Source organism: Barbatula barbatula (assembly GCF_947034865.1).
Source record: "Barbatula barbatula genome assembly, chromosome: 13".
NCBI lineage: Eukaryota > Metazoa > Chordata > Actinopteri > Cypriniformes > Nemacheilidae > Barbatula > Barbatula barbatula.
Genome location: NC_136776.1, coordinates 22919951 through 23195781, shown reverse-complemented (window position 1 = coordinate 23195781; position 275831 = coordinate 22919951). Strand labels below are relative to the sequence as shown.

The following is a 275831-nucleotide window of genomic DNA, read 5'->3' as shown; positions in this document are numbered from 1 at the left end:
CCGCCGCCATCTTCCTTTTATACCCGTATGCACGGGGCGGAGACTGGCGTGCGCGTGCCATTCGCCAAGCCCATTGGCGTTTTTTAATTATTAATTATCTCGGAGAGGGTAGGTTCTCAGGATCAAACCCCAGTCAGTCTCTCACAACGTCGAGAGACCGACTGAAGGGGAAACATTTCTACACCATTTTATCCACTAATTTAAACGGTTAAACATACATGTTTGTTGAGATTGAGTTACACTGATGTGTCTCTCTATTATTACAGCTCGAGATCGATCTTCAGGTGTGTCTTTAGGTGGATCATGTGTTGGTGTTCTGCTGGTTCTTGTGTCGTCACAGGTTCTCTAAATCAAGAAGGTAAGAATCGTCTGAAACCGCATGTGACGGTTTTGTTTGGGTTTTTATTCAGATATTAAAACAGAACGGATGAAACACAAATATTAAAGACACAACTGATCTCGTGTGTGGAGGGTTTAGAATCTTAATGGTAAAAAAGACGGACCTCTTCCACCTTTACTGTGAAATTGCAACCTGAACGTCTATGAAACCGAAAAACTGTAAGAATCGTTTGAGGAAAGTACAATGATGCCGTTTTATAAGTGTGCATAACCCTTAAAGCACCTTTAGTTTAGTTTAACTTTACTCAATATTTCACATGGTTTTGGGGATTGGATGTGTTTCTTTTTTACTTTAGAAGTATTACTTATTTGTATATATACAGTATATATTTTTTATCAAAAGGTTTCTTGCCACTCTCTCTCACAGCTCTGACATATAAAGCTTTTGGGAGATTGCCGTCACATGTAAAGAGAAACAGAAGTTGCTGCAAATGCAAATCTTATCTGTGGGCGTCTTGTAACCGTCAGGAGAGGATTTATTACAACATCACAATGTTTAAAAGACACTTCAAAACAACACAAATATAGTTTGGCACTGGTTCATAGTTTCATTTTCTCTCTCATCTGTGTTTCTTACAGATAATAACAGAGGAAAAGATTCAGTGGACAAGTGCCACCAGTGATGTGTCTCCTACTTCTGCTTCACTCTCTTTACTTCAGTATTTTTACAGCGTTCTTGTAAACTGCCTTATGAATATTTTCATAAATGAGTGACATGCACATTATCTACAGTAGCTGTAATTGTTACTTCATTTCATTATTTCAAATTCCTTCATCTTCTGAAATATGCTGAAGATGATAGATATGCTAGCGCTTATAGATCTTCATGTAAATATTTGCAGGATCTGAATATTTCTACGGCTCTGGGATGTCAATGTCATTCATTCAGAGTCAGTCCTTCTTTAGGAGAATTGGAGTGGATTGCACATGAATATATGATCAAGTGATTTTTGGAGATTTCTAAGGATTGTCATGATCGTACACATTTCAAGAACTATTCTTTAACTCTAAACTTCTTTTATCCGCATGAATGTGTGTTTGTGGATTATTAAATTGATGGCTATCAATCAGGTCAATTAGTTCTTTCTTTAAATTCTGCTAGCCACGTGTTTGCTATAATGTATGTCCCAGATAATATCACAGTTTCCAGGGTTTATACGTTTTTTAGTAAGACCCATTTTGACCCCCAATTTAGCATTTTTTCGTGCTTTCACTGACACACACATGTACACCCACCCACCATTGTTTGATTGAGAAACAAACATAATACATGAGAATTACTTGCAGTGTAACTGCTTCAGATTTTCCAGTTCAGCTGTGGTTGGCATGTTAATGTTGCTTGCATGTAGGGCCAGTGCGTCTCTCAATGGTGCTTGATTTCTTTGAAAACACTTGATCATTTCCAGGGTGCTGTTCCATCTTTTACTATCTTTTAATTTTCCCTACCATGGTAGTTAAACATCTCCCAGAACTGAAAAATTGCTGACATTCTTCCAAATACATTTATACAGGTTTGGAACCACTTAAGGGTCCGTAAATCATGAGAGAATTCTCATGATTTACTATCACTTTAAGGTAAGGAAGATCAATAAATCCAGATTTAAGGATAAATCTAGGTGGCGCTGTTCCCCATTTTGGCAAGGTCCCCCAGTCCGAGGTGCTGATGTGATGAAGCGTACAAAGTCTTGTACCGATAGATCAATTGATGTTTGAGATATGGCCTAAGATCCATTTTTGGGTCAACTTTGAAAAGTTTGCTTCGTCGTTTCTTTTGAGCAACAGCAAAAATCTCTTATTCGGAGCTTCACGTCTATGAGTCTCTGTTTAAAGATCATCTCAGCCGACTAGTATGGAAAAAACACAATAATGTGATTTTCAAGATGGCTACTACTGTAATGGGCGGAGTCTTAGTGTAACGCATGAGCGTGACGAGTGCATGACGTGTGGCGAGTAGAATTATTGTACATCAATGGGTTCAAAAGTTATAGTCGTTATTGCTTTTCATTATAGTCGAAAAGTGCACTTTTGAACTGTTGGTGGTGCTATAGAGACCCCATACTTGGTCATGTGACTAATTAATACCACCTCTATGAGTGTGCCAATTTTCCTATGTACAGTTCATAGGCCTTGGGTGCACTAGCTTTCAGACTGACAGAATCTTCCACCATTACTAAGTAAGATGACACTGTAAAACCACCCTGAGCTACAGAACAAACCAAAAAAGTACATTTTCTACGTATAAGAATTCTTTGTCTCTCAAGATTTCATGTATGGAGGCGCCAAAGAAATCAGCAACACTCTCAAAAGGGATGTGCTTACTGACTGACATGTGTTTGAGTTATAGACACGTCATTTTGTGTTGGTTCTTGTGTTAAATATAAAAGTCACGACACAAAAACCATTTTAAACTAGAAACAGAGATGTGTTCAGTTAAAGTTGTTTTAAATAGTCGATTGGTTGTTGCCAAGGTCCTCTCCAAATATGCAAACAATTCCAGGTTATAGGACCTATGAAGCATGTCTACACTTGTTTCCCGGAGGTGTTGTCAGGGTTTGGTAAGGAAGAACCCAAGTGCAGGCAGCGGTGAAGGGGTTAACAGATTTGAATAAATACAAAACACAAAACAAAAGCCCACAATGGGGTAAAAGAACATGCAAGAACTGAAGGAGGACTTCAAAACACTAAGACCGAAACAAACACTCACAAGACTAGAATAAACTTAACGTAGCTTTCAGGACAAAACTTCTAGGGCAACAGACAAGGCTATCTAATGCGCAACATAGTATCTCTGTTTCTGACGTGACGCGACTTTCTGCAACTAAACACGTCACTGATGACGAGTGCGCTGAGGCAGGACCGAACCATTTCATGCAGACACAGGGGGGTGCTCGGTCAATATGGATGTTTACTTTTAGGTCCATTGGGGATATTTAACTTTTTTGCCAAAATACGTTAAATAAAAGACATCCTTCATTTTATTATTATTTTAAATACACTAGATGATGATGATTTATATATTGTATAATATAATTAAAAATTAATTCGTTTTTACCTATTTGTTGGGGCCCCTGTCAGTCAGGGGCCCTTGGAACTGTCCTAACTTTTCCCCCCTATACGGCGCCCATGAGTGTTGGGCGGTAGCGTTGCTTACAAGTAGTGACGCTTCTATTTAAAATATGAAAATTCTGTCATCATTTACTCACCTTCAAGTTGTTGCACATCTTTGTTCTGATGAACACAGAGAAAGATATTTGGAAGAATGCTTATCACCGACACTGACTTCACTTCATCTGGATCAACACCAAACACGCCTGCAGACACACAAACATCATAAGCTCTCTTTATAAGTAATTATAAGCTGTTTATTATAAGGTATCACAACACATTACTGAGGGTGTGTAAATGATGAGCTTTTGGGTGAACTGTCCCTTTAAGGCCCAGATCTACTGTGGTGTGTCTAGCTTATGCCTGTTGAACACCACCATCTGGTGTTTTGACTGTGTACCGCAGAACGATGCAGAGAGCACAACTAAACACAAACAGCCTCATGGACCACAAAGAAGGCTCAACATAGTTTTGTAAAGACTGAACACCTTAAAGCGTTTGTAGTTTATTTCTGTTTTATGCACATCTCATCTTTTTTGTTTTCATTAGTTTATTTTATTAAAGGAGAAGTATACAAAAACCTAAACATTTCTAATGATGTTCTAAACGTGGTATATATATAAAAAAAATGTAGAGAGTTTCCCCTGATAGTAAAAGTTTCAGCTTTTCTGATAATACAGGCAAGACGTGAATAAAAGTCAAATTAAAACCCAAACAGTGTAAAATTATTTATTTTACTAATGAGAAACTGTGCCGTTAAAAGTCCAATTCATTTATTTCATGCCATTTTGGTGCAACCATGAAGCCACGTTCCCACCATGCACTTCCATTTCTTGTAATTGTGGACTAAGTCGTGGACCAAACTTTAAAACAACACACATATGTTGTGGGTTGGTCATCCTAAGTTGTGGGTGGGCCAACACCCTAACATCCAATAGTAGAGACCACTGACATTTCACTGGTTCATCTTCACCAACATAAAAGTCACCAGACACTTTACAGATCGTCTTTATGAACACCTACAACAACATGAAGAACATCTCTATACTCTTCATCATCTCTTTACTCTTCAACGGTCAGTTCATTTACTGTTGCAATTGCTTTGGCCTGTACATTTAAAGATGTTCATTTGGGTAAATATAAGTCTTTTAAAGTTTTCATTTGAACGTTTAACATCAGATTTACTGGTAAGCACAATAAGGATTTATTTCACTGACTGTGTGTGTTTGTTTTCTTCAGGAGTGTTTACAGATGAAGTGTCAGTGATGGAGGGAGATTCTGTCACGTTACACACTGATACTCAAATCGAGAGTAAAGATGTGATCGAGTGGAGGTTTGGAGATAAACAGGATTTATTTTTAGCGAGATTAGATAAAGAGAGCGATGAGATGCTATTGTCTCAAGATAAACCATTCAGAGACAGACTGAAGCTGAACAATACGACTGGAGATCTCACCATCACAAACATCACAACTGAACACACTGGACTTTTAAAAGTAGACGTTGCTGGAAGAATGACCACAATAAAGACATTCAGTGTTAGTGAGTATCTCAAGCTTTCCTTTCATAGTTATCTTATGTGCAGCATTTTAAACTCGTGGAGATTTGTGGTACTGATGACATCTGTAGCTACAGTCACTTTTTATCAAGAGTAAAAATATTTGGTCAGCGTTACGTTCTTTTGATTTTATTGCCTTTGTTTACTTCTTGCATTATCAATTGTACCTTAAATCTTTTGAACGTTATATTAGCATTTGACATTTTACAAACTTCTTTGCATTGAGAGCTGCTGGCAACCGCAGTCATACTGAGACCTTTATACATCTACAGACCTGAACAGAATGAACTGTTTGTGTTTCAGGTGTGTTTGGTGAAATCTTGTAAAAGACTTAATGTAGTCTTAGAAAAGCATTTTGTTTGTTCAGCAGGTTCTCTAGATTGTTTAAATGGCGCAACATCATCTTCATTGATGGAGGGAGATTCTGTCTGTCTGAGTGCTGCTACGCCTGATTTAGGAAACTACGCCGGAGGTTTGAAAACTCTCTAGCTATTTTACTTTTGTTTGTTTATAATATTAAAAGTGGTTTTACGTTCGCTGGTTCCCTCCACCTTCCGTCCTTTCTTGAACTTTGCTACATAGAGTAATAAGTTTTACTAGCCAGAGGTCATGACCTCTCCATATAGATAAATAGATCAACATTATACCGTCTCTAATGGCAGCTTTATATAATCACTCGTGTTTCACCCTCAGTGAGAACAGTACCTGCTTGTGTCAATAGGAAAGTCCAGGTGATCTTGGCTCAGACACGCCATGTCAGGTCATTTTAGCAAAAGTTCCAATGACATAATTTTTTCTGGAAAGAAAAGGTTATTTTCGAGCAACTGGTTTAAAGGGAGAAATTGGTTGGAGTACTCTGTGAGAGTCGATGCTGTGAACTTTTACAACCAGGGGATGTCGGGACTGGAAACACGCAATAGGAACAGTAAAGGGACTGAAGGCTCAAACGTCACGTTTAGCTACTGATGAACTTGGACAGACCGATCAAATCGCTTTAATATATGTCAATATATGGTTATGAGCCGCGGGGATTACTTTTGTATTGAATGAAGCAGCGTTTTGGACCCAAAGATGTGGCGTCTCAGGACGTGCATTTCCTAAAGCAGTCATTTATTTGAAATGTTATGAAGGGCCAAAGATGCTTCGTAGGCCGCGTGTGGCCGCCAGTTGACAAGCCCTATTCCAGAGCATCCTTCCTAGCGTGAGAGTTTGTCGCTTTTGTTAATAAAGAAACATCGATTCCAGCAGATTTTCAGCTTTTAATTTAAAGTCACTTTGAGAAATCAAGTTGTCGTTTTGTTTCCTGATGTGTGGTCGTGTGCTCAATGTTGTTCAACCGATGTCATAAACCGGAACAGGGACAGTAGCCACGCCCACTAGAGCGGAGAGGGCCAATCGGATCACGCCTTCACAGTGCCTGTTGAATAAGAACGTCAAACTTAGATCAGCTCGGTCAATACATGTTAATGACTTCATTCATTGATAAGGATACAACGATTTAGAAAAATGAACTCACCGGAAACTGTCAGTTTGAAAGACTTGCGCACATCCTCACTTGAGGCCATGAGGACATAATTCCCAGCATGTTCACGTGTGACGTTTGTGATGGTCAGAGATCCAGTCTGTATGTCCAGCTTCAGTTTGTCTCTGAATATTCCCCGAACAGCACGTTTATAAAACATAACGGAACCAGACGTACTGTAGGCAATCACATCTGTTTTGTTTTTAGCTATAAAAAGCCAATGTATAAAGTCATCGTCCCCGATTTTAGCAATATTAGAGTCCAGAGTAACTGAAGCTCCCTCATCTGCCGATATGGTCTCATCTGTATGAAGCAGAAACAGCAATCGTGATTGAAATGTGAAAGTTATTTATATAAAACAGAGAGGACACAGACGAAGCAAAATTATGTTCAGATTCATATATCTTTGTGCTGAGCAACTACACTACAAGGCCAAAACGGGTGAAATAAATATATATATTTATACTCTTACTCACCATTGATTATTCGCTTATAATATCTCTTTCCATTTGTGATGGTCAGAGATCGAGTTGGTTCATCCAGTTTAAGTCTGTCTCCGAGTCTCCCACCAAGAACACCATAAAATGCGATTCTGTTGGCGTGCTTGATTATTTCTTGTATTATAGTGAGGACATTTTCCTCATTCACTTCATCACCAGACACACCTGAAAAACAGAAGAATAGTTTTTCAGATCAAACCTTCACATCCACTTGTTGTCGGCTTGGTGAAGTTTCACTAGTAGCCAGTCAGGGCTCAATGCTACGGATTCTTTTTACTGGCAGGCTATTGTAATTTTTTTGGCTGGCCCCACCACAAAAGTAATAAATGTGTCTAGTTGTTTGTTTGTTTGTTGTTTTTACCTATGTAATCTTATAGTAATAAAGGTCATATAATACCATTAAAACGGTTTTAAAACAGAAATTTAAAATATTGTCAGACAACGTATCAGTAAGTGATAAAATAAGAACAAGCTATCAAAGGACGTGCATAAAACAAATTCACATACCGAGATTATTTGGAGCTGATGTTTGCTGCGATAACGCACTCGAAGAAAATCAATAGAAGCCCTTCACATAGAATGGGAATATTTGCGCGCCGTAAATATGAATGTTTTTATTTTGTCATGTACAACTATTTTTTCACATTCGCCAGACGAAGACACAAGCCGTCCAATCAGATCTGAGCTTTACATCACGTGCCAGGAGCCGTCGCTGTTGCATGTGGTGACGTATCATCAATCTTTTCTGAAGTAATGCTAGATAAATATCTGTTGAAAATATACTTATGTAGTGCTGTAAACACAACAGTCGTAACCAGTCAGACCATTTTCTAGTTAAACTACGACGTGTATAAAGTAAATATAGATTAAACTTTACTAATGTAAACAGTCAGGAGCAGTGAATGTTATTTGTATTCGTCCTTTGTTGTTTGGCGAACATAAAAAACAGAGATGTTTATTATGCTGCTGGCCCTTTAAGAGATGCACAGAACTGTTTTATTCTCCATATAATGGCCTTCAATGGACCCCCAACGGTTGAAGGTCAAAATTACGGTTTCGATGCAGCTTTAAAGGGCTTTAAACGAATCCAGACGATGAATAATGGTCTCATCTAGAGATCAGTCATTTTCTAAATTAGATAATTAGTTCTGGGGACCTTTTTACTACCCTTTTAGTTTTCCTCACTGTGGTAGTCAATGATGTCCCCGAACAGAAAATTGCTAACTCATCAGAACAAAAACGTTTATACAGGTTTGGCATAAATTAAGGGTTTTTGGGTGAACTATCACTTTAAGTTAAGGAAGATCAGTCAATAAATGTTAAATCCAGATATAAGGATCAAACGATTTAGAAAAATGAACTCACCTGAAACTCTAAGATTGAAAGACCTGCGCACGCCCCCGTTTGATGTCATGAGAATATACTTTCCGGCATGTTCACGTGTGACGTTTGTGATGGTCAGAGATCCAGTCTGTATGTCCAGCTTCAGTTTGTCTGTGAATATTCCCTGAACAGCACGCTTATACAATAAAACAAAACCAGACGTACTATAGGCAATCGCATCTGTAAGGTTTTTTGCTATAAAAAGCCACTCAGTAAAGTCATCGTCCCTAATTTCAGCAATATTGGAGTCCAGAGTGACTGAATCTCCCTCCTCCACCGATATGTCACCAGCTGTTTGAAGCAGAAACAGCATTCGTGATTGAAATATGAAAGTTATTTATATATATTTGTGCTCATTAACTAAAAAAGTTGCATTTAGTGAATAATGAAAGAAATATTTGACCCACCGTGGACAATGAGGAGGAAACTCTTACTCACACCGTTGATTATTGGTCTGTAATATCCAGTCTGTTCATTTGTGATGTTTATGATGGTCAGAGATCCGGTCTGTATGTCCAGCTTCAGTCGGTCTGTGAATCTCTCACCAAGAACATCGTAATATGTGATTCTGTCGTCCTGTTTATTGATTTCAGCTATTAAAGTGCTTTCTTGTCCAAAGCCCCATTGAATCACATCATCTTTGCTCAATTCAGTGAGACCGGAGTTCAGAGTGACTGAATTTCCCTCCTTCACTGATATTTCTCCGTCGTCTTCACCGGACACACCTGAAAAAAAGACAAACAGTTTTTTTACAGATTAAACCTTTACAGCCGTTTGACGTTGGCTTGGTGAAGCTTCACTAAGAATCGATTAACCATATAAAGAGAGTAAGGAGCTTAGGACATGAACGGTATAAACAAATAATAGTATAGCACAGGTGATTTTGGTCATTTATATAATATAGAAAATAACAGTGAATGTTAACTCGGACTTATTTAACCTGAACACGAGTAACTGAAGTCCTAAAAACTCTCACCGTCCAGACGCCACAAACACAAACAGAGCAAAACTAGTTTGAGAAACATTTTCTTCTTCACTGAAAAGCTTTCAAATGTCTGAAAACACGACTGTGATGTTTATACTTGGACTGTGTGTGAATCCTCCCCTGACCTATATCACAGTTTACATTCATGTTTTTCACGGTAAAATCAATACGTTTGCTGACTTTACCATTTCAAACTCTAGTCCTGGAACGGTCGATTTAGCAAACAGACTTTTGCCCCACAATGAAAGTTCTGTCTTCATTTATTCACCCTGACAGTCATCTAAAACCTGTATGACTTTCTTCTCCAAACGAAGATATTTTGAAAAATGTTGGTAAAAGAAAACCATTGGTCCTTCTATTGCATGGAGGCAAAACTAATGCAAGTCAATGGGGACAAACGGTTTTACGAATATCTCCTTTTGTGTTCTGCGGAAGAAAGTTTCAATACATGTTTGAGATGTCAAGAGGGCAAATGATGAAAGTTTAACCGGCTGGGTAACGCGTCCATGTGATAATCTACTTCTCTCGATATGTTAATTGTGGGAATAAAACAGCAATTAAATAGAAAGTACATATATTTTCAGATCATTGTGCTTTGCCTTCAGTACAGTGGCCGTATAGAAGCCAATTATTTCGTTTTGAAACCGGGACTTTTTCCACCATGTTGCATTTTCTCGCAGCGCAATACGAGTGCAACGTCTTTGTCTATCTAAAGTCTTTAAATGTGACAACGGGTTCAAAGACTACAATGAGCAAGTACTTAATATTAAGTTCATTGCATTTTAGGCACAATATTTTTGTTGAATGACTGATGGCCGAATGCTGACGAGTCCTGTTTATATTTTGGGGATCCTTGGCGATTTGAATCGGAGAGGGATAAGAAGAATCAGAGATGTTATAACATGGATCAAGAGTTTCACAAAACAGCATATATTGAGAAGTCGATATGTGTAAGCAGGCTTGATGGGAGAGGGGCCCATTTGTGTCAATAATGAGTCGACTGCGTTTTTCAGATAAACTAGAATATGCTGATATGACTTCGATCAATGGGCCGTCCTGTCTCTGACCGTGATGGTCTCTTCTATAGTGACATTTATGTTCCTCTAGTCGCTGCTTTCCTTGCTGCTATTGGCTGATCTGGAGAAAAGGGGTTGAGATTAAAATCTCCTAATTTGCTCTGCCACAGCAGCGTAGCAGATCTGTTCCGTCAAGAACAAATACATTTATATGTCATGCATACTACCATGCTAAACCCTCCGAGAGTAATCATGACAGAATTAGAGATTACGCCAGCTACAGTTGAAAATCCAGTGCCATGCTCCTGCGAGAGCCTGCGGACTGACTGACCATCCCAGTTCCACCTCGGGCAATTCCATCACCACCCAAGAGCGAAGTGACCACCTGACCATCCCCGCTCCAGCTTAGGCAATTCCATACCCAACCGAGAGCAAAGGTGGACTTCTTGTCACATTAATGCAAAATGTACAATACTTTGTATTTCGTATTGTGGATTTGTTTCCCCTGCTTGGGTATTTTGCCTTTTTAATAAACTGAGCTATGGAACTGGCTGTGTCTGCCTTATCTTCTGAGTTTCACATCTTTCCCCGTGTGGCTCGATTGGTGTATCGACTGTCTCTCACACCAGAGAGCCGAGTTTAAGCCTGGGTTACATTTTCCCTGCTTATAACATTCCTCTGTTGTCTGATATCGACCACAATATAAAACCAAATTACACCTAAACCTCAACTAATAAGCTCTTCCTATTCTTCATAAATATTTACTCAGTAACTCTTAATCAAAGTCACTGAGTGCAGCTGTGACACGTCAGAGGAGACCTGGCCCTACCTGCTGAGACTGGTTTATCCCATGTGGTTTTGTTCCATTTATTTATCATTGTAGTTTGCGTAGAGCGCATAATAAAAGAGGAAAACATTCAGTGGACATAAACTCACATTTGAAAGGAGACTCTCAGCAACAGTGATGTTCCTCTAACTCCTGTTTCACACCATTAACTGCAAGATGTTTTTCGGGACTCTTGTTAACTTTTTGAAAACAACTGGCATGACAATATGCTTTGTAACATGTTTGTGTATCTAGCTGTGATTGTGCCGTATACACAAGCACCTCATATCAATATTTCACATTTGTCCTTATGCTTCAGGTGCTGTATACTGAAAAATATTTTGTGATGATAGATCTGAGCATCTGTGTTATTATGTACACATTACTTCTACTCGGGCATGTCAAAGCGAAATATTTCACCATCCCTGAAATGTTTGTGTCACCTGACATTTGTGACTACACCATTAAATTGTGTGTATTTGAAACCAGTGAAGAGTCTTGATTTGTATCTTGTCTGCATCATATAGCTGGGCTTGGAATTGTAAGCTTCGTCTTGTCACCCTCAACATATAGCCAAGATAAAAATAATTCGACAGATTGTTGTCACATGTGGGCCAAACCACTTGCTTGCATATTGTTCTACTGGGCTCTTGGCAGCCTCACTTTCTCCTGACGCAATGTCTAAATGAGAACAGAGCCCACTGAAATGGAACGCTGTCAACTTTAAGTAAAACATCTAAGTGCACTTGTTTCATTTTATGGAGTATGTGTTTTGTTTCACTAAACAATGTGTAGAAGTTTGGAACAGAGGATGAACAAATGATGAACAAATTTTCATTATTTTAAGCATAATAGGATAAACCATGAAACATATTCTCTGTAAACCCCAGACTGCTTCATACGTTGAGCATCTGCTCTCTTATAATTTATGTAGTTTGCATTCACTGCCAGTTACTACAAAAGATATTTGGGAAACTAAATCAAAATACTGTGTTTATTCTTTTAATGTATTCTACATTATTTCATGCCAGTTGAGCACTCCTGAAAGGAATTACACTGTTGTGATGTGTTGAGTTTTGGGTGCTAAAGGCGAACAATTACACACCTGCACACTTTTCAACAGGTCAAACACGTCTGTCATTTGCCAGCAGGTGTCGCTGTAAATTTCTCTAAATCTGATCCAGTCATCTGTACACAAGTGTGTGTAGGTTAGTTTAGTGATCAAACACTTTACTGGTCATCTTTGTTAATTCGAACACAAACAGAGGTGTGAGTTTGACTTAAAACATACCCTTCTCAACATCCTTTGATCTCTTCTCATAAAGCCCCTAATTACATAATGACGTTTACATTTGTGTACATCCCTTTCAAACTGTACCTATTTAAGACTACAACAAATGTAAATAAACTGTAAATAATTAAATACAGCGTTGACAGTTTCAATATTTCATTTCACTCTAAAATAGGTGCCACACACACCCCACGCTTCACACATCTCGTATACACAAACACATACAGATACACCTACAAAACTTGCCCTTATAGAAAGGCACACTGTCATGTCCACCAGCAGAACAAAACCACATTTCTTTCCACCCCGACACAATGAAACCACACTGGGTTTCACCAGAAATGAGGCTGTAAGAGTGTGGCGTGCATTCACTGATAAAAACTAAATACTAGAAACGCAGTGGGTTTTCTCAACAAGAACACCACAATGAATCTTTGGTCATTCTCTCACTCTGATCATATTTTAGTCAGCTGCCGTTCACATGCAGTTGAATGTTTGACCGCTCATATGTAATGGCACAGGTGTGTTGTGACCAAAAATAAATGTTATATTAGCATTAACAAATCAAATCGACGTTTGATTATCGTGACGTATGCGTACACCGCACCATCTTCCACTGCTGCTCTCTGCACACAACACACGAAATAAACACAACGTTAAATCATTTATTACAGTTCATTTTGACTGCTTAGACTATTGTGTACTTGCTCTGTGTTGTATCTGCAGATGCAGAAGATCAGAAGTCCTTTATGAATAAAGTTGAGACGTGTAATGAATAATAAGAGCAATTAGTGTAACTCAGTCTGTCTGATCTCAGATCCGTGAACAGCTGATGTACCTGAACACTTGTGACAGTCATCAGATGTGAGATGTTGGGTCTGGTTTGTGATGGAATTGTTCAGAACACATGTTTAAGAATCATTCAGACACTCCAGATGAAGAGAGATGCTGCTGATGTCACAGTTTTGTGGTTACCATTGTTCAGAAGAGCAGTGCATGTGTTTAGTCTGTGGGAGGCTACATGTGACCAAGTGTAACACAAGTGAGCAAATCCGGAACGGAAATTAGAACGACAGACCACAAAACGTTCGCTTTATTCAGAGAGGACTCCTTGTTTCACAAGCCAATAACTTTGTTATTCGTTCACTTTCGGCTTTACAACTTGACAGACTGTTTTTCCATTTACACAAAGCAACATTACACACTGCATGAGGTGTCATTTTAAGGACACTGTAATAGTTACTCTTTAAAACAAGATCCTCTAAAACTAAAAGAAAACCATAGACAGTAACATTAAATGTGTACGAGGTCTTTTGTTTGCTGAAGATGGTTACGTGACAAAGTCCAGAGTGTTGAGTCGTGATGTTTGTGATGGTGAGAGATCCAGTCTGATCGTCCACCTGCAGTCTGTCTCTGAACATCCCATCATGAACATCATCATATACTGACACACTATTGGCTTCTCTGTTGATTCTAACAATGTGAGTCTTTTGAGGTCCAAAACTCCACTGTATCAGATTAGCTTTCTGTATGTATTTTGTAATTTCTGGGTAATTTCCAGTATTGTTATACACTGTTTTTAACCACATATATATCACATATATATTCAAGGTTGTGTTCAATAGTTTTACATTAACAATGTATATATATATATATATATATATATATATATATATATATATATATATATATATATATTAATAGTACACATGTATGCTTTCGCAGTATCAAGAAGTGTTCATACAAACTAGAACAACTATGTAGTAGTGATATAATCTGGGTGATCTGAAACCACATTTAACCAGAGATGAATGAGATTATGAGGTTGATTTTATGTCAGAACCATATTACCACAAGATTATACGATGATTTAATGCTACGATCAGTATACTTAGTCAACTATTGTGTACATACAGGAGGCCTGAGGCGTTAAGGCGTTAATTTCAGCTGTATCACTTAACACATACAGTATACAGACAGACACAGAGGCAAATTAAAGACATTTAAGCATGTACTTGAATTTTATACTACTTACAGATACTTACACACACACACAAACCCACTCATGTGTTTTAGCCCAAACCTCCATTTGCTAGCTAGCAAAAATATGAACACACGGGTTAAATCAAATCATGATCAAAAGATTGTAAATAACAGCAGGATCAATGATCAATTCAGTTTTCCATATAAAAATGAGCTAACAGTGTTGACATCTTATGCAACAATAAATCATGATTTTTACCTACATAAGACTTTTTACGAATAAAGATATTGCTGTTATGGCCTGAAACATCTTGTGAAGTAACAAGTAAAAAACAATCGCCATCTCAATGACTTCGGACACCAAATGCACCTACAATTATTATAGAATCCACCATAAAATGTGTTGTGTGAATTCAGTTTGGTTCTCTTCAGGACGATCAAATGATATGTTTTAAGGGGGTGTGCGTGAAAGTAATGCCATGGTTAAATCTAGCGGAAGCCAGAAACATCATGTCAGCGCAACCACAGCACTCTCAGATGGTCTTTTCAAACTAAAGCGACACTTTTTCAGACTCTTCAAGACGATGTTTCTCTTGCTTGTTTTTTTCTCTTTGTGCTTTTGCTGTCTGGTGGGTAAGTGATCAACATGTATTTATAGTTTAAAGTAGCACTTAAATAGTAATACGTAAACACGTGCTTCTTTTCCCAGATGCTTTTTGAATCAAGTTTTCTTTAATCTGTTCCTGTGTGTTTGGTGATACAGATGAAGTGAAGTCAGTGTCAGTCATGGAGGGAGATTCAGTCACACTATATACTGATGTTACTGACATACAGAAAGCTCATCTGATACTTTGGAGTTTTGGACCTCAAAAGACTCACATTGCTAAAATCAACAGAGAAGCCAATAGTGTCTTAGTATATGATGATGTTCATGATGGGATGTTCAGAGACAGACTGCAGGTGGATGATCAGACTGGATCTCTCACCATCACAAACATCACAACTCAACACTCTGGACTTTATCACATCACCATCAGCAGCAAACAGAAGGCTTCGTATAGATTCAGTGTTACTGTCTATGGTGAGTAAAGAGCTATTGTTTGCCCTCTGTATTATAAAACTGAATTATGAAAGCTTTATGAATATGTCTGTTTGTTCTCAAATGTTTTTCAGCTCGTCTTCCTGTTCCTGACATCACCAGTTATTGTCCACAAAACTCATCTTCAGTGTCAAGATGTGTGTTGTTGTGTTCAGTGATGAATGTGTCACGTGATGTGAGTCTCTCCTGGTACAAAGGAAAGAGTTTATTGTCCAGCATCAGTGTGTCTGATCTCAACATCAGACTCTCTCTTCCTCTGGAGGTGGAATATCAGGACAACAACACGTACAGATGTGTGGTCAACAATCCCATCACAAACCTCACACAACATCTGGACATCAATCATGTCTGTCAGCCGTGTTCAGGTGAGTCACATGTGAACTTGTTTCAGCAAATTTGTTTTCTGGAATGAAAGGATGAAGGTCTTGAAACATCTGATCCTGAATGTTTTTGTTTCTATCAGAATGCTTGTGCTGTTGTTATGTTTCTGAAGCTGTGATCAGATTGGTCATCTCAGGTCTGGTGGGTGTGGCAACTGTTGCCGTACTGGCTTATGACATCAGATCTGACAGAAGGGATGAACAGGAGAAAAGATCAAAGACACTGTCAGACTATCACTGAGAAATTGTACAATTGCTTCTCTTGTTTCTTGAGATTTTAAGTATTTATTTATCCACATTTTTTAAAAATGGTTGCAGGCTTGATGTCAAAATATGAATTGGGTCGAATATAACATTTGTCCTTATTATGCATGTAACCATGATCCAAAATCTGACAGACCTCAAATAACTTGACTAAGAAATGCTGATCGATGATGTGATAAAACGATAATTGATAAAAGATAAAAGTTTTGCCATCTAATGACGTAATTATGTACTGACGGTTTCTTTTAACACTGTAGTTTAAAAAAAACAATCAGAAAAATGTGTCCGGATTTTATTCTGTGGAGCTAGACTGCTCCAGACCAGGATCTATTTAATCTCATCCCTTATAACAGTTATTCCACTGCCCGCTATACATGTTATCACATATAACTAGACCCACTGTCATTATATAAACGCTTGTGATCATTCATTTAAATCATTTTGGATCAATTATGATTTTTAGATGATGTTGCTATCATTAGATAATTTACAGTTTCCCATAGACTATAAGGCTATATATAAAATGATAGAATATAAGGGCCACAGAGGAAAAAAAGCCTCGTAAATGTATGACTTTTTCCTTCTTCCTCGGTGTGGCCCTAATACTCTGCCGTATAAAATACACATGCCATATAAATATAAAAACACAAAGTGTATCATTACGGTCCTTTATTGAATAAGGAAAAAACAAAGCAGTTAAACCATCAGTTCCTTTGAAACTGAAGTCACACAGTGACTCTGCAAGATGAAAAGCGCAGAATCAAAGCACATTATACAACAAAGGGATAAATAGGTCTGTATATAACACACCCCGCATGTCTGCACACTGAAATAAATGCATTAACAAATCCATATCAACGGAACAGACAAATGAATGGATGCAGTAGCCTCCCTGCAAGCTTGTATTACACACAGTATACAGCGCAAACATCATAAGAGGCCAAATCAATAAAAAAAACAAATTCCTCTGCCACCGCAGGACATATTTAACAAAAATTGAAAGCACACACAAACTAAACTTTACTAAAATAATTCAACACATATCGGCATCAGGGCCCAGTCCATGGCTGGTGGCACACTGGGGCCCTCTACTTAAAGGCGCAATATGAATTAAAGTGATTATTATTATTAGGTCATCTATTTATTCAATTCAATTTGATGAGAATCTATTCGAGTGAGCCGTGAGCGCACCGATCCAGGATTGGTGTCACCTGGCTTGATGAATCCGCGTCTGCTCATCCTGACATGGGCTTTGTGCAACCACCTGAATGCGCTTATTTTGGCTTCATTCAGCTCAGTCATTTATCCTGAGTCTCTTAAATCTACTTTTGTGCAACGGGCCCCAGATCTCAAAACACCGATGTGTGTAGTTTTGATATTTGTCAGCAGGTGTCGCTGTGAAGTCCGTCCGTGTAGAGACCGAAAACAAACTCCGCCATTTTGACCGTCTGTTTACTCTTCCTGAAAGCGATCGCAATGGTTTTTACCGTCAGTGGATACACAACGAACATTAGCATTGAAACGTAATCGCTAAATCGGTGTATCTATCTGTATAGTTTGAGTTTTTGTTAAGTATGTTTGTCGTCGTTATGGTTTCAGTCAGTGGGCGCGTGTCATACAATCACAAACTCTTGAATAACTTTACTGATCATCTTTTAAGAACAACAACAACAACAACAGCAACATGAAGACAGTCTCTTTACTCTTTATCATCTCTTTATTCTTTATCATCTCTTTATTCATCAACGGTAGGTTTATTTAGCAACATTTCTCAACACTTTCGCTTTCACTTTAACAGAAGTGCGCATGCGCATTACTGTAGTCTTAATGGTGAATAATGGAAATGTTTTTGATGTTTGACTGAAGGTGCTGTGACAGATGAAATAGTGTCAGTGATGGAGGGAGATTCTTTCACGTTACACAATAATATACAGACAGAGGATTTGATTGAGTGGAGATATGGAGCTCAACTCGTTCTCATAGCAAAACTTAACAGAGAGGCCAATAGTATTTTAGTATCAAATGGCAGATTTACTGACAGACTGGAGCTGAATAATCAGACTGGAGATCTCACCATCATAGATGTCAGATCGGACCACGGTGGAGATTATCAACTGGAGATCACTGGAAAGACGGTTACATCAAAGACATTCAGTGTCAGTGAGTATCTCAATGTTTACTTGATATTAATACAAATAAGAATCAGCCTGACGTTAAACAATCAGCAGTGTAAATAAGAATTGTGTGTGAAATCAGATTTTATATTGCACATTTGCATGTGTTTTAATATAATAACCACAAAAATAATTTTTCTACATATCCATTCTTTTCTCCGAATCTGCAAATCTAATGGCTCTTCAGCTTAGTTGCAGCAGGTCATTCAGGTATTTTGCTTTACTTTCGTAAATCGTAACTGCTGTGTATCATTAGTATATACACATTGAGGAAAAAGGTGTTTGATCCCCTGCTGATTTTGTATGTTTGCCCACTGACAATGAAATAATCAGTCTATAATTCTAATGGTAGGTTTAATTTAACAGCGAGAGACAGAATATCAAGGAAATAAATCCAGGACAATGTATTTAAAAAAAGTGAAGTGTCTCTTATACAGGTAAAAAACTGAGATTAGAGGCAGTTTCTTAAAGCAGAAGCAATCAATCAATCAGGTTCTGGACTCTCCACCATGGCCAAGACCAAAGAGCTGCCCAAGGATGGAAGAAACACAAAACAACTGTCTAAACACATGGCCAAGGCAACAAAGGAGTGGCTCAGGATGAGCACATTAAGGTCCTGGAGAGGCCTAGCCAGTCTCCAGACCGTAATCCCAGAGAAAATCTGTGGAGGGATCTAACTTTGTTTTAGGACCTATTGTATTATTGCTCTTTGTGTGACATATGGCTTATTGCTCCCCGATCTCTTTTTAAGTCGCTTTGGATAAAAGCGTCTGCTAAATGACTAAATGTAAATGTAAATGAAAGTTCGACCTGCCAAACATCAGCCTAAAAACCTGAATGACTTGGAGAGGATCTACCAAGAGGAGTGGGACAAAATCCCTCCTGAGATGTGTGCAAACTACAGGAAACATCAAACCTCTGTAATTGCCAACAAGGGATTTGCCACCAAGTACTAAGTCATGTTTTGCAAAGCGGTGAAATACTTATTTAACTTAATAAAATGCAAATTAGTACGTAAAACATTTCAAATGCATTTTTCTGGATTTTTTGGTTGCTTTTCTATTTCTCGCTGTTGAATTAAACCTACCACTAGAATGACAGACTGATCATTTCTTTGTCAGTGGGCAAACATACAAAATCAGCAGGGGATCAAATGCTTTTTTCTTCAGTGTATAACGCATGCTCTTTGAATGTTTGGCTTTTATACATTTTAGACTGTTTAGGCCGTCTAGATCACCTGATTTTAATACTGCATGTAAAAACTGTCTGTTCTTCAGTCTCTCCTGGTGTCACTTTCATCAGTTTTTATTGAGTTTATCAACACATTCGCTTCTACGCATGTTGTTGTATCGTTACGCATCAAATCTTTGTCGTAAGTCGTAAAGTGGCTTTAATAAATTAGTTTATTGAATGTTTCTGCAGGTGTGTTTGGTGATGCAGGTGAAGTGAAGTCCGTGCCAGTGATGGAGGGAGATTCTGTTACTCTACTCGCTGAAGTTCCAGATATCAAGAAATTTGATGTGATGCGATGGAGGTTTCAACGTGGAAGCTCTTTTCTAGCTGAACTCAACAGAAACACTTCTGTCTTCCCTAAATATGATGTTTCTGATGGAAGATTCACAGACAGACTGGAGCTGCATCTGACCGGATCTCTGACCATCACACACATTAGAATCAAACACTCTGGACTTTATGAAGTCGATATCATCAGCAGAACACACACCATACACCGGTCATACACAGTAACTGTCAGTGGTGAGTACATCAAGTCCTTCAATATAATATACATCATATACACATGATCATTGTGAATAACTCCAATTTCTTTTGACTTTTCTTGTGTGTTTGGTGATGCAGGTAAAGTGAAGTCCGTGTCAGTGATGGAGGGAGATTCTCTCACACTACACACTAATCTTACTCGCATACAGACAGATGATAAGCTTGAGTGGAGGTTTGGAACTTCAGACACTAGTATAGCTGAAAGCAACAAAGATGGCAACGGGACGTCAGTATATGATGATGTTCTGGAAGGGAGATTCAGAGACAGACTGCAGCTGGATGATCAGACTGGATCTCTCAGCATCACTAAAATCAAAACTGATCTTTCTGGACTTTATGAACTAAAGATTATCAACCGAAGACGATCCATTCAAAGAAGATTCATTGTGACTGTCGGTGGTGAGTAACTCATGTGTTTGCAAAGTCTAAATCAGCACTAGTACATATGAAGGAATAATTCAATTCTATTTAGTGGAAAAAGTGGTCAGCTGTGGGCTAATGGTTAGAGTGTTGGGCTTGTGATCAGAAGGTTGCTGGTTCTAATCTCAGTGCCAGCAGGTCATGACTGAAGGGCCCTTGAGCAAGGCACCTTACCCCTGATTGCTCTGCAGTAATATGTCACTGTATAAAACTACTTGTAAGTCGCTTTGGATAAAAGCGTCTGCCAAATGAATAAATGTAAAAATGTAAATGTAAAAATTAAACAAATGTCATTACAAGAAATGAGGAATGTGCAGAGAATTTGTGAAACTTAATGAGCAATAATTGTGAATATAATTTATGCAGTTTTCTCTTAAATACTTTAGAAATATTCACATGACGTTTGGTCAAATGAAAATAAATTCTAGAGCAGCTTTCTCTAGTGACTTTATCCAGTGACAGGTTCTTTTAATTTTAACTTAAGTCATAGTATGATAAATTATACATTTTGTTATGTATAAGTTTTTCCTTGAAAAAAAGGCTTAACCTTACATAAAACCCTTGTACTCAAATATGTAGCTAGACTTGTGTCTGTATTTATCAATATCTTTTACAGTGGTAATTCATCTGCACAATAACGTTAACGTGGGCCATTTAAAATGCAGATAACAGTAGTTTTATTGTTGACATATCTCTGGAATCACAGGAGTAGTTCAGCTGTTGTATTAAATTGTATTAAATGACATGTACTGTACATATCAATTGCAAGATGATTGAAATGTCTTTTGTTACAGCATTGGGTCTGTCTTCGGGTGCTGTAGCAGGAATATGTGTCACTGTCTTGCTGCTCATTGCTGCTGCCGCCGCTGCTGTTTTGTACTTTCGTCTATGTTTCCCTAAAGCAAGAACAATAGAGGGTAAGAATCTTTATTCTTATACAGTAGAGGTTAAATGTAAGGTGCAAAAATGTGTGGGTTTTAATTCAGATATTTAAACGGCGTTATAAAGAGACATCTAAGAAACACAAATATTACAGACAGACCGGATCTTGTGTTGTTTGCATGTGTGTGAAGGGTTCAGGTTTTCAGAAGACACTCATTACTTTGTTTTTGCTCTTTGTTGTTATATTTGTTCTGTGATGGACTGATATCAGTGATGGAAGGAGATCCGGTCACTCTGCTCACTGATTTTACTGTGAAACATGATGATGATGTGATTAAGTGGTCGTTTGGACTTCAGAGGACTCTCATAGCTGAAATCCCGAGCACAACATGTAATGTTTTTGATGAGAGATTCTCTGACAGACTGACACAAAGTCCTGTGTCAGGATCTATGACCATCAGAGACACCAGAACTACAGACTCTGGAGTTTATCAACTAAAAATCATCAGCAGTAAAGAAACCTCGTACAAGAGATTCAGACTGACTGTCACGGGTGAGTACCTCATTCATTTCTTAAAGCATTTCACTTGTCCAAAAAGAGTAATAGCATTACATATCTATAAGAAAGATACTTGCAAGTATTTTGAGAGACAATCTGAGACCTTATGTTTATGTAGAGATGTTGATAATTGATCATCAAATCATAATAAAATAAATATATATATTTGACAGATGTGGAGCAAACGATGGGTTTGAGTTTGTGTATTGCAGGAACACTTAAAACTATTTTAGTGAATGAGGAAGAATCTGTTTCTTTTAAGACTGATACTGAGATACAAAAACAATATGTAACACAAATCTTACAATAAAACAACATCTGCATGATATGAACCACCAGACATTGCAACAGTGGCTCATCCAATGGCTTTAGTTTTGAACTGGGACTTTCTGTGACTATTCAAACAGATGGGTTACATTCGGCCAATTTGTTGCCCAAAAATCAATGACACACTTTACTTTTAATACCAAATAGCCTTTAGTTTATGAAACATTAACTAAAGATTTATTACTTGATGATGTCAATTGCAGATATTATTAGAAAAGGCATACTTAATTTAAAGATGATTTATTGGTTTGTATTCTCTGATCGACTTTTTATTTTATTGGACAGCCTTGTTTCCAACAGATACCAACAGAACGACTGAGTTGGTACCTTTAAGGAATGAAGACGTTCAGCAGCAGTGATGTGGTTCCTCTTACAGCTTTTACACAATGGATGCATATTTTAACAGGTCATGTGAACAACAAGTATTAAATGTGACCCTGGCCAACAAAACCTTAATGGTCAATTTTTCGAAAATGAGATTAAACACGATCTGAAAGATGATATTTGGCCGAGATACAACTGTTTAAAAATCTGGGATCTGAGCGTGCAAAAAAATCGAACAATCTATAATAAAAAAACAGGTTTGTTTTAATTCTTTACATAGATACCAAACTTGAGTGGGAACTTCCCAAAGAGCTGGCAGCAGCGAGCAAAGTTTGTAGACGTGTTTCGCGATTTTGATGCATCCAGTCACAAAAATAAAGTCTTGGTATATTTACGGTAGGAAATTTACAAAATATCCTCCTGGAACATGATCTTTACTTAATATCCAACAGATTTTGGGCATAAAAGAAAAAGAAATCATTTTGACCCATACAATGAACTATTACTACAAATGTTCTTGTGCTACTTAAGACTGGTTTTGTGTTCCAGGGTCACAAATGTTACATAAGTGCATTGATAAAAAAAGTGATTTAAGAGTTAAAAGGCTTTGATCTTGAAAAAATCACACATTTGCGATTTGTATTGTATCTGCGGTACATAAACATCTACAAAAAAACACTGCCAGTGTGAAAGCACAATAGGTCCATACTACTCACACAAATACATTATTTGAAAAAATGTATTATATGATAAATAGATTCGGATATATTTATACATTTTCTTTATGCAAAGTGACTTGAAATAACACTAAATGCAGTTTGCAAAGACATGTTTACAGGCATGACTACAGTTTAAGCTAGAGAAAGATGTTACTAAAGGGATTTTTTAATGAATTTATAGAAAGGGTCTGGTATGAAAAATAATATGTGTAGAACATCTCTTAAATTCGTAAATGGGAATTGATAAGCATGATATGCTTACCCAAAAGTCCTACTGTGTAGAGCTGATGGACGATCAGACTTACCAACCTTATATTGCAAGTGACAGTATGTGGTGCAGGCAAACAGTGCAAACTATATATTCTGATACAAAAAAAGACAATATACATTTTGCTATATGCACATTATACACGCATTGAACAATGTATATAAACTTTAAATAATAAAATAAACAGATACGTAAACTATTTAAAGGTTTTGTTATTCATTTTAATAGGCTTAACCTCTGCTTGTTTTACAAAAATATATATCAAGATGTCCCAGTGTGGGCAAACTCTTTTGCTCTACCGTTAAAAAAGTATTCTATTAAAATTAGCCGAATTGGGACGCAAATTTGTTTGAAAGGCTCTGCGAGCGGCCATCTTGCCGACAACATCTCGTTTTGACATCTCGCGTGGTTCTATTTGATGAATGAAAGGGGTTACGCCCATGACGAGTTACGCCCCTCACCAGTTATACGCCCCTTTCTTGCACACCGCAGACAGACATTTTTGGTTTATGGACGTGTTGGATGAGACACTTGACTAACCTCTGATCATATTTTTTCACTCAAACAACAACAACAACAACAACATGAAGACAATCGCTTCACTCTTTATCATTTTAGTTATCAACGGTGAGTTCATTTATCAACATTATTATAGGTATAACACTTCGTAAGGTTGTTAGCATTGGCATACGCTTTAACTAACTTAACATTTAATGTGATATTTGATGTAGATTCCAGCAGAAATTGACTAGTCAAGAAAAATCAATCTCTGTTGAATCTTTGTACCGTAGCAAGCTTTTCAAAAGGGAGGGGGATGGATGCGATTTATTTATTATCAATAAAAACTATGGATACAATGACAGAGGGGTACAAAATATATAACATACAAGATATAAAAACCTTCCCATTTAAATGAGTGATACTTTAAAAAAAAACACACACTCGGAACACACAAAAATAAGTCAAAACTCTGAGGTGAAAATACACAACAGGACTTGCTAAAGAATCACAAATACTTTAATAATCCTTCCGGATCTTTTTACCCTTGATCAGGACATATTGAGGATACAAAATCAGTCGAGTTTGCTTCTGTTGCAATTTGTTCAATGTTGACGCCCAATTTGGCTTAAAATGACTGCGGTTAAATTACATAGCATTAGTCTAAAAAACGAAATATAAAAACGAAAACACTCAAAAGGTCAACAAAACAATAACAGAACATCTTCCCAAACACATATCAAGCTTATTTAAAAACCTCGAAAGCATAAACACTCATTCAAAGTACCTGGAAAAGGGAGATGGATCATAATAACCATAAGTTCCTCCGCACGAGCTAACCGACACAAGAGAGGCGGGACTTAAGGCAGAACAGCCAATCATCAGTCGGTCACACATCATCAAGCCGGTGACATGTTTGTGCAAAACTGTTAAAACACCCACATCTGTATTTAAAACACCCACAACTGTATTTAAAACACCCACATCTGTATTTAAAACACCCACAACTGTATTTAAAACACCCACATCTGTATTTAAAACACCCACAACTGTATTTAAAACACCCACATCTGTATTTAAAACACCCACATCTGTATTTAAAACACCCACATCTGTATTTAAAACACCCACATCTGTATTTAAAACACCCACAACTGTATTTAAAACACCCACATCTGTATTTAAAACACCCACAACTGTATTTAAAACACCCACATCTGTATTTAAAACACCCACATCTGTATTTAAAACACCCACAACTGTATTTAAAACACCCACAACTGTATTTAAAACACCCACATCTGTATTTAAAACACCCACAACTGTATTTAAAACACCCACAACTGTATTTAAAACACCCACATCTGTATTTAAAACACCCACAACTGTATTTAAAACACCCACATCTGTATTTAAAACACCCACAACTTTATTTAAAACACCCACATCTGTATTTAAAACACCCACAACTGTATTTAAAACACCCACATCTGTATTTAAAACACCCACAACTGTATTTAAAACACCCACAACTGTATTTAAAACACCCACAACTGTATTTAAAACACCCACATTTGTATTTAAAACACCCACATCTGTATTTAAAACACCCACATCTGTATTTAAAACACCCACATCTGTATTTAAAACACCCACATTTGTATTTAAAACACCCACATCTGTATTTAAAACACCCACAACTGTATTTAAAACACCCACATCTGTATTTAAAACACCCACAACTGTATTTAAAACACCCACATCTGTATTTAAAACACCCACATCTGTATTTAAAACACCCACATCTGTATTTAAAACACCCACAACTGTATTTAAAACACCCACATCTGTATTTAAAACACCCACATCTGTATTTAAAACACCCACATCTGTATTTAAAACACCCACATCTGTATTTAAAACACCCACAACTGTATTTAAAACACCCACATCTGTATTTAAAACACCCACAACTGTATTTAAAATACCCACAACTGTATTTATTCACTGTATATCCTGCACTTGCTAATGTCACTTCTGGTTAGACCTAAACTACATTTCGTTTCACTGTACTTATGTGTAATGACAATAAAGTTGAATCTAATCTAAAACATCCCCCACGGGTGCGACGCGTCTGCCGACATACTTGTATCAATACATTTAATCTCTCGCTTTTCTTCTGTAGGTGCTGTGACAGAGTCAGTGAACGTGAATATAGGATTCTCTATCACGTTTCACACTAATACTGTAATTCATAGTGATGATGTGATCGAGTGGAGTTATGGATATAGCAGTGAACTCATAGCTAAACTGGACAGAGGTTCAATCTCATTGTTTAACGGCTCTTATGGGAGATTTATTGACAGACTGAAGATAAACAATCAGACTGGAGATCTCACCATCATAGACATCAGAGATCGACGCGTCGGAGCTTATTATCTACAGATCACTGGAGAGAAAAACACAAGTCAGATATTCAGTGTGGGTGGTGAGTATCTTGTGTTAACACATGTTAGCTATTAGCACTGTTGTAGGAGAAACATCAGGACGGATGGGAGTGTTTTTTTGACATCTTCTGAATGTGCTTTGAGTGTTTGGATGATAAAGTATTTCAGATCTTGTTCTTGTGTTTTCAGCGTCATGTGTTAAAGTCAGTTAGGTTTATGCACTGTAAAACTTTGCTGTAGTTTTGCAGCAGGTTTGCCGGTAACTTACTGTAGATTGAATTACTTTGCTATTAGTGCCGTTGTCAATTTGTTGATTTTTTGAGATTCAAAATGAGCAAGAAGAGATCGGTCTCATTACTGGCATTAGCTCAGCAACACTGTTAAAAGATTATGTTTTTCCAAAGCATTTTTATCTTACTTTCTAGTAAAACGATTTAAAACTTCTTAAATTGCGATACATTTACTTAACAAAATAAACACCCGAGATATTGAGTCATGTTATATGATAGAAAACATGAGATAAAGGTAAGTTTGTTTAAAACTAGTTTATAAATGAAATATACAGTAAGTTACTGGCAAAACTACAGCAACGTTTTACAGTGTGGACTCGCACATGACATCTCGTAAAAACTTCATGTGTTTTTTGAAAGTGAGTTTCAGTAACTTTCACTGTTTGTTCTGCAGGTCGGGTTGGTTTTACAGATCATGTGACGCCATTGACAGTGATGGAGGGAGATTCTGTGAGGCTGAATGCTGGTGTGCCTGATTCTCAAAACTACGATGTGATCCGCTGGAGGTTTGAAAACTCTCCTCTAGCTGAAATCAACAGAAAGACTGAAATCATCTCAACACATGATGAGAGATTCAGAGACAGACTGGAGCTGGATCGGTGGTCTGCAGATCTCACCATCACAAACATCACAACTGATCTTTCTGGACTTTATGAAGTAAAGGTCGACAGCAATAGCGGAAAGCACACCGTACACCAGACATACACCGTTACTGTCAGTGGTGAGAACATCAAGTCCTTCGATATCATAAACATCATATACACAATGTCGCTTGGTGAATAATCCCTGTAAATAACCGCAGTTAATAATAGATTTGATCAGTTTTTAGGGGAAATAAATTTGATAATTTAAGAAGATTAATTATACAACACACTTTTAAATCAAAACTCAAAGAAATGCAAATTAAAACCCTTTAAATACTGAAATGTTTTGAGACGCTTTCTGATTCATGTTCACAATTAATCTTGATCATGAAACAGACCGTTACAGGACAGGCACATTTTTGATCAAAACACCACATAAATTAATAAATGACTTGTAATCTCAGTGTTTCACAACTTTTCTCTCTGTTTTGTGATGCAGATGAAGTGAAGTCAGTGTCAGTGATGGAGGGACATTTACCACAATCCATTGAGAAGAGATTCACTGTGACTGTCACCGGTGAGTATTTGACAAGAGCTTTATAAACATTTCTACACCATTTTATCCACTAATTTAAACGGTTAAACATACATGTTTGTTAAGATTGAGTTACACTGATGCGTCTCTCTATTATTACAGCTCGAGATCGATCTTCAGGTGTGTCTTTAGGTGGATCATGTGTTGGTGTTCTGCTGGTTCTTGTGTCGTCACAGATTCTCTAAATCAAGAAGGTAAGAATCGTCTGAAACCGCATGTGACGGTTTTGTTTGGGTTTTTATCCAGATATTAAAACAGAACGGATGAAACACAAATATTAAAGACACAACTGATCTCGTGTGTGGAGGGTTCAGGGTTTTCACTCAGAAGATTCATAATGTTAAAACAGCAAAACGAGATGAATCACGTCCGAACCTGTTCCACCTTTACTGTGAACGTCTATGAAACCAAAAAACTGTAAGAATCGTTTGAGGAAAGTACAATGATGCCATTTTATAAGTGTGCATAACCCTTAAAGCACCTTTAGTTTAGTTTAACTTTACTCAATATTTCACAAGGTTAATACATTTTCTCTCTCATCTGTGTTTCTTACAGAGGAAAAGATTCAGTTGCACAAGTGCCACCAGTGATGTGTCTCCTCCTGCTTCACTCTCTTTACTACAGTATTTTTACAGTGTTCTTGTAAACGGCCTGATGAATACGTTCAGAAATACAGTAGCTGTAATTGTTACTTCATTTCAGTATTTCACCTTCCTTCATCTTCTGAAATATGCTGAAGATGATAGATATGCTAGCGCTTATAGATCTTCATGTAAATATTTCCTGGACCTGAATATTTCTAAGGCTCGGGCATGTCGAAGTCTGCCGCTGTTGTCATGTGTTTTTACACGTTTTATAATAGCGTATGGAGCGGGAGAGACGGCCCAGCATATGGAGTTGACGAAATGTTCTTAAGATAACCATTTCTTCTTGTTTAACGCTCAGCGCCCGGGGCCTTTCTCAAAACAGGGCCCCATTCCCCCCCACTGCTATCAGCTTACAGACAAAGCTTGTATTCAGATTCAGTCCTTCTTTAGGATAATCGGAGTGGCTTGCCCACTTTAATAAATGATCAAGTGATTATTGGAGATTTCTAAGGATTGTCATGATCGTACACATTTCAAAAACTATTATAAACTTATTTTATATGCATGAATGTGTGTTTTACTTCAGTGGGTTATTAAAATGGATTTCTATCATACAGGCCAATGAGTTCTGTCTTTAACTCTGGCAGCCACGTGTTTGCTATACAGTATGTTCCAGATAATATCACAGTTTCCTTAAGACAGGGTTTATACATTTTTTGGAAGACCCATTGTGGCCCCAATTTAGCATTTTTTCATGACGCTTTCACTGACACTCACATGTACACCCACACATGCATGCATGCATAACCCACACACCCGTATGAGGCGCAGACGACATGCATGCTGGACGCACGCACGCTCGAACGACACACACACGCACACATCCTTATTTTGATTGAGAAACAAACATGACACATGAGAATTACTTGCAGTGTTCCAGCACTGTCTCCAACTTCTTCAGTTCGGCTGCGGTTGGCATGTTGATGTCGCTTGCATGTAGGGCCAGTGCGTCTCTCAATGGTTCTTGATTTCTTTATCATTTCCAGGGTGCTGTTGCATCTGGTTGACACCTCTTGTGCGAGTGACTCTTTCTTTTGATGATGTGCAACCTGCCGCTGCGTTTGCAGGGCTATGCTTGAAATGGTCCACTACCTTCCTGCGTTTTGCCAAGGCACTTTCAAAAGGGCTGTTCTGGAGAGAAACGGTGATAGCTTGGTGGATGAAAGGCATATGCTCGAACCGAAGCTGCCTCGCCGCAGCAATCCTGTCAAACACAAAATGGGATATTTTGAAGAATTTAGAAAATCAAACAGTTCTGGGGACCTTTAACTACCTTTTAATTTTCCCTAGCATGATAGTTAAAAATGTCCCAGAAATGACAAATTGCTGATATTCTTCCAAATACATTTATACAGGTTTGGAACCACTTAAGGGTCCGTAAATCATGACAGAATTTCCTTTTTTGGGTCAACTATCACTTTAAGGTAAGGAAGATGAATAAATGTTAATGTCAATGAAATCAATAAATCCAGATTTAAGGATAAAACAATTTAGAAGAATGAACTCGCCGGAAACTGTAAGATTGAACGGCCTGTGCACGTTCTCATTTGTTGTCATGAATAAATACGATCCTGTATGTTCACGTGTGACGTCAGTGATTGTCAGAGATCCGGTCCGTTTGTCCATCTGTAGTTTGTTTATAATAAAAACGCTCCCTCCTCCACCGATATGTCACCAGCTGTATGAAGCAGAATCAGCATCCTTAATTGAAATGTGAAAATGATGTTCAGATTCGTATATCTTTGTGCTGATTAACTAAAAAAGTTGCTATAATGAAATGAATGAAATATTTGACTCACTGTGGACAATGAGGAGGAAACTCTTACTCAATGTCACTACAATAACTTAGTTTGTGTGTGTTTCACACTGTTTTTGTCAGTGATAAATATGATTTATAGTATAAGGTCATTTAATTTGTAGGAAAGTATGTTTAATATCTAATAATAGCTACTTGTCTATAGGTTTCCTTTATCATATATTTCCTTAGTGGAGTACAAGGTGAACTAAGACATAATTAGACAATATTCAGCAGGAAATATATTAAATATATTGTTTATTTTCAGCAACTGAAAGCAAGTGGTGTTGTCAAGGTAACAAGGGAAGGAGTTCAGCCCTTCGAAGGGAGTAGGGCATAGGGATGCTCACTGCTGTTTGTAAAATGCCCCAGATGTATGCAGTGTTGGGCGTCACTTACAAGTAGTGACGTTTCTATTTAAATGGATACTTAACCCAAAATATGAAAATATGTCATTTACTGACCTTCAAGTTTTTGCATATGTGTATAAACGTCTTTGTTCTGATGAACACACAGAAAGATATTTGGAAGAATGCTTATAACCAGACAGATTTTGCCCCCAATTGACTCCCATAGTAGGAAAAAATACAATGGTAGTCAAAAGTGTCTCAGAACTGTTTGCGGTCCTACATTCTTCAAAATGTCTTCTTTTGTGTTCAACAGAACCCAAATAAGATAACGTGATTCAATGGGTGTTGAGATCTTTTTGGTTATAAGCATTCTTACAAAAATGTTTCTCTGTGTTCATCAGAACAAAGACATTTATACAGATTTGAACTCGAAGGCGAATAAATGATGACGGCATTTTCATTTTTTGTGAGCTATACCTTTAAGAAGCCTACGTTTCTCAGTGGTAGTTTTGTGTAGAGTGGAAAATATAAGCTGGACAGGAAAAGAAAAGCCATTTTCACACCTCTCGTATACACACACACACAAATGCACCTACAAAACATCAATAGACAAGCACACAGTCATGTCCACCAGCAGAACAAAACCACTTCTCTTTCCACCCCGACACAATGACGTCAGCGGGTTTCACTTGAAACGAAGCTGCAAGAGTGTCGCATGCATAGAAATACTGTTTGTTGTCTTGACCAGAAACGAAACACAATGAATCTGATGATATTTCACCGCTGCTTCATTCCTGTAAACAATCTTTAAAAGTAATTTTGAAATGGCTGTGTGTATTATCGTTCATTTACTCCGTGTTTCCTGCAGACGCAGATGATCAGAAGCACAGTCACAATCTTCAGAGATCCAAAAGCAGCACAACACATCACAACTTTATGGATGAAGGTGAGACCTGTCATGAAACAAAAGCGTCATTACTGTAAGCGATCTGATCTCAGATCAGTGAATAAACTGTCATACTCTACCTGAACACGGCTGACAGAGTTCTGTGATGTTGAGATGTTGTGTGAGTTTTGTGATGGGATTGTTCAGCACACAGCTGTATGTGTTTGTATCCTGATATTCCACCTCCAGAGGAAGAGAGAGTCTGATGTTGAGATCAGACACACTGATGCTGGACAATAAACTCTTTCCTTTGTACCAGGAGAGACTCACATCATGTGACGCATTCATCACTGAACACAACACTGAACAATTTGATGATGATGAAGAACATTGAGTAGAGACTCTGGAGATCACAGGTACAGGCAGACGAGCTGGAAATTTAAAGTCAATAACACACTATTGATATTAAGCACGATCGTCTGCTTAAATGAACTGCTTAAAAATGTTTTATAAAATAATTAAAGAACTATTAGAATTACCACCATAGACATTAACAATGAATCTCTTCGAGATCTGTTGTTTGCCGCTGATGGTTATTTGATAAAGTCCAGAGTGTTGAGTTGTGATGTTTGTGATGGTGAGAGATCCAGTCTGATCGTCCACCTGCAGTCTGTCTCTGAACATCCCATCATGAACATCATCATATACTGACACACTATTGGCTTCTCTGTTGATTCTAACTATGAGGGATTCTCGAGTAACAAAAGTCCACAGAATCAGATGAGCGCTATCTATCTGATGTCCATCATCTGTGTGTAGTGTGACAGAATGTCCCTCCATCACCGACACTGACTTCACTTCATCTGGATCAACACCAAACACGCCTGCAGACACACAAACATCAAAAGCTCTCTTTATAACTAATTATAAGCGGTTTATTATAAGGTATGACAAAAGATTTTTGCAGATGCACCAAAAGCAGCTGATAGCATAGAGACAAGATGTCTGAAAGATGATTCTTTTGTTGTTGATGTTTGCTCAACTGCAATTTGTCGCAGAGACGTTTCTGGTCAGATGTCATATAGACATTTAGAAGATGTCTGTAAGACGTTTATTACATCGTTTTACACAGCATATGTTTTCCAGATATTTAGCAGTCATCTTACAATCATGCCTGACCGTGTATAAAGCCACAATATCAACATTGTCCAAAAAGGTGATGGATTTCAAAAGCTTTAAAAGGCCCAAACAATATTCTTGTGACATGCCACACTGACAGAACATTGGTCACTGGGACGATCTCCTTTAGAAATATCTTAATATGTGACATTTAGGTACAGATATGAATACATTAGGTACCTTTAAGGTACTGATATGTCCTCTTTGGTGTCATGGTTCTGTCCCACCTTGTCTTGCTTTTATTGGCCTAGTGGACAGAACCTCATGTTTTATGTGGAGAGAGGCAATTATGACCCTTTTGGCCTTACATACACTCGGTCTCGGCTCTGTTCCCGTCCGTTCTTGATTTTTCCCTTATTTAATTCCCCAGTGTCGTCTGTCTTGTGTCGGATCATTATGTGTATATGTGTGTCAGAGGTTGGTCTTGTCTTCCACCTTTTCCTTTTACTCAAACGTAAGTCTGTTTAGTGTATTGTAGTCATAGTATTTAGTTTAGTGAAGTCAGTTTGTTCCTGTGTACCCCCTCGTGGGTGTTTGTTTCATGTTTTGTATTTATTATAGAAAAAACCTTGTTAACCCTTTATCCGCTGTCTGCACTCTCTGTTCCCGCAACACGTCCCTGACACTTTGGTACCGATATGTACCTGTGAGGTACTAATATACACCGTACGTGCAAGGTGATGTTTTCCTGACAGTGCAGCAGTTAAATAAAACATGAATACAGATATTTACACTACTTTATGATGGAAGACTGGGTTGAATCTCTAAATCTTTTTTTAGAAGATTTAACAGTGAACATTATGGTCAAAACAGAATGTGCAGCCAACATTAACCTCAGCTGTAGTAGTCGTTGCTTTCTTTTTGTTATCAGGACAGATATAAACATACGCTGTAAAACATTTTTCAACAAATTATTATTTAGTAACTAGTTCCACAGAAATTCTGTCCCCATGGTGTTACTTGAATTGTTATTTTTTTTAGTTGGCCAAAACTTGACTCAAACATTAAAAACTATGTTTGTTCAACTCGTTTTATAGTTCATTCAATAAGATGTTTTAATCTGTATTTGTTATGAAGAATGGACAGAACCCAAGCGCAGGCAGCGATTTACTAAATAATAAAACTTTATTAAAACAAAGACCCTCGATGGGGAAAACAAGAACAAAATCAAGACAAGACTGAAAACTAAAACTTCCCACAAGGGGGACAAAATAACAGGGTAATAAGAATAATAAATAAACTAAGTCCACAAACTAGAGTCCAGGGACCCGTTTCAGAAAGCAGGATAAGTGCAAACTCAGAGTAAGTTAACCCCAGAAAACGGGATACTCTGGGTTTTCAGTTTCAGAACGCGAGGAATGTCAAACCCGTAAGTCAAGCCCGTTTCAGAAATCAAGGTATCTTATACTTAGAGTGAGTAACCATAGTAACCTACTCTGTGAACCTAACCTGGTCGGGAGCAGGTTTTATTCCACTAACCCGAGGTTTGTTACAATCTCCGCCCCCTTTTAGAAGCGCGAGCGGTGTTGAAACAGCCTTCGCCGTTTGTTTTTTCATTCGTTTTCCTTAATCGCGCACAAGTTCGTAACACAGACATTAAATGTCCGTTTATTCAGTTACCCGTAGATGAGGAAGCTGCATTCATTCAGAGAGAGTTAAATTTACGTCGGGAGAGAATATATGGTGAAGCCCCGTTTGGATGTTTTATCATATCCGGAGGATTTTTTATTTGAGCGATACAGCAATCTGCTTCATCCTTACATCACAAACCTCACTCGTCGGAGCTCTGACATCTGAGCAGATTCTCTGTATGGCTTTACGTTTCTTTGCTAATGGAAGCTTTCTATATAACACGGGGGATGCAGAACACGTTAGCAATGCAACTGTATGTAGAGCAGTAATAAAAGTGTGTATCGCTCTCAAGCACTTTATATACATTTGTATTAAGTTTCCTGTGAGAGCCATCAAAGAGGAGTTTCATAGGACTGCAGGTTAATGGTGTACGTCTTTCTGAATAAGCTGATCAAATAAATGTGGTCTTGCTGCCAACTCTAATAATTCAAATACCCTTTAGGATTTCCCAATGTGATTGGGTGCACATGTAAAAGGTCCCACTCGCCCGGCTCTGCGCGAGCTTCGAACTGCTGTCGGTTAGCATGAGTGACCGGCGCTCTAACCACGAGCCTAACGACCGCAATCCCTATTGCGTCTGTCGCTAGAGCATCTCTGTTGGTCGGGGAGTGACTTTTCACTAGCTGGCCTCCGTTACACAGCTGGAGCAGGGGCAAGCATGGCCAGTTTTTTGTCTTCTATAGCCACAGTGCTCGGTTCTCATATCCTCATAACTTTCAAGGCCAGTTTATTAAATATATCAAACATTTCCCAGTCAGGCATCCTACTAGCAAGAGCATTTAAACTCTAAAAAAAATATATATATATAGTGCCTCCAATTCGACTGGCAAGAAATAAACGGAGCGCTTTTTGTCACGTGGCGTTGCCATGGTGAATCATGTTATCTTCGCTCAATTGATGATGGCTTTTTAAAGCCGCGGTGAACGCGCGTAACCTAGAGTAAACTTACTGCTGTAAAACCAGCTGTTCTGAAACAGAAAACTCAGAGTAGCGATTATCTGAGTAAATCAACTCAGAGTTCATATTTTAACTCAGTGTTGGTTGAACCTCCTTATTGAAACGGGTCCCAGGAAACAGGAACACGGGTAATCCAATACAAGGCTGGGCAGGGTAAGCAAGACAGACTAGGAGTAAATGTACAAAGTGTGCAAAATGAACCGACAAGAGACAGAGGGAAACTGGGGCTTGATAAAGGGAAATACTAACAAGGACTGATGACGCAGGTGACATGGATAAAACACTAAGGGAAAGCTAACAGGAGGATTGCACGAGGCAGGTGAGGGGAATGAAACACTAAGGGAAAGATGGACCAGGGCTGGAGACAAGACTAAACACTAATGGACCGCTAACAAGGAAACAAGGGGGCGGGACTAAAGGACGTGACACCGGAGAGAGAGCATGGCGTGACAAACCAAAACAATGCTCCTTCTCCACACAAAACACATGGGACTGTCATGATCCTGCCACAAGACTCGAAAACCAAGACAAGGAGAGGCAGGATCATGACAGTATTGTTTTTAACTAAAGCAAATTCAGTTCGATTTCTCCTCAATGAACCATTTGGCAACCTAAAAAACCATTTAGCTCGAAATGCTTTTAAAATAATTTAAAGTATTTGTTAATTTTTGCATCCAATTTTTAACACCTCATTGCAACTAGGGATGCAGCGATTACCGAGGTTAACTATTAACCGCGATTAAAAACGTCACGGTTAATTAATCGTAAAGGCTCCATTACACCGCATGTTCTGTTGCACGTAACGGAAACGTTGCAACTTCACAAAATGGAAACAAAGTTTCACCAGCCGTGTTTATCAGAGACACGGAGACCACATCACAGACTGAATTAACTATGGCAGAGACCAAAAAGCGAATATTACACGTACATTTGCAATAACGTCGGTAGCAACATACACCCGAGTTAAATAACGGTCCGACCCTAAACATGACTCGCATGATTTTATCATAGATGGGTGTTATTATGTTTGAACACACAACACACATTCATTTACATTAAGTCATTTAGCAGACGCTTTTAAAGACTTACAAAGAGTTCAGGGAGCAATAAGCGATTTGTCATAAAAGAGCAATAGTACGATAGGTGCTAATACAGAGACACTAGTTTCAACAAGAGCTAGACCACTACCTGCTGAGAGAAGAGAGGGTTTTTTTCCTCTCATTTCAACACGCTTACATTCCAACAATGCATTTACTGTGTCTAACAAATCACGTTTGATAGATTACAGTAAATTGTTTTAATATTAATATTAAGCGTGAGAATTAGAGAGAATTGCTTGCCTCTAAAAATAGGCCTAGGGGTAATATTAAATCATTGGGACCTTTCTCTTTCACTTCCGTAATGCTGTATTATTATATGTTGGCTGGATTTGGGTAAGAAGCAAGAAGGATGGAAGCGGACATTGTTTTATTGGTTGAACGCGTCAAGCTACTTTGCGTGCCAACGCTGGTTGTGCCTGATTGGCAGTCACTGCAATGTTTATCAATGTTTTATACATCAGATGGTTTCCAGGTTTAAAACAGACATCTTTCAACAGAACTGTGCTGTCTGGGATGCACACCTCCTGATATAAGTGTTATCAGGGGGGTTTGACGTAGCATCTGGTTTGGACGTCAGTGTAGATGTTCTGCAGGCGCTGTAAAGCTTCAAGGGTCCCATGTTGAAATTCTTCTGAGGCAGCTTGCCAACTCAAACCATGTGATCAGTGGTCGATGAGTTTCCTCCCATGTTTTTCTTTCCCTTAGCTTGTAAGACATCCAAAAATATTTTCACACTTCTATCACAACCCTATTGGGGATGGAGACAGAACACATTGAGGCAACGATAATTTAAACGTTAACGCAAGACATGGAGACTAAGGAGATGAAGTGTCTGGAAACTATCACTACGTTTAAGAAGTCTTAAAGTCTTTTAAATAGTCGATTTGTTTATCTTCACATTTTGTCTATCTTCACAATCTTCACAATCTCAAAAATATCATCAGATATTTCTGCACCTACATTAGCTAGAAACAGCCGGTGGAGGGAAATGTCAGTTTTGCCACAACATGGGAAGGAAAATAACCAGACCAGTGTGTATCGTATTTATTGTGTACATTTTTATTTCAATCAAACCGATTAAGCTTGCAAAATGTTCATAACCATCTCTCATGGTGTCATTTGATGCAATATTTGGAACGAGGCGTTGTGCTTTGGGATGGGTTGGTGCATTTTTACCATTATTCCTGGAAGCTGTAATGAGAGGTTTAACTTTTCTTTCAGACGCTGTGTTTCATGCTGTGTTTCTCCGCCTCATTCTCGGGGCTGATAAACCAGAAAGCTATTGAGTCACAGCCAATTGGCTTTAACAAATCACATGCTCGGTGTGTTCGTGGTTACAGATGAAGCGCTGAACACTTTACTGATCGTCTTTATGAAGTCAAACACCTACAACAACATGAAGACCATCTCTATACTCTTCATCATCTCTTTATTCATCAACGGTCAGTTCATTTAGCAACATTCAGAACTTCAATGTTTATTTCTCCACATACTGTAAGTGATATATATAGATACGGACGCTATTTAAAATATTTGTTGTTGTTTTTGTCTTCTAATTTGTAACACTGTTAATGACTTAATGTTGTTTCTGAAAGACACGCTTGAATACAGCGGACGTCTCGACTTACATGTGATATTTCATGAAGACATGACTTCACACAATGATGTCTATTGAATCTTTGTTTAATCTCTCACTTTTCTTCTGTAGGTGCTGTGACAGAGTCAGTGTCAGTGAATATAGGATTCTCTATCACATTTCACACTAATACTGTAATTCAGAGTGATGATGTGATCGAGTGGAGTTATGGATATAGCAGTGAACTCATAGCTAAACTGGACAGAGGTTCAATCTCATTGTTTGACGGCTCTTATGGGAGATTTTTTAACAGAGTGAAGCTAAACTATGAGACTGGAGATCTCACCATCATAGACGTCAGAGATCGACGCGTCGGAGATTATAATCTACAGATCACTGGAGAGAAAAACACAAGACAGACGTTCAGTGTTAGTGGTGAGTATCTTGTGTTAACAAAAAGTAATACAACACATGTTAGTTATTAGCACTGTTGGGTGTGAAACATCTGGACGGATGGGAGTGTTTTTTTGAAATCTTCTGAATGTGCTTTGAGTGTTTGGATGATAAAGTATTTCAGATCTTGTTCTTGTGTTTTCAGTGTCATCTGTTAAAGTCAGTTAGATTTATACACTGTTAAACTTTGCTGTAGTTTTGTAGCAGGTTTGCCGGTAACTTACTGTAGATTGAATTACTTTGCTATTTCTGCTGTTGTCAATTGGAGGTAAACTTTACTTCAACCAAAATTAAAACACTTTGACTTTTGAGATTCAAAATGAGCAAGAAGAGATCGGTCTCATTACTGGCATTAGCACAGCAACACTGTAAAAAAATGATGTTTTTCCAAAGCATTTTTATCTTACTTTCTAGTAAAATGATTTAAAACTTAAATTACGAAACAAAATAAACACCCGAGATATTGAGCCATGATAGAAAATATAAGAAAACGGTAAGATTATGTTTAAAATTAATTTATGAATGAAATAAACAGTAAATTACTGACAAAACTACAGCAACATTTTACAGTGTGGATCTGGTAAAATAGTTAATGTGTTTTTTGAAAATGAGTTTCAGTAACTTTCACTGTTTGTTCTGCAGGTCGGGGTGGTTATACAGGTCATGTGACATCATTGACAGTGATGGAGGGAGATTCTGTGAGGCTGGATGCTGGTGTGCCGGATGCTGAGAACTACGATGTGATCCGCTGGAGGTTTGAAAACTCTCCTCTAGCTGAAATCGACAGAAAGACTGAAATCGTCTCAACACATGATGAGAGATTCAGAGACAGACTGGAGCTGGATCGGTGGTCTGCAGATCTCACCATCACAAACATCACAACTGATCTTTCTGGACTTTATGAAGTAAAGGTCGACAGCAATAGAGGAACACACACCATACACCAGACATACACCGTTACTGTCAGTGGTGAGAACATCAAGTCCTTCAATATCATAAACATCATATACACATCTCAGTGTTTCACAACTTTTCTCGTGTGTTTTGTGATGCAGATGAAGTGAAGTCGGTGTCAGTGATGGAGGGAGAATCTCTTACACTACACATTGATATTCCAATACAGATATATGATCGGACCGACTGGGGATTTGGACCTGATGAGTTAAAACCTGACTCCATACAATCACTTTATAGGTACGGTGAGAGATTCAGAGGCAGACTTCAGAAGCAAACCGATGGGATCAGATCTCTCACCATCACAAACATCACGACTGAAGACTCTGGAGTTTATCAAGTAAGGATCATAATGGGACTTTGCCCACAATCCATTAAGAAGAGATTCATTGTGACTGTCACCGGTGAGTATTTGACAAGAGCTTTATAAACATTTCTACACCATTTTATCCACTAATATAAACGGTTAAACATACATGTTTGTTAAGATTGAGTTACACTGATGCGTCTCTCTATTATTACAGCTCGAGATGGATCTTCAGGTGTGTCTTTAGGTGGATCATGTGTTGGTGTTCTGCTGGTTCTTGTGTCGTCACAGATTCTCTAAATCAAGAAGGTAAAAATGTGACGGTTTTGTTTGCTTTGTTGGCTTTTATTCAGATATTAAAACAGAACGGATGAAACACAAATATTAAAGACACAACTGATCTCGTGTGGTGGGTTCAGGGTTTTCACTCAGAAGATTCATAATGTTAAAATAACAAGATGAATCACGTCCGAACCTGTTCCACCTTTACTGTGAACGTCTATGAAACCGAAAAACTGTAAGAATCGTTTGAGGAAAGTACAATGATGCCATTTTATAAGTGTGCATAACCCTTAAAGCACCTTTAGTTTAGTTTAACTTTACTCAATATTTCACAAGGTTAATACATTTTCTCTCTCATCTGTGTTTCTTACAGAGGAAAAGATTCAGTTGCACAAGTGCCACCAGTGATGTGTCTCCTACTCCTGCTTCACTCTCTTTACTACAGTATTTTTACAGTGTTCTTGTAAACGGCCTGATGAATACGTTCAGAAATACAGTAGCTGTAATTGTTACTTCATTTCAGTATTTCATCTTCCTTCATCTTCTGAAATATGCTGAAGATGATAGATATGGTAGCGCTTATAGATCTTCATGTAAATATTTCCTGGACCTGAATATTTCTAAGGCTCGGGCACGTCGAAGTCTGCCGCTGTTGTCATGTGTTTTTACACGTTTTATAATAGCGTATGGAGCGGGAGAGACGGCCCAGCATAGGTAGTTGCCAAAATGTTCTCAAAGTAACCATTTCTTCTTGTTAAACGCTCAGCGCCCGGGGCCTTTCTCAAAACAGGGCCCCATTCCCCCCCACTGCTATCAGCTTACAGACAAAGCTTGTATTCAGATTCAGTCCTTCTTTAGGAGAATCGGAGTGGCTTGCCCACTTTAATAAATGATCAAGTGATTATTGGAGATTTCTAAGGATTGTCATGATCGTACACATTTCAAAAACTATTATAAACTTATTTTATATGCATGAATGTGTGTTTTACTTCAGTAGGTTATGGATTGCTATCATACAGGCCAATGAGTTCTTTCTTTAAACTCTGGCAGCCACGTGTTTGCTATACAGTATGTTCCAGATAATATCACAGTTTCCTTAAGACAGGGTTTATACATTTTTTGGAAGACCCATTGTGGCCCCAATTTAGCATTTTTTCATGACGCTTTCACTGACACTCACATGTGCACCCACACATGCATGCATGCATAACCCACACACCCGTATGAGGCGGAGACGACATGCATGCTGGACGCACGCACGCTCGAACGACACACACACGCACACATCCTTATTTTGATTGAGAAACAAACATGACACATGAGAATTACTTGCAGTGTTCCAGCACTGTCTCCAACTTCTTCAGTTCGGCTGCGGTTGGCATGTTGATGTCGCTTGCATGTAGGGCCAGTGTGTCTCTCAATGGTTCTTGATTTCTTGATCATTTCCAGGGTGCTGTTCCATCTGGTTGACACCTCTTGTGCGAGTGACTCTTTCTTTTGATGATGTGCAACCTGCCGCTGCGTTTGCAGGGCTATGCTTGAAATGGTCCACTACCTTCCTGCGTTTTGCCAAGGCACTTACAAAAGGGCTGTTCTGGAGAGAAACGGTGATAGCTTGGTGGATGAAAGGCATATGCTCGAACCGAAGCTGCCTCGCCGCAGCAATCCTGTCAAACACAAAATGGGATATTTTGAAGAATTTAGAAAATCAAACAGTTCTGGGGACCTTTAACTACCTTTTAATTTTCCCTAGCATGATAGTTAAAAATGTCCCAGAAATGACAAATTGCTGATATTCTTCCAAATACATTTATACAGGTTTGGAACCACTTAAGGGTCCGTAAATCATGACAGAATTTAATTTTTTGGGTCAACTATCACTTTAAGGTAAGGAAGATGAATAAATGTTAATGTCAATAACATCAATAAATCCAGATTTAAGGATAAAACAATTTAGAAGAATGAACTCGCCGGAAACTGTAAGATTGAACGGCCTGTGCACGTTCTCATTTGTTTTCATGAATAAATACGATCCTGTATGTTCACGTGTGACGTCAGTGATTGTCAGAGATCCAGTCCATTTGTCCATCTGTAGTTTGTTTATAATAAAAACGCTCTCTCCTCCGCAGATATGTCACCAGCTGTATGAAGCAGAATCAGCATCCTTAATTGAAATGTGAAAATGATGTTCAGATTCGTATATCTTTGTGCTGATTAACTAAAAAAGTTGCTATAATGAAATGAATGAAATATTTGACTCACCGTGGACAATGAGGAGGAAACTCTTACTCAATGTCACTACAATAACTTAGTTTGTGTGTGTTTCACACTGTTTTTGTCAGTGACAAATATGATTTATAGTATAAGGTCATTTAGTTTGTAGGAAAGTATGTTTAATATCTAATAATAGCTACTTGTCTATAGGTTTCCTTTATCATATATTTCCTTAGTGGAGTACAAGGTGAAATAAGACATAATTAGACAATATTCAGCAGGAAATATATTAAATATATTGTTTATTTTCAGCAACTGAAAGCAAGTGGTGTTGTCAAGGTAACAAGGGAAGGAGTTCAGCCCTTCGAAGGGAGTAGGGCATAGGGATGCTCACTGCTGTTTGTAAAATGCCCCAGATGTATGCAGTGTTGGGCGTCGCTTACAAGTAGTGACGTTTCTATTTAAATGGATACTTAACCCAAAATATGAAAATATGTCATTTACTGACCTTCGAGTATGTATAAACGTCTTTGTTCTGATGAACACACAGAAAGATATTTGGAAGAATGCTTATAACCAGACAGATTTTGCCCCCAATTGACTCCCATAGTAGGAAAAAATACAATGGTAGTCAAAAGTGTCCCAGAACTGTTTGCGGTCCTACATTCTTCTAAATGTCTTGTTTTGTGTTCAACAGAACCCAAATAAGATAACGTGATTCAATGGGTGTTGAGATCTTTTTGGTTATACGCATTCTTACAAAAATCTTTCTCTGTTCATTAGAACAAAGACATTTATACAGATTTGAAGCAACTCGAAGGCGAATAAATGATGACGGCATTTTCATTTTTTGTGAGCTATACCTTTAAGAAGCCTACGTTTCTCAGTGGTAGTTTTGTGTAGAGTGGAAAATATAAGCTGGACAGGAAAAGAAAAGCCATTTTCACACCTCTCGTGTACACACACACACAAATGCACCTACAAAACATCAATAGACAAGCACACAGGCATGTCCACCAGCAGAACAAAACCACTTCTCTTTCCACCCCGACACAATGACGTCAGCGGGTTTCACTTGAAACGAGTGTCGCATGCATAGAAATACTGTTTGTTGTCTTGACCAGAAAAGAAACACAATGAATCTGATGATATTTCACGGCTGCTTCATTCCTGTAAACAATCTTTAAAAGTAATTTTGAAATGGACTACATGTATTATCGTTCATTTACTCCGTGTTTCCTGCAGACGCAGATGATCAGAAGCACAGTCACAATCTTCAGAGATCCAAAAGCAGCACAACACATCACAACTTTATGGATGAAGGTGAGACCTGTCATGAAACAAAAGCGTCATTACTATAAGCGATCTGATCTCAGATCAGTGAATAAACTGTCATACTCTACCTGAACACGGCTGACAGACATGAGTGATGTCCAGATGTTGTGTGAGGTTTGTGATGGGATTGTTCAGCACACAGCTGTATGTGTTTGTATCCTGATATTCCACCTCCAGAGGAAGAGAGAGTCTGATGTTGAGATCAGACACACTGATGCTGGACAATAAACTCTTTCCTTTGTACCAGGAGACGCTCACATCATGTGACACATTCATCACTGAACACAACACTGAACAATTTGATGATGATGAAGAACATTGAGTAGAGACTCTGGAGATCACAGGTACAGGCAGACGAGCTGAAAATTTAAAGTCAATAACACACTATTGATATTAAGCACGATCGTCTGCTTAAATGAACTGCTTAAAAATGTTTCATAAAATAATTAAAGAACTATTAGAATTACCACCATAGACATTAACAATGAATCTATTCGAGATCTGTTGTTTGCCGCTGATGGTTATTTGATAAAGTCCAGAGTGTTGAGTCGTGATGTTTGTGATGGTGAGAGATCCAGTCTGATCGTCCACCTGCAGTCTGTCTCTGAACATCCCATCATGAACATCATCATATACTGACACACTATTGGCTTCTCTGTTGATTCTAACTATGAGGGATTCTCGAGTAACAAAAGTCCACAGAATCAGATGAGCGCTATCTATCTGATGTCCATCATCTGTGTTTAGAGTAACAGAATGTCCCTCCATCACCGACACTGACTTCACTTCATCTGGATCAACACCAAACACGCCTGCAGACACACAAACATCAAAAGCTCTCTTTATAACTAATTATAAGCGGTTTATTATAAGGTATGACAAAAGATTTTTGCAGATGCACCAAAAGCAGCTGATAGCATAGAGACAAGATGTCTGAAAGATGATTCTTTTGTTGTTGATGTTTGCTCAACTGCAATTTGTCGCAGAGACGTTTCCGGTCAGATGTCATATAGACATTTAGAAGATGTCTGTAAGACGTTTATTACATCGTTTTACACAGCATATGTTTTCCAGATATTTAGCAGTCATCTTACAATCATGCCTGACCGTGTATAAAGCCACAATATCAACATTGTCCAAAAAGGTGATGGATTTCAAAAGCTTTAAAAGGCCCAAACAATATTCTTGTGACATGCCACACTGACTTTGGTCACTGGGACGATCTCCTTTAGAAATATCCTAATATGTGACATTTAGGTACAGATATGAATACATTAGGTACCTTTAAGGTACTGATATGTCCTCTTTGGTGTCATGGTTCTCTCCCACCTTGTCTTGCTTTTATTGGCCTAGTGGACAGAACCTCATGTTTTATGTGGAGAGAGGCAATTATGACCCTTTTGGCCTTACATACACTCTCCGGTCTCAGATCTGTTCCCGTCTGTTCTTGACTTTTCCCTTATTTAATTCCCCAGTGTCGTCTGTCTTGTGTCGGATCATTATGTGTATATGTGTGTCAGAGGTTGGTCTTGTCTTCCACCTTGTCCTGTTGCTCAAACGTAAGTCTAGCCCTCGTGGGTGTTTGTTTCATGTTTTGTATTATAGAAAAACCCTTGTTAACCCTTTATCCGCAGTCTGCACTCTCTGTTCCCGCAACACGTCCCTGACACTTTGGTACCGATAAGTACCTGTGAGGTACTAATATACACCGTACGTGCAAGGTGATGTTTCTTCTGACAGTGCAGTAACAAAAAATAAAACATGAATACAGATATTTACACTACTTTATCATGAAAGACTGGGTTGAATCTCTAAATCTTTTTTTAGAAGATTTAACAGTGAACATTATGGTCGAAACATGAATGTGCAGCCAACTTTAACCTCAGCTGTAGTAGTCGTTGCTTTCTTTTGTTATCAGGACAGAATATATATAATAAACATACGCTGAAAAAATGTTTCAACAAATTATTATTTAGTAACTAGTTCCACAGAAATTCTGTCCCCATGGTGTTACTTGAATTGTAATTTTTTTTTTTGGCCAAAACGTGACTCAAATATTAAAAATTTTGTTTGTTCAACTCGTTTTATAGTTCATTCAATAAGACGTTTTAATCTGTATTGTTTTTAACTAAAGCAAATTCAGTTTGACTTTTCCTCAATGAACCATTTGACAACCTAAAAAACTATTTAGTTCGAAATGCTTCTAAAATAATTTAAAGTATTTGTTAATTTTTGCATCCAATTTTTTATACCACATTGCAACTAGGGATGCAGCGATTACCGAGGTTAACTATTAACTGCGATTAAAAACGTTACGGTTAATTAATCGTAAAGGCTTCATTACGCCGCATGTTCTGTTGCACGTAACGGAAACGTTGCATCTTCACAAAATGGAAACAAAGTAACACCAGCCGTGTTTATCAGAGACACGGAGACCACGTCACACACTGGATTAACTATGGCAGAGACCAAACAGCGAATATTACACGTACATTCGCAATAACGTCGGTAGCAACATACACCCGAGTTAAATAACGGTCCGACCCTAAACATGACTCGCATGATTTTATCATAGATGGGTGTTATTATGTTTGTACACACTACACACATTCATATACATTTAGTCACTTAGCAGACGCTTTTAAAGACTTACAAAGAGTTCAAGGAGCAATAAGCGATTTGTCATAAAAGAGCAATAGTACGATAGGTGCTAATTGTCACGAAATGGTTTTGGACAGAACCCAGATGCAGGCAGACGAAGGTTTAACAATAAACTTTATTAAATAAAACACCCGCAATGGGGAAAAACAAGAACAAAAACACACTAGAAAACAAACACTAGAAACAAAACCGAAACAGGGTAGTCCAACAAGACGAGAAACAGGGGATACTACCGTGAGACAATAGCCATAAGACAAAAGATAAAGACAATGCACCAACACTGAACAGATTGAAACTGAGACCATATAAAGGGAGACACTAACGAGGAGTGATTACATGGGGAGAGTGGTGACAGCTGATGGGAATGAAACCCTAACGAGGTGAATTACAAAACAGACGATGGGAATGAAACCCTAATAAAATTACAGGAGATAGGAGGGTGGGGCTGAGAGACATAACAGGAAGACACGTGGCATTAAGTAACAACATAAAGCCACATGTCTCCACACATAACACAACAGAAACCCGAAAGACGTGGCAATGTCATGACTCTGCCCAGGGAGCTAGAAAGCTCGAGACAGGAAGGACAGAGTCCTAACATTACCCCCGCCCCCAGAAACGCCCCATGGCGTCTCAAGGGAGAAACTTCAGCGGGCCAAAACACCAAAGCACAAAGACAAACACCACAAGCACAACACAGAACAAACTAAGGGGAACATAAGGGAGGCTATGAAGGGGTTCGGGTGGGTCAACAAAAACAACAAACATGGGAGGGGGGGTGGGGGAATGGGAGACCAAACCTTGGGGACACCAGAAAAGGGTGGGACAGGTTGAGGAGACTTGAAACAACCGGACGAGACCGGCGGGGACTTGAAACAACCGGACGAGACCGGCGGGGGCTTGAAACAACCGGACGAGACCGGCGGGGGCTTGAAACAACCGGACGAGACCGGCGGGGGCTTGAAACAACCGGACGAGACCGGCGGGGGCTTGAAACAACCGGACGAGACCGGCGGGGGCTTGAAACAACCGGACGAGACCGGCGGGGGCTTGAAACAACCGGACGAGACCGGCGGGGGCTTGAAACAACCGGACGAGACCGGCGGGGGCTTGAAACAACCGGACGAGACCGGCGGGGGCTTGAAACAACCGGACGAGACCGGCGGGGGCTTGAAACAACCGGACGAGACCGGCGGGGGCTTGAAACAACCGGACGAGACCGGCGGGGGCTTGAAACAACCGGACGAGACCGGCGGGGACTTGAAAAGGCTAGGGAGAGGTGTGTGTCCAAGGGGGAAAAAAGTTTGAGGTGATGCCGGCCGGGGAACTGGCTGAGGCACCGGCTGGAAGTCCGCCTGCGGAAGGGCAGGCCTGGACGCCTGCTGATGGGCAGGTCTGGACGCCTGCTGATGGGCAGGTCCTGAAGCCTGCGGAAGGGCAGGTCCTGATGCCTGCGGAAGGGCAGGTCCTGATGCCTGCGGAAGGGCAGGTCCTGATGCCTGCGGAAGGGCAGGTCCTGATGCCTGCGGAAGGGCAGGTCCTGATGCCTGCGGAAGGGCAGGTCCTGAAGCCTGCGGAAGGGCAGGTCCTGACGCCTGCGGAAGGGCAGGTCCTGACGCCTGCGGAAGGGCAGGTCCTGACGCCTGCGGAAGGGCAGGTCCTGACGCCTGCGGAAGGGCAGTTCCTGACGCCTGCGGAAGGGCAGGTCCTGACGCCTGCGGAAGGGCAGGTCCTGACGCCTGCGGAGAGGCAGGTCCTGACGCCTGCGGAGAGGCAGGTCCTGACGCCTGCTGAGAGGCAGGTCCTGACGCCTGCTGAGAGGCAGGTCCTGACGCCTGCTGAGAGGCAGGTCCTGACGCCTGCTGAGAGGCAGGTCCTGACGCCTGCGGAGAGGCAGGTCCTGACGCCTGCTGAGAGGCAGGTCCTGACGCCTGCTGGATCGCTGGCTGTGACCCCGGCTGGAGAACCGGCAGGAGCGCCGGCTGGGCTGGGTTACGTGCCCCCCTCCGTTGCCTCTTCCTCTTCTGCCGAGCCAATCTCCTGGTAGTCGGCTGGAGGAATGAGGTGAAGGACGGGGCTGGCTCCGCGTTGGAGGCCTCCGAAGAGGACCCCCAGGACTCTCTCCTTCCACGCTTGCCCTGAAGACTGGTAGGTGGTGAAGAGGTTGCAGGGTCCGAGGCTGATGGTGCGGTGGTGGTCACCACCCCAAGCTCCAGGGTGTGATCCTCGGGGATGGGGCCCAACGGAGAAGACAACCTCGGACAGACGGAGACACTGGGCTCCGGTCGGCTCATGGCGAACTGGAGCACACCCTCGAAACCAAGCGGTCTCAGCCTCATCATCTCCGCAGGCGATAGGGGGACCCTCAGTCCGCTGTTGAACGCCGCCGTCACCTCTTCCTCCCCGAAGAGCTCCTCCACTGCGGCTTCCAGGAACCTGTCCAGGTACTCGTCCCGGTCCAAGTTCCCCTGGCGAATGCTGGAGAGGGGACCAGGCTGGCGAGGCCTTGCAGGGAAAATCGCCACCTGCTGGGTTCTTATGGGTTGGTGCATTCTGTCACGAAATGGTTTTGGACAGAACCCAGATGCAGGCAGACGAAGGTTTAACAATAAACTTTATTAAATAAAACACCCGCAATGGGGAAAAACAAGAACAAAAACACACTAGAAAACAAACACTAGAAACAAAACCGAAACAGGGTAGTCCAACAAGACGAGAAACAGGGGATACTACCGTGAGACAATAGCCATAAGACAAAAGATAAAGACAATGCACCAACACTGAACAGATTGAAACTGAGACCATATAAAGGGAGACACTAACGAGGAGTGATTACATGGGGAGAGTGGTGACAGCTGATGGGAATGAAACCCTAACGAGGTGAATTACAAAACAGACGATGGGAATGAAACCCTAATAAAATTACAGGAGATAGGAGGGTGGGGCTGAGAGACATAACAGGAAGACACGTGGCATTAAGTAACAACATAAAGCCACATGTCTCCACACATAACACAACAGAAACCCGAAAGACGTGGCAATGTCATGACTCTGCCCAGGGAGCTAGAAAGCTCGAGACAGGAAGGACAGAGTCCTAACACTAATACAGAGACACTAGTTTCAACAAGAGCTAGACCACTACCTGCTGAGAGAAGAGAGGGTTTTTTTCCTCTCATTTCAACACGCTTACATTCCAACAATGCATTTACTGTGACTAACAAATCCTTTGATAGATTACAGTAAATTGTTTTAAAATGAAGCCTCAGAATTAGAGCATACATTGCATGAGAGAATTGCTTGCCTCTGCTGCCTCCCGCAACCCGCCAAGGCACGTCGCATTGCATTAAAAACACGGTCGGTAATCCAATTCAATCATGGAATTTAAAGTACATCTATTTGAACAATTTGTGATCCTCTTATGCATTTATATCAGAGTAAGAAAATCCTATATTCAGGTTGAGTTTATTAAATCTTAAAAATAGGCCTAGGGGTAATATTAAATGGTTGGGAGCGTTCTCTTTCGCTTCCGTAATGCTGTATTATTATATATTGGCTGGATTTGGGTGTGTTAGTTCAACTTTAGCCACTCTGAATGTTCAATAAGAAAATAGGTCTTCATTTAGGCTAATACTTTGCCGTCTTAATACACCTTGTCTCAACTGAGTCCAACAAAGAATATTAGTTAAAATATAAGAATATTAGTTTAACCGAGATATTTTTTGCTCTTCCAACGTTTTTTCATTTATTCATGTTTTGTAGGATTCCCCCATTATTGTGACTTTATTGTAAGTGCACATTTTTTTTTTAATATTAAATCATTCTTATTCTGGACTAACTGCTACCATTTCTTGCTACCAAGTTTAAACGCTTGTTACTTACCTACCAGAAAACCGAAGCACGAAGAGAGAAAAACAAACGTGAGAAACATTTTCACACAAGCGATGCGTATCAAAGATTCTAGATCTGAACAAGGGGCTATATAATGTGTTTTCTTGTCTCTGAATGGGAGGAAAGTACAATGGCCGCTTTAGTGAAGTCACGCCTTTGAAGGCAGATATTCTCTGTGTATAGAGCACTGTGAATCTCTGTGCAAGCTCGAGCAACCTGAAAACACTATGTAGGGTACAGTTCATGTCAGGTCTAATGGTTGTAAGTGTTTTTTTGCATTGATGTTAGAGTTTGATGTCTTATTCTTATTTAAAGATACAGGTATGTTTTACACTGGTTTACGTATGTAAAGCACATGGAATTACCATGAAAATGTGCGATGTAAATAAACTCTGAGCAGGATGATCCTATGATGTGTCTTTGAGGGCAGTTTTGAAAGACAGGTGTGGGTGAAAGGATGATGCTGGTATAGAGGTTAAATCTAGCGGAAGTCAGCAAGATTAGTGGTAATGGTTTCATGTTTGCACAATCCTACGGGTCTGTTAAACGTTTCACTCGGGTTTATCTCTCTTTGCGCCTATGCTATTTGGTGGGTATTGGGGTTAGAAACATGTCTTTATGATTTAGACAATGTACATCTTGTTAACACTGTCTTAGGTTTTAACGTTGAATCAAAGGAACTCAAGCCATTTTAGTGTGCTTGAGTTGATGTATCTTGTACCCTGAAATTGCTTAACTTATTATGATGAGTTGAAGTAATGTAAAGACATTGATAAAATGTAAAATATTAAGTTGAAATGGAGTTACTTTGTTAGAAGCCTATACATAATAACTTAAAGCAGCAAGATTAACAGCAAGCCGATGTTTTATTAAATATCTTATAGTTAGAATAAACAGAGAAGCCAATGAAGTCTCCATCAATGCTGATGTTCTTGATGGGATGTTCAGAGATAGACAACAGGGGGCCGTTTCAGAAAGGAGGATTAGTGATAACTCTGAGTATATTTGCCATGGTGAATCGCTCCATCGATCATGGCTTGTCGTAGTTGTGGCGCAAGCGCTTAACTCAAGGTAAGTCTACACAGAGCTGACAGAACTAACTCAAATCAGCTCAAAGTTACTCAAAGTTAGGCATCTCGGTCTAAATCAACTCAGTTAAAAATAAGGAGGTTGAACCTCCTTATTGAAACAGCCCCTGGTTGACATTCAGACTGGATCTCTCACCATCACTGGACTTTATCAAAAAGCCTTATACAGATTGTTTGAGGTGGAATGTAAATACTGTTATTCATTTTATTTATTTTGGGCTGTTTTGTCAATAGTTTTATATTTTAATCGGTACGACTGACTAATTGTTACTGCATTAGAGAGCTCTACAATTGTAATTCTTACTAGTAACAACTGAATAAGTGAGCTCTCTAATTTAATTCTCTAGTAAAAATGCAATTACGACGAGTAACGCTGGGAACAATTTAAGCTAATTCGGCTTGCCATACATGACGTCTCCAAACATAAGTGCTTATAACGCAAGGGACTGCATAGAGTATGATGATATCTCCGCTTCATATCTTCAAAATCATGTTTTTCATTATGTTATCATGCTTTTATTGTGTTTAAGTGTGTTAGTATTTATTATGGCTTAAATCAACTGCAGTTTGTTTGATATTAATTGGAATGCACAATAAAGAAACATTTGTAAATAAACACTTCATGTTTTATCGTTGAGTAAAGAGTAACTTGTTTTTATGATGAAATACCAGTTTTTCTGTTGTAAAAACTGATGATGCAGTTGACAGGTTGCATTCCGATGGAAACGTCACGTGACATAACTTGTTCCCTTCAGTGAAGCCGAATGTCAGATTGTAAATATGTTGTAACACCTAACAGTCAGAGCTCCAAAACTTGAATATAACTTTACAGATCGTCTTTATGAAGTCAAACACCAATAACATGAAGACGATCTCTTTACTCTTCATCATCTTTTCATTCATCAACGGTAAGTTCATTTAGCAACTTTTTTTACACTTTCACTTCCACAAATGTGTTTCTTTATGTCGATGAGTTTTGAACCATTACAAATCTGGAAGTCGGTGAACATCAGTTTGTTGTTAAGAAATCATTTCTCATTCTCTGTTTGTGTCATTCAGGAGTGTTTGGTGATCCTGATAAAGTGAAGTCAGTGATGGAGGGAGATTCTGTCACACTACACACTAATATAGCTGACATACAGAGAGATGATCTGATCGTGTGGAGGTTTGAAGGGGATCGCATAGCTCAGATCAATAAAGCGGCGAGAAACATCTCAGAATATAATGATGATGATGCTGATGAGAGATTCAGAGACAGACTGCAGGTGGATGAACAGACTGGATCTCTCACCATCACAAACATGAGATCTGAACACTCTGGACTTTATGAAGTCGATATCATCAGCATCAATAGACATACAACACACCAGTCATTCAGAGTTACTGTCGGTGGTGAGTAGATCACGTCACGCTATTTTAGAAACACTTTTAATGCACCTATAGGATCATGAAGAAAGAAAGTAGATTGTACGTGTAAGAGATGACAAGAGTGTTTACGTGTTATGGTAAACTCAACCTTTAGCATAGTCAGTCTTTATGGTTCTTTGCACCATTTCTTACTTTCTTTTTCAAGATAAAACCTGTTAGACTTGATGCGTTTTCCTAAACATGCTGTAAGACGATCAAATGAAAAGGCCGTTGTTGACACAGGTGGAGTGATGATGATGATGTCAGTGATGGAGGGACATTCTGTCAGTCTGTACACCGACACTGAAATACAGACGTATGATCTGATAGACTGGATTTTTGGAGATGAACGCGCTCAGATAGCTGAAATATATCAACCAGACAAACGGTTCACTACGTATGATGATGTTCTTGACGGGAGATTCAGAAACAGACTGAAGCTGAACGATCGCAGCGGATCTCTCACCATCACAAGCATGAGATCTGAACACTCGGGTGTTTATGAAGTAAAGATGAGCGGTAACAGACATTCACTACACAGGAGATTCAACGTGATCGTCAAGGGTGAGGAACACAACGTTAGATGTGTTATTATTTCTTTACAATGACAAGAATATTTATTAAGAATGTGAAATTATAGGTGTAGGAGATTTGTGTTATAATTTATACATACAGTATTTAAAAGGGCAACACAATACTGTATATAGAATTGATTGAGATGTTGCAAATATGCACAATGTATAGTTTCAAAATTCAACATATGGTCAATAGTTAAAATGAATTCTACAACTTTAAGCTTCAATATTTCATTTATTGCATATCATATTATTAACAGAGTTAGTGCTTATTGTGTTTTCTTTAGCACAAATATGAAATATAATACAAATATTAGTTCTCCTGAAAAACACAAATTTTACCAATTCTTCATTATTTCTTTTATGCAATACAATTATTTAAAAAAAGAAACGATAATTGAATGCATTAAACAACAACATAAAAAACATGACAAACATTAACGTGATCTGAAGCGTTAATTTGTTCATATCTCACAAATGCAGTTTACTTCTATTGTGGAATAAATCAATAATATCTTCTGATGTGATCTGATCTCTCTCTGTCATTACAGCGCTAGGTTTGCCTTTAGTTTCTGTAGTTGGAACATGTTTTTTCCTGCTTCTCCTTGCTGCCGGTGTAACAGCTTTTGTGATTTACTGTCGCTGCATGTATCAGCGCCGACTCTTTCTTTCAGGTAAGAACTGAAGGTGTAACACGCTTAATGAAATATATAAGCTTTGTTTTTTAATGTGTGTTTTTCGCCGTGCAGGTCAGGAGATGACAGTGATGAAGGGAGATTCTGTCACTTTACGTTCTGATCATCTTGCTGACATACGGAGAGATGATGTGATCCAGTGGATGTATGAAGATGAAGAGATTGCTAAAGTTAAAAACGCAACCATCAATATTGCTGATGCGAGATTCAGAGAGGGGCTGCATGTGGATGAGCAGACCGGATCTCTCACCATCACGAGCATCACGACTGAAGACTCTGGAGTGTATCGACTCGATATCTTCAGATACAGAAAGTTCTTCAATATCAAAAGTGGAAAGCTTTTAAAAATCATCAAAATAAGAAAGCGCTCATCTAAGAGATTTAATGTGATTGTCATTGGTGAGTACCTCTGAGACACTGGTGGCTTTCATTTTGCTTTCAAGTTTTTAACTTGCTTTTATAGTTTCTCTTTCATTGTGCTGCTGATACAGATGAGCTCATTCAAGTGAATGTGGGAGAATCGGTCACTCTTCAGACGGGTGTTACTGAAATACAGCAAGATGAGAAGGTCGAGTGGAGGTTTAGAGATGAAGGTACTCCTATAGCTAAAGTCAATCTTGCCAACAGTATCTCATGTGATGATGATGACGATGATGATCTGTTTAAAAACACGCTGGAAGTGAATAATCAGACTGGAAATCTGATAATCAACAACATCCAACATGAACACTCGGGTGTTTATACACTGAAGATCAACGGTGGAAGACACTCATTGAGGAGACTGTGTGTGATGGTTTCCTTAAAGCCTTGTACAACGTCTCTTACAGATCCTCCAGCAAATGAGCGGAGAGAGTCAGTGGAGATAAACGTGCCTTTGGTGAATAGAGACCTAAATATAAGCCTAAGAGTTAAAGTGACAGACAACATCTGAACTACACTAGCATCTCACTGACTGATGTGTATTTTCTGTTAATATCAAGAGTCTCTGTCCATCACTCCAAGTATGCATACTTTCACTATAGTACACAAAACTAGTATGTTGAATGAAAGGTAAATCTGTATTCATAAGACACAGACGATCTGCTCATCCACACTGAACTTCTGATCTTTTCTATCCCGTAATGCAACAGGGGGACAGAAGCAATAAGATTGATCAAATCAAATATATCAAAATACTTGTTGGGTTGCTTTTGTGGGGCATCATGCTAGCCACTGCCAAATGCGAATTACATATGAATAAAGTAAATATATTTTCATGTGCTTTGTGATTCAATTGTACTTGAATAGAAGTTTTTTAGTGTTTGGACTTGATTATTATGAGCTTCAGACTGTGAGATGTGTTGTATTTAATTACATTTTTTCTTATCCATGTGTGTGTGTGAATATAATGTATATTTATTGACTTTTTACTCTTTTTCCAAAGTATTACTAATATTATTCCTTACTTTCGGTTTCAGTTAGAAAAAGGGGTTTTGCTTTGGACACTAGATGGCGCACTGCACCGCTGCATTACATATAGTGTACATAGGGTCTTAACCGACGAAACGCCATAATGTGTTAATGTATTTTTGTGATAAATTGCTTTAATCTATAAACTGTTCGGAACTTGATATGAATGTCAAATTATTCTTTGAAGAAGCAAACACGAACCAGCGGCAGTGATCAGGCGCATGCGCTTATCGGCGTCGTGACGTCACTCTCTCACCGAAACACGCGGCACGCCCCTCAGTCAGCGCAACATTCTGCAGCTCGTGACTCTTTCTACAGAGGAAACTAACAATTGTTTCATTAAAACTACACGCGACAGTCATCCGACAGTGTGACTGAGGTTGTGTTTGTTTAAAATCCGCGATAATTAAATCGCTAAATAACGAGAGCTGCGGAAACTGACTGAACTAACAGATTGAACTGGACCCCAACAATCATCTGTATTGTGTCAGGTATGATGACTTAAATACATTTCATATGTGAATAAACCACTGGAGTTATGCGTATAGTTTATTGGCTATAATAGGACTTGTATTGGTCTGTCAGGAGACTGGTGGTGTCTGTGGGTCTACTGCTAACACAACACATAAATTACTTTTGCGGTGGTTTTAATGAACAGCTGGTGATTCATTGTTGTGTTTTCAATTTAAAACATTAAAATGTGTTTTGTTTTATTAAGTGATATCTATACTTCACTACAGTTACAGGCACACAGGGATATATTGTGTTTCTAATAGCGTTCGCCATGGTCAAAATCAACGAGCTGGCCAATCAAATCATAGAAGGCGGGAGCTACTGGCCAATCACATCATAGAAGGTGGGAGTTACTGGCCAATCAAATCATAGAAGGTGGGAGTTACTGGCCAATCACATCATAGAAGGTGGGAGCTACTGGCCAATCACATCATAGAAGGTGGGAGTTACTGGCCAATCACATCATAGAAGGTGGGAGTTACTGGCCAATCACATCATAGAAGGTGGGAGTTACTGGCCAATCACATCATAAAAGGTGGGAGTTACTGGCCAATCACATCATAGAAGGCGGGAGTTACCGGCCAATCAAATGAAAGAAAGAGGCGTAACTTGCGGAGTGGCACGTCACAGAAGTTTTTTTATTAATGAAATGTTTAAAAACTAACAATATTAATCAGTGCTATATATTATATATATTAAATACGTGATTTATGCAATATGACGCGATAAATAAAAGCATTTTAATTAATATGTTAATCAGGAAGATCATTTTTGCTAGTCCTTCAAGCAAACTAAACCCTGTGCGCAGCACAGTTTGTATATTGCTTAGTTTGTGCAGTTTGACATTTAACATTACAAGTATTTACAGACATATGTCCTTACAACTGATTTAGTTATTTTAGGTAACATTTTTGGCTGTCACTCATGGACCTACCCTGATACATACATCTGGTTTACGTCTATTTGACATCTGCAAGACATCAATACACAGTTTGCTCATCTGCATTACGTCTCATAGAGATGTCTGCTGTCAGACGTCATATAGACCTCTAGAAGACGGCTGTAAGATGTGTATGATGTAGAATGGATGTAAAGCTGCTCTTTCTAAGATGTTTAGCAGATGTTTTTTTACACAGCAAATGTTTCCAGATCTCCAGATCTTTAGCAGACGTATTACAGACGTTCAGACCTACTTCAGATGAGCAAACTATATATTGCAGATGTAAATGCAGACATAAACCAGATGGATTGTGCTATCTGGGTAGTGGTTTTTGTTTTAGAAATTCTGTATTTGTCCAATATTTCATGTTATATTATTGACAGTTGTAACAAAAGCTTCATGTTATGGAGGGTTCAGAGGACAGATACAGTATCTTCATCAGTTTGTGTCTGTAGAAAGATCTCTTATAAAGTTGAGGATTGTAGTTCAAACCTCTCTGTGACAAACTTCACCTTTCGTTTTCTCAAGCATCAGTTTGACACCTTAACAAACACCTAAAGTCACAAAGGCACAAAGGTGAAGCCAAATACTGTATATATGAAGTACACTTTTTGTTATACATTTGCTTGTGTATCTTGGTAAAGTATTAATTTCCTGGCAAAATGTCAGTACAAGAAGGTTTCTTTACACATAAATACTGATGATGATTTTATCACACAAAGATAATGTGGTCATACTTTTAAATGTGTATGAAGTGGTTTTATTCACATATTTTATATACCCAACTCCCATTTTGTCAAATTTAACCTGGATAATTTTTTTTCATTAAAACAATGACAATATTCTGAAACATTCATAATGCTGTGTCAATGTTATGGGGTTTCTGTCTGGCTGAGATGTGTTTATACCGATCACAGTCGAATCTAAACTTTAAGGCGTGATTTCCTGTTTATGAGGCTAGATGACACTTGAGTCAATGGTGTAAATTAAACGTTAAACGATGCAATACGCTTCATATTTTGCATTCAAACAGATCTCACAGTAAAAAACTGTTTTATTAAATGCAATCTTTATTTTTATTCATAAGTACTGACGCATTCAATACTTTACTAAAAATACTTTTGTGCAGAGTGGAATATATTCTCAGGACAGTGAAAGAAGAACTACATACTCGCTGTTCACACCTCTGACAAGCACACACATGTGATCTGCCTCTATTTCTGATCATATCTTAGTTTTCTTTATTTACTGAGGTTTTTTTTAATGTTTTATATGATGAAGTTTACCCTTTCACTCATGGATGTGCGCATTCAACACGGACGGATGTTTCATCCACATTTATTTCATAAAACATATTTCAAAATGTATTTAAATATACATATTTCTCTTCCACTCGTCACATGGTTGCTTCTCACAAATATAATATAAATGTTTTTATGTAAGGCTATTTATATATTATTTACATAAAAGTCTATGTATTTCCCAACAACTGCACAGTCAAAAACTCCCACGTCACAGTCCGAGTATATTTTATCACTATTTGTGTTTTTGGGAATTGATGTCTTAATATTTTGCATTCACACAGATCTCACAGTAAAAAACTGTTTTATTTAATGCAATCTTTATTTTTACACATAAGTACTGATGCATTCAATACTTTACTAAAAATACTTTAGTGCAGAGTGGAATATATTCTCAGGACAGTGAAAGAAGAACTACATACTCGCTGTTCAACCTTCTGACAAGCACACATATGGTCATCGACCACAAACGGCCACTATCAGACAAACACACATCTCATGTTCACCAGCAGAACAAAACCACATTTCTCTCCACATCACGTTTGACTTTTACCCAGGAAAAAAGGTGTAAGAGTGAGGCACGTACTTATTGACAAAAATAACACGCACCAAAACTGTGTGCTTGCTTCACAAGATTTAGAAACCACAATGACTCTTTTGTCGCTCTCATATTTTAATTTGTATTTTTGATCAATCTTTCTGAAAATATCTTACAGTTATATCTTGATGTTTAAATGTCTATTAACAATCTCATAGTGAATTATTGATAACATGCACTTACGGCAATTAACAGGCGTTTTATTCTTGTGAATGTGATTAATCTTGACATTTCATATAATAAATCATATACTTTATATGATATTATGCACATACGCTGTTCAGACTCACAAAAAAATCTGATTAGTTAATGTAGAAGTTGAAAATAATCACACAGCCGAGTCGTCATATCAGAAGAGACGTTTGACAGCATCATACACCACATCATCCTCCACTGCAGCTCTCTGTACACAGCACACAACATACAATCACAACATTCAATTAACAGAATAATATCTTGAATCAAAAATAGATTTTTATTATACATTTTTAGTTGAGAGAATAATATGTGTGGTATTTATGTTTGACTGTTAAACTTGTCAGCCGTACAAAACACAGTGTGACTTCATAGAGGATTTACTGAAGTTGGTTTCCCTGGTCTTCCCAAGTCCCAATACATTGCAGTGTATTATCTACAATGCTGTTTTATTAAGGCATAAAAAGACGCTAAATTATCACTAAAAAGAAATCAGTCAAATGCAGGTGTTATTATGATCTCACCGGTTTGTGTGTTTGTCTTTTACAGAATGTTGGATCTGCATAAGTGATCTCATCTTCACCGGTCTGATCTGCTTCTACAACAATAATAGACACATAACACACTTATACTCTTACTTGATCTGTTTCTGTACAAATTATCTTTTAGTAGTAATACTGTAGTAGCATTAGTTTCCACTTGCCTTCCTGATGTGTGTTTTTGTGTTTCCTGTAGATCAGAACTGCAGCTACAATCACTAGAGATCCAACGACAACACAACAGATCACAACTATGAGAATGAAGGTGAGATCTGTAATGAATAATAACAGTTAGTATACTGGAACTAAATCAGTCTGATCTCAGAATAACCGCAATTGAATAAACACAAACATCACATGTGACTGACCTGAACACGGCTGACAGACATGAGTGATGTCCAGATGTTGTGTGAGGTTTGTGTTGGGATGGCTCAGCACACATCTGTATGTGTTTGTATCCTGATATTCCACCTCCAGAGGAAGAGAGAGTCTGATGTTGAGATCAGACACACTGATGCTGGACAATAAACTCTTTCCTTTGTACCAGGAGACGCTCACATCATGTGACACATTCAGCACTGAACACAACAACACACATCTTGACACTGAAGATGATGAAGAACATTGAGAAGAGTCTCTGGAGATCACAGGAACAGGCAGACGAGCTGAAAAACATTTGAGAACAAACAGAACATTCATAATCAATATTAAGAGGCTTCATGACATATTCATAACTGTAAAAGAGTAAACAGTAAATCTCTACTCACCAGTCACAGTTACATTGAATCTGTACGAGATCTTTTGTTTGCCGCTGATGATCATTTGATAAAGTCCAGAGTGTTGAGTTGTGATGTTTGTGATGGTGAGAGATCCAGTCTGATCGTCCACCTGCAGTCTGTCTCTGAACATCCCATCATGAACATCAGCATATACTGACACACTATTGGCTGCTCTGATGATTCTACCTATAGGAGTCTCTTCAGATCCAAACCTCCACAGTATCACATCATCTGTCTGTATGTGAGTGAGATCAGTGTGTAGAGTAACAGAATCTTCCTCAATCACTGACACTAACTTCACTTCATCACCAAACACACCTGAACAACACAGAGATGTTTTCAGTCAATTTAGTTTAGTGTAAGAAACTGAGCAGCAGTAGTTTTTGACAGTTGCAATGATGTTTGGCATTCTACCTTTGCAATAGATTTTATTTATATGTATTTATGTAAAATGTTTTTAATATTTTCTTTTGAGAAGCAAAGTGCAATATATTTTTCAGCATTTATTGATCCTGTTAATGTTAGTTTATTATGCATTAATTAACGTTAACAGATACAACTTAATTTTGTAAACATATCAATAAATGGTGAAGTTAACAAACTAAGATTAATAAATGATGTAGATGGTTTGTTTATTGTTAGTTAATGATACCTAATGCCGTTCCTCACTTTGGATTTATAATGTTCCATATACATTCTGAGCAGATTTGAGACAACAAGCTTAAACGTTTTTGTTTTCCATTGGACTCGATATAATATTAGAAAAAAATAAATCGATGTATGCATGGATCGGCATGGAGTGTACGATGTGAAGAAAAAAACATCTCATAATGTAAATAAATTATCACAGAATATGAATAGGCTAAGTGAATAGTTAAATTTTGACAAAAATGTCAGATAGAACCACATACTGTAAGCCAACAATTTACTGATGTTAACAAATTCAACCTCATCGTGAAATGTTCCAGGGACAGTTCACCCAAATATGGAAATTCTGTCATGAATTACTGTTCCAAACCTGTATACATTTATTTTATTGGTTGAACACCGAGAGAGATATTTGGACGAATGCTTGTAACCAAACATTTCTTGGACCCCATTAGCTGGCATTCAGATGTCGGGCCAGGGCGAGCCAGTACTTTTGTTGAGCCCGGCCGAGCTATTATTTATTTCTTAGATAATAGCAAAGTATTTATTTTTTCATATTAAGTTTACATCGATGCTCAAGTTACAATTCTCTATTTTAAGTTTAATATGCAGTTATTTGTTCATCTTATACAGTAAAACTTGCGCCACTGCCACAGTCCCCCTGACTCAGATAATATCCACCTTTTAAATAAATGTTGATGTAACAAATACACTGATTCTATCATTTATGTAAGGTAAACAAAATAGAAGCATGCAAGATCAGATCTAATGAGTTGTTGTAGCTTTCCTGTATCTCAGTGGTAAGAGCATTGTGTTAACAATGCAAGGTTGTGTGTTGGATCTCGAGGGATTGCAGATACCTATGTAAAATGTATAGGATAATACAATGTAAGTCGTTTAAAAGTGTCTGCCAAAATGCATAAATGTTAAATGTAGTAATGAGACCATTATTACACTGAAGTAACTTCACCCTTAAATAATAAAACATGTTTATGACTTACCCTGTAGACGGTAGAAGTACAACCAGAGATAAACAAGCACAAGAAACATGTTCTCCAACAGTTCAGAGGTCTGAAATAGTTTCGCACATTTGATGAGATGATCTGAAAGTGTTGTGTTGTAAAGACGTGTCCAGGGCTGGTGAGATTAACACCAGTCTATGAGCACTGAGCATGAGTGTCCCACTTCGTCTTATTCGTTCTCACATTTCCATTGTTGACATTGAACCTTACAGACTGTTTGGATAAGAGCAACTGCATTATAACTATTTTATTTGTGTTTAAAGAGCACATTCCATTATTATAAAGTAATCTTATTTGTAAAGATTTCTCACAATACACATGAATACATGTCATTTTAAATGAAGAATGGCACCGGGGCGGTGCTTGACTTCCGACCACGCTCCGACCCCAGAAACCACGAATACAGGCTGCCCGGGTAAGCAATGCTGACATCTGAGCGTCAGTCTCATTATGAGCACAACCGCCCGGAAATAGATATCTTCCATGTCACACAACAGGACACAAGCCCTGCACATCTGTCAACTGTTGACCCTAAACCGATGCTTTGCCCAACCCTATCCTGAACATGTATGTGTTAAACTTCTTCGATCAAATGTCAATATACATGTGTAAATCTATTCTGGATGTAAATGTTTGCACATTGGAATGTCTGATTGAGAAAATATAGTGGTCATGCCTTGTGTTTTTCACTGTGAATTGTTTGGATCTGTGATTCACTTTTAGCTCCATCAAACAGGAGATATAAAGTATTGTATGTGGTGAATGTTTAAATACTCCTCCTGGGGATTCAGGAGATTTTCACCAAACTGGTACCCATGTTGTCAGAGTAAAAACGTAAACATGCTGCTTGCCGCAGGTGTATGGAGCATATTGGTAGTTATGCAGAAATTGTAAATGAAACTTGCAAAATGGCAATGCATTTACATCTTTAAATATATATTAATACGCCACGTAGCCAGACCTTCATATTGAAGTATGAATTATGTCTGTGGGCGTGACGTCAGAGTGTCAGGTACAGAAGGCAAGGACTCAAATGCAGATTCAAAATAATAATGGTTTAATCAGATAATAAGCAAGAACAAAACAAAAAGCTGAGCTTCATACAGTCCAGGGCAAGGCAGATGCAGGGTCAGACAGGCAGGTGGTCGGTCGAGGTGCGAACAGAGTCCGAAAGGGGTAATCCAGAGGAGCACAACAGCCAAGGGTCGGTCGAGTCAAGAGGGGCAAAAAGTTGTGCACATGGAAAGAAAGGGACTAAGGAAAAGTGAGAAAGTGAAGGGAGATCAAACCCTGGACCTGACACTGAGACTAAACGGAGTAGGCAAAAAATGTATTTGACATAATTGATTATAAAAAAGCGGATCACTGCTGCCGTGTGTATGATTTATGATCAGCGAATTCAGTTATAACATCATTAATGTCAAGGAAGGTATGAACACTGCATCTCCTCCTGGGCATTTTACAGACAAATGTGATTAGTTTCCAGAAAAACAATGCACTTTAAATAATTACTTTTAAAAATCACAGTAAAAACATTTATAATTTTAATCCGGTTTTAAACCCAAAGAACAATGAAAACCCTTCTGTCGTGGACACGATCAGAGAATCATCGCCATTTTCAGTGTTGAAGGAGAAGAGCTTCATATCAGTGATTCGCTTGCAAAGCAACAAAGATCCGAACAGATTCAGTTTCGTTTCGTCATCAAACACACTCAACGAAACACAGCCGCCATTTTAAACACTGAATCCCGGAGAAGATCCGTCACAGCCGCGCGTGTCTTTGAAGGATTGTGATCAGTGTTCGTCGGTATATCGCTGTATATCTCTGTGTGTGTTCGTCGGTATATCGCTGTATATCTCTGTGTGTGTTCGTCGGTATATCGCTGTATATCTCTGTGTGTGTTCGTCGGTATATCGCTGTATATCTCTGTGTGTGTTCGTCGGTATATCGCTGTATATCTCTGTGTGTGTTCGTCGGTATATCGCTGTATATCTCTGTGTGTGTTCGTCGGTATATCGCTGTATATCAAGTGCGTCACATTAGTGAGTAAAGCTTGAAGAGCCGCACTTTTGACTTTACTGATCATCTTTATGAGCTTAAACACAACATGAAGAACATCTCTTTATTCTTCATCATCTCTTCATTCTTCATCTTCTCTTTATTCATCGACGGTAAGTTCATTATCAATATTTATATATAGAAACACTTTCACTTTCGATATGCGCTTATCGTCTGATCTCAAACTTGTGTTTCTGTTGATTTGCTGATATATTTCTGATGAGATTTTTAAAGCCTGTTTTATTGCATCAGGTCTGATTTCATATTGAATGTGCGAATGCTCACTGCAGCAGATCACATGATGTTTCCTTCCCAACATATTAACTTCATATTAATGTTTGTATGTTTGATCTCTCATCGCTTCTGTGTTCTTCAGGTGTGTTTGGTCTTGAGAGAGTGTCAGTGAATGATGGAGGTTCTGTTACTCTACACTTTCATCTTACATCTGAACTACAGAGAGATGATGTGATTGATTGGAGGTTTAATGGAAGTCGCATAGCGAGAATCATCAAAGAGATCAAAAGTGATCCAGTTTATGAGCCTGATAAGAGATTTACTGACAGACTGGAGATGAATCCTCAGACTGGAGATCTCACCATCACACACATCACATCTGAACACACTGGACAATATGAACTAGAGATCATCAATAACAAGATCATCACAAAGTTATTCAGTGTCAGTAAGTATCACAACCTTTACTTTAATAATCATCTTTCTTTATCGATTGACAATGAGCTGTTTTTACTCTCACAGCGGCCATATTGAGCGTTGCAATCCCTCCTCATTCATTGTAATGGCAGCGGTGCATCTTGTCAGTATCTATTATCTTTGGTTTAGATGACACTTGTTGAGATCCTTCACTGTTATTAGTGAAACATCTCTACAGATGCTTGTGTCTGAATCACCTGAGACTCTGTTAATACTGAATGTGTCACATGTGTGAATGTGTCTGTTCTTGTAGTTTCACTCTTTTCTCTTTTCCTCTTTCTGTTTGTTCTGCAGGTTTGTCTCCTAAAGTGAAGATAGTGAAAGAGAGAGATTCTGTCTCTCTACACATTGATGTTACTGATGAACAGAGAAATGACAAGATACACTGGAAGATCAGACGCAACAACTCTCCTGTAGCCGAAGTCATTACAGAGGATGGAAAGATCACAAAAAAAGAAAGTTTTAATGGATTCAGAGGCAGACTGATGCTGGATGATCAGACTGGAGATCTCATCATCACAGACATGAAGAACTCTGGACAGTATGAAGCAGATGTCACCATCGGCAGCAACACACACACTATACACAAGACATTCAGCTTCACTTACACAGGTGAGCAGATCTCTTCAGTAGATGGTTTTATATCATAGATACGGCCCTGAATTAATACATCAATTTTAACCCGAGCTTTTGTTATATAAGAGAGAATCATATTCAAGCGAACATCCTATAAGTGTCAGACCTGAAAACGCCCTTGTTACTGAAATGATAACAGTGATTGACACCAGGCACAGAGACCGTCCTGGAATACTGATTTTGATGGTTTTGAATGTAAAAACCACACAGACCTCATACAACAGTATTAAACGATAAACAAGCCCAGTTCATGACACCTTTAAACAAACACTTCGATTCGCTTCAGAAGACCTTAGATAAGACCACCGAGCTGTGTCGAGCAGTTCTTTAATCGATGGATAAAAATAATTAATGCACAAAACCACCTTCTGTTACCACACAGTGATACATGACATCATCACAATCATATAAACATTGAGTGTTTTGATCGTATCGGAGGATGTTTTCTAATGTTTATGACTGATAAATTCATTATTATTCATATTAACTGTCTCCTGATTCAATGATGAAGATGATGGTGTCACAAGCACACCAGGCTCCACCCACTCCCAAACACCACCTCTCCTGAGTACTAATCACACACACCTGCAGCTCATCATTACCTCATCACTGCCTGCACTAAAGCCCCACGCTCACACACAAAACACTGTCCGGTCTCGTTTGCACTACGCATAACCACAAGGACTCTCCCGTGCTACTTACATGTGCCCTCGTCTCCAGTGGGCCGTTCTCCTGATTAAGTATTCTTCCAATAAACTGTCAATACCTGCATCTCCTGATCTCCCTGTCTTGTGTTATAACTGATGGATCCTCCTCAGGTCTGTCTTCAGGTGTGATAGCAGAAATATGTGTTTCTCTCCTGGTTGCTGTTGGTCTTGCTGTTGGTCTTGTTGCTTGTGTGATCTACCGTCGCCGCACAATGAGACATCAAGGTAAGAATCATGTACAGCTGATACACAAGAGTCAAATCATCTTCTTTATTGTGCTGCGGTGGAGATTGAGTCAATACATGTAAACATGTTTGTTTATATTCAGGTAGGGCTGGGCGATAAAACGATAACGATATGTATCGCGATAGACATGTAATCAATATCAATAAAAAATGCGCTCGATAAAAGTTCGATAAAGTTTTTTTTTTTTTTTTTTCTTCGTCGGAAGAAACCCATGAAGAAACCAGAGGTTTCAAAGCAAGTTTGGTTGCATGAACAAAGGCACTCGCTCTCTGGTAGCCTATCAACGTAGGGAGTGACAAGCTAACAGCCAATCGTGTAACAGTATCAAGTTTGGTTGCGCTGTTTCGTTGTCTCGTGCTGGTCTGCTGGATTCCTCTCAGAAACCGGCGACTGATAAGCAGAAAATGAGTGCCGCGGCGAGCGAGGAAATTGTAAATAAAAGAGGAAAAGTCAGCTCGCCAGTATGGCAGTTTTTTGGATATTACAAGTCTGACCGTAGTCAGACCAATGTCGTCTGCAAAGTATGCAAGACCGTTGTCCCCGCCAAGACTGGTAATACCACAAACTTGTTTTACCATCTTAGTCGCGCTCACCCTTTGGAGTACAGCCGTATTCAACCAACAACTTCTGCAGCTGCTGCAACACCGCACAAGCAGCAGACGATCATGGAGAGGTACTCTGCATCAGTGCCTTATGACAAACAATCTAAACGGTACAAAGATATAACCGAGGCAGTGGCATATCATATAGCCAAAGACATGCTTCCGCTTAGCACTGTCGAGAAGCCAGGTTATAAAAAGCTCATACACGTGCTTGACCCACGCTATGTTCTTCCTGGCCGAAAATACTTTTCTAAGACTGCCATTCCTAAACTGTATGTAATATGCAAAGAATCTGTGCAGCAAGAAATATTGTCAGCCAAGTACTTTGCAACAACCTCTGACCTGTGGTCAAGCCGTACTTCTGAGCCATACATTAGCTTGACCATTCACTTCATCGACAATGAATGGTTTTTAAAAACTAGATGCCTACCTCAGTTTTCTTTGTTTACAAAACATTGTACATATTTTAAAAAACTTTATTCACCAGAAGGTGAACAGCTAGTGAACTTCCTAGCACTAAGTTTGCACTAAATTCTCAGGTTTTTCTTTATTTATATTTAACACTTTGCACTATTGTATTACACTTTATTAAGCATTTCTTACATTTTATTTTCATTTTGCACCTTAAATGTTAAGAGATAATTGTTAAGTGTTCATTGTGACTTTAGACTTATGTTTACATTTTAATTATTTGAGTTTTGCATGATTGTGTTGACATTTCTGTCTCAATAACTGAGGGGATTATGATCAGAGGAAGTTTAAGTTTAAAATAAAAATGTTTAAATGTACAATATTTTTCTCCTGGTCCTTATTTTAAATGGGTCATAAAAATATCAATAATTATCGATATCGACCGATATGAAACACTGATATCGTGATACAGTTTTCAGCCATATCGCCCAGCCCTATATTCAGGGTTCATGTGGTTTAGTTTGGGTTTTTGTCAGATATCAAACAGCACCATACTAAAGAAAAGCTTTGTTAATACAATTATACTTTGGTTTTTATTAATTGCATAATTATATTATAATGATTGTGTGTGTTAAATCAATAGTGTAGCAGAATGAAGCAGCGCCTGTCACACATCTCCCTCACACAAAAACAACCATTTTGGGGAAATGCAGCCCAGTTCTGTTCTAGAATAATTAAAGTGTGAAGAAAATCTACAACACAGCTTCAAGAAAGTTTGTTGTTTTAAGGATGTTCTTTTTATTTGTGTTTCTTATAGTGTCCAAGACCGAAGCAGAGGTCCAGAAAATGTATCTATGAACTGACACGACAGCAATGATGACGTGCATTCAGTTTAACATCCCAGGTGTTTGTGCTAGTCTGCGTGTGTGCCTCGTGAAGCACATGTAATACAGAGCGCATCCTGATTGGCCTGTTTCGGTAAATCAACCAATCAATTGTCAGTGTGGGCGGGCTTTTATCTCTTCTCCCGAGTCCCGAACTGATCTCTGTTGTACAGTATATCTGGGTTTAATGATTGTTTGATAAGTTTTATTTGATTTCATGCGCATATTATTCAGGTCGGCTAACAACTAGCTACGTGAAAACACCTTAGACATATTGTAAAAGCAAGCCATTTTATTCTGTATATATACACATTTACATGTAAGATTCACGTATATACCTAAGACTTTTGTCATGTAGGTGCAATCCTTCTGCAATAAAAAGAACATGGCAGCAGCTGAAAATGAAATATAAAAACATCCTTCAGTCCGGTGAGTTTAAATGCTTTTGCTTGTAGGATGCCTGACTGGGAAATGTTTGATATATTTAATAAACTGGCCTTGAAAGTTATGAGGACATGAGAACCGAGCACCTGTCTATAGAAGACAAAAATCCTTAAGGGTATTTGAATTATCAGCTACTTCCAGAGGTGGCAGCAAGACCACATTTATTTGATCAGCCTAATTCAGATAGACGTTCACCATTCACCTGCAGTCCTATGAAACTCCTCTTTGATGGCTCTCACAGGAAACTTAACACAAATGTATAAAAAGTGCGTGAGAGCGATGCACACTTTTATTACTGCTCTGCATACAGTTGCCTTGGTAACGTGTTCTGCATCCCCGGTGTTATATCGAAAGCTTCCATTAGCAAAGAAACGTAAAGCCATACAGAGAATCTGCTCCGATGTAAGAGCGCGGTCACGACGAGTGAGGTTTGTGATGAAGCAGATTGTGGACATATTTAATGGACTGTAAAGAAAAACTGTATCGATCAAATAAAACATCCTCCGGATATGATAAAACATCCAAACGGGGCTTCACCATATATTCTCTCCCGATGTAAATTTAACTCTCTCTGAATGAATGCAGCTTCCTCATCTACGGGTTCCTGAATAAACGGACATTTTAATGTCTGTGTCACAAACTTGTGCGATTAAAGAAAACGATTGAAAAAAACAAACAGCGAAGGCAATTTCAACACCGCTCGCGTTTCTAAAAGTGGAATAAAACCTGACCAGGTTAGGTTCACAGAGTATGTAACTATGGTCACTCACTCGGAGTATAAGATACCTTGATTTCTGAAACGGTCTTGACTTACCCCGCGGTCGAGGGTTTGATATTCCTCGTGTTCTGAAACTGAAAACCCAGAGTATCCTGTTTTCTGGTGTTTAATTTACACTGAGTTTGCACTTACCCTGCTTTCTGAAACGGGTCCCTGGTCTTGCTGTTGTTGTTTAGCACGTGTATAACACATTCTATGTTTGCACTATTATAGAAAATAGGAAAACTTTACTTCTGGTAACGAAAGTTTTAGTCTTTAATTCTATACAAATACAAATTCAGCAATGACAGTTTCAGCCTCTGAACATCTGAAGCTACTTTCTGTATTGTTATGTAACGGCTTGAAATGGTATTTTGACCCACAGTTTCCTTCAGTTTGCAGTTATCTTTCAATGTTCATTGTCGGTATGTATTAGCAGCATATTATAAAGTTTGATTTATTTGTATTGGATTACCTCAGGGATCGGTTCTGGGACCCATGCTGTTCTCCATATACATGCTTCCCCTCTGAAACATTATTAAAAAACATGGAATTAGCTTCCATTGCTATGCAGATGGTACTCAGCTATATATCTCATCAAGACCAGATGATTCCTCCCAGCTATCCAAATTGGCAGAGTGCATTGAAGATATAAAACACTGGATGACCCGTAATTTCCTTCTTTTCAATTCTAATAAAACAGAAATATTACTTATCGGACCAAAGACACGCAAACCAAATATTTCTGATTATAAACTGCAAATTGAAGGATGTACCGTTACTCCAACAAATACAGTAAAAGATCTAGACGTTATATTAGACAGTAACCTGTCATTTTGAAATCACATCGCAAATGTCACAAAAACCTTTTTCCACCTAAGAAATGTGGCCAAGTTACGAAATATTCTGTGTGTTGCTGATGTAGAGAAGCTTATTCATGCATTTATGACCTCAAGACTTGACTACTGTAATGCTCTACATAGTGTCTGTCCTGCATCATCAATAAACAAACTACAGTTAGTTCAGAACGCAGCTGCCAGAGTCCTAACCAGGACCAGAAAATACGATCACATAACCCCAATGTTATAAACCCTTCACTGGCTACACATTAAGTATCGTATTGACTTTAAAGTTCTTTTAATCACTTATAAAGCCTTAAAGGGTTTAGCCCCTACCTACCTAACAGAGCTTCTATCATACTACAACCCATCACGCTCTCTAAGATCTCAAAACGCGGGACTTTTGATAATACCCAGAATAACTAAATCCTCCAAAGGGGGTCGAGCTTTCTCATACGTAGCACCTAAACTCTGGAATAACCTTCCTGATATTATTCGAGGATCAGACACACTCGCCCAATTTAAATCTAGATTAAAAACGCATCTTTTCAGCCAAGCATTCAATTAATGCAAATATGCTAAATAAATCAGATTTACATAGATATTATTTACTAGAATAATTGGATTTTTATAAAACACCATGTAGCGTGTTTTACCCTTTCTTGGGTTTTTCGTTTTTCCCCTGTAAAGCTGCTTTGGAACAATGCAAATTGTGAAAAGCGCTATATAAATAAAATTGAATTGAATTGAATTGAATTGTCATTTATGAATATATTACTCTTACATAAATGATCCTATCAAATATTCTAGAGTCTTAGACAATTCCAAAGATATAATGTTTGTCATAAGATAAAACTTCACTTGCAAAATCTAAGTAATGTTGTGCTTAAATAAAAGCCTTAAATAAACATCACAGTGCTGTTTTATTTCTGTTTGTTGTTTTATGGAAACATTCTCATTCTTATTGACTTTAAACTAGAATCATTTCTGTTGTATTGTCAGTTTGTTTGCTGTGAAGCGTTGTGAATACTTTCCGGATTCACTGTACATTTGATCATTGTATGTCTGATAAATCTCATTTATACATTGTGAGCCGACATTAATGTCACTGCATGATTTAAAGCGATCTTCAATACTTCATTAAAGCTTTTTTGTGTTGGGTTGAGGAAACTAAAAGGCCCAAAAGAAACACAATGAAACACACACACACCAACACACAGTGGTCACACACCTCTGACATACACACACAAAGTCTTCAACCACAAACTGGAACTGAATAGACAAACACATTTCTCATTCTCACCAACCAAACCACTTTTTTTCCACACCAGGTTTCACTTTAACCCAGATATGAGTCTGTTAGAGTTTAGCGTGCATTCAGTTTCAAAAATAAATACAAATAAATTGTGTTTGAGTGTTTAAATATTTGACGAAGATAAGAAGAAGAACCCTGTGCTTAGTTTGTGTATTTATCCTCATGTTCCCATTGTGTCTTGTCATACTCATAATAGACTCTTCACCGACCTTCATACGCACTTCATACAGATCACTAAATAAACAGCTATTTAGTTTGTTTTACGTGAACGTCTTTATAGTCACATAAACATGTAATGTGTTTAAGTCTTTCAGGATGAAGTTTATGTGAGAAGGGCTCGTGCTGAATGGATAGAGGAGGTCTCATTCTGCACAGAAATATAACGGAAGTCAAACAGTCTTACTACAGACTTTCAGCTCAGCGTTAACAAATAAAGTGACACTTCAGACCCCCGACCTGTTAAAGACGATGTTTCTCAGATGTGTTCTTCTGTCTTTGTGCTTCTGCTGTATGGGAGGTAAGTTAGAAACATGCTCATCTTTATTTCAATCATTTTATTGTCACTTTGTACAGAGTAATAAACTGCTAAAACTGTTGTGTTAAAAAACATCCGTCCTCAACACATGTTTGTGTCCACTGGACGACACATTTCAATCAGATGTGTGTTACACTGAGACATAATGTGTTCATAAGAAAAACATTCATAAACAACACTGTTCATCCTTAAATTCAGAGTAATCCTAATGGATCCTGATCCTTATTTCTGTTATTTGGATGAGAATTGACTTCTAAACACTTTCTTCAGGTGTGTTTGGTGATGAAGTGAAGTCGGTGTCAGTGATGGAGGGACATTCTGTTTCTCTTCACACTCATACTGACATACAGAGAGATGATGTGATACTGTGGAAGTTTGGATCTGAAGAGACTCGTATAGTTAGAATCAACAGAGCAGCCAATAGTGTCTCAGTATATGATGATGTTCATGATGGGATGTTCAGAGACAGACTGCAGGTGGACGATCAGACTGGATCTCTCACCATCACAAACATCACAACTCAACACTCTGGACTTTATCAAATGATCATCAGCGGCAAACAAAAGATCTCGTACAGATTCAATGTTACTGTCTATGGTGAGATATTTCATATAACATTTCTGGTTTTTATATATTAAAGGACCATTAAATGAAATTTAGCAGCATTTATAAAAAGCATAAATGGGAAGATAATCTCAGAATTATCAAAGAAATGTAACGTGCTATATGCAGATTTGACCTTTAACCTTGACTTAGGTCAAATGGGCGTTAAGTTGATGGAAACAGTTTATTGTCATAATGATGGTCTTAAGAATATTTGTGCATGTAAACAAATAAAACTCAACGTAGAGTTAAGAAGTTTAATGTTAAACTTAAGTTACATCCGTGTAAAACGCATATTAAGCATTTAATCGACCATTTATCTTTAACACAAATAAGTTAAAGGAAAGGGGAAGACAGAGCGCATGCTGTAAGTGTTTATACGACTAACTAAAATTAGTTTTTAGTAACAGCGATCGCACACAATTTTCAAGCATCTCAAACTTACCAGCCTGTTCATTAGCACAATAAAATTTAAATATCTCGTTATTATTCGTGCTTTATAATGAATGATGATTCCGTTTTTTTTGCGCCTACTAAAGTATGAACTGTTTTTGTTATGTAAAAGAATAAACATTTTAGTGTGCAACAAAACAGCATGCATGCACTGGGACATACTAACACAATACAAAAGTGACCCAATCCTCATACTATCCGTCCTAGTATTGAAAACAGAATTAGTCCCAAATCATAGTCATCATGCTGAAATGAGTTTGAAGTGTGAATCCATAAGCACTCACACGGCTGATATTACCCACAACTCACCACAAGTAGACAGAGTTTAGCTGTTAACAAAATCAAATAAAAGATGCTTCACTGAATTAAATAAATGTAAGTGTACAGTAAACATCACAGAAATAATGAATGAATAAACACTTAAATGCAAAGAAGAGATGAAGAGATGAATTTAGATGTTTGTGATGTTTTCCAGCTCGTCTTCCTGTTCCTGTGATCTCCAGAGTCTCTTCTCAATGTTCTTCATCATCTTCATCGTCATTGTTCAGTGTTGTGTTCAGTGCTGAATGTGTCACATGATGTGAGTCTCTCCTGGTACAAAGGAAAGAGTTTATTGTCCAGCATCAGTGTGTCTGATCTCAACATCAGACTCTCTCTTCCTCTGGAGGTGGAATATCAGGACAACAACACGTACAGATGTGTGGTCAACAATCCCATCACAAACCTCACACAACATCTGGACATCACTCATGTCTGTCAGCCGTGTTCAGGTCAGTCACATGTGATGTTTGTGTTTGATGACCATCTCCATCCCTTTATGACCACAGTGTTCCCGTCTTTCAGGACGATGATGTCACAAAGCTCAAATCATCTCAACATGACAATGAGTTTACTGTAGTCCAATGGCCTCCACACAGTCACTTTACTGTCGTGAGCTGTGATGTCAAGTAGAAAGAAATACAAGATGGTCAAAACATCTTCTAAAGCAGCTAAACTAATATCAAATGCATTATTTTGTTAGGAAATGACACACTTTAAGTTAAGGGTTCATCTCAGACGAAACAATGTTGTGATGTGTTTCTTGTTCTTTCATTCTGTCAGACTGTGGAAGCTGTTGTTATGGTCCTGCATCTGTGATCCGATTGGTCATCTCTGGTGTGGTGGGCGTGTCTACTGTTGCTGTTCTGGTTTATGACATCATATCGAGGAAAGTTTAGACTTCGCTGAGCAGATGATGATATTGTGCACGTCACATCCCAGATAGCACAATCCATCTGGCTTACGTCTATTTGCATTTACTGCATTTACATCTGCAAGACACCTGCAATACGTCTCGGAGACGTCTGAAGGTCTGTAATACATCTGCTAAACATCTGTAGATCTGGAAACATCTGCTAAACATCTTAGAATGAGCAGCTTAACATCCATTCTAGATCATACACATCTCACAGACGTCTTCTGGAGGTCTATATGACGTCTGACAGCAGACATCTCAGAGATGTCGTGCAAACTGTGTATTGATGTCTTGCAGATGTAAATAAAGACGTCAAATAGACGTAAGCCAGATGTGTGTGTGCTATCAGCTTACACGTGTATCTTTGAGTCTGTACATGTGCAGCATTTACCACTTTTTAATGCCAAAGATCAAATTAGGTTTTGATGCAACTTTTGTTTTTATTATTCAACATTTCTAAGCTCATAACTTTCATTGCATATTGAGAATGTTATTGATACCTGTTGCAATATTCGTCTTTGTTTTTATTTCGTAATCTTTCAGTCCATTTAATATTCAGCAGTAAAACTGTGTTTGTAAGAATTGTTAGAACGTGTAGTCAGGGGGGGTGGGGTCTTGGGGGGGTTATAAAGGTGGCCATGAACAATCTGATTTCACTTACACAGTTAGGACATGTGTCCTCACACAGCAATTCATTCTCAAGTCCAGTTTTCAACTGTTTTTGAGCATTTTATTGATCACATAAACAAGTTCAGAACATCGATGTGAAGGGTTTAGTCTTTCAAAGGATACATTGATAGTTGATTGAATAATAATTTAAACAAAGGTAATAAAAATAAAGACACAATAAAAAAACACCCGTTCCATCTGGGCTCTTGTACACAAACATTTCTTCTCGTGTAAAAGTTTATTGTCAAGAGGTTTTTCATGGCTGTGCATCATCTGTAGTAAAACTGTGGTTATATAAATGCTTATAGATGCGCTTATAAACATTGTTACTTTGGCTGGCACATAAAATAGCCCCTACTAATACTTCACCATCACTTGATGTTGAGATTTGTCAGCAGCAGGTGTCGCTGTTGCTTTTATGTTTCAGAATGTGATGTTGGGCAGCTGGGAAGAATGGGTGTCTGCACATCTGGAATACAGCAAGGGAATGAGGGAGGAGACAAAGGGTTAAGGAATCATAAAAACTGAATGAAGCAAGTATAAATATAACACTCAGCAGATCAAAGATCTTCATATTAAAAGAGTGAGACGCTTGTAAAACAGGGAGACAATATATTATAAGATACAGAGAAGCATAAAGAAAAGACATAAGTAGAAGAGAGAAAGTCTCTTACAAACATTTAAGTGCAGGACTTTCACATCTTACTCAAACTATATTGCAGGGAAACATGAAGCAGGTTTGTGTGACATGTGCTTTATAGATGAAACGGTATAGAACATGTTTTCTCCTGCATATGATACAGAAAGGAGGTTTCTGAAAGAGGGGCGTGCCGAAAGGTTTCTCATTGGTCAAAGGTGCTGAGTTGACCAATCAGTCTGTATTTTTGTTTAATTGCTAAATAATAATTGACAGAAGGAAGGTCTTACTAAACAGCTCTTACTCATCTAGAAGCAGCTGTTGTTGTGTTTTATGAGTATTTCAGTCGGTTTCTGCATGTTTTATGTCTTATTCCAGATCATCCAAAGCACGAGGACACAAAAGTTCTCCATTCTCAAGACTTTATTCCAGTCCATAAGAAAACCAACAAAGCCAGACCTGACATGATTTATAGTCTTACTCTGACAACAAGATCTGGCCTACAGCGCCATCTCTCGACAAATACACAACACAACAACTTACAGACACTAAATAGATAGAAATGCCTTTTACAGTTTGACATGTTGTTATTCTATCATGACAGCAAGTAAGAACACATTATTTTGAGCTCTTGAACTAAAACGCCAGTGCAGCTGTAAGTGTTATTTACCCTTTAAATAATAATCTTAAGTCACTTTTGATTGTGACACTTATCAGCTGTTTATTAAATATCAGTTATTTATAAATACTTCAAATCCAAGATGTGCATCCCACGTCCTTTCGTTTTATGTGTAGAATAAACGCGATATGATATGTTGCCCATAATGAAATGTGACCAAAACTAGGCCTTTTACCACCGCTAACAGCCCAGATAGCACAGGTACATGTGTAATACGTCTGCTGAAGATCAGGAAACATCTGCTAAACATGGTCGAGGTCAATTTTAACATAAGACAATAGTATCTTTATAAATCAACTGAAGATTCTTGGTTTCCTATTTAAAATCATCATATATGCAAAAACACCACAGTGAAAAGGTGACTTTTGATGAAGGCCAATAGCGTGCTTGATGTGTAACAGGCGGTTCTCGCAACCAATTGAAATCACCTTTCGGTTACGTCACGAGTTGGCGCGGAAATAAATATCCGCGGGAAGAAAGTCGAGCACGTGCATTCTGATAGCGCCATTTTAACAACATGAACATGAACATGATCGCGATCGCGGCACTCTTTCTCGTGTCTTTATTCCTCAAAGGTACGTTCATTTAACAGCTTTTATACATTATTATTTATAAGTTCATTTAACAGCATGTCTACACGCCGAGTAAAGGCGCAAGCTAGGACACCTGTCGTCTCCTGTCGTGTAGACGGTTAGGCATAACAAACACCTGTGCGGCTTCATGGATTTCTGAAGTTCATTTTCACCTCATTTGTCATGTTTTTGTATTTCTATATATGTAGCGGGATGGGGATGTGAATGGTGTGCAGCTCGAGCTGCTCGTCAATTATTGTGATATGCGCAGGTGATGAGATCAGGCAGCATAGCGATCTGGAGCTCCATCAGTACTGTTGGGGGGCGAACTAATGGGGTTATCATTTGGTTTATATGTCTCTTGTTGTTTGATTTGCTGTGGTCTGGGTTGCCCTGATGATCACTTGGGCCTGTGGTGTTGGTTTGAGTTGAAGTGTGACACTGGAGTGTTTGGGTGGCTTCACCTTGGTGTGTCTGCCCTTGGTGGTGACCCCATCCCTGTACTCTCTGGCCTTTCTCATGTTCATTTATTGGATATTCCATTATAACCTGAATGATTTGATCATACTAAAGCTTATTGTTTGTAATCAAAAGGTATTTGTGTTCATCTAGTGTCCATGTGACTGTCCTAATAAGTATCCTGGAATGTTTCTTAATTGTTTTAAGTAGGTTTATTAAATTGATAACTTTAACATCTACATATATCTCCGCTTTTGCCTGGCGCCTGTGTGTTGTATCCCCACAGTATTAAAATCTTGGGGTAGTTGTTTTCTCTGTGACATTTCATCGGGTCACATTTAGTTACAAACAAACGGATTATATCTATAGCAAGTAAATGAAATGTTGTATTGGCATTTGTTATAAAGACTACGCTTTAAATTTTGTTTAGCTGCTCAGTCGAACCTTTCCAGTAACGTTTTGATTAATATTCACTTTATGGGAACATTATTGATAAAATAACCCCCCCCCCTTTAGCACCCCCAAGAAAACCGTCCTGGTGCCCCCTGTTATCAGACTCTGATCTCTCACTTTGGTGTTTGTGTTCTTCAGGTGTGTTTTGTGAAGAGACTGAGAGAGTGTCAGTGAATGATGGAGGTTCTGTTACTCTACACACTGGTCTTACATCTGAACTACAGAGAGATGATGACATAATGTGGATATTTAATGGCAATCTCACAGCGAGAATCAACAAAGAGATCAAAAGTGATCCAGTTTATTCCCCTGATAAGAGATTTACTGACAGACTGGAGATGAATCCTCAGACTGGAGATCTCACCATCACCAACATCACATCTGAACACACTGGACAATATGAACTAGAGATCATCACTAACAAGATCATCAGAAAGTTATTCAGTGTCAGTGAGTATCACAAGCTTTACTTTAATAATCATTTTATTGACATAATTATCATTCATCACCCTGAACACTTACAGTGTGAAACTATACTTTCTTAGATAAATATGGCAAGTGTTGATATCATTACTACATATGTTTAAAACAACATCATAAGTCTTCATTTTTATCTGGAGAAGTTTCTTTTTTTTTCAGTTTGACACAAAATGATCCATTGAACTTTCTGTGCAAGTGATGTCCACACTTGAATGTTTTCATCTTTGACGTCTTATAAATCTGTTTGTGTTCATCTGTATTGATAATCAGTCCTGAACACTGATGTGTCTCGATCACGATTATAAAACTGAATGTGACGCATCTGTCTGTTCTTCACTTTCTCCTGTAGAGTTTTACTAACTCTTATTTCTGTTTGTTCTTCAGGTTTGTCTCAAGTGAAGAGAGATTCTGTCTCTCTACACATCAATGTAACTGATGAACATAGAAATGACAAGATACACTGGAAGATCAGACACAACAACTCTTCTGTAGCTGAAGTCATTACAGTGAATGGAACGATCTCAACACCTTTTATTGATGAGAGATTCAGAGACAGACTGATGCTGGATGATCAGACTGGAGATCTCAACATCACAGACATGAAGAACTCTGGACAGTATGAAGCAGATGTCACCATCGGCAGCAACACACACACTATACACAAGACATTCAGCTTCACTGACTCAGGTGAGCAGATCTCTTCAGTATAATAAACATCTTTTCATCATAGTTTCATCTTTTCATTGTGATTTAATCAATGTGCAAAGATAATATTCTAAAAAACAGAATGTCAATAAAACTGTAACGGTAATATTAAAATTGCAATTGTTTCACTGACTGTTCTTTATGTCTGTGCTCTTACACACAAATACATGACGTTTATTTAGTAACAGTTTCACATTCTAATATGTTTTATAGTCCTGGTCTGAATTATTGGCACCCAAAGCAAAAAAAATCTTCCATAAATCTGCGTTGATCCCACACATATAAAGGTCACTTAACATCATGCAAATAGATGTTGTTCACTTTATCAACAGTTAATGTCTCTCCAGCTTATTTCTTTTGTTTGACTGATTCATGTTAATTCAGTAGTGAAATGTGACTTGAACTTTGATCCTCTGACCTCCACTTAAAGACCATTGACATGTTTACAGTAAGAATGATAAACTGTCTGCTTGCTTTTAATGTCCTGATAATTCACACGTACACACGTTAACACACAGGAATGCATGACATCACACAATCATTCAGTTATTATACCACAAATATTTTTTAAATATTATTTTCTTGCTGTTTGATTCAGTTATAGATCATATCTGAGGATGGTTACTAATGTTTAATATCAGACTGATAAATTCATTATTATTCATATTAATAACTGTCTCCCTGTCATTACAGAAGCGCGTGAAGGATTCAACAAAGATGAAGGTGATGGATCCTCCTCAGGTCTGTCTTCAGGTGTGATACCAGGAATATGTGTTGCTCTCCTGGTTGTGTGTGTGTGTGTTGGTGTTGGTGTTGTGATCTACCGTCGCCGCACAATGAGACATCAAGGTAAGAATCATGTACATCTGATACACAAGAGTCAAATCATCTTCTTTATTGTGCTGCGGTGCAGATTGAGTGAATACATGTAAACATGTTTGTTTATATTCAGGGTTCAGATGTTTTGTGTTCATGTGGTTTAGTTCTTCATACTAAAGAAAAGCTTTGTTAATACCATTATACTGGGGCTTTATTGTGTGTTAAAGTAATAGTGTATAAGAATGCATCAGCGCCTGTCGCACACAAGTAAACAATCAATTCTGTTCAAGTAATAAAGAAAATAAAAGCTTTTCCACCATCACGCCCAATCGTTCTCGTTGCTTAATCGTTTCACTACATGCCGATCTGAGGCCAGAAGAGACGGAGCTCTGCACACATTCATTAGCACCATTCAGCACGGTTGTCTAAAAGTCGGAGCCTTTACAAAGCTTCCCTTTTGTTACAAGATGACCGCAGTTATCTGCAGTTTAAGGCATTTTTCAGAGACGGGCAGGATGATTAGGGCTCTATGGGCACTTTATTTAGGGTGAAAGTACCAAAGAATGGGTTGAAATAAAAGACACAACCGTCAAAGTTACTTTAATTTAGTTTGTACTGTAAAGCTTCAGGAATGTTTATAACTGGTGCTTTTCGATTTCTATACTTTCCAGCACATTTAAAATCTTTCTGCTGAATTGGCAGATTTATTAACAAAAGAAAAGGTCTGCAGATCAAATCTGTCCCTGCCCATGATCTTCAGTGCTCAACAATTGACCTACTGAAACACTTTGTACAGGAATGTGTTTGTAGATGTTTGTCTTATTTTTAGTTTTTGTGTTTCTTGCAGAGTCCGAAGCAGAAGAACATGAAATGGAGTCACGTGAGCCTTTGAGGAACGGAGACGTCAGCAATCGTGATGTATCTCCAGTTTAACATGATCAACCCTTTGAATTGCAAAGTTGCATGTAGAAAATGGGCCTCATTCATGAAACACACGCAGAAAGATTTTTTTTAGTCCTTTTATTTGACACACTTCAATTCAATTGTATTTATTTAGGGTAGTGTGATCGAAGCTCTGTTAGGTAGGTAGGGGCTAAACCCTTTAAGGCTTTATAAGTGATTAAAATAACTTTACGATTCTTAATGTGTAGCCAGTGAAGGGTTGATATCATTGGGGTTATATGACCGTATTTTCTGGACCTGGTAAGAACTCTGGCAGCTTCAGATGAGCATTAAAGGCCTTAAACCCCATTAGCTGTTATAAAATGCCCTTGTAACCCACTGCTTCACGGGGCTGATTGCTTTTATAAAACAGTTATTCCATGAGCGGAGCAAGGTTTCATAAAGTAAATGAAGTGATATTTAGACTATGTAATGCGGTCAGCCATTATTAAGCGGGTCATTTTATATTGTCTTAGAACTGCTCAGCCAATCAGAATCAAGGAACTGACCATTTAATAATGTAGCTTTTGCAATTTACCTTTATCTTAAAGTCGTAACAGTAGTGTAGTGCAATAGTTCAGAGAAATGCAAACCAGAGGTGCGAAGAGAACCTGAAAACCATACTTGAGTAAAAGTACAGATACCTTTCAGCGACGTCACAAATTACAAAATGTCTTCACTAAACGTCCTGGAGGATCTGATATTTTACTCGTACTGAATGTTGGCTCAAAGAACCAGTAGTCTTCAACACTTAAGAGAAATGCGAAACGTTCTTTTTACGAGGAGAGCAATCGTGTTTACTTGAATCAGAAGACTCTTTATTTACTCTTTAACTTTGGTATGAAGATTATTGTGCTTTTATGCAATAATGTTGCAGAACCTCATTAATTTCACTATCAATTCTGACGTTTGCGTAGTATTTGCGAAACATTTCTCTAGATTTCACGGAGGTTCCTTTTACTAAGAATTCATGAATGAGGCCCAATGTGCAAAGCTGATATTTTACATGGTTGAGCAGAGAAATGAAACGCACCCTGAACGGACTCCGATTCAGATGTAGATCTACAAATCATTCTGTGTTTACATGCACACTCATAATGTGATTATAATAAGATTTTGGCAATATTGCGATTATACTTTATAATAATTGGAACTTAATAATGAGATTTAAGTTCAATCAAAGTAACCTATGTAGCGTTCTTCTGTTTTCTTCACAACAAGAAGGCATGTAAACACCTTAAATGCATTTATGCTGCTCTGACCATTTACATTTAGTCATTTAGCAGATGCTTTTATCCAAAGTGATTTACAGAGAGTTCAGGGTGCAATAAGCCATGTCATACAAAGAGCAATAATACAATAGGTGCTTATACAAAAAAAAGCCAGACCACTACCTGTTGAGAGAAGAGGGTTGGTGTACTTTCATTTTTCTTTTTTCCTTTGTCTGTCAAGTGTTCACAGAAGAGATGTTTTAAATAGTTTTTTGAAGGTTGAGAGAGATGTGGTTGACTGGGAAGAATGTTCCACCAGGAAGGAGTGACCAAGGTGCACATGTGCGTCTGTCACTCATCCTAAAACATGAAGATGATAAACACATTTTCCTCAGAAGGTTCTTTACATAATGTTTGTGGAAGAACATTGAGTCACTTTTTGTGATTTACAGACAGCTTTGGTTTATCTGAAGTCTTTCTGCAATAAAATCTATCTCTTTTATTATTTTTAAATTGTTTACATGCCTGAATATACTTGAATATGTATTGATAATATGTATTAATATATATTTATTTATATATAGTTTTCCATTTATGTATTTAATATGTATTTGTTATTTTATATTACTGTTTGAATGAATTTGTATAGTGTATATTAATATATTTATACATTTTGTCTTATAGAAAGTATTTAAACAGTATTGACTCAGAGACTTTTTCTGGGTTAATCTAAACTGTTTTGCACTTGAATCTCTATTTGCACTTCTCTGAACTATTGCACTACTTTGACCAGTTGAAGATGGTAAATGTATTACTAATCTGTGTGTGTCGAATAAAAGGACTTGCCAAAAAATTCACAATTCTGTTTGATTTCTGTTGTTACTGTCTGTTTTTGACAGACACAGCCATAATTGTGGATTTTTATGTCTAAAATGAAACGAAGTTCAGAAAACTGAATGTATCGCTTTATTTACAAGAGTGAACAGAAAATTATGTTTTGGCAAAATTAAGTAAAGTGATATTAATACACACAAAATTCAACTACAGAATATATTATCACAAGCTCTTTTTAGTTTTAATTTTTAATGCTATAAACAAATCTACTCAATTACAATGCTTCTCTGACTCTTCCCTTTTGTTACATGATGAGCAGAACCAACTCAGCTGTTTAATACCTTTTACAGAGACCGGTAGCCTTCTAAAGGCTTTATGGGGAAAAATACCAAAGAGTGGGGTGACATGAAACGGACAATAAGCTCAGTTTTTTACTAAATCAGTTAAAACAAAAATGTTTAGAAGTGATATTTTAGATTTTATTTGAAATGTTTTCGGTTTCCATATAGACAGAGCTACACGCGTCGTAATATGACTGAACCTGGGCGACCCCATGGTGTACGGTAAACAAGCATAAAAAAACTAGGGGAAATGAAATCAGCATCGTACACGTTCATTGTTTAACAACCAAAAAACAACGGCCACTTTAACACATTTAAAAGCATTTTTCTGAATTCTGCAGATTTTTTAAAAATGTACAAAATAATTATTTGTTGTCTGTTTTTCTTTCAGATGCCAACGGAGTAGAAGAGTCAAGGGTGACAAGTGTGCCTTTGAGGAATAGAGCCGGCAGTAATAGGGATGTGCCTCCAGTGTAACATGATCAACATCAATAAGTTAAAACATTGATGTATGTGTGCTGTTGAGAATTTAAGGGTGGCTCCAATGTATTGGTTAACAATAAGTCTTAATGTATGTGCTTATTGCCCATTGGCCCAATTGCCCCTTCTTGGTTGGTCAGGGGGCTGGCTAGAGAAGAGAAGGCAGGTATGAAACAGCGGTAGTACCCGGCTAACCCGAGGAAGGCACGTACCTGAGTCTTGGTGGTCGGCCGACCCGGAATCCCAGGTACTGAGCTTCGGTTAGGCCCAGGCGTCACTTCCTCGGGTTCGTGGTAAACCCCGACTTCCTGAGATCTAGCAGGACCTTCCTCAGCCGCGTCAGGTGGTCCTCCCAGTTCCCAGAGTGGATGACGAGATCATCTATATAGGCGGCCACATATTCCTTATTCCTGGTGGGGCCGCAACAGGATGTCCAACATAGGCTGGAATGTGGCAGGTGCCCCGTGCAGCCCGAACGGCAACACCCTATACTGCCAATAGCCGGAGGGGGTGCTGAAGGCTGTCTTCTCTTTAGAGTCGGGGGAGAAGGGCACCTGCCAGTTGCCTAGTGAAGGTCCAGCATTGATATGAAGCGCGCCTTCCCTAATCGGTCCAAGAGTTCATCCACTCGGGGCATGGGGCAGGTATTAACAACCGTGTCTGAACTATGCCCGCATTCTCCACCAACTGTGGAGGGCAGAGAATAAAACAGACACAGTTGGTTACGGTTTGTTACCCGGAGGGTGATTCATTATAGAAAACAAGCCGTGCTCGGTGAGAGCTGTGGGAGAATTAGCTTGACGTCTGCAGATCTCACTTTGTTTGGCTTGTACAAATAAAGTTAACTCTTTGACCCCTGGACCCTCCTTGTCTGAGCAATTTTTTGAAACTGCAAGATCAACTTTTCACAACAGATGCAGCACTGTATTCATCTCCCTTGAGTCCATTAGAACAGTCTACTCTGAGATAAAGGTGGTATTTCAGAGCCGTGGTGAGCGTCAGCGGCTCTACGATGTGTGCTCAGATGTTCTGGCCTTCCTGGTGCAATTTCTGCACCCGTTCTATGATGAACAAAGGGAGTTTGAGTTGGATAAATACCCAACACTAAATTCCTAAATAAATAAATTAATCATCATAATAATTATGTTTGCATAGCGGGAACGTGTTGGTGGAGCGAAAAAAAGACTGGCTTTGGGCAGGACTTGGGCCAAACTTTTTGATAAGCTGCCGGTTAAGGGCCGGGTTACAACCCGTGCTTCTCGGGCCAGGGACGGGCTAGGGCCTAGATTTGATGCAGGGCTCTAATAAGTTGAATGTAAAAATCGAAAAGATTTTCTTGGGGGGGGGGATGGCATGATGATGACGACATGATCTTCAAGTTACAAACATGATGTTAACACGATTAGCATGTTGGCTACCATGATTAGCATGTTAGCAAGCTAAATGGTTGCTAGACTAATGTGTTTGGCTGCTAATTGATAATACTCTAAGCCACCAGTAAAACCAACAACCCCATGTCTCTACGATGTTCTGATGCACAGATATACAATAGGAATTGCTAAATGGTTGCTAGGCTAACCTGTTTGGTTGCTATGGGCGTGGCTTGGCATCTGCCAATTGATGATGCTCCAAGCCACAACCACAACTCTCTGTGTGTGTGTTTACTATCAATTGATAAGTGTAAACCGCATGACGCCTTTAACTTGACTTTTAATGAACTTACTTAAATATATACAATTGATTTCCTCTTTATCTGTGTTTGCACTTCTCTGAATTATTACGGTTAAGTTCTAGATGATGTGGTGCTTAAGCTGTATCGCTAATTTGAAGTGTATTAAATAAGACGTTTTATTCTCCGTTCTTATTGACTTTCTCTAGAAGTCATCTGTTGCCTATTTCTTTATTTAAAAGATTATTTGCATAATAGCTACGGACTTAATTCCTGAACCTTTGGCGAATTTATTAATTTGATAATCATTTATTAAACACCTTTATTGCCTTCATTTGTCTTATTTTGAACTAGGAAACAAATTGGCGCACAAGTCAAAGTGAATTCACTGATCACATTGTGACGTCAGTTTAAAACTGTATATTTTAATGCTGTTGTTCATATATTTGCACACAGTGAGGCGCTTTAAGATCTAACAGACCCTCAAGATCATGTGTAAGCCTGTGTAGAGTCTGCTAAACCGCTGTAAACATGTTAAGAATATGTGACTTAAAGGTAAATAACTCTTATCAATAATTTTTTATCGTTAAAGATAATATAAAAACAGCAAAAGAACCACACGTCACTCTTCAGACCTCTGACATACACACATGGTCAGTAACCACAAACGGCCACTAACAGATCAACACCAACACACATCTCATGTTCACCTGCAGAACAAAACCACAATTCTTTCCACATCATAACCCAGAAATGAAGCTGCCAGAGTGTCATGTGCATTTAGTGAAATACTGTGTTTAAAGTATTTCAACCTTCATATGAGGTCACAGCCACAGTCTTAGTTATTTATTAACATTTTTCATTTCTGTGATAATATTTTACTTTATTTAAACTTGTGTCCATCTTACATGCATGAATATTGTTGACCTGCACAAAGCGAGGATACACGCCGGTATCCTTCATGATGAGACACAAAGAAACAAGATGAGGATGTTCAAACAAGAAATAAGAACCCTGAAGTTAGTTTGTGTATTTATTCCCCTTCATTTTCCAATGTATCTTGAATTCTTACCATAGGAGGCTCTTCACCAACCTTCATGTGAACTTCATGCAGAACCCTGAATAAACAGATTCAGTGATAAAACACATGCGGACTCTCACTGACAAGGATATTCTTTTACGTGTATTTCTTAAGTCAGATCTTTGTTTATTTTCTTTATTGTTTATGATTTCTTCGGGGTCTATAGGAGAAGGGCATGTGTCGAGTGGATGGAGGTGGTCTCATTCTGTGGCTAAATCTAACGGAAGTCAAACAGCTTAACACGACCAGCACACGACTTTACTGTAGACATTGAGCTTATAGCTTCATAATATAAAGTGACACATTCAGACCCCTGAACTGTTGAAGATGTTTTTCATGTTTGTTTTTCTATCACTGTGCTTCTGCTGTCGGGGAGGTAAGTTAAACAAACTCATCTTTATTTTTATGGTTTATGGTAGAAGTTTGTACAGATTACAGTATATTCTCAGATGAGACGTGAAAAGGAAATATTCTTTAGATTTGGCTCTGTAATGTATTATCATGATGTAGTGCATTGGATTATTAAACAATTATTCATAAAGGTATTAAATGGGAAGATATTTGAAACTAAGATTCTTAACAGACTGAACTTCAGCTAAAGCCTCAATGAATTGAATTTAAAACAGCTTTCTCTCAGAAAAAGATTTGTTGGATTATCATGAAGAAGTGTCGAGTGGTTCCACGCAAATATGTTCTCTATTTTAAACACTTAAAATAACGCTAGATGTAGAAATGTACTGCCTAAATACAGTCTTCTCCCTTGAATAAAACAGCATACTCTGGTTTAGATATGTTTCGATGCTGGTTTGAGCAGTTTAAAGCAGCCCATGACCAACTTAAACCAGCACAAACCAGCCTCAAAGCCAGCAAGACATGCTGGGAAGTGAAAATCCCCTCAACCAGTCGTGTTGAATTCACTTATTTATGTGAAGTAAACTCAACAATATGTCCAATATTATAGAAACAATGTTCAGTTGACCGGTCAAGCACGTGTTAAGTAAAGATGACAGTATACTACACTTTTAGTATAAATAACACCGTTAACTTATGTTAATGTACTTACTTGCATTCTTTATGTACTGTGAAAGAGGATGGGTTTATTGAACAACATCATGTTGTTTTTTGCGAAGCAAACCGACCTTAACCTAATCCAAACAAGTGGGAAGCTGTGTGAATCCTAACTGATCCTGAATTCTTATTTTCTGTTATTTTCATGAGAATTGACTTCTAAACACTTTCTTCAGGTGTGTTTGGTGATGAAGTGAAGTCAGTGTCAGTGATGGAGGGAGATTCTGTTACTCTTCACACTCATACTGACATACAGAGAGATGATCTGATACTGTGGAAGTTTGGCTCTCAAGAGCCTCTCATAGCAAAAATCGACATTGAAGCCAATAGTGTGTCAGTATATGATGATGTTCATGATGGGATGTTCAGAGACAGACTGCAGGTGGATGATCAGACTGAATCTCTCACCATCACAAACATCACAACTCAACACTCTGGACTTTATCACGTCACCATCTTCAGCAAACAGAAGACCTCGTACACATTTAACGTTACTGTCTATGGTGAGATATTTCCTATGACATATTTGAGAATATATTGTTGTCCTAATATAATACTTTATTATTAATTGATCTAATACAAGCAATGTAAAATCTACATGTTTAAGATACAATATATCTTCATTTAATGCAGCTTTGAGTGCAGTTATTATAGTTTTAAGCTATAAACCGTGCAATGTTAGTTCTGTTTTTCATTATTTTTTAAAGACACTGCTTCATATCTACCACTCTACCAAATCTAAATGAATATTTGGAAGTGATTTTATGTTTCTTTTCAAATGTTATTTTCAGCTCGTCCGTCCGTTCCTGTCGTCACTAGTTGCTGTGCACAAAACTCCTCTTCAGTGTCAAGATGTGTGTTGTTGTGTTCAGTGATGAATGTGTCACATGATGTGAGTCTCTCCTGGTACAAAGGAAAGAGTTTATTGTCCAGCATCAGTGTGTCTGATCTCAACATCTCTCTTCATCTCTATGTGGAGTGTCCTGAGGTTTTTTACAGCTGTGTGTTGAACAATCTGATCACAAACCAGACTCAAATCTCAAGATCAAATCTCAACATCACCGACATCTGTCGGCCGTGTTCAGGTGAGTCACACTTGATGTGTTTATTTACTGAGCTCTGGTTTAGTGAAAGTATGTACATTTTGCTTAAGGACGCTCCGTTTACAAGTACGAGCCAATCACTGTTACGTTCATGTAAAATGTGTTAGACAGAATCAAGTCTAAAGTATATTTACACCAGTAAAAGTGTGAACAGTGTCTTTTTTAAAACATACTGATGTGTTTTTTGTTATTTTATTCCCTCAGATTGTGGAAGCTGTTGTTCTGGTCCTGTAAGTGTGATCCAGTTGGTCTTGTCTGCTGTGGTGTGCGCGGCTACTGTTGCTGTTCTGGTGTATGAAGTCAGATCGAGCTGAAATCAGACTTCATAATCAGATCATCATTGATGTTAATGTGCATTAGAGAATTCCCCTTTTTTTAAAGATTAAACATTTTGTGATTTTTAAGGTCCTACTTTGGATTATGATGGTAGTAATATGTCTAGTCCCCTCTTTTCTGTCAGCATACTCTGATCTGATTGGTCAGATTGTCTAGTCTGCTGTGATTGGTCTACCGCGTACAGCGTCAGAATTCGCATTCTCTAACAGTACGTACTGAGTTCCTAGCAAGGCAAGGCAGTTTGTTCCTGTTGCTGCGGTCATTTATTACAAGTGAGTTTGCGCAATGTTGAGATCAGTATTATGTATGCTATTGCTGTTTTTGGATGTTTACATTGTTTGTATTGTTCCGCTTTAGCGGTTAATTGCCGCTATGTTTCTATGCTAGCGCTACATGTAGCCGTCGCAAACGGGTTTACACGTAATTACTTGTATGTATTACATAAATATTATTATATAGTGTTAATTGTATTAGCTTTCAGAAGGAGAGGTATTTCGGTTATACATTTGTACTAAGCATATTTGCATTACGAGCCCAATTGGTGTTATGCTAACAATGTCAGTTATGTACGGAGCCCGTTACCTGTCACACGAAAGTTTTTATATATATCGTGGCCACGAATTATTATTCGTGTGAACGTTTTGCTTATTCGTTCCCTCGATTAACGTAAATCGTGCTCACGTTTTATTCATTTGTTCCCACAATTTAATGAAACCATCGGTATTTTACTAATTTAGACGTTGCTACTGTTATGGACAGAGAAACGTTAATTGATATACATTTTGAGCTGGGATTGAGTTATAAAGACATTCTCCGAAGCCTTGCATTGCAAGGAATCGTTTTATGAGAGAGGCATGTTTTAAAGCCTCCTCAGAGACGGACTCTTATGTTGAAATCGTTGCTATGGTAACAGTTCAGCTCTTTCCGGTAGTCGATGTTGCTGTAGAGGAGCTATCCTACTCCGGCAGTCGGCTGGGGCAGAAGTTCATAGTTCATATTTAAGTTTATATTTTCATTATCTGATCGTATTGGCACAAGTGTCCTCAAGGTACTAGTCATTGAAGAAAGAAACTAAACGGATATCTCTGCCTGTGAGGATACTGTTTGATGTTGATACTTGAATATACTATATAAAATATAGTCTCTTCGTTATATGTGCTCTGACCGGCACCCAGGGGCGTTTACTCAATTTCATGATACCAAAACCTAACCTACAACAAGGCACCTGCATCGCATATTGAGGGCAAGGGGCAATACCAGCTCAAAATATAAATCAATTAACATTTCTCTGTCCATAACAGTAGCAACGTCTAAATTAGTAAAATACAGATGGTTTCATTAAATTGTGGGAACAAATGAATAAAACGTGGGCACGATTTACGTTTAATCGAGGGAACGAATGAATAAAACGTGGGCATGATTTACGTTTAATCGAGGGAACAAATGAATAAAACGTGGGCGCGATTTACCTAAATCGAGGTAACGAATAAGCAAAACGTTCACACGAATAAATAATTTGTGGGAACGAATTCTTAATTCGTGGCCACGATATATATATATATATATATATAAAATTTCGTGTGACAGGTTACGGGCTCTGTAGTTATGGTTATTGTTGATAATTTGCAGATTGTGATTATTTATCTTGTTCCTTTGTAGACCACACACACACGTTCAATCATATTGGAGACTATCATACATTGGATTGTTAATAAAAGCCTCAAAGACTTTCTTCCTTCACTCTTGATTCTCTGACCGGAATCTGGTTCATACATGGCCGCCTCAACCAGTTAAATTCTTAGTGTAGCATAGTTTGCTACATAACAGGCATCATGGGATAGAGAAGTGTCCCTAAAACTCACGCCCTTAAAAGAGAAACACGCAAACTAGAGCGCAAATGGATAAAATCGCAATTAGAAGTCTTTAAAATGGCGTGGAAAGAGAGTGCAAATTGTTATAAAAAGGCACTAAAAGCAGCAAAGGCTGAGCACCTTCGTAACCTCATAGAAACCAACAAAAACAATCCAAGGTTTCTATTTAGCACAGTCGCTAAATTAACAAATAAACAGACTCCACCTGACCTGGCTATTCCGCCGCACCTCGGTAGCAATAAATTCATGATATTTTTTACAGAGAAAATAGAAAGCATTCGCGACAAATAGTAAAAACTCAACCTCCAAGTCTGTCCAATGAATTAGTACCAACCATCGCTCCAAAAGAAAGGCTACAGCGTTTTTCACCTATAAAACAGGAAGATTTAATTCAACTTATAGCAACATCTAAACCTACAACTTGCTTACTAGACCCCATACCAACTAAATTGTTTAAAGAGCTACTACCCATTGCAATTGAGCCCATTTATAACATTATCAACTCGTCAATTAATCTAGGCCATGTCCCAGGACCCTTTAAGATGGCCGTCATTAAGCTTCTTAATCAAGAAACCAAACTTGGATCCAAATGAACTAGGAAACTATAGACCGATTTCAAATCTCCCATACCTGTCTAAAATACTAGAAAAAGTAGTGTGCACTCAGTTGTGCTCCTTCTTACAAAATAACGACATACACGAAAAATTTCAGTCAGGCTTTAGATCGTATCATAGCACTGAAACTGCGCTCTTAAAAATTACAGACGACCTGCTTATAGCATCAGATAAAGGTAACATCTCACTCCTGGTCCTGCTTGACCTTAGTGCTGCGTTCGATACCGTAGACCATAACATACTTCTAGATCGCTTACACAATTATACCGGTATTGAGGGACAGGCACTAAAATGGTTTAGATCTTACCTGTCAGACAGACATCAGTTTGTCAATTTCAATGGGGAATCATCCAATCTAACGCAAGTAAGTTATGGATTACCTCAGGGATCGGTTCTGGGACCCGTGCTGTTCTCCATATACATGCTTCCCCTTGGAAACATTATTAAAAAACATGGAATTAGCTTCCATTGCTATGCAGATGATACTCAGCTATATATCTCATCAAGACCAGATGATTCCTCCCAGCTATCCAAATTGGCAGAGTGCATTGAAGATATAAAACATTGGATGACCTGTAATTTCCTTCTTTTAAATTCTAATAAAACAGAAATATTACTTATCGGACCAAAGACACGCAAACCAAATATTTCTGATTATAAACTGCAAGTTGAAGGATGTGCTGTTACTCCAACAAATACAGTAAAAGATCTAGGCGTTATATTAGACAGCAACCTGTCATTTCGAAATAACATCTCAAATGTCACAAAAACAGCCTTTTTCCACCTAAGAAATGTTGCCAAGTTACGAAATATTCTGTGTGTTGCTGACGCAGAGAAGCTTATTCATGCATTTATGACCTCAAGACTTGACTACTGTAATGTGCTACTTAGTGTTTGTCCTTCATCATCAATAAACAAACTACAGTTAGTTCAGAAAATACCATCACACAACCCCAATGTTATCAACCCTTCACTGGCTACACATTAAGTATCGTATTGACTTTAAAGTTCTTTTAATCACTTATAAAGCCTTAAAGGGTTTAGTCCCTACCTACCTAACAGAGCTTCTATCACACTTCAACCCATCACGCTCTCTAAGATCTCAAAACTCTTTTGATAATACCTAGAATAACTAAATCCACCAAAGGGGGTCGAGCTTTCTCATACGTAGCACCTAAACTCTGGAATAACCTTCCTGATATTATTCCAGGATCAGACACACTCGCCCAATTTAAATCTAGATTAAAGACACATGTTTTCAGCCAAGCATTCACTTAATGCAACATATAAATAAACCACCTGGAGACTCCTGACATTAGATATTATTTACTAGGTGTTTATATAACTAGTTAGACTATTCATGTACTGTGGTTTACCTTTTTTGTGTTTTCTTATTTTCCCCTGTAAAGCTGCTTTGGAACAATGCAAATTGTGAAAAGCACTATATAAATACAATTGAATTGAATGGAAGTGTCCATCCGACCCACGTGAATCTCGGCGGACCATCAGGGTGTTTCTCGCCTACTGTTCATGACTTGTACTCATTTTCGCCTACTATATAGTATGGAAGTAGGCCATTTCGGACGCAGCATAAGTGACGCAAATCTTGAACTGAAATAAGAACGACAGACGACTCCTGTTCAGTCAGCTGCGGTGCTCAAATTGAGGGTCTTGGTGGGATCGAGGACCACCATGATAAGTAAAATACAAACTTAGGGGGAACCCCTGGATATCGTTTAGTAAAGGCAATTATGAACAAATCTATTTAGATTGACTCAGGTAGGATAAAGTATATTTCATGAATTATTTGACAATAATTTATTTATCTTACTTTTAAGTCTATTTTAATACTTCATCAAAAAATGTCAACTTCCTCTAAAGACAAGCACCTTACATCAACTGCTTTTATCCATTTGTATAAAATAATTATGATTGTATATGTACATAGGTAAATCTTGCTCCAAAAATCCGAAGTATAACTCCATGAGACTATGAGGGCCATTTCCTTGTCCTCTTCATCCACTGCCAATGCTCTGCAAAAGGGGCACTTGTTAAAGGCTGCAAAAGTTTATACACCGTTACAGCTGAGGTGTTTTCTCTCTTAGAATTGTCGTGTCTGTACAATGGCTGAAATGAAAAATACATAACACCAATACTCACTGGCTAAACTGACAAGGTAACAGTTAAGTGCCTTAAAGCAACGTATTAAAAACACACAAACCATAAATAAATTGGGTAATTTTAGAGATTTACTTCTGTAATTCGACTTTATGAAAAATACGAATTTAACGTATCATATCTTAAGTTAAGACCTAAGATAAGAGACTTTCTGTAATGAGTGGTTGCGGGCCTGCAGCTCGATAGTAGTGTTAACGCGACAGTTTCACAGGTTTTGTATTTTTTTTATTTTATTTTTTTATTATTGCTTAAAACAATATACAGATAATAACAGTCCACAACAGAACTAAAACAGATAAAAAGAAACAAAAAATCACAAAGGGGAATCATGTAACTTAAAGATATTGATAAATTATGAGAATTACATGACACTGAAAAGGGAAAAGAATTACAAACTGATAATGTTTTTAAGGCCTTTTTGTTCTCAGACAACTTAATTGAAAAGAGGGATTTTTCAAGTTCTTTCAAAAATATGAAAAAAAGAGGTTTCACATTTAAATATTTAGATTTATGAATATGAAACTTTGCTAGTAACAAGTTTAGATTAATTACATAAAAATTACCTTTTTTAGATTGATTATAATCTGCAAAGCCCAGGACCACATCCTTCCAATACAACACACATTCATTATAGATTTCAGACCTAATAAAACGTAAAACATCTTGCCAAAACATTTAGGTAAATGGACAATACCAAAAAAAGATGAACTACAGTTTCATCAGAGTTGTCACAGAAAGATCAACTGGAGGAAATATCCTTTTTTACCATATTGAGGTAGGGACTTGCAGGGTAGAATTTATGAATTATTTTAAAATAAATTTCTTTTACTTTATTGGTTAAAAAAAATATGTGGAAGCATCCAAACTTTTTTCCAACGCATATTTCCAACTGCATTATTCCAGTAAACAGTCACAGACGGTAAAGTTACAATGTTTTGCTGAAAAAGTGAACGGACTGATCTATTGTTTTTACAGGGACAAGCAAAGCACAATTTGCCATGACTAGAGATAGAGATTGAGTTCCTCTCAATAAAGCAAGAGCACCTGACGGGATTGAACCCATAACTATTGAAAATTCTTTGGGAGAAACAGGAAATTGAAAGTTTCACAGGTCTTGTCCCTGTTTGCCTTCCATACAGTAGGTCTTATGACGTATTGTGGGCGACCGCCAGTAGCTCCGTCTTTAAGATGAGAGTCAAATAACCTGCACGTTTCGTTATAATATTCTGTTAAACTTAACCTCACTTTCAGCATCTTTACTTGTCTTTTTTTGGAGTCGTTTAGATCTTCATCGGTATATCAGTATATTTGTGTCGGTTTCAGAGGTTTGGGTAGTTTATTCTGGGTGCGTCGTAAATAACCCTCGTTTTTTTTACTAATTTCATTAGTTTTGAAATTTTACACAATCAAAATTATTCTGATATTATTTATCGTAATTTTATATGTTCTTAAAAGTAATTATGTCTATTTTATTTAGACTTATCTTTTTGTTATAGAGACCTTTATTCTGGAAAAAACAGCGGCTTATGTCAATATTGTTCATTCATCTGTTCTAGCTCTTACGGTGCTGTGACGGCGAGGTGAAGTTAACAAGGACAAATATCAGTGCAATGGCTTCATTCTTCATCATTTCGACATGGATCATGAAAACTAGTTTGCTCGGTAGTGTCTTTTTGAGCATTATTGGTAAGTTAATTTAGCAACTCTTGTCCCCACCACTTCTCGAAAGGTATTGGTTAATAAAACAACTTCTACACATCATTTTTTATAATGTAGTTTAAGCATTTAACAAACTTTGTGCACATGATGAAAGACAGCGTGTCTGTCATGTCATGAACGAGTCAAACAGATCATCAGTATGCTGTTATGCTGTATTGCCATGGATCGTCATCTTGTTATGCTCTATTGCAATAGATTTGCATAATTTTTGCACATTCTTCTTATGTTGCATGTTCTCAGTGGTACGTGTGATTAAACATTCATGAAAAGATTCATGCCATAATTAACATTGTATTTCAGGCAAAACTACTTGACTTAAGCAAATAAAAACACATTTCTGCACCAGTTTAATACGTGTAAATTAAGACATGATGGAAAACATGTTTATCTTTCATTTCCGATGTGTATATCGTAATGTCCTGTCTTTAAACACACATTTGACAATAATGTAAACTCCTCTTCTTCCATACATTCACGTTGAATATTCTTAAATAAGGAAAACTATTCAGTGTGGAAATCTGTCGTCATCCAAAATCCCGTTTGCGGCACAGCAAAGTGTTGTTAATCATCTCTTAAAGAGAAAATGTAAGATTTAGTCCTTCACTTCACTTATATTTGAAGTGTTCTTGTGAGTAATGCTCAGAAGCTTGATAAACATGGGCATGGGGTTATAATTTTCTTCAGGATTACTATGAACTTCAAGGCAGGCGTGTTGGATCTAAACTCTGCTGGACACAATCCCTCCAGGAACTTTGAGTTTGAGCAATAGGTGAAAATCGCAAGGACGTACATCATCTGAGGGTTTAAAATGATCATTTACATATTGTCATTTAGCAGACGCTTTTATCTAAAGCGACTTTCCAATGAGGTAAACAACGGAAGCAGTTGGCACAACATAAGGACAACATAAAGCATAAGAGATATATAGCCTACCACAGTAGACAAAGCTAGAAGTCAGAACTAATGAGGAACAGATCCAGAGAAGGTGCGGGAGAATAATTCTTTCTGGGATGGCACTACAATACGTCGTTCATTTGGAGAGTGTCGGGATCATTTAAATACGATGCTGTGTTTTGGAAATAATACAATGATATAATACATAAAGTAGTAAAACAATACAAACGGCAAAATAAGTTTCAATAAATTCAGTTTTATCTGTTTACTGTTTAAGTATGTTTGATCTCTCATATTTGATTCTGTGTTCTTCAGGTGTGTTTGGTGTGAGAGTGTCAGTTAATGATGGAGGTTCTGTTACTCTACACACTCATCTTACATCTGAACTACAGACTGATGATGTGATAGTGTGGAGGTTTAATGGCGATCGCATAGCTAAAATCAACAAAGAGATCAACAGTGATCCAGTTTATGACCCTGATAAGAGATTTACTGACAGACTGAAGATGAATCCAGAGACTCTTGATCTCACCATCACAGACTTCACATCTGAACACACTGGAGAATATCAACTAGAGATCAATGGAGTGATCAGACCAAAGTCATTCAGTGTCAGTGAGTATCACTTTCTTTTACTTGAATAAATACTTTATTTACATAATTATCTAGCACCCAAAATCAGATCTCCAGTGTAAAATAGAGCTTTAAAACATTTACATTACATTTACATTTAGTCATTTAGCAGACGCTTTTATCCAAAGCGACTTACAGATGAGGAAACATTGGAAGCAATTATAACAACATAGGCAACGAAAATACATAAGTGCATCAAACTAGTCCATTAAAGCCTAGCACAGTATGAAAGCTAAGAATAGTGAGTTTTTTTTTTTTTATATATAAAGAAGGAAAGGGAAGAGAATTAGGAAAAACTCAATCAGCGACATGTTGACGGAAGAGATGCGTTTTTAGGCGTTTTTTAAAGATGGCAACCGAGTCTGCTGATCTTGTAGCAGCTGGTAGATCATTCCACCAATATGGAACAGATCCAGAGAAGGTACGGGATAGTGACTTTTTTCCTTTTTGGGATGGTACCACTAGTCGTTGTTCCTTTGCAGACCGCAGAGATCTGGCAGGAACATAGATCTGCATTAGCGAGTGGAGATACGATGGTGCAGATCCGGTGTTGGTCTTGTAGGCCAGGAGCAAAGCCTTGAACTTTATGTGGGCGGCAACAGGGAGCCAGTGTAACCTGATGAAGAGCGGAGTTACATGCGCTCTCTTTGGTTCATTGAAGACCACTCTTGCCGCCGCATTCTGGATCATCTGGAGAGGTTTGATTGTGCAAGCAGGAAGTCCAGCCAGAAGCGCATTGCAGTAATCCAGTTTGGACAGGACAAGAGCCTGGACTAGGACTTGCGTAGAGTGCTCCGATAGGAAAGGTCTAATTTTCCTTAAAAGACAACGTTCTGTGTAGATTCGCTCATATGATCAGCTCTGTGATACTGTTTCTCTGGACAACTGATCCACAGACTCTTGAGCGGCTGATGCAACTTAATTCGCTCTTTGACTTTTGTCTGGTCTGTTATAAGGCATGTACAAAAATCACATACTTGTGCACCATTTACGCCATTTGGTAATACAAATAGTGCAAGTTGTGTGTTCGCATTGAACGTTCCCAACAAAGACGTGCACTTTAAATCTAGATGACGCTCTTATTCAACTGGCAATATGTGGAATGCTGGATGAGCTCTTTCAAGTCTGGACATGAACTTGTTTCAGGGGTGTCTCTGGTTGCTATAATATGAAATGTGAGCGGACGTAATGTGTTTTATTTGATTTTGCAAATAGTCCCCGGGAGTCACTTATACTCAAAGATCATTTAATAGCTTTCCTCTAACCAAGCATTGAAATGTCCACTTTAAGAGCGGCTCCGGAGTAGAAGTTCATGGATTTATCTCTATATAAAGTGAGATGCAGACATAGAAAACTTAATAACTTATTCATATTCATATTTGATTTGAATTTCAGTACTATTTTCGGATTTTGTGACCGTCCACGTTATACAGTTTTAATGTCTAGATTCTGTGTGTGTTTTGCACATTTCAGAAATCATAGGGCCTCAAAAATAATGTTTTGATTTCCTCAAAATATGTGGAATCACAGTCTGAAGCTAAAGAAATCAAACTCTTTGCCCGTCAAACAGCACAGACTTTTCCAGATTTCACATATTTGAGCAAAAGTCATGTTGTGTGCTCCAGCTTTAAGTCTGTTTCTTTTGTGAATTAAGTCAACTATTTCTGCACAACTCCATTACTAAAAGAATGGACAGTGACAGCCCTAATCTTTATGACGCTTTCTGTTTGTTCTGCAGGTTTGTCTCCTCAAGTGAAGATAGTGAAAGAGAGAGATTCTGTCTCTCTACACATTGATGTTACTGATGAACAGAGAAATGACAAGATACACTGGAAGATCAGACACAACAACTCTCCTGTAGCTGAAGTCATTACAGTGAATGGAAAGATCTCAACATCTTTTATTGATGAGAGATTCAGAGGCAGACTGATGCTGGATGATCAGACTGGAGATCTCATCATCACAGACATGAAGAATGAAGACTCTGGACAGTATGAAGCAGATGTCACCATCGGCAGCAACACACACACTGTACACAAGACATTCAGCTTCACTGGCCCAGGTGAGCAGATCTCTTCAGTATAATAAACATCTTTTCATCATAGTTTCATCTAAAACCATTATGTCAAAAGCATCATGTCCAATAAATCTGTCAAAGTAATATTAACTGTGAAGTTAGTCAGTATTTGTTTTACTGGCTCATCATCATCTCAGTGCTGTTTCACACAAATACATCAAGTTTGTTTATGAACTGCTTCACATTAAAAGCTCTTTACAGTCCCTGTTTCAGAAAGGAGGTTTAGTGAAAACTACGTTAAGTCTGAAATAAGGGAAACTCTGGGTTTTTCGTATGTCAAACCTGAGAAAGCGGGGTAACTCAAGCCCATTTCTGAACGAGAGGTCACTTATACTCAGTAGGTCTGTCATGATTATTAAATAATCGTCTCATTGCGATTGTTTGACCTCATGGTGATGGTTTCGGATCATTGCAATTATTGCTCATCTCCATAGAAGACACAAGGGGGAGCTGCAGTGCCAGCATATAGCATATTTTAGTATATATTGTAACCTCAGTACGATAATACCCTTAAAATGTACCAATAATAACTTAAAAAACTTTAAAGCATATACCATAAAAAACCTGTGGTTCATAATCATAGAAGTGAAGTGTAATTTTAGTCTTGCAAGTGAGAAAAACAGACAAGAATCTTTTCTATGACTGATAGCATTTTAATGGTGATTCAATTCACTCCATTCACAAACTGGTTTTACACGTATTTGAAGGCTGTATTTTTATAGTAAATACATGATGACCCCATTTTTTAAGAGAAAGTATAACAGTCCGATATTCAGAACAATATGGCCGTTTCAAAGCTGAATAAAAAATGTATGAGAACTAAGTGTCAGAGCTTTAAAACAGCGGTCGCAATGATTTATTAGACAATTAATCGTCAGCAAACTTTCATCATCGTGACGGCCCTGATACTCCGAGTCAGTAACCATAGTAACTCTGTGAACCTAACCTGGTCAGGAGTTTCTTTCAATCTCCTCCTTCTTTTAAAGCACTAGCGGTGTACCACATTTATTAACACATTCATTCATGGCAAACATTTTGATCGCTCAGAGACCATCATAGTGACTAAAATATCCTATGTGCTTTTATAGAGGATTTCTGAAAAGATGAAACATTTCTATCTCGACGCGGCTAGAAAAATGTGCACGCCGCCCAGCATGCCCCCTACTGCAAGACTCCAATTTGGACGTGCCTGCTTAAACTACACATTTAAGATACTGACTTATGAAAATGTGAATTGCCCCTTATTTTGAGCACTAGAGGACCAATTGGGAGTAAGGAAATAAACCGTTGGTGCGTGTTGTGGCCAACTTAATCAAACCTCAGGAGTGACGACGTTAGCTAACAGCAATGTGAGAGACTGACAGAATGACTTCAGGTTAATCCACCATTGTTGATGTTTGAACACAGAGAAAGATATTTGAAAGAATGCTTATAACCAAACAGATCTCGACCCCCATTGACTCCCATTGTAGAAATAACATCTTAGTCAAAACTGTTTGCTGTCTTTCATTCTTCAAAATGTCTTTTGTGTTAAGAAAGATGAGTGTCGTTTTTCCTATTTTGGGAGTCAATGGGGGGCGACATCTTTCTCTGTGTTCATCAGAACAAAGACATTCATACAGATTTGAAACAACTCTGTGAGTAAAGGATGTTTTTTGGGTGAACTATCCCTTTAATAAACTCATGCTTTAAGAGTCAAAAATTATTCGTAATCTACATTTTATAGTTTCATTTATTCTTACGCATTCACTCGGGCAGAAATTGACTCCATGCTGCCTGTCTTGACCTTGCGGTGGCAACTGTTGCTTTTCTTTCTCAAATAATGTGCTTGTGTTTGCCATGAGCTTTTACGATTATCTCTAGTTCCTGGGGCATGAAATATGAAATAAACCAGCGTTCGGGTGCCATGGTAAATCGATGAATCGGAGCTCTATTGATTACGGCTTTTTGTTGTTGTGAGGAACGTGTGTACAAACCTGCTCGGAGCTAATGAAACTAACCCAGAATAGCAGTAATGAAACCTTAAACTCAAGAGTTTCCTATTTTGAGGTTTGTTATCCCAACAGTCAGATCTTTTTGATTTTGTTGAACCTCCTTTCTGGAATACACCCCGGGTCTACGATTAGACCGAGTGATTCAGTTGAACTAAAGATGTGTCTCTCTCTGGCGTTACAGCTGGAGGTCTGTCTTCAGGTGTTATACCAGTAATATGTGTTGGTGGTCTGCTGGTTATTGCTGCTGCTGCTGCTGGTGTGTTGTACCGTCGCCACAGATCGTCTAGATCAGGAACACAAGATGGTAAGAATCATGTAGAGCTGACACAGAAGCAGGATAATCATCATCTTTATTCTACAAAATTAGTGATTGAATATCAAAAGGTGTACATCATTCTACTTTAAACCCGCAAACAACCTCGCCAACAGTTTAAAAAGATCCCGACTGTCCATGTTCTTGAAACGTAACGGGACCTGGCAACAGTGCGCACAGCGTCTAACATCTCACTTAGAACTTCCCTGGATGAATAAGTCAATATAATTATTATTTTCACATTTGCAAAGAAAACGAATAACGCAGCGTTTTTAAATCTGATTGAGAACATACTCTGATTCAAGCGTTTACATGCTTAATCTTTTCCTCCTGAGCGATTGCTTTCGGTCAACACCACCCCTTTAAATCCGATTGAACTTTCAATCATATCGACCTCAATCAGATTGATTAAAGTGTTTACATGAAGGCTTTTCAGTCCGTTTGAGCCATCAATCCAATTGCATTATGTGGTTGCATGTTAACCTGGCTATTGAATACAGAACATCCTGCATTTACATTTATGCCTTTTGCAGATATATTACTCTACCAATTGAGCTGCAGAAGTATTTTTGGAAATGTTGGTCACTTTATTGATTTCATTATTTGATCTTTTTTGTGTCTTACAGGTATAAACAGGGGGAATGAGTTAGAGGAACAAGCGATGAATGAGATAACTTCAGTCTGACGCTTTGTTGCTGTTCAGATGCTTTTTGCAAGCTCACCATCAATCTGCAACAGCGGCCGGGATCACACCAGAACTAGCACTTTAAAAGTACGCAAACTGAAAGCATTAACAGCGGAGGTGGAGAAATAGAAGCTCTATTTAAAAGTGCCAGTACATTTATATTTGAGTTCCTTGAATACTTTTACTGCCTTACACTACGCATTCTCTTTGAAGGATGCATAACCACAGTAGCATTACATAGTAGGGATGCACCGATACCAGTACTCGGGTCTCGGTCCGATACTGTGCTCTCGTACTCGTAAAACTACCCCGATACATCCGCACCCGATACCACCTTATGGCAACACATCTTCTGATGCGGAGTCGCGCGGAAAGTCATAAAATTGTCCCTGCATACCACCAAGCGAAGAGGTCACGTGCTTGACGTCATTTTTGCGGCGTGTACCTTTGTTTACCTGTCGAAAGTCGGAGGAGGCGGCATGTCAGCCGTTTGGAGATATTTTAAGATAAACAGACTTTAGACTATGCTTTGCTAAATTGTCAAGAGGAGGGGTGAGAAATAGCTCCTTTAACACAAGCAATTTGATTAAAGAGGCTCAACATTAAGTCCTTCAGACACGTGAAGGACAGATTTAAAATAAGTAAATGTTGTAAATATAATTTATTCTGAAGAAATATTCTCTCCAGTGTTCAATCAGCTTTGACATGTATAAATCTGCATATTTTATGATATTTTTTTACCTTTTATAAAGGTGTTTTCCCCCTAATCTTATTAAATATTGGCTTTGCTTCAGCTTTCTGAAAAAAAGTGGTATCGGTGCATCCCTATTACATAGCATGACAAGAACATAGGAAAATTTACTACTGTGAAGAACTTAAATAGGAACTCAGGTCATGTTCTTAGAGAAATGCTGTCTGACAAATGCATTTTTGCCTTGGGAAGATCCTTGTGCTGTAAAACTGAAGGTTCATAATATTTATGAAAAGGTGACATTATGATCTATTATTACACAAGTCTTAATATCAATCCAAGGGGTCCACAGACTGTGTCTCTGAGGCTTTTGCACAGAATACAGTACAGGTCTTTTATTACATACACAGTTTTTCTCTAAGTGCAAATGAGCTGCTAGTCTCCGCTCGCTTTCCAACAGAACACTCAGGGCTCTGAACCTGTGATGAAGGGTCACAAAAGCACTGTGTCATGCCTTGAAACACCCGACACAATGCTTTCTTTTAGTGAAAGTACAAATGCGTGTTTACCAACCAAATACGTTGCTTCCTATAAGTCAAATCATCATTGCTGTGATAAGGTCAGAGGCCAAAAGACTTAAAGTAATATCACATGACTGGGATTTTACATTAATCACAGTGCTGCCTTTGACACTCAGGTACAGGTTTTTTTTTGGGTTGACAGCTGTTCATTTCAAACCCTTGACATAAGCATAATAACGCGCAATAATGCGATATGTCATACAGGTGCAATAATACAATATACGCTAATGCCAAGTTACTACTTTCCACAGAGAGAGGGTTCATTTTTCTCTTCTTTCATTTGCCTGTCAAGTATACACAGATGAGGTTTTTTCAATGTTGTAAGAGATGTGGTTGACCGGACTGAGTTGGGAAGAATGTTTCACCAGAAACATAGAGTCAAGACTCTAGAGTCTTGAGCACTTAAGCATCTGACTGCACATCGACTGGACTTCTGAGTTCTGAAACTTAAGCTATCTTCCCCAAGGTTATTTCATATAACAGATATACATATATATGACATAATAATAACTTTATTTACAAAAAGCCAGTTCGTAGTTTACATGTCGTGAACGTGGAGGGAGAACCCAAGTGCAGGCAGACACGGGAATGAAGGGGTTAAACAGGTTTTAATAAATAAACACAAAGCAAACACCCGCGATGGGGGGAAAACACTGACAAACTAAAATCCAACACTGAAAACAAATACTTCCCACATGGGGGGCAAAAACAAACTATTAGAAAAACAAACTACTAGAAATACAAACAAGGAACTTGAACTAAACATACACGATACAGGAACCAGGAACTTGAACTACACACACTAGCAGGGACCATGTACAGGGATTACAAGTATACAGGTACATGGTCCCTGCTAGTGTGTGTAGTTCAAGTTCCTGGTTCCTGTATCGTGTATGTTTAGTTCAAGTTCCTTGTTTGTATTTCTAGTAGTTTGTTTTTCTAATAGTTTGTTTTTGCCCCCCATGTGGGAAGTATTTGTTTTCAGTGTTGGATTTTAGTTTGTCAGTGTTTTCCCCCCATCGCGGGTGTTTGCTTTGTGTTTATTTATTAAAACCTGTTTAACCCCTTCATTCCCGTGTCTGCCTGCACTTGGGTTCTCCCTCCATGTTCACGACAGAATCAACCAGCCATTACTGAACCCAGCAGGCAGCAATGACCACACGGGCCCGGAAGCCTCGTCTTCTCTGCGGCGTCCAACAAGGGAATACTGACTTGGAAAGTTATTTGGGCAGGTTCCTGGATGTCGCAGAGGAGATGGTCCGTGGTGAGGAGGAGCTGGCGGTGCTTTTTAACGCCGGTCTGAGGGACCCTCTTTCGCCAGCGGAGATGAGATCGCTGAAGCCGTTGGAGTTTGAGGATGTGTGGAGGTGCGCCGTCGCACGCTCTGAGCTCAGGATCTCAGGCCAACTTGGCTATTCATCTCCGCTGGCCGCAGTTCCAGAGGGTCGTGCCCTGCAGATCGGGGTTATGGGCATCACCACACCATCTGCTCCACCACCTACAGCCTCCTCACCCGCAGTCAGCTTTGGTGGCAAGCGTGGGAGACGGGAATCCTGGGGGTCCTCGTCCGAGGCCTCCAATCCCGAGCCGCCCGTGCCCTTCTCGTCATTCCTTCAGCCGCCCACCAGACGGGTGGCTCGGCTGAAGAAGAAGAGGCAACGGAGGGCGGTCCCAAGTCCGGTGGTCCCGTCAAGTCCGGTGGTCCCGTCAAGTCCGGTGGTCCCGTCGAGTCCGGTGGTCCCGTCGAGTCCGGTGGTCCCGTCGAGTCCGGTGGTCCCGTCGAGTCCGGTGGTCCCGTCGAGTCCGGTGGTCCCGTCGAGTCCGGTGGTCCCGTCGAGTCCGGTGGTCCCGTCGAGTCCGGTGGTCCCGTCGAGTCCGGTGGTCCCGAGTCCGGTGGTCCCGAGTCCGGTGGTCCCAAGTCCGGTGGTCCCAAGTCCGGTGGTCCCAAGTCCGGTGGTCCCAAGTCCGGTGGTCCCAAGTCCGGTGGTCCCAAGTCCGGTGGTCCCAAGTCCGGTGGTCCCAAGTCCGGTGGTCCCAAGTCCGGTGGTCCCAAGTCCGGTGGTCCCAAGTCCGGTGGTCCCAAGTCCGGTGGTCCCGCCTGCACCCACTCCAGTGTCAAGTCATGTTCCCCAGCCGGCCCTCCAGCCGGCGTCAAGCCATGTTCCCCAGCCGGCCCTCCAGCCGGCGCCAAGTCCTGCCCTGTCGGGGACTTCGCGCTCTCGAGCGCCGCCCCCCAGGGTGTCCCCTAAGTCCCCTGGGACTCCGCGCTTTCGAGCGCCAGGGACAAGAACTGTTCCCCCTTGTCCCAATCCGTTTGGACTTCCCCCCATGGACTCATGTGTTCCCCCTCCCCCCCTCCCTTGTTTGTTATTTTTATTATGTCACCCCAACCCCTTTGTAATTTATGCTTGTCTGCCCTTGATCTTGTTTACAGTGTTTTGCCTTGTCTTGTCATTGTCCCAGTCTGCCCTGTCTTGTTAGTCTACTCCTTGATGAACACCTGGTGGTGTTCATTTAAGGGGGGGCTTATGTCATGATTCCGCCATCATGTCATGTTTATTCTTGGTCTTGCAGCGGAGTCATGGCATAGCCTTAGGTTTTGTGTGAGAAAGACATGGCTTTGTTTTGATTCTGACATGCCATGTGCTTTCTCGTGTCTCGTCAGTGTTTCCCGCCCTTTTGTCTCGTTAGCCTTCCCATTAGTGTTTCATTACCTTCACCTGCCCCTTAGTAATTATCCTGTGTTTGTTCCCCTATTTAATGCCCTCTTGTATATCGTCTTGTGCTGGTTCGTTGCTCTTGTATGCTGTACATGTATCCTGCTTTGTTTCCACGTTTCATGCCATGTATGTAGTGTTCCTAGTTCATGTATGGTTTCAGAGTTCCTTGTTTGTTAGTCCTAGTTGTTTACGTTTGCCCCCCTTGTGGGATGAGTTTGTTTTCAGTTTTTTGTATCCAGTTTAGTTAGTGTTTTCCCATCGTGGATGTTTGTTTTGTATTTTGTTATTAAAGTCCTTGTTACCCCTTCATCATCCGTGTCTGCCTGCACTTGGGTTCTTCTCCTCACACATCACGACATTACATATGCTGCCACCTAGATAATCAAAAATGTTTTTTGTGTGATTTTACAAACGGTCCTCCTACGTCTTTACTAGTTAGGCATATGTCCTGCAGTATTTTGAGCTTTTTAAACAACTATTACAATAACACACACATTGCTTTTATGAATTTTGAAAAGAATAATTGTTGTCAAACTTTATGAATGTGTTATTAACATTCCAGCAAGCATTTTCGGACATAACTTGAATCTGTTTTGAGACATCGGTTTTGATTTTTGTAACTTTTTTTGCATATTTCACAAATGTAACTGGATATTATTAAAGTGTTATATACAATATATTTTCTAAAGCACTGTTAACAGACTGCCTTTTTTTATGTATGTTGTTTACCCAATCTTTTCCTCCCATTTTTATGTTATCTTTATAAAACATAAAATAGTTACTTTATTTTGTCCAATTATGGATGTGCCAAGCTTGTCTGACTATGAAAACTATGAAAGCTACAGTGCAGTTTAATGTTTGTAAGACATTTTACAAAAACATTCTTGCTGCATTTAAATTAATATTAATATATATTTGGCTGTGATTGTTTTTTGTTAGAGCAGTTTTAACCGCTGAGTTATTTGAATGTCTTCGTAATACAAACTTCAGAAACTTTTGCTTTTGTCGACATTGGTTTGTTATTTTAAATGAGGCTATTATTATTGTGTAATTTTTTCAATAATATGCAAATAGAGTTAAAAGATGCATTGATTTTAGTTTAAGCATTAAGTTATTGTAAATGTAAATTATAGACAGTATTGATTTGTAACATCAACCTCATGCATTTATAAATTTGAGCAGTATTTTTGCTTTTTAATGTAGTTCAGCTTTGAAGTCTAACTCGAGTGTCTAACTTTATTTTTAATGTTTAAAATGTTTAAAGTTCATTGATATTTGATAAAAGAGAGCAAGAATATGCTATTTCAATTGCTTCTTTTCCTTGCATCCTTCCCTCACGTCCTATGGAGACCAGGGAAAAGAAAACAAGGATGCACGAATAAGAAACCTATATTTTGAATCTGGCATTTTTTGGCATCTCATACCCTTTATTTTGCAAAACGCAATAAATCCTCTCTAAAATATAATTGGAACAGTGAGACACTTGCAAAACGGTAAACTGCACGAGATGTAGTTTGAAGATATGGCCTTGTGTTTAAAGTCACTATGCAATCAAACAGGAAAATGTGTGTTTTACACAGTGTTGCAGTGATAATTATAAATGATTTATCATGTTTTTTCATTAATTTCCACTTAAATCTTTATTAACAAATTTTAAGCTCGTCTCTCCTCTCAACAACAACTAATTCACCACGTGACGTCAGCAACAAAAAATAGGTGTGTCCAATGGCCAGGCATTTTTAGCCCTCACCTCCAGGTCCAACAAACCAATCAAAAGGGGAAGGGCAAAATAAAGCCCCGCCCTTCATTTTTTTCTAATTTCAGAAGCCGTTTCATACACGTCACATATGCGGAAAGAAAGTAACTTACGTTAAGAATTAATTACGTGAAATCAAACATGAATTAAATCACTTAAAATTATTAAAAACAAAAAATGTGTATATTTTTTAAGAAAAATATCATGACAATATATCTTTCATGTAATTTAATAAGCAGGACTTTTTTTAATGTTTGAATTTTAATTCTCTTTGTTTAATTAGTCTGATTTTATAAATTGACAATTTCATATTCAAGTTACTAATATGTTATGTTGTGTATCGTTATAATTAATAAAATTGTAATAGCAAATTCCGTTTCATGGGGACTTTAAAGTTCTGTTCGTTTGAATGAATCGCTTCTAAACAGTTCACCTGATTCTTTGAAACGGACCTATTTGTCGCTTGTGTTGACCCTTAAGTGAAGTGTAACCTCTGCATTTAACCCATCCAGTGATACCCACACCCGGGGAGCAAAAGGGGGTTAGGTGCCACATCGGTGCTGGCCCTGAGCCGGTGACCTTCTGGTTCGAGTCCGACTCTACAACCACTAGGCCACTGCCCCCATGATTAATTCAATGACATATTTAATAATAAAGAGGGACATCCAGGCAGTCAACATTCAACAAGATCAAGTCGCTCCATCAAAGGTGTCACAGCGATTCCAGAACATTGGACATTTAATCGATTCCAAGGTTTAACTTTCACGAACTTCAGCTCCAAACGATGAACAACAACAAATATACGAAGAGTTACAATAAAAACATGTTTACGTAATAAAAAACATTTGAGATAAAATCAATTCTCGCATTTTGGAACTAAACTCTTCATATTTACTCCATTGAATGTCGCGCGTATTTTGCGCCATGACGCTTGTGTTCGCCCTTCCGCATCTCGCGCGCTTCACTTCCTCCCGGCCTCACCACGGGCGTGGAAACACCTCCAACACGTCCACGCACTCGCGCATGAGAGAGAGAGAGAGAGAGAGAGAGAGAGAGAGAGAGAGAGAGAGAGAGACAGAGACAGAGACAGAGAGAGAGAGAGAGAGAGAGAGACAGAGAGAGAGACAGAGAGAGAGAGAGAGAGAGAGAGAGAGAGAGAGAGAGAGAGAGAGAGAGAGAGAGAGAGAGAAGGGGGCGGTGAATCGTTTCTTTCAGTCCGTCCTCCTCCGCTCAATCTTCAGTTCTCCTCTAAACATGGCTGCGCTCTCAGCCTGGTTCTGGAACGAGCGCTTCTGGCTTCCGCACAATGTCACTTGGGCGGATCTGGCCGACCCGGCGCCCGGCCTGGAGTACCCGAAGGCCGGCCACCTGCTGCCCGCGCTCCCGCTGGCTCTGGGGATCTTCGCCGTGCGCATTTTCTTCGAGAGGTACGATTCGGTTCGGACGGTTGTGAGAAGCGTGAATCTCACGTGAGGTTGGTTGCATCACATGCACTTTATGTGTCTGCCCGGGTTGAGCTTCTCGTGAATGGTCGTGTTGTGATGATGGGTTTGGTTTGGGTTCGGATGAAGCTGCTTTTCTAACCCTGCTGGCTATGAACTTCCAGCCTGAGACATCTGTCAGCTGACCAGCAAGGCCTGGATTTACACAAGAGGATAACTGTGTTAAATAAGTTTACTAGTTCAACTTTATTAACCCTTTGAGGAGCTTTGAGATGTAAAGGATATCGGTGACCATCTGGTCAGTTATTGGCGATGTTTAGTGTTGAGATGGATGATGACACACCTTATAAAGACCCTGATGTGTGTAAACACATGCGATGTCATGTCTCGAGAATGCTCTGAATTCAGAGAATTCATTTTCCGTCTTTACTGTATATTTTATTCTGCGTTTACTCTTTCATGAACCCAAAACAACATCGTAAAAGTCCGTGTGGCTTATTTCATGTAGAGTTCAAGGGGATGGCGAGCTCCAACAGCCATGAAGGTGTTTGTGAACTAATTATTTAAGTTATGATCCTATGCATACACATATCTTCTTTGGTGTTCTGTGGAAAGGAGAGAAGCCGTGTGGGTCGAGGTGAAGAGTGAGTGAAGGATGACAGAAGGGTTGTTTTTGGAGAACAGTCCCATTAATACGAGCTGAACTTTTGAATCAATATTCAGGGTTCGTGCTAAAGCCGCAGACGGTGTTTTCATCTTATTGCCTTGTTTATTTAAGTCGCAGTTGTGCACTTGCAGTCGAACTGTTGGGGCGGAGCCAGTAGACATCAATTACTATTTTATCGCTGTAAGATCTTGTTATCGGGTACAATGTTGACATTTTGTGGCCTTAGTTTTGAAGCGGTACACTTTTATCATTTCGTTTTATAGACTTGCTGATTCACTATTGAAAGTGCCTTAGGGTGAAAAAGTCAAATGAGAATTATGGCCCAAAGGTTGTCCATGAACGCTTTGTTTTCCTTTAAGGGAGGCGAATTACTATTCCCAAAGCCAGAACGCGAGTCTGTTACATAAGAATCTCTCTGCTCTTGGTTTTCTCCAGGAAACGCATTCAGCGTCTTGGACTAATGTTTTAGATTTTGCACTAAGAATAGACTGAACAAGCATTCCAGAAGTTTCTCAGACCAACATTCGGAAGGGTGGGATTTACGACAGGATTGACGTCTAAAACCCAGTTTCCACGGGTTCAAATGGGTATCGAACCCTCGGGTATTATTTGACCCGCAGTGTGTTACGAAGAATCCTCTTGACAAACTTGTTGGAAACGAGCGCTGGTGTCGTTGAACTAAAAGTCTTTGAGTTTGAGTCCTTCAACACCAGTTCAATCCTGATGGCTGAAAATTGACATCTGACTTATTTCGCTCGTCAAAAGCCCTGAAAATATGCGAGACCGTCTCGGTGATCTCCAAAGACGTCAGGCCAAATGTGGTCGTTGATGTGATTCTACATTTGTCTGTGTGAAACCGCAGGATGCGTTAAACTGGAAGTAGCGTTGTTAACAAGAGAAGATGTGCTTAAGGTGGTTAATGGTCTTCTTAAAGGGAAACTTTCTTTTCTATATTTTGAGGGTTGATAACCGAACAATATTCAACACCATTGACTTCCACTGTATGAACAAAACCACACGTTTCTCAAAATATATTTTCCGTTCCACTGAAGGAAAGAACCATACAAATGTTTTTGACAACGTGAAGATAAATAAATTAAAATAAAATGCCATTATACACATGTTTGGGTGCATCTCTTTAAGACATTTAACGTTAGACACGACCGTTACAGTTATATGATTTACTTTCATTTAAATGAAGTCATGGTGAAATGTTTTATTCATTTAGAAGCGTCTGCCTTGTCATGAAAAGGTCTTGTAGATGAGTTCGAGAATGATGGCCGACCCCATTCTGGAAAAACTTGATGCTTTTTCGGACATGTATCCACGTGTGGTTTGCGGCGTCGTGTTTATATTGTGCATAATGACTCTCGCTCTGTTGTGTTCTTTTGTCTTGTGGGTTTCTCGGTGGACGAGCGTTGTCAAGCATGTCTCGCGTCTGGCCAAACCTCCGAGGAGGCCAATTACACTAGTTAGTCCGGAGGGGGTTCATGTCCGCATGCAAAGGGCCAGAATGACATCATCAGCGCCTGTCTCTCTTCATTTATTCATCAGTGACTTTAGACCATAGACGGTCTTGATGTCCTCTGACAATGAGAAGTCACACAGGTCTGTCTAAATATAAGGCATCTGTGCTGCTTCAACAACAGAACTTTTGACATATTTCTATATATACATTTTAAGACATTTTAGACCCAAGTAAACAAATCAAAGACGCGTCAGTGTGTTCTTGGCACAGCATCACATACAGGTAGTGTAGCGTGTGTCTCTGTGTTGCCCGAGGCATCAAACATTCAACACACAGAGTGTTGCTCATGCGGCTCTTGAATGTGTTCAACTTTTGCCAACATCAGATCTGGACTGACTTTGGTTTTTTTAAAGTGTTTCTGGAAATTCTCATCATTGGTTTCCAGGATCCTTCCCTCTAGAATTCATTCTGTCACTGAATAGTTAATGTGCTGAACATCTAGAGCCGTGGAACCGCTACGGTGACGCTTCGCTTCATTGTGCTTTTTTTGCAGACCACAAAACATTCATAACCAAACAACACTTGCTATTTTTGGTTGAACTGTCCTTTTAGCTCACACGAATGAAAATGCGTGAATGGTGATGATGAGGTTGTATAGTCATCGTCTTTTTGGCGTGTGGGAGCTGTTTTATTTCCATTGGAGGATGTAAGTGTTATCCGAGGCTCCGTCCACTCAGGATATGGTCAGGTCATGTGAAGTTCATCGGACTCCAATCGAATTAGTAAGAAAATGGCAGACGGCGTCATGCAGGCGTGAGTTGTACACTGGACAAGAAATGAGCCTTGAAAAGAGTCTCCAGTATGACAACATGACTAAAATCCCTGCCAGGAAGGTTGTGTAAGTCATGTAACTCTCATGACCGTAACATTTGGCGTTTGACTCTGGAGCTGTGTGGAACTTCCTTATTTAGTGCAAGATTAAATCGGATGTTCTCATTGAGAGCAAACAATCATAAGCACGTTGACAATGCATTCTGTTGTCTTTAAATAGGAAAAGAGTCCACGTGGAGTCTGGATGTTCTCATGAAGAGAGTTTATGTTTCCAGACGGCCACCGGCGAAGTCCTTGCAGAGCCAAACAACTTCAGCAAACTCGCCAAACAGAGTTTTCCAAAGACTCTTGGGATTCCTCAATACTACCGTGTATTGTCTAAACATATTTACGATGATTTTCTGAGAATATTGTGAGGGCGTGCTATGAGAAGTTTCTTGTATTCAGAGATAGTTAATGAGCTAATGTTTAGTTCGGACTCGACTGTCACTTTGACCCTGTCGTCATGAGGGAATATTGCGAATGCCTTTGTGTTAGACCACAAGAAACGTCACTGTTTACACGACTTGGTTTGTTTCTTAGCCTTGCATAAGCCAACAACACCAGTTCTGGTGTAATGCGCAGATCCAAAACTGAATTTACCAAACGCTAATGCACTGAATATTTCTTTTCCGATGTGTTTTAATTGACATTTACATTTAGCAGACGCTTTTTACAGATGAGGAAACATTGGAAGCAATAACAACAACATACATAAATGCCTGAAGTCATACATCAACAGCTTGTTGCCATTCTGAGTTAATGAACTGCTCAAAATTGTCATTCAGCATGTCAAGTCAACGTAGATGTTTTTGATGTTTGGCTTGTAAATAACACCGTTTCAGAGAACTCCATCAGCAAACACTGAATGTGCAGATTCTCAAAACTTTATTTCTTCACGCCTGAGATATGAACGTGTTTGATTCATCGGAAAGTTCTTGACACATGACAAACATATTTCCATTAGTTGACTGGTGATTTTTGTTCACTTGTTTATTAGTTTTTTATCTATTATTATTATGAATCTACATGAAGCTGAAGTGGCATGCGTGCTACTTGATGTGTCTGCTATTGTCCTGAGTTGGAGCTTTTCAGCAGTCGGACAATTTGTTTGAAGGATGTAGTTTGATTTTGCATGAGTCAAATGAACATCTTGTTGGTTCAAAGCTTCAGAAACACAGTCGATTTGACACAAGTTCACGATATATATCACTAATCTTACTGTGTATTTTGTATATAAAGATACTTATACAGTTGAGATGCTGTATATATTGAGATTTATCATTTCTGTATTGAGGTTGAATGGATGACACGCCTCTCCACGAATGATGCAAACCACTTCTTGGAATTGTCTCGAGTACTTTACAACCAGATTAAGATCTGGATTAGGACAAACAGCATGGAAATCACTCGTCAGATGATCTAACTTTAGCGTCAGTCGAGTCAAATGTTTTTGTATTTTGTCCTGCAGGTGTATCGCAGGTCCGTGCGCCTCTATTCTTCACATCCAGACGGAAGTGAGCCGGAGAGCCCAGCCCAACGCCGTCCTGGAGAAAGTGTTTACATCCATCACAAAGGTGTGCTGCGCATTACTGTCTGAATTCCTTGAAAACTTTTGTATTTTTTGCGTTTTCGAGTGTTTGTAGTTAACATGACTGTTGTTGCTCTGGTTTTATGAGGCCACCAGAACAATATGGCCGTGCAAGATCTCACCTTTAGCCCAGAAATCATTCCTCTGAGCAGATTTAGCATTACCAGACATGAATAGAGCTCAAGGTTTAGGATTATAGCATTTATCTTTACATTGACCAATGATTTCAAAGTCCCGTTTTTTTTCAACTGCGGTTAAATGTTCTTATCAGCAATGAAACTGAAGCGTTTTGTTATAGGGGAGATTTGATCTCAGAGCTTGGCTTTGCCGCGTGAAAAGACATTGTGTGTATGGGAACTGATTTTGCATCGACTGATTTGTTTCTGATACGAATGTTCCAGCATATTTATTGATTCTTGGTTTTTATTAAAATGATATACCAGTTATGTTCCGATTTTGCTTTTACCGTTTTAACTTTGACTTATAAAGCCGCAGTGCTTTTATCGCCATATCTGTTTAAATCATTATATTGCAGATTACGTTATATACTTTACACCTTACTGAATTTACTCTGTGTTGAAATGTGACCCGAGAGCTTTTTTTAACCAAAGTTACAGATTGCAATATCAATAGTGTATTATCTTAATGTGGCGTTATATAGCTAAATATTGTTATTGTCACCTAAATAGTATTCAAACCATCAAAAAATTTCAATATTTATTGCTTGAAAATATCGTATAATGTTTACATTCAGATGTCTTTTGAAAATGTATGTCATTGTTTACCTATGAGATGTAGTATGATGTTTTATGTAACATGATGAGTGTGTATCTTCTGCTTGACGGGGTAAGTGGTCAAATGAAGTAAACGTGTGCTTCTTTGTTTGTGTAGTACCCAGAATCACGCCATCTGGAAGGTTTGTCCAAACAGCTGGACTGGGATGTCCGAAAGGTTCAGAGATGGTTCAGACTCAGGCGGAACCAGGACAAACCCAGCATACGAACCAAATTTTGTGAGAGCATGTAGGTTTTTATTTCAGTAGCTTTTTGGTGTCTGAATAGTCTCTTAAATGTTACAACTGTGACTGTGGTTAATTTGATGTGTTTTTAAAGTTCAGTTTCTCGCTGTGATTTCTCTGCAGGTGGAGATTTACCTTCTATCTTTCTATATTTATCTACGGCGTGTGTTTCCTGTGGCAGGTAAGCTTGAGGTGAACGTTTCAGGAACTGTAAGAAAAATGTAGCCAAAATCGTTTTATTTAGAGCTACTGTAGATCTCACACCTTGAGTTCATAAATCAATATTAAGTTCCTTTCTGGTCATTTTTATCGATTACGACTGTTAGATTATTTATATGAAATCATCTATATATATCATCTATAACCGTGTATGTGTGTTACAGTCTCCCTGGATGTGGGACACAAGGCAGTGCTGGTTCAATTACCCCTATCAGGTAACGTTTGTCTTTTAATAATATATCATATAACAATCGGGTTCAAACGAATCTTGGACCTTTTCGGTGGTCAGGTATACAGTTTTGTGGTCAATAAACACAAATATCTAATCCCACATCTGTACAATCAAAGACAAGTGTTCTAGAGATCCTTTTATTCCAATTATTTGAATATCTGTTGTTAATGGTGATATCGGTCTATAGTCTGAGCGTCTTTCTTTCTGTGTGTGTATTCTGTAGGTGCTGACCCCAGGCCTGTATTATTTCTATATAACAGAATTGGCCTTCTACTGGTCACTAATGTTCTCACAGTTTACAGACATCAAAAGAAAGGTGAGTGTTCATGAACTGTTCGGATAAATGTAGTGAGCACATTCTAGTGTATCCTCACAGCCGTCGACTGTCATTCATTGTGTTTGTGAGTTAGATAGAGAGAAAGTGTTTTTCATTCGCCATGTCAGCAGCTTAGTCTGTCATGTGATATGGATTTGTACTATATAATTGAGAGAACAGGCTATGTGTGTGTCAGTAATGCAGTATGTGTGTACACAATATAATCTATTAAAATACAGAGTAAGAGGACACACGCACACAACAGCTGTCAAATACACATTGCTTTTGTTCGGCTGTTTGTTTGTTTGTTCGGGTGCAGTTGACCGTTTTCTATTTAGTTGTAAATGATGACAAATAACACCGTTCTCTGTCTCTCATCTATGTGTTTTGGGTGGACTCAGTATATTTGTTCAAGAGACGGTCTTTATTTGAACATTATATGTAGAGTGGCAGCGAGTCGTCGGGGTTGAGTGTTAACAGAGGGATATTGTTTCTCTTCATTCAGAGGGAAATGTGCATGTGGAAGTGACAGAGCCGAACCAGAGCTGGCTTTTGCTAACACACACATACGGAAACTTTGTGGATTTACTTAAACAGAAAGTTGAACATCGATTTGTGTTTTTAGCCTGTTAATGGCCTTTCTTTCTGGGCTCTTTGTAATGCAAATTATTTTGTTTTGCATCACTTGGATGTCACGTTTTCCTAAAACATACTCTGTGCTTTTGGACTCATAATGAATGTGTTTCTTGTGTCTTTCCGCAGGATTTTCTCATTATGTTCATTCATCATCTGGCTACAGTCAGCCTGATCAGTTTCTCATATGTAAATAACATGGTGCGTGTGGGCAGTCTGGTCATGTGTGTTCACGACACCTCAGATTTCCTGTTGGAGGTACGAGCATCATTACTTGTATCTTCTAATATTTCACGAAAAGATGCGGAATTTAATCACGAAAATAATGTCACATTTAAGCGGCATAATATAAACTATTGTCGATTTAAAAAGTCTACTAGTATTTTCTTTATTCTGTATGATGTGTATCCAACAACCCACATTTCACAAACAGTTCATAGGAGTGTAAGAATATATCAAAGTAATGTTTCAATACAAATCACAATCGTTCTTACATTTTTTTTGTGCCTTTATGTATGTTCAAAAGTTTGCTTTGTTAATTTTTTTATTAAAAAAAGGTTTAGTTACAAAAAATCGTGAATAACTTTTTTTAATGTTTTGGGAATAAATCTATTATTTGAATTTCAGTTTCATCTTGTACATTTTGTACCAAATACGATACTATCGTGATCGTGAACTTAGTATGGGATTTTGTAGCGAAATGTGAGCTAAGTATATTGTTACACCCCTAACATACAGTATAAAGTCTGTTACAAAAAGTAAGAATATTTTCTCCTTTTGTTTTTTTTAATAGGCTGCAAAATTAGCAAATTACGCCAAATACCAGCGATTATGCGACGCCGTGTTTGTGGTGTTTGGAATGGTCTTCTTTGGGACGAGATTGATCATTTACCCCTTCTGGTTAGTGTGTGTGTGTGTGTTTGTTCATTAAATAGTGGCACTTAAGTGTCTTGGCCCTCCGTCAATGCCTCCTGCAGGACTCTGAAACCCGAGCGGGTTTGGTGGAGGTCTGATGATACTCCGAATGAAACCTGTACGGGGTGTGTGCCGATGACAGAAACCACACAATGATCCAGATAGACTGACACCCCCTCAAATCATTCATTAACATATTAAATGTGTGTGTCTGGAGGAACTGGCGGCGCTCCGTCAGCTCTTATTACTTCATTAAACCCATCCATCATGAGTATTTCTGATGTGTCTGGTTTATTAACTCAAAGGTTCATGGGCGACAATTAAAAAAAGAAAGATTAAGCTGTGGGTTATTGCGTAAAAGCAAAAGACATCCATATACATCTTACGCATTGAAGATATGTATGACATTTGCAGATTTGTATACTAAGCATCTTGTTGTGCCGTGCAGGATCCTGAACACGACACTATTTGAGAGTTGGGAGATCATCGGGCCGTACCCGTCATGGTGGCTCTTCAACATCTTGCTGCTGGTGCTGCAGGTTCTACACATCATCTGGTCTTACCTCATCGCCCGCATCGCCTTCAAAGCCATCATGAGAGGAAAGGTCTGAACCCAGATCATTTTTTAGCATATATTGACTCGTTTGATGTTTTTATACACAAGAATGCACGAAAGAAGAAGAAAAATGATTCCTCTCTCTTAATCTTCCCTGCAGAACTGGTTTGTCTTCTCACTCTTTCGCTGGCTGGAAAGCTGTCGGCACCTTTCATCTTTCATCTCCTGATAGACCTTTTACTCTCTCGGCTAAACTCACTCGCTTCTGTCGTCTCACTTTTGAGTCTTTGCTTCCTTCGCTCTGTAAGTTTGCTTTCCTCGTCTCCAAACCTGTCTTCCCCTTTCAATCCTTTGATATTTAAGACCATTTAAAAGAACGTTCCGGGTTCGGTACGTGTTAAAGGCTTGATGAGACAGGTTTCCTACTGAACCAGGAAGTTTGGGAGCCTTTTTTGATATGCCCAGAAGGCTTTACCTACATCACAGCTGTGAACAATGATCTGATTTTACTGCTGCCGCTCTGGAAAGAATCCGATTACACAAACATTTGGTTATTCTCTTTCTGAAGGCAAAAATTGTGGTTCAGAAACACACATAGTGTTCATCGGTTAGTAGACCATTCTTTTAATAACTGACCTTGGATAGCCATCAAATTATAGAAGGTTTTATAGACAAAGTTTACACACAAATAAAAGTGTTTTGGTAGATAATAACCTGAGTGTCTTTGTAGGTTTCCAAAGACGACCGCAGTGACATTGAGAGCAGCTCGGAGGAAGAAACCGAAACGCCCGCCAAAGATAGGCTCAAGATGGCCGCCCGCAACAACTCCGTGTCGCTCAAAGGAGAAAACGGCACCAACGGCCATTACGGCTCCAAATCCTGGAACCAAAACCACCGCTCATGACACTACACACAACTCCCTTTACCTCCTGTTCCACACCCCAAAAACTACACAAAAAACAGGATAATCCTCTTTTGGGGTATTTATGAGACACAGTCGGGAGTTTTTTCCAGTGATGATAAAAGTGATGGACAGTAACGGCGACAATGTGGGCACTATATACGAAGCTTGTGAAAACAAAACAAGATAAATGAGATAAATGAATTAAATTAGTGATATTTGCATTCCCTTGTTTTCTTGTTTTGGGAGTCGAGAAGAGATTTGACATTCTACTTTCGATCTTCACGTTTTACTGAAGGTCAAGGAGCTTCTCTTTAGATTTTATTGGTTGGATGTGCTTGAGTTTCTATTCACGGTTGTTTTTTCATTGTGTGTTTTGGTTATTGTTGTGTTTTTAATTGTTTCCTGTTCCGTTTTTCATTTAGCTTTTTTATTTCGGAAGACAAATAAGATTATTGAAATAAAAGCTGGGACATTGTCTTATGAGATGATTGAAAGCACAAATATTACTATTGGTATTCAGTGTGATTTTTAGATTCCAATAAGAGTTCAGTGTTCCGAGCTTTATACGACATATTTTCACGTTTACATACGTTTTTCTGAAGACTTCCCCAAATGCAATCAGATTTCCCCATTTTTTGGTTTTAAGCATTAAGAAATAAATGTAGGGTTCCCATTTTACAATATGGATCAAATCTAGAATCCTTTTTATATGGTATTGCTCGGCACTAAATTGATACGTGTCACTTGTGGGCCATTTTGAAAACAAATATTTACAGATAGCATAAAAGCTGGAAGGGTTCATTTCGGGTCATGTATCTATAACTTGCACCATTTCAAGTCACGTTTTTCAATCATTTGATAAAAACCATAATTATTAAAGGAGGACCGATCAATATTGAAGAAAATGCAATGTTTATGAATCTCTATCTGTTTAAAGTATGTACTAAATATATGAAAATCCACTGCCCAAAGATTGTGGAATTGATACTGCACTGACAAACACTCTTATTGATCTTCTTATACAAGCGACGGTATTTTTAATATATTACAACACATAATTTACAGGATGTTTTATAGCAACACTTTCATTCAGAACCACACAAAAAGCAGATAGGCTTTCAGGTCCTGTTTCTATCTACATAATATTCTTTGCCACATTAAGAGTCCCACACACACTTGACATGACACATGTAAAGATGTCTCAGTCTTTAATGGCTTCTGATGCCGTGCTTGGGTTCTGGGCCTCCAGCTGTAGTTGGTTCTGTTTTTCCATGTATCTCTTAGCCCGCAGGACACACAGATATCCACCATACACCGTCAACAGCATCATAGAGCCCGAGAAGAGCCTGTATCCCATATCAGCGATGCGCTTTCCGCTGACCATGATGGACCTGTGAGAAACGTGAGGGATCATTGGTCATCAGAGCCTGTATTTATAACAGGTTTTGTGCCAGCTCAGTGGTGTAGAGATGATATCACTTGCCATGAGGAAATTAACTATGATTTTACTACTGTAGTCATAGCAATAAAACCACAGTAATCATTGGCAAAACAAAAACACATTGTGACTACAATTTACTATAATAAAACTACAATTTTCTTAAAGGAAGATTACAATATCTATTGCATTTAGCTGGTACTTCAAAAAACACCATCGTGCTATCGTATTACATTATAAAACATGGATTCCCATGGTTAGTTGCACAATATTACTTCTATTTCGTACATTTAACACACGTTTAGATGTTTCGGATCTCTGCTTTACAATCGTATCAAAGACTCGAATCTTTTCACGGAAATGTTTACAAACGGCACGCGTGCATCTTTATTTAAAACAAATACGACAGATACAAGTTGAAATATCACGTTTTTACCTGTTTAATTTCCTCCCGATAGTCAAATTGAAGAAATGTGCCCGTGTTCTCAATGTCAGCCGCAGGTGGGTTGTGCGCTTGCGCAGTGTCGTTTCATAACTCTAAGGGAAACCGGAAGGGCCAAACAGAGTGAACGCGTTTCTTCGTATCGTCTGAATAGCTTCATTTATTACGTAATACGAAACCAAAAAGTTTAACCAGTCTATGTCAATTAATCCGATTTAATTGCTGAACACATTTTTCTGATTATTATGCCATCACACGTTTCTTGGTCAATTTAATAGCCGGAACTAATGTTCGGCTCCAACGCGATCCTTCCGGAATTATTTTGTTGACGGACAGTGATGGAGACTCATGCGGGGAATGAAGATCCGGGAGCTGCTCCTTTCGGAAACTTTATTAATTATTACACGTTTAATCCACCAAACAATCGCGTTAGTTTAATACCGACATCCCTGCTGGAAAACATCGGATGCTGTTCTGAGAACAGCTCAACGGTTTTAATGCTGGATGTGGGCTGCAACTCCGGGGTGAGATTGACAGGTTCAATATTCAAATGATTCAATATATCCATAGTATTATTTGCACTATATCTGTATTTATTATTATTTATTCCACAGTGTGTTTTCAATAAAAAAAAATGACAATTGTGAAAAGCACTATGGAGGCAGATTCAATCTCACTCAATGTGAATAATCAGAATATAATTTGTATTATTATTATGAATTTCTTGTCTTCTCAGGACCTGTCTGTTGCTCTGTACAAGCATTTGTTGCAGGAAGACACCCCTAAAAGTGACTCTTCCGAACGAGAGGTTTACCTGCTTGGATTTGACGTGGATCAAGATTTAATCCTCCGGGCACAGAACCTCAACTCTTTTCCCCAGAACATCCAGTTTATCCCTCTGGATATCACAGATGAGACAGAGAGCCGGACGGTGCTGGACTCTTATCTTGAGAAGTTCGGACACACTCGTTTTCACTTGTGCACGTGTTTCGCTGTAACTATGTGGGTTCATCTCAATCATGGGGATGCAGGGTTTCTGTCTCTCCTCTCCAGGCTCTCGTCTCTCTGCGAGTATCTTCTGCTGGAAGCTCAGCCGTGGAAGTGTTATCGGTCTGCCGCACGGCGGTTACGTAAAGTGGGCCGCAGCGACTTCGACCACTTCAAGACTCTTGGGATTCGTGGGGACATGGCAGCACATGCTAGAGAACACTTGGAAAAGCAGTGCGGCATGGAGCTGGTGCAGAGTTTCGGTAACACGACATGGGATAGAAGCCTTCTGTTGTTCAGAAGACGATTATAGAGGAGTGCAGATCACCATCTATTAATGTATTATGTTGTACTTGTTTTAAGCACAAGAAAATTTAAATTGTGTTTTTACTCACCACTTTCCTTAAATGATACACAAGTTTAACGTTCTTCCATGGAGCACAATTTTCATTCATTTATGGGCTGGACCTGATTTTATGACATAAATGTGACAACTGACAGCTCCTAACATTAAGCTTTAAATCTGATGTTGTGTTCCATGGAAAGAAGTCACAGGAGGGCGAGTTAATCAAAGTTTTTACACTATACTATAAAACATTGGAAACAATTGGCAAGTTATTATTTGCAATTCTGTGTATCAAACACAAGAGGGCGAATGACGTCTGCTGTTTATATGAGAACTGAATTTTCCCTTTATAATAGTCAACGCAAGAACCATGGACCCTATGCAAAAAGTAACCTTCTTTGGTATATAATTTAGATTATTTTATTTTAAATAAATACATGTAATATGTCAATATACTGTAATATTATGTGTTATGTTTTTATCTTCTCTATATTACGTAATTAACTTTTGAAGGTGAAATAAAACCACACAAGCCGCGTCAAACGCATAACGTTATTTGTTATTAATTAGAAATCGGCTCACGCTTCCCACCTGTATGTCACCACAGAAGTCCTCGTCTGACTGACCTGACTGATGAACTTTCTGCCTTCCCAGATAGCACAATCCATCTATCTTCTTACGTCTATTTGACATCTGCAAGACATCTACAATACACAGTTTGCTCGACTGCGTAAAAACATCAGCTAAACATCTTAGAGAGAGCTGCTGTTCATCCATTCTACATCATACACATCTTACAGACGTCTTCTAGAGGACTATATGACGTCTGACAGCAGACATCTCTATGAGACGGATTGCAGATGAGCAAACTGTGTATTGATGTCTTGCAGATGTAAATGCAGATGTCAAATAGACGTAAGTGTGTGTGCTATCAGGGTTTGTTCATTTATAATTCTTCACATACTTTTTTCTTCTTTTATGATATCACGAAAATAATGTAAGTCAATTTTGCTAAAAGTAAGTAAAACAGAAACATGTAACAGGCTAATATAGAAAGGAGAGACGCTACACTGCAAAAGTCCAACGATAAGAAATTGGCAAGATATGATGTATATTTTTGATTTTATTTATACTTGTAACTGTCTACATGTGTGTGTAGGACCGACAAAATGTTTCCTGTATTAATTATTTTAAAGTTTAATGTCTGTCTAACACAAATTATTTTCTCATACCTCCTACATTGTGTTGCAGTCAAAGTGGGCTATGATGAATAATTTAGAGCAAAAATTAGGTTAGCGGATCGTTTTCAGATGTATTCCTCTAATTTACTGTATGAGTAGATCCGATTCCTCTGGTCTCTGAGTGCCATCGCTCACGTTGAAACTGTACACACTGTTAATCCCAAAGACTGATAATAACATCACACATTACACACTGTTTGAATGTACCCAAAGAACCGATAGTTTTGTTATATTACAGCAGTTTTCACAAAAAGAGTGTAGCTTCTTTTGGTAGGGTGTTTACTTCTGTATGTTGGGTATTCAAAAGTAGAATAGATTTAAATGAACAAACAATTTTTATTCAGTAATTATTTTGCATAGTAATTGAATTAAAAACAGTCTTTAATTCAGAAAATTCATCGTAGATTCCTTCCACTGATTCACAAAAGAACTATTCCTACGTCCTATGTTCATAGATATAATGTAAGGTATAGCATTTTCTAACTTGAATGTTTATATTTGGATGGTGTGGTTTGGTCTTTAGTGAGTACTAAATCTGCTATTGTTTCTGGTTTCAGTAGTCTTGATCAGGATCTTAGGTGACGGAGAGCTGCTCTGCTGAAAACCATTCATCCCTTTGGAACCTGAGAAGAAAGTTCAAATGTTATCTCCATCCTATATGCCTAGCCTAAATGTATTCAATGCATTCAAAGATAAGAACAAGATTCATTTTGAGAATCAACGTAAATAGCACGGTCATTGTAACGTCATATATTATTATATGCATCATTATATGGATGAATTATCCCTTTATACTCACTGTAGTTTGGAACAGACTGGATATTCACAATGGACTGGTGCCCAATTCTGTTACAGTTAAAAAAGGAATGACACAATTAATATGTGGATATGAATGTGATTCCATTTCAACCCTAATGTATAAGTATAAAAAAAGTATTTAACCTATCCTCTTCGCCTTCCAGCAGCTTCCTGTAGGTGGCGATCTCGATGTCCAACGCCAGCTTGACGTTCATGAGCTCCTGGTATTCGCGGAGTTGAAGTGCCATGTCCTGCTTGGCTCTCTGCAGTGCGTCCTCCAAATCTTTGATACGACTCTTGGCCTCCTTCACAGACATCTCGCCACGGTCCTCGGCCTCCGCTATCTGGTTCTCCAGGTTAGCACGCTGAAAGGTTTGTGGTGTTAGGAGACACGACCAGTAAGTTTAAGGTAAATCAAGAAGCGGTTCAGTGTGTTTCTTACCTGAGATTTAATGGCCTCAATCTCACTTTGCAGGCGGCTGATCATACGGTTGATCTCTGCGATCTCTCCTTTAGTGTTGCGCAGCTCGTCGTTGTACTGAATGGCTTGGGAGGACATCTGGTCGAACTGAGGTGAAAAAACAAATCCGTAAAACACATCAGCGTTGCTTAAACTGAAGACGAAACAATGTCTTACTTTAGGCACAGATTAGGGTCAATAAACCAAAACTATTTGTTTTCTCAATACACATTCCTAGACCGCACGATTAATTGGTGCACGTCAAGGAATTTGTCTTTGTAATCCTCAAGTGTTGACTTCAGACAAACAACCAAACTGCTCTGTGATGTTCAACTGCCCCTAGCATTTGCTTTCTCTGTCTACCTTGGACTTGTACCAGGACTCGGCTTCTTCGCGGCTCTTGGCTGCGATCTCCTCATATTGAGCCTTGACTTCGGCTACGATGTGGTCCATGTTGAGGTTCCTCGAGTTGTCCATCTGCACGATGACGGACGTGTCTTTAATGCTGGCCTGCATTTCATGCAGCTCCTGATTCACAGAAACAAAGAATGTTTAGGACTGATCGCACATTTAATGTCGCGTACGCACACATTTTTTACAATCAACAAACAAGGTTTTTTATTATTTGTTTTGGTGACATCACTGTTATTGGAGCAGAGACCTCATCGTAGATGTTCCTCAGAAAGTTGATCTCATCTGTCAGGGCACCAACTTTGTCTTCCAAATCAGCTTTCACTAGATACACGGAGTCGACGTCCTGTGGGACACACAACACTTTGTTTTTCCTCTACTCAGTTTCAGCTCTGGATCTCTTGGCACATACGTGAGCAAACGCTCATATCAGTTTATGAAAAGCGCTACATCTTGTAGACCTTTAATATGCATCTTCTTGCTGCTGAAAACAGATCTGCTCCGATGTATAAATAATGCCATGTCCCCACCCAGGCTTTTGTCACTGGCGATATGATCCCTCCGGGCTCAGAGGTCTTTTACCACTCCCAAACTTCCCATTGTTCCCTCGCTAGGACTGCTTTTATTGTAGGTGTTGGGAAAGTTTAACTTTCCCTTTTTCTACGAGTCTGCTTTAAAAGGTCTTGCCGATTTTCAAGTAAATACATTGTTATTTGGACAAAGAAAAGGTGGGCTGGTAAACAAACCTTTTTCAGAATCACAAAGTCGTTCTCCAGGTTGTTCCTTTTATTGATCTCGTCTTCATATCTGAGAATGCAGAGTGGATATTTCATTGATGTGCACAAACTGGGAGGCATGTTTTAGGAAGCTTTGAAGTGTTTTGTTTTAAGCATGTACTGATATGTCATTTCAGTACTTCAATATGTCCTGCCTTTTAATCCACCCAACAGGATCTTCATTAAGTCATCGTCTTTTGTGTTCCGCAGAAGAGAGAAAGTGATACAGGTTTGCGATGACATAAGGGTGAGTAAACGAGGGCCTCTTATTGGGTGATGTTTATAATATTGTTGTTTTCAAGGGACAGTTCACTCAAAATAAAAGTCTTCCATCGTTTACTCACGTTTACATCATTTCAAACCGGTATGACTTTCTTCTTCAGAACACAAAAGAAGATATTTTGAAGGATGTTGATAACCAACACCATTGACTTCCATTATATACGTGCAGAATTTCTCAAAATGGCTTCTTTTGTAAAGAAAGAGTCATACACACGTTTTGAACCACATGATGGTGTGTTAATGTAAATTTAGGCTGAGCTGTGCCTATAGAAATATTGTGGTTTGATGAGTGATATGTGGACACTGTACTTGTGTTTGAAGTCCTCCACCAGGCCCTGCATGTTGCGTAGCTCTCCGTCCAGCTTGGTTCTGTCGTTGTTGACCACGTCAAGCTGTCTGCGCAAGTTGGCCATGTAAGCTTCAAACATGGGCTCAACGTTGGACCGGCTCGGGCTTTCACACTGCAGCAGGTCCCACTTTGTCTCCAGCATCTTGTTCTGCTGCTCCAGAAAGCGAACCTGCGAAAGAGACATCAGGTTCACTTTTATTCCATTATTATTTTATCACTTTCCTGGGGTTCCACCATATTGGATTATTCAAACGTGTTGGATTTTATGAATAAAGAGTGAATGAAGTCGTTGGGATGGAAGTCAAACAAAGGGTTTGGTTATCAATATTCTTAAAATGATCTTCGTTTGTGTTCTGCAGAAGAGAGAAACTCAGGTTTAAAATGACAAGAGGGTGAATAAATGATGAAATAATTCTCATTTATGTTTGAATTATCCTTTTGGGCATAGTACATTTAGTAAACTATTATCCTCCCTAGATGGTGATGTCGAGATTATCAGAAGATATCAGGTTTTACCCAAAGCAGTGACGCTTAGCACTTTCATTGGACGCCTGTGCCAAGGGTATACTGTGTTCAACCAGCGTCAGGTTACAAATGTCATTCTCTCTCTGTTACAGCAAAGCTCCTGTCATTTCTTAAGCAAGAACACAGAAGAAGCGTCTCCTTGTCAGTTGTCAGCTCACTGCACATCCTGAATGCCCGAGCGCTTTAAATGATGCCCACCCTGCTTGGATCGACTCATTGACGTTGCAATACGACTCCCCCATTAGTGGCTCTGCAACACTCCGGAGATTAGCAGCTGACCTAGAAGGGTTCTTTCCTCACAAACCCTTCATTTCGAGCACTTTCGAAGCTGACCCGAGGTCTGTGTTGAGGGACTCGACCCTGTCCAGGCCCGCAACAGTGACTCGGTTGTACTGAAATGCGATTGAAGTATCAATTTCAGTCCAGCTGGCTCCAGGGATTTGGTTGCATTGTCCTCCAGCGCACAAAAGCTTCCTTCATGGTCTCCGGATAGCGCTGTCTTCGGTGACTTGGTCAGATCTGACCTGTTTTTATCGAGTTACAGGCATCAGAGAAATGGGTCACGCTACTGAGCGCTATCGTTTTCGTGTGAATCTACCAAAGCGAGAGCTCCTGAGGGCCTCGGAGAGCTGCTTTCTGTGGGAGATGTTCATGTCAACTCATCTACACTCTTGAAAATAAAGGATCTTAAAATGTTCTTCGCAGCGATGCCTTAGACGAACCATTTTTCGGTTACACAAAGAACCATTCAGTGGACGGTTCTTTAAAGAGTCATCTATTTCTTGCCGTTTTATTATCTGAAGAACCTTTTCTTCAGATGTTAATGGTTCTTCGTGTAACCAAAAGGTTCTTCTATCTACGGAATCGAATAAACCTATCAAGCACCTTTTTTTCTGAAAGAGTGAAATAAAGACACAAAACGAGTTAATTTAACACACTAACAAAACGTTCTAGTTATTCACTTCCACCATCTCATCACGGCAAACGGAGAGATCCAACCGTACCTTATCGATGAAGGTTGCAAAGCGATTGTTCAGCGATTTGATCTGGTCTTTCTCCTGCGTGCGCACCATCTGTATGTTGGGGTCGATCTCCAGGTTGAGGGGCGCCAGCAGGCTCTTGTTGACCGAGACGCTGGCGATGGTCGGCCCCAGGTACGCCGAGCTGGTGCTGAACCTCTGGCCGCCTGCGCCCAGCGAGATGCCGCTTAAACTGCTATAGCCGTAGCCCCCCGCCTTGCCGCTGCTCCTCATGGAGCTGCTGGAACTGATGCGCTTGCTTCTTAGACTCATGGTTCAAGAAACAGGACCGTGGAAGAGCAGATGGAAGATGATTCTGATGAGACCAGGTGGGCAGACCTGAGCGATGTGTGTCCCAATGTGCAGAGGCTGGGCTTTTAAAGTCCAACCAGGATGGGGTGGAGCGTTCTATTGTAGGAGAACCTGTTTTAGATGGGACACACTCGCTTTATCTGAGCTTGCTGATCTGCGGTAAACACATTCTCTCTCTCTCTCATTGTATCGGTGCGCTCGGATAGCACCTAAATGTTTAATGTGACCCTTGACAGCAGCGTTCTCAAATACCCGCACAACCTGTAGTAAACTAACTTTCAAAAGATGCACTTAATGCGTGCACAGGTATTTTAGGGACGTGAATAATTATTAGAACGTATACCTTACACTTCCATTCTTATAACTATCACAAACCGTTATCAGTAGATTGGCCTTTATCAAGCTAGAAAGTGATCTGTATGAGTGAAAGATGTATTTAAACACGATTAAGCTCACAACAAACACTTGATGTGTCTGTCATTTTAAGTTCATGAGTTTTTGCATTGCAGGTGTGTTCACAGGTCAAATCTTTGCACATGTTTGAAACGATGTGTTCGGTTTATTGCAGTTATATTACAAATATTTCTTATGAAACGAAACTTGTTCTGTGTCCTGAGCCCGACTGTCCTCCTCCCAGCAGTGCACTGTAGATGAGGGAGTGTTGACAGCGCCATCTGGTGGTTTGCTCAATTTGTTACTTTTAATTATTTGTAGTTTTAACTTTATTTGTAGTTGTTTATACGTGTTAGACGACGTGTGTACAGAAAGACAATGAATAAAAAGCTCTAAATCTAAAGACTGGTGGTTGTGATCTAACAGTCATTCATGACTTGTGTTGTAGTTATTCTGTATAAAATACAAATTAAAAGTCTAACGTTAAAATGCATGAATTACTGTATCTTTCTCACATTTGAAGTTTTGTATTATTTATTTCAATGAATTAAGAGTCTGTTCATGTTTGTCCTTGACTCGCTTAACTAATCAAGGTTTATATAGGATATAGAAATGAATACGTAATTAAACGTTTTTGGAGAGAGTCATTTGTACCGTGATCTAATTATACTATTAAATATGTAATTAGTATTTCATTCTTTTTTCAAAATAACTTGCCAACACTAGTTTTTTACAGTGCATGTATGCAGAGCTGAGCGACACTGCGCAAAACGATCGTCGTATGACGTCGAGGTATCGCGAGACCGATTCAAACGCACTCAGTTTTCAACGCTCTCGCGATAACTCGAGGTCTGCGCACCGAACGTCGATCCCACCTCTCGTCTACGCGCGCCTATTTCAAACCTTATTTTTCCCTTTAAGACACATTATAAACATAATCTCAAATATGCGAAGATTTTGATCCGATTGCCCAACAGTACAGATGTTTTTGCTACAAGTGACGTTTTGATACGTTTGCCTTTGTGTTTTATTTTCCTCACAGAATGATTGATTTGTCCTGTTTTCAAGTTGCTTCGCGGAGCTCCGCCCACTGACTCCCCAGTTCTTCTATAGTTGTGATTCTGCGGGGCTGTCGAGTTTATTTACCTCAGACGTCTTTTGTTTACGATGAGTCCACGTAAAAAGGTTAAAGTTGATAAGAACAACGTCGAGTCCGAGAAGACAGTGAACGATGTCGAAGAAGAACGCGACACGACGAGTGAATGTGAGGATTTATCCGAGAGCGTGGTGTCCTCAGGAGAGGAGATGGTCTTCGATAAGTGAGTGCACACTTTCTCACCTTGTATGTAAAAAGCGACGCTTTTTTTCAGAGATGTGTTTTTTCTGTATAAATGCGGATTTTTAATTGTGGCGTTAATTGTAAACATTGGATGTGATGTATTGAAGTTCTTTACGGGATGGGGGTTTGGGATGTGCGCGTAGTCGTCACAGGATCCGTTCTACGCTCTCTACGTCATGCGCACGATTGTTATAAATGCAGAGCGATCGATGCTTTTTTTTGTTTTTTCTTCTTTTTCTTCCTCTTTGTATGGTCTATTGTCTGATCTGTATAATATTGTTACTTTCAAATATTTATATTAATGAAAAAAAATTAAAAAATAATAGTAATTGAGAAGCAAAAAAAATATATATCCCAAGGCTATTTTTTTCTCTTTCTTTCGCTTTTTTCTTCTTTTTCTTCCTCTTTGTATGGTCTATTGTCTGATCTGTATAATATTGTTACTTTCAAATATTTATATTAATGAAAAAAATTAAAAAATAATTGTAATTGAGAAGCAAAAAAAAAAAACATATCCCAAGGCTATTTTTTTCTCTTTCTTTCGCTTTTTTCTTCTTTTTCTTCCTCTTTGTATGGTCTATTGTCTGATCTCTATAATATTGTTACTTTCAAATATTTATATTAATGAAAAAAATTAAAAAATAATTGTAATTGAGAAGCAAAAAAAAATACATATCCCAAGGCTATTTTTTTCTCTTTCTTTCGCTTTTTTCTTCTTTTTCTTCCTCTTTGTATGGTCTATTGTCTGATCTGTATAATATTGTTACTTTCAAATATTTATATTAATGAAAAAAATTAAAAAATAATTGTAATTGAGAAGCAAAAAAAAAAAACATATCCCAAGGCTATTTTTTTCTCTTTCTTTCGCTTTTTTCTTCTTTTTCTTCCTCTTTGTATGGTCTATTGTCTGATCTCTATAATATTGTTACTTTCAAATATTTATATTAATGAAAAAAATTAAAAAATAATTGTAATTGAGAAGCAAAAAAAAATACATATCCCAAGGCTATTTTTTTCTCTTTCTTTCGCTTTTTTCTTCTTTTTCTTCCTCTTTGTATGGTCTATTGTCTGATCTGTATAATATTGTTACTTTCAAATATTTATATTAATGAAAAAAATTAAAAAATAATTGTAATTGAGAAGCAAAAAAAAAAAACATATCCCAAGGCTATTTTTTTCTCTTTCTTTCGCTTTTTTCTTCTTTTTCTTCCTCTTTGTATGGTCTATTGTCTGATCTCTATAATATTGTTACTTTCAAATATTTATATTAATGAAAAAAATTAAAAAATAATTGTAATTGAGAAGCAAAAAAAAATACATATCCCAAGGCTATTTTTTTCTCTTTCTTTCGCTTTTTTCTTCTTTTTCTTCCTCTTTGTATGGTCTATTGTCTGATCTGTATAATATTGTTACTTTCAAATATTTATATTAATGAAAAAAATTAAAAAATAATTGTAATTGAGAAGTAAAAATATATATATATCCCAAGGCTATTTCTTTCTCTTTCTTTCGCTTTTTTCTTCTTTCTCTTCCTCTTTGTATGGTCTATTGTCTGATCTGTATAATATTGTTACTTTCAAAGATTTCTATTAATGAAAAAAAATATAATAAAAGAATTGAGAAGCAGAAATATACATATATCCCACCTATTTTTCTCTTTCTTTCTCTTTTTTCTTCTTTCTCTTCCATTTGTATGGTATTTTGTATGATATGTATAATATTGTTACTATAAAGATTTCTATTAATGAAAAATATACGCCACCTATAAAAAAACAACGATCGCTTCATTCAAAGCATAATTGTGTCTTTATTTATCCAGAGAGTCCGTGAAAAATAGACCTTTATCACATGCGGATTATTATTTTTTATTGCCAAGGGTAAATACAAAAAGTAAAAAGTTTAGTAATAATACATTTCAAAGCAAGAGTACAGATACAATACATTAGAAATTAAATTGCAAGTAAATGGATTGCGGAAAAAAACAATAACAAAAAACAAGCAGAATTATTATTTAAAGAACGACAACATCAACATAAAAACACAAAACGGAATTATTCCGTAAAAGACAGAATAGTGCACAGTGTTTTTTAACAACAAAATATGTTAGAAAAAAAGCATAGGTCTACATTATACGGGCTTTATTGTTTTAAGAATATGAAAGAGCCTGAATGTGCTGTTAAAGTAATAAATGAAGGCTTTTGATGTGAATTACATGCGGATTAACGCTGTATGAATGACGTGGATGCGCCATCTAGTGGCTGTGTATGAAAGTATGTTCATTAATTATTGCTGATTACAATACAATTAGACCTAATATAAACTACTCATTGTTGTTGAAACCATTTTATTACGACATTTGCATAAGATATTTGCACAAATCATCAACCTATTTTGATTAATATTGTTTTGGTGACTATTAAACTAATAAACATTTGAACTGATATTTCTATAATAGTCATAATTAGGTAATTATATCAGTTTGTTTTTGTGTTGCTGAGGGAAAAATATAGAGGTTAATCCAGAGGTTAAAGTAGATTATTAGATTGTAGATTTTTAGATATATAGTTTAAGATTTAGAATTTTATTAAAAGTATGACATTTAAATGTCAGACAATGTCTGTCACATAAAAAATTTACGATTTTAAATTGTACTGCATCGATAATTTTGTTTACATTTTGTAAATTAATGAGAAATCTAGCTTTTTTGAATGAATTTTTACTGTATTTATTTATTTGATGTTTTATAATACTGGTTAGGCTATAGCACCTGTCATACAAATTTTCTATTTAGATGAAAAGGCCAATTTCAGTAAATCACTTTGAATAAAAGTGTCTTCTAAACGCTTAAAAGTACACGTTATTACATCTTGATTTACAGACTGGCTATTTTATTCTTTGTTATGAGAGAGTCACTCTGTTACTAAAGTTAGTCACAAGATAATAACTAAAAATCTCATATCCTAGATAGCACAGGTACATCTGTAAGATGTCTGCTAAAGATCTGGAAAACATCTGCTGTATAAAAACATCTTAGAAAGAGCAGTTGTTCATCCATTCTAAATCATACACATCTTACAGACATCTTCTAGAGGTCTATATGACGTCTGACAGCAGACGTCTCAGAGATGTAGTGCAGATGAGCAAACAGCATCTGCCAGATGTCTTGCAGATGAAAATGCAGACATCAAATAGATGTACATGTGCTATCAGGCATATGTGCAACTTTTTCTCAATGCGTGCTTTAATAATGCTTTCTTGTATCGGTTAAAAAGTCTTTCAGATGATGTTTCGTCGTCTGATGATGACTGGAGTCCTTCAATCAGCCGACGAAACCAGAAGATCTCTGTTTCACCGTCTCCAGCTAAATCTAATAGATCTGCTTCGGCCGCCTCTGCAGGCAGTGGGAAAGGAAGCATCAAGAAAAATAGCGTCAAGAAAAAGATAGTCAAGAAAAAGAGCGTGAAGAAAAGGAGCGTCAAGCGGTCATTGTCGTTTTCTGTAGACGTGACAAATGATAAGTGGCATAGTGCTGAAGAGCCTGATATCGAGCCACCTCAAATGTTCTTCAAACCCCTCCGAACACCCGGCCCACAGGTGATCTCTACTGCATCGTACAGTCCTCTGCAGTTTTTTCACATGTTCTTTTCATCATCAGTAATGCAGAAAATTGTAGAGCACTCTAATGCCTACGGGGCCAAGTGTCTGGCTGGGAAGCGACAATCATGGCGGGCCATTTCTGGGGAAGAATTCAAGTCGTTCTTGGCGCTCGTCATCTACATGGGTCTGATCAAGTGCTTCAACCTCACAGACTACTGGAAAAAGTCGGACATCTACAGTCTGCCGTATCCTGTACAAGTGATGCCCCGTTTCAGATTTCTAGCGATAACAAGCGCTCTTCACCTCAGTGACCCTGAAGAAGATGCAGAGAAAGAAAAGAAGAAAGGAACGGCTGGTTACGACCGTCTGTTTAAGATCAAACCGTTGTATGAGGACATTAGAGTGGCCTGCCAAACTTACTTTCATCCCTTTCAGAACATCTCCGTCGATGAGAGAATGGTAGCATCAAAGGCTAGAAATGGACTCAAGCAATATATGAAAAACAAACCAACGAGATGGGGCTACAAACTCTTTGTTCTGGCAGATTCGCTCTCTGGATACACGTGGGACTTCTTCGTATACGAAGGAAAGTCAGACACAAAGCCAGGCAAAGGGGTTGGCTATAATACTGTCATGACATTGGTAAAAGAAAAGTCATTGGGCACTGGATACAAGCTGTATGTTGACAACTTTTACACCAGCCCCACGCTGTTCAGGGACCTCCTGAGTAAGAAAATTTTGGCTTGTGGGACAGTTCGAGCAAACCGGATCGGACGCTCAACAACAGCAGCTCCTCGAGGCAATATACGCTGGTTGAGAGACGACAATCTCCTGTTCGTCGAGTGGAAGGACAGAAGAAACGTCCTGCTGTGCTCCACCTTTCACAAAGCATTCAACGGTGACAAAGTAAAGAGGAAGGTGAAGGGAAACGATGGAGTTTGGACCGAAGAAGAATTCACGGTTCCGCCCGCAGTGCTGGACTACAATAAGTTAGTCAAACTTTCTTCAGTGTTATGAAGCATGTTTGAATTGGAAATTGTATAATACATTTTCTTATACTTCCAGGCACATGGGTGGAGTGGATCTGTCCGACGCACTCATTGGATATTACACAGTTCTGCATAAAACAAGAAAGTGGTATCGGACCTTCTTTTACCATTTTGTGGACATTGCTGTTGTAAACGCCTTCATTTTGCATAAGCACGTGGCCAGGTCGAAGAACCAGAAGCCGATGACGCAGAAGGAGTTTCGGGAGGCTCTTGTCTCAGAGCTGGCAGGAATAGGTTCTGTTTCTGCCCCTGGTCCAGATTGCACGGCTCCTAATAATAATTCCCACCTGCCAAAGTACATATCTGGCGACAGCACCATTGGAAGGCGCCTATGCAAATTGTGCCACCTTAAAACTCCAGTTAAATGTGTCACCTGTGATGTGAGTCTGTGCTTTGTTGCCAAGCGTCAGTGTTTCACTGAATGGCATAAATCTGGTCATTATAAGTAAGAGACCTAGGGGGAGTCCAGAAGTTTTGTTTAGAATACTTGAACGAGTATGCACAGAAATACGCTGGAAGGAAAAGCACAAGGTCTAATGCCTGCTTCCTGGAAACGTGCTATACTGTACATTGTGAACAGTACATCACTTCCTTTTTTAAATGAACCGTAGACATTTTGTTACACTGTTGATGTCATGTACACTGTAAACGCAGTTAACTTTATCATTACTTTTGTGAATTTTGTAATAAAATTCCTTTAAATACTATTCCATGTGTTTTGAAATGCAAAAGTGTGTGCTTTCATGCCCATTTCTGTACTTTGCAGTATGTCCTTAAGATTTGTTATTTAAAATTTCAGGAATAGTTTACAAGGTCTTGCAATACCTTTCTACAGTCACTAAACTGACGGGACAAGGGCGAGCCCTCATGTACTGTACGTGTTTTTTCGCCCTACGAAGATTCATCTGTACTAATGTGTTTGGCAGTTTTACAACGCATTTTCTCAAATGTTATGCTTACGGTACTAGTCGTGTCGTAAACCCGTTATGTGTAATTAGGAAAAACGTAACTGCGATAAGTCGTGCACTTTACGTTCTCAATGTTTCTCGCAATAATCATTGTGTCCTTTTTGTTTTTATTGTCGCATTATTTTCCTGTACAGGCAATAACCATGTTAAAAACGGTTTGGCTCACAGGTAAATGATATAAAAAGTATACTTTCATTTGAAGAAAATATATTTACAGGTGAAAGTAATTGATAATCTCTTTCATAACTTTACAGAAGCGAGCATTTGAAGGCCATTAAAAACATGCATGTAACAAATTAAACAGTTTTATGATAGGAAAATGTACTTTGATTTTTTTGACACATTCTTTATTATTTGTAGTTACTCGTTGTGTCAATTGGCTCAATTTTCTTGAGAGATGCCTTCCTTCCAGGTGCCTTTTTTTATCCAGATACTAGCCAATGAAGACCCCTGATATGGGTGACGTCATGGTACGTTACAAAAGCTGCCAATCACAATGCGATCACCGTTGCGTTTTACTTGCATTCCTCTATAATACGGTTAAATGTCTGCATCTGTTGCCATCTGTCGCCTCATTTCTGCATTTATTTTTTAGATTCACATGCAGTTACCACCACAGCCGAGGAACATTTGCAGAGTCTTAACATGAGCGGCGAGGAAGCCGATATGATCGGGTCAGATGATCAATCTGATCTGGAATGTGTGGCTTCCGGTGGGAATTCTTACCTGATGACCAGACTGGATAAGTGAGTTTAATTTGATTCAATGATTGCACGCACAGTATGAACATTGTGGCTTTCATTGAGAGGCGAAGTAAAAAAAGAATGAAGATAGTATATGACCTGAATTAATTTATATTTAATCTTCGTTAATCCTGCTTTGAGCAAAAAAATGTTTGCATACGTTTCAATCCAAAATTATTTTCAAATGAGAGTTTTTAACATTTTGCCAAAGAGCTAACAGGAATTTAACTGTTGTGTTGTAAATATCATTAGAACCAACAAATACAAATGATATAATTGTTTTAATAGTTTAATAAATCAAAACCGTTCCCCCTGTGGGTTGTTAGTGGAATTACTCTTAACAAACCTATATTGAAAACATTTAATATTGTGAGTTGGGCTGCACTCTTCATCGAAATATCGCGATATGCATATCTCACTGTAATAATGCTTTGTTTATCGGAGAACGAAGTAATATAATTTATTGTTATTTCATTAGGATTTAAATGGCTTTTATAAACTTAGAATCCGATTGAAAAAATTGTGTATTTCATTATTTAGCATGTTATTGCATATCATGCGTATTTCAATCAACTGTAAAAGTGAAGTAACCATAAATGTAATGTATAGATTATATACGTGCACAGATGTTAATTAGTTCTGATTCCACTATTTCTTTGCATATATGTGCTGACTCCTTTTTTGTTACGATTTACTGCATTAGATTAGATTAGATTCAACTTTATTGTCATTACACATATACAAGTACAGTGTAAGGAAATGTAGTTTAGGTCTAACCAGAAGTGCAGTTAGCAAGTGCAGGATATACAGTTAGAATAAATACAGAATACAATATTGAGAAAATATTATACAGTGGGCATGGATTATGAATATATTTGACAGTAGGTATGTTCTATGAAAATATGACAGTAGTTATACACTATGAACAATATATACAGATGGCTATATACTATGAACATTAACACTTTGAACATTAATGTACAGGTGGATATGAGCAGATAATAATTTAGAGTAAACAATAGTGCAAGTGATTTAAGTGTGCATGTTAACATACTTATATGACATGTTTTACTTGTATTCCTTTTATCATATTTCTTGCAAAATATGTCTTGTACATACCTGTACAAGCAAGATATGTTCCAAAAATGCTGGACTTTAATATACTTTTTTTTTACTTTTTAAATGGTTCTTGATGTTTCACTTTGGGTATTTTTTCCGTTGGTACAGTGACCTTTCAGATGCCAACAACTCATCCCATGAGGTCTTAAAGCCAGAAGTAAACCCACAAAAAAAGAAAGTGTTTTTTTCCAGAAAAGTCTGTAGACTCTTTTTCATCACCCGCCACTATATACAGAGAAGGAGTCTGAACCGATCATCTGCAGAGTTCCAACTAAACACATCAGAGTTGAAGTGGAACAGCATGGATAAACCTGATAATGAGCCGCATCAACCGGTCTTCAAACCCATCCAACCCCCTGGACCACAGGTGCTCTGCAGCCCAACATGCAGACCATGGCAATATTTTGAATTGTTCTTTACGACGTCGATGCTTCAGACAATTGTAGATCATACTAACATTTATGGAGCGCAAAACTTCCGGATGTCACATTTTTCTTTTCTACTTCAGGCAATATATCGTGTGAATGTAAAGTTACCGAAGTAAATAAACAAAAGTTTTATGTCAAAAGTTATTGCTATTTTAACAATAGTAACAGACCGCTGAGGTTGGGTTTTGATGACATAGTTGCATCTAAGTTTAGGATAAGTTTTAAAGGAAGACATGTTATGCTCCAACTCTATTTTATTTTTATTTTGGAAATGACCTAATTTAAAAGCAATTTTAAGATGATTCACTCACAACTGAACACCTACCGCATGTAGTGCACATTTTTATTTGGGCTACAACATTTACATTTACATTGACATTTAGCAGACGCTTTTATCTAAAGCGACTTACAAAGAGTTCGGGGAGCAATAAGCGATATGTCATAAAAGAGCAATAGTACGATAGGTGCTAAAACAAAGATACTAGTTTCAATAAAAGCTAGACCACTACCTGCTGAGAGAAGAGAGAAGGTTAGTATACTTTTTCTTCATTTGTCTGTCAAGTATTCACAGAAGAGGTGGGTTTTAAGTAGTTCTGTTTAGAAATGTTATTTTGAAAAGGTCTGTTCTACACATAGAGTTCACTGTAGTAAATATTCCAGTATAAGACCCTATTTTAAACTCGTTTTCTTGTAGTAAATTTCAAGAGGTGTTTTTCCCAAAGAAAAATCGCCTACTAGCATGTTTCAAAATAGCCTATGGAGACCACGGATATCGGTGACGTCAAGTATAAGATAAAAGCCGCCAATCACAGTTCGATCACTGTGGCGTGTTTTGTGTGTGTTTCCCTTTAATGCGGTTTAAGATTCCGCAGCGGTAAGGTTCGCGTCTCTTCACTATTTTGCTATGGACCCCAATTGAAAAAGTTTCAACTAGACACGCGAAAAACGCGCAGTGTTTATCAATGTAAACATGAAGGACGTCAAAGAGAAAGACTCGCCGGGTTTGATCATCACGAGCCCCGAAACCGAGGAATGCTCGCACGATGCAAATGAGGAAAACTCGCAAGAGTTTATCAGCATTAACACGACCGATGTAAAAGAGCGGAACTCGCCCGATTTTATAAATCCGAATGATGTAGAAGACGAGATGGTGGAGTCTGAGGACTCATCTGATCTGGAGGACACTGAAGAGATGGCCGTCGAATCTCTACTGAACGAGTGAGTTTACATTTATCAACATTTTGCATGTATACAAGAGTCTTTTTGGGAAAATAATTCAAGTTTATACCAAGTTAAGATGACTGTCAACAGTTCTGTGCATGGTTTGCAATGACATGGTCAAATTTGTTTTATACACAGAAAAGGCTTAAGGTTAGTAAAGTGAATGTTTGACCTGTCTTTACTGAATATGCTCTGAAATATCTTAAAATATATCAGTGCCATTGATTTTTCTCGAGACGCACACCAGAAATGTATTCTTCTAAGGTGTTTTTATAAAAGTGTCTTAATTCAACTGAGGCATAGTCCTGGTTTAAGCTAAACTGTGTCTGTGAAACAGTTAAACACGGCTTTAAAACCACCAGAGTGACGCTTTCTTCAGGAAACATGCTGGTTATTTAATGTTCAGCTTTATTTCAATGAGATTTGAATTGATTTATTACTTTGAGGCATTATCGTTTTACTTAATTGCGGCTAACAATTGCAAAAACGCGGGGGGTGGAGTCGAGGGAGTAAATTTCAATAAGCGTTCTTTAAAGGGATAGTTCAGTTAAAAATGTTGTCATCATTTACTTGCATGTTTTACATACATCCCCAGCTAGAGCCCCCCATTTCCAATATTTAGCAAGTTATTACATTTGTCTCCAATATCTTGCAGCCCTATTTTTTGCTTTTTTTATGTACAGTGAGCTCTCCGATGGCAGCGACTCATCAGATAAGGTCTTAAAGCCAGAGGTAACCCCCAAAAAAAGAAAGCGACCTTTTCCAGAAAAGTCTGTGGACTCTTTTTCATCACCCGCCACTATACCAGTTGTCAAATGGAGAGGTAAGAGAAGGAGCCTGAACCGATCATCTGCAGAGTTCCATCTAAACACATCAGAGTTGAAGTGGAACAGCATGGATAAACCTGATAATGAGCCGCATCAACCGGTCTTCAAACCCATCCAACCCCCTGGACCACAGGTGGTCTGCAGCCCATCCTGCAGACCTCTACAATATTTCGAATTGTTCTTTACGACGTCGGTCCTTCAGAAGATTGTAGATCATACTAACGCTTACGGAGCACAGAAGTGCAGTAAACAAATATGGAAAGATGACACTTCCGTACAAGAATTAAAGTCGTTCCTGGCACTGGTCATCTACATGGGGCTGCTTAAATGCACCTCGATACAAGACTACTGGAAAACATCCTGCATCTACAGTCTGCCCCTTCCGGCCCAAATTATGTCACGTAACAGATTTCTAGCAATATCCAGGGCTCTTCACCTCAGTGATCCCAAAGTTGATGCCGTGAATGAAGAGAAGAAGGGAACAGATGAATACGATCGTCTGTGTAAAATCAAACCGCTGTACCACGACATTCAAGAAGCCTGCAAGAAGTCATTCCAGCCCTTTCAGAACATCTCCATCGACGAGAGAATGGTAGCATCAAAGGCTAGAAATGGACTCAAGCAATATATGAAAAACAAACCAACGAGATGGGGCTACAAACTCTTTGTTCTGGCAGATTCGCTTTCTGGATACACGTGGGACTTCTTCGTATACGAGGGAAAGTCAGTTTTAGGGCAAGGCAAGGGAGTTGGCTACGATACTGTCATGAGGTTGGCAAATGAAAAGTTGTTGGGTTCTGGCTACAAGCTGTTCGTTGACAACTTTTTCACCAGCCCTTCGCTTTTCAAGGACCTCCTGAGAAAAAAGATTTGGGCTTGTGGGACTCTTCGTGCAAACAGGATAAACCACTCGAAAGCTCCAGCTCCTCGTGGCAATATACGCTGGTTCAGAGATGACAAACTTCTGTTCATCGAGTGGAAGGACAGAAGAGACGTGCTGATGTGCTCCACCTTTCATAAAGCATTCAACGGTGACACAGTGAAGAGGAAGGTGAAGGGAGAGATATCAGGTCGGAGCATAAAGGACTTTCCGGTTCCAGCTGCAGTGCTGGACTACAATAAGTAAGTTGAAATCATTCTTTGTTAGGAAGTTACGATGCATTTTTAATTTGAAAATTGTATAATACATTTTCTTATACTTCCAGGCACATGGGTGGAGTGGATCTGTCCGACGCACTCATTGGATATTACAAAGTCCTACATAAAACCAGAAAGTGGTATCGGACCTTCTTTTACCACTTTGTGGACATTGCGGTTGTTAACGCCTTCATTTTGCATAAGCATGTGGCCAGGTCGAAGAACCAGAAGCCGATGACGCAGAAGGAGTTCCGGGAGGCTCTTGTCTCAGATCTCAGGAAAGCAGGCAGTTGTTACTCTAAAGTTACTCCGGGTCCTGAACTTTTACACCTGCCCAAGTACATCAGTGATGACGGCACTGTCGGAAGGCGCGTATGCAGAAAGTGCTACCTTAAAACTCCGATCATATGTGTGCTGTGCGAGGTGCCATTGTGCTTTGTTTCTACCCGCCAATGCTTTACCGACTGGCATGAATCCAAAGAGGTTAGCGGTTCTGTTGGAAAGATATCAAAAGCGCAAAAAAAAAGATGAACTCTGCAAAAACGGCTGTGGATAACACCTGGGTGGAGCCTGTGGAGAAGTTATAAGTAGTTAAAGGGACAGTTCTCCCCAACATTCTGTCATTATTTTACCTACCCTCCGGTTGTTCATCCTGTTACGATGAACACAAAGTAAGATATTTGTGAGAATGTCAGTAACCAAACAGATCGCATCCCCCATTGACTCCCATAGTAGGGAAAAGCTGTACAAAAAAGCATAACCTTATATGTTTTGCTTATAGTCAATGTAAGTCAAATATCAGACCGACTATAAATTCCTATATGCAGTGTTAATTAAATAAAACTATAGAATTCTAGCAGCCCCCCTGGCCAGTGAAAAACAGTATACAAACGGTGGCGAGGAACCCAAAACTCAATTGGAGGAGAAAAAAGCTCAGAGGGAACTCGGGCCTAACCAGGGGATTCCAGTTCCCCTCTGAAAAAACCTGCAGCCTCTGCACAAGCTCGATAGTGCTGCACAACAAGGCAAAATAAAAAACGATCCCTTTGATGTTTTATGAATGGTAAAAGTCTTAAGTGATTATACTTGTGTAATTAAAGTGGTTGCTTTATTGTTTTTACTTTAACTAAATCAACTACTAGTTCTGGAAGTCATTTTGTCATTTTAGATTTTCTGGCTAATGCATAATTGCAAGAATAAATGTTAAAACGTTTTAGTTATAACGTGTGACTGATCTGACCTTATTCTCAGGTTTGATATGTGATGTCTTCATTATTGTAATGTTGCGATTTTGTGAACAAAAGCTTTTTGTTGACATTAAAGGCCTCTTTACAAGCTTACTGGGTGCCAGTGGGTTTTTTTTCAATAAAGGGGAAAAGGTTGGTTTGGGTTTGTTTTATTACAAACACGAATTCAGAGAAGTAAAAATTGGAAAAAATTACTTTTTTATATTTGACAATATAAATTAAAACGAAATGTTGCCTTTTTAAAAAATGTATGTTAATCCTTGGTTTTACTAATAGAGAGGTAGCATCTCTCCTTTACTAGAGTGATGAGGTCATTCCTAAAGAAATTGAAGGCCGTACGGTGACCTCTGATATCCCATCATGCTTTGCGTTTCTGTGTTTTTGGTTTGCTGCTTGTCTTTGCTGCTGACTTCAATTTCAGAGTCACCTCCACAGGATAATGATCACTGATGTCTAGAGCCTGCCAAACATGAATGACATTATCAATTAAAATATTTCATTGCATCGATGAAAACTAGATGATTCCTGCAACTAAAAGCACATACTCACCATTTCCTCAGAAAGCTTGTAAGCTGTTTGGAAGTTGAAGGGTTTTGCCGATCCTGGCACGACAGCTTGGAACATGTCATATTTATACACCACGATTCTAAACAAGGTAAATATTAATATCCAGTGAGACAGACTTTACAATGTATTTATATAGAACTGTGTAGCAACCATAAAACATTTTGATGCATTACATTACATTTTATGAGGGAGCTCATTTTTATTAATTCGTACGTTTTATTCATACGTTTATTCAGTACAATCTGCTTTAAAGTGACATTAGATTTAAGTGTTGGGCTTCGTAATGGCATTTTCCCACAAATCTTAAATTTCTGTAAATTGTTACAGGTTTTTATCTGCTTCACCTGTCGTAGGTGTGATCGTTGTTCAGACTGGCCGTAGTGTCGACTTCATCTCCAATCAGCCAATGAAAATCTGTGTCACTGCGGATTCTGATGCCCTTCATCTTTTTCTTGGAGACATAGGCGCCGTCTGCATTGAAGTCACCGAGGATCATGACGTTCTGTAAGAAACCAGCATGTTTAAAGCCAGTATGAGTTTTTTCTTAAACTCTAATCAGTATTAATTTAAGCACACAAATGCTTCATTTTCCAATTTAATTATTTGTTTTTGAGAGAGAAAAATCTTCATTTGAGAGAGGAGGTGTACAGATTAGTTTATTGAATGATGAAATCTTTTTTTTATTAATGTATATTTTATATTTTAAATGTAGTATCGTTTTACAGGACGAACTCACATCCGTCTTCCATTTGTCCTTTACATCCAGAAACACATCGTACAGTTCGTCTAGTTCCTTCCCAGAGTCTTTTGGCTTTGTGTGAACGGGAATCAGCACTAAATCCTTCAGCACTGCAACACACACAACATCATTTTTGACTTTTTTTTATTAGAGATGCACCGATGTATCGGCAAATTATTGATATTGGTTGATAAAAGCAATTTTCACAAACAACCCACGATCAGGGCCGATATATCCTGTCAATTAAAATGCAATGAATTTGTGCTCCGTGTATATTAAATGTAAGAAACATCACAAGTTTGATGTATAATATTAATAGTCGTTATATAGATTGATAACATTCAGAAAGTTAAGAAGTACTCATTTAAGCTTTAGAATTTAGTTCATGCATGTTAATATAACAACCAAACTATTAGTATCGTCACTGGTATCGGCAGATATCACCCGACTATTTAATCGGATATCGGTATTGGAGTAGAAATGTTCAATTGTTGCATCTCTACTTTCTATAAATTAGTTTTTAAATAAAAACCCCTGCTAATGTTCTTTCAAAATTCATCTTTTCTGTCTCACTTTTCGAACCATTCTTAACTAACTGTATGTCAATTAATGTTCTTAAAGGGATAGTGAACCCAAAAATGAAATTTCTATCATCATTAACTCACCCTCATGTGATTTCATACCTGTACAAATGACTTTATGTTGAACACAAAGAACGAAATTGGAAGAATGTTAGCAATTTTCTGGGACATCATTGAGTGCCAAAGTAGGAAAAGTTAAAAGGGTTATCAAACTGTTTGTTTTCTAAATTCTTTAAAATATAAAATTTTGTGTTCAACAGAACGAAAAAATATGCGATATTCTTTTCTACTATAGTAGTGAATGATGTCCCAGAACAGAAAACCGAGTAATTGATGACAGAATTTTCATTTTTGGGTGAACTAACACTAAATAGTGTTTTACGCTAGGATGTCGAGGGGTATGTAATGTTTAAGAACTTCTACTAATCTTCTGTTCGCAGACGTTGGCTACCTGTGTGTTTACAACTGAAGCGCAGAATAAAAGGTTCTCGTGAGAATGCGTCTTCATCGCCCTCCTGATTGTCCTCATATTGGTAAGTGTCAACCAGTTCGGCTTCATCTTTTCTATGATCAGATATGAGATAATTGTGGTTAAAAGCGTCCTATATAACATCACAATAAAACAATGAGCCACTAAATTTGCTATAATAATACGATTTGTATAAATATGGACCCCATACCTGTAAAAGCAGACAAACTGCTCCTTATAAAGAGACCGGCCCAGTCTGGAGCTCTTGATCATACTGAAGGGACGTTTCTTATTGGCTCTGTACGAGAAACAAAGATGTCGCCTTGTAGGATTTTCCAACAACAGAAAATACAAAGCATGTGTGAAGATTCAACAGACCCTGTGCTGTTCAGCTCCCTCAGAAACCTCTCGATGGCTTTGCCTGATTTGTCCACCACTTCAAGAATTACGACAATATCATAGCGAGTGAAAATCTACGGGCAGAACATTGAGATGTCTTTAAAGACAGCTTTGAAGTTTGGTATGTTATCTTGACAACAAAGATAGATTGCAACAGTTTGGTTCTAAAACTAAAAGTGCTTCTGGTATTTATTGCACACCGTTAAACTCACCTTTATGAGATATTTTACAATGTTTTTGTTTGAGAGCTTGGTCGGGCCCAGACGTCTGATGTTAAAAGATGCGATCTTCATGGCGCCGATCTGCGAAAAAGTCAAGAAAGGTTTCAGTGTGTCGTGGTAATGTTTTTCGGACTTTAAACCACTGGACACTGATATCACCGCGGCAGTATGTTTTCCTGTGTATTTCCATACATTTTCCTGCTTTAAATCATCACGGTTTTCATTGTTCTCACACGGGAAGCACATATTGTTTATTAAGAGCTGACATGACAGATTGTTTCAGACCACAGCAGATGTGTTAGACACTGAAAGGAAACGCACATCGATACTCATTTTGAAAACAACACCCAACACAAAACTGTTTAAAAGAATGTACCAGTGGGAGGTGAAAGATGTGTCAAAACATTCAAGAATGAGCTTTGGACTTAAATTGATTTCAATAAAACTAAAGTCTGTTTTGTTTGTAAATGTTGAACATAAATTCACAAACGTTACGTTGCGATCTAAACATTTAATATTCTTTTAATGGCCACAAACAGAAGGATATTCAACTCTTACCTAAAGTGGCGGCAGTGTTTTCAAATGTTGGCTTGTGTTCCTCTGTTGTCTGTTGAGCGCTGATAATGAGGTCACGTGTCCACTTCCTGTTCAAAGTAAAACAGAAGTGTGTGTGGTACAGATGTGTCGTAAAGTAGAGAACGGGTACACATCTCCCTCTCTCTAAGCAGAACTAAAGCAACTAGTTTTAACAACTTTTCCGGTTTTAGATGTATGGAAGTGTTTGGTAATCTTGCACTGTTTAATGATTAACAGAAATAACATCCTTCATGCATTCAGTTGCATTTTTGAAATGCCAGCCCACCATCTTGAGTGTTCTTCCAATGTGACACACTTCAGATATAACTTTAGAACATTAGACATTTAGACAACGTTCTCTAAATGTTCTCTCAACGTTATCGAAAGCATTTTTGCAGCAAGATTAAAAATGTTTAGTGTGCGTCAACGCGAAACATTATAAAAGACATGGGGTTTAAAAAAATATTTGACACTGAAATGTTAAAAGACGTGAGAGATGACGTTTTCATAGCGTGATGGAAATGTTAGCAAAACATACTGGAATGTGAATACATTTTTGCTAGCTTTGTTTTTGTTTAACACTACAAAAGAATCAGACGGATAATAAAGGGAACAATAGTGAATGCAGTATAAATAGCATTAAAGACGTGTTTTATGACTATAGGTTTAAACATTGATGATTGATTAAACTGATGATGTTGTGCACAACTGAAATGTTGTTTTTGGTTCACCGGTGAAATACAAAGACTGTAGTCACATTTCACATTTCCATGGCGAGACTGACTGCCTTTCAAGCGGAACATCATTCCTGTGTCTCAACATGAATTGTGTGTCTTCAACAGATATATCACAAACACATATGTGACATTGAGGAATTTTGGATACATAGCAGAGGCTTTCTACAAAAAAAGGAGCCAAATGGGTTACAGCCGTTGAGTTAATCCACAGCCAATGACTTTACATTTGTTATCATTTTACATCAACGAAACTCGATGGCAAAGATCACAAACCCCCCCCCCCCCCAGCTTCAGGAGATGGCTTTGTTCTACACCTGACTCGTCAACTCGCTTTCCTCCCTTTATTGTTTCCTCACACATTTTCTTGCATGAATTGTCAAAATGTCTCATTCTTTCCTACCTGCTGATGATGTCCACACCTTCCTCCGCAATGTTAAGCTCTTAATGCCAATAACAGTTACGCTGACTTAACTGACAGGTGAGCGTTCTACTTCCGTGAGAGCGTTTGCCCGGGGGAGGAACTGCTTTGTTTTTTTAAAGTCCATCTCAACGGTGTCCAAATTGGGGCTGGGCCAAAATACTACTGGTTCTAAGCGTTAGCCAATCACAGGCCAGGTGTCTGGTATAAGTAATGCTGGCGTCTAGTGGTTTTTACCTGTGCATCTTTGGACCAGTGGTTGGTAAGTTAGGACTTTTGCATGGGCTCCCTATATTCTAGTTTTATTTTTCAATTTTTTTAAGACTGTTCAAGTGTTTTATTTTTTTTTATTAAATACTACACAATTTTGTGGGGAAAAAAGGGTGAGAATTCTTCATTAGAGTCAAACCGACAGATGAGAAATGAAGACCCTGTATTTGTTTTTACTTACGATGTTTTGAAAGGTTGAATGTGATTTTTGAAAAGCACGTAGAGTTTCTTTAGGTCTGGAACTAATGACTGGATCATTCAGAATGATGTAGAACCCCCTAAAGCTATTTAAGACCTCTTGCACCAGACGAATACAACACCATGTACTGTTGAACACACTGCCATGGTTTTACCCAGATGAATTGTTTTATGTTTTTAGCACGCATTTTATGTTATGTTTTAGGCCATTTTAAAACATTTGAATTGGGGGATCTCATTTCCGCCCAAATTCTGTAGAAGCTGTCTGCTGAAACAGGTTTCGTCACTTGTCACAGCATTCTGAGGACAGAAAAATGTCTGTTTAACAGTATCTGTATCAGACAATTAATGAAGACGTGCATGCCTGTTGAAGATGACAACAGAGGGTGTGACCAGAAATGTTGTCCATTCATGTGTCCCTCTATTTATCGATCTGTCTGTCTGTCTATTCAACTGTCTGTCTACATATATTAATCTATCTTGTTTATCTATTTATTTATCTGTCTATCCATTCATCTGTCTTTCTGTTTATCCATTAAACATTTTTGTCTCTCCATTCGGGCGTCTATTTGTCTGTCTATCCTTTCAGCTCAATTTTTCTGTCAGTCTTTACATTTTTGTCTTTCTATCCAGTCATCTGTCTATCTAAATTCCTTTGCATTCATCTGTCTGTTTATCAAGTCATCTGTTTGTCTCTCCATTTAACTATCTTTCTATCCATTCATCTATACATCCGCTCGACTGTCTTATCTTTTCAATCATCTATCTATTAAATGTCTGTCTATCCCTTCCGGTCTGTTCATTTATCTATCTATTCATTTGACTATATATCCAATTGTCTATCCTTTTAACTCTTTCAACTTAATCTATCATCTGTCTTTTCGTTCATCTGTCATTCTATACATTAACCAACTGTATGGCTATTAATTTGCTATTCTAAGTTTGTTACCGGTGCATTTTTTCACAAATGTTGCTGCATTTTTGTTATGAGTGAATTCATGTTTTCTCAGGCATCATGAAGATCGCTGCTTTCAACGTTCAAAAATTTGGCAAATCCAAAATATCGGATCCATTAGTGTTGAACAATCTGATTAAGGTAAAGCCCTGTCCACACCTTCCAAAATCCCAGAATCCCATTAGTGAGAAGCTGCGCGTGTGACATGACTACAGAATCATATATAATCGCACTTTCGTCTCAATATCGGCTTTTTTCGCTCCCTGTTTTCAGATAGTGTCACGCTATGACATCATTGTGATTCTGGAGGTGGTGGATTTGAGCGGAGACGCAGTAAATTATTTTCTCACAGAGTTGAACAAGTGAGTCAGAAAGGTGAGATTTTAACTGAAATGTGTGTAATTAAATATGGTTACTGGTCATTACTCTTCATTCACAGGAAGAACAAGAAGCATCATTACAGCTTGAAGATCAGCACACGCCTGGGACGAGGAACGTACAAAGAACAGTTTGTGTTCCTTTACAGGTTACTCCCTTAGTTTAATTTGATATATTTTTATTTGAATGGATTTACATTGCTAAAGCTATTCACTTTTTACTGACCTTAATGGTATTGTTTATATGAAAAGGGACAACTTGGTGAAATTTATTGATTCCTACCAATACAAAGAGACTGGAAAGAAGGATGCTATTGCCAGAGAACCGTATGTTCTGCGATTCAGTTGTCCTGAAACAGGTAAACTGACTCGTACTGTCATTATCTCAGTAGGACAGTCCCATGAGTCTTGAGCAGTGCACATCTTTAAGGGAATGGCCAAGACTGATGCTCTTTTGCTTGGATATTGTGAATGTAGACAACAAGGAAAAGATGCAAAAATAATCTGACAAAATGAGTGTATGGTGAATCACTTCTGACTACATTAATGCAATTTTAAAAAGAAAAATTAATGACAGAAGTTTTTATTTACTCATTCATTTTGAGGGTGTATTTAGATGTCATTTAGGTAATCGTGTGTGGTGTTTGTTTCTGTGCAGTGTTGAAGTATTTGGTGCTGATTCCTGTTCACACAAAACCCGACGATACAGTGGAAGAACTGGATGAACTTTTATGATGTGTTCAAAGAAGTCCAGAAGAAATAGGAGACAAATGTAAATTACTGATTTATGACTCACATTTGCAAATGTGTTTATACTTAGTTTTTACTATGTACCAGATTATTGAAAGTACCAGTCTGATTGAAAAATATATATGAATACTTAAATCATGGTTAGCTCCACCACTAAAATAAAAAAATTATATCTAAATGTTCCATCAATCGTAAGACATAAATACTCTGATGTGTCCAGAACATAATGATACTGGGGGACTTCAATGCAGATGGAAAATACCTGTCTGGAAAACAAATGGAAGAAATCAGAATCCGGAAGGACAAGAATTTCCATTGGCTGATCAACAACGTTGACACCACAACCAGCGCTAATAATGACCACACTTATGATCGGTAAATGATTCTCATACCACATAAACCAATCACAGCACTTATAAAACGTTAATTTAATTGAAAGATGCTCAATATCACGTTTAAATCCAGGATCGTCGTATATGGAGACAACATGAAGGCTGCTGTCGTTCCAGATTCTGCAAAAAGCTTTAACTTCCAGACTGCCTACAAGCTAAAGATCAAGGATGTAAACACAATAATCATGTTTTTCATAACTGAAACAGTTGTTTAATCATTGTTAGCATGAAGATCAATTAGCACATGATGGCTATTTCAAAACACAGAATTATTTTACACAGGCACAGAAAGTGAGTGATCACTACCCAGTAGAGGTGGAGCTGAAGCAGGAAAATCAGCCACCGAAGCGGGAAAGCAAGTCGCCGAAGCGTGAAAGCAAGTCGCCGAAGCTCGCCAGAACATGTAAGAACCAAGTTCAGGTTGAAATAACAATTCAATGAAAGAGTATAAACAATAACAATGCAATTCTTTGTTTAGGATAGAAGAGATGATGTTACAAGCTAAACCTTTGTGGATGAGCCGAACGAGAGACTGAATTCTCCTCCAGAAGTAACTGAACATCCAAATATGATATTGGAACCGTTTAAAGAATATATAAGTGATTAAACTGCTTGCAAGAAACTATTCAGAGCTTGAATCGTCTTTTAAAAATGTAGTGAGTTTCATAAAGAACGACATTAAATCACCTCAAAATTAAATTTACACACATTACAAACTTTATTTCTAAACTTAGTCTTCACAAGAGTAATAAACTAAGAACGAAAATGATCTGCCCTTTTGTGGACCCAAATGATGTTTATACAGACTTTAATCAGACATTGTGTTCCCAAACATGGCAAGCAAATATAAAACAAATTAAACACTAATTCATTTCTTCCCGGACTTCTTGATTCCACCCGAGGCTATAAAAAGAAAACACATGTATTAAAACCAAAAGTCAAAACACTGAACACAACATAATGATTTCAACACGGCAATGCTTAATGTACGATTCGGTCTCTCGTACCTAAAGGTCCTTTTCCAGAAGCTTTAGCTTTCAACTGTTCCAAAGCTTTCTGGTCCTCCTTCTGTTTCTGTTTGTAAGCCATTTCATCCTGCAAGGAATTCAATGGATGAGTTTAATCAGATAACGCTTAACAAGCAGACACAAAGGTTCACATATGAACATTTCTTCAGGGATCTCATAAAGTTGGTTGGGAGAACATCAAATATATGGTTTGGTCTTTTCTTTATTCCCATACATCATTTGGATGACTTTGCCACTATTATAAAATGTTAAAAACAGTGACAATAAAGAATAATCATGTAGGTTCAAGGAGACAAACACTCATTCAAGGGCAACTGAATCTATAATATCAATGTTTATATATAAACACGTCAACAGAAAACTTACATCGTCCATTTCTTTAGACTGCTTCTTGGGAGCCTTGAGGGGCTTCTTTTTACCTCCTGTTTAACAAAATAAACGTCACTGAAGACTGAAATCTGACGTGTTTTGGACGAGAAACTATAATATAAGATCATTAAATAATTGGATTCGCCATTACAAAGGTGTACAAAGAACATAAAGAAAACAGAGAACATTTATAAACAAATCTTACGTTTTACTTATCGACCATTTGGGTTAAAAAATGATTTCATATTAAATATAGTAACACTGCAGATTAGCATCGCGAGTATAAAAAATAAAGATTGAGACGTTAACGTTACATCTCGACGTCGTGTATAAATGTCTTTTCGTTACTATTTCGAAACAACGCGATTTATGTATAAATGTTTGTGTTCATTTTTACCTTCTCTTCCAGACATGATGCTCGGATTATTTAGCAAACGCGCTGTGAGGACCCCGGCGTTCTTCCGGCGGAAGTAGTTCTCCCAGCACCAGCCTGATATGACTGAGAAGATTCGTGACAATTGTTTAAAGGAATCGGTTCGTGTTTCGTGATTCGTGCTCAACGTTGTTTCCATCGAACGCGAAAAGATTTGAATGAATCGTTTGTAAAAGAACCGGCTCAGTCGTTAGGGAGTCGGACAGCGGCAGCAGGTGCCTGAGCGAAATGCATTCATAGCGCAGAATGACAGCTGAAAATTAAACTGATATTTTCATTATTTTATAGTTTGTAAACATGTTACACAACTGACCGAGCAAAACGACGAAACTGCGAACTGCTGGTATGTGTTTTATCGGTTTGTCTAATAATAATGACATTACCGAACACTAGAATCGTACAGCGATTGATTCATTCATCAGCTTAAATCGTTTTTATTTTTGCTGGCGATGAAATCGTGGACTTTAAACACGTAAATCAAAGTCATGTTTTAGTTTCATCGAACTCCATTTGTACTTTTAGTTTCGCTGTGTGATTCACTTTGAATGATCGACATTGATGCTTTGTTTCGCAAATATTGACATTGAAACTTGTGTAGAAAGTTAGAAATTAACCTTTACTTGTAAAAACAATGCGTTTTTTACATGAACATGTTTTATTGTTGTCCTGACTGTATTTATTGTGCGTCAAATACAACGCCAAGCGTACGGTACGATATGCGGGCCGCTCACGGTTGTGATGATACCGCGATATTTATTTCCGAAATGTTAAGGGAATTCAACTTAAATCCTAGTGACAGATTTTTTTTCTAAACCTTTACGATTTTGATACAATCACTAAATCTCTACAATACGATGGCGGGTTTTTAGTATTGCGATATATCGATATATCTTTACACTGCTGCAAAACATTAAAGTGTCATTGATATTATGTATTGCGTGAAATTATTTGTTACTATTTTTTTAAATGTATTTATTTTGGAACACTTTCAGATGTCGTCTGGAGTGAGGTTTCGAGGGAACGCTGTGTTTCCAAGCAGCTATGGCATTTGTCTCTACAGACACCAGATGTCAAGGTCGGTCCGGCGGAACCTGTGCAGAACGTACTGCACTCAGCAGCATAGCCCAAAAAATGAGCCCAGTAAAATGACAGTCGTGAAAGAACGCACAGCCTCCGTCTTAACATATGCAGGGGAGTTAGGGCGCCAGTGGGGTCGGAAAAGCGTTAAAGTCGTGACTGTGACTGTCAACAATTGGTGGGTGAAATACGAGGAGTTTGTCGGACTTAATGAAGTCAGAGATGCTCAGGCCCAAGTCACCGAGGTAAGGAATTGTTTCAGTTTCTGTAAATCTCAGTATAATCTTAACTATGTATATATATTTATCGTAATCTTTTTCACTGTTAGGGGGAGAAGGCCTTCATGGTCGCCAGAGGAATTGTGCGAGAGGCTCATGGTAGCCTGGAGGCCCTGCAGGTTCGGCTGAAGGAGGTGAGGGACCGACTGGACCGTGTGTCACGAGAAGAAGCACATTACCTGGAGTTAGCCACTATGGAGCACAAGTTACTACAGGTGAGGTATTAATTCAATACTTTATTCAAGGTTATGCAGTTATGTGTTTCAAACGTGGTTGTTTGGGTTTACAGGAGGAGAGGCGTCTCAGAACAGCCTATGAGAATGCAGAAGGAGGCGAGCGAGAGAAGTTCGCCCTGTTCTCCGCTGCTGTGCGCGAAAGCCATGAGAAAGAGAGGACTAGGGCCGAACGCACCAAGAATTGGTCCGTTATCGGGTCCGTGCTGGGCGCCGTTATCGGGGTGATGGGGTCTACTTACGTGAACAGGGTACGTTTGCAGGAACTCAAGAGCTTGCTGTTGGAAGCCCAGAAAGGACCAGCGAGTCTTCAGGAAGCCATGAAGGTCCAAGACAGCATGTACAAAGCCCAGCAAGATGAACTCGGCAACCTCATCAGCTCACTCAGGATGACTGTTATAGGCAGCGTAGAAGATGTGAAAGCGGTCAGGCCGGCGATCGTCCCAAATAAAGACTTCATAGCCCAAACTGTCACATCAAGTACCTCGGATAAAGCTATCAAAGATATTCTTCAGCATAGCCAAAGAGCCCAAGGGCTCATGGAGAGCATCAGACCTCATCTGGAACATCTGGAGGAAAACGTTGGGAAGGTCGAGACTGAGTTACGGGCGGTGAAGACCGCCTTACAGACTCGTCCTGTGGAGAAGCCGGTCATTCAGACGCGAGACACGCAACTGTTAGTGTGCGATACGGAGGTGGTCATCCATGGCCTCGGTCAGGCTGAGAAAAGACTGGACGCTCAGATTAGCAAGACGAGTCTGTATAGCACAGTCGTAACGTGCGCCGTGTTCGCCGTTACCGTACCGGTTTTGTATGTGATTTTGAAAGGTACTTGAAACTCTACATGGACGTTTACACGGTAGGGGCCAACAAACACGCTAGAGAATTTAAAGTGTATAGTATAACTTCATTGTCTGAAATGAAATCATGCAAGTATTGCGTAAAAGATTCAATAAATTTCTCAATGCTAACTTTCTGTTTCCGGTTTCATTGTTATTGAAAACAATATTGTCATGTCGTTGCATCTCATTACAAATATTAGAAACTTCCAACTAGCACATTTATGCCCGCTATTAAGGCTTAAGGTTAGGCACAGACTAAAGTGAAGGTTTGATCTCTCTTAACTGGATCAGAAATAACTTAAATATATCAGTGCCATTGTTTTGTCTCAGTTTTATAAAAGCAACATAAATATCCTGGTTTAATCTTAACCGGGCTTTAGGCTCCTCCCTCTGGCCATGTACAGAATTAGTCGCACGTGCCACATAGTGTACATATACTTCATATCAACATACAAGAATGTCAGTATGATATTTTTACTAGAAATAAACTTTATATTTTCTAGATGTCAGTGTTTTTGAGCTCTATTAAATATTAAGGATACAACCGTTATGAGTTAATACTACAACACACAGTGTCGTGATTACTATAATATTCTACAGTATACTGAAATGTACTAGATTTAATTATAGTAAACACTGAAGTATACTACATTTCTTTTCAAGTGTGCATCTTCTAGAAACCCCTCCGCGCTCAAGCGTCGTGTAGTTTTACAACAGTTTTAAAGTGACCGGCCCATTTTAGAAGCGCAGCCAATGACAATTCAGTGCGTTGTGACGTTTGCTCACAGAACCAATTACAGCGCTCCAACCCCCGCGTTGCCGTGTCACTCATGACGATTTCGCGCGCTTTGTGGTCACGTGAGGCATTTCGCGCGAAAACTCAGTGCTCCCGGGAAAAGCCAGTCTCGAGGCGAGCAGCACTCAAACACGGACTTTAGACAATGGCGGTGAGTAAATTCATTTATTTAATGTATTGAGACGTAAATAATAAAGGCGGAAGGTGTAATAGTTGACATGTTTTAATGACACGACATGTCTGCGTGATCGTAGTTGTCGAGGATTTGTTTATTAGATGGATCGACTTGTTCGGTTGTACTTTGTGATATTTGAATATTGTATTAAACCTCGCTTTTTTTCTTTTAATGTTGCTCGTTCTGATTTTTATTCGTCGTATTTTTGGGTTGTTACCACTTTAAAATAAAATCTGTCTGTTAAATAAGCACGACAAAATATAAAAGTGTTTTGCGTTTGTTTTTATTTACTCCAGTCAATAAAGTTTTTTTTTGCTGAAAATCTTTATGAACTGCCATGGAAAAAGCCATTTTTCTTTAATACATTTTTTTATTGTTTTGCAAGTCCCACGTGGAAAACCATTTCCTTTGTTTTTAAACGTTGTGGCCTAGTTATTGTTTAGTTTCATGTTACTAGCACATTTGAAGTGTTTTGGCAATTTGCAGTATCTTTATGTCGATTTATTTTTTTATTAAAGCCTGTTTTGTTTCCTCGTGAAATTCTGAATATTGTCACATCTGGACACAACAGTCCAAACTGTATCTTCCCTGTGACAGTTATGTGTTTGCTCTTTTGGCATGTATGTGTATTCTGAAAGAAGTTAACATGGCTGCATAAATGCAACAGACATGTGTGAAGGATGTGATGTCATTTTGACATATGAGATTAGAGTGACTCTTATTTTGCCATGTGAACAGGATTCATCAGAGTCAATTCACATGGCCACCAGTCCCAGTCGCACCTCCAGACGGGGTGATATGACCTCCAGCCCGGGCAGAGACCTGCCCCCGTTTGAGGACGAGTCCGAGGGGCTTCTGGGAGATAACATTCCCGATGAGCAGGAAGATGGAGATGGCGAGGATCTGATTGGAGATGCGATGGAGAGGTGAGAGATCTGTTAAAATGTGCAACCACGTCGATGCTTTGTGAAAGAATTGAATGCATTTTATGTTGAACTTTTGTCTTTAGAGACTACCGCGCCATCCCAGAACTGGACCGATACGAAGTGGAGGGTCTGGATGAAGATGAAGATCTCAGCGAGCTGTCTCCGGGCGCACGGGCGGCGGCAGAAGAGGCCATGAGACGACGGGACAGAGTAGAGGGCATGGGACGGATTGGACGTGGACTGCTTTACGGTGTGTGTTGTGTTAATCTAATGGAGTCTTGTGATCATTTCAAAAACTAAAGCAGCGTGTTCCTCGTGTGCACAGACAGTGAAGATGAAGATGACGAGCGGCCCACTAAGAGACAGCGTCGTCTGGCGGAGATCGCTGCGGAAGGCATTGGGGCGGAGGGTGAAGACGAAGAGATGATCGAAAGCATTGAGAACTTGGAGGACATGAAAGGTCACACGGTCAGAGAGTGGGTGTCTATGGCTGCCCCTCGACTGGAGATATACCACCGCTTCAAAAACTTTCTGCGCACACACGTGGATGAGCACGGACACAACGTCTTCAAGGAGCGCATTAGCGACATGTGCAAAGGTGAATGAGAACAAAGATAGTCATGACACAAGATTGTTTTTATGCATCTATATAATGTTTAATCTACGTAACTTTTAGAAAATAAGGAGAGCTTGCTGGCGAACTACGAGGAGTTGGCGTCCAGAGAGCACGTTTTGGCGTATTTCTTGCCAGAAGCACCTTCAGAAATGTTGAAGATCTTCGACGAGGCGGCGAGAGAAGTCGTGCTGGCCATGTACCCCAAATACGACCGGATCGCACATGAAATTCACGTCCGTATCGGAAACCTGCCGCTGGTGGAAGAACTCCGATCGCTCCGGTGCGTATAGTTGCGTTTCTATTGTGACGCAACCAAAAATAGTTTTAAATTGATGTAAATGAATCAAACCTTGCTTTTCAGGCAGCTTCACTTGAATCAGTTGATTCGCACCAGCGGGGTCGTGACCAGATGTACTGGAGTTCTGCCACAGCTCGGTATGGTGAAGTACAACTGTAACAAGTGTAACTTCATCTTGGGTCCGTTCTTCCAGTCCCAGAACCAGGAGGTGAAGCCGGGCTCCTGTCCTGAGTGTCAGTCCCTCGGCCCGTTCGAGATCAACATGGAAAAGGTGCGTGAGAGATGAACCCGTGCGAGATGCTGCAGAAATGCGTAATGTTTTTTTGTGATGTTAACTGATGTTCTCGTTCTTCAGACCGTGTACCAGAACTATCAGCGTATCACGATACAGGAGAGTCCTGGGAAAGTCGCTGCCGGCCGTCTGCCTCGATCTAAAGATGCCATCCTGCTTGCCGACTTGGTGGACACCTGCAAACCTGGAGATGAAATTGTGAGTTAGCACTATATTAAATAAATATGTATTTTATTAAATAAGGATTGGAATAAAAGCATTGAAGCAATTACTAAATTTTTTCATGAAATGTGGCACTTTAAAGGGATTCTTCACCCAAAATTCTGTCATCATTTACTGACCTTCAAGTTGTTCCAAATCTGTATTGATGTTTTTGTTCTGATAAACGCAGAGAAAGAGATTTAAAGACATTTGGTAGAATGCTTATAACCAGACAGATCTTGCCCCCCATTGAGTCCCATTGTAGGAAAAATTACTTTATCTATTTTGTTCTGTTGAACACAAAAGACGTTTTGAAGAATGTAGGACAGCAAACGGTTCTGAGACTTCCATTGTTTTTTCCCTACTATAGGAGTCGATGGGGGTCTGGTTTTAAGCATTCTTCCAAATAACATTCCCTTGTGTTCATCAGAACAAAGATATTTAGGGTGAAGATACTGTAATAAATTAAAACGTTCATAATCTGGTTTTGATTAATAGGAGCTGACTGGAATCTACCACAACAATTATGATGGCTCCCTCAACATGGCCAATGGCTTCCCGGTGTTCGCCACTGTGATCATGGCCAATCACATCGCTCGTAAGGATGAGGGTGTGGCCGTGGCAGAGCTCACTGATGAAGATGTGAAAGCCATTGTGGCTCTATCCAACGATGAGCGCATTGGGGAAAGAGTGAGTGATGGTCACACAAATTGGCATTTTATTTATTGTCATGAGACAACTCTTTAAATAAGTTTTTTTTCTTCTGCTGTAGATTTTTGCCAGTATTGGTCCATCCATCTATGGGCATGAGGACATTAAACGTGGTCTGGCTCTTGCTTTGTTCGGCGGCGAGGCCAAGAATCCAGGTACTGAACACATTGTTGAGCGTGTTGCACAATGGGGAGCCACAGAGATGGAGTAAAAATGCAGTATTGACGGAGTTGTTTCTCTGATGCCCTCTACAGGTGGAAAGCACAAAGTGCGTGGAGACATCAACATGCTCCTGTGTGGAGATCCGGGCACAGCGAAGTCTCAATTCCTGAAGTACGTAGAGAAGGTGGCGAGCCGGGCGGTCTTCACCACGGGTCAGGGGGCATCCGCCGTGGGTTTGACCGCTTACGTGCAGCGTCATCCGGTGAGCAAAGAGTGGACGCTGGAGGCTGGAGCTCTGGTTCTTGCGGACAGAGGAGTGTGTCTCATCGACGAGTTTGATAAGGTTAGAGAATCTCGGACCATATTTACGATATGTGCATTGTAATAATTAAAATATTGTTTTTATTTAAGAGGTTCATTGTGTTTCTAGTGTAGTAATGTATCAAAATGAGAAGCTTAATGCCAAAATACTCTCACATTTCTTTGACTAGAATCAATGCTAAGTATGTAGAAGTCTGCATAAATCATCTCTTAAGTGAAAAGTTGTTTTGTCCTGTAGATGAATGACCAGGACAGGACCAGCATCCACGAGGCCATGGAACAGCAGAGTATCTCCATCTCTAAAGCCGGGATAGTCACATCATTGCAGGCCCGCTGTACCATCATCGCAGCTGCCAATCCCATCGGTGCGTCCTGATAAAATTCACAAAATTAGTTTCTTAACTTGAGGAGGGTTGCATCCTAAAATGTTCATTTAGATCAACGTCTTTTTTGCAGCTATATATTTAATTCAACTTCTTCCCCAAAGGTGGACGATATGACCCGTCCCTGACGTTCTCTGAAAACGTGGACCTGACCGAGCCCATCATTTCTCGATTTGATGTTTTGTGCGTCGTGAGAGACACTGTGGATCCCGTGCAGGTCAGTCCGTCTTTCCCAAACACACAATATTTGTAGGTTTTGGTCTGTTGCGTTTACCGAAAATCTCCGTGTGTAGGATGAGATGCTGGCACGCTTTGTGGTGGGCAGTCACATCAAACATCACCCGAGCAACAAAGAAGGGGGCATGGCTGGTCTGGAGGAAGTGGTGCTGCCCAACACGTCGGATGTCCCGCCCATTCCTCAAGAGCTGCTCAGGAAATACATCATGTACGCCAAAGAACGCGTGCGGCCCAAACTCAATCAGATGGATCAGGACAAGGTGGCCCGAATTTACAGTGACCTTCGAAAAGAGTCCATGGTGAGAATTGCGTTACTCCAGCAATAAACACAAATGCTAATTTTGGCCCGGCCGGCAATGTGTCTGAAGCATTATTTTGCTATAGTTTATGTGAGTCACGTTATACGTTTGCTCTCAGGCCACAGGCAGTATCCCAATTACCGTGCGTCACATAGAGTCCATGATCCGCATGGCGGAGTCACATGCTCGCATGCACCTGCGGGACTATGTGCAGGAGGATGACGTCAATATGGCCATCCGTGTGATGCTGGAGAGTTTCATCGACACGCAGAAGTTCAGTGTAATGAGGAGTATGAGAAAGGTGAGTGGATGGTCATGTGGGTTCATGAATACAGAGAATCAGAGTTTGTTTGATGACCAGCTCTGTTCGTAAATCCCCAGACGTTTGCGCGGTATCTGGCGTTCAGGCGGGACAACAATGAGCTGCTGCTGTTCATCTTAAAGCAGTTGATTTCAGAGCAGGTCGCGTATCAGCGCAACCGTTACGGAGCGCAGCAGGACACCATTGAGATTGCAGAGAAGGACCTAGTGGACAAGGTAAGAGATGGCGGTGATTTCGGTAAGAACGTCTGGAGAGTTGTTGTTTATGAATTATAATAATCCTCTTTTTTTTTTTCAGGCCCGACAGATTAACATCCACAACCTGTCCACGTTTTACGACAGTGAGCTCTTCCGCTCCAACAAATTCTCTCATGATGCCAAGAAAAAGCTCATCGTTCAGCAGTACTAGGCCAGTGTTTATGGAATTGTTTCCAAACCCGTGAAGTTGTCTAGAATCTCCTAGACTTGTATATAATAACAAGATGATGTTATTGGACCAGTTCGGACAGGAATTTAGTTGTTTTGACCAATGATGAACTTAATACCGTAGTATTTACGGTTGTAGTGGTCTACTGTCCTATTGTCTGCTTGAGGTTACCTGACAAGACATGGTTCTTGAAGTTTTCTGGTGTTTCATATGCAGTCGGCTGTGTTTAGATGTTGTAAAAAATCTATTTTGTAATATTTTTCTTCTGAATAATAAACTAAAGCTTTTGTATGTAATGGAGTGTTTGTTGATCTGTTAGCAGCAAGAAAAGACAACACAGCTGTAGGTGCGTTTCCACGTGTGATCCAGTGACCTGAACGACTAGCATCCATTTCTTTTCAGTGGATTGATAGCTAATCGTACAATTTGACTGCAAATATAGTTCAACAGTTGACTCGACATAAATAACGGGAATGACCATGGTTTAACTTAAGGACAACCACAACCGAGATAGCTCACATCTGGCTTGCATCTATTTCTACAATTCACAGTTTGCTCGTCTGCAATACGTCTCATAGAGATGTCTGCTGTCAGATGTCATATAGACCTCTAGAAGACGTCTGTAAGATGTGTATGATGTAGAATGGATGTTAAGTTGCTCTTTCTAAGAAGTTTAGCAGATGTTTTACACAGCAGATGTTTCCAGATCTTTAGCAGACGCTCAGACGTCTCCTAGACTTATTGCAGATGAGCGAACTATGTATTATAGATGTCTTGCAGATGTAAATGTAGACGTCTGTAAGCCAGCTGGATCGTGCTATCTGGGTAGTTTTCTCATCTGCACTACATCTCTTAGATGTCTGCTGTCAGTCGTCATATGGACCTCTGTGAGATGTGTATGATGTAGAATGGATGTAAAGCTGCTCTTTCTAGGACGTTTAGCAGATGTTTTTACAAGGCACGTTTCCAGATCTCCAGCAGATGTATTTCAGACGTCTCCGAGACGTATTGCAGATGAGAAAACTGTGTATTACACATGCAAATGTAGACGTAAACCAGATGGATTGTGCTATCTGGGAAAGAACTTGCAAAACATGAAGATTTTAGACTGTGACTTTCTCACAGATGTGATCAGATACCCGGCGGTGTTTAGGACCTCGGGTCGCTGCAGTCACTGCGCCAGGAATCAAAGCCTCCAAAATCCTCAATATTTCACTGCAAACGCATCTGCTGCAGCTTTAGTTCTTCACCTTCACATCTTCTCGTGTATTTTCTACAGCCTGTGTTTGTGTTATTCCGATGATTGATTTGCGTTACTGCGTCTTTAGTCGCTCGCGCATTTAGGTCAGAAAGTCACATACGATGCGCGCGTGAGCAGACGTACACACGCGATTATTCTCGCTGCGATCTGCGAAGCGTCAAACATGTCCGTGTGTTCACACCGTCTCGTGTTCGGTGAGTTCGGCTCTTTGTCTCGTTGTTTTGCATTTTCTATAAGACGAATTCTTTTCAAAAAAATCACACGTTTGTAATCCGTCTGTACCGTTATGTGCACGTTGATCTTATACAATATGTTTTAAATCAAATATTGTATGTACGCGTTGTGTGTTCATTCAATCATTTTGATTTGTGAATGAATGTCCGATCACGCAAATCGATCCTGAGATGTGATGTCACATGCACACGCATGAAGAGTCATGAATGAATCCAGATCATGCGCAGCTGTTATGTGAACGCGCCGGGTTGCGCGCGGGTCACTTGTGTGTCCAGACAGCGTGTCGAGCAGACACAACAATGACGTTTTCTATTTGACGTTATTTGTATGTTTCTATATGTACGTTATTTTGCATGCATGCATGCTGTTATGTTTTTGTGCATCGTGCTATGAAAATAAATCGTTTTTTGTTTGCAACGCATTCAACCCTTGAAAGAGAAGCATGCTTTTATCGGTGTAGCCTATCGTTTGAAACTGCAGTTTTACTACAAATATCGGTGTATTACCGCATTATACAAATGGTAAATAGTCTGGCAAAAACATGTCTCCTGCACATTTTATTAGAAGAAGATTAATTTTTGTTAGTGATGCACGCAAAGCACATTGAAGAACGTGAAATGCGACTATTCAGTATCACAATATTACCTTCTGATGTCATCATTTGCTCGTAACAGCGGGCTGGGCACTGCAGGCCTTCTGCCAACCTGAGAACTATAAATCTGACCCGTGTGCCATCTCCACCCTCCTGCACTGCTGCAAAATGAGTTGGCACGGTTCGGATACCCACCGGTCACGGTAGCATTTATCTTACAGTTGAGCTGTGTCTGGACAGTTTGAGTTGTGGTTTAATCTTCAAGGAGCACAAGATGCAGAGATGTTTATGAAGATTTGGTCAATTTCATTTGAAATTAAACGTATCGAGCGTAATGGATCTTAAGCGTCAGCTGCAAAATGTAATCCCTCGGTCAAATATGGGTTCAGAACCTCTTCTTGGTAATCTTGGGAAATGTGGCCATTTTACGTTCCTTGTCAGACCTTTAATATTTGGCGAAACTAAATTGTCTCTGATACTAAATGTTAAATGATACCTAGAATGTAACGTAGTGCTTCATCGTTCAGAGAGTGTGAATCTTTGACTTATGCCTTTGGCGAGATATTTTCTCTTTGTAGTTGTTTCCAGTTCTTTGGATGGGAGTTCTCCTTTGCCTTCAGGTCCTTTAATCTCCGTTTCATTTGGTTTGCCTGAAACTCCTTTGCAGAGTTTGGTGCCGGAGGGCTGTTTAAAGCGACATATTCGCTTTTATAATGAATCTGCCGTCAAACCCGTGTCAAGTTTAGGAGCGTCTGGCGCAGAAAGCCAAGAGCGTCCTCTGAGATAGACCATTGACCGTCAGCGAATTCACTTTTCCTCCAACGAAGCCTCAGAGGACACAAATTCAACTTCTAAGGTGCAAAACCGTTTCCAGAATGCTGTATTGAAGCGGGCTGTTCTCAGTTTTTGACCGAGTTCAATTACAGTCTTGCTTATACAAGGGCCATCAGACTGGCAGTCTCTTTAATTAAACCGGGCCTGGCTGGAGGATATTTCCTATTAAACAACTTCATGAATAAAATTAAAACCATATTATAGTTGGAGGACTGTGTAATTGACTCAAAAACTTCCTCTCTGTTCTGGTGGTTCAGATATCACCCCCGTCTGTCCGTATTTGGGTTGCCCAGTGCTAATGCTAATCCTCTGGTGACCGACGGCATTGAGAAATCAAACCGGGTGATTTGAGTCAATGCTAAGCCGTCATGAATAGAAAACAATCTCCTGAAGTGTTGTTATAGGTTTTGTGTTTATAATGGGGGTGGATGGTGACCCACTTTTCTCAATCTTCCAAAGTGTCTTGAAAGGGATAGTTCTCCCGGAAATGAAAGTTCTGTCATCATTTGCTCTCATGCGGTTGTAAATCTGTTTGTGACTGTTTCGTCTGTGGAACACACAAGAAGATATTTTGAGAAATGTCTCGCTGGTTTTGTGTTCATACAACAGAAGTCGATGAGGATCAATGTTGTTTGGTTCCCAACGTTCTTCAATATATCGTCTACTTTAACAAAAATCATACAGGTTCGCAATGACACGAGGTTGAATAAATGACCGAATTTTCATTCTTGGGTGAACTATCCCTAAACCAAAATCTCTCTTCGTTTCAGGTTCTCTTCTCCTGGTTCTGGTCCCTTCAGAGGCTCTGACTGCTGGGCCAGTGCTTCTCCCCAGTCCTCTCCGGTCTCACGGGCCGGTTCTGGATGTTCCCGTTGGCTTCGAGGAGCATGATGAGGTCTCTCGAAACCATGGCGTTATGGAGAGCTCTCACGAGAGCTCCGGGTTCTTCAATGAGGACAGCGAGGACACCAAGAGCGTCCAGCCGATCAAGAGATGGGAAACACAGACAGAGAATAAAGAAGGTTCAGACGCGGATGCCATGAGCGGTGGGTGAACTTAAAATACTAAATTCTCAAGTTAACTGGTTTGTCCTGCTCGTTCTCTGTTACTCTCTATCGCCATCTCTGTTTGAAGCGTAAAACTGCAGGTTACTTAACAAGGTTTTCTTTACATGTGTTGAGGTCAAGTATTCATCTATATGTTAATGGATCTTATGTTCTGTTCATGGGTCAGTGTCTGGTGTGACTCAGCTGTGGTTTGCACGAATGGTCTCAGCAATTATTTACCCCGTAAAAATGTTCTTGATTGTCAAAACAGCATTTTGACGTGTAAAGTGGTGTGAATAACAGCTCTTAAGTGTTAGCGTGCGTCATCTCCTCGACACCTGCCGTCCCGTCCCCCCGTGTTTTGCTGATGAATGTTCTTAATGCTTAAAGTGTGTGGACGTGTATCGCAGAAGTATGCACTTTGTGAATAAAATATTACAGCACACACTTCAGACTCTCTTAGACAACAACGCCTGGGAATCAATGTGCCCAAAAACAAGCTCGTATTTTTAGATCACCTGCTAACAGTGAATCCACTGCAGTGCCCTGGTGTGTGTATAAGAATGAGAGAAGACCAGAAACCCACCTGTCTGTCTCTCCATCTACCTTCCTGTCTGTTTATCTATCTGTCTGTCTGTCTGTCTGTCTGTTTGTCTATCTACCTGCCTGTCTGTTTGAATGTTTGTCTGTCTACCTGTATGTATGTCTGTCTGCCCATCTGTCTGTCTGGTTGTTTTTATACCTACCTGTCTGTCTCTCTGCCCAGCTGCTTGCCTGCCTGTCTGTCTGTCTGCCCGTCCGACCATCTCTCTTGTCTATTTACCTATCTGTCTGGTTTTTGTATACCTACCTGTCTGGCTATCTCTCTGTCCCTTTGCCCAGTTACTTGCCTACCTGCCTGCATGTCTGTTTGAATGTTTATCTGTCTACCTGTGTGTCTGTCTGTTTGCCTTTATTTCCATCTACCTGTCTGTCTGGTTGTTTGTCTACCTACCTGTCTGTCTCTCTGTCCAGCTGTCCATCCATCCATCCTGTCTGTTTGTCTGTCTGTCTTTTTACCTGTCTGTCTGTCCATCCGTCCGTCTGTCTTTTTACCTGTCTGTCTGTCCATCCGTCCGTCTGTCTTTTTACCTGTCTGTCTGTCCATCCGTCCGTCTGTCTTTTTACCTGTCTGTCTGTCCATCCGTCCGTCTGTCTTTTTACCTGTCTGTCTGTCCATCCGTCCGTCTGTCTTTTTACCTGTCTGTCTGTCCATCCGTCCGTCTGTCTTTTTACCTGTCTGTCTGTCCATCCGTCCGTCTGTCTTTTTACCTGTCTGTCTGTCCATCCGTCCGTCTGTCTTTTTACCTGTCTGTCTGTCCATCCGTCCGTCTGTCTTTTTACCTGTCTGTCTGTCCATCCGTCCGTCTGTCTTTTTACCTGTCTGTCTGTCCATCCGTCCGTCTGTCTATTTACCTGTCTGTCTATCTGGTTGTTTGTCTACCTACCTGTCGGTCTGTCTGTCTGTCCGTCCACCATCCTGTTTATCCGTCTGTCTTCATGCCTCCTTGTCTCTTTTAGTGTTTCTCAGCGTGACACTTTTTGTCTCCGGACAGTTTCACTTCAGTAATAGCTTGAAGTCCAATAATGTTCCTGGGGCCCAGAATAGTTCTTCTGGATCTCAGTACTCAGGAATGTTGTAACTTGTGTTTTATTGGGTGCATCTGTCTGGTTCTTGTCCTCAGAGCGCTGTCTGTTGTCCAAGAAGGTGGGGCCGTGTCGTGGGGCTTTCACTCGCTGGCACTTCAACCCCGTCGCGAACATGTGCTTGAAGTTCATGTTTGGAGGGTGTAAAGAAAATGGCAATAACTTCCAGTCGCTGGAGGAGTGTGTTAAAGCTTGTCACCCAGTCTCTGGTACACACTTATATCTAATGACATCCATCTTACGATCACTGCTGTTTTAAAGTGTAGATATACCGCTGACGGTAGACAATAGTGTGTGTGTGAGAATAATCTCTCCTCGCAGGTGTGTCTCAGGTGCAGTACTGCAGTGCAGATGCTTAACTTCACTGTACTCAACATACTGCATCTACCAGAATAAAACACTGTACTCACATCTGATACCAGTACAACACATTTTACCATAATAATGACAAACTGACTGTCGGTCTCTCTTTCTATCTCTTTTGATCTTTCTGTCTAGCTGGCTTTATCTGTCTGTCTCTCTGTCTAATTCTGTCTCTCTGTTTAATTCTGCCCTATCTGCAGAGTTGGGTAAATCACTTATGAATTGACAAAATTTCTAGTTATTTACGTAGTCTGACTACTTTTGGATTACAGTTAGATTACTTTTGATTTGTAATCATTTACTGATTACAGATTACATGACATCATTTGTAGCTAGTAACGTAATCTCTTAAATTAAAAAAAAAATATATGTATTCTGAGTACTTTTTGATTATATATATATATTTTTTTTTCATTTACTGATTACCGATTACATGACATAATTCCTAATAAATAATTTAATTTCTTAGATTACACATTTTTTGTGATGTAATTTGACTACTTTTGGATTACATTTGGATTACTTTTTAAAGTGTCATGACGTCATCATTTACTCACCTCTGAGTTGTTCCAAATCTGGATACATTTATTTGTTCTGATGAAAACAGAGGAAGATATTTGAAAGAATGCTCATAACCAGACAGATCTTTCACCCCATATACTACCATAGTAGGAAAAAATACAATGGTAGTCAAAGGCACCCCTGAACTGTTTGCAGTCCTAAATGATAAAATGACAAAATTGCTTAAAGTTGAACTAAAATCAACATTAAAACTACAAATCTAAAATTAAACGCTAATTTAAAATATTAATAAAAATAAAAAATAATAACTCTGCCTCAGTTGTAATATAGTTTTTAACATTTTACTTACATTTACATTGTGTTACTTAGTAACACAAGCCTTTTAAAAGCGTAGGATCTAAGGGTTTATTCCCTGCACTGTTATTCAATACTAATAGCATACATATACACTTGTATATTATTATCAAATTCATTATCTCACCTTATGATTTTAAACCGTGCTTGTATTACATGCATTACATCATGCTGTGATTCTCTCTATCCTACACCAAACTTTACTGCTCAACTGTTCTCACGTGTCTCTTGTTTTAATCAGAATACGGTCCCTCATCCCCAGAACCCACATCTTCCTCCCTCCCCCTGATCAACACATCCTCATCATTCGTCCCCACGCCGGAGTCCATGAAGTGGGAGAGTGATTCAGAATCCAGCGGCTTCCCCCTTCACCTCTCCCCCGGCTTGTCACCTGACCACGCCCACTCCACAGACACACCCCCCGCCCTTGAGGTCACAGTCTCTGACACAACTCTCGCGTCTGAGGACCCGTTTGATGACGAAAGCAGCCGCACGGTCACTCAATCCCCCACGGCTCCTGAAGTCGGGCTCCTGCCCAGCCGAGGGCCGCTGCAGCCCGATGATACCCATCACGACGATTCTGAGGAAGATGAAGAGAAGGTGGTGTTTCCCACCGAGCCGAATGAAGACGACGATGACTGGCGGTATCTCACGACCGGCCCCTCGTCCTCCCCCGCCTCTGATATGCCACCTGTGGTGTTCACCGAGACGTCCTGGATGGGAGCTCCGCCCACCACAACTGAGGATGAGGGAAGGGCGGAGCTTCGTCACGGGGGTACTGAACTTTATACAGAAACCGAGCTTCACGACTCAGAAGTGTCCCAGGAGGCCGAGCAGGTGTGTGTGATGATCTTTACTGCTCAAAGCACAATCATTTGTGATCAATTTCATATCGGCACGTTCGTATAGAATTTTAAGTTTATCTGCAGTTCACAATATACATTTTCTTTAAAAAGGTCAACTTTTTACCAATATCTTTCAGATATAGTAAAAAAAGAAAGCTTTTGACAAAAACGTTTCATAAAAAATAAAATAATGAGATCACAAACTTTTATCAAAATTACATTGTCAATGATTTTGTTTTGTGATGCAGTTATTGATTTATTCTCAAGCAGGTTGTAAATGAGAATTGATTCTGTGAAATATAATGACCGCTAAACCTAGTCTCTGGTCTTGTTCAGGTGATTTGTGAGGACTGGAGAAACCTGGCAGGAAAAGGTTACGTCATCCTCACCATGACCGACAACGTTGACTGTGTAAGCGCATTTCTTTAACCATTTCTGATTTAATACCAGCTCGGTTTGAAATATGTGCCTTTCTCTAGACTTTCCTGTGAACCTTTCCCTGTATGCAGAGAAAGTGTAGAAATGCCGCATTGAATTGTGAGTTGTGTTGAGATCTGCAGTAGATCTGCTGAATTGTGCAGATTCAGATGCGTCTCAGAAACTTGCTGACTGCTCGGCACTAACAGTGTCACACCGCCAGAGCATTCGTCTCATTATCAGCCCATGTTCCTCACTTTTGCCCTTTAGAGTTAAGAAAAAAACATCTGATTCTTAGTTATAGTCACGGTTAGTGGCACTGCGGAAAAACACAGACAGACCCACACAGAAAACACACAACCATACAGACAGGTAGTGTTTGCTTTTTATACTGTAGCTCCAGAGATGTGTTAAAGTCGTATTATTATTATTTTAAAGGTACAGTTTACGCCAAAATTCAAATCCGTTCAAAGATTTCCTTCGTCAATGAACACATGAACATTTTATTGATACTTTATTGTGAATTTTAGTCATTCGGTCCCTTATTTAGGCATTAGCATCCCCATTAACCTTCATTCCTTCGTGATAAGAGCATAGCGCTATAATAATGTGAATGGCGTAGTTACTGGAATATGATGAGAAGTGTGAGCCTTGGAGTAACATCAGGTACGTCTTCATTCCGTTTTACTGCATCAAGGAGTTTATTTCTCTTTGAATGAACGTGTCTCTCCATCCTCTGTCAGGCACACATTGTCAATAACAGACCCAGCAGGCCAGTTGTCTGTTGCTACGGTAACACGGTACAATCGCTGGGAGATGTTAACTGGATCAGAACTGCAGAGCCATTGATCAGATACAACGACACTCTCTCTATAGACTCTGTTCACATATGTTGATTTGCTACATTTCTTTGCTTTTTATATCATCGTTTCGTATCAAATGGTTGAAATGTTTTAAGTTGAATCTTTTAACTTTTCAATTATAAACTATTTCAATTTTTTATATAGACAATTTGTGCGATTATTTTAAATTTAAATATTTTCATTTTATTTTTTAACGCTATGTTTAATATTATATATTTTATATATCTTTTCCGTTACTATTACTATAGAGGACATTGCACGTTGAGTCCGAAATTTGCGTCCGAAATTTCCGCGCGTTAAAAAATAAATAAAACCTCATGTTGCGTCAATCACTTTTACACCCCGCCTCCGATATTTTCGTCCGTCATAAAACAATTCGGCAGGGGTTCGATTTTTTCCCGTTTTTTATATCCGTAGCAAGCATTTTGAGAAGACTTGACAATTCAGATACACCGTACAAAGGGGCACCAAATACGAAAAAACGCGCACGAAAATTTGGGACTGTACCTTTAAAGACCTTAAGTCATTGCAAAAGATTTTAAATGATGGACAACTTTGTTGTGTTTTATTATTGAAAAAATGCAGAGAAAGTATTTTCGGTCCTTCAGCATCAGCGATGATATTACAGCGTCATATATTTAAATATTTCTATTGTTTTTATGTAGTCAATTGCAATAAACCTATTTAAACTGAGGATGAAAGTCACAATCTTAAGCCAGTGGCAACATTTTAACCGTCTGTTGACTCTTGCCATAAAATTCATGAACGACCCTTCAGACTTTCAGGTTATCAGTCGAGATCTTTAACTCTTTCCTGTATCTTTATGAAATCTGGTTTCAGTTCTTTTTCGTTGATGTGTTTTAACATGATTCTGTGTGTGTTTGCAGAACGAGTTTCGTATGGAGAATGGAGACCGACTCCTGGAGATGCTGGAAAACACTTTTTCCAGGAAGATGAACATCCCGCAGGGGTCCTGGTTTATGTTGCTCAGCAAACCCACTCAACAGGACCACCAGCTCCTCATGACACTCAAGAGCGACCAAGGTAACAAACACACACCTTGTGATGTTTTTCTTTCAAAACAATGAACACTTATTATTACTGGACAAACGTGTATTTAAATGATCATTTTTAACATATTGATTTCGCCATAAAATGTGTGATATTTCTCAACTTAAACGTCACAATTTCATTGCTTTTGAATAATTCCAAGCGGATTTTCTTGATTATAATGTATTTTTACGATTAGAAATTATCGCACCAAAAGAGGTCGTGTCAATGCTGGGAGAAATCAAAAGAGGTTTGTATGAGGTGAGATACTTAAAACACTTAAAACAAACATCTTCAGTATAATAAATGCAGTGAGAAGTTTATGCAAAAATGTTGTTTGTATTTTGATTTAACTCAGATTGGCATCCAGAATTATTCCACGGTAAACACGTGCCACTCCAGACCCAGTCAAACCCGCAGCGACTACGGCAAACTGTTTGTAGTTCTGGTGATCATCGGCTCGATCTGTGTCCTCATCATCGCTTCTGGAATCATCTATATCTGCTGGCAGCGCCGTTTACCCAAACTCAAGAACATGGTACGTCTGTCCATCTACAATCTGTAACTTTATTTTGATAAAAAACGAGCAAAGGTCAGTTATTGCAGCCTTAAAATACTTTTGGTGAACCTTTCGTTCTTCTCACTGATGATTTGGCACAAGATGTATTTAACATTTCTCTTGTTTTGTCTGTGTGTGCATCTGTGTTGGTTTGTTTTCCATCAAGTCGCGTGGTGAAGAGCTTCACTTCGTGGAGAACGGCTGCCACGACAACCCAACGCTGGACGTGACCAGCGACAACCAATCAGAGACGCAGGAGAAGAAACACAGCACCAATGGAGTGACGGCGGCCGGTGAAGCCGGAAGCGGCTGGCAGGTGCTGGTCAACAAACCCAGAAAAGAGGAGGAAGACAACCAGGAAGAAGACACGCACCTTTAATCGGGAAAGCGGTCGGCGTGGAGAAGCAGCGTTGCGTTTGAGACTATGAAGGCACACAAGGTTTTCAAGCTTTTTTCGAAACATCCGCTGTATACCATGTGACGTGTTTTGGCTTGTACCACATTTTACTTTATCTGCATTTACGAAGATGAAATTCAGATGGACCGACGTGCTTTGAAACGCGACTTCTGCGGCCGGTGACAAATCATTAGGGTTTATTTCAATTGAATGTGTCAAACAATCGTTTTAGGATTTCGATTTGGTTCGAATATCTCAGATGTTTGGTCTGAGGATAAAATGCACTGTTAAATGAAGATATTTGCAAAAAATGAACATTCTGTCATGCCATTCGTATCCAGAATGACATACCCAGATGGCACGTGTACGTCTGTAAGATGTCTGCTAACGTCTGACAAAACAGTTTTACATACATTCTAAATCTTAAACATCGTAAAGACATCTTGTAGAGAGATCTCAGATATGTTAATGCAGACATCAAATAGTCGTCACCCAGATGTGTGTGCTATCGGGGTTAACACAAAATGAAGAACTGAGCAATACACAAGGTAGCTTTGAACGAATTTTAGGTCAGTATCGGTTATTTTTTCGCTCTTGCATGCTAAAACAACACAAGTACAGAATTACAGAATTTTCATTTTTTGCCGAAACATTTCCTTTACAAACACTAGTACTTGACAAATATGATTGTATGAAGGGATTTTTCTTGAAGGTTTGGACCGTGTATTCTAACAATACACTATAAACTTAATTTAAATCATTTCAACGCAAATTGCATAATGTTGCTGAATGCTGAATGGACGTCCTGCCTCGCTACGTCATCGTGTATGGGAATGGCTCTGTGCTGGATTAATGTTGCTCTTTAAGGTTTATATATCGCACATTAATTGTTTTACAGCACTGTTCAATAACCGCATTTCTTTGACTCTTGCAGGTTATCAATGTTTCGTTGAAAAAACATTGCGTTCAATTGCCAAAAAAGTATTGTGCTTAACTTGACGGATATCCATCTCGAAATCTGAACTTTAGCCAGTCTGATTTCAACTGAATATTTGACAAGGTGGCTAATTCGTAGAAATTGTACGATCGTTAGATAAAATAAGCAATAATGAAGCCCCGCCCCTAAAGCTAACCATCACTCGCATGATTCGCACGAATCGTTTGTACGTATTAGCCGCCTTCTCAAATATGGAATGAGATTTGGATAGTCAAACTGGTCGGAATAACACTGACATTAACGTTAAATGTATGGTTTATAGTGATGCTCTTGATTCCCTTGGTTATATCTCACAGGAAAAAATACTTTTTTCTGGTTTCACTCAGACGTGCATGAAACACTGTAGTCTATGCACATGCCAGAGGTCGACTAAATACACACATTTAAACAAACGTAAACGGCTAATATTATTATTACTTCAAAACACTGTAACATATGTGCATTCTTCTGTAAGAGTTTTCTTGCCTTGACGTAGAATTCAGCGCTTCAGTTTTTTACCCTTCCGTCTCCGTACAAGAGCGATTTACGAATTTGCACTTTTTTATTTTGTACCTCAATATGCTTAATGTATCTGATTGTAAAGACATCTAGCTCTCGCTGTTTTCTGCCAATTTTATGTTAGGCCTACAAAGGTGAAAAAAATAAATGTTTTGAGAAGTCTTGTCCATTTTTAATGCGATTTTTTTAAACACTGGTTCGGACAAATTGTGTTTACGTATTTTAACTGTGTGTTTTACTTGTGTTTGCATTAAGCTTATCCACAGATTGTATATGTTAGAGTTACGAAAATGACAAAGTTATCAATTCTAAATATTTATAATTTCATTTGAATCGAAACTTATTTTCCTAACCCTCAAAATCTTTGAATCGCACCTTGCTGCCCCTATAGATCCTTTAGAGCACTGCGGGAATGCATAAAGTCATTCATTTTATGAAATGATGAAAACACACTCACTTAAATTGTGTTGTTCACCAGAGCAACATTTAAATTCATACTTTATTTTTCCTATAATGTGCAAAGGAACAGAACATGATTGTAACACTGCATTGATCATGCTCATAAACCCTGTGAAAGATGATACACATACAAGACAGAATTGACCGTTTCTCAATTCCCAGAGATGGCACACGATGATATAAACTGACCTCTGAATTCATTCAGTACGCTCTAGAACATTTCACATAAAAATAATCCTGCGAGACAAAAAAATCATTGTCACATTTCTTCAAATCAAATAAAAGAAATGCTTTAAAAAAAGTTTCCTGTTATGACGAATATTGCGTGTAAAGACACTTAATCGAAGTAGTAATTCTGCAGGAAGATGCTGTTGAGGCCGTTGAAGACGGGTTGATAGTTGTAAATGAGAGCCTTTTCTTCCTCACTTTGAGAAGGAAAGCGATGATGGTTCTTCATTGCTAAAAACAACCAATATATTCACAATTGTGTTTGGTCCAATGTTAACACGGATAATTTGATTTACATACAAAATCTTAATGCAAATTTCTAAATATTAGGAATAAAGATTCAAGATTTCAACATGATGTCATCAAGAACTCATCACAAAACGTTACACGTTTGTTTGGTTGACCGACCTTCAGAGATGAAGAAATGTGCCGTGTAGAACGCCGCTTTGATGGCCGACGGCGTGTGCACCATACCGGATTTTTCAATCCACTCAAAGGGACTTTTCTCTGGATGCCACTGAACGGCGTAGAATGGGTACCGATACGCTACAGCACATAAAACAGAATCACAAATAAGATACATTATATCTATTTTATATATATATATATATACAGTGGTGTGAAAAAGGGTTGGCACCATTCCTGACTTCGTATTGTTTTGTCTTGAATATAAGTTGAATATATTATACATGTTGTGTGACATATTCATACCCTCCATTGTAGATATGAAGTCTGTCTGGCCGTCTGTATTGGTGGTCAGGACTCTATAGAAACGCTTCAGCTTGGCATTGCCGCTGTAATTCTGAAAACAAAATTCACTTTTTAACAAATCCACATACTAAATTCATACATGCTTTGCTCTTCTTGTGGTGGACACGTTTGTTCTTTGTTCATTGTGTGGTATCTCTTCATTGTGCATTGTGCATTGCATCACTGAAATTCATCTTTAGATTGAAACTTTGAAACCTGTAGTGACAAACTCCAGCTGTGGAAGTTAGACGTGATGTTTTCTTCTGCTAGTGACTGAAGGAGATCCTTTGGAAACCTTTTGAAGAGCCTGCTGTTTGGAGATCCTGAAAATATGACCGACAATAATAAACAATTGATTAATCACGTCCAGAATAAAAGTTTGTGTTTACTTAAATGTGTCTGTGTACTGTACTCAGTAAATTTGGGTAACACGTTACGATAAGGTGCAATTTGTTAACAATCAGTTTATGCATTAAACTAACAATGAACACTATACAGCATTTATTCATTTTAATTCATGTTCATTTCAGCATTTACTAATACATCAATAAAATTAAATGTTATCACTGTTAACATTAGTTTATGCCGCATGAACTAACTTAGAAACAAATGTATAGGATAATGCAATATAAGTTGCTTTGGATAAAAGCGTCTGCCAAATGCATAAATGTAAATTACTGTATTGCTGTAAATGCTGAAAAACTAAATTGTTTATTGTTAGCTAATGTTAACTAATAGCATCTTATTGTAAAGTGTAACCTAAATTTGTATTCATAAAAACATACACATACATGGATATAAAAAAAGTATTGTGGTATTAAGGAAAATAATAAACGTGTAATTTCAATTATTGGAAAATATAAAAAAGTACATCTTAATGTATGTTTTTGTATCAATACAAATTTAGTATGCACAGTACACAGACATATATTATATATTATTCTGGATCGTTAAAAACCTCTTTTGCGCTCGTTCTATATATTCTATTACATCACATTATAGTAGCTGCTAAACTGTAGTCACATTAGATAAGATTAAGTCTAGTAACTGTAGTAATGCATTGGTCCTGAACACATCAACCCCATTAAACAGCAGAGAAACGACCAATGGCCATTGAGGGTAAATCACCTGGGCTGAAGGTCAGAGGTAAAGTGACCGCTTTGGTGTCGGTCAGTGTCAGCAGGTTCTTGTTGCTGGTCAGGACTGTGAGCTGCTGGAAGCCCTGACAGGTTCCCCAGATGGGGAAATAATCTGAGGCGTCATTAGCCTGTCGTGATCAAAACACAATGAAGATCAGCAGATCAGACATTCGGATTTACTTGAACATTACGGTTTTATTTACTTTTATTGCGAGGTCGTAGAAAATCTTCGCCAGTCTGGTGAACTGAGACTTCTCGATGTCGACGTTCCCGCCGGGAAGCAACAAACTACAAAAGCAAAAAGAGTCAAGAGTATATACAAATTAAAGACCTCAAATCTTATAATAAATAAAAACAACCGTTGCAATGGCGGCGATACATATTTTAATCATATTACCTATTAATATTCTAATATAATCCTATGATAATGTTACAAGTAAAATCTAACATAATTACAATATGAACGCTGATATAAGAATTATTACAAGAAAATTAAGATAATATACAGGAAAAAACGATATTAAAACATAATTGTATTTATTTCAAAATGTATGGCATATCATTTTTTGTAAAAACTTGTAAAACCAAAAGTCACTCACCCGTTTATCGAGTTAAATAGTTTCACATACTCCGCCTCAGTTTGATTTATCCTGTACACACACACACACACACACACACACACACACACACACACACACACACACACACACACACACACACACACACACACACACACACACACACACACACACACACACACACACACACACACACACACACACACACACACACACACACACACACACACACACACACACACACACACACACACACACACACACACACACACACACACACACACACACACACACACACACACACACACACACACACACACACACACACACACACACACACACACACACACACACACACACACACACACACACACACACACACACACACACACACACACACACACACACACACACACACACACACACACACACACACACACACACACACACACACACACACACACACACACACACACACACACACACACACACACACACACACACACACACACACACACACACACACACACACACACACACACACACACACACACACACACACACACACACACACACACACACACACACACACACACACACACACACACACACACACACACACACACACACACACACACACACACACACACACACACACACACACACACACACACACACACACACACACACACACACACACACACACACACACACACACACACACACACACACACACACACACACACACACACACACACACACACACACACACACACACACACACACACACACACACACACACACACACACACACACACACACACACACACTGTTTATATTGTTCATTTATTCTTATTTTAAAGACAATGTATGAGCAGGTAGTGTCATGCGTTTATCATCATACCGGATGGGCACAACCCTGGCACCAGCTGACTCCAGATGCTTCACATATGATGCTGCTATATAAGAAGACCCCTGTGCGTGAGGGTCGTCATCCAAATTCTCCTGCGCTAAAACTCCTAAAAAAACAGAAATATGATGGAGGGGCTTCATTGGTCCAGTTGCCATGGCAATGCATTAAAGAGTTCAAAATAATTGACCATGAAAAGACCATTTCAGAAGATTCTAGCAAGTTCGCAGCAAAAACACGGGATGCATTACTACCAATGTGAATTCTAATGCTTTCCATTACACATGCCATCATCTGTCAACCATTTAACATCACACATCTAGCATGAAGCCTATTCATCCCATGAAAGAGAAATCAAAAAATCCATATGTTAATGCTCACCGATGATGGGTCTGTAATTGAAATGACGCGCGCATGATGCTGGCGGTGGGAACGCGCAGAGAACGGCGGCGGACACCGCGAGGACAAACACCTGACTATACATCCACCTCTGATGGCACAGCGCACGAGCGAATAAAGCGAAGATACGCGATGTCCTCGGCGAAGAACACGACGTCAGATCGACCGCAAATCTGCCCCCGGTAACCTCAAGCTTCTGGAGCGCGCGCGCACCGCAGATCTGACGCGCGATGGAGGTGGCCTGCGTGGATCCGCGCGAGGAACTCATCAGCCAATGAGAACCTTATAAAACTGCACCCCACCGTCAGAATTTTAACAAACTCTATTTTTTTCACATGCACGTGATTGATTGATTACCAAATTATCTATCTTGTGTTTTTAATCAAACTTTCATTAATACATTTAATGGATTTTCTTTTGCACTGAACGATATTAGCGACTCACGAGTCAGGTTTCCGTTAACCTTCAAAAAGCGCAAATTGAAATAGCGCGTTGAAAATACGCACAGTGGAAACGCGCCCGCATGAGGTGGTTTTTTTCAAGCAAAACGATAAAGGCTTGATCTTCAAAACAGTTTTGCGCAAAATTTAAGCGATATTTCTAAATGTCGATTAAAACAATACCGCGGAATGACTGCGATATTTGATTCTTCTCACACGATAAATTTGTCGCGTTTACAATTCACGTAGCGTATAAAAAACGAAGAACTCGTATTCTAAGAATAAAATGTCTTACTTTCTAACTTACTAAATACTTGACAAAATATAAATAGAAGTGTTTAATTTAATTATTTTTAATAAACAAGCTTTTTATTAGGCTATTAAAGGGACAGCTTACCCAAAAAATTTATTTCTGTCATCATTTGCTCACCCACAGGTTGTTCCAAACCTCTATAAATCTCGTTGTACTGCTAAACACAAAGGGACATATGAAGAGTTTATTTCCAAAATGAGATTTAAAATTGGTCAAAAGTCTAGTTTTTTTATTGTGCATTCCAATTACTACATCAAACTGCAGATGGTTTGTTTCGGTTTAAGCCATAATAACTAAACAAAAAATGACTCGCCCATTTGCATGGAAAATAAATACTATGGGATGGGATCTGTTTGGTTACTGACATTCTTCAAAATATCTTACTCTGTGTTCAGCAGAAGAAAGACATTTATAGAGGTTTGGAACAGACCGTGGGCGAGTAAATCACGACAGACTTTTCAGTTTTGGGTGAACTATACCTTTAATGTTTAACTATACCTTTAACGTTTCTAAATGCAAACGTTGCTAAACCTGCAAAATAATTATTTATCCACGATGACGCCCCTTCCAGAGGCTCTGCATGTTACATCTAGTTTTAAATCTAATAAATCTAAAATGATGTTATATTAATATTTAAAGGTACAGTGTGTAATTTTGGGATGATCTATTGATAGAAATGCAATATAATATTCATAGCTATGTCTTCAGAGGTGTTTAGAGAGCGTACACAGTGATGCGTTAGAATATCTATTTCTATCTACATACACCACGGGTCCCCTTGCATGTAATTCGCCATGTTCTGTCATCCGTTATTATGTTTAGAAAGGGAGGAATGGATGGACTGAGCGGTTGGTTGCAATTACTGGCTGGACCTTTAAATATTATTATAAAAAACATCAAATTATAAAACAAATTATATTAATGCTGTAACTTACTGTTATTTCCACAAGCAATATAAAACGTGACTTATTGATCACAATTTTATTTGTATGCATGTTTAACATAACCATTACAAATGATGTAAAAATAGTTTTGTGGGCCTTATATTTAGAACATACCACTTTATCGTATATATCCAGACATAGTGAACTAAAGTACATTCACTGGTTATCGCTGGTGTGACTGATGGTAAGGGGCACTGTGAAAGTTCTTTAGAAGACGATTTCTTCCTGTGTTCGCAGGTTCAAGAGTAAAGTGACACAGATGAAGGTCAGCCACCTACATTACTAAACCACATATAAGTGTGAAATAAAAATGAGACTATGATTGCGATGCAAAAACAAATGTTAGTAAGACGCTGTCTTATTAGTGAGCACCTGCAGGGCTTGATTTATGGCATATTTGTTATTTTGATCGGAAACAAAAGTGTTGTCTTCATTTTAATAGCAACCTATGTGTTCATTCTAAATAACACTTGTGCTGTACATGCGATGACAACAAAAAGCCTGTTTTATACTGATTTAGTTCCTTCGTGAAAATCGCAATAACAGTTCATCGATAAATGTCTATGTTTGTGCTCTCTTCCGTTCATCTCTTCTGGACGTGATGTCATAAACCAAAACAACAACCGTAGCCACGCCCACCAGAGCTGAGACGACCAACTGTATCGCAGCTTCAGTGGAACCGCAACAGCAGACACAGTCTGAGGTGATAAAAATACAATATCAGACATATAATAGCTAAATACACATCTGATAAAATTAAAAGTGACGGTTGTCATACCTGAACATGTCTCACAGACATGTGTGATGTCTACGTATGTAGTCTGGTTTGTGATGGGATGGTTGACCACACATCTGTATGTGTTTGTATCCTGATATTCCACCTCCAGAGGAAGAGAGAGTCTGATGTTGAGATCAGACACACTGATGCTGGACAATAAACTGTTTCCTTTGTACCAGGAGACGCTCACATCACGTCTCACATTCAGCACTGAACACAACAACACACATTTCAAGACTGAAGATGATGAAGGAGGATTCTGTGAGCAGTAGCTGGTGATGACAGGAACAGGCAGATGAGCTGAAAAAGAGCACATCACCCATATAATGGAAATTGTGCTACATTAGGGTGTCGTCATTGTTATTTGTACATAATATAAATCAAAGGACTCACCATTGACGCTTACGTTGTACGTTTTCCTCGCCACTTTATTTCCAATGATCTGTGCTATATAGACTCCAGAGTCAGCGCTCGAGATGTTCTTGATGGTGAGACACCCGGTCTTAAAGTCAAACTCCATTCGGCCGCTCAATCTCTCGTTCCCTTCAGAGATGGTTCGGCTTGATACGTTGAGTTTAGCTATACAGGAATCTCCACACATCCACATGATCAAATCATCCTCCTGTATCTCACTAACATCAGTGTTTAAAGTGACAGAATCTCCCTCCATCACGGACACGACCTGAACTTCATCTGCGTCACCAAACACACCTGCAGAAAATATGACTCGGATTATAACAGCGCCGTCTTTCTACTCCGTTCTAAAACTTCAAAAAAACATTTGCAAACTTACCGGCAAGACGCCACAAGCACAAACTAAACACAGCAAGCCTGTGGATCATGTTTACAGTATCTGTAGTTTTCTGAACGTTCTGAGAAACAGTGCGAGGTGTGAATCCTCCCTCGACAAGAAGACCGTACCTCCCTCAGACACGTCACGTCAACTGGGATTGCATACTAAAGTTTTACAAGATCTTAGAAGTTTAAACATTTTAAAAGTGATACAAATATAAACAGATGGAATAGTAGGAATATATTATATTATTAAAACTCAAAATCTTGTAAGCTTTTACATTAGGCATCTATGTTTTATATATTTCATTCAAATTATCCTGTATGTCAGATATACAGTACATGCAAAATCTACAGTCATCATTAAGATGAAATATAGGTTATCTATCAGTAAATCTGTATTGTTTATTAAACGGATGTTGAGTGTATAAGATTGATGTCAGGCAGGACAGGAAGCCCTTCACCCACATGCACACGTACACACACACACGTACACACACACACGTACACACACACACGTACACGTACACACGAACACGTACACACACACACACACACACACACACACACACACACACACACACACACACACACACACTCTCAGAAGGAAAACCACATTTGCTTCTCGATCTGGTGAAATTAGACCAAATGCATTTTCAAACAAATGCCGACACTGGAGGTCACGGGTCTGTAAGACGGTTTGATAACATGACATAAAAACACTGCGGTCTTCTGCTATTTTTAACGATGCTCTAAAAAGTGACACAGTAGATCTACCATTGAATTACCAAACTTGTCTGTTTAAATAGTTATTCCAAGTAATGCAGCTGATTGTAAAGGCTCACATCTATTTAATATTAAACAATTTAGTCTGAAATTCCTCTTATGCAAATTGCACAGGGCGCCACTTGAGGGAACAGATCAATAAAGACCTGCATATACACACCTGGACACAAAATCTGAAACAAGTATGAAATATATGCAAATTAAAATAATGTTAATGTATGCACAAAATACATGACACACATAACAGACTTTATTAAAGCAAAAACAAGTGCACATATTGTGAGGAATGCATTCCCGCGTCGTGACACAAGATGGCGCTCGCACCCAGTATCTCAATTTCCTCACTGATTTTTCTTTCTTTCTTTCGTATACTTTTATTGATATTATTATTATTATTATTATTATTACAGATTTCGGTCGAAATTTGCAGTGTCTCTTTTCAGCGATGCATTAACAGTAACTCTTGTCCCACAGCGCCTCGTGTGGTGATCTATATAAACTGCATGCGCATTCAATATGGTCGCTTTAAAACCGAAACTAAACTTCTCCCGTTTAAAGAGACTTTCTTGCGTTTAGTGTTTTATAAGGTCCTGTAACCTGTGTACTAGCATGTACATCAAGAAAAGGGCTTTGTAAAAAATGTGTAATAAAAAGTAGGCACATAATCCAGAACATTGAGAAGACTAAATTAAATAATGAAAGTTATTGGACAGTTGCGAAACCTTTAGAGGAAGGGCTGTGATCACGTGTCTTTCACTGATTTTATGGGGATTTCACTTTTGGAGACTTAAAAATAGTTTTTTGCACCGAAGTCAACGCCGGTAACGAATGGACCTCCGTCAATATAAAGAAAGCATCGATCAGAAGTCGGTTGGATTTGGTCATATCAGTTACATATAACGCGATTTTATATGATTTTATAGATGACGTAACGCCGACAACAGTGACAGTTTAATATCTGCTGTAAACTTGATATTTAACTACAGCAATATGACGAGATGTGTTTTGTTTCTGTGCTTGTTTTTGGACGGTAAGTACTTTAAAACTGTACCTTTCCATATACGGAGTTTGCTTCAATATATTGTTATCGAATCATGACAAACTACTATACACCATTGGAAAGGTCTAAGACTCTAGAATACAAATCTTTTGGGTGTTTTTTCAAATCATTTATTTAGGAAGAGCAATTGTTTCTTGTGAGTGTGCTTCCGTACGGAACGCTCATATTTGCGTCCATAGTGACGCCTATATTTACATCGATACTGTGCATATCAATTCTTATTTTATCATTACAAACATTATATTGTTGGAAAAGCAAAATAATGTAGAATACACATTTGATCGGTGTTTAGAAGAACAGTCTAATTTGGAAGATAAATTGATACATCAATGATGATCGATTTATAAAGTAGGCCTAGTAGGCCCACCAAGATATTAGTAGTTTTATACAAATGTATTGTTTTTATGTTGTTTCTGTGCTGTTGTAGTTTGTAAAGGTGTCTGTTAATTGGAAGAGTTAAAAAGCATCTTATTCTCCTTTGTGGTCAAATTTTAGTTCAAGTTTTAAAACCAATGGGCCCCTTATGGATTTTGGTGGTATGGCGGGTAAAAAACTCAGCAGATTTTGATGCATCATGACCAAACTTAACACTTGTTGACCCTTGGGATTTTAAATTGTGACATTTTGTTTTCCGATCCGTAATTTATTTTTCTTGATTGTCTTTTGTTTCAAGAAAAACATGTACAATATTTTTTGTGCGATTCTTTTTTTTAGGACTAATCTGCCAATTTTCTTCTTTCAAACGAGACCAACCGTATGTCTTTATTCCAAAGATTTCATGAGTTACAGCCATTTCAGTTCCAACAGTGCGTTTTCATGTGTATGATCAAAAAAGGCTTAAAGTGATGCGTATTGGGAGTGCTTTCACCTGATCGTTGCGCAATACGGGTGAATGTCTTTAATACAAATAGTGATTCTTAGATTAGAAATGCTTGTGTCTGCAGGTGTGTTTGGTGTTGATGTGAAGTCGGTTTCAGGGATGGATGGACAAAATGTCACTCTGTGCCCTGACGTGACGGACACACAGGCGGCTGATGTGATTTTGTGGGTGTTTGTAGCTGAAAGGACACGTATAGCTCAAAACAACATGGCAGTTGGTAAGATCTCAATATATGATGATGTTCTTGACGGGAGATTCAGACACAGACTGATGCTGGACAGCCACACTGGATCTCTAACCATCACAAACGTCAGAACCACAGACTCTGGACTTTATGAACTACAGATTGTCAGAGGAACGGACATCATTTCCAGGGAATTCAGTATTAGTGTTTCTGGTGAGTCTTTCTGGTGTCTTTTCATTGGTATTGCCATTGGTGTGCATGTTTGAATGTCAGCTAATTGATATTAAAGTAAAAGTTACCTTTTTGGAAACAAACCTTGCCGAAGGATTGGGATCCTATAACAAAGGGAGGTACGATACCGGATTAGTTCTTGGAAAGCCAGATATACATTAGAGTGAAAAAACAACACCGCAGGTTAAATGACAGGACAGTCGCAACCAACATATTACAAAAATGAGTATAGGAAATGCTTTTCCAATCTTTTACGTGTAACTTTGTCATGTTTTGCAGCTCATCTGCCTGTTCCTGTCATCACCAGCGACTGTCCACAAAACTCTTCATGGAGCTCAACATGTGTGTTGTTGTGTTCAGTGATGAATGTGACACGTGTGAGTCTCTCCTGGTACAAAGGAAACAGTTTATTCTCCAGCATCAGTGTGTCTGATTTCAACATCAGACTCTCTCTACTTCTGGAGGTGGACAATCAGGATACAAACACATACAGATGCGTGGTCAACAATCCCATCACAAACCTCACACAACATCTCAACATCAATGATCTCTGTCACAAGTGTTCAGGTGAGTCTGATTGTTTGAATTAATACCACTTGATGATACACGTACATTATTTTACAGTGACCTTGGATTTAGTTTTGATAAGTTGTTATGGTTGACATGTACTCAAACGTGTCTGATCTATTGTTTGTTTCTAATAGAGTTGTCAGGTGAGAGAGAAGAAGAGGTCCTAGTTTCACATCTTACATACCTGATGGCTGCTCTTGTTGTAGCTGCTCTTGTGGTCGGTGCTGCAGTTATGATCTTCTGCATCTATAAGAGATTGAAAAGAACAGATCAACATGGCAAGTATTACCTTACCGATGTAGTAAACATGAAAGAACATACAAGCATTACTGTGTTAATATAAACATTTGTATTTGTACCGAGCCAGTAAAAAAAGTTTTTATTGTTTAGTATTTGGAATATACGCTTGGGCTGTGCAATTAATCGACAATTAATCGTAATCGTCGATTTTGTCCTTCATCAATTACGAAACAAAATAATCGAAGTAAAAAGATTATTGTTCTGCATTCCATTTTGCAAGGATCCTCTTTTTTCTTGTAGTATAAGTCCACAGCGCACACCTTTTCTTTACAGTGGTTCAGCAGTGCTATTTCTTTACATTACTTATCAGTTAAATTCAAAGTTTAAAAGCAATTTTTTTAATTTTTCTATGTTGTTTTAAAGTTTAATGAGGAATCGTGTTAAATAATCGGGATATCAATATTGGCCAAAATAAACGCGTTTATAATTTTTGTCATAGTCGAGCAGCCCTAATATAATCCCTTATTATTTCTATTTTCAAACAGGCCAGCCTTCTGGAGAAGAAAATATCGCACTAAATGGTAATATACTGTAAACATTTATTTTTGGATGGTTTTAATTTACAGGTTCGGCGTCTAAGTGACTGTCTTAATTTTTTTCCAGGTGTGTCTGCTGCTCCTGAGAGTAATGAAATGCAGACAATAACAGATGGAGTAAAGTACATCCAAGTGAAAGCAGGAGATCCTGTCCAACTGGACGCCGGTGTTACAGACGTACAAAGATTTGAACTGATACAGTGGAAGTTTGGGAAATTAAATGACACCACTAGCCCATTCATTCCCATAAGTCGAATAAATAAAAACAATGAAGAATTACTGAACAATGATGTCATGATGAACTTGGGAGACAGACTGAAAGTTAGTGGAGAGACTAGATCTATAACCATCGAGAACAGCAAAACCACAGACACTGGACTATATAAATTTGAAATGGACAGCAGCACAGATCGGGCCAGCAAGTCTTTCTTTGTTACTGTCACCAATAGTTAAATGCTTTGTTAATGTAATTGTCAATAATGTTTGTGATTATATCACTACAGTGTACACGGCTTGCTGTGATATTAACATGAGTTTTGCTAAAACTTAGCACATTCTACACATAATTGTCGAAACCATATCGGGAAACTGACCCATTGTGAATGTCTGATGTCCAATGGTTTGGTTTGATGTAACATAAAAACACAAAACCCTAACATCCCAGAAAATGTCATCCCACAATGCATCAGCAATGACATTACTAATGGTTAAAATAATACTGCGCCGGGCACTACAGTGCAATGGATTTAAATGTATTCTTTTGTCTTTTATCAGTATGCATTTGTTCACCTATTGGAGTCGAGGTTTTAAGCCGTTTGGCTTTAACTAATGTAGATTGAATGTAAATGCACTACAATTATCAGTTTATACTCAGTAAGTGCTATTATTTTCATTATATTAATACATAATGGTAACAGTTAACTATTAAATTGTTAACTATATCATTGCAACATGGCAGGTTCTTTCATTCATAATAACACTTGTTTGGGCTTTGAGAGCAATGTGTGTGCTAGAAAGATGCAACTTTGTGATTGTTTTAACTTGTCACACGTTTTAAACACATTTTAAAGGTTGTCTAATCTGACTGTAATGTACAGAATGATCATTTTTTTATAAACAAACTTAAGCTTACCACCTTATTTCTGACATGTGTGTCCCTGTACGTGTAAAGACACCAATCAACAGAAAAGCACTGAAGTCATCCATCATCCTCTCGCTATCTATCTCTACCACCCCCTAGTGGAAACAAAGATGAACTTCATTCAGGTGTGTTCACTTTATCGTATTATACCTGTTTGCTAAATTAACGATGTAGGTCGACTTTTGATACAACCTGATAAGTATTCATTATAGCGTCAAGTTTTACAAAACCTTTTGTTGGTTAAAAGGTTTTAATGCTAAAATGATCTAGATGTTATCGATTCAACTTTACACTACAAAAGCATCACAAAACACGTAACGACAGTCCATAAACTCTCACCTTTGAATAACTAGATGGAAATGGGAATAATAAGCGTAATTATTCTGTTACTTTACACTTAATTCGGACATTATTTAGTTTCAACGGACATTTTGTTTCAACTGGGCTGAGTGCTCCGTTCCTCACATCCGCTTCCGGTTAATGATTGACAGGGGCGTTGACCAATAACTCCGCTTCGAGAGGCGGGATCTACAGCGAGTTGTCAAAGCGACAAACACACACATCATTTCATAGACATCTATTGATTTGATATCATGCTAATGTTACGTGTGTTTTCTATTATTCAATCTAAAGGTTAATTGTCACATAAAAAAAACATTATTTATGGGTCACTATTTGCATCTAGTAAGTTCCCGTAAACGTGCTTCAAGCGTGTTGTGGTGATATTTGAAGTTAGTGAGAGCATTTGGCCCCATAAGATAAAATACAGATAATACGAAATACTAAACTGTGTGCTCGTGTGGTTGTTAACCCGTCTGCGACTGTGAAACACAAAAGAAGATATTTGGAGGAATGTCTCTGTGGTTTTGTGTTCATACGATGAAAGTCAATGTGGTTCGGTCACAGTGTTGCTTGGTTAAATCGTAAATATCTTCTTTTGTGTTCGGCAGAAGAAAGAAACTCACACAGGTTTGACATGACACGAGGATGAATGTGTATTTGTTAAACTATCCCTTTAACGCCATAGTGATGATGCTGTTAATATCCTGCTGCTCTGATTCTTCAGAAACCATCGTTTTCTTATTTCCTGTCTGAGCACGCAGAGAGCGACAGACCACATGAATAGAAGGAGAAAAGCAGGTTAAAATATGATGAGCTTTGTTGTTTTGTGGTGTACTCTATACATCTCCTGCCTACTGCCACACAAATGTAAATGATCTCTTAATGTAATGGAGTGTTCATCTTGTTTGCTTTACTGCTAGGCCTATTGTGAGCGAGCGATAGTATAACCGTCTGTTTCTTTATAAAATGGGAATATGTTTATTGAGCATTCACCTACTTTATTGCCATATCGATATTAAAAATAACAACAATGAAGTCAGAAAACTGAAAATACTTTCATTTATATTAATATAGCAAATGCCTTTTAATCTAAAGGCACATACAAATAGAAACGCTGTTTGCATTTTATAAAAAGAGTTCGTCTTAAAGCGTATGTCAGCGTTTGACTGATGTTTGATCTTTTTCGTCCTCTTCGGCTCTTCTGGATCTGATGTCATAAACCAGAACAATAGAAGCAGCCACAGCAGCCACGCCAACCAAACCGGAGACGACCAATCGGATCACAGCTTCAAAGGTATCGCAGCTCGAGGTGTAATAGTTGACACAATCTGATGAAAATAATTAGCTAATTTTCTGCTTTAAAGTAACAAAACTTTCATGTGTTTGTCCAGATTCACGTGTGACTCACCTGAACAGGGCTGACAGACGTGAGTGATGTTTAGATTTTCAATGTGGTTTGTGATGGGATGGTTGACCACACAACTGTATGTGTTGTTGTCTTGATATTCCACCTCCAGAGGAACAGAGAGTCTGATGTTGAGATCAGACACACTGATGCTGGACAATAAACTCTTTCCTTTGTACCAGGAGACGCTCACATCACGTGACGCATTCATCACTGAACACAACGAAACACATCTTGACACTGAAGATGAAGATGAGTTCTGTGGACAGTAACTGGTGATGACAGGAGCAGGCAGACGAGCTAAAAGTCAACACAAAAAATCAGAAAGTGAAAGTTCATCTGTGAGTGTTTGTGTTTTGTGATTCTGGATGATTTTACGAACCGTAAACAGCGACACTGAACGTTTTCCTTGCCACTTTATTTCCAATGATCTGCGCTTTATAGAGTCCAGAGTCAGCGCTGGAGATGTTTGTGATGGTGAGAGATCCCGTCTGATCGAGTTTGAGCCTCTCACTTAATCCTTCGGATGCGAAGATGATTTGAGTTGATATGTTCACGTCTGCAATACGAACGTCTTCAGATCCAAACCTCCACAGTATCAGATCATCTCTCTGTATTTTAGAAACATCAGTTTTTAAAGTGACAGAATCTCCCTCCATCACGGACACTGACTTCATCTCATCCGTCTCAACACCAAACACACCTGAAGAACAAAAGCAGAGACGCAGCAAAATATAACTTACATACATTCATTTAAATTGAACATTGTTACCCGTAGCGGCGGTATAAAATATAATTTATTCATGTTCAGAAAAGTGTTTCTCAAACCGGATTGCTGATGCACAAATTTCATTCGGTGATACCAGATCTGTCTGATATGAATAAAAGCTTTTATTTATTCTTAAGTAAATTGACTTACCAGCGAAGAACCAGAAGCACAAACAAAATAAAGCAAAGTCTTGAGCCATCGCTTGATTCAACATCACTCGAAACGTGTCACAGTGACCAGATGTTGCTTGCGAATCCTCCTTTGACAGGATGCGTTCACAAGCTGCATGTGGTTACATTTTTTGTTAGTCCAGCACTGCCCTAGAAACCTTACAAATTAAATTTTCTTTGTAGATCATACAGAGACCACAACAGGTTTCACTTTGACTCATTCTTACTGCGTAGTTATAATGAATCACATTCTCATTTAATGTCACAGGTGTTGCGATGATCTGATTTACTACGACGCAAAAGTATTTGTTTAGCTACTATTAAGTGTGAATTAAGACACTTGAAATATGAAATCACATCGTGTAATATTATATATTACAACATTACATATTACATCACCACTCAAAATAAGTATTGAAATCCTGCCTTTTAAGTGAACAACATGTTCTATTAGACTGTCCCACACGCAACGTTCCTTCAGTGCCATTATTGATATAATCTGTCACGGGTCACCACCTATCAGCATGAACTTCTTGTGGCTGTTGAATCAAAGAGAATTAAAGATTGATATAAATGGTTAACAGGCCCAGTCCTAAATCTAAATCTAATACTGACCCTAAACCAAATATCGCAATCTGATTGGTTGATAGAAATGTAGTATTATGTCATGGTGAAATCACACTGATGCATTTTAAAGCAGATATGGTGGGGGATTTAAACTTTACAAAATGTAAGGAGTTTTGTCTTAATGTTAATGTTAAAACAGTATTGTGCGGTTTAAGCGTGTAGTGTACGTGCGTAGGAATGAATGTTTAATATAAGCTTGATTTTAGGATTATTAACTTTGTAAAATACCAATTGCGACGCAAAACAAAGTAATATTTTATATAAAAGAGAAATAGCCGTTTGACACATTTTCCAAAAACACGGTTGCCCGTGGGAGTCCCTTCAAAGAACTCGCTTCCAAGAATTAAGCAGTGAGTCTACTTCCCCCAAAACATGAGAAAAAGTAGGGAGTGACCCCATACATTTTTGTTTATGGATGAAAAATTTGCCAAATAAAATGTTTATTATTACATTTCTCATCATAAATGCCAATGCCATCCAATAATAAAGCCGATTCCCTCGTATCATTTTGGTTGTATAATAAGTGACCTTTAACCAGTTGCACTAGACATGTAGGAATAGCTTTAAGTACAGTATTGTATTCCTTAAAAGTAATAGGGAAGTCATGGATAGTCATGAAGCGTTAAGACAAGATGTTGCCAGAATTGCCAAATAAAGAGATGATATGAATTAAATCTCTATTAAACCAATTAGAGAAAAAGAGAGATTTGTTTCTAACAGTTATGTTCATATTATTCCACAAAAGAGTTTTATGTGGTGAGAAATTGTGGATGTAACACAATTTCCAAGCGAGAAGAGCTCGCTGATGACATTTAGATAGTTTAACCGGGAGTTTATTGTACATATAATTACAGTTTAAAATAAAACGGAGGCCTCCAAGGAACGGTAAAAAAATATAGAATTTGAATTTATTAGGCATCATCTGATCCAATTGATTTGAAACACATTAACAATGTTTTGAAAACGTATTAGCCTACTTCCAGTCCCCCATCACCCCTACAATTCGCTTTTTTGAGTTTATGAGACCTGTTTTTCCATATAAAGTCAAGGAACATTTTATTGACACCTTTAGCAGTGCAGTCATTCACACATAAAGAAAGTGATGGATACACAAAGCGAGAGAGACCCTCGCAAAAAACACGGTTGCGTTATGACGTCAGACGCGAAACAGCGTTGCCAAGGTAACATGTCTCATGGCCGAGGTGGAACGTATCCTTACACACTTCCGTAAGGAGATCGCCTACAGGAGGGGTCGTTCAAGTGCGGATTATTTCTCCAGGTCATCATAGATCACGTTTATTATTCGTGATTTCTTCACTTCTCCGTCACAAATTAAATCAATTGATTGATTTATTTTCTTTTTATTTGCTGTGAGCACAGAAAGGTCGTAACTCGGTGTAAATGTGAACCGGCAGGTGCGGTTCAGCCATGCAGAATCGATGCGGAGAGGTTCAATAACGTTATTTCTTTTAAACATGTATTTGTAATGACCTCTCAGTCTTCATCGACATGAAGAGCCCGTGTCTCCTTTATTTACTCTTATTAGGACTGGATACGAAAGGTACGATTTTACTTTCTGTTTCAGGATCGGTTTAAATGTCTGTAATTAAACGTCGCATTAAAGTAGCGTTACATGTTGGCGTATATTAAGTGAAAATCATAAGTTACATGATCATGAATGAGAACTGTTTTAAACACGTTGTCAAACACGTTGTCGCCCTACCTCAAAAGGTGTTTTCTGTCTATAATCGATCATTTCCTGCTATAAAACGGTACTTTTTTGCATTATGTTTACCTTTTAAAAAAAAGTATGTGTTTAGTCAAAATTCAGATCGGCACCAACTGTAAAGATTTATGTGCACAATATCATGTGTCTTTAGAAATACACGTTGTGATCCCAATTCATTTGGTAGTCGGCTAGTCCATCACATTAGCAATTGTATATTATACTTGGTAATGTACAATTGCTTTGAGTTCACTGTTAAATCAAAGAATGTACATGACTGTGTCTACCCACCAGGCGACATTTTGTCATGGACGTTAGTTTCATCGTGTTGAGACAAATCCTACCACCCAACCTCAGGAGGAGTGCATTGTTTAAATATAACCGGTTCTGGTATCAAAACGTCACGTCGTGTCATGTCCGAAAAAAGGATGCCAGTCACAGTTTATTGAAGAACCAACAATCAAGGAGTAACTGTTTGTGTATGTTCTCCAGGTGTGGACACGTATGAAGAGACACAAGAACAGAAGACAGCAGATGTGAGTCTATCAGTGATGGAGGGAGAAACCGTGACTCTAGAATCTGGTGTTACTAACATACAAAAAAATGATGTGACAGTCTGGACGTATGGAGACCGTCGCATAGCTCAGATGAATATAGAACTTGACAAGATCTTGTTATTTGAGGGTGATGATGGGATGTTTCGAGACATGCTACATCTAAACCATCAGACCGGAGATCTCACCATTACAAACCTCACGACTGAACACACTGGATTTTATCAACTGCAGATTTACAGCACTGGGGATTTTTTCAGGAAGTTCATGGTTCATGTCAGTGGTGAGAAATCCGGGTATCTTAGATTGAATTAAACGTTTTAATGAGCCATTAAGGGCCCGGTTTCACAGACACGGCTTAGTTTAAGCCAGACATTTAAGCCACGCGTTTATAAAAATACCTAAGAAGAACAAACTACCGGTGTGAATCTCAAGACGAAACAATGGCACTGATATATTTTAAGATATTTCTGGGCAAGTTCTGTTCAGTTAAGATAGGGACCAGCCTTAAGCCTTGTCTGTCAAACCGGGGCTCAAAGTATTTGTAGATATGGATCACATGTTCAATTCTCGTGTTTTCCAGCTCCTTTGCCCGTTCCTGTCATCAACAGAGACTCTTCATCATCAAGCTCAAAATGTGTGTTATTGTGTTCAGTGATAACTGAAGTGTCACATGATGTGAGTCTCTCCTGGTACAAAGGAAACAGTTTATTGTCCAGCATCAGTATGTCTGAACACAGTGACATCAGCAACATCTCTCTTCATCTGGAGTGTCTGGATGATTCATACACATGTGTACTGAACAATCCCATCACAAACCAGACCCAACGCCTCACTACTGACGACTGTCAGCCGTGTTCAGGTAATATCAGCTGTGATGTGAAGTCTCTGTGTTAAGTTACAGTTATTCTAACGTCTTGTTTCCACATTAGCATACAGCGTACACCCAGGATTCATAGCACTGATGGCTGTAGTGTCTGCTTGTGTCCTGGTGGGAGGAACTGCGGTAGTTGTACGATGTTATCGTCAACGCAAGTCAAAAGAAAAACCCAAGCAAAACAGTGAGTTCTGTTAATGATGCTCGAAGAGAAAAGTGAAAAGTAAAAGTAGTTTGGAGATGTAACCAGAAGACAATGATTGAATTGTATTCATTTTTAAACAGACCAACCTTATGAATGGGAGCTACGTACTCTAACTGATGGTAAGATTTGTACTGTGTGTACCATTTGTGTTTATGGGACAATATCACATGCTGTATATCAGTAATCAGAGCGCTGATCTCAGATCATAATGAAAATGTCCACATTTTATAGATGACGGAAGATTCCGTCAAATTAAATCTGCTTTGTGTTCAGGTCCAATCCTCAAGGCAGTCCATGAGCCAGTTTTTGGTAAGATAACATACAACTGAATATATGTGTGCATTTACAACAGAACATCATATGTTTGTAAGGTGGAAATGTCTAAAATGTTACCGGCACAGTCATGGCTGTGAGCTAAAGATCTGGGCCCGTATTCACAAAACATTTGATCGTACCACTAAGAGCTCCCTTAAACAGCTGTAAAAGTTTTTAGCTAAGAATTTCGTCTTAAAACCCATTCACAACGCTGCTGAGAGAAACTTTTAATAAGGAGCAGAGAGAGATCTTAAGCTACGAGAAAGGTCGGGGTTGACCTCATTGCTACGGATGATGTCAGTAAACTTACTGAATATGACCACAGTATTTGGCTGATAGAGCATATGGGTCTCAGTGAGGCATTCGATCATAGGAATATTATAGAATGAGGTTTCATGCTAATAAAAATGTAGTCATATTCAAATAAAATATTTTAAGATATATATTGCCATATTCAAATTAAGATTATAAAATATACACCAAGTTACTTATTCAACAAGTGAAGAGTTCATTTACGAAAACATTTTTTCAAAATTCTAGTTTTTATTGTGCAATTAATAGTAATCAATCTTAGTTTTTCATTAAGTATCAATAACTTAAAAATACAACTATTGAATATAATTAAAAACACAATCAACACACGATAACACTATAAACAACATGATTTTTTAATTATATAAAAAAGTTTTGCAAATAAACTGTTCATTTAAATTATATATATTAAGTATATGTTCAGCTAATTATAAGTATTTAGCCTTTCTCATAAACAGTTAGCAGATATAAGTAGTCTTTATGATTAAGCTCAAATCTTTCTCTAATGTTTACGTTTCAATGCAGATGGCCTTGATGGTTGTGAGTTGGTATTGGTGACTTGGGAGTCATCTTCACTACCCTAACGTCTTACAGGTTTAGAAGCTAGTTTTAGTGCTAAAACGCTTTGTGAAATACTCTTAGCACAAAAATGTAGGAGTCCTAAAATTAGTACAAACACACCCTTTATATTTAGGAGTCCTCGTAAATCAGCTAGTTCGCAGCTACTTTTAGCCTCAAGATGTTTTGTGAATACAGGCCCTGGAAAACATCTGATGTAAAAAAAGCCATTTTACATTCTACAGACATCTAGCTGTCGATCTGACAGAGTCGTCTTGCAGATGAACTAGCAATAAATGCAGACATAAAAAAGATGTCTCCAAGATGTATGTGTAATCTTGTCAGAAAGTTTCACGTCTTTTTTCTTTTTAGCTGTAAGGGATGAATTTGATCAGCGAAGCGATGGTAAGACCCTGCACTACTGAATCTCTCGCTCCGTTGGTTGATATCAATACTAATCATAACTAATCTGTGTTGGTGTTCAGACCAAAGGAAAATCAATTTCTGTGAAAATTGCTCAAGACACAGTAAGTAACATCGTCTTTGTATTTTATTCGAAGTTACAATATCAAAACATTTAATTGGACTGTCATTGTTCTTGTTAAGGTTCAATTCGTTTCATGGATGCTGATGAGTCCGATGATGGTAAGAGACGATGTCAATCTGAGCTACTGAATACTGTGATGAGTTTTTCGCCACAATGAACCTTTTGTGAAACAGAAAGGTTCTTTTAGATGTTAAAGGTTCTTTGTGGAACCAAAAGGTTCTTCTATGCCATCAAAGAACCCTTTGAAGCACCTTTTTTAAGAGTGTAAATGTTTGTTTGATGTTAGTTATAAGTCACAATGTCAAAAGGTTTCTTAAAGTGTGTTTTTGGTTGAAACAGGTCTGTATCCCGAGGAACAAAATGATAATTTCGAGGATGGTAAGATATTGTACGATGGTGTGCACTAAAAATCTGCATCTCTTTTGCTCAAATCTACATCTACAAAGTTAAAGCAGATTATATTTTTGAAATTCTGAAATTAAAACTGTTGTTGTGTTTGACGTAACAGATGAAATGAAAAGACTATCTGTGGTAGAGGGAGACACTGTCACACTACACACTTTTATTCCTTTAATTGAGGATGCTGACTTCATATGGAAGTTTGCTGAATCCAAATCAACCGGTCACAGCATTAAATTCAAAGTCATAGTTGAAAGGACGAGAGAAATGGATGGCGAAGTCTCATTTAGTACTGAGAGATTCCAAAACAGACTCCAGATAGACTATCAGACCGGATCTTTGACCATCACAGACTTCACAGCTCAAGACGTTGGATATTATAAACTATGGATCCCCAGCAAGAGGATTTCAAGGACGTTTGATGTTACTGTAAGTAGAAAAAGTACATAATGCAGTTTAATTGAGCAGAACACTACAACAGTGATCATTACTCACCATCTACGGTTTTTCAACAGAAAAAAGTGACGACGCTCCAGAGAAGAAATACTTTAAATCTTTAACAAGAGGAGCCCACAATTTAACTTGAATACATCACTCCAATGAACGGGACGCATAGACTTCATTTATACAGTCTGATGAAAGTTGGGGATTGAGAACAATATATGTCAGATTTAACAAATCTGACACAAACAACTCCCATTGTGTGAATGCATTTCTACGTATGTGTCTTAACTCTTTTTTACAATGAACAAACGCTGCATGTTTACCTCATTTAAAAGCATTAAGGAGTCCGAATAAACCCCGTCCAATTGTAACGTCCCAGTTATGTATATCGACAGTTTGGAGTTTAAAGTAGAAGATTCAGTGATTCAATGTTTTTTGTCATATTATCTTTCAAGAATATTGTTTGTAATACTGCCAAAAATAAGTTGTTTGTAATACTGCCAAAGAAACATACTGCCTCAAACAAAAATAACATTTCACAGCAAAAGCTGCGGGAGTTGACAGTAAGTGGTAAAACTTGTTTAGCATTTTCATTAAGTTCTGAATGTTCTGTTGGTTGTGTTTGTATGTTTTAGATGTTTCTATAGTGTTCAAAAATGAAAACAGGAGTGTTATTTACGTCTTGCAAAACGGCCTATACTTTATAAAACTGGTCCATGTTGTACAGTGTTATTTTCTCAATGTATTCATGTGTCTGACGCCAAATTTCTAAAGTTCTCTAGTCTTTGATGCTAAATCTAGATTTAATAAATCCTTCTTTTAGTAGGAAATCTTTTTTTATGTGGTATAAAGAACTGTTGGGTGAAACACTTAGACCACATCTTTGTTGTTTTGTCCATGATTAGGAGTAGGTGTGGGGGAGGAGTTAGGAGTAGGTGTGGGGGAGGAATTAGGAGTAGGTGTGGTCGAGGAGTTAGGAGTCGGTGTGGGGGAGGAATTAGGAGTAGGTGTGGTCGAGGAGTTAGGAGTAGGTGTGGGGGAGGAATTAGGAGTAGGTGTGGTCGAGGAGTTAGGAGTAGGTGTGGGGGAGGAATTAGGAGTAGGTGTGGTCGACGAGTTAGGAGTAGGTGTGGGGGAGGAGTTAGGAGTAGGTGTGGGGGAGGAATTAGGAGTAGGTGTGGGGGAGGAGTTAGGAGTAGGTGTGGGGGAGGAATTAGGAGTAGGTGTGGTCGAGGAGTTAGGAGTAGGTGTGGGGGAGGAATTAGGAGTAGGTGTGGTCGAGGAGTTAGGAGTAGGTGTGGGGGAGGAATTAGGAGTAGGTGTGGTCGACGAGTTAGGAGTAGGTGTGGGGGAGGAGTTAGGAGTAGGTGTGGGGGAGGAATTAGGAGTAGGTGTGGGGGAGGAGTTAGGAGTAGGTGTGGGGGAGGAATTAGGAGTAGGTGTGGTCGAGGAGTTAGGAGTAGGTGTGGGGGAGGAATTAGGAGTAGGTGTGGTCTAGGAGTTAGGAGTAGGTGTGGGGGAGGAATTAGGAGTAGGTGTGGTCGAGGAGTTAGGAGTAGGTGTGGGGGAGGAGTTAGGAGTAGGTGTGGGGGAGGAATTAGGAGTAGGTGTGGTCGAGGAGTTAGGAGTAGGTGTGGGGGAGGAATTAGTAGTAGGTGTGGTCGAGGAGTTAGGATTAAGTCACGAAACCCAGAAACGATACAGATCGATGTAATAATCAACCACACTTTATTGCATCTACTTGCATTTGTATGAACTTTCAATGTTATTCACCGATATGAAGATCGCGTTTCTCCTGTTCTTGATCCCATTACACGTGAACGGTAATACGATTTTGGTTTCATTTCACCGAATAGGTGTTTTTAACATTTTAAATAGCGTTACGTGTGTATTAAATGTGGATTATACGTTTTGATATATGATGTGGATCCGTTGGATCACTTAATGTTTTAAACTCATATTCCACAGAGTTGAACTATAATCTAATTGTTATGTGAATGTTGAGCTCTGATAACTTGCGTACAAAAAACACTTGTTGTGTAACACATTTTTGCTTCCTTCTCGCATTATGTTTAGGAAGTGCAGGAAATTCAGCTTTGTGCAAGCTTTTAAAAGGAACTTAAAAAATAGAATGATACTGTATAACGTAATAATGATTTGTATGAACATGTTATGGGTGTGATAGTCTCTCGATGACAGAGAGGGAACATTTCTCTTACTGCCACTGGCTTGTCACAGAAGTTGAAGTATATTGATAAATTATGTTGAGAGACACATTTAATGTACACTACAGGTCAAACGTTTGAGAACACTTACTGACTGACGTCTCCGAGGCGCATCGCAGATACGCAAATCATAAAAAACGTATTGAAGATATAAAGCAGACATCAAATAGATGTCTCTCAGATAAATGTGTGATATCAGGGTTATGTTCTGACTAAAAACTACTAAGAATAAATTAAACTTGTTACAACTTATTGTAGTTGTGGTAACTGTACAATGTTCTCTCATCATTTAATGAAGCAACGTTTTGGTGTGAGATGTATTTTTTTATCCATGATATTATAAATGAAATTATTTTATTTTGTAATGAACTATTTTTTATATATTTTATATGTTTTCTATGTTTTTCTTAACTGTATGCTGTGAATGTGTTTATAAATACAAAATTTAGTATACAGACAACTATTATGTAGGCTAAACGAAAATATATTCTGGGTGTATCGTTTGACAGCCCTACTTCAGATCAAAAGCATTTTAAGACGAGAAACATTAAAGGGGTCATTTGACGCGGCTAAAACGAATATTATAGTTTGCTTTAGATGTAATTAAATGTGTAAACACGATTTAAGGTTAAAAAACGCTGTATTTTCCACATACTGTGCTGTTTGTATCTCCGCTTTGCTTCGCCTCTCTGAAACGCGCTGATATTTTACAAAGCTCATCGCTCTGAAAAGCGAGGTGTGCTATGATTGGCCAGTTCACTAGTGCATAGTGATTGGTCGAATACTGCACGGAAATATAATGCATTTTAGAAACAAACAACCATATACATCATACAGAGTTTGTGTGAGATAGAAACAAGCTCGCATTACAGCAGGGAATTGTGAAATAATAAATACAGCGAGTCCTTCGGCCCTTCTTGATCAACCGGTGTTACGCCATGTCTCGTCGCGACGCAACGAAGACAATAAACCCCATTATAAACAAAATTAGTTGCCTCTAGTCTTAAATCCTAATAATCAGTAATTATGTTATGTTGTCTTTTTTTCCACATTGCGCTTGTTTGCATTTGCAGATCACACAAGAAACAACAACATCAAACTCAACTCGTGGTAGTCCGTAATAAAATATTACAATGAAAATATCTTACAATGAAAATAAACATGGATTTTCCCCCATTGAACTCAAGGGTTCTAAAACTTTTGACTGGTTGTGTCTGTCATCTAGTTTTGTTGTGTGAGGACACATCATAATATTTCCCAAACTCAGGAGTGATATTGTTTAAATATTACTGGTGATGGTCAAAAAACACCCTGTCTTGTCCTAAAAACTATTGCTTGTGAATTCTTATGCTTATGTGTTAATTATTATTGTTGTTGTCTGTTTATTAGACTCAGAAACGTCATTGAATCCATTAGCTGATATTACGGACACAAAGTTGAATGAGTAACTGTTTGTGTATGTTCTCCAGGTGTGGACACGTATGAAGAGACACAAGAACAGAAGACAGCAGATGTGAGTCTATCAGTGATGGAGGGAGAAACCGTGACTCTAGAATCTGGTGTTACTAACATACAAAAAAATGATCTGACAGTTTGGACGTATGGAGCCAGTCGCATAGCTCAGATGAATAAAGAACTTGGCAAGATCTTGTTATTTGAGGGTGATGATGGGATGTTTCGAGACAAGCTACATCTAAACCATCAGACCGGAGATCTCACCATTACAAACCTCACGACTGAACACACTGGATTTTATAAACTGCAGATTCTCAGCACTGGGGATTTTTTCAGAAAGTTCATGGTTCATGTCAGTGGTGAGTACCTTGTCATTTCATAGGTCTAAGATTGAAACATTTGAATGTGTTATTAAAATCATTTTTGTCTGGTTTTACAGCTTATTTGCCTGTTCCCATCATCACCAAAGTCTCTTCAGCATGGAGCTCAAAATGTGTGTTGTTGTGTTCAGTGCTGAATGTGTCACATGATGTGAATCTCTCCTGGTACAAAGGAAAGAGTTTATTGTCCAACATCAGTGTGTCTGATCTCAACATCAGACTCTCTCTTCCTCTGGAGGTGGAATATCAAGACAACAACACATACAGATGTGTGGTCAACAATCCCCTCACAAACCTCACACAACATCTCAACATCACTCAAGTCTGTGGCATGACTCCTCCAGGTAATATAAGTTATGATATAAAGTCTCTATGTTACGTTACAGTTATAATAATTAATCATTATTTCTATTATAGTTCAAAGTCTACACCCACATTATATAGTACTGATGTGTGTTATAGCCACAGCTCTTGCTGTGGTTGGGGTTTACTGTCAGTCAAAGTCCGGAAAAGCGAAACACAACGGTAAGGATGTTCTTAATAATGCTTAAAGTTAGTTTATTTTTTAATCTAATTCAGTAAATATAGTGTGAGTGAATATATTATTATATTAATTTTTCAACAGGCCATCCTGATGGAGAGGCGCAACAAAATCGACCAAATGGTGAGAGAAAATGGTACTGTGTGCACCATTATGTTTATGTGCACATCCTAAAAGAAGTGCTTTAGTTAAGAGCAGTTTGTATTCTAGAAAAGAAACATGAACAATCCAGATTAATGCATTCTTAAAGAATTAAACATTATTTAAGTGTTGACAACTATTTCATTAAACAGTGACACATTTAACACACTATCCTATGTCTGAAAGTGGAAAGATCTGAGATATATTATCAATAGACAACTTTTAGGAAATCCCATTACAGAAAAGTTTTAATTTATTGGCAGTGGATGCAATGGACCTATCGGTAAGCCCCGCCCCCCTTTAGTAACTGTTACTACCTCGAACAAGCGGCCGAAGTTCCTAATCTCTTTGAATGGCATCTGTCAAGAGAAATCTTGTCCAAAGTTGTTTTTGGTACATTTTGGACACTTCACAATTCAAATGGGATTCAAATATGCCTTAGAGGAATAAATAAACCAAGTTTTTAAATAAATATGATGGATAACAAATTGTATTTGGAAGCGGTGGAAGCGTTTGAGCCCTCATGTTACGGTCATGTTTTAGCCAGAGATACGATACTGAGGCACAAGATGAAATTGACGATCTCCAGATGGAAACTATGTCTTAGTGAAAGTATGACAACCAGAAAATATATGATTTTGTGTTCACTGGGTTTGGAGTTGAATAGGGTTACTGCGGGCACAATTTGCACTTTTTGTGTGGGTGAAGGAATGTGACTCCTCATCATTCCAGGACACCTGGAATTAGTGTTGCAAGTAGTTACAAGTTATCATTTATGTAGTTTAAACACCATAAAACCGCTGAGAGCTTCGGATCTTACAATGTTTCTCATTGACGCTGAAACCTAAAGTTGTCCGAGTTCTGCTCCCCTTGCAACTCATATTCAACTGCCATTGGCTCATCTGCGTTCGAGGGGAGGGGCTTACTGATATTTTAAAGATGATTGTTTTTTATTTATAAAGTCTATGATTATTGTTTAAACAGGTCACATTCACGTACCTAACGACAGCAGTCAACGGGAATATTCTGTAGAATTGGTAGAAATTGAAAGTGACGATCATGGTCCAGTTTCTGAGCAATGCTGTGGTAAGAATTGCTAAATCTCTCTGCAAGCTTGTGTTTGTACGAATCTGCATTAACAACGGTTCTATGTTTTCTATCAGCAGGAACATACTTATTGAGCAAGCCTTATGAGGAAGATGTTTCACAACGATGTAAGTTATTGTCCAAGTGCATGATTTCAATCAGTTAAATACTTGATTCTCCAAATCTTCTTGCAATGGTTGCGTTTGTACAAATCAGAATTTACAACTTTTTGTCTGTGTTTGCTTAATGATAAGATACTGTGTGACTCAAGATACACAACATGATCTGTTTAAGGTTTAATCTATAGACATATATACAAAGACGTCACTTTTACAAGCGATTGTTACAATGTCTGCTCTTTTTAAACAGCCCCAAATAATGAGGATGAAGTTGATTTGCTTAGTGATGGTAAGTTATTACTGAATCTCTCTTACTGAAGTGAGTTACTGTACAAATGTGTCATTATAAAACGTTACGATGTCAAACGGTTTCATTGAACTGTCTGACTGCTTTTCAGGTTCAATTCCTAGGCGAGAATATGTGCCAAATGACGGTAAGATACTGTTTTAGTCTCAGATACTGAATGCTGTTGCGACCCTGTGTTTGTACACAACAGAATCTGATCTGTTTGGTTTCAGCAGGGACGGAAACGTCTAATCTAGAAACAGATTCACAAAGCAGTAAATTACTGTTCGTAATTAGACAATTAAGAGAAACTACAGTATTTTTAAGGTTTAAGACTGTGTTTTTTAATAATCTTACAGATCGGATTATTGAGGACCAGCAAAACGATGGTAAGATATTGTACTTGTACAGAATCTAGATGTGTGGTTGTGTAAACCAGCATATATCGTAAATGTGTTTGTTTTTAGCACATGGGGAAATTGTTCAACATGCAGTAAGTTGCTGTACAAATATGTCATGTTTATCTGGTTGTTGTTAAGGTTCAATTCCTTGTAAAATCATATGCCAAATGACAGTAAGATACTGTATTAGTCTCATATTCACAGAACAGGGTACTTTTAGAATTTAGACAATTATGCGAACAATGTCAAAAAAGTTTTCTTTTTAGAAATATTGAGAATCTGCAAAATGATGGTAAGAAACTGTACTACAGAACATCGCCGTGTACGTTTTAGTTTTTTGGTTGAATTTTTTGGTTGAGTTTTCCGGTCTGAGGATTATGAGGAAGATGATGGTAAGACATCGGTTGCACTAAATCTGTGTGATTGCGGTTATAACATTTACAGCAACCAGTAAACAGATACATCAAGCTGTTTTACAAGTAATCATGTTGGAATTAAAAGTAGTGCTGCTCAAGACCACTAGGAGATGACTCCTTAAAATTGTCTGATCTGTCTAATAATTGTTTTTCAGATGACTCTGTCGTGGCTACAGATGTGGTACGGAGTTTTAATGTCAAAGAAGGACAGTCCGTCACTCTTAGCACTGATGTTACAATGATGGAGGACGATGTGATATTGTGGAGTTTTGCTGAATCTACAGAATGCAATCAGACCATTGAATTTAAAACCATAGCCAGAAAGACGAAAGCAAACGAATGGCAATATACATGCGGTAATGAGAGATTCAGAGACAGACCCCAGCTAGACAATCGGACCGGATCTCTGACCATCACAAACATCAGATGTGTAGACGCTGGACTTTATAAACTATGTACGCCCAGAAAGAAGACTTTGAAGACATTTATTGTTGCTGTTAAAGTAAGTGTTGTACGTAATCAAATATAAAAAAATAACCATTTCTGTAGTATTTGTTTATATATCACGGGATGCGATTTTTTGTAAAAAAGAATTCAAGTGTTAGTTCATTTCTACAAATCGCGGCAAAACATGTGAAACGTAACAACATTAACTACAGTGCTATTTAATCATGAGATTGTCAAATTGTTTTTCTCGTTTATCCTGTTGTCATTTATTTCCACAGCCAAAGATCCAGAGACGAAATACTGTCAAATGATAACAGAAGAGGAGCCCACTACTACATATAAACACTGTGAATGTTGTTTGGGTCGAGACTCACAAACAGATTGAGTGGCTTGAGAACTGTTTTCACATACAAACAATCGAAGTTGTGTGACCAGCGCAATTCTGTTTACAGTTAGCACTACAAAGTTTACACTAGTTTGTGTTCAATATGTGGCATATGCTTCACAAATGTGAATCATTTCGGTGCTGTAGTGATCGGTCTGAAGCACACCGAAAAAGGGGCTGAGCACCTGAATAATCTCAGACAGAGCAGGAGATATAGGTTACATGACCGTAATGTGTTAAGATATACAAGCCTAGCTTATATATATATATATATATATATACAGTATAATATATATACACTGTATACACACTACATCAGGGGAAAATTAGCTTAATAAATTTGTGGCGTATAAGATTTCCTTAGTTTCTTTGTACTGTTCTGTAAATCATATGATGCAAAAATGTCCACTCAACATTCCTATGATAAATACCATGCTTGTAGATTAATGTAAAGGAATCTAACTGCAGAAACTGAACTTTAGACAGTATCATTTGCGACTTCTCAGGTGGCCTTGTGGCATGGTTATAAAGATAATTTCAATACACCAAACAAGTATTGATGCCACATTTCTTCTGGTATGGAAGCGCCAGCACCAGCTTTGTTAACTTGGAATATGAAAATCTGGTTGTTATCTGAAGTGTCTTTTGTATTGATCACAATAAAAACAATATCAGATTTCATATATTCCTATTAAAGTATTTCTCTACAAACAATTGACAAGCTGTGCATGATTTCTTGTGTGCCTTAACTAATTTATTTTTATAGTGAACAAAAACTTCACGCTAACCTAAAGGCATATGAGCTGAATGAATATAATAAACGCTTTGCTCAATTTGATAGGTGTCCAGGTTGGCGATGTCTTAATGAGACCTGTTGACCCACATATTGTCAGTCTTTGCTACTCTTATTTTTGCACGGTAAGTGGTTTATATTTTCTTTGGTTTCAAGTCTCAAAGAACCAGAAATGTGTTCTTTTCAGCAACAATATTAATACTGTAAATATTCAAAGTTATTATTTTGACTTGATTTCTGTTTACTGCAACATTGTTATATTGGATTTACTACAAAGATGAAAAGACACAAAAGTAATGGTCTAGTTAATGAACAGGGATTTCCAAATGGTTACACCCATTTAAAACCAATACAAAAAACAACAAATACAAATGTTAAAAAGTTTGATTTAGGTTTGACAGAAGGGAGATTCCTGTGTCTCCTTCACACCCCATGAAACGTTTTGCCTCGGCACATATTCATTTGGTTTGAAGAAAAATGAACAACTAGAGACGCTGTTTGACAATTGGTTGAGCATTGTGTTAGCAACACAAACGTCATGGGTTTGATTCGTAGGAAACACACATACTTATCAAATATTAACCTTGAATGCACCATAAGTTTCTTTAGACAAAACCATCTGCCAAACGCATAAACGTAAATCCGAATGCATTAACCTTGACGTGTGACTTAAAGAACCTTTACTGTTATTATAAAACAGTTTCTTTGTACTCAGTGCACCATCAGTGAAACAAATAAAGTGAATTCAGTGTCGGTGAAGGAAGCAGATTCTGTTACGCTACCCACCGATATTGAACTAAAGAACGACGATCACTTACTGTGGCTGATCACAAGGAGAAAATCCTCTTAGCTCAGGCTGGCTTAAGGCAGACTGAATCTAAACCATCAGACCGGATCTCTCACCGTCACAAACGTCACAGCCTAAATCACTGGACTTTATCATCAACAGCAGAACGCCTTCATATAAGAGATTCAATGTTACTGTCCACGGTGAGAAACTTGAACAGCCAAGCCATCGACATAAAGTCCAGTCCAGCTAAAAATAAAGGCACTAAATGAATTCATTCAAATAAATTATTCTTTACAAATGATTTGAGTGATTGTTTCGTAGCTTACCTTCTCGCTCCTGTTATCAACTCTGAACGATTTTCCAGCTCAAATTGTTGATCACAACAATGATGTCACATGATGTGAGAGTCTCTCCTGGTACAAAGGAAAGAGTTTATTGTCCAGCATCAGTGTGTCTCTCTTCCTCTGGAGGTGGAATAGGATACAAACACTGAAATCATATGAGATTAAACTCTTCCTGAAGACGGTTGTGACGACCAATCGGATCACACCGTCAGTAGCATCACAACAGTTGACATAGTCTGAGGACAGAAAAAACTAAATGAAATCGATCGACTGAACAAATGAACAAACATCACCCATAAGAGTCCCTCATTCCCCCCTCCATATCTCTCAATTCACAATAGTTAATTTGAACATAAACGCTGCATAAGGAAATGATGCGGTGAATGAACTTAAAACAATACTTAATAATCAGAAGAAAATAAAGCAAGACAGTACACAATTGTGTACATAGTTTGTGTGTTTCACATTTGCAGTAAATGATAAGTGCTAAGTAGCAGACGCGACCATGCTATAATGTCAACATTTATTGACACGAAGAACATCCAATAATAAGTCGCATGAAGAGAATTAAGAGCAAAAAACATAATACGGAAAGTGAGCATTCCCCGCTTGCTCACCCTCTCTTCATATGAACCCGGAATAATGAAGTCCGCTAAATACACCTGAACTACAGTGAACTACAACAACCCGGAAATGCATTTCCAAATTACAAAATAAAAGTCAAATATAACGAGCACTTACATTATCTGAAGAGACCTTTTGAAGAGATTTGGCTAACAGGAAGGAACAGGACTCTCAAAACACTTTTTTGTGTGTTTCACTCTTTAAAAAAAACAGATCTACACAGCACATAACCATACTGTTCGCATTTAGCTATTTTTCTGAGCGTAGCTACAACAGAGACATTTCTGGATCTAGAAAGTCAAAACAACAGAACCTTACAGATTTTGAATGACGTTTAAAATAATCCTATACGTTTTTTTCTGATTCAATTTTAAAAGTTGTTTATTTGAACACTCATTTGATTCTAATACATTTACATTTAGAAATATTGTGACATTTGGCGTATACAACATAATAAGGCATTTCTTACAAAAACAAATAAATCACCAAATTGCAATGGCGACTAATCAAACATCATCTTAATATGTGTCGCAAAAAGACGACTTTAACTTTAATATCTTGTGTGTTAGTTATCTGAAGGATTAAAAACATGATAAAGTAAAGAAAGTTGAACGAGAGGGATTGTGTTTTCATTTTCAGTCACTAGGGGGCGTGTCCTAGTCGTGTCAAAATAAAGCAGCATTAACTAAAAAGATCTCCAAATCTCTATGATCTTCTCTCCTGTTCGGCTCTTCTGGATCTGATGTCATAAACCAGAACAACAAGAGCAGCTACAGCAGCCACGCCCATCAGAGCAGAGACGACCAATCGGATCACAGCTTCAGCAGCATCACAACAGTTGACACAGTCTGAGGACAGAAATACAAAATGATAAATCAGAGATCCGCTGAACGAATAAACACATCACATGTGACTCACCTGAACACGGCTGACAGACATCAGTGATGTGTAGATGTTGAGTCCGATTTCCGAAAGGATGGCTGATCACACATCTGTATGTGTTTGAATCCTGATGTTCAACATCAAGATGTACAGACATGATGCTATTTAGATCAGACACACTGACGCTCGACAACAAACCGTTTCCTTTGTACCAGGAGAGACTCACATCATGTGACACATTCATCACTGAACACAACAGCACACATTTAGACACTGAAGATCTCTTTGATGATGGGGGATTCTGCGGACAGTAATGGCTGATGACAGGAACAGGAAGAGACCCAGCAAACACGTGTATGTGGGGCCCACATGGGTTGTAAATGGGCTACAGGGGTACAGACTGGGCATGGGCTCAAAATGGGCATCTTATCTGGGGCCCACTTGGGCGACCCAGATAGGACCTACATGGGTGAACCCAGGTGGGCTCCCCACGTGGTTTCTAGTTGGGTAATTCATGTGAAATGTGTGCATGGGTTTAAAATGGGCTACAGTTATGTCTTTTCACAAGGAGTATTATTTAATTAATTTGTTTCTTTTTCTAGCCAAATTTAGTAGGTATAGCCATGGGCTCAAAATGGGCATCTTATCTGGGGCCCACTTGGGCGACCCAGATAGGACCTACATGGGTGAACCCAGGTGGGCTCCCCGTGTGGTTTCTAGTTGGGTAATTCATGGGAATTGTGTGCATGGGTTTAAAATGGGCTACAGTTATGTCTTTTCACAAGGAGTATTATTTAATTAATGTGTTTCTTTTTCTAGCCAAATTTAGTGTCCACAAATGTACATTTCGAGGAGACAAACCTATATAGGTGTTAAGGCGGAAATCCTATCTAATTCAATGTAATGTTTAGAAAATATAAAAGTATTTTGTTACTTAGTGTTAATTTAACATTTTTAATTGTTTTATTTTGATATTGCTATAATTTAAATATTGTGTTTGGTTTTTTTATGTATTTGAATAATGTACCCAACATTTATATTTGAATAAAAAAAGAATGGTCTTCACTGCGCAGAACCATTGGCGTATGTCATCAAAGTACCGCGAGATGCAGCCCAGAAAGATCCGGTGAGATTTCCTTTAGCAATTCCCCTCCCCCTATAAGTATTTGAATCGCGCCGCCAGCATTTACCTGCACGTCCACAGACTTGGCTGAACTTTGCCTGCAGTTTATAGAAGGTAAGAATTACAAGTTAAACAAATATATATATATACACAATGTGTATATACTCTTTAAGTATGAAAATACTGTTTCATTATGGTTCAAAAACTTAGTTTTGACACTTGTCATGATCGAATGAAGACAATATCGCGTCATATTTTTCTTATTTCTGGCGCCAATGCTAAACGATAATGCTGTAAATCATGCCTTTGTTCCCAACACCATCTAATAGTTCAAGACACGAAAAAGCTTATACTTAAACTACAAGTTTGGCACCATGCGGTGTGCTCACGATCGAGGAAGATTAGCGTTATAATTAGATGAAAGGGCTCATAGCAGAGAAGCTAGTATACTCTAGTGTATAAAGCAGCTTGGGACAGATCTCTGTCAATAATTAACAAATAGGCTTTAACAACTTTTAACAATACATAAAAATAAAACATTATTTCATATTTATCATGCAAACAAATCGTTCTGCAAGGGCACATGGAGAAGATCGGTAAAAGACTCTTTAATTTTAAATCTTGATGTTTGGCGCTAGAATGCTAACCTGACACCCGTTGTTTTAACTGTGAAAAGTGGAATCATGGTTGAGTAATTATTGTCTTTTCACAGGGCTGTTGGGAGAGAGAGGAACGAGGACTGAGGAGCTGCACAGTTTTTTTTCTACGATTATAATACACAAAGTTGTAAATGTACATATGTTTTTTTTAAATTCTAAATGTACATGTGTTTTATAAAGTTTGAATTTATATTTTATGTATGAATGATGTATGTATGATTATGTATGTATGATTCAAAAGAAGTTTTAAATTGAAATAAACTTTGCTTAAAAGCATACACTGCTGGTTTTGATTCATTAAATACCTTTAGGATTTTTATAAGATAAATGTTTGGATTTAGCGTAAAATAATTTAACCCATACAAACTATACAGTATATACAAATAAATTAGCCCATATGTATACTAACTGTGGCCCATAGGAGACCCATATAAGACCTAGCTGGGTCCCATCATTAACCCATCTAGGCATACACCTGTAGACACCAAATGGGAGCTATCTGGTTAACCCAAGTGGGGCCTGTATGGTGTCTATTAAGGGCCCATCATAAGCCCATGTGGGCTAACACATGTGGGGCCACCATGGAAACTGCGGACAAAATTAGCTGGGTCCCAGTTGGGTTGCCCAGGTGGGCCCCAGATATCAGCCCAAGTGCAACCCATTTGGGCCCCACATGGTTGTGTTTGCTGGGGATGCTAGAGAACATGAGTAAAGAACAAAGATAAAAAACCTAAAATGTAACCATTGTGTGTAAACGTGCTTGTTAAACAAATGTAAAGTATAAAGATGGCGTTGCATTTCAAAAGTAAATCTTTCTCACCATAAACATTAACGTAGAATTTGTATGATGTGATTACAATGCCGTCGCTGATCCGTGCGCTGCTGGTGGTGGTCATTTCATAAAGTCCAGAGTGTTGAGTCGTGATGTTTGTGATGGTGAGAGATCCAGTCTGATCGTCCACCTGCAGTCTGTCTCTGAACATCCCATCATGAACATCCTCAAATATTAATTTCTGACTTTTATCTGTGTAGAATTTAACTATGAGCGACTCTTGATCTCCAAACTTCCACTCTATCATATAAAGCATCTGAACGTGAACATAATAATTATACAGAGTGATAGAATCTCCCTCCATCACTGACTTTATTTCACATGTATTACCATAAAACATACCTGTAGAACACAGACAAAAATAAGGTAAGTCATAGATTAAAACTGGTGTTTTTTGTTGAGTTCATGGAGATCAATATGAAAGATCTGACGGTTGCTTCATATTTTCTGATCGGCAACTTTAAAGACACAAATAACTTTTACTCTAAATGACAATGTCACACATGGACACACAAGCTCAAAACATTCACATTTTTATATAGAGGACATTGTGAAGAATCAGAAGCATTACGTTTATTGCAAACACCCAGTATATAGACACAGAAAAAATAACAGTGAATGCAAATAAGAGCGAAAGAATTGAAATGATAAAACACATAACTCACCGTTCACATGCCACGCGAACAAACAGAACACAAAAGTGTGAAACATTTTCTTCAACCGTTTTGGTCCAGAAATCTGAAAGGACGAACTCCTCAAACTCTTAAAAGCTGATGGCTGGCAGTAAATGATAAGTGCTATCTGAAGAGATCTTTTAAAGAGATTTGGCTAACAGGAAGGAACAGGACTCTCCAAACACATCACTTTCTTTGTGTGTTTCACCCTTTAAAAAACGGATCTAAACAGCATATAACCATACTGAGAGGTTCTTACGAGAACCATTTATTTTTAACTTTTTTATAATCTAAAGAATCCTCTTCATATTAAAATAAACTTTCTCAGCCAAAAAGTTTGTTCTGATGTTTTTATAAAACCATTTAGCTATTTTTCTGAGCTTAGCTACAACAGAGACATCTCTGGATCTAGATCAAAACAAAAAAAAATTGAACGTTGATAACTTGTGTGTTAGTTCTCTGAGGGAAATAAAAATGATGAAGCGAAGAAAGAGGCCAAATGTGTTTTCGTATTCAGTCACTAAGAGGTGTGTCCTCAAGTTGTGTCATGACTAACCAGAATGAACTGAAAAGATCTGTTGATGAAGTGTGTTGATCTTCATCATGAAGAATGTCTTCTCTCCTTTTCAGCTCTTCTGGATCTGATGTCATAAATCAGAACCAGAAGAGCAACTAAATCAGCTACACCCGCCGGAGCAGAGACGACCAATCGGATCACAGCTTCGTAGCATCACAAGAGTTGGGCTGAGGATGGACTGAAGAGAGAAATACCAAGATGAAGCAAAGATCAGGTGAATGTATAAACACAAACATTTCATGTGACTCACCTGAACATTTTTGACGGACATGAGTGATGTTGAGATGTTGAGTCTGGTTTCCAAATCAAACATTGATGATAACAGAATGTCTAAAAGAAGCAAACTGGTGCGCATGTTGGGTTTAGATCATGAGCTGATATAAAAATACATTAAGACATTTAGCAGACACTTTTATCCAAAGGGACTTACAAAGAGTTCAGGGATACTGATACACATAATAACAGTGAATGCAAATAAGAGTGAAAGAAATTCAGTCATAAAGATGTATTTATAACTCACACCAAACGAACAAACAGAACAAAAATGTCTGATGTACAGTATATTCTTCCATTGTTTCAGTCCAAATCTGAATGGACGAACTCTGAAAACTCTTGAATGCTCCTCTAAAGAAATGTAATGTTTAGCAAAAATGAACTTCTCTGTATATGTGTCTGTGTTAAAGTGCACAACGGTCTGTCTGGTTTTTTGGTAACAGGAAGAAACAGGCCACTCTTGGTTCACTCTTATAAAATATGCTTCAAGAATCACTCAAAGGTTCTTACACGAAACATTTATTTTTCCTTTTTTAGTTGAAATATTTGTATAAAAAGAACCTTTCGTCAAACAGAAGGTCGTTCGGATGTTAAATGTTTTAATGAAAACCTTTAGTCTTTTTGGTCCACCTGTACCTCAGTTTGTGCTGCTTATTTTACAGCATCTGAATTTGTTACTTTCACTTCCCGTTTAAATGTTTACACTTTTCTTCAAATATAGCGTTATTGTTTCTGTTGAATATTTTCCACTAAATCTAAAAATGTACCCAAGCTGCTGGGGCAATACCATTTCAAAAAGTCCACACTGGTACCTAAAGAGGGCACGTTAGTACCTCAAGGGTACACTTTAGTACAAAAAGACACACACAATTCTGTGTACTACAGTCAACATTTGCTTCCCTTTGTCACGGCTGGCTCACACATACATACATAGATAAACATCTTAGAAGAGGGAATTAAACATGATAAAGTAAAGAAAGTTGAAGGAGACGGATTGTGTTTTCATGTTCAGTCACTAGGGGGCGTGTCCTAGTCGTGTCAGGAAGGACAATACCACTGCTATTGAAAAAGGATTTATTGTCATATTAAATTGTGAACAAACAGTCCAGTTTCACTTCTCTATGTCACGGGCTGGCAAACACATGCATAGCACAAATCAGTGCATGCAGCATAAGGGGTTTTAGAAAAACAAATAAATGACTAAATGATATGAGTCTATTCAATACATTGTCTGAATATGCGTTGCAAAATACTTGAATAACTTCTGTATTTGTTCTCTGAAGTGTTTGTGAACAGCAAATAAAAGTAAATGTTCATGTTCTGTCACCTCCGTCGTGTCATGATTTACCATCAGAAACAGAAAGGATCTCTAAATCAAGCATGTTTGGAGAGGATCTCGGTTCAGCTCTTCTGGATCTGATGTCATAAATCAGAAAAGCTACAGCAGCCACGCACACCAGAGCAGAGATGACCAATCGGATGACACCTTCAGTAGTATCACAACAGTCGATATCATCTGAGGAAAGAAAAAAAGATGAAACAAAGATCAGCTGAGTGATAAACACAAACATCACATGTGACTCACCTGAACACGGCTGACAATCATCAGCAGTGAGGCTTTGAGTCTGGTTTGAGATTGAATTGTTCAGCACACATGTGTAAGAATCATCCAGACACTCCAGATGAAGAGAGATGCTGCTGATGTCACTGATGCTGGACAATAAACTCTTTCCTTTGTACCAGGAGAGACTCGCATCACGTGACACATTCATCACTGAACACAGCAACACACATGTTGAGCTTGAAGAGGAAGAGTCTCTGATGATGACAGGAACAGGAAGATGAGCTTTAAATATAAAATAATACAAATTTAAGAAATCATACATGTTCACCCCCAGAGTTCATGATCAGAGAAACGTTTGGGTCTGAATCAGATCTCTGAATAACATTGAGATGTCAGTCAGTGCGTGTTTGTCTCATCACGCATGAGTATCAGTAAATGTCTTGGCTACACTGTCATTTAAAAAAAGGTAAAAAACCATGGAAAATTTCTTTCAGCTGCTGCGACAGAAATATACCGTAAATAAGAGTTTTTCCCCGTAAAATTTTTCAATATAAGGATATCAAATCGTTTTTATTTTTGCAAATATGCTGTCTCTTTCTGTTATTTTACAGTTTTGGGCAAAATATAAAATCTTATTTAAAAAATGAAATTTTCTTGCCGCTGGGGCACCAGAAATAAACAGTAAAATAACATGCTTGTTTTTCTTGTAAAATTGTCTTTTTCTGTCTTTTAAGTGATTTTACCGTAAATTTCAAAAAGTGAACATTTCACGTGGAAAATCTGTAAAAAATAACATAACGATTCTGTAAAATTACAGTTTTTTTTACAATTAAAACTTAGATCTAATATATTACTTAAATTATTTGCATAAAACTCCTACGCTGGCAGTGCAAACGGACATCTCTACTCACCAGTCACAGTAACACTGAATGTGTACGAGGTCTCCGTCGCGCTGCTGATGGTGATGTGATAAAGTCCAGAGTGTTGAGTCGTGATGTTTGTGATGGTGAGAGATCCAGTCTGATCGTCCACCTGCAGTCTGTCTCTGAACATCCCATCATGAACATCATCAAATATTCTGACTTTATTGAATACCTTATAAATTCTAGCAATGAGAGTCTCTTGAGGTCCAAACATCCACTCTATCTGCTCATCTGTCTGTATGTGAGTTAGATTAGTGTGTAGAGTAACAGCATCTCCCTCCATCACTGACACTGACTTCACTTCTGCAGACACAAGGTTTGTCACAGATGTATTTCAATTGTCAATAAAGATTCTCCAGACATTTTATTTTTGTGTAGATGAACAGCAGCCTTTGTGTGTGTGTGTGTGTGTTTTAAAGTTAAAATAATAAATATATAATTGCCTACAGTGTCTGAGCTCCTCCAGGTATACCAGACACTCGGGTCTAAGGTCTTCAGATCGAGGGGCTTTATATGAAGGAGATGGTCTACCATCCTATATAAGTCTTGCCCCAACTTTTAGGAGTCTTCTGAATGTGCATCTCCTTGTGTAGCCTTTGTGAGTGCAGAAGGTTGAGCTTTTTTGATAGCGTTAAAGTTACGTTGTTTGTTTTATAAGGTGCTTTCCTTTTATTTGTATTGTATGATTATTTTTTAACGATTGTACAGCACGAGATAATGTTTAAATCATGCTTTATAAATAAACAGAACTGATCAAATTGAAAACTCTCATGGTTGCAAAAATTGTATTTACTGATACTGTATTGTAGAGACAAACAAACGCATAACTTTTGATGTTGAATATCTGACCGTTATTAAAACAAAATTACATTTACGTTATAATAAGGGACATTTATAAACAGAATCGTCATTTTCTCCCAAATGCACCAAATATAGACACAAACCTGATCTCAAACTAGATTATGAATAACGAATAACGAATAAAGGTGAATGCTGTGAAACACAGAAAGAGTAAAAACATTTCAGTCATTAAAACACATTTATATCTCACCGATCAGATGCCAAATGCAGATACAGAACAAAAACGTGAGAAACATTTTCTTCAACAGTTCAGTGAAGAAATCTATAAAAACAAACTCTGGAAAAACTCGAAAGACGATGTTTTGTAATAAAATAACAAAATTCACCGTTGAGTGCTCCTCTAAAGAAGTGATCCTGAAAGCAAAAACTGATGCGCGTGTGTTCAACCACAGTAGCTTTATCACATTGAATTGTCACTATCAGCTTGCCCTTTAGTAACAGGAAGGAACTCTATAGCACTAAAAAACATCTAACACAAATCTCATTATTATCTGTGTGGATATCACATCATCTATCTGTCATTCTCACATGACTGCATTCACTATCATCTGTTCTTTGCTCATATTTTATATCATGTCGTTTCAGGCTAATAAAAATAGCCCTGCAATATTTAGTACATGTGACACACGTATACAAATTAAATATAGGAAATGAGATTAAATGATATAAATAAGTACTGTTAAATAGATAGAAGTAGTTATGGCGTTTAGAAAGTAGTCAGCATAAAAGTACTCATTAAAAGAACCGGTTCGATTCTTGAGCACTGGTTGCGATGTATGTTTTTGATTCACTAAGAGAATCGGTTCATACGAGTCATTTGTTCGGACTTTCCTGTACTGAAAGACTCATCACTGTGAAGCGTTGCTGCTGTAAATCGATTACATTTATTTTATACATTACGATATTAATATTAAAATTGAATCGTATATTTATATTTAATATTATATTTTAGAGCGTTAGCTGTCACAACGGATTCACATTTGGGCGAAGAAAGTGACGTCAGTACTTCCGCCAGCTGCTTTTGATGGCGTCGTTTCGCTCGCGACGTCGTCATGGTAAACAAAATGGCCGCGGGACGCGTATGCATGTAGAACGCATTTTATTGACCTCAGTTTATTTATTTTGCGTGATTTTAATGTTTCCTAACGACATGCCTTGCTAAATATAGTACACTCGTCTTTGCGAGTGTGTATGCGAGAAATAGTCACGTCCTTATTTAAGTTCTTGCGATGACTGTGGCAGATGAATAAGATCTAAGCTATGTTATATACCAGTTTCAGTGTTTGGTTAAAGATGTGATGATGGTCTAACTAACCAGTCCAGATGTACAGTCGGGGAGAAGCGAGGAGTTCGGTTCTGGACCGGGCGAATGCTCATCTCTCAGGACAGAGGGTGTCCAGCATCTCTAAACACAAAAGAGATGTGAGTAGATATTTTCATATCTATAATTGCTTTAAAGCAAATTATCATCCCAAAATAAACTTAGATTTTTTTTACCATTGTAGTAATCCTAACCTGGTAACTTTGTCACACAATACATTTGTTATATCTTCTGTTTTAGATGTTTGTGCTTTGTCTATCTAGGGAAACCTTAGAACGGTGGGGCCACAAACCAGACACACTCAGTTTTCGGACCTGAGCGACGTCTCTTCCACCTCGCAAAGTAAAAACCGCGATGATCAGTATGATCTTGGAAAGAAGGCATCGGAGAACTTCAGAATGGGTGGTGGGAACCGATTTCTGAAGAAGACCACTAGAGACGGACGCTCAAGTCCTGGCGGGACTCCTGCTGGAACAGACACGCTTGAGTTTGTAACTCAACGCAGTTCACAGAGCGCGGCTTTGAGCAGACTCTCGCTCATCGAGAACCGGTTTCGAAACCAGAAGGTTAAAGGCAACGGACCTGGTGTCCAGACTGAACCACAGGATACACATCTATCGCTCCAGTCCAGCAGCGATCTGAGCATGACCGGAAGTCGTTTTTTGAAGAAAAAGATACCATCTGAACCTCAAGAGCAGAAGGTTCCTCAGAAAACACAGTTGAATGCTGTTACACATGGTGTGAATGAACGTAGAGGAAGGACATTTAGTCCGGACAGTGATGAGCAAGACATGCAAAGACTTTTAGGAGATTCTTTCAGTTTATCGGATGATATCGTGCGAAAACCAGCAAGTGCTCAACCAGTTAATAAGGTATTACATCATAAAGTCAACATTTAACCTTGTGTTGTTTCAAACTTTCATCTCTAACCTGTATAATAGAAGACTATAACATGTCTCTTTCCAGTTATACAGGGAGAGCAGTAAAACGTCTAGTATACCTTCTCCAACTTCTGACAGACATAACCGACAGAATCAAGAGCTTTACAGTCGCGTTCAACCTTCACCATCACCCAAACCTAATTCCTCCAGTAGACCGCTGTCACGCAGGGTCATGTTCGCGGAACGTTCAGTTTCTTCTGAATCAGACCACAGTGAGATCAGATCACTGGACGATCTCTTTCCTGTTGCTGCCGGGTCGGATTTAGATGACACTGTGAGCGAGAGGAGCGCGGCGTCTGATGGTCAGTCACTTGAAGATTGAGAATACATCTGTCACATACAATAAGATAATGTTAATTAACTTCACATCTAAAATACATCTATAATGCATCAATTAGTCAATTAATGTTTTTTCAGTTAAAAATACTATTTAACAGAAATTCGACGTTAAATATGGGCTTGTCAGACATGTTTGCTTTTCTTTCTTTTCAAGAAATGAAATCAGAAATGATCGACAAATAGTATTAGTAAATGTGTTTTTGTTCCACAGATTTTAAACTTCACGTAATGTCTCTAGATGATCTGGCCCCTGTCCTCTCCGAGGTGTCTGAAATCTCGCACAAGGTGTGTAAACGGACGGCAGGTATTCTGATTATTTTATCGTTATTTTATCGTTTTATTTTATCGCTTACAGATTGAAACGAAAGTCAAAACAGAAGACAATATCAAGAAGACATCCTTTAACATCTCAACGGTTGATTCCCCACCCGCACCGCAACAAATTTCCGCAGCCTACGAGAGCGATTTCGAAAGCGAGATCCCATCCGAAGAGCCACCGAGCGCCAACGAGATCTCTGAACATCTCACAGATGAGGACAGAGACGTGGTCAGCGAGGCTCAGAACAGCTCCTACAAATCTCAGGATGATGATGATGATGTCACTTTATCGGAATCATCTCGCTCGTCCAGTCGCCATAGAGATTCTTACTCAGAATCTTCATCACAGTCAGGTTCGGATGAAACGGTGACCCAGGGTCCCAGTCCTGAACATCAGGTAAAGAAAGCCGCTGTACAGACGCAGACAGACGGACTGACGTACATGTGGTCATCAGGTTAGTTTTTGTTGTCTGTAAATTTACATTTACATTTATTCATTTGGCAGACGCTTTTATCCAAAGCGACTTACAAGTAGTTTTTTTACAGTGACACATTACTGCAGAGCAATCAGGGGTAAGGTGCCTTGCTCAAGGGCACTTCAGTCATGACCTGCTGGCACTGAGAGTAGAACCAGCAACCTTCTGATCACAAGCCCAACGCTCTAACCACCAGGCCACAGCTGAACCCTATAAATGTGATAAAATGGGATCTTGACATGTTTTGGTAAGATTTTGCTGATCGGTCTGTTCACAGGCATGGCTGCTGCAGGTCCATCTCTGGGAATGACTTATGTGGATCCGAATCCAATAGCCAGTCACACGGTCAGCGCTGAAGCCATCGAGAGTGAGTGTTTTATGCATATAAAGCAGAAGAACTGGCTTTTTATCATTGCAGTTTAAAGTAGCTGCTTATGTTTTTGATACTGCAGGCCTGACGTCCTACAGTCCCGCCATGTTGGCTCTGAACGACATGTTACGGCAGCAGTTGGCCCTCACCAGGGCTTTTATAGAATCTAGCCGACATCATTACACATCAGTGCTGGAATCACTGGGACCTGCCAATTACAAATACACCACACTAGAGGAAACTAAAGAGGTGAGAAACTACACTACACTTAAAAGTAAGTTCACACCGGACAACAGCTGTTGAATCAATTTCCACCTTGAGGATCAATAAACTTGATTTTATTTTGGTTATATGTTAACGTTTTGCTTACTGTGTCTTTATTTCTCCCTCTAGTTCATCCGCACTCGCAGGGCACCCAAACTGAGTGTTGAAGAAGCTCTACAGGAAGTTCTGAAGGAAATGAGAGACTATCATTACAACTAAATCGGTCATTTATTCTCAGCTTTCTGGAACACATAAGATGTTTTGAGAAATGTGTCTCTGGTTTTGTGTTCATACATTGAAAGTCAATGGGGTGCAGTGTTATTTTGGTAACCAATGTTCTGGTTGTGCAGAAGAAAGAAACTCAGGTTTGCAATGACATGAGGGTGAATAAATGAAAGAATTCCTATTTTCGGTTGAAACACACGAGAAGAAAGTGTGACGCCACGATATGTGCCTAATAAAAGTGTATTTTCAGTATGCTTTGTAAATTCTTTGATGTACAATCTCACAGCCGAATCAATGTCCCATTTAAAACATCTTTATTTTGTCTTATACAGAATTTCAGATTTAGGGTAAATCAAACGAATCCCAAATATCTGGGACAACACTGACATTCTCTTCATCTACATTGATGTTTTGATACATTACTACAAAAAAAAACTTAAGATAAAACATTCAACAGATTTGACATCTACAGTAAAAACAGGTTCGACTGGTGACCATCACTCTGTGCTGGGGGCCTCCTGTGGGTCTCTGGTTACTGGGAAATGAAAGGAAAAACATGAATGCCGGAAAATAATTTCACTCAATTTTAAAGTGTCGGTCTCACAACTAAAAGCAAAAATCTGAATTCTAGGTTGCTAGTTTAAAGCCACATATGAAGCCTAAACACCAAATACCTTTTTCTCGTGCTTTCATCCTGGCGACAAAATTGTAGCTTTTATTTCGCCTGTAGTTGATGTAAGGGTCATCCAGCGTGACTCCCACGCCTTTGTACTGGTCCCACTTGTCCCGAATGTCTCCGCCCTTAATGGGGTCTTGAATGCCCTGCTCTTTGACTCCAAGACCTCCAGAACCGCTCCAACCTTTGAAAAGATCAGTCAATCACCGGTGAATCATTTTTGAGATCAGAGAAATAAAGTAACCAGATCACCTACCCATCTTCATGAGCATCTGATGGCCTTTGTTTTCCTCTCCCAGCCGGAGGTCAGGTGGTAACGGTGCAGCGGCTGAACCCAATCCAGAGGTGGAGCTGCGGACAGACAGTATTTTATGTCGATGTTACATGGCTGAAAGGGGATGGAATTAGATTTTACTTGGAAGTCCTTGTTCTTACGGTGGTGTCGGACTGCGAGATTTTGCAGGATTCCTTTTTTTGTCCGGAGAGTGTGATCTAGAGCGAGATCTTGAGCGAGAACGACTACGGGACCTGGATCTGGAGCGACTCCTGCTCCTGTGGGAGAAAAAAAAAAAAATCACATTCAACTTCGTGTAGAGGCGTTTAAAAAAATCAACAAAATGATAAAGCAGAACTTTTCACTTCCAATACCTAGAGTGAGATCTGGAGTAAGAGCGTGAACGAGAGTGGGATCTGGATCGCGATCTGGAGCGAGAGGATTTAGAAGACCTGGAGCTGGAGCGTGACGTGGATCGTCCTGTGGATCGTCCTCGGCTGCGTGACCGACTGCTAGAGCGACTCCCTCGAGTGCTAGCAGGCAAAGCAGAGATCAGAACATTAAAAATGAAATAACAAATGTCAACCAAAGTGTAGTTCAACAAACTAAGTTTCCCACCTGTTGCGTTTATCTTGATCCTTCTTTCGCCTTGCTCTCATCTTGGCTCGGAAGAACTCATACAGTCCGTTTTGTTCCCAACCCTCACTTTTAAATTCAAAGTATTACATGAAATTTGTATAAGTACACATTTTCATCATTAAGTTAATGAAAAATATTAACCTGTTCCTGGGTCTGTCATGAGAAGGTGGGCTGTAAAACGCCTCCACTGCGGCCAGCAGGCGCTCACTGGGGGGCATTGGAGGCGGTAGCCTAATATCTTTGGAGTCCAGAGGCTTATAATCATGATCTTCGAGCTATATTCAAACAAATAACACTATTAGGACAACAGAAAAAGAACTTAGTGAAACTTAAAATAAACGTCAAAATAACCTTCACAAGTGGTGCCATGAGTCCTGCGGGGAGGTCAAAGTAGGGGACGTTCGGGACCAGGCTAGGGTCGTCCTGGCTGACATGAGCCGGGTTCTGGCGTCTCATGTGAGGGGCCTGTCCGTTAAAACCATGAGGAGGGGGTCCGAAGTCAGGGTGCTGGCTACCACCCCACGGAGGGGGTTCAGACATTCCGGGAGGGGGAATCCTCTGGTTAGGATGGTGATGTGGGGGTGGACCAATATCTGATGACAGAGGAACATAACATTATATATATAATAATATTTTGTCTCAATGGTGTAATAAACAATACCTCAATAACGCACCTCCTGGGAAATCTCCCTGTGGGTAGTCGAAATGGTGTGGAGGATACGGGGGTCGTTCAAAGTGATGCCGCGGTGGGAATTCGTCCTGCATGAAGCGAGGTGGAAAGCGGCCAAAGTTGTGAGGAGGAGGGGGCTGGTTGAAAGGCGGCGGCTGCTGGTGGGGCGGAAACGGTCCGCGGAAGTGAGGCGGACGCTGCATGCGAAACGGAGGTTCCCTTTGGCCCCACGGCGGCGGCTGATCCTGCTGGTTGTTCCACGGCGGCTGATCATACTGGCCACTCCACGAGGGCGGGGGCTCGTTCTGTCCACTCCACGGGCCGTCCCGAGGGCCGCTCCAGCTGGAGTCCATCTGCTCATTCCACATGCCCTCGTGGCTGTTCCAAGGCGGGCAGGGGGGCGGGGCTTGAGTGGGGTCAAATGGTAGCTAGAGGTGGACGAAATGTTGTGCTTAGCTACAGTAAACTTACTACGCAATTTATTTACAGAACAGCTTTTAACTTACAGGCTGCTGCGGATTCCACGGTGGCATGTTGTGTTGCGGGTCGTACCAGCCAGGTTTACCGGATGGCATGTCCGATGACGAGTCGGAGTCTGATGGGTGGGTCTGAGCACTATCATATTCGGCAGGAGGAGGACCGGCCATCGATGGCTTCATATCTCCTTATGACATCACAAGTTAAAAATTATGTTGAGGGTGACAGCACGAGACAAGAGTTTTTCATTAATCTCAAGAAGGATGACATCAAACAGGCTTACCGGGTTGAGAAGTCTTTGTCGATTGAGGCTTTATCTCAGCTTCTGCAGGCGTCAGTGGCCCGACTGCAGCCACAGCCACTGCAACCGCCACCGTCTGATGCTGTTGTTTCAAATTAGCTACAAACTCCTCGTGCTGAGTCTTCAGGGCCTGGATCTGCTGCTGGAATGCCATCTGGATGGGCTGGACCGCTGGCGCGTATTCCGTGATGAGCGACGCCTGGCGGAGATGTGACAGAGACGTTACCATGACAACCATTTACATGTTGGACTACAGAAATAATTTGCTGTGATATGGGTACGGTGGAATCAGCTGTACCTGATACTGTCCAAGACCCAGAGCAGGACTTTGGAGCTGCTGAATTGTGACATCATCAAAGTAGCCGTTCTTCTCCCACAGCTGCAGCAACTAAGAATGGCACATTGTGGTTACTAGGGCGTTGCTAGGGAGGATCATTAACATACTGTATGAATAAAGTGATTAAAAGGCTCTACCCGTGTGATTTTCTGCTGTTTGTCCTCCTCGACCGCCAGGAAACTGGTGCAGTAAATGGGAACCACAACCTTCTGTAGAGCCGCCAAAAGATCCCTCTGGCTTTTTCTCTGACTGAATTCAAGAGTTTGGTTGTTTATAGATCAACCCTTGGTCGCTTGAGCAATAGCCAATGAAAACAAGTCTTACCAATGATGAAGTACGTCATTGGTCAGATAGATGAGATGTAGGCGGAGCTCAAAGTGTGCCCCTTCGGCTGTGATGCGGTTTCTGAGGTGAGAGGACATTAGTTCACAGTGCGGAGGTGTTTTAGCGTTATTAAACATCCAGTTCTTTCCAGCCTATAGGAGAAGAACAGAATAATAAAATGTTAATAGACAGAGAGACATTTAATTTCAGGCTCGTTCATCAGCGAGCATGATTTCCTGCTCGTACCGATATGGCATCTTTTGTGCAGGTGTCGATGATGGGCTGAAGGAGGCTGTCGAACTCGTTCATGTCCAGTTGAGTTTCCACCAAAAGCTTCTGCGTCTGCTGCTCCATCGCCAGAGAGATCGCAGCCGTCACCTGCTCCTGAAAACCAATAGCAGATGGATTAAATCACTACAGAGTAGGGTTGCACGGTGTACCGGTGCTACTTACATCTGCAATCTGCTGTGTTTATCTCATAAATGAATGTGTTTTGAATAAGTTGGTTAAATGATTCACTAACTCAATGGAAAATGTACGCCACCTATTGGCCGTCTTAGTTCTGCATTTAAAGTAAGCCTAATATTTCCCTTTATAAAGACGATTAAACAAATTTGTCCCACAGTTTAATTAGTTCCCAGGTGAAAAATGATCTAGTGTACTTTAGTATTTACTATGGTAAACTACTAAAAGTCATGGACTAGTGTTTTTGAGTCTTACCCTAGTAAATATTTAAGTATCCTACAGTATTTGCAACAATTTATCAAATTAACTACAGTTAATACAGTAACATATTCTAGTGCAAAGTATAATACAGTTTACTATGGTAAGTACAAAATAGATTTATAGATTTGAATTATGAACATGGCACAGCATTGTAATACTACTTGGTATCGAGATACTTCAGCTGGTATAGTATTGTAAGACAAGTTTATGGTACCCTGACAACCCTCCTACAGAGTAGATAAGATGTCAGATTTACAGGTTCACAGTGTGAGATTCGCTAAATACAGATGTGAGAATCACGTAAAGATTCACAATGTCAGATACTTCTAACACAAATTCACAAACCCAGACTCACAACATCAGGTTCATTAAACACAGAGTCAGATAAAAAACAGATTGATAAAGTCAGATCGAATAAACATAAAACTAAACTAAACACACACAATGTGAGACTCACATAATACAGATTCATTTACCACAGATTCTCAATGATAGATTCACCAAGCATAGACTGGCTAAAAACACTCACAACTCGATACAGATTCATAAAGTGAGATTCATTCAGTAACCACAGATTTACAATGTCAGATTCTCTAAAAAGCGCAAAGCAGATGTTAAGTTTAATTTACCTGTCTGAGGCTGAGCAGGTGTTGCTCCTGCTGCTGCAGGTTCCACTGGCTCTGCTGGATGAGTTCCTCCATTGAAGGGGTGCTGGGCAGAATGGGTGGGGGTGGCAGCATGGTCATCGCTGGAGGAGTGTCAGCGGCCTCTGTACCCGGTTGACACAGCACTGCAATGCACGATAACAAACACACAAAGACCACCGGCACTTAAACACAACTGATCCAGAGAATAGTCCGCATAAGCAACTTTATGCCAGATCTGATGGAAAAGGAACCAAGGCAATGCTATTAAAGGAAACGCAAAGCGATTCAGTTCAGATACTATCGAACGCATGCATTCATATGTTTTACACATGCCGGCTCATGCCCTTGTTTTCCCATGTATGTAGCTTGCTTCTTCCTTACAATTTAGACCTGTATTGATCCACCATACAATTGGAGTGTGTTTCTAACTAGATTTTGATGCTAAAGCAAGACTCAGGCATGGGTGGCATCGATATGTATTGTACTGATTTGCATGTATATTCATGGATAATCAAGTCTTAACATTATAAGCAATTATGTAGATAGAAATAGACCCATTTTTACAACCCAGGAAAAACACAAAGTGGCAAAATAATGTCACTCAATCCAAAACAATGTAAGTGTCAGGCATTGATGATGCAGAATAACTCCACGGATACCCCGGCAAAAGAAAACATTTCTGATCATCGCTCTGATAAATACCTTCCATTTTATATTCATCATCATGAGAAGAAGAATCTATAAAGGGAGAAGAAGAATATACACACACACTGCTGTCAAACAGATAGTCTAAATCTACAATGTGCAGTGCTTTACAGGTTTTTATGATTAACGTACGCTGTCCCTGTTCGATGGCCAGTTTGTATTTGTAGTAGCCGAAATATTCTCCTCCAAACAGGAATGAAAACTTTGAGTTGTCCTTCTGCTTGTCCATGGTCATCTTCTCGAACTCGGGTCCATTTCGAGCGACGAACTGGGCCAGTTTGTCGATGACATTTCGGAGCTCTTGATCTGATGGAGAAACAAGAAATCAATGACTGGAACAAAACACTCAATGTTTAAAACTTGTTTGCCAGGTCATCACATGCAAGTCTTACTAAAATAAACCATGGTTCATATATGCAATAACCATAGTATTACCTGATAACATAACTTACTATTGACTGACATTTAAAGTGAAACTACGGTAATATAAATGACAATGTGCCAAAAAACATGGTTACTATACGTTTATAATAATAAAGCCATGGTTTATTTAACCACATCACAATTTATGGACTTCATGATTCAACATATCCACACTAGATAGTCAAAATGAACAGGATGATTTCTCCGTAAATAGCAAGTTTATTCATGTTTTGATCAATAAAGCATCTCGCGCTGCAAGAGACACTCACGCGCCGATTCTCACCTTCTGGCGGTGTTGAAATATCCATCATTCTCCAGATTAACTGTTAATATAACAGCCGCAATTCATTGAGAGCGCATTTGGACACTTAGCGAAACAAAACCGACTCGTTTTTAAGCATTCGCGATCATTATTTCAACATGAGTTTGTTTTTTCACTATGGAAAACGAAGCGAACGGAAGCAGAATCGTGACGACTTCCGTCGGCGCTGTTGACGTCACCGCGCCCTCTGCTGGCTGGTGGCGCGAAGTTGCGTTCAACGGACGAGGCTGACTGAGGTAAATTTAAACGATTAAAATGGTCAAATAAATGATATGTTCACGATTAGTGTTTTAGCAAATTAGACACACGCAACATTCATGGGATTAAAAGATTAATGTTTATCTTGAAATAAATCTTAAATCTTTGTTTTGATTCAAGTTGGAATTGACAGATGTCAGTCAGGAGTTGATCGGTCAGGCTGGCTGCAAAAACAAACATGGCATCAGTTGTTTACCATTGATCCCCATTATAACCATTAAATCCATTTGGGGTTTTTAGCGCGAAGGGGAGGGTTCATTCATTTAGAACACATTTAAAGTTATTTGATATTTGGTTAAATATGGATATTCATATGTAAAGTTTAATGGCCAGCAAATAACGAACCCTGCTTCAATAACCAGAGGAACCTTACATTTTTGGATTTAGCTTTTTAACATCAAGTTACTATCTCACCTCATCACCTCATCTGTTGAATCACATTATATAAGAATAAAAAGGATTTTGGATTAATATATTTGGCCACATGCGACATAGCAAAATGTCATGATAAACGTAATGTTAGGTGAACCTGTCAACACACTGTTATACACAAGACAAACAGAAACAAATATTCACCTTTGTTATGATTTCACAATTAATCTTGGTAAGGCGAGAATTTGATTGTGTTTTTAGATGTGAGTGATTCCAGTTACGCTCAACCTCCATTGAGATTATACTGTAACTAGATTATAAACACAGCAGCACTGATAGATTCGGACAAATTATGTGGGTGTAATATGTGAAAGAAAAATTCATTTTTATTGCATCTTTGGCTATTAAAAAAGAATAACATTTCTTTATTATTAAAAGATTTCCGAAAAATATAATATGGATAAACCAAAAATAATGCATTGAACACTAATTGAATGAACACTTATTATTACCTTTAAGTTGCCCTTCATAGCTGCCCCTCTGTGTTTAATGTAGGTTTTTTTAATTGAATGACTTAACTTATAAAATAATGTATTTTACATTTTCATGAATAATAGATAAAACATGAATCATTGAAATGTGTTTTAATATGCTGTATGGCACATGTATGGTATAATACACTTTTCCACCTGTCCTAATCAATAATGTTGAAAGGATGACAGAAAAGTGTTTTCGCTTCTGCTGAAGAGATCTCGTCTGGCGCCAGCTTACCAATCCGCCCAACACCTCCCACCTTCTCCATGACCTCCACCACCTCTCACCTTCTCCACGACCTCCAATTATGTCATGCGAACAAAGCTGAAAACGCTCTTAATCAAACCCAATTAATTCCGCTCCGTTTCCGTATTATCCCTTCCAACCCGTCAGCCTGTTAACTTCACCCTGCGCTGCGTCTTGGGAGCAAAATAATAGATTATGCAATTAATTAGTGGTTAATTGTTCTTAATGAATACAGTAACTCTACGGGGGATTTAGGGCAATTTATCCCCTTCTCACCAACAATCATCGCTCAGCGATATATATTTTTAACACAACGCAAGTGAATATTGAATTTTTCGGCTTTGCTGCAATTGACACAATTATTGTGCTTTGTATTCTTGTGTACGTACATATTCTTGATTGAAGAAATTGGGGTCGGCATGTTCATGTTCAGCAGTATTTTGACTTAAAATAACAAGTCTATGTAGCGGTAAAAGTACTAAACAGGAAATCGTATTAGTAGCTGAGGTCAAGGATTAACCTTAGGTTTATGCCTGTTGCTACCGCATGTGTGCCTAAATAAATACATGTCCAGTGACATCATCACGATGAGGCATTTTAGCAAATGCAGAAACTTAAGCTATTATTTTGTTAACTCAGCGTCAAACTTTTTGTTCTCACCCAAAGCTTAAAGTTTACTTTAAACACAAATTATTCACATTAAAACCTCCTGAAACACTTCTGAAGTTCAATTAAGGTAAAAAGATCAACTGGGACTATACCAATATAACGCATGACACTGAAACGTGAAGGTGTATAAAGGAACCGTGAACACAACAGACTGACCCACATTCAGAGCATGAGACTGTAAGAACCGCACATTTCCCTCAGACTGACAAACAAAGCTTTTCGCAGTAGATTAACTGCTGCTTTCCCATGATTCTTTTGTGCCAGAGCATCTGAACGCATGCCTACCCACAGCCCGGGTGCCAAGATGTGCAGCGGTCAGTGGCTGTCTGGGTTCGGCATGGGCATTAATCCCTGCGCTGAACTCATCCTGGCCTGCAGGAAAAAACCCTAATTGGGGGATTTTCTCCATCTTTAAGTTTGATGAGCAGAATTCCCACCCTACGTTCCTGCCTGCGCAATCGCTAATATTTCCTACCTTTTGCAGCCACTACAATGGTTTTCAACTCTCTCAAAATGTAAAGAACAGATTTATAACAGGAAACTGGAACTCGTGCTTGTAATGCTGGTATGAACAGCAACTACTACATGACAGAACACAACAGAATTTTTCTTTTTGCTAAAATGTTTTTCCAATGCAGCTACAATCAGAAGTCCAGGTGTATGTAAGTAGCGTACAAGAGGAAAGAGTCATATCTGTTGCTTTTTTCCACGCACATGTTTTTTGGTGGTCCATATGGCCCTTGTGGTCCTCCATCTGTCTGAGGGAATTGCTCACACATCATGAATGCAGCCAAGCACCATTCACCATTAACATGTGCCTCAACAGGAGCATCAGGAGACAATTAAACTGTGGACGCCAGGGCCGATACCCCCTCCTGGGCCAGGCTGATTGACTGGAACCTCATCTTTCTAACGGGCTGGCTCGGCGCCACCGGTCCGAAGATAAAGAGAGAATGAAATCCACTGTCTGTCCTATAGCTCTGTCTGCCCGTCAGCTAAACATGTGATAAACGTTTCCAGGGAAGGATGAGTCAACAGAAAGCGATTTCTATTAAACTAGATTTGTTTATTCAAAGAACAATAGTGGACATCAGTTTGAGTCAAACATTACTGTATAAACAGACACAATACAAACAAAAAGAACCACATTCATAGTTTTTGACAAAATAACATTGCACAAAAATATACAGACATTAAAATGTACCCTTGATTGTCATATTGCTTTCTAACTTTGGCTTTTCAACAGTGCAAGTCATCTAAACATCACAGATTCGGTTTGTAAACTAATTTTGGGCCATGTGACCCTGTAACAGAGCTGTGAAAAACTCTTTATAATTGTATATATTCTTTACGTATTTAAACAGCTTGAGTAAACTTACACTATAAATCATTCAGTTCAATCATACTACAACGTTTCATACTCTTTCCCAAAACACAACACGTATAATTCATAGTTGGCTACAGAAAGTCTGGCAACTTGAACTGAGTGAGTTTCCTTTTGCAAAAATAAGCCAATCTCGTTTGTTTGTTTCTGGGGTGTAAAACAGCTGGTAAAGCAATTTATTTAACCACTACCTGTGTAAAACTGTGACTGTACTTGGATGAGTTGTTCCAAACTTTGAAGGAGTCATGGAAGGGTAACTCCGGTCTCTGTTCTGCACCTACAGGAGATGGTTTACAGGCAGGTCATACCAGACCTCCTTGTCCAGACAATCACCTACGTTCTTCTCCTGCTTTTCTTACATAAGTCTTTTCGATTAAAACAAGGGTTGGTGAAAGATTATTTCCTGCTGTTCATATTTATGGCTCAAGATCTTCACAACCGAAAACAACTAATCCAGATCATCCCAAGCAGGGGTAAATAAGCATTTTTCAGTAACTCTTAGATCAGAGATTGATTTAATTGTGTCAAAAATTGTCACTTTTGCAATTAGACAATGAACTGAAAACGAGTGTGTTTACAATCAAAACTGTAATCAGACAGAATTAGAACTTTTTCATTGCTTCAGACACACGATTGACATCCAGTTGAAAAATAAATAATTGTGGAATCAAAATGGCACGTGACTCATTTAGTGCCCACGTTTCTTGATTCAAACGTTCTCACCGGTACATGAAAACCATCTCTTACATGCTCAGTCATTCTTAATTAGCCTACAGCATCAACTAGTAACCAACAAACTCGAAGGCCTTCAAAGAACGATCGATCGTCTCAGCACATTGGTTGCCAGGTCTTGTCCATGGAGTGGATGTGTTCCTTAGCTTTCATCCTCAAAGCAGCAATGCTGGAACTGCGTTGTTCAAAGTCCTCCAGTGGATATTTGTCAGTGAAAGGAGGGGGGCATTGGTATGGTGGGGGGGGCATAGGCTGCATGCTCTGAGACATCGTTTGGGCTGTGCACAGGAAATTGTGGTTAGGATACCCCGTTTGCAATCCTTGTGTGGGACCCATGAATCCTGTAATGTTGTGCACTGGAGTGGCACTGGACAACGGGGAGGTCAGCCAAGGGTCAAGGGGCATTGAGTTGTTCATGGGCCCTGCCGTGTGGAGCATGGGTGGGCGGTTGAAGGAGAGCATGGGCGAGTCGTGGAGCTTCATGGTGGTGGCATCCATTTTCTCCTGTCGCCTCCATTTGGCTCGGCGATTCTGGAACCAAACCTGGACAAATGCAAACATTGTGATATAGCATGCATGCAAGAACCAGTTTGTTTCCAGAGAATGGATTATAAAATGCAGTGGTTGAAACACACCTGCACTCGGACCTCTGGCAGACTGACTTTCATGGCCAACTCCTCTCGGCTGTAGACGTCGGGATAGTGAGACTTTTCGAAGGCTCGCTCCAGTTCATGTAGCTGGTAAGTGGTGAAAGTCGTGCGATTGCGTCTGTGCTTCTTTTTAGGCTGTTCTTCATCAGCAGAGTCTGGAGATTTGCTGTCACTGTCGCCGGACTTCAGCAGGTCACTCAAAACACTGTCACACTTGTTGGAGAACATATCAGCATCTAAAGCCAAAATTCACACACAATCGCTGAATTTAGATTTGAGAATTCATAATGGTGTCAACAGTGATGATAGCTCACAACTTGCTTCCGGCTGTTATTGAACTAGCAACCTTCTGGTTACCAGATCTAATCTTTAACCACTACATACAAGTAATATGTTCACATTGCAATAAAGTTCTGCAGTTGATGATATGATATTTACATTATTTCATAGGTAAACCTATTATGCTTTTGACCATATGTTGGTCTGTTGTCAAGGATGCTATCTACAGCTTTCACTCAAGGTTTTACATCCCATAATCCAGGCAGAAACAGATGTAGACTGATAATTCCCTGATAGCTTCCACTCAGATCTGGCCCTAATCTACCTAATGGCTTCGTTTAGCTGTACTCAATGCCCTAAACATAAGGTCGACATTTCTAGGAAGAAAACTCTACTTTGGGCAACTTGAGAAGTGCCAGATTTTGCTAAACAATGCTATCAATGTTAAGGCCATAGATTTGAATCCCAGAGAAAATGTGTGGAAATGTCCGTCCCAGATAAGACCGATATCATTGTGTCCTTCAATCAGGTATGAGGTTCCTGTGGAGACTGTCCTTGCAATCTACTGATTTACTTTGAATGTGGTTGCTAATGAAGATATAACTCTTTGACTGCCGACGGCCTGAGTCCTCTTCTTACTAGCAAAACAGCAGGTTAAGACATACTGATTACACAACTGAGTCAGAATGCATTTATTAAATAATTTGTTGTTAACAAATATTCTGGGTTAACAAAGCCATCATTAACTGACCACAGTCTGAACACTGATTCGAAAAAACATAATGCCATGTCAAATATAAGAAAGTCAAGAGTCCAAAAGGATCTTTTTCTTGGTCACGGTAAAAGACACATTGACTCCGGGTCATCCGAGAGGTTTTCTCATAACAGGACTAAGAAGCACAATGGATTAAGAGCCCAATAGAAAAAATTGCCACAGAATGGAAAAATGATTATGTCGACATGCACAGTTGTTCAATCTTGTTTGAGACGGGAGAAGATTACAGGAATTCCACAAGGGGATGAGAACCGGGGATGAGCCCCTTTTCCAAATGGCTTTCTGATTTGATCGGGCCCTGTAAAGACAATAGGGTCGCTTTGATGTAGCGCTGGAAACATCACATACCGAATAAAAAGTTTAGAATAAAGGACAAATTAAGATTTTGTGCCATGTATAGAGTTTCGGAAGAAATCTTTTCACAATCTATATCATTCATGAAAACTACTTTTGTCCTGCAAACAGAACGGATGTAGGCAACTGTGCTGTTTGTTGTTTAAGTTACGTAAAGATGTGACTGACTTTCCTTCAGGTCTCTTAAGGTGACTCTGGACGCTAATACCCTGGCAAGCTGCCACTAGCACATTAAAATCAACAGGAGGGCTTGACATAAGAACTTGAGTCAATGCCAGTGTTTTAGTTACCTGGGATCATGGGTTTTAATGAATATTAAAGTTCTAACTAACCATGAATCTCTCATCATGTAGGCTGATGAAATGCGAAAAACATTATTAACTTGTTGATAGTGGATGCAAGACAGACCATTTACATGTATACATTTGTCAGATGTTTTCCACTGCACAGCATTTGACAGTGTTTTCCACAGCACTTTATACTGAACATTTAACCCATGACTCTGGCATTGCACCCATTGATCTAAGACTACTGTTATTGAACAATAACAGACAGTTTAACCAGTCATGACCTACCATTAAAAGCAGGCTGCTCAGAGCTGTTCCTAAGTATCGGCAGATGTCCGTAAGGTTGCACCCGCTGGTCCTGCTCACCCTGATCTCCAAGATTCTCTCCTCCAACTTTGTGTGTCACAACATTGCCTACAGTGTTGATCAAAGGGTCCTGGTCCTTGTTGAAGCCCAGGATGACATCAATGCTGTGCACGCGGGTGCCCACCACCACCCCTCCAGCTTTGACCATCTCGTGAAAGTTACTGGGCGAAAGACAAGCGTCATCCACCATGTTTATGGTGTCCAGTGACAAATGCATTGGAATGCCAGAAGATAGACCTTGCAGTTGGTTTGATAGAGGAACCCAAGACTGGACAAAACAAAGGAAAGACTACAATCAATAAAACAATACATGTATTTGGGACAATTTAGTTTTTTTAAAAGTTCACATCTATTTTCTAATGTGAATACACATGCATTCTCATATCTAGTAATTGTTTGCAACCAACCTTAAATTAAGTATTTGAAATATTTATCCAAATTTAGTTAACAAGCTCTTTTAAATAAATATAACAAATACCACATACTATTATGATGCTACGCTACTTAATAAAGCACAAAATTGTGTTTTCCACACATATCATTTTTCCTGTTGCTTTATACGTTTATCTATTTTACAAATCTAAAAATAAACATTTGCCAACATGTGGGAAAGCAACATGATTTCAGTTTTAAATACAATACCCTTAGAACTTAAGTTTAGAGAAACACAATATTTCATTCTCTGTCTAACAATGCAGTCTGTGTTATCAATATTTAAGAGTTTATATACTGTAGGACATACCTCTAAAGCAAGATATTCTGAGCCTTCTCCGTCTCCAATCGGTCCTGCATCCACCTGTTTCTCCAGGAGTGGATCACGGTCAGTTGTGGAACACGTCGTCCTCTGATGTACACCCAAAAGAGGCACCAAAAAACCTCAATCCCTCTGACTTCAACCCTGTTAATGCATACATCCACACACAGAAGTTCTCTGGGACAGATTCCGCTGCTCTGCTTTCTGTCTTTGCAGAAGGGAAATAACAGCATGGGATTACAGGAGCTCATTAATTGGGACTCTTCCCCCTTAAGAATGATTGACAGACGGTTTCTGCTCAAGTAATTGCACTAAACAGAGCTTGAATTCACCCCACAGGAGGAGACGCGGCTAATGACGACTTCTCTCTTTCTTCTTTCACAGATCTATTGTTTTAAAGACAAAAGGATGACCTGAACATTATGGATGACTTCTTCATTATTAAGCAAAAGAACGGTCACTGGATGTCTGTTTTTAAAACTGCAAGCCCTTTCCTCCATACATATCAAAATTTACTTGTTAACACTTTTAAAAGTTATTCTAAAAATGCTTAAATTATTTTACAGTACCATTTAATCATTGTTTTGGCTTGCCAACTCAAATTTATTAACTGGTGTACATACACAAAAACAATTAAAGATTTCTTAATTATTTCCACATAACATAACAATATTTTGGAAAACTTTACCATAATTATATTCTGTTTTTATCCTCAAGCAATCTGACCATTAAATGAGAACATTTGATGACTCTTTTAATCTTTTAAGCTACATATACATATACAACACAAATACATAAATATGATCATATACATATTTTTATTTAATTGTCAATAGTATTACATATGTTATGGCTTTATTGGTTTTTTAATGTGTTGTTGGGAATGTTGCATTGTGGGTTGAGAAACATGAGAAAGTATATTTCACTAGTAAATCATGTAAAAATAGTAAGGACTTATTTGATGGCATCCACACTTAAATGAAAAATGAAGTCTGGAGAATCTGTTAAAATAAAGAAACAATGAGGGTTGATCTGACCCTAGATGACCGTTAGCACTAATGCAGAGTTGGGACATTAAGTTCTTAAGGTCAGCTGATCCACAAAGGGTGTACAGACAAGTCTTTGGCATCTCGTCCTGGTACACAAGAGCTGTCCAAGTCCCTGACTGGGTCACAGAGGTACATGACCCAAACATCAGCAGAAACTTCAATAAGGCTGAAGACTTGATTCATCTGACCTCAAATACACCTGAAGATATTTGCAACAACGTTTTGTTGATAACAACAACCCGCTATGACTTACACTTTATAAAGTATCATCAGTAGATAAATTGTTGAAGATGTTATTGAAATTTCACAGCTAATTTGGTGACATCAGGAGACCGGCCAGGACCAAACATCTCGAGACATGTTGCCAGACCAGTAAAATAAGAAAGAGTTTGACATTTTATAGCGTTGATCGAAAATACCTGGAAAGCTTGGCACTTCACCGCAAAGGCCAGACAGCTGGTTCTCACGTGCACGTTCTGTTGACTCACTGGGCATCCGGAAGTACTGATTACTCTAGTGCAGTGGTTCTCAAACCTTTTCATTGTAAGGCCCCCTTTGTGTAGAGTGCATTGCTTTGCGGCCCCCCAAATAAAGACATATAATCTTAAACTTAGAATTTTTTTATTTGACCTAAAACATATTCAGTTATGCAATGCAGGAACATCAATAATTCTGGTTGGTGGTCTTATTTTTCTGATGTTTGATTGCACAAAATCTATGATGATTTCTACATTTCATAAAATGCCGCAAATCCTGTAAACCCCCCCAGTTTGCCGCATTCTATCCATCCGTCAAAACACCCCACCAAAGCAAACTTTGTCATATTTACTGTATAGCTAGAGCAAAATTCTATGATTAACAATTGTGGAAGTGTCTTGAATCACAACTCGATGTCTAAAGTAAATCTGACTCCTGAAGCAACACTGCTTGAGAACCACCACCTCCTGTAACAACTATGTGTATAAATCATCCCAGGACAGTTTGAGCTCTGCGTTTGATGCTGTACGGGATCGGATGAGAGACAGCGCAATTATTCCATCATGTTGATCATTTCCTGAAGCCTCTCGCTTGTTTCCCCATTACGCTAATTGAGTACAAATTGGCTCAGTAGGTGCATCACAGTTATCGAGAGGATTAGATTTACCAGACGACAATGTAAAGCCGGCAGATCCTATTAGGACAGAAAGCAGCTAATGTAGAGGAGCTGCACTGCAGGAGGAGGAGAAACAAGGGAGTGGGTAAGATGAGGTCGACGAGGTGCTGGGCACGTTTCCTATACGGTTATGTGGGAAATGCTCAATTCTGAGGCTATCCCACAATGCACTCCTGAAAGACATCACATTCAATGTAAATAAACCGTGTGTCCAATGCCGTTTTGTCAAGTCGCTAGAACTTGAAACCAGAATCTTCGAATGGCTGACGTAGCCCGCACTGCATGTTGCCCTTCTACAAGCCTACGCTCTTCTGACATCTTTAGTTTAATCTCTGGATTAGCAAGTAAGACCCCCACCCGTCAGCCAGGCCAATTCACCCACACAGCCTAATAATCGAACACCAAACAACCATATGGTCTCTTTACTCTCTGTTTAACCTCTCGATTCTTAAAGGCAGTGTAGCTACAAGCAGTCAGATTTTTGTAGATGCATGTATAATTCACAAATTATTCTAATAGAGATTTGCTCGATCATGCTACACTTTTACAATAATGAAACCGTAGTTCATTTCTCTTTTCAAAGGAGGGGTTGGTTTAGTCTGGATTATTCTTTTCACAGCCTATAGAGAGAACAAGGGTAAACTTTCCTCCTTAACACATAATCTGATAGTCTTAACATGGCTAAAGAAGATATTCTTCTGCTGGCATTGACGTACTACTTCTCCTAATCGGCTGGTTATATCTCACCTGTCATTCTAACGGCTTCTCTCCGCCCCCTTTTTCCATTAGCGCCTCCATGCTCCTCAAACGGACCTCACTAGAAAAAACATCCACGACAGTGAGAGATAGGTATACATAATACATGCGTGCACACACTTTAAACCTAAAAAACGACTAAAGACTTTTTCCTCATTTTGTTACCCCATGGTCAACCAGTCAGGAGCCACCAAGTCTTTGATGTGGTGTAGTTTTAATAGGATTCAATTAAATCAATTTATTAATGTTTGCATTCTAACAATGTCCCTCTGTGCTGGACTGTCAGCCTGAAAACCTTTTAATGAATCCAGTTATAGTAAACCACGTGCTTCCCGAGAATAAAACCAGTTCAAAACGACTGAACACACCAGTTTAAACTTTGATACGAACTCTTTCCTCTACAGTAGTGTCCAGGTCATAGCTTTGTCTTGTGTTATTGACTCATCCAGACCTTTCCCAAATAACACCCATATAAAAGAATAATCATAAAGTTCACTTCTACACAGTAAGGCAACACATGAGCAATAAATGTCCATGACTCACATTTAGGAGGATTTATGAGAACAGGAAAGATCTGCAAGATCGGGAAAAATCATATTCTGCAGGATAAAGAAAATGGATTTTCCATAATTCTTGTGCCTCTGTGCTGTAGATGTACAAATATTGGGGATTAGAAACACTATTTTAAAGAAAGACGGTGATAAAAAATAATAATTTCTGCTTTAATAATCATCACATTTCCATTGCTCATACTCATTGTGGCCTCTCTTTAACTCCATATCACAGCAAGATTGGAGCTCCCTAGCAACCACATAGCAACATGCTAAAAACGTCTTTATCTCAGATGTCAGAGTTTATGTAATATACTGTTCAAATGAATCTTTTCATAATTATGGAAAGAATTACAGATCATCCTCTCTGAGGCTTAAACAAGAGAATAAATCTACATGACACCGTGGCGATAGAAGGAGAGCGAGATTCAATCTACGGATGGTCTCACGGGTAATGACCGCTAATCTGGATTGAGCAATTCAATTCAACATAAATACTTCAAATCTTTTCCCGTGAGATATCACTGCTACGCGTCGCTAGCTCGGCAATTCTGTGACAACAAAACTGTGCTTTCTACCTTATTCAATATAAAGTCTGTAACCTGGATTATTTGTGATAGTTATAGTAATTGTTTACCTAAAGAAGCAAATGATTTACGATAGAAAACAACCTCTGGATTTGATATTTCGTAACTTCCTTTCTGAATCTTTCACCTATAACACTACAGCACATGAAAAGAGGATATTTTCATCTATATTTTCTTTGCAATTCCTTCCTAATATCAGCAATAACATCCAGATCTCGAGTATTAAGCATCGCTGGACATATTACTGTACAATAACAGAACAAAACCAGTGCTAATCCCTAAGATTCCTGTTGCCTTGAAATTTTTCTTAAATTATTCATTTTTCTGTTCTTTCCGTATTTCGTAATAAGTAAACAAGGTCATCTTTAACATCAATCATTGACAATAATATATAAATGTTTTTACACAAGTACTGAATTCATATTAAATGCAGTCAGAGTCGTTTTCGTATCTTGTGTAGTTTTGTTTTTCAGGGAAGCTATTTTTCAGCCTTTGGTTAAGTCAACGGCCATCACAGTCCTTACCAGCCTAAACAGGTTCATTTCACAGAGGTCATTTAGTATTTCATATGTTATTTCTTTAACAAATCAGAAAAACTCAAACATACATAAATAAAATGTCTGAATATAAATAGAATGTTTTACACAAGTCGTCACGGTCAATGTCAACTGAATGGTCGCCGTTTACATATCTGGAATCGACACTGTATCTATCACGCCTCATATCTCCCAAACTCTTTCTCAAGTTTGTCTCTCAGTTTGTGAAAGGACGGCCTCTTTTTGGGATCTGTTTCCCAGCAGGACCTCATGATGGTGTAGACGTCGGGCGGACATTCATCAGGCGACTCCATGCGGTAACCCTGATCCACACGTTCTCTCACATCACTCACCGTCTATCAAGAATCAAAGTAATATAGAGTAAAAGCTAAAAACTAATGCACGACAAGGTAAGCAAAAAACGTTAAAACATGTTCTAAGCTAGTAAATCAAAACTCACCATCTTCGGGTAAGGCTGCCTCCCGTAGGAGAAGATTTCCCACAGAAGCACTCCATAACTCCATATATCTGAATGAGGGGTGAATTTCTACAGGAGAAAGAATGAATCATGAAAAAGAAATGAGGTTTAATGCTAAAAACAGTGTTTTACATCAACTGTGCTGTTCTTCTTACCCTTGCCTTTAAGGCTTCAGGTGCGGTCCACTTCACCGGTAACTTTAAATTGTCGGGCGTCGCTGAACTGACCTTTGCCACCGCCAGACCGAAGTCACTGACTTTGGCGACCGAGTCTTCGGACACCAGAATGTTGCGGGCGGCGAGATCTCTGTGCAGAAGCTTCTTCGACTCTAGATGTTCCATCCCTTCACACACATCTCTGATGAAACCACACAGAACAACACATCTGTACAATTTTATATTTTCTAGATTTTACAATGTTCTGCAAACAGCAAGATCACTAAGCAAAGTTTTCTTCAGCACATCCCAAAGATTCTCAATGGGGTTATTTTCAGGTAGTCAGCTGAGCTCATTCTTTGGGCACATAATGTTGCTGAACCTAGACCTGACCAACTCCAGCAACCCCAGATCATATTTTTGGGAGGGGCGGTGTATAAATATATGTTTAATGTTGAGTGTGTGTTTGTAAATTCTTACAGTGCAAACCGCAACAGCTGAGAAGCACTGACGGCCAAACGCCCCCGTGAGCGCAGAAAATTAACCAAATTTCCCTGTGACGCACAAACAGAAGTAGACATTTGACCAAAACCAGCTTTCGAACATCATTGTTCTTTACGTGTAACATTGAAATGCGGCTGTACCTTTGTCATTAATTCTGTTATGATGTAGAGTCCGTTGTGCATAATCACTCCTAATAACTGCACAAGATTCTTATGATGGAGGTTTCTGTAAAGCATAAAAGAGATTCCCGCATAAATTTCAAAATCTACAGAGCTGTCCTTATAGACAGAATTGTAAGGGCAACAAGTAAAATGTAAATAATTCCTTTTTTTTATTACTTTAAGGATCCTTTCCAGAGAATGGCAAATGTTAACATGCTGCATTTAATGTGAATTAGAACATTTCGCTAATTGCTTAGCATCGTGCTAAAATCGAACTCTTCTGAAATGAATTGCGTTTCAAGTCGCTTGTACATTTCAACTATATGACTTTATTTTACAGTTTTTTTTAGATGTTTCTTCTTAGCACAATACTGTCAGCTACCTGCTTTAAATATGGGTTATCAGTTAACATGCTACCTTAAGAGACTGGTTTTCTCTAGGTTTTAGAGCAGAGCAGGATTTCCAAACCAGGCTTTCCGTCATGCAGCAAACAATGAGGATAATCATGGACGATACTTTACAGACATCAAACAGGACATGACTGATTTTATCATTCAACGGACAGGAAACATGCTCACGTCATAACCGATGTCTCTTCGAGGAAAGCTTGAGCAGTTACATCACATTTGATGTTCTTGATGGCGACACTCTGCCCTGCGTACTCACCCTCAAACACAGCTGAAATAGCCACATGACTCTTAGTTATCGGACTTAATACCGACTAGCAATTGTTTCTAATGACAAATAAAGAGAATTACAAACATGTACTGTACCTCCAAACTCCCCTTCACCTATGGCCTGTCCTAAAGTCAACTTTGAGAGGTCAAGTAACCAGCCCGCTGTGAATTTTAGATATTTTTTGTGATTAGTTTAATTGATTTCATTATTTCGTTGGGTCATTTGACGGTGGACAACCCTTACATTTCAACAGTTTGGACTCTGCAGACTTTGCACCCTCCTTCTTTTTCGGCTTAAGCAGCACTGTAGCAAGGGCGCCTTTGTTTTTGCTATGAAACTACATGGAGGAAAAAACTTGTTTTAAAACATGAATATTGTTCACATGCACACATCACTTCTACACATGCAGACAGAAAACCTAAGTATATACACACTCCTTCTTTAAAACTCAAGGATCTGTCTTTCAAAAGATGACAGAGCGGAACAATTGTTATTTCCCTTTTACAAACCACAGGACGTAAGCGTCACTGGAAAATTACGATAAAATTAGACACAGTGGTTTGACACACCTCGATCATGTCAATGAGGTTGTAGAAGAACTCTTTGTGGTCGATGGTCAGCTTGTTGTCTCGAAAGATAACACGGTAGTGAAACACGTTCTGTTTGAAGCTAAGGCAGAGCACAAAATCACCGGGGTGCCGAACGGACTCACGAACCAGGAACAGGCCGTCTTCCATGGGCCTGAGTTTACCAACAGCCTGCGGGCCCGATATCTTTCCATGAAACCAGCTAAAGAATCATCAGAGAAGGTTGGAGATATTAAAAACATGTTGTGTAAAGCACCACTTGGACTAAAACATGAGAACAATCAATAATAATTTCTCCAATAAAGCATTAGTTTTATTCCAATTTTCTTTGGCTTTCTTTCTTCTGCAGAACACATAAGAAGATATTTTGAAGATCTTTTTTAATCAAACAATACTGACCCTCATTGATTTTCACTGTATGAACACAAAACCACAGAGACATTTCTCAAAATATCTTCTTCTGTGTTCCTCAGGAGAAACACTGATAGCAAATATCTAGAAAACATATTTTTGATGTCTGCATTTACATCTGCAAGACATTTATTTCTGATGGTTTGATACGTCTCTGAGACGTCTGCTGTCAGATGTCATATAGACATCTAGAAGACATCTGTAAGACGTTTATAATTCAGTGTATGTAAAACCTGCTCTTTCTAAGACGTTTATCTGATCTTTAGCAGACATCTTACAGACGTGCCTGTGCTAGATGGGAAGAGTCATATTCAAGTTTTTGCTCTCGCACTTGTCTTAAAACTCATTAAAATCTTGAGATTTGTTGTTCCACATTCCCTCACACTCGCCATGTAAGGATTTTTTGCAACACTGACCTTCAACAGCCTTGCCCTAACAGTATTTCAATAGAAGTCCGGCCCCCGCTTACTCTTAATCCAACCACTTCCTGACCGTCTCTTATGTGATAACAAGTCTGTTCCTTTTCACTTCTGCAGAGTCTTAAAGTAGATTGTGAAAGATAAGTAAATGTGAGTTTGTCACGTACGGCATGAGGCTGAGATTGGGATCTATACGGACAGCCTCTCTCTCTCGCAGGTTGGATGCTGACACCAGGCCTTCTTCTCCGCTCGCGTTGTGCCTCACTTTGCATACCCCGTTTTTCTAAACAGAAACATACGTCGGTTATTCAAACGAGTGTGACTTTATTTTGCCGTAATATTTAAAGGGGGGGACAATGTGTTTATTTTACCACTCCTGTCTCCAGGATTGTGAGGACGTCACCTTTGCGATACGCAAGTTGGTCCGCTTTAGGTTTACAGTTTTCTTTTTTGGCAACGCACTGCGTACCCACCGTCCACGTCTTCTACAGTAAAATCAACAACAGATGTGAGTTTTGTCAAGTTTAAGTAGATGTTAATGTAAAATGGTTCACTTACCATGGCCATATCTTGAAATATTGAAAAATGTGCACCTCAGAAGGTTCTTTAGAAACCTGAATGCAGGTGACGTATAACAACAGTATGGTCAACCAGAGTTGTGTCAAATAAAATGTGTCATATTACATTTAAAGGGAGTGTTTACCCAACAATAAAAACATGTTTAATCATTTAATCAATTATCACGTCATCCCAGACATGCACGACTCTTTATATACGATATTTTGAAGAATGTTAATAACCAAACAACCACTGAGACACTTCTCAAAATAACTTCTTTTGCATTTTACTGATGAAATACTCAGATACAACCACTTGAGGGAGAATAAACGATGACAGAGTTTTAGTTTTTCGGCCAACCATCCCTTCATAACAAGATTTAAAATGGCCATATTTTCAAAGAAATCGACAAAACTATTTTTAATGACATTGTAGTTTTAAGCACTATAAAGCAGATTAAAAAAACACACATATAAAAGTCCATCAAAGGCAAGTCAAATGTTGTACTAACGTGTACTTTTTTAAACCCATCCACACTAAAACTCAAGAAGACTTCAATCTAAAACTATAATCATATTCATAACTTATAACTTTTAATTTCACTTACCAGACGTAGAGGGAATGTTGGTTTTGCAGATGACTCTTTTTGTGATCGGTGTGACCAACACAAGTCTCTTGAGACATGCATTTACTTCCTCTTTACGTTGGTTTGACAGTTTTTTCAGTCCAGCCCACAATTTATTTCCAAAAGTTGTAAACATGAGGCAAAGATACATCAGGACACAGCGAAGCAGTTCTTTATGAAGTGTTTTTATTTAGTTAAGCAGCACTAGACACATATTCAAATGAAAGATCACACCGTTATTCATAATCCTACAAACAATAACAAACACTCAACGGAAACGTTTCAAAAACGGCAGGAAAACGTACATGTTTTAAAACAACGCATTCAAGCGACGTGAATCAATTCAATATGCTAACAGCTAAACTACCATCTCGACCGTGCGACACTGTGCGTCTTCCTCAAGAGTTTCCCGTTTATATAAAAAGGTAAGAATAGAGAGACATTATATTATATTGCAATACGAAGAACCAGAAATTCACCTGCTCGTTCACTTCAAGTACTTGAAACCGCACGACTTTACCTCAGGCACGTGTGAAGAACCACGGACTTTATTCTACAACTCTAAAAAGTTCGTAAATCCTTACCCTGTCGAAACACCAGCTTGTTAATGTGAAATGACAGATTATTCGTCATCCGACTAATCAAATTAAAATGACCCATTTTTGTGCACTGTCATCGATCTTTCCTGCGTGATCAGATATTTAAACACAAATCCAGTGTGAACGATGAAGCGCACGAAGTCAAACCATTTTGTGTTGCTCTGACAGCATATTTGTGAAGATTCAATAGTCTACATTCTCACTTAAAGATTATAATATAATATCTTTACGATAATGGGTTTGGACAACTTAGCCATGTGTAAAAATCTATTATTTTGTTAGCTTTAAGCCTGTTGCATACTTTTTTTCTTTTTACGTGTACGCGAGCGAACGCACAGCCTTGCAAAGTATACTGCTTTCGACTCGATCGCGTACAAGCAGGTATTGACAAATGCACATTGCAACATATTGCTCTGGTGCTGGGTTTTAAAATACTTTAAAAAATAAATTATATTTGTTTTTATATTTTGTTATATACTGCAAAGATATTTTTAAGTCTGACTTTGGTGTCCAAATACTTTCGGGCTACTTTTAGGGTATGTGTGTAACATGAAGTTAAATATATTTGTATATTTTTACACACATAATACATTTATCTGTGATCTAATCCTTTAATCCTAAGCTTTTCAAATAAAAATAGAACAAAAATGTATGCGACTTTCAATACTGGATGTTGGAAACTATAGATTTGTAATGTAGATCTTTAAAAATGAAATTTAAGTGTTTTGTTTGACAAGTTGGATAATGCCCACATCTCCATCTTCATTAGATTATAGTTTCTCTTCACATTTTATAACAATAGTTAAGAATAAATAAGTGCGTAAAATCCTTTGATGGGTTTTCCACACGTGTATTTTACTATCTTGATAGCTTTTTGTAAACAAAAATAATAAGACTGGCCTATGTTGTTAAAGCTTTTAATTACATAAGTGCTGTTAATATATGAAAGTGCCTAACAGAGCAAAAATAACATTTACGAAGTGTTTTATATTGGATGCTGGTCAGTCGCGATGTTATTCTTAACCCGTCGCTCTGAACAGAAATGCATCTGAATTCAGCAGCGCTTCCGTCTATTTTAGGCTCTGATGAAATATAGCACGTATTACATCATCCGAAGGGGAACAACTACATTTTTACATTGATTTTCCAACGTTCAATAAAACGGAACTGTCAAGTCTTGTATTTTCCTCCCAATCTTCCTCTTTGAGTGATATTTATACATATTAAAAGACAAAATAAATTCTGTTATTAGAGATTACGTGACCGCAACCTCACGGGTCGTGAGAATCATCTCTTTTATCTTTCTTTCCGTCGCCTTCGCCCTCGCCGACATCGCTGCTGTCTCGCCGTCTCTTGCGGTTTCGTGATCCGGGTTTGGAGGCCGGTAAAGAGCTCATGCCGAGTACCTTGTGTATCTGACGGAAAGCCAGCAGTCGCAGTGCTTGCTGGAAAGCCAGAGATCCGGTTTTCAAAATCACATGTTTTCAGTAATTGGGGACAAATAAGTAAATAAAACTCTGTAGCAGCACATTTATAAATGATGGCAAACTGACACTACATGCAAAAACTTCCCTCCCAGCTAAAATATAAACTCATTAAATATTTTTTTTGTTTATTTCTATTCAAAATTCATATTCCAAATTGCAGTTTAAAGTTCCAGTACCTGTGCACTAGCGGTCACATCTTCTCTGGTTTGTCTTGACATGCTCCCCAAAGCATCAGTTTGACCTTTCTCACAAGGGTCGAGAAGACCTGGACCATCTGAGGGTTGCATTTGTTAGTCAGATACCTTTTATGCCACATTTACACCTGGTAAAGTCCATTTAACGTCTTGCATAATTGACCATATTTGCATCCAATGAAACATGAAAACCTAAAGCTTATCGTCTAACCTGACAGAAGAATCCCACTAGAGATGCATTCGAGAACTCTCCGTAGAGCTTCTCCTGGACTGAGAGGTCCAGACGCACTGCTGATGGCTTTCTCCACCAACAGCTCCAAGGCCTTCAAAAAAGTAAACTACTCGCTCAACATCACCACTTAGGACAATAGCGTGTATCATGGTACCATGACGTATGACTGACCCAGTCTGGCATCTTGCTCCAGGTTGGTACACGCTGGCAAAGGTCTCGCAGAACCCGGATGACAATCACGCAGGACTGTAGACCATTTGCTCGAGCCTGTGGATCAATAAAGATAACTTAACCTCAAATAACAACATAGACTTACTTAAAACGTGAAAAATATGTTGAATATAAATCTTTTTTAAATCACGTATTTAAAACGCAAAAACCGTACAAAAGCTTAAATCAATAACAACAGTTTGCATGATTTTAATGGCCAGTAGCCGTAACAGTAACTATGTTAGTCTTCACACCAATGTACGATAATGTTAGATTAGCCTTTGATAGATTTCGATTGGCTGAAAATGTCTTTTCGTTCATCAGCTAGAAAAAAATCACTCTGAAAAGCAAAACAATATTGTTTTCCTGCATCTTTATCAAAATAGTTATTGTGTAAACTCTGCTTATTAATCAAATTAATAAAAAAATTATACCGTTATAATTATCACTATGGTCCTTTGTCTTATGTGTGAACAGGCTCATAGTCGAAAACATAATTTAGCGTTAAAGTGATACTTCAGGCCTGAATCAAAATTTCCCCATGTGTTACTTACCCTCAAGGCATCCTACTTCTTGAAGAATAATGCATAGTTATTATACTACGTATGCTTTCACTTCCAAGCGGTAGAACGGGATGAATGGGGACAATTTTATGCAAAATGCTGGTGAGGAACGCGCCTGCCCACAGGAGGCGGTGTTTCTATTGGCTGAAAACAAAACATGCTGTGTTCATCACAGGAACGTACGACACACCTGCGTCATTTGCCGGAAAATCAAGCCTCTCGCTCACCTGCAGTAGATGTTAAAATGATAGTGGATGCCTTGAGGGTGAATAAAACATGGGGAAATTTGGATTCAGGCCTGAAGTATCACTTTAACAGAAGTCGATACTTGTCTTAAACTTTTCGTTACTATCTGATACAGTGTCATTCATGTGCCGCTTGCAAGATTGCAAATTTCTTTTTACCTGAAACCATTTAGCATGACGCAAAGATGCTAAATACTCAAGGCACTTCATCCTGTTGAGACCATCGGGAGGATTTTTCTGTGGAACTGCAAGAACATAAAGTGAAAACTTCAGAAATCAAGAGAAAATAACTGAGGACATCACTTACATGAAACGACTGAGGTGTTAACTGTGATATGTGTCAGGATATGTTAAAGTGACAACACTTAGAAAAGTGTGATAAGGGGATTTTCACACATCCGGGTTCCTAAAAAGGTTATGCAGAAAATGTATTTGTCAGAACTGCTGGGGTCTTTTGATACATGGGCGTATCATCAACATACCCAAACAGATTGAGAGGTGGGACTGAGCAATTTTAGGCAGTGCAAAAGAGAATTTAAAAAGAAACAGGAAGTAAGAGTAATGTTGAAGAGCAAAACCACAACAGCATTACCCAGGAACCCAAGCTTAAAATTGTCAGTGCTCAAAAACTTTGGATTCAGATGTCAAAACCAGCTTTGGCCACATTCACACTGCAGATAAAAACAGGAGTTACTCCGCATCGGAATACAGAACAGAATTCAATTCAGTCATCTGAATGACAGCTGCATTCTTGCAGAAAAACTGAGCCGGTGTCAAAAGAACGAACCGCTTGAATTTCAGGAGTAAAGTAGCGTTCACACCAGGAAATTCACAAGCTTTGGATTTCTAAGCGAGTGACATCTATCATTTGGCAGCAAACTCCCTTATTGAAACCCTTATGTAATTTCAAACCTTTATGACTATCAATCTTCTGCAGAACACAAAAGAAGATATTTCTTTTTATGTTGATGACCAAACACACCGAAACCCATTGACTTCCAGTGTATGAACACAAACGAAATACAAAATAAAAGCTAAGGACATATTTACATTCAACCACCTGCCAGTATGACAATAACAGTTCAGTGGTTCATTACACAATGGTAAAGAAAGGTCAGAGATCCTGTTTTTGATTCCTTTGAAACGCTTTTATAAAACAATGTGAAGGGCACATAATGGGCTAAAGCAAAAATGGACGACGGGTCATAAAACAGAATGGCCAATTCATTTGATTCAATCATGTTTCTGCTCAGATTAGAGCCGTACTTAGTTTTTTGTAGACAGGGGAACACATACGGTGCTGCGGACGGAAAGCAGGGGTTCTCTAACCTTTCTCCATGTCGGGGGCGGGGTCTTCTCGCATCACCGCCGACGTAAGCGACACGGTCACCTGCATTTTTGGTTCCTTGCTTGAAAATATCAGGATGTTGGCCTCCTCGGGCTGAACCTGCACCTCATACTGATCTTCAGAAAAGGTCTGCCGGTTAAAAGGACACTGTGCGTTACTACAGAGGAGACGGTGGGCTACATACAAGGGGCTGGGCGTGAAAACGGTCCCTTAAAATCCCGTTAAAAGTGAACTACAACCAACACTTAACCGGGGAACAATGCATTGGAATTCTGGATAGGTGTGTTACGATATATATGATCTATAAATGGGGTCCATATAACTGAAAAGCATGGCCCAGTCTCTCTCTGTAGGTTACAGGTGTCGTAACCAGGCAGTAAAACTAAAGATCAGGACAGAACTACGGCACACAAATTGGGACACTTTATTCGCCGTCAGTAAGCGTCACGGTCATATGTTACCCAAAATCCAATTTGCCACTATAGACAGAGGATAGATGCCTCCAAAACTTCCTAGAGAAAATCTCACGGCCATGCGCTTTTTATCTACATGGCTTGGACGGCAGTGAAAAAAATCTCACCGCTAGCTGTTTGGGCAGCTGTTCAGCGACGGTTTTCAACAGAGAGACGGCGGGTTTCTTATCCGCCAACAGAATGAGCTGGACCTTGCGATCGCCGCGCAGCAGGAGACCTTTGGCCAGGATTCCCACGCGCATCACTCCTTTCAGAACACGAGCCTGAGATTCAGACCTGCTCGACAAACACACACAAAAAACAAAAGTCCCGCAGGAGTCTCGATTTAATAGTTAGCTGATAGCAAAAAATACTCACTGCTTGTCTGTGGTGTCTTTGTCGTCTACCGCAGTCCCCTCCGTCTCCAGCAGCGTATCAGAGACCAGTTTGAGAGCGCGCTCAGAATGCGAGACGATTCGCTGGACGGCCTGAAGCTCCTCCTCCACAGGGTAGATAGCCGAGTGTTTGGCCATTATGTGACGGTCATCGGGAGAGTCGGGTCGCCGTACAGACTAAAAAAGAAATGAGAAAAGATTAATTCATACCATGAATAAGAAATGATGATGGCATCGTCCACCTCTACCTTACCAGCAGGGGAGGCACGGGCATGCTGGGCGGGCCCATGAGAGGAGGCGGGGCCATCCTGCGTCTCTGCTCGCCCCAGTATATCTGTTCCTCCTCTAATCTTCTCCAGTATAAGTCCTCCTCGTATCTCCTGTAGGACACACAGAAATACGGTGAACCGCCAGACCAACAGCGTCCTTCAAACATAGAAAATGCGAATGATTGTTGACCTCATCTCCATGTGCCAGCGCTGCTCGTCCTCCTGTTGTCTCCTGAGCACAGACTTCTGCTTCTGTTTCCTCAGTTTGCCTTCCAAAAGTTTCCTCGCTCGGTTACTGGGTTTGATCTCCACCGGGAGGTCCGGGTTCACTTTTTTCTGTTAAGTATTTAGAAAATACTTAGAAGATACAAAAAATTCATGACCATTTTTATGTGCTTAATACATTTTGAAAAGAAATATATAGAAAGATAACCAAAGGAAACCAAATAAATGTAAAAAATAATTAAACCGTGTATTGGGTCATATGATGATGACGACGATGATGATGTGATACCTTATACTGCAGGCGATGTCTTCGGCCCTTGAGGTGCATGTCTTTGGCGTTCGGATCATTAAAACTACATTCACACAGTTTACAGTGGAAGCGAATCACTTTCCCGTCGTCATTTCGAACCTGAACGAACAAATACATATAAATGCATCGTTTTAAAAATGTGTTTGTTAATTTCCCGATTTCAGATTCAGAATCTCCCCCCCCCCCCCCGTCTTACGTGAACGTCTGAACGTCTCACCTCTTCTACGTAGTCGTGTCCCACAGGCTGAATGTCTCCTTGTGCTCCTGGTCCATCAGCATCATCATCGTCATCACTCAGAGGGTCCATCTTGACCGTCGGGGGCTTCAACTCTGTCTTTACAGGGACTGGTGCGGATGTTTTACTGCCTGGAGAGAAAGAAACATTCACACAAAGTCAGCAGCGATTAGCAAACGCTAACTCGCATCCTCATAGAAAAATCATAGTGGAACATTTCCTCAAAGCGACAAAAACAAAACAAACAAAGATGGTTTTCTAATGAAATATTTACACTTGAATGTGAATAAAAATCATCATAATTCGTCCAATTTTAATCACAAATTGATTGTGAAATTATGTTTTTTTATTGAAGAATATTTACATTTATGCATTTGGCAAACACTTTTATCCAAAGCGACATACATTGCATTATCCTATACATTTTTAGATTCGAAGTGTGTGCAAAATTATTATTTTATATTCATATTTATTTATGAAATTACTTTATAAAGTGAAAGAAATCATATAGGTTCATTATATAAATAGAGCAAAAAACATTGGCTAAAATAACAAGGATGACGCACAGATCACATATGTTAAGTGGACAAACGCATCTTCTGCAAATCAGTACCCAGTGCATGTTTTCACCGTGTGGGTTTAATGAGGGAAAAAGAGGAAGTGATGTCATGAATATCTATGGGTAGTGTTGGACAGATTGCATCACCTGTTAGCTCATCATGAAGGTAAAATGCAAAAAAAAAGAAATTGTAATTTTAACATGAAAAATAATTAGTATTCCTTTAAATCCGTGAGGAAACACCCAAAAAAGGTTGAAAAACTACAAGTGAACCTCGAGTCGCAAACTTGCCCCATCGAATGCTTTACACAAAATAATTGACGGTGTCTCACCGATGAAGGTGACTTTAGCAGCCATCAGTTTTTTTGCAGGAGTGGCCATAGGTTTGGAAAGCGCCGTCGCTGGGATCTTCGTCACAGCACTAGAGGTGGAAGTCATCGCCGAGGCGGATGACATTTTGCCAGTAGTCATTGTCACGGCAACAGGGGTAGAGCTCACTAGAACAGGCTCCGTTGATGGAATAGGCTTGCCAAGCTTGGTGTGCAACTTCACCACCTGAGGACAAACGAAAGAAACGCTTGGCATGCATTTAAACACAAGCAACAGATCACAGAAAAACTTAGCAAAGGTTAGCAAATTAACCTTCTGGTGTTTCGATCCTCTTATGTGTGCGGCGTAAGCATCGGCACCGGTGCACGAGACGTCGCACAGTTCACAGCGCAGTTGCGTCTGGACTCCACGAGGTCCGTTAGTCACCTGACTACCGCTCTTCTGAGCCGCCTCCTTCTTCTTGTGCTTCTGTCCTTCCAGATGTTCTCGATACGTCTGCGGTACACACCAGAAAGACAACGTAAGGTGAAGCTGAGAAAAAACGTTTTGAGTCGCGTAAGTGCTCACCTGTGGGCCAGCGCAGCTTATCTTGCAGATGTCGCAGTAGTGCAGCTGCGGTTGCTTGGGTGGACCTTTGGGTTTCTGGATCTTGTTTTGGTGGAACGCCGGCTTCTTGTATGAGTTAACAGAGGGGACAGAGCACCCGGTGTGGCTCCAGGAGGAGTTGGATTGCGGTTGCGCCTGCTGCTGCGGAGGCTGTTGCGGTTGTTGCAGCGGGGGCTGCGGCTGGGGCTGTGGGGGCACCAGCTGCGCCGGCTGGAAGTATGACGGAGTTGACGTGTAACCGCTAGACTCATAGCTGGAATAGCTTAGACCTGACAGGACAAAAAAAAATGCGACACCGTTGGAACAGGATCACTGGAAGATATTTTTGGAAGCTGAATGCAGCGGATGCCCTCGTACCGGAGTAAGACGTAGCAACTGTGGAGTTGAAGGAAGAACTGGGGGTGTAAGTGGATATGGGGGTTGGAGTTTGTTGCACGCTGGTTGACGTCGGGTAGATCGTGTAGCTTGAAGAAACCGAGCTGGGAGCAGGTGGGGGTTTTAATGTGGTGACCTGTCTCTGAACGGTGGGTTGGCTGTACGCCGTGGTGGCGGGGCTGTAGACACTTTTCAGCCCTGAAATTGCAAAGACGTCATTGGTTAAACCTAAGAAAATGTGCCTGAAACTTTGATGCTTCAAACTGAAATCCATACACACCCGTCTGGAAGTAGGCCTCTGTTGCAGTTCGCTGCGCGGGTGCGACGCTTGCTTGAAAATACTGCTTGTTCTCGTAAGTGCTGACTGGCGGAGGTCGCCCATAAGTATAATTCTCCTGTATTATCATATTGTACCCAACATGTATTAACGTTTGCAGCCAACCTTTGTAACGTTACAGTCAAACTGACAATTCCTATGAAATCATGAGTATAAAAATCAAAGACACTTTATACATACCGGTTCTGTTATAACCTGGTAGGTTTGTGGGGTGGTGGTCGGCTGCGGGGACGGCTCGGGCTGCCGGTAGCCGTAGTTTGGGGGAGGATGGGGCTGGTAAGTGGGATAGGGGGCAGTTGATGGCGGCCGAACGGGTTGGGCGGTGGCTGCAGGGTACGATGCGGTGACAGCGTGCACCACTCCGGGTGCGGGCTGAACGCTATAGCTGCCTGTGGTTGGGTGGGAGTATGCAGGGGGCGGCTGTGTGCTATATAATATGTCGGTACATACACATGCATTATTATAGACGATATACAAAATGCATAAAAAGGGAAAAGACGACAATTCAATGTATATTTCAAAGCAAATGTCGTTTGTCTAATATTATTTATGCAATATGTCAGGTAAATCACATCACATGCTGTTTTAAGGTATTTGCCAAACTGTCACTCACATTTGCACATTTGCATACTTCTGTCATTACATTTGCATACTTCTGAGTATGCAGTTCATTGCGTATATACGTCATAATCCTTTATTTTAAGAACACAGTTCGTACAGTTTGTTTATTTTGCTGCTGAAAGCGGAACTGAGATTGTTTATATTCACAAGTAAAACTGCTGCATGCATCTTCACCACAACACTTTACCGACGCATGTCACGCAAACATAAACAAGAGTTTATGATTTTTGGGATATCAACACAGACCTCTGGCCTTCAGTAACACGACACAGATGACACAGTCTCTGTATATAACACACGCCGTCATGACACACACGTGTTTTTGTGTTGTGTGTGTGTTTGTGCTGTACCTGTATTGCGGGCCGGCGGCTGCTGCGGCTGCATGTGCGAATCCATAATAATTACTGGCCGCCATCATCGAAACTCCAGCGGCAGCGGCGCGGCGTCGGTCACGTGAGCGACACGTCACTGAGACGTAACGGTCATGATGGAGATGATTTCCTTTTTTAATATATAACAACGAATAATGAAATGATAAAACAAACACTAAATCAGTTAATAAAATACAATATAAAGTTATACATACTGACTAAAAAAACACACAAACTAAAATAGAAAGAGGAGACAAATTACTCGAAATTAAGTATGAAGCATTATATGCATAATTGAACTATTTTAATTACTATTTATTAATTATTAGTTTAAAATACAGAAAGTAATTATTAAAGGCAACTGTCAACACAAAAATAAATAAAGGACCCATTGTGATGTCAATAAATATGTTAATTCAAGTCATTTTTCGTTCATTTATTTTCATAGTATGACATTTATCTATTATTTATATGCATTTAACTATGAAACGATGCACATTATTACTTTTTTAGACATTTAATTTTGAGTTATTTGGCTCTCCATAAATTATAAAACGAAAACGAAACGGTTGAAACGTTGTTTACTAAAACAAAATAAACACAAAACAAAATACAAAGTAATACAGTAAAAGAACAGAATCAATAGTAAATTATCTCATAAGAAAGGAAATAAAGTAAAAACGGTTAAATAAGCTACAAAAAGAATTAAAACAGACAAAATACAAATAAAACAAAATATATTATGTTGAAGAATGTAATCAAAATAAATGTAATCAAATAAATAAAAGTATTAAAATAATAAAGCATAAATATATCCCAGAGTCCATAAAGGATGTAAGTGAACAGATGTATTGCACATTAGCGCCATCTATCGGCTCAATGTGTAATAGTGTTTAACCAGATTTAGCCAGATTTTTCCGTTTCAAAGGGTCTGTTGTGTTTCAGTGGTCATGGGATGTTTATGGTCCTAAATTACAAAATCCCTATTCACCCTAACCCTTCAATAGAATAAAGGGAATAGACTAAACGTATTTAAAAAGAGACATGATCAACTGTTGAAACAGAATACTGTAATAGGCTTGTTTGTTTGCAATATGTATTTAACTTACAGTACATCCATGCTTACAGTACAGGACCTGATAGCTCTGAAATGAAAGTTAAGTTTGAATGAATAATAAATAATTGTCATTTTTCTTTTTCGTATTCTTCATTTATGAGTTAAATGCACATAGCCTCCCAAACAACAGCGTTGAATTAGCTTCTGACCCTGGATGCAAAGAGAATCATTAAGTGAGATGCTGAACGGATGCTGAGAGGAGCAGGTGCAGTTCTCTCCGTAAATGGAAAGGAGCCACGTCATCATGTGACGCAGCGAGCTGCCAACAACACAAGCAGCATCACCAGGAAAATGGAGGGATGTGAGGATCAGAAGACACACGGCTGTGTTCCTTGAAGTGATGCTTGTTAGATATTAAACATCTTTAGGACAATGACATTTCACGAGTGCATTGAGTGAGGCGTCACGACATAAGAAACCTGCAACAAACCTTGTTTATCTTAAGCAGCAGGTAAGCATCTTTAAATAATATATCTAAATATCTAAATCATGCTGAAATGACACATTGTGTTAGGTCTTGAAGATGTTGGATGCTTCAATACTGACATCCAATGTAAGCTATAGAAATCTGATTTAGCTCTATATGGATAATACTTCATTCAGACTTTGATTCATTGTTTATATAAATAGATTTTCATTGACTACTATGAATTAGTATTGTTGCATGCATTCTGCAGTCTTTCGTGGTGGATATTTTGCTTTGTTGGTGTCTTTCTACAGTCTTTTGATTCGAAGCGACGTTCACTTCAGGTTAAATAGCATCTTTTCTTGCACAGAAGCAGCAGCTGCAGGCCCATCGGCTCTGACAACCCCCACTATTATGTGTGCGAAGACCCCCGGGGTCCACGCTGCTAATTTACATATCCGATCCCATTTAAAGGAACAGAACCCGAATATTAATTTGCAAAACCACAATTGTGCACCACCAAAGGTTGAATTTTGAAACAATGGAAAGGAATTAATATGTTGCTCTTATAAGGTCACTTCCTGCGGAGGGTGACATGGATTCGTCCTGTGCCCTGAGTGAGGGCAGAACTTGTAAGTGATTTTTTTCAAACGTATTTGTGTTGCGCATTTTTACTGTCAGTAATTTGTTAACGCTTATTTCTATTGGTTCAGCTCCCCCAAACTCCCTCCTCATTGGTGGAGCTGGAGGGGGCGGGGCTCATCGGAAGCGGCGTACGCTGGTGGCCCCGGACATGAACTTGTCCCTGGACCAGAGCGAAGGTTCCTTGCTTTCCGATGACTTTCTGGATACCCCGGATGATCTGGATATTAACGTGGACGATATCGAGACCCCCGATGAGTCAGACTCTCTGGAGTTCATCAGCAATGGCAACGACCTGGAGTGGGAGGGTAAATCATCATTACTTTATGATTTATACAGTGTTAAACATCTAGATGGAAACATCCACAAAGATGTATGCATGTATTATTTTCAGATGATACGCCTGTGGCCTCGGCCAAACCTCCCCCTGCTGAGAGCGACGTTGAAGGAGATGCCGTGGACGGGTCCGGTGTCAACGGTCGTCTGTGGAGGACTGTGATCATCGGAGAACAGGAACATCGTATTGACATGCAGGTCATTCGGCCCTATCTACGTGTCATATCACATGGAGGTAACTCGCGTCTTCCCGAGGTGATATTAATGGAGATCAGATGCTTCTCCACTGCATCTTGAGTTGTCTTCTGTGTTTAGGATACTACGGCGAGGGTGTGAACGCCATCATTGTGTTCTCGGCCTGTTACCTTCCCGACAGCAGCTGTCCAGATTATAATTATCTCATGGAAAACCTCTTTCTGTAAGGAAACGACAAACATATTTACTACAGAGATGCTATTGAAAAAATATTTTCTACAGAAATGTACAAATAAATAGGACCATATAGACTTATCCTATATATGTGTAATATGCAAATCTATATATTTCTTCTAAAGGCATGCGATAGATTTGTGTAAAAACTCACAATGTTTATGTATTTTGGCTTCTCTTCACTCTTTCCTGCTCATGCGTGCCATCCCTCAGGTACGTGGTGAGCAGTTTGGAGATGCTGGTGGCAGAGGACTACCTGATAATTTACATAAATGGAGGAACGCCTCGCGGTAAAATGCCAGGCATTGGCTGGTTGAAGAAATGCTATCAGATGATTGACAGAAGGTATGAATATTTTTTTATATACACGTCAGTTTTGTATTTAAATAACGTTAGATATAGAAACGTCTTCTAATTTGGATGTTAAGGCTGAGAAAGAACCTGAAGTCCCTCATCATCACTCACCCGTCCTGGTTTATCCGGACCGTTCTGGCCATTTCCAAACCCTTCATCAGGTACCGTGGCATCTTCTTTATCTTATTTCTAAAATCCTTTTATGTCCTAAACATATTATATTCTTGTGTGACTCTTCAGTGTGAAGTTCATGAATAAGATCCGCTACGTGCACAGTCTGGAAGAACTGGAGAAGATCGTCCCGTTGGAGCATATTCAGATCCCAGAGTGTGTCTTACAGTAAGGACCAGTAAATCTGTTATGATCTGACCATCTAAAGTTAACACAAAACTGACGTGTCTAAATCAGATTTTATGATAAATTTTTCTTCGCAGGTTTGAAGAGGAAAGAATGAAAGTAAGATTGGAGAGGTAACACACACATCCTCAAAGAACACTATTTATATGACGATTGGATTTTGGAAAGTCAAGCACATGGTTATTTACCCAGAATGCTTTGCTTGTTTTAGAATGGAGCAGGAGCAGGGAGATCAACAGCACAAACAGCTACAGGACTCAAGCAATCCAGAGAGGTAAGCGATTACACAATGTAAAAATGCTTTCAATGTCAACTATAATGATTTTACGTACAACAATTACTCAGAAATCCAAACACGTTTGTTTTCAGGACAACAGCTATTGAAGATCATGGACACTGAATGGGAAAGCCTACTGGTGGTTATAAGCTACACATTGTTGTTACTCTTTACTGCTGGTCTTGGACCATATTTCATATCTTATATATTATATAATATATATATATATATATATATATATATATTATATATATATATATACACTGTTTTTTAACACATATATTAGAAAACTTCAAACTCGTCTCAGATCAGCAAGAAAGAGGGAGGAACATGCTTACTTTGGTTTGCCAAGGCACAAATTAAAATAAGGGGTCTGAATATCCACCGACAGGTTGAGCTTTTGCTGTGTCCAAAAGCAGATGTACTGCTGCATTCACCATAATATTTTGAAATAGGCCGTTCCCTGCTTTATGTCCCTAACCAGTGTCATCTTTGCGGATGTTATGTGACCTTTCACCTGCCTAAATCTGCTCAATTTGATCAGTGGTGCATGTGGATTATTAGCACTCTGTACTTCTCCCTGTGCCCTAATCGAATGTAACTTGATATTGTTTTGTTTTGGCTTGGCATGTATTATTTTTCATCCTGTTTCATTATAAGCTTTTGTAAATGATAAGTGCCTGTCATATTACTCTCATTGTTTGGCATTAATGTGCAGTAGCGTTTTTGTTGCCTTAAGTTCGATAAACATTGAATGACTATAATTGTGTTTGTTGTGATGATTTCCTATGTGTTTCCAAATGGGTTATTTGCATACATAATATAACATTAACATAATAATGCCAAAAGGACCACCGTGGATGCAGAAATACTTTTTACATAATCATAATATTTCATTTTGGGTTAATATTTTAATGTGCACCCTAGGGCTGCATAATGATTAATCGCGAATAATCGTCTGCAGAATAAAAGGTTTCGTTTACATTATATATGTTGGTGTAATATATTAATACAAACATGCACATGCATAATTGTAAGAATTCAAATGATATCTATATATATAAACATATGAAACTGTATATACACATGTAAATATTTAAGAAATATATACATGCATGCAAGTGTGTATTTATATATACATATATATACATTCACAGCACACCAACATGTAAACGAAAACGTTTATCGCAGACGATTAGTCGCGATTTATAAATTATGCAGCTGGATTGCACCATGAATTCTTAATGTAAATATATGAATACAATTGTATTGTTTAACTTTACATATTTTAAAAAAAGATTCGAGGGTTGGGTACCGGAGTCGGTACTTTTAAGAGAAAATAAAATGATCAAAGTGAAAATAAAAGAGCCACACAATATTAACTTATATCTGATGGTGTTTCTGAGTTGACGTTATTAGCACATATGCCTCATCTCATGACCTTATTAATTCAGTATGTCTGACTGTTACATCAGAGGTCTTGTACGACTGAATGACCAGTCACACTATGGCCTAAATAAAGAATGACCCTCACTTGTAATTGAAGTACGCTGCTTATTTGGCCAAAGGAAACTATTCTTATCATAGATTGTGCCCTTGTTATACACATGACTGTTTTGGCTTTAAATCACTCACACGTCACTGATTATAGTTATGTCATTAAAACGCATTAATTTACACGTTTGATTACCATTGAATGCCAGGCAATGTACTTGAAAATCTTTATTTCATAGTTTACACTAAACATCCATCCTCCATAAATGCCCATTTAGGATGCATTGGATTGTTGGATCCTCTATGAGACACCATGGCACGTGGTATTTAAAAGTTTAATGCACAATGACTCTGCCCATGAGACCCTTAACCTAAATAAGTGTGGGTTCATTCAAGGATATCCAAAAAAACCCTCTGCATTTCAGGATAACACCCTAAAGCCTTTTAATGAACTTGCCGGCTGGTATTACAGGAAAGAATGTCGTTACCGGAATTCAATCTGTCTATGAGCACTCTAATGAAACGAGACTTTTCATTTCTTTATATGGCTTTGTATTTTTACGTTTGAATAAACACTGCATGCTTAACATTCTTCAGACAAAAGTTGAACTCTAAACATACTCTACAGTAAACGCATTTTGATATCTGTACATATTTATGGCTCCGGTAACTTATTTTGTCCAATTTGTTTTTGCTTTCATAAAAGAATCCTGCGAGGTTTATCATTCTGCACGTCCAGCATGTTCTGCCTCCATACAACTATTGGCTGCTCGGCCCATTAGCCACGCCTCCCTTGTGACGTATAGTTTAGCTTATATACACACGTGCGACTGGGTTTGTGGTGATAAGACGAGGAACTTAGTTGACTCCGTAATTGTACTAAATTCTTATAGTCGACGTTTTCTAAGGCTTCTGATCTAGGACATCTCGAACCAGAACAGCGCGGAAACAATGAAATACATTATAGCAATAGGCGGGTAAGTGTCCTTTTATTCACAATATCATCGTATTGCTATTTATACTAGTCTAGCCATGTGGGTAAAATTAGGTAAGCGAAATTATATCGCGTGTATATGAATAACCGTAAGTTATCGTTTGTGTTTAGACTCATTCGCTGCTTATTTGACAGCTGTTGTAAATATCGCGAGTTTTGAAACTCATGTTTAAACTTTGAGCGGGAGATTTAAAAACCTCTCCCCGCCGAAAGTTCTGTAGATGTTGTAACGGTCTTTAACGAACTTCTTAACAAATGTCATTTCTTAAACTTGGCTTTTTATTATTGTAAAAGTACGTTTGCAACAATAAAGTGCGTTTGTTATTAATTGTTTCGCTAATATTTTTGTGCTGTGTACAAGACGAGATGTCTCACACCAGCAGCTTTCTAACAAAAGCCTAAGAATTGCTTTGTAGATGTCGCTGTAAGACGTTTCGACGTGTTTTAATATTAAACCTGTTAACTGCTTATGGTATTAGAAAGCAGAGTCTCGTGTATGATAATATTATCGTGTGCCAGTTTGTTGTGATGAGACATCCCGCCATTTTACTTGCTAACCTTAGCAATATAGCCTACACAATTAGCCGAGCTGATTCATCTGAATTGGTTGTTTCATCTTCTTTGCACAACTATAATAATAGTAAATGGGTTCTATTCTTATTTTAACATCAACACCATTTTATTTCTAGTGTTACCAATGGTGGAAAAACCACCTTGACGAACAGGTTAATAAAAGCCTTGCCAAACTGTTGTGTGGTTCACCAGGATGACTTTTTCAAGGTGGGTTTAACGCATTTACAAATAGTTTTTTACTTCAGTACATCTGTGTGCGCAACATGCGTGCTGATCCGTGATCAGTTTGCTCCCTTGTCAAGTTGTGTTCATCAGGTTAAAACCAGCGAGACCTGATTCTAGATCAGTAGTCTAGCTGTATTATACACAACAGACGTAGATGATGACAGTTGCTGCAGTGTTTTATTGGTCACTGTTATTTCAGCCACCGGATCAGATAGCAGTCGGAGCGGACGGCTTTAAACAGTGGGATGGTAAGAATATACCACTACCGTAGGAGTGAAATAACTCATTCTTCGCCTCGCCCTGCATTTAACAAACGTAGTTTAAATGTCCCTCCCAGTCCATTTCCATTGCCTCCAGTGTGGCTTTGTCATTCAAATTGAGCTCATTTTTACATTTCCAGTCGTCCACAAAGTTCATGTTCTTTTGTAGTGATCACGTCTTTGGATATGGAGGCCATGGTGAACACCGTCAGGGGTTGGATGGAGAACCCGGTCAAGTTTGCCCGTTCTCATGGTGTCCAGGTGACCCCGGCTGCCGAGATGGATGACCCCGAGAGTCAAGTTCACATACTTATCGTAGAAGGATTTCTACTGTACAACTACAAGTGAGTGCAGCACATCTCACTTTTTGAGGCCCAGACCTTATGAATGGCAAAGATTAGATTTGTGTGCGCATAAGGGCACATGGTGTACAATTTGACGTTTCTGTGCTGGTCATGTGATTTTCTGCATGGGTGTAGATAAGGAAGTGTGCTGGGCCTTTGGAGTTCATATGGGTTTGTGGGTGACTCTTTTGACTGGGTCATTGTTTGAAACCCCCTAACATGTGCTGTAATCCGTAAATGAGTCAGTTCCCGTGTATGTTCTTTTTAGCTTGTGACAAACTTGATTTTAATCGGAACATTAAACTCTTGTCTCTCCAAACAGGCCTTTGGTGGACGTCTTTGACAAAAGTTACTCTATAACCATCCCATATGAAGAGTGCAAAAACAGGAGAAGGTGCATGGCTAATACAACCATCAAACACATGATTAAAGCTAAATATGGATGGAACAATCACTCTATTGTTATTCTTTCAGTACACGGCACTATACTGTCCCTGATCCTCCCGGGCTCTTTGACGGTCACGTGTGGCCCATGTACCTGAAACACAAACGCGAGATGGAGAACTGTGGTTTGCCAATTGGTGCGGTTTACACACTCCTGTTCTGTTTCAATTAAAAACGCATCATATTTTGTATAGATATTCATTGTGTTTCTTTTCATTGATCAGAATACCTTGATGGTTTAAAAACGAAAGATGAGATGTACAATCAGGTCTACGAAGACATCCACAACACGCTCCTGAATCGCTTATAGGTGAGTAAAGGCAGATTCAGAATATAGAAAAATACCAATTTATATTGATAAATAAAACGAATGACGTGATTTTTATCTTGTCGTTTTACAGCAGGAGCACCCTCTGTTCCAACATCTATGTACAAAATTGTAGATAAACATCTTTTTTTTTATGGTGATTGTTTTGTAAATAGAATGACAAGAATGTAACTTAAGTGCTTGCAGAGGAACATTTGATTTGATGTTTTTAATTTGTTGACTGTTTATTTTTAATTGCTGACTTTCAAAGCACTTCATCATGGAACCACATAAGTGTTTCCAAACATAGTTTTTGTTAGTGTATCAATAAACATTGTGCTTTGATTTCCCAAACCTTAATTTTGTTTTATCTTGAATCGCATGTATTGTAAGACTTTACTACATGTTTACATCTTTACCAAATGTTCTTTTTAAACCAAGTTCATATATTGGTCTGTTTACACCCTTAAGTGTCTTTGTGGAGTCCCTCTTTAAAATTAAATTGTTATAAGTAAATGTAGCCAAGCTAGTCAGATACATGAGGCCATTAATTTAAGTGTATTTTTTCCAAATGCATAAACTTTAAGTGCATACCTTGATCTCTAAGCCTTTCTGTATGTAATGATATCTGCGCTGAATTCAATGAAAACAAACACGGTCTAGACATTTTCCTGAATAAACCTTGAGCACATTAACTGCCAATGTGTTTTCAGTGGTGTCTCTCGTATGACAAATGCTTACACACGAACTTCAAATATTAGTGCAATGATGTAAGTGGAAGGACATTCACAGTAAGTAACAAGTGTCGTTATAAAACGTCTGTTATCGTTAAAACATTTCATAGGGTGTGGGTTTATGTTAAGAGTAGATTTGTATGTAGTGATGTCGTATCTGGCACAATTCCAGGACTCTTGATGGCCGTTTCCACTGCCTAAACTTCTATCCTGTTTGTCTATGTTCCTGCAATAGTCCATTCAGAGAGAAACATTCATCATTTATGCATTTGGTAGACACTTATCTAAAGTGACTTAAACCCATTACCTTTGTTATGCTTACGCAACGCTCTACCTAGAACAGAAACGAGGGATTGTTCACCAAAAATTAAAAATCCGGTCATATATTCATTTAAAACATGTATACTCCTTTGGCAAACAAAATATATTTTGCTAAATGGTTTTGTGTCCATAAAGTGGAAGTTAAATGGGGGCCCATGTTTGGTTACCAAAGTTGTGAAAGAATGAAGAAAATGAAAAACATTATTGGATGAACAACCCTGTGAAGGAAAGTTCAAGCAGTTCATTTTTACGCAATTACCCTCCATACGACTCAATAGAAAGACTCAAATGCCCCCTAGTGGTAAAGTTCTACCTATACGCCTGGTACACTTCAATGTAAATGCAGATCAGCCTACATTTCACAAGCCACCCTTTATGTCTGCATAACCGGCTGATCACTGTATGGGCTGGTATAAAATACAGAAATAAGTATAGAGATAGTACTGTTCATTATATATCTTTTTCATTCAAATATATAGTGACCGGTTACGAAAATCTCAATGACTCCTTTACAGTAAAGTGTGAACTTCATGTTGATAGTCTGCTACCAGAGAGAGAGAGAGAGAGAGAGAGAGAGAGAGAGTTCAACCCTGAACTCAAACTGTAGGCCTACTTAACAGCTTTGAGGAGCTCAAGATACTTTACACTCCGTTGAACCTGGATCCAAAATACCAGTAAATAAAAAGAAATGTATTTAAATTCTAAATTAAAAGAAATGAAATATTCATTTATTCTCCTCGTCTCCATACATCTTGCGTGTTTGAGCACCGCGCAGCGACATGGACCCTGGAAACACAAGGTCCAGTGGGAAAATAACGGTCAGGTTTTTAGTTTACTGAGCTCTGGTACACAGTATCACACACTGGATTCTGCACGACGGAACATGAGGTTCTTCCTGACCCGGCACTTGATGCCCAGACACACGGGGAGGGTTTTGCTGCGACGTTTCGCGGGCGCAAGGGAGCATACAATTGCGCATCCCGAGTACGCGCCGGAGCGATTAGCTAGTTCCACGAACGGTGGTGTTCGCGGAGTGGATGCGACACCCTACGTGGTATCACCTCGCACATCCCATGCGAGGAACAACAATGCACGTTTGGCATCTTTACGCACGGAGAGGATTGCGTTTTTACGCAGCCAGTCTTTGCGCTCTGGCGCACCATCAGCAACCGGCACGACTACACTGGCACCCTGGGTATCTTCATTGAGCACAAGCTTTGCGGCTAGAAAGCTGGTGCCATCACCTGTTTCGACCGCTGAAACTCCAGCCACTAGTAATTCAGAGGAGAAGGTCATTCATCAACCGCAACTTTCTACAATAAAGGCGAATAACACCGAGCTTTCGAGATCCAGTTTAGTACCTGGAGTGTCCTTACTGTCAGCATCTGGTAACATCAGAGATGGATTCAATCTTCCTTACCACGTGGATGGAGAAGGTGAAAGTATGATTGGGGATGAACCAACCAATGTTAATGGCAGAAACTCTTTCAACTATAATCTACTCCCGTATGGAAGTTCGAATAGACAACGCCAGAGTCCATCTGGAACCAGATATTTCCACAACGGTAAGACAACAATAAAATGATTTTTAATAGGAAAAACAATTTTAGAGCCAGGTGTAAACAGACGGCAAGGGGGTTTAGTTTTATATTACATTTATTTAATATTCTATAGTTTTACCGTTTTTTCTTTTGTCTAAAAAGTATTCTACGTAAAGCGTCTTTACACGACTTCAAAATCATTAAAAGTGCTACAGAAATATATTTTAAATGAATATTCGTACCTGGACTAAAACACATTCTTTGCCTTTAAACTATGTAAAGATTTATGTTCCAATATTTTCCAGGCCTGCCTGATCTCATCCCTGATCCATACTATATCCAAGCAGGGTCATACATTCAGCGAGCACAGATGTATTCACTGAGATGTGCTGCTGAGGAGAACTGCCTCTCCAGGCATGACATCACATCGCTTTTTAAGGGAAATGTTTTTATAAACATTGACGAAATTTGAAGTCTCTTTGCTGCTAAATGAATGAATGTAAAAAGTGTTTGCCTTGGTCTATAGTTCAGCTTACAGCCCAAGCATCAGGGATCTGGACTATCGTGTGCTTCTCCGATTCCCTCAGAGAGTTAAAAACCAAGGGACGGGCGATTTTCTCCCTGTGAAACCGCACCATCAGTGGGAATGGCACAGTTGCCATCAGTAAGCTTTATTTAATTCTATTTTGTATGGTGTTGTGTTAAACTCTTTTGATAAGGTTTTTGTTGTAAAGACATTACCACAGCATGGAGGCTTTCAGCCACTATGACCTCCTGGACGCCTCCACGGGCAGAAAGGTTGCTGAGGGTCACAAAGCCAGTTTCTGTCTGGAGGACACCAGCTGTGATCCGGGCGTGAGGAGACGATATGCTTGCACGGCTCACACACAGGTCAACAAAATGTTTATAATCCAAATCCTTAATAAAGGATCCATTAAAGGAACCAAATCCTTTACACTAATGTAATATTTTGGTCAAGAACTATTGTGTTTTTCATTCAACGCAGGGATTGGGTCCAGGCTGCTATGACACTTATCATGCTAACATTGACTGTCAGTGGATTGACGTCACAGACGTTTCACCTGGAAAGTATATTTTAAAGGCGAGATATCCATTAGTCATTCCATTATTGAGACAAAACTGAATTATGCTAATTCTTATTTTACATCACATGACTCATTGACAGGTAACCGTGAATCCGGGTTTTCAAGTGCAGGAGTCTGATTTCTCCAATAATATCGTCAGATGTGATATCAGATACACAGGGTCACACGTCCAAGCACACAACTGCAGAATCACAGGGTGAGTTTTAGGCAGCAGACAATTGTAAATCACTTTTTTCTGCATGGACATTCATCGTTTTCATGTTATTTCTTTACAGATATTGATCCAGTCTGCCTTTCGCAAACCTAACTGTTGCAACAGGGATATTTAATTTGAGTTAAATATCATTTTAATCTTTATGTTTACTGAATTATACAAACATGTTATATCACCCCTCCACTGACACATTCATTTATTTAGTAGTTTTATTTCGATTTATTTAAAATGTATTACATATGTTGTAATATTTATTTTCCCATTTGGACTATCAATTATATATTTTTGAACCAAGACCAGTTCAACTGTTACCAAGCATGACATTGTGTGTTTTCTCTGCTAAGTTTTTGGCCCATGCATGTTAGTGATAATATGAGACTGGTACTTACAAAACTATAAAACTATATTCCCTCTGATAGAGACATAAATATTCTTTTAGTTTTTTTCTCAAAACTCACTTTTTTTAACAAATGTTTTATATTTTTACATGAAATGTTCTGTATTTTAATGTATTAAATACTTTGAGATGCAATTATAAAGGTGCTATAGAAAACAAGGCCCATTATGACCATTATAATTTTGTCATATTTTACTACAAGATCGTATATTTTAACCGCCGGTTACATACATTAATGATCCTCAGCTGTATTTCTGGTCATGGCTTACGAGTCTCTGGAGTCAAATTAACACTGCCGTTTGCTCAAGATCTTCAAAAGAGTTGAGAATGCAGAGGCCTCCTCCCGTCTGAACATTTAAAGTGACACAGGAAGGTGAAATTCCAGTGCCGTAGGTTTTTATGCCAGAGAAGTTTCCGTATGAGATCTCACTTCAGAAACGTCAGCTCAACAAGACCTTTGACTCACCGACATGTCAAGAGTTAGTCCCTGATGGTAGATATGCATGCACCAATACGCATGCAAGAAAATCTCTTACTATTGACATCGATTAAAAAGCAGGAAGTCTGATTATTATTGGTTTCAGCTTGATTCTTAAAGATAGCTGATTTCTCGATTGAACCTTGTAATTCTTAATTATGTGTTTGTGTTGTTTTGTCCATTTCAATCTGAGCTGCTCACAAATGTGATTAATGTGTTTGTGTATTGCGTTATCTGACTCATCAACTATACTCATTGAGTATGTCAAAATCCGTTTGACATATTCAGAGTTACGGAAACATCTCAGATAAATGGTTCAGTTTTAATATTCTGATAATAAATAAATACTTAAAGATCAGTAAGTCTTTAAAATATACATAGAGAAGTGTGTTTTCAGGCTGAATACTTTCAGACCAATTGACCAAATTACCAAGAAAAGTTGGTCATTATTTTGAACAAATGTATTTAATATATTCAAAATCACCATATAAATGTGACTTGCATGTATTCTTTTAAGATCTTAAAAGTTTTGAGGAAATTACAACTTTTGTACATGGGAACGTGTTGCAATTCTCCTCCAAGCCACTAGATGCTTAAACCCCCGAACGTCCGAAAGTTGCCCTCGCCAGAAGGAAAGATACAGGAAAAGTGCAGGCATCTTTTCATTCATCTTTGCTTTCATTATTAAACATCATGGCATGTGATGATCACCTGTATTCGTGCGTAAAGCTGCTGCTGGTGTGCGCGTTCCTGTGCGCGACTCGCGCCTCCGCCGACAGAACCAAAACATTGGACTTCGATGTCAAACCTGGAGGGGTTGTGCACACTTTCTCCGGCAAAATCGTGAGTTCACCTCTTCCATTTTACACCAACATTTGATTTGACAGCACTGGGTGGTTTGATGACGCCAAGTTAAATGACGTTTAAGTTGTGCGTTAATGGTAGAGACTCATTCTAAGCATTTATCTAATAAGTCTAAGTCCCGCCTGTATTCAGTAACTGTTTACAGTACAGTACATTTTATGCATATGATATTGTTATAAGAATAAATGGGTAAATAGTACGCATGTAAATAATAACACCCGTCACCTTCTCATTGGACATTCATTGAGTGCTCTGGTCCTTTGCTGCTATACGTCGACGAGTCCGCCATATTGGACCGGGCATATCCATTCAAATGAACGCGAGCTTTGACTTTTCTTTACTATAAACGCACTAAAACGTTCACAATTCTAAATGTGTTGATTCTCAAATACACTTTTGTTTTACCAAAGCTCCCCCGTTTACGATTTTGCGTGTATAAAGCAATCTTGCCTGATCCAATATGGCGGCACAGCTGAGGTACGATCGCTCACTGGGAGCGGAGCGCCCCCTTTTGATGAAGGATTTACTTTAAAATAGTAATAAAATTGTTATTATTTACTCACCGCGTGTCGTTTTAAATCTGAATGACCGTCTTTCCTCTGTGGGCCACAAATGAAGAGATTCTGATGGGGCTTCCGAGCGGTTTACTAGAGTTTTTCCACTAAATGAAAGCGGACTAAGGCTGTCGAAAACTACAAATAAAAGCACCTCGATCGAAGTTGTTCATATGACTTACGTGATGTTTCGAAACTCTCATCATAGTTTTGTGCGGAAAAACAGACCGAAATTTACGTCATTTGTTATCGCATAATGACACCAAATGCCGTCAGTTGTCACCTGTCTTAATCATGACGTCATGCATCTTGAATTATTGCGGAGTTTATTTGTTTCTATTTATGTGTGACTGTTTTTTGTTGTGATGCATTCATACATAAACGTATTAATAATATAAAAAGGCGTATTTATAAATAAAACATACATCATTAATTAAATAATAAATTTTGTGTGTATTATATATCTCTGTGTGAACTCATAATCTCGTTTTAGAAAAAGTATGAATGCATCTTCACGTATGCATCTCAAGGAGGAACCAATGAGGTGAGACACATGTTCTTATTTTATAAAAATAAACGTATCAATACTCTTCATCAACAAAAATATGTGTAATTCTAATCCTATGTAAGTATTAAATAGATCTTATAATAAAAGAATGAACACTTTTAGCTTATCTACCTCGGTTATTGTTATGGGGATAACAACCCGTCTGTAAAAATGTGCTTATTCAGAATGGCTTATAAAGTTAAGCGTTGAATTGTTTTCTTCCAGCAATGGCAAATGAGTGTTGGTCTCAGCGACGACAAGAAGCTGTTTTCCTGTTCAGTATGGAGGTAACTTTAATTCTTAAATTGCCTATGAGAAAATCCTTGCCTCCATATGCAACCCGTTTTGCGTTTTAGCAAATCTTATCTTGATTCTCTTTGTTTTTAACACAGTCGTGGGATTTGAGATGAAAGAGGGATGGTATTGATTTTGTTTCTCATTTTCATGAAAGGCCCCAGGGGAAGTCTTACCTGTTTTTCACCCAGTTCAAAGCAGAGATAAAAGGAGCCAAGATCGAGTACGCCACCGCATATGTAAGTGTACCTCCGGAGACTCAAAAGCACAGATTCTTCATTATTTGACAGCAGCACCTCAATGACTTAGACATTCTGCATTCCGTTAAGCATATGATTCAATATAAAGACGTGCTTTCAACGCTTTGGCACATTAGACTGAGAAAATCGTTTTATTTATGAACTCGGCACATAACATTTGTTTTGAAGGGCATGTCGACATTGACATCTGCCTTAAGATCAAACCTCAGTTCAGATTCATAAAGCTGGTCGGCTCTGAGATCACAATCAGTTAGACGTGTTTGCATATCAAGACATCACGACAACATCTTCAGATGACATTGAAATTCTCAGTAACAAGCAGACAGTGCCGTCCTGGTGGCATTGTCCCCTGTGTGAATAAAAGTTCAAAAGCTCCATAGACTCTTGTCTCTCTGTTTTTCTTAGACAGGATCTTCTTGTTATGCAGTGTACACATCTTGGTTTCTCCATTTGTTTGTCTTGTGTCACTTATCTCCCCTCTCTCTCTCTCTCTCTCTCTCTCTCGCTCTCTCTCTTGCCTGCTCAGTCCCAGACGGCTGTGGGTGGACAAAAAGATGTTGCATTAAAAGAAGAAGAGTACATTGTGTCCGAGTCCACAGGTGAGGTGTGGTAGATTAGTATTCATACTTGGTCATCCCTGACTGTTCTGATACATCTTTATTATTTCTTTCAGTGACTCATCGTGATGGAAAATTCCATTCTGAGCTCGCAAAGCTTACTGTCATCGGTCAGACGCGCCACGATGAGCTCTGAGTGGACGATCCCCGGCACGTAAGGACGTTGGACAACTACGGAAGCTTTGCCAATTGACCGTGCGCTAACATAGGGACATCGAGTCACGGAAAGCGTGGGGCTTTTGTTTTGACAAAACGTCTACAAACTTGTCGGAGTTACGTGACTGGGTGCTTAGTGGACTGATAATAAAAGGGACAATTTAAGAAGGGAAAACTTTTATTTGCGAAAAATAATGTACATCTTTTCATATTGTCAAAAGAAAGTTAGGTGACGTGAAAGGTTGTTAGTCGAATGATATCAGAGGTAAATTTGCTCATAACGTTTTTTTTTTGGCGTTCTAGTTGGATTTTCTTGCTCACATATGCTCATGCTTACCTTCCGATCTTCTGATGTCGTTGAGCTTCTCATTGAGAATTCCCACGATGTTTTCAGGCTTTGTCAGAATCCTTTGATTTTGACTGTGGTGGGGGAAAAACACATTGAGTTACCTTCTTTTCCAATCATGCTTTATTCTATAGTACTGATCTGTAATAAATCTGATCAAAACATTCAGTGTCTTCATATCAGTTGTTTATTTTGACACCTACAAATGAACAACTTGTTGTCATTTATTCACCCTCGTGTGGTTCAAAGTCTTTCTTCAGTGTAACACATGAGAAGATACTTTGAGTGGTTTTGTGTTCATACAATGAAAGTCAATGGAGTTCAATGTAATTTAGTTTTCAACGTTCAAACTTTTGTGTTTTGCCGAATGAAAGTAAAATAAGGGTTGGAACGACATGACGGCGAAGATAAAATAATCTTCAATTTAGATCCCTTTAAGTATTTCTTGGCCCTAAAATCCTAATATAAGATTTGCCCATTCAGCAAAAACATTTTTTCATACCAAATCCTTTTACAAATCTCATTTGCTTTTGATCCAAAGTCTTGGCACCCATCTACAGCTTGAAATGAGCGCCGCAGCACACACGAGGGAGACATACAGCTGCGAAAGTGGAAACGGCCTCTGCGGCACCTGTTTAAATACGCTTGCACCACTACGATTTCGAAAAAATGTCATCATGTATCTGAAATAGAAAATTCAAGGCGGACGGGTTAGGTAAGCAATAAAAATATAATCCTTTAACAGATGGGGCTTGCTGGGAGATGAGATACATTGGAATTGTAATTGCTTCCACTCCAGATGCCAAGCGAGGTTAGAAATAATCTCCCCGTACCTTAACTTAACCATTGACATTCAATATTTCTGAGAAGTGCTCCCTAGTCAGCAGAAACCGCTTTCTTGTCTGTATTTAATAGGACATGATGTTTCCGATATGTCCTCTTTAGAGACCTACGTAGAGATAAAATATGATCTCTGATGTTTTGGCCTTGGACCAAACTCACCAGAAAAGCAGCTCGTCGCACCATGTACTGCTTTTTCTTCTGTAACGATGCATATTGTTCTAGTTCATGGCACAAAATGATTCAAACAATAGTAGAGAGTAGTCTTCGTCTGAAAGGGTAAGGTGGTGCTTTCTGGCCTTTTGCTTTAGTGTTCACTCTTCCCGTCGTGCTGGGGTATGGGTAGGGAGGGGGCTTCTGTTCCCGTCGTCCGGTAGCGGTTCTCAATTCATGTCTTTGGGAATGGACCATCTCCTGAGTTGATCCAAGTGATTGCGTTTGATCCCTGATGGGGTAGGCTGGTTGGGCCTTGTTTGATGAACATGCCGCTACACTGTCACCACATCTCGGAGACTCCGATTCAAGTACGTCCATCTTACTTGACAAAGCGCCACCTGGATCGTCTTTGCCCATATCAATATCCGCAGTCAGCAGGTCTATTTGCCGGACCACCTGATCTCAAGGGAAAGACAACACGCTGGTTACTAAAACCACAAGGTGCAAAACGTCCAAAGTTCTAAAAGCCAAAACAATAAGGACACATTTCACGCAAGAGTGACGACAGGCTAGTTTACGAGATTACGACGCCGTGGATGATCTCCAGCTGCTCTCAGTCTCAGCTGTGAGTTTAAAACCACTGGGCAGCGTCGAAAACATTTGTTAAATGGAGCAGATCCTGTCCACAATAAACTTTCACAAAATCCTCAAACAACAAAGGCAGAGCTCTGTATAAACAGTATTCATTATTAATAGGAGGATAAATATAAGAACATACACGGTTCTGAACTAAGAACATCAGACAGTAAAGACTAAACTAAACAAAAGATTTATAAGGTGTCCTTTGTTTAAGTGATTATGAAAAACATCTGCTAAGCTCCATTCCCGCAGAGTATTGCACAAGACAAAGTGATTATTTCAACTTTTACCTCGTTCATTTCCAGATGTATCTCTTTCAGGCCACGAAGAACCTCTTCGAGGCTCACCACCACGTTTTGAATCTGGTCTTGTATGGCTCTTTGGCTCCGTTTAGAGGTCCACGTGTTTCCTGGTCCGTTCACATCCCCTTGGGCAACTTCTTCCTGATGTCTTATTTGCTGGTGAGTATTATTGTAATCTTTGGTGGAGAACATAACTTCGTCCGCCTGGTTCAAGTCCTGTGCCACAGATCTACCATTAGAAGTGCAAATTACGCTATCAAAGTCACTTGTTCTCCTCCAGTCCGACGCATTCGGCTCCTTAAGGAGGGCCTCTCTCACAGAACCTGATTGTTGTTCGGCCGCACAAACAGGCGGCCCACAGTTTCCGTGACCTCCGAACTGTGCTGGCGTGTCCAAAACACACTTCCTCGAGTGGAGGTGTGGCTCGGTCTGGCGCTGGCGGGCCACAAAGCTGCATTCTTTCAAGCTGTAGTTCACAGAGACTCCGTTATGTTGCAGTCCGTTCCCCAGGGGACGGTTCCACTGCACCCTCATTAACTCTGCCTGACAGCTCTTGCCAGCCACGTCTAGCTGTACGTGACCCCTCCGATCGGTTAGAGGTGGATGATCGTATCCATTGTAGGTGGAATTTGCTTGCTTCAGTCCACAGGTGCTTATTACGTGGCTGGTCCAAAAATAAGTGTGGACGTCCGCTTGAGGTCCGTCCAGATGTTGACCCGCATCTCCCGGACGTCGTAATCCATTCTGCAACAGATTTGGTTGAGGTTGGCGTTGCCCAATCCCTTTTGTCTCAGAGGACATCCTGCGATCTCTCGAGAGGCAACCTCAGGGAGATGTCTTTCTCAGCTGTTCTACCTTTTTGTCCCGTAACTTTCTCAGGCATGTTCGTTCACTCCAACCCCCTCCCCTTCTCGATCCTGCTTTTTTGCTTACGCTGGACACTCGCCCTCTTTCTCCCTCACCCTCGGTTGGCGGAGGGCCTCGGATTTTCCACCCTCTCCCTCAAACTCCCTGCATTTCTGTTTTGCTGGCTGTTGCACGCTTCCTGCCTCTGACTCTCTCTCTCCCCCCCATCCTCTCTCTCGCGCTGCACTGCCTCCCTTTCTGGTTCATTCTACCTCCCACTCCCTCTCACGTCTTTTCCACTCGCCCTCTCTCCTTCACCTACTTGCGAGAACAGGTCGTTCTTCACTAAGGGATGCGGTGGGGGGTTCGGTCCGTGCATGCTGCATCTTTAAGACTGATGCGATTACTGCTGTTCTGCCTCAGAACGCTAGTATTACACCCAGCGGGATGCGGGCTTCCTCCTCTTGTGCTTTATGGGGCAGCACAGACAGGGATAGAACCTTAAAAATGCAAGATACTTAAAAGTAATCTTTCGTGGTTAAAATCACATTCAGGAGCATTATTCACAGTTTTTACATGTTTCTTGGCGGCGTACTTACACAGTTCTGCAGTAACCTTTATATTTAACATCAATGATGTTTAAACATCATCGGTTAACTTTTGGCATCGTTGTTTGCTTTCAGTTTTTTTCTCACTTCTACGACCAATCACAACACTGAAACCGTGCATTTCTCTGTCACGCTTATCCAAAGCAAACTACATATAAAGTTGAACCCATAATGTTGTTAGCAATAGCATCATACTCTTTATCATCTTAGGGACCCCAAACTCAAAATGCTTGTATCATTTATTCACCCTCATGTCATTCCAAACCTGTGTGACTTTCCTCCTTCTTCAGGACACAAAAGAAGATATTTCTGCAAACCTATGTAACCAAACAACATTGAACCTTAATAGACTTCCATGTATGAACACAAAACCCCTGAGACCTTTCTCAAAATATCTTCATTTGTGTTCCACTGAAGAAAGACAGGTTTGAAACCACATGTTGGGGAAAACATGACACAATGTTTATTTTGGTGTAATTTATCCCTTTGACATGCAAACATAGCCATAAATTCAAGTATACATTTTCCAAAATTTGTGACCAACTAATGGCGTGATGTTGGTGCAGGACTTTTTAAAGAAAAAAGAAACTAAAAGACAAGTCATTGCTGCCGCTTTTACAGTAAGAGCAAGACTCAGGAACAAACAACTCTGAAAGGTCACGGTTCACAAATATCACTGATAAACAACTTGAAAGCCAACGCAGGAACATGTGATCGCCCACATAGCTGGTGGAAAGCTGACGGCCCCAGCGCGTTGGACAGAGGGCCTCTTGTTTGACATAAGGAAACATCACTGCAGCGGCGATGTGAGCCATCACGCTCCGACCGATCCAGAAATAGCACAGAAACACACACACACACACACAGCAATTCAGTTTGAACAAGTTAGTACCATTACCTGTCAAAACGTCAGACAAAAACCTACATTATGGTCACATGGACCCTAATATGATGCTCACGTATTCACAGTCCAAACATTACGAGAACAAGTTGCGCAAGCTTCTGGTAGCTGATTGCAACCTGCTAAAAATGTTGATTCTCTTCGTCTTGCGGTCAGACGGCAATTTTACACCTCCAGCGGCTGTTACCAAGACAACGGAAGGGCACCCGAGAAGGCTGCCGTTTGCAGGTCGGGCGTGCAGGGACATTGTGGCGATCAGGTCGAACGAGATGTCACCATCGGCTGATAACACAGGAATTCAATTTCTTACAATAAGATTAACAAAGCAGTATATTTTAAATTTATATATACACATAATTGAATGCTTTACTTTAGACTGTAAACAAACATGACAGGTTTTAGAGCCTGCAGGAGTGTAAAATAACAAATCACAAAAGATTTGCGAGGTTTAAGAACTTCAGTCCCAGGTAACCTTCACATCTCGGGTCTCAGCCGGAGGGGGTTCGAGTGGCTGTACAGTGAATAGGAGGAGTGTCAGATTAGCAAACCGAAACAGACATGAGCGGAATAGCTGATGAAACCAGCGTGTCATCGTGCATTTTTATTTAGTCTTGAATGAGTTTCACCATCAGGACCACCGCAGGGAGAAAGAAGGTTACCTGATCATACAGACACAATGTGTTGTAAAGAATCTTGGAGAGTATAAAATGTAGACCTGCTTTGGGAAATGATAAATGGGTTCAAAATATGCCCACAATCTGACATTTAAAAGGAATAGCACAGCAAAATTTAAAATGTCAATCCTGTCTCAAACCTGTATGCAGTTTTTTTATTTTACATTTTGAAGAATCATCATGCAGCTCTTTTCCCACACAAATATTCAAAGTCTAATTGATTAAAAATAACAGCATACAGGTCGACGACAATGGTTTCGGATTAACTATTCCTTTATGTGAAATATGTACTCTATAAACTATCGGTTTGCAAATCACATGAGAGAAAAGGAAGAAAAAAGGGGTTCGAAACAATCTGGCATGCCTGAGAGATTTGCACAATAATCCAGAGCACACGCACTTAATCCACGGAGGGGCGGATTCCCGGACGGGGATTATTTTAAGCCTTTTTTAAATTAGGATATTAAAGTCGTTTTAAAAAAAACATACCTTACAAAAAACATTACTGGTGTGCATCACAGTTGTTTGTACAAAACGACCACACTGATGAAAATACATTATGTCAGCGTAAATTGCTTTCGATCAAGACAACCTCTTACATTCAAGTTAGTCTGGGACTAGTCTTTAGCCCTGTCCGGGAAACCACCCCGAGAGGACAATGTAGAAAGGAAGTCCAACAATAAAGACAAACAGAAACCATGTCTGTTAAAAATGTCACATTCATTTATATATTATATACCCACACACACGCTGCATTTGTACACTTTTTTTTTGAAAAAACAAAACAAACAGACAATATACATTGACAGGATTTGTTCATGATTTGTTTAGATTTTCACTTAAAACGAAATGCTCAGGAACTCCCAAAAGATAAAAGCTTAATTCTTCAAAATTGGTGGAAATCAGGGGAGGGCAAGACGCGAGACTGAACCCTGAGAGGTTTTAGGAGAATCAGGAGGTACGTAGGCTATGGCTTTGCTGCTTAAAGGGTTTTACTTCACCTTCCTCCAGCGCGTTTGACTTTTGTGGTCATTTGTATGCAACCTTGAGGTTGACAGATTTTTGTGTCTAGACAAATTCTCCTTCAGAAACTGATGAGAAACAAAACAAGTCATAATAATAAGTGCATACAGAGAAGAAATAACTGGTCTATAGAAACTCCAAATGACCGAGATCAAAAATGACCCAGTGGTATACGATCCTGGATCAGTGCTTTAATTTTGTCATTCCTACAGCGTCGGCCGTTTCAAAAAAGTAAAATCTGAATACTCTGCAAATGTGTAAAAATCTTTGTTCATACAAGGCTCACAGACATAAAAAAAAAATCACAGGATGTATAAGAATGAATCAACGGCTCAGACATCTATTTATATACATGAAACCTTCATTAAAACAGGAAATAAAAGTGCACTGAAAGGTAGCAGAAGGTTAAAAAACATGACTCTCTCACATCATCTTTGTTCCCCGATCAGGAACTGCATCATCGTGAAGACTTTCTACCGGCGTGGGGACGTGAACAGACCAAATGTAAACCTCTACGTGACCAAGTTCTTAAGCCTTCTCATCTGTCTGAAATTTCATCAGTTTTATATCAACAGGAAGTGATGATGTGACGACTTGGGGCACGTTTCCTAAAATAACAGATGAAACAGGGTGAACGTCCTGAATGCACTTAAGTCTCCACAGCGTTAAATACCGTATTTCCACTGTTTAGACGTCTCCGCATCAAAGAGGTTTGCTAATGACCCTTCATTTTCATTGAAGGCTGATCGTAAATTAAAAACACATTATGAAATGACTCTCGGACACAGACAATGCAAAAACTGCATTGGGTTGCATTAACGTTCTGACGTTATTTACTCATTTCAATCCTGCATTTAGCCAGAAACTTTGGTATAAAAAAATAGTAACGCAGCTCTTGACAAAAAAACAGCAAAGGACATTACTTAATTTAAAGCCACACAACAAGCTTTTGAGGAACAACAAACAAAACAGAAACTGAAGAAAACGCTAAACATTTTGTCAACATAATTAGCAAACAAAACGTTGACGAATCATTTAATAAATACAGAAAAGTGCAGTT

General features: G+C 39.0%; 40 protein-coding genes and 1 pseudogene across 70 annotated transcripts in view; 25 read left to right on the top strand and 16 right to left on the bottom strand.

Annotated features, from left to right (window-relative positions):
* The window catches only part of LOC306902491 (uncharacterized protein), a 9378-nt gene extending 8254 nt beyond the window's left edge, over positions 1-1124 (top strand). For 2 of the 6 annotated variants that reach the window (XR_013787455.1, XM_079471099.1), the window contains exons 5-6: positions 267-358; positions 979-1124. Coding sequence is in view for 3 of the 6 variants with exons in the window: in XM_079471099.1 (XP_079327225.1) it covers positions 267-349 (83 nt within the window). In the remaining 3 variants the exon portion in view is untranslated. Of the gene's footprint in view, positions 1-266; positions 528-633 lie in introns of all 6 variants that reach the window. The other 4 variants (XR_013787456.1, XR_013787457.1, XM_079471100.1 and 1 more) reach the window with 4 other exon arrangements.
* Positions 1125-3977: 2853 nt separating this feature from the next.
* Positions 3978-9584, bottom strand: LOC306902484 (uncharacterized protein). Its single transcript, XM_079471090.1, has 6 exons — positions 9444-9584; positions 8875-9192; positions 8450-8758; positions 7061-7249; positions 6579-6887; positions 3978-6479 (listed from the first exon to the last, which is right to left on the bottom strand). Exons 1-6 carry the CDS (start codon positions 9490-9492, stop codon positions 6463-6465), a joined length of 1191 nt encoding a protein of 396 aa, XP_079327216.1. The 5' UTR covers positions 9493-9584; the 3' UTR covers positions 3978-6462.
* Positions 9585-15024: 5440 nt separating this feature from the next.
* Positions 15025-16945, top strand: LOC306902496 (SLAM family member 9-like). The gene is made up of 4 exons (XM_079471106.1): positions 15025-15201; positions 15332-15649; positions 15742-16032; positions 16131-16945. Exons 1-4 carry the CDS (start codon positions 15048-15050, stop codon positions 16286-16288), a joined length of 921 nt encoding a protein of 306 aa, XP_079327232.1. The 5' UTR covers positions 15025-15047; the 3' UTR covers positions 16289-16945.
* A 765-nt stretch (positions 16946-17710) lies between these two features.
* On the top strand, positions 17711-23964 carry LOC306902474 (uncharacterized protein). Its single transcript, XM_079471071.1, has 7 exons — positions 17711-18059; positions 18178-18471; positions 19908-20240; positions 20343-20663; positions 21479-21601; positions 21838-22119; positions 22738-23964. Exons 1-7 carry the CDS (start codon positions 17996-17998, stop codon positions 22809-22811), a joined length of 1491 nt encoding a protein of 496 aa, XP_079327197.1. The 5' UTR covers positions 17711-17995; the 3' UTR covers positions 22812-23964.
* Positions 23965-24209: 245 nt separating this feature from the next.
* On the top strand, positions 24210-30398 carry LOC306902507 (uncharacterized protein). Its single transcript, XM_079471120.1, has 6 exons — positions 24210-24390; positions 26447-26749; positions 27393-27719; positions 28082-28159; positions 28280-28371; positions 28733-30398. The coding sequence occupies exons 1-5, from the start codon at positions 24348-24350 to the stop codon at positions 28360-28362; spliced, it is 834 nt and encodes a 277-aa protein (XP_079327246.1). The 5' UTR covers positions 24210-24347; the 3' UTR covers positions 28363-28371; positions 28733-30398.
* A 7254-nt stretch (positions 30399-37652) lies between these two features.
* LOC306902489 (uncharacterized protein) lies at positions 37653-42333 on the top strand. Its single transcript, XM_079471095.1, has 7 exons — positions 37653-37754; positions 38064-38165; positions 38432-38734; positions 39395-39721; positions 39808-40110; positions 40231-40322; positions 40669-42333. Exons 1-6 carry the CDS (start codon positions 37712-37714, stop codon positions 40311-40313), a joined length of 1161 nt encoding a protein of 386 aa, XP_079327221.1. The 5' UTR covers positions 37653-37711; the 3' UTR covers positions 40314-40322; positions 40669-42333.
* Positions 42334-52234: 9901 nt separating this feature from the next.
* LOC306902471 (uncharacterized protein) lies at positions 52235-55767 on the top strand. The gene is made up of 6 exons (XM_079471068.1): positions 52235-52389; positions 52541-52873; positions 53132-53452; positions 54015-54137; positions 54213-54557; positions 54650-55767. The coding sequence occupies exons 1-6, from the start codon at positions 52323-52325 to the stop codon at positions 55087-55089; spliced, it is 1629 nt and encodes a 542-aa protein (XP_079327194.1). The 5' UTR covers positions 52235-52322; the 3' UTR covers positions 55090-55767.
* Positions 55768-58651: 2884 nt separating this feature from the next.
* LOC306902498 (uncharacterized protein) lies at positions 58652-62544 on the bottom strand. 3 transcript variants are annotated; one of them, XR_013787458.1, is made up of 6 exons: positions 62122-62279; positions 60461-60790; positions 60070-60358; positions 59858-59998; positions 59679-59752; positions 58652-59362 (listed from the first exon to the last, which is right to left on the bottom strand). XR_013787458.1 is itself a non-coding variant. In XM_079471109.1 (6 exons), the coding sequence occupies exons 1-6, from the start codon at positions 62168-62170 to the stop codon at positions 59309-59311; spliced, it is 858 nt and encodes a 285-aa protein (XP_079327235.1). In that variant the 5' UTR covers positions 62171-62544; the 3' UTR covers positions 59021-59308. The 3 variants fall into 3 exon arrangements, 2 of the variants coding, with proteins under 2 accessions (XP_079327235.1, XP_079327234.1); XM_079471109.1 differs by having other exon boundaries at positions 59021-59362; positions 59858-59911; positions 60062-60358; positions 62122-62544; XM_079471108.1 differs by having other exon boundaries at positions 59021-59362; positions 59858-59965; positions 60062-60358; positions 62122-62440.
* Positions 62545-63133: 589 nt separating this feature from the next.
* On the top strand, positions 63134-71363 carry LOC306902500 (uncharacterized protein). 2 transcript variants are annotated; one of them, XM_079471112.1, is made up of 5 exons: positions 63134-64314; positions 64578-64883; positions 65207-65524; positions 66367-66480; positions 68332-71363. In XM_079471112.1, the coding sequence occupies exons 1-5, from the start codon at positions 64251-64253 to the stop codon at positions 68370-68372; spliced, it is 843 nt and encodes a 280-aa protein (XP_079327238.1). In that variant the 5' UTR covers positions 63134-64250; the 3' UTR covers positions 68373-71363. The 2 variants fall into 2 exon arrangements, with proteins under 2 accessions (XP_079327238.1, XP_079327237.1); XM_079471111.1 differs by having other exon boundaries at positions 63334-64314; positions 66367-66583; positions 68019-68797.
* A 729-nt stretch (positions 71364-72092) lies between these two features.
* Positions 72093-76699, top strand: LOC306903022 (uncharacterized protein). The gene is made up of 5 exons (XM_079471941.1): positions 72093-72270; positions 72559-72885; positions 73848-74114; positions 74446-75780; positions 76263-76699. Exons 1-4 carry the CDS (start codon positions 72222-72224, stop codon positions 74559-74561), a joined length of 759 nt encoding a protein of 252 aa, XP_079328067.1. The 5' UTR covers positions 72093-72221; the 3' UTR covers positions 74562-75780; positions 76263-76699.
* Positions 76700-77031: 332 nt separating this feature from the next.
* LOC306902497 (uncharacterized protein) lies at positions 77032-81155 on the top strand. The gene is made up of 5 exons (XM_079471107.1): positions 77032-77138; positions 78186-78497; positions 78912-79214; positions 79926-80081; positions 80899-81155. Exons 1-5 carry the CDS (start codon positions 77081-77083, stop codon positions 80982-80984), a joined length of 915 nt encoding a protein of 304 aa, XP_079327233.1. The 5' UTR covers positions 77032-77080; the 3' UTR covers positions 80985-81155.
* An 8137-nt stretch (positions 81156-89292) lies between these two features.
* Positions 89293-103119, top strand: LOC306902501 (uncharacterized protein). Of its 2 annotated transcripts, XR_013787459.1 has the most exons (7): positions 89309-89388; positions 95336-95465; positions 96708-97007; positions 98764-99087; positions 101278-101400; positions 102036-102321; positions 102904-103119. XR_013787459.1 is itself a non-coding variant. In XM_079471113.1 (6 exons), exons 2-6 carry the CDS (start codon positions 95390-95392, stop codon positions 102092-102094), a joined length of 882 nt encoding a protein of 293 aa, XP_079327239.1. In that variant the 5' UTR covers positions 89293-89388; positions 95336-95389; the 3' UTR covers positions 102095-103119. The 2 variants fall into 2 exon arrangements, 1 of the variants encoding a protein (XP_079327239.1); XM_079471113.1 differs by having other exon boundaries at positions 89293-89388; positions 102036-103119.
* Positions 103120-108767: 5648 nt separating this feature from the next.
* Positions 108768-119179, top strand: cers5 (ceramide synthase 5). Of its 3 annotated transcripts, none has more exons than XM_079471074.1 (10): positions 108768-109269; positions 113761-113866; positions 114772-114902; positions 115022-115079; positions 115282-115332; positions 115573-115665; positions 116428-116556; positions 117092-117198; positions 117662-117818; positions 118500-119179. In XM_079471074.1, the coding sequence occupies exons 1-10, from the start codon at positions 108866-108868 to the stop codon at positions 118671-118673; spliced, it is 1410 nt and encodes a 469-aa protein (XP_079327200.1). In that variant the 5' UTR covers positions 108768-108865; the 3' UTR covers positions 118674-119179. The 3 variants fall into 3 exon arrangements, with proteins under 3 accessions (XP_079327200.1, XP_079327202.1, XP_079327201.1); XM_079471076.1 differs by having other exon boundaries at positions 109014-109269; positions 114772-114892; XM_079471075.1 differs by lacking the exon at positions 108768-109269 and adding an exon at positions 110801-110863.
* A 118-nt stretch (positions 119180-119297) lies between these two features.
* Positions 119298-120644, bottom strand: cox14 (cytochrome c oxidase assembly factor COX14). Its single transcript, XM_079471146.1, has 2 exons — positions 120548-120644; positions 119298-120064 (listed from the first exon to the last, which is right to left on the bottom strand). The coding sequence occupies exon 2, from the start codon at positions 120055-120057 to the stop codon at positions 119875-119877; it is 183 nt and encodes a 60-aa protein (XP_079327272.1). The 5' UTR covers positions 120058-120064; positions 120548-120644; the 3' UTR covers positions 119298-119874.
* Positions 120605-122432, top strand: bcdin3d (BCDIN3 domain containing). The gene is made up of 2 exons (XM_079471129.1): positions 120605-121077; positions 121290-122432. Exons 1-2 carry the CDS (start codon positions 120892-120894, stop codon positions 121851-121853), a joined length of 750 nt encoding a protein of 249 aa, XP_079327255.1. The 5' UTR covers positions 120605-120891; the 3' UTR covers positions 121854-122432.
* Positions 122433-123015: 583 nt separating this feature from the next.
* On the bottom strand, positions 123016-128192 carry LOC306902481 (keratin, type II cytoskeletal 8). Its single transcript, XM_079471083.1, has 9 exons — positions 127733-128192; positions 126164-126372; positions 125543-125603; positions 125047-125142; positions 124749-124913; positions 124368-124493; positions 124070-124290; positions 123927-123973; positions 123016-123750 (listed from the first exon to the last, which is right to left on the bottom strand). The coding sequence occupies exons 1-9, from the start codon at positions 128018-128020 to the stop codon at positions 123647-123649; spliced, it is 1317 nt and encodes a 438-aa protein (XP_079327209.1). The 5' UTR covers positions 128021-128192; the 3' UTR covers positions 123016-123646.
* Positions 128193-138514: 10322 nt separating this feature from the next.
* On the top strand, positions 138515-142214 carry LOC306902466 (piggyBac transposable element-derived protein 4-like). Its single transcript, XM_079471059.1, has 3 exons — positions 138515-138913; positions 139600-140865; positions 140949-142214. Exons 1-3 carry the CDS (start codon positions 138666-138668, stop codon positions 141409-141411), a joined length of 1977 nt encoding a protein of 658 aa, XP_079327185.1. The 5' UTR covers positions 138515-138665; the 3' UTR covers positions 141412-142214.
* A 46-nt stretch (positions 142215-142260) lies between these two features.
* Positions 142261-146964, bottom strand: dnase1l4.2 (deoxyribonuclease 1 like 4, tandem duplicate 2). The gene is made up of 10 exons (XM_079471118.1): positions 146817-146964; positions 145662-145747; positions 145095-145184; positions 144862-144956; positions 144695-144781; positions 144466-144578; positions 143431-143543; positions 143039-143196; positions 142677-142773; positions 142261-142587 (listed from the first exon to the last, which is right to left on the bottom strand). The coding sequence occupies exons 3-10, from the start codon at positions 145173-145175 to the stop codon at positions 142486-142488; spliced, it is 846 nt and encodes a 281-aa protein (XP_079327244.1). The 5' UTR covers positions 145176-145184; positions 145662-145747; positions 146817-146964; the 3' UTR covers positions 142261-142485.
* Positions 146965-148317: 1353 nt separating this feature from the next.
* Positions 148318-150217, top strand: LOC306903021 (deoxyribonuclease-1-like; annotated as a pseudogene). The gene is made up of 8 exons: positions 148318-148398; positions 148531-148619; positions 148697-148783; positions 148887-148993; positions 149293-149382; positions 149605-149759; positions 149850-149946; positions 150059-150217. The product of its transcript is annotated as a deoxyribonuclease-1-like (transcript).
* Positions 149340-151668, bottom strand: tma7 (translation machinery associated 7 homolog). Its single transcript, XM_079471145.1, has 4 exons — positions 151571-151668; positions 151171-151226; positions 150784-150871; positions 149340-150679 (listed from the first exon to the last, which is right to left on the bottom strand). The coding sequence occupies exons 1-4, from the start codon at positions 151584-151586 to the stop codon at positions 150645-150647; spliced, it is 195 nt and encodes a 64-aa protein (XP_079327271.1). The 5' UTR covers positions 151587-151668; the 3' UTR covers positions 149340-150644.
* A 59-nt stretch (positions 151669-151727) lies between these two features.
* ccdc51 (coiled-coil domain containing 51) lies at positions 151728-154163 on the top strand. 3 transcript variants are annotated; one of them, XM_079471085.1, is made up of 5 exons: positions 151728-151821; positions 151895-151949; positions 152599-152928; positions 153012-153176; positions 153251-154163. In XM_079471085.1, the coding sequence occupies exons 3-5, from the start codon at positions 152599-152601 to the stop codon at positions 154028-154030; spliced, it is 1275 nt and encodes a 424-aa protein (XP_079327211.1). In that variant the 5' UTR covers positions 151728-151821; positions 151895-151949; the 3' UTR covers positions 154031-154163. The 3 variants fall into 3 exon arrangements, with proteins under 3 accessions (XP_079327211.1, XP_079327210.1, XP_079327212.1); XM_079471084.1 differs by having other exon boundaries at positions 151763-151949; XM_079471086.1 differs by lacking the exons at positions 151728-151821; positions 151895-151949 and adding an exon at positions 151988-152078.
* A 714-nt stretch (positions 154164-154877) lies between these two features.
* On the top strand, positions 154878-160492 carry mcm2 (minichromosome maintenance complex component 2). The gene is made up of 16 exons (XM_079471058.1): positions 154878-154983; positions 155746-155933; positions 156017-156183; positions 156259-156531; positions 156610-156829; positions 156911-157118; positions 157203-157337; positions 157839-158030; positions 158113-158206; positions 158306-158556; positions 158773-158899; positions 159022-159134; positions 159211-159453; positions 159572-159754; positions 159835-159990; positions 160073-160492. Exons 1-16 carry the CDS (start codon positions 154978-154980, stop codon positions 160181-160183), a joined length of 2667 nt encoding a protein of 888 aa, XP_079327184.1. The 5' UTR covers positions 154878-154977; the 3' UTR covers positions 160184-160492.
* An 868-nt stretch (positions 160493-161360) lies between these two features.
* Positions 161361-172887, top strand: podxl2 (podocalyxin-like 2). Its single transcript, XM_079471061.1, has 9 exons — positions 161361-161656; positions 163893-164168; positions 165893-166063; positions 167335-167930; positions 168275-168349; positions 170106-170262; positions 170468-170529; positions 170627-170806; positions 170994-172887. Exons 1-9 carry the CDS (start codon positions 161626-161628, stop codon positions 171204-171206), a joined length of 1761 nt encoding a protein of 586 aa, XP_079327187.1. The 5' UTR covers positions 161361-161625; the 3' UTR covers positions 171207-172887.
* A 291-nt stretch (positions 172888-173178) lies between these two features.
* On the bottom strand, positions 173179-177452 carry LOC306902493 (gamma-glutamyl hydrolase). The gene is made up of 9 exons (XM_079471103.1): positions 177165-177452; positions 176778-176892; positions 175895-175945; positions 175499-175583; positions 175285-175423; positions 174373-174479; positions 174118-174208; positions 173815-173952; positions 173179-173637 (listed from the first exon to the last, which is right to left on the bottom strand). The coding sequence occupies exons 1-9, from the start codon at positions 177448-177450 to the stop codon at positions 173516-173518; spliced, it is 1134 nt and encodes a 377-aa protein (XP_079327229.1). The 5' UTR covers positions 177451-177452; the 3' UTR covers positions 173179-173515.
* Positions 177453-178903: 1451 nt separating this feature from the next.
* LOC306902509 (SLAM family member 5-like) lies at positions 178904-186616 on the bottom strand. 3 transcript variants are annotated; one of them, XM_079471124.1, is made up of 8 exons: positions 186477-186616; positions 186129-186232; positions 184345-184406; positions 183659-183694; positions 180451-180601; positions 180051-180368; positions 179658-179957; positions 178904-179577 (listed from the first exon to the last, which is right to left on the bottom strand). In XM_079471124.1, the coding sequence occupies exons 5-8, from the start codon at positions 180497-180499 to the stop codon at positions 179441-179443; spliced, it is 804 nt and encodes a 267-aa protein (XP_079327250.1). In that variant the 5' UTR covers positions 180500-180601; positions 183659-183694; positions 184345-184406; positions 186129-186232; positions 186477-186616; the 3' UTR covers positions 178904-179440. The 3 variants fall into 3 exon arrangements, with proteins under 3 accessions (XP_079327250.1, XP_079327249.1, XP_079327248.1); XM_079471123.1 differs by having other exon boundaries at positions 178907-179577; positions 180451-180614; positions 186132-186232; XM_079471122.1 differs by having other exon boundaries at positions 178907-179577; positions 180451-180614; positions 186477-186612.
* On the top strand, positions 181739-186134 carry LOC306902483 (CD48 antigen-like). Of its 3 annotated transcripts, XM_079471088.1 has the most exons (6): positions 181739-182265; positions 183240-183572; positions 183870-184157; positions 184295-184438; positions 184946-184981; positions 185064-186134. In XM_079471088.1, exons 1-6 carry the CDS (start codon positions 182226-182228, stop codon positions 185447-185449), a joined length of 1227 nt encoding a protein of 408 aa, XP_079327214.1. In that variant the 5' UTR covers positions 181739-182225; the 3' UTR covers positions 185450-186134. The 3 variants fall into 3 exon arrangements, with proteins under 3 accessions (XP_079327214.1, XP_079327215.1, XP_079327213.1); XM_079471089.1 differs by lacking the exon at positions 184946-184981 and having other exon boundaries at positions 181962-182265; positions 184295-184442; positions 185027-186134; XM_079471087.1 differs by lacking the exon at positions 181739-182265 and having other exon boundaries at positions 183042-183572.
* Positions 186617-187462: 846 nt separating the features above from the next.
* LOC306902504 (uncharacterized protein) lies at positions 187463-204915 on the bottom strand. Of its 2 annotated transcripts, none has more exons than XM_079471117.1 (4): positions 204881-204915; positions 188267-188587; positions 187888-188184; positions 187463-187807 (listed from the first exon to the last, which is right to left on the bottom strand). In XM_079471117.1, the coding sequence occupies exons 2-4, from the start codon at positions 188559-188561 to the stop codon at positions 187635-187637; spliced, it is 765 nt and encodes a 254-aa protein (XP_079327243.1). In that variant the 5' UTR covers positions 188562-188587; positions 204881-204915; the 3' UTR covers positions 187463-187634. The 2 variants fall into 2 exon arrangements, with proteins under 2 accessions (XP_079327243.1, XP_079327242.1); XM_079471116.1 differs by lacking the exon at positions 204881-204915 and adding an exon at positions 188804-188904.
* On the top strand, positions 190609-196250 carry LOC306902478 (uncharacterized protein). 2 transcript variants are annotated; one of them, XM_079471078.1, is made up of 13 exons: positions 190629-190729; positions 190831-191011; positions 191669-192013; positions 192314-192592; positions 192663-192791; positions 192893-192931; positions 193086-193121; positions 194370-194402; positions 194483-194524; positions 194604-194642; positions 194884-194922; positions 195053-195372; positions 195459-196250. In XM_079471078.1, exons 2-13 carry the CDS (start codon positions 190960-190962, stop codon positions 195501-195503), a joined length of 1398 nt encoding a protein of 465 aa, XP_079327204.1. In that variant the 5' UTR covers positions 190629-190729; positions 190831-190959; the 3' UTR covers positions 195504-196250. The 2 variants fall into 2 exon arrangements, with proteins under 2 accessions (XP_079327203.1, XP_079327204.1); XM_079471077.1 differs by having other exon boundaries at positions 190609-191011.
* On the top strand, positions 197088-203101 carry LOC306902475 (uncharacterized protein). The gene is made up of 11 exons (XM_079471072.1): positions 197088-197210; positions 199082-199426; positions 199507-199791; positions 199865-199972; positions 200073-200111; positions 201114-201215; positions 201293-201343; positions 201585-201623; positions 201733-201768; positions 201980-202009; positions 202593-203101. The coding sequence occupies exons 1-11, from the start codon at positions 197150-197152 to the stop codon at positions 202964-202966; spliced, it is 1470 nt and encodes a 489-aa protein (XP_079327198.1). The 5' UTR covers positions 197088-197149; the 3' UTR covers positions 202967-203101.
* Positions 204916-211904: 6989 nt separating the features above from the next.
* LOC306902511 (uncharacterized protein) lies at positions 211905-214589 on the bottom strand. Its single transcript, XM_079471126.1, has 4 exons — positions 214379-214589; positions 213316-213630; positions 212426-212686; positions 211905-212356 (listed from the first exon to the last, which is right to left on the bottom strand). Exons 1-4 carry the CDS (start codon positions 214422-214424, stop codon positions 212178-212180), a joined length of 801 nt encoding a protein of 266 aa, XP_079327252.1. The 5' UTR covers positions 214425-214589; the 3' UTR covers positions 211905-212177.
* A 625-nt stretch (positions 214590-215214) lies between these two features.
* cUnh19orf44 (chromosome Un C19orf44 homolog) lies at positions 215215-218807 on the top strand. The gene is made up of 8 exons (XM_079471060.1): positions 215215-215610; positions 215773-216381; positions 216476-216752; positions 217001-217074; positions 217145-217562; positions 217861-217950; positions 218036-218202; positions 218347-218807. Exons 1-8 carry the CDS (start codon positions 215512-215514, stop codon positions 218434-218436), a joined length of 1824 nt encoding a protein of 607 aa, XP_079327186.1. The 5' UTR covers positions 215215-215511; the 3' UTR covers positions 218437-218807.
* On the bottom strand, positions 218740-225179 carry cherp (calcium homeostasis endoplasmic reticulum protein). Of its 3 annotated transcripts, none has more exons than XM_079471055.1 (19): positions 224925-225179; positions 224351-224524; positions 224216-224251; positions 223496-223656; positions 222387-222524; positions 222141-222292; positions 221954-222065; positions 221778-221867; positions 221462-221678; positions 221208-221365; positions 220706-221129; positions 220383-220624; positions 220173-220306; positions 220011-220097; positions 219767-219925; positions 219554-219670; positions 219375-219469; positions 219117-219302; positions 218740-218977 (listed from the first exon to the last, which is right to left on the bottom strand). In XM_079471055.1, the coding sequence occupies exons 1-19, from the start codon at positions 224950-224952 to the stop codon at positions 218940-218942; spliced, it is 2748 nt and encodes a 915-aa protein (XP_079327181.1). In that variant the 5' UTR covers positions 224953-225179; the 3' UTR covers positions 218740-218939. The 3 variants fall into 3 exon arrangements, with proteins under 3 accessions (XP_079327181.1, XP_079327182.1, XP_079327183.1); XM_079471056.1 differs by having other exon boundaries at positions 221208-221362; XM_079471057.1 differs by lacking the exon at positions 224216-224251 and having other exon boundaries at positions 224925-225110.
* Positions 225180-228083: 2904 nt separating this feature from the next.
* On the bottom strand, positions 228084-232849 carry rx1 (retinal homeobox gene 1). Its single transcript, XM_079471105.1, has 4 exons — positions 232612-232849; positions 231792-232137; positions 229794-230044; positions 228084-229701 (listed from the first exon to the last, which is right to left on the bottom strand). Exons 2-4 carry the CDS (start codon positions 232084-232086, stop codon positions 229255-229257), a joined length of 993 nt encoding a protein of 330 aa, XP_079327231.1. The 5' UTR covers positions 232087-232137; positions 232612-232849; the 3' UTR covers positions 228084-229254.
* A 3433-nt stretch (positions 232850-236282) lies between these two features.
* Positions 236283-241929, bottom strand: matk (megakaryocyte-associated tyrosine kinase). Of its 3 annotated transcripts, none has more exons than XM_079471082.1 (13): positions 241814-241929; positions 241207-241262; positions 241020-241130; positions 240816-240931; positions 239801-240020; positions 239475-239568; positions 239327-239392; positions 239132-239231; positions 238533-238617; positions 238369-238442; positions 237889-238090; positions 237716-237802; positions 236283-237611 (listed from the first exon to the last, which is right to left on the bottom strand). In XM_079471082.1, the coding sequence occupies exons 2-13, from the start codon at positions 241213-241215 to the stop codon at positions 237432-237434; spliced, it is 1344 nt and encodes a 447-aa protein (XP_079327208.1). In that variant the 5' UTR covers positions 241216-241262; positions 241814-241929; the 3' UTR covers positions 236283-237431. The 3 variants fall into 3 exon arrangements, with proteins under 3 accessions (XP_079327208.1, XP_079327206.1, XP_079327207.1); XM_079471080.1 differs by having other exon boundaries at positions 241020-241133; positions 241814-241927; XM_079471081.1 differs by lacking the exon at positions 241814-241929 and having other exon boundaries at positions 241207-241347.
* A 67-nt stretch (positions 241930-241996) lies between these two features.
* zfr2 (zinc finger RNA binding protein 2) lies at positions 241997-251897 on the bottom strand. 2 transcript variants are annotated; one of them, XM_079471053.1, is made up of 19 exons: positions 251774-251897; positions 250983-251229; positions 250746-250860; positions 250448-250663; positions 250052-250359; positions 249797-249979; positions 249487-249709; positions 248578-248726; positions 248340-248459; positions 248016-248161; positions 247810-247936; positions 247540-247733; positions 247290-247458; positions 246691-246838; positions 245521-245606; positions 244515-244610; positions 244323-244434; positions 244094-244191; positions 241997-243875 (listed from the first exon to the last, which is right to left on the bottom strand). In XM_079471053.1, the coding sequence occupies exons 1-19, from the start codon at positions 251839-251841 to the stop codon at positions 243702-243704; spliced, it is 2979 nt and encodes a 992-aa protein (XP_079327179.1). In that variant the 5' UTR covers positions 251842-251897; the 3' UTR covers positions 241997-243701. The 2 variants fall into 2 exon arrangements, with proteins under 2 accessions (XP_079327179.1, XP_079327178.1); XM_079471052.1 differs by having other exon boundaries at positions 249797-250359; positions 251774-251864.
* Positions 251898-253900: 2003 nt separating this feature from the next.
* atcaya (ATCAY kinesin light chain interacting caytaxin a) lies at positions 253901-255901 on the top strand. Its single transcript, XM_079471144.1, has 10 exons — positions 253901-253949; positions 254031-254267; positions 254354-254530; positions 254611-254713; positions 254938-255069; positions 255153-255239; positions 255319-255417; positions 255513-255548; positions 255647-255709; positions 255805-255901. Exons 1-10 carry the CDS (start codon positions 253913-253915, stop codon positions 255833-255835), a joined length of 1002 nt encoding a protein of 333 aa, XP_079327270.1. The 5' UTR covers positions 253901-253912; the 3' UTR covers positions 255836-255901.
* Positions 255902-257990: 2089 nt separating this feature from the next.
* mibp (muscle-specific beta 1 integrin binding protein) lies at positions 257991-260713 on the top strand. Of its 2 annotated transcripts, XM_079471132.1 has the most exons (8): positions 257991-258183; positions 258890-258980; positions 259198-259246; positions 259428-259602; positions 259925-259996; positions 260077-260183; positions 260271-260356; positions 260448-260713. In XM_079471132.1, the coding sequence occupies exons 1-7, from the start codon at positions 258158-258160 to the stop codon at positions 260354-260356; spliced, it is 606 nt and encodes a 201-aa protein (XP_079327258.1). In that variant the 5' UTR covers positions 257991-258157; the 3' UTR covers positions 260448-260713. The 2 variants fall into 2 exon arrangements, with proteins under 2 accessions (XP_079327258.1, XP_079327259.1); XM_079471133.1 differs by lacking the exon at positions 259198-259246.
* A 1578-nt stretch (positions 260714-262291) lies between these two features.
* Positions 262292-264255, top strand: loxl5a (lysyl oxidase-like 5a; the record flags this gene model as incomplete). The annotated part of the gene is made up of 6 exons (XM_079471940.1): positions 262292-262973; positions 263255-263363; positions 263476-263613; positions 263684-263840; positions 263956-264051; positions 264136-264255. 6 exons carry the CDS (start codon positions 262292-262294, stop codon positions 264253-264255), a joined length of 1302 nt encoding a protein of 433 aa, XP_079328066.1.
* Positions 264256-265008: 753 nt separating this feature from the next.
* Positions 265009-269263, top strand: mydgf (myeloid-derived growth factor). 3 transcript variants are annotated; one of them, XM_079471140.1, is made up of 7 exons: positions 265009-265159; positions 265727-265987; positions 267056-267106; positions 267335-267396; positions 267561-267642; positions 268190-268262; positions 268337-269263. In XM_079471140.1, exons 2-7 carry the CDS (start codon positions 265838-265840, stop codon positions 268414-268416), a joined length of 498 nt encoding a protein of 165 aa, XP_079327266.1. In that variant the 5' UTR covers positions 265009-265159; positions 265727-265837; the 3' UTR covers positions 268417-269263. The 3 variants fall into 3 exon arrangements, with proteins under 3 accessions (XP_079327266.1, XP_079327265.1, XP_079327267.1); XM_079471139.1 differs by having other exon boundaries at positions 265662-265987; XM_079471141.1 differs by having other exon boundaries at positions 265874-265987; positions 268337-268948.
* LOC306902487 (uncharacterized protein) lies at positions 267772-271745 on the bottom strand. Of its 2 annotated transcripts, XR_013787454.1 has the most exons (4): positions 270708-271745; positions 269785-270234; positions 268774-268856; positions 267772-268199 (listed from the first exon to the last, which is right to left on the bottom strand). XR_013787454.1 is itself a non-coding variant. In XM_079471093.1 (2 exons), the coding sequence occupies exons 1-2, from the start codon at positions 271518-271520 to the stop codon at positions 269866-269868; spliced, it is 1182 nt and encodes a 393-aa protein (XP_079327219.1). In that variant the 5' UTR covers positions 271521-271640; the 3' UTR covers positions 269741-269865. The 2 variants fall into 2 exon arrangements, 1 of the variants encoding a protein (XP_079327219.1); XM_079471093.1 differs by lacking the exons at positions 267772-268199; positions 268774-268856 and having other exon boundaries at positions 269741-270234; positions 270708-271640.
* A 2120-nt stretch (positions 271746-273865) lies between these two features.
* The window catches only part of tnfaip8l1 (tumor necrosis factor, alpha-induced protein 8-like 1), an 8051-nt gene continuing 6085 nt past the window's right edge, over positions 273866-275831 (bottom strand). Inside the window, exon 2 of one of the 2 annotated variants that reach the window (XM_079471135.1) lies at positions 273866-275831. This exon is cut by the window's right edge and continues 1024 nt beyond it. The gene's annotated coding sequence lies outside the window, so the exon portion shown is untranslated. The other variant, XM_079471134.1, reaches the window with a different exon arrangement.

Coding starts and splice junctions, on each gene's coding strand:
- LOC306902484 (XM_079471090.1), bottom strand. CDS start 9,492: ATGTTTCTCAAACTAGTTTTGCTCTGTTTGTGTTTGTGGCGTCTGGAC. Junction 8,759..8,874: donor TTTCCTCCTCATTGTCCACG/GTGGGTCAAATA, acceptor TGCTTCAAACAG/CTGGTGACATATCGGTGGAG. Junction 7,250..8,449: donor TTTCAATCTTAGAGTTTCAG/GTGAGTTCATTT, acceptor TCTGTTTTTCAG/GTGTGTCTGGTGATGAAGTG.
- LOC306902496 (XM_079471106.1), top strand. CDS start 15,048: ATGGTTAAATCTAGCGGAAGCCAGAAACATCATGTCAGCGCAACCACA. Junction 15,202..15,331: donor GTGCTTTTGCTGTCTGGTGG/GTAAGTGATCAA, acceptor TTGGTGATACAG/ATGAAGTGAAGTCAGTGTCA. Junction 16,033..16,130: donor TGTCTGTCAGCCGTGTTCAG/GTGAGTCACATG, acceptor TGTTTCTATCAG/AATGCTTGTGCTGTTGTTAT.
- LOC306902474 (XM_079471071.1), top strand. CDS start 17,996: ATGAAGACAGTCTCTTTACTCTTTATCATCTCTTTATTCTTTATCATC. Junction 20,241..20,342: donor ATACACAGTAACTGTCAGTG/GTGAGTACATCA, acceptor TTGGTGATGCAG/GTAAAGTGAAGTCCGTGTCA. Junction 22,120..22,737: donor ATTCAGACTGACTGTCACGG/GTGAGTACCTCA, acceptor TTTATTGGACAG/CCTTGTTTCCAACAGATACC.
- LOC306902507 (XM_079471120.1), top strand. CDS start 24,348: ATGAAGACAATCGCTTCACTCTTTATCATTTTAGTTATCAACG. Junction 26,750..27,392: donor TCAGATATTCAGTGTGGGTG/GTGAGTATCTTG, acceptor TTTGTTCTGCAG/GTCGGGTTGGTTTTACAGAT. Junction 27,720..28,081: donor ATACACCGTTACTGTCAGTG/GTGAGAACATCA, acceptor TTTGTGATGCAG/ATGAAGTGAAGTCAGTGTCA.
- LOC306902489 (XM_079471095.1), top strand. CDS start 37,712: ATGTCAGTTTTGCCACAACATGGGAAGGAAAATAACCAGACCA. Junction 39,722..39,807: donor ATACACCGTTACTGTCAGTG/GTGAGAACATCA, acceptor TTTGTGATGCAG/ATGAAGTGAAGTCGGTGTCA. Junction 40,111..40,230: donor ATTCATTGTGACTGTCACCG/GTGAGTATTTGA, acceptor CTATTATTACAG/CTCGAGATGGATCTTCAGGT.
- LOC306902471 (XM_079471068.1), top strand. CDS start 52,323: ATGAAGTCAAACACCAATAACATGAAGACGATCTCTTTACTCTTCATC. Junction 53,453..54,014: donor ATTCAACGTGATCGTCAAGG/GTGAGGAACACA, acceptor CTGTCATTACAG/CGCTAGGTTTGCCTTTAGTT. Junction 54,138..54,212: donor GCGCCGACTCTTTCTTTCAG/GTAAGAACTGAA, acceptor TTCGCCGTGCAG/GTCAGGAGATGACAGTGATG.
- LOC306902498 (XM_079471108.1), bottom strand. CDS start 62,170: ATGTTTCTTGTGCTTGTTTATCTCTGGTTGTACTTCTACCGTCTACAG. Junction 60,359..60,460: donor ATTCAATGTAACTGTGACTG/GTGAGTAGAGAT, acceptor AATGTTTTTCAG/CTCGTCTGCCTGTTCCTGTG. Junction 59,966..60,061: donor TGTCTGTCAGCCGTGTTCAG/GTCAGTCACATG, acceptor TATTCATTACAG/ATCTCACCTTCATTCTCATA.
- LOC306902500 (XM_079471111.1), top strand. CDS start 64,251: ATGAAGAACATCTCTTTATTCTTCATCATCTCTTCATTCTTCATCTTC. Junction 64,315..64,577: donor CTTCTCTTTATTCATCGACG/GTAAGTTCATTA, acceptor TGTGTTCTTCAG/GTGTGTTTGGTCTTGAGAGA. Junction 65,525..66,366: donor ATTCAGCTTCACTTACACAG/GTGAGCAGATCT, acceptor GATCCTCCTCAG/GTCTGTCTTCAGGTGTGATA.
- LOC306903022 (XM_079471941.1), top strand. CDS start 72,222: ATGTTTCTCAGATGTGTTCTTCTGTCTTTGTGCTTCTGCTGTATGGGA. Junction 72,886..73,847: donor ATTCAATGTTACTGTCTATG/GTGAGATATTTC, acceptor TGTGATCTCCAG/AGTCTCTTCTCAATGTTCTT. Junction 74,115..74,445: donor TGTCTGTCAGCCGTGTTCAG/GTCAGTCACATG, acceptor TCATTCTGTCAG/ACTGTGGAAGCTGTTGTTAT.
- LOC306902497 (XM_079471107.1), top strand. CDS start 77,081: ATGAACATGAACATGATCGCGATCGCGGCACTCTTTCTCGTGTCTTTA. Junction 77,139..78,185: donor CGTGTCTTTATTCCTCAAAG/GTACGTTCATTT, acceptor TGTGTTCTTCAG/GTGTGTTTTGTGAAGAGACT. Junction 79,215..79,925: donor ATTCAGCTTCACTGACTCAG/GTGAGCAGATCT, acceptor CTGTCATTACAG/AAGCGCGTGAAGGATTCAAC.
- LOC306902501 (XM_079471113.1), top strand. CDS start 95,390: ATGGCTTCATTCTTCATCATTTCGACATGGATCATGAAAACTAGTTTG. Junction 99,088..101,277: donor ATTCAGCTTCACTGGCCCAG/GTGAGCAGATCT, acceptor CTGGCGTTACAG/CTGGAGGTCTGTCTTCAGGT. Junction 101,401..102,035: donor TAGATCAGGAACACAAGATG/GTAAGAATCATG, acceptor TGTGTCTTACAG/GTATAAACAGGGGGAATGAG.
- cers5 (XM_079471074.1), top strand. CDS start 108,866: ATGAGAGAGAGAGAGAGAGAGAGAGAGAGAGAGAGAGAGAGAGAGAGA. Junction 109,270..113,760: donor GTGCGCATTTTCTTCGAGAG/GTACGATTCGGT, acceptor TTTGTCCTGCAG/GTGTATCGCAGGTCCGTGCG. Junction 115,666..116,427: donor TTACAGACATCAAAAGAAAG/GTGAGTGTTCAT, acceptor GTCTTTCCGCAG/GATTTTCTCATTATGTTCAT.
- cox14 (XM_079471146.1), bottom strand. CDS start 120,057: ATGGTCAGCGGAAAGCGCATCGCTGATATGGGATACAGGCTCTTCTCG.
- bcdin3d (XM_079471129.1), top strand. CDS start 120,892: ATGGAGACTCATGCGGGGAATGAAGATCCGGGAGCTGCTCCTTTCGGA. Junction 121,078..121,289: donor ATGTGGGCTGCAACTCCGGG/GTGAGATTGACA, acceptor TTGTCTTCTCAG/GACCTGTCTGTTGCTCTGTA.
- LOC306902481 (XM_079471083.1), bottom strand. CDS start 128,020: ATGAGTCTAAGAAGCAAGCGCATCAGTTCCAGCAGCTCCATGAGGAGC. Junction 124,494..124,748: donor AGTCCTGGTACAAGTCCAAG/GTAGACAGAGAA, acceptor TTTTCACCTCAG/TTCGACCAGATGTCCTCCCA. Junction 123,974..124,069: donor CTGGAAGGCGAAGAGGATAG/GTTAAATACTTT, acceptor TAACTGTAACAG/AATTGGGCACCAGTCCATTG.
- LOC306902466 (XM_079471059.1), top strand. CDS start 138,666: ATGAAGGACGTCAAAGAGAAAGACTCGCCGGGTTTGATCATCACGAGC. Junction 138,914..139,599: donor GTCGAATCTCTACTGAACGA/GTGAGTTTACAT, acceptor TTTTATGTACAG/TGAGCTCTCCGATGGCAGCG. Junction 140,866..140,948: donor GCAGTGCTGGACTACAATAA/GTAAGTTGAAAT, acceptor TTATACTTCCAG/GCACATGGGTGGAGTGGATC.
- dnase1l4.2 (XM_079471118.1), bottom strand. CDS start 145,175: ATGAAGATCGCATCTTTTAACATCAGACGTCTGGGCCCGACCAAGCTC. Junction 144,957..145,094: donor TTGTAAAATATCTCATAAAG/GTGAGTTTAACG, acceptor TTCTGCCCGTAG/ATTTTCACTCGCTATGATAT. Junction 144,579..144,694: donor CAGTTTGTCTGCTTTTACAG/GTATGGGGTCCA, acceptor ATCTGATCATAG/AAAAGATGAAGCCGAACTGG.
- tma7 (XM_079471145.1), bottom strand. Junction 150,872..151,170: donor AGTCTAAAGAAATGGACGAT/GTAAGTTTTCTG, acceptor AATTCCTTGCAG/GATGAAATGGCTTACAAACA. Junction 150,680..150,783: donor TTCTGGAAAAGGACCTTTAG/GTACGAGAGACC, acceptor TTCTTTTTATAG/CCTCGGGTGGAATCAAGAAG.
- ccdc51 (XM_079471085.1), top strand. CDS start 152,599: ATGTCGTCTGGAGTGAGGTTTCGAGGGAACGCTGTGTTTCCAAGCAGC. Junction 152,929..153,011: donor CTCAGGCCCAAGTCACCGAG/GTAAGGAATTGT, acceptor TTTCACTGTTAG/GGGGAGAAGGCCTTCATGGT. Junction 153,177..153,250: donor TGGAGCACAAGTTACTACAG/GTGAGGTATTAA, acceptor TTGGGTTTACAG/GAGGAGAGGCGTCTCAGAAC.
- mcm2 (XM_079471058.1), top strand. Junction 155,934..156,016: donor ATTGGAGATGCGATGGAGAG/GTGAGAGATCTG, acceptor TTTTGTCTTTAG/AGACTACCGCGCCATCCCAG. Junction 159,991..160,072: donor AGAAGGACCTAGTGGACAAG/GTAAGAGATGGC, acceptor TTTTTTTTTCAG/GCCCGACAGATTAACATCCA.
- podxl2 (XM_079471061.1), top strand. CDS start 161,626: ATGTCCGTGTGTTCACACCGTCTCGTGTTCG. Junction 161,657..163,892: donor TTCACACCGTCTCGTGTTCG/GTGAGTTCGGCT, acceptor TCTTCGTTTCAG/GTTCTCTTCTCCTGGTTCTG. Junction 167,931..168,274: donor TGTCCCAGGAGGCCGAGCAG/GTGTGTGTGATG, acceptor GGTCTTGTTCAG/GTGATTTGTGAGGACTGGAG.
- LOC306902493 (XM_079471103.1), bottom strand. CDS start 177,450: ATGAGTTCCTCGCGCGGATCCACGCAGGCCACCTCCATCGCGCGTCAG. Junction 175,946..176,777: donor GCCAGGGTTGTGCCCATCCG/GTATGATGATAA, acceptor GTGTGTGTACAG/GATAAATCAAACTGAGGCGG. Junction 173,638..173,814: donor ACATTTCTTCATCTCTGAAG/GTCGGTCAACCA, acceptor GGTTGTTTTTAG/CAATGAAGAACCATCATCGC.
- LOC306902509 (XM_079471124.1), bottom strand. CDS start 180,499: ATGATCCACAGGCTTGCTGTGTTTAGTTTGTGCTTGTGGCGTCTTGCC. Junction 180,369..180,450: donor GTGCTTGTGGCGTCTTGCCG/GTAAGTTTGCAA, acceptor TATTTTCTGCAG/GTGTGTTTGGTGACGCAGAT. Junction 179,578..179,657: donor TGTCTGTGAGACATGTTCAG/GTATGACAACCG, acceptor TTATCACCTCAG/ACTGTGTCTGCTGTTGCGGT.
- LOC306902483 (XM_079471087.1), top strand. CDS start 183,188: ATGTCTTTAATACAAATAGTGATTCTTAGATTAGAAATGCTTGTGTCT. Junction 183,573..183,869: donor ATTCAGTATTAGTGTTTCTG/GTGAGTCTTTCT, acceptor CATGTTTTGCAG/CTCATCTGCCTGTTCCTGTC. Junction 184,982..185,063: donor AGAAAATATCGCACTAAATG/GTAATATACTGT, acceptor ATTTTTTTCCAG/GTGTGTCTGCTGCTCCTGAG.
- LOC306902504 (XM_079471116.1), bottom strand. CDS start 188,867: ATGTTGAATCAAGCGATGGCTCAAGACTTTGCTTTATTTTGTTTGTGC. Junction 188,588..188,803: donor GTGCTTCTGGTTCTTCGCTG/GTAAGTCAATTT, acceptor TTTGTTCTTCAG/GTGTGTTTGGTGTTGAGACG. Junction 188,185..188,266: donor GTTCAGTGTCGCTGTTTACG/GTTCGTAAAATC, acceptor GTTGACTTTTAG/CTCGTCTGCCTGCTCCTGTC.
- LOC306902478 (XM_079471077.1), top strand. CDS start 190,960: ATGAAGAGCCCGTGTCTCCTTTATTTACTCTTATTAGGACTGGATACG. Junction 192,014..192,313: donor GTTCATGGTTCATGTCAGTG/GTGAGAAATCCG, acceptor CGTGTTTTCCAG/CTCCTTTGCCCGTTCCTGTC. Junction 192,792..192,892: donor AGAAAAACCCAAGCAAAACA/GTGAGTTCTGTT, acceptor ATTTTTAAACAG/ACCAACCTTATGAATGGGAG.
- LOC306902475 (XM_079471072.1), top strand. CDS start 197,150: ATGTTATTCACCGATATGAAGATCGCGTTTCTCCTGTTCTTGATCCCA. Junction 201,624..201,732: donor AGTTGATTTGCTTAGTGATG/GTAAGTTATTAC, acceptor ACTGCTTTTCAG/GTTCAATTCCTAGGCGAGAA. Junction 201,769..201,979: donor AGAATATGTGCCAAATGACG/GTAAGATACTGT, acceptor ATAATCTTACAG/ATCGGATTATTGAGGACCAG.
- LOC306902511 (XM_079471126.1), bottom strand. CDS start 214,424: ATGTTTCTCACGTTTTTGTTCTGTATCTGCATTTGGCATCTGATCG. Junction 212,687..213,315: donor ATTCAGTGTTACTGTGACTG/GTGAGTAGAGAT, acceptor TTATATTTAAAG/CTCATCTTCCTGTTCCTGTC. Junction 212,357..212,425: donor TGATTGTCAGCCGTGTTCAG/GTGAGTCACATG, acceptor TTCTTTCCTCAG/ATGATATCGACTGTTGTGAT.
- cUnh19orf44 (XM_079471060.1), top strand. CDS start 215,512: ATGTACAGTCGGGGAGAAGCGAGGAGTTCGGTTCTGGACCGGGCGAAT. Junction 217,563..217,860: donor GACGTACATGTGGTCATCAG/GTTAGTTTTTGT, acceptor GTCTGTTCACAG/GCATGGCTGCTGCAGGTCCA. Junction 217,951..218,035: donor CAGCGCTGAAGCCATCGAGA/GTGAGTGTTTTA, acceptor TTGATACTGCAG/GCCTGACGTCCTACAGTCCC.
- cherp (XM_079471055.1), bottom strand. CDS start 224,952: ATGATGGATATTTCAACACCGCCAGAAG. Junction 221,679..221,777: donor TGGGTCTTGGACAGTATCAG/GTACAGCTGATT, acceptor CATCTCCGCCAG/GCGTCGCTCATCACGGAATA. Junction 218,978..219,116: donor GATGAAAGCACGAGAAAAAG/GTATTTGGTGTT, acceptor TTCATTTCCCAG/TAACCAGAGACCCACAGGAG.
- rx1 (XM_079471105.1), bottom strand. CDS start 232,086: ATGCATTTGTCACTGGACACCATAAACATGGTGGATGACGCTTGTCTT. Junction 230,045..231,791: donor TGAGCAGCCTGCTTTTAATG/GTAGGTCATGAC, acceptor TTTTGGCTTTAG/ATGCTGATATGTTCTCCAAC. Junction 229,702..229,793: donor TGCCAGAGGTCCGAGTGCAG/GTGTGTTTCAAC, acceptor GCATTTGTCCAG/GTTTGGTTCCAGAATCGCCG.
- matk (XM_079471080.1), bottom strand. Junction 238,618..239,131: donor GAAGAGACATCGGTTATGAC/GTGAGCATGTTT, acceptor TATGCTTTACAG/AAACCTCCATCATAAGAATC. Junction 238,443..238,532: donor TAACAGAATTAATGACAAAG/GTACAGCCGCAT, acceptor TGTGCGTCACAG/GGAAATTTGGTTAATTTTCT.
- zfr2 (XM_079471052.1), bottom strand. CDS start 251,841: ATGATGGCGGCCAGTAATTATTATGGATTCGCACATGCAGCCGCAGCA. Junction 250,664..250,745: donor AGAGGCCTACTTCCAGACGG/GTGTGTATGGAT, acceptor TTGCAATTTCAG/GGCTGAAAAGTGTCTACAGC. Junction 250,360..250,447: donor AGTTGCTACGTCTTACTCCG/GTACGAGGGCAT, acceptor TTGTCCTGTCAG/GTCTAAGCTATTCCAGCTAT.
- atcaya (XM_079471144.1), top strand. CDS start 253,913: ATGGATTCGTCCTGTGCCCTGAGTGAGGGCAGAACTT. Junction 254,531..254,610: donor ACGTGTCATATCACATGGAG/GTAACTCGCGTC, acceptor TTCTGTGTTTAG/GATACTACGGCGAGGGTGTG. Junction 255,240..255,318: donor ATTTCCAAACCCTTCATCAG/GTACCGTGGCAT, acceptor GTGACTCTTCAG/TGTGAAGTTCATGAATAAGA.
- mibp (XM_079471132.1), top strand. CDS start 258,158: ATGAAATACATTATAGCAATAGGCGG. Junction 258,184..258,889: donor TACATTATAGCAATAGGCGG/GTAAGTGTCCTT, acceptor TTTTATTTCTAG/TGTTACCAATGGTGGAAAAA. Junction 260,184..260,270: donor GAACTGTGGTTTGCCAATTG/GTGCGGTTTACA, acceptor TTCATTGATCAG/AATACCTTGATGGTTTAAAA.
- mydgf (XM_079471140.1), top strand. CDS start 265,838: ATGGCATGTGATGATCACCTGTATTCGTGCGTAAAGCTGCTGCTGGTG. Junction 265,988..267,055: donor ACACTTTCTCCGGCAAAATC/GTGAGTTCACCT, acceptor ATCTCGTTTTAG/AAAAAGTATGAATGCATCTT. Junction 267,397..267,560: donor TTTTCCTGTTCAGTATGGAG/GTAACTTTAATT, acceptor TTTTCATGAAAG/GCCCCAGGGGAAGTCTTACC.
- LOC306902487 (XM_079471093.1), bottom strand. CDS start 271,520: ATGTCCTCTGAGACAAAAGGGATTGGGCAACGCCAACCTCAACCAAAT. Junction 270,235..270,707: donor TACATCTGGAAATGAACGAG/GTAAAAGTTGAA, acceptor CCTTGAGATCAG/GTGGTCCGGCAAATAGACCT.